The 227116-nt window shown below is 41.2% G+C and overlaps 10 protein-coding genes across 12 annotated transcripts in view; 1 reads left to right on the top strand and 9 right to left on the bottom strand.

The window, feature by feature from the left end:
• Positions 1-19852: 19852 nt before the first annotated feature.
• On the bottom strand, positions 19853-24123 carry rhcga (Rh family, C glycoprotein a). The gene is made up of 11 exons (XM_069657889.1): positions 23841-24123; positions 22965-23157; positions 22507-22657; positions 22269-22416; positions 21971-22137; positions 21745-21882; positions 21493-21629; positions 21242-21366; positions 20986-21059; positions 20823-20896; positions 19853-20710 (listed from the first exon to the last, which is right to left on the bottom strand). The coding sequence occupies exons 1-11, from the start codon at positions 24067-24069 to the stop codon at positions 20677-20679; spliced, it is 1470 nt and encodes a 489-aa protein (XP_069513990.1). The 5' UTR covers positions 24070-24123; the 3' UTR covers positions 19853-20676.
• A 13885-nt stretch (positions 24124-38008) lies between these two features.
• Positions 38009-53267, bottom strand: fes (FES proto-oncogene, tyrosine kinase). The gene is made up of 18 exons (XM_069657851.1): positions 52910-53267; positions 52001-52174; positions 51188-51284; positions 50868-51051; positions 49067-49204; positions 48855-48974; positions 48579-48701; positions 46224-46419; positions 45623-45700; positions 44670-44879; positions 44188-44310; positions 43899-43952; positions 43097-43215; positions 42908-43002; positions 42605-42728; positions 39068-39225; positions 38812-38934; positions 38009-38703 (listed from the first exon to the last, which is right to left on the bottom strand). The coding sequence occupies exons 1-18, from the start codon at positions 53132-53134 to the stop codon at positions 38561-38563; spliced, it is 2484 nt and encodes an 827-aa protein (XP_069513952.1). The 5' UTR covers positions 53135-53267; the 3' UTR covers positions 38009-38560.
• Positions 53268-55764: 2497 nt separating this feature from the next.
• furina (furin (paired basic amino acid cleaving enzyme) a) lies at positions 55765-141392 on the bottom strand. Of its 2 annotated transcripts, none has more exons than XM_069683456.1 (16): positions 141247-141392; positions 134323-134646; positions 99925-100023; positions 91922-92017; positions 89008-89136; positions 88656-88732; positions 79375-79463; positions 73606-73778; positions 72288-72500; positions 68761-68861; positions 67535-67638; positions 67183-67300; positions 63593-63772; positions 63374-63498; positions 61616-61735; positions 55765-60507 (listed from the first exon to the last, which is right to left on the bottom strand). In XM_069683456.1, exons 2-16 carry the CDS (start codon positions 134530-134532, stop codon positions 59906-59908), a joined length of 2436 nt encoding a protein of 811 aa, XP_069539557.1. In that variant the 5' UTR covers positions 134533-134646; positions 141247-141392; the 3' UTR covers positions 55765-59905. The 2 variants fall into 2 exon arrangements, with proteins under 2 accessions (XP_069539557.1, XP_069539632.1); XM_069683531.1 differs by lacking the exon at positions 141247-141392 and adding an exon at positions 140689-140786.
• Positions 141393-142625: 1233 nt separating this feature from the next.
• Positions 142626-159000, bottom strand: LOC138592859 (stereocilin). Its single transcript, XM_069663749.1, has 29 exons — positions 158901-159000; positions 157664-158791; positions 157036-157060; positions 156370-156940; positions 155279-156166; positions 155134-155196; positions 154926-155051; positions 154528-154694; positions 154254-154440; positions 153650-153765; positions 153027-153159; positions 152755-152937; positions 152421-152459; positions 152164-152340; positions 151722-151865; positions 150095-150153; positions 149825-149954; positions 149592-149674; positions 149357-149488; positions 148715-148921; positions 147356-147446; positions 147066-147237; positions 146730-146899; positions 146326-146481; positions 146106-146248; positions 145430-145578; positions 145115-145212; positions 142960-143107; positions 142626-142750 (listed from the first exon to the last, which is right to left on the bottom strand). The coding sequence occupies exons 1-29, from the start codon at positions 158998-159000 to the stop codon at positions 142662-142664; spliced, it is 5874 nt and encodes a 1957-aa protein (XP_069519850.1). The 3' UTR covers positions 142626-142661.
• A 2422-nt stretch (positions 159001-161422) lies between these two features.
• Positions 161423-165068, bottom strand: LOC138591404 (transcription factor E2F5-like). Its single transcript, XM_069661997.1, has 10 exons — positions 164960-165068; positions 164414-164573; positions 163805-163914; positions 163552-163702; positions 163229-163283; positions 162521-162585; positions 162087-162396; positions 161790-161837; positions 161649-161693; positions 161423-161547 (listed from the first exon to the last, which is right to left on the bottom strand). Exons 2-10 carry the CDS (start codon positions 164570-164572, stop codon positions 161432-161434), a joined length of 1059 nt encoding a protein of 352 aa, XP_069518098.1. The 5' UTR covers position 164573; positions 164960-165068; the 3' UTR covers positions 161423-161431.
• A 1151-nt stretch (positions 165069-166219) lies between these two features.
• Positions 166220-170955, top strand: LOC138587212 (lysosomal protective protein). Its single transcript, XM_069657949.1, has 11 exons — positions 166220-166479; positions 166820-166931; positions 167016-167153; positions 167243-167401; positions 167618-167709; positions 168068-168152; positions 168250-168402; positions 168484-168629; positions 169467-169629; positions 169721-169810; positions 169900-170955. Exons 1-11 carry the CDS (start codon positions 166310-166312, stop codon positions 169981-169983), a joined length of 1392 nt encoding a protein of 463 aa, XP_069514050.1. The 5' UTR covers positions 166220-166309; the 3' UTR covers positions 169984-170955.
• A 599-nt stretch (positions 170956-171554) lies between these two features.
• slc38a7 (solute carrier family 38 member 7) lies at positions 171555-178603 on the bottom strand. 2 transcript variants are annotated; one of them, XM_069657948.1, is made up of 13 exons: positions 178554-178603; positions 177695-177763; positions 176847-177285; positions 176349-176402; positions 174994-175138; positions 174401-174542; positions 174200-174298; positions 173988-174045; positions 173768-173882; positions 173515-173662; positions 173179-173378; positions 173040-173091; positions 171555-172686 (listed from the first exon to the last, which is right to left on the bottom strand). In XM_069657948.1, the coding sequence occupies exons 3-13, from the start codon at positions 177099-177101 to the stop codon at positions 172584-172586; spliced, it is 1371 nt and encodes a 456-aa protein (XP_069514049.1). In that variant the 5' UTR covers positions 177102-177285; positions 177695-177763; positions 178554-178603; the 3' UTR covers positions 171555-172583. The 2 variants fall into 2 exon arrangements, with proteins under 2 accessions (XP_069514049.1, XP_069514048.1); XM_069657947.1 differs by lacking the exon at positions 177695-177763 and having other exon boundaries at positions 178554-178599.
• Positions 178604-179791: 1188 nt separating this feature from the next.
• On the bottom strand, positions 179792-188872 carry got2b (glutamic-oxaloacetic transaminase 2b, mitochondrial). Its single transcript, XM_069659244.1, has 10 exons — positions 188740-188872; positions 185681-185837; positions 184994-185122; positions 184854-184913; positions 184604-184765; positions 184098-184202; positions 183752-183902; positions 182727-182892; positions 182440-182590; positions 179792-181075 (listed from the first exon to the last, which is right to left on the bottom strand). The coding sequence occupies exons 1-10, from the start codon at positions 188820-188822 to the stop codon at positions 180953-180955; spliced, it is 1287 nt and encodes a 428-aa protein (XP_069515345.1). The 5' UTR covers positions 188823-188872; the 3' UTR covers positions 179792-180952.
• Positions 188873-194218: 5346 nt separating this feature from the next.
• Positions 194219-208833, bottom strand: LOC138589909 (calretinin-like). The gene is made up of 11 exons (XM_069660395.1): positions 208683-208833; positions 201362-201438; positions 200415-200504; positions 200085-200165; positions 198200-198256; positions 197708-197785; positions 196808-196863; positions 196675-196714; positions 195918-195971; positions 194806-194877; positions 194219-194634 (listed from the first exon to the last, which is right to left on the bottom strand). Exons 1-11 carry the CDS (start codon positions 208774-208776, stop codon positions 194518-194520), a joined length of 816 nt encoding a protein of 271 aa, XP_069516496.1. The 5' UTR covers positions 208777-208833; the 3' UTR covers positions 194219-194517.
• A 13905-nt stretch (positions 208834-222738) lies between these two features.
• cmtr2 (cap methyltransferase 2) overlaps positions 222739-227116 on the bottom strand; it is a 7742-nt gene continuing 3364 nt past the window's right edge. The window contains exons 2-3 of the mRNA XM_069661119.1: positions 226703-227116; positions 222739-225569 (exon numbers count right to left, since the gene is read on the bottom strand). The exon at positions 226703-227116 is cut by the window's right edge and continues 843 nt beyond it. Coding sequence (XP_069517220.1) covers positions 224514-225569; positions 226703-227116 — 1470 coding nt within the window. The 3' untranslated portion in view covers positions 222739-224513. The remainder of the gene's footprint in view (positions 225570-226702) is intronic.

The following is a 227116-nucleotide window of genomic DNA, read 5'->3' as shown; positions in this document are numbered from 1 at the left end:
ATTATTAGAATAATAACTATTGGGGGAAAATTGTCATTTGAGGTTTTAAGCTGTACAAAAAAATATTTAATTTAAGGATTAAAACTGTTTTAAAAATGTAGTAGATGAAGAAGCCCCATTAGGCCTCAAATAAGGCCCTTTGATGAAGCACCTTACCTGAACCTGACAGGCCTTTAATCTCCTGCTCTGGTTACATCTAAACAATCTAATAGCCTAACCAATCATCATGTATTATTTTGTAAGTTTAAATTATATTATATTATATTATATTATAAGATAGAACTACATGTACCTTTAAAGAAAAATGTGAAGACATATTTTTGTATTTTTCTTGCTAAATCTCCGTCAAAGCGCTGAGAAACAGAGAGAAACACTGAAACGCCTTTTCGTTAAAGAATTCCTAAACACGAGTTGTAATGAAGAAGTCAGAGCTCAGACTGCAGAGACAGGCCTGTATAAGGCCGGAGACCTTAATAATAAGGATTCATAAAAAAAACACACTGAACCCCCTCTCTCTCAGTTCGTCAGTTTTATTAGTTTCCCCTCCCTCCTTCTTGCGTTACGTCATCACATATTTTTGTATTGTAAATGACATATACAGGTGTACATTAGGTCCTTTAGGGCGCTTAGTTGTGTCAGATGGACCTACAGTTAAATATGTATCGCGAAAAAGAATAGCCCTGTGTTATGTACAGTAGGCCTACAGGCTGCAGATGATGCAGAAGTGTTGTTACTTACGGACAGAGGCCTGTTTATCCGCAGTGTTGTGAGAATAAAATGTGCTGCAAACGGAAACGCTTCATGCACAAAGTCTTTATATCAAAGTGTTTATATCCGACATTAGCCTCTCTGTTTCTCTGTTTCTCTCCCGGCACATCGCTTCTGTGGGATAAAGCAGCGCTGCTAAGAAAAAAAAAACACAACAAAAAACCACGCAGGGTGTCGGTAAAAGCTGTAAAATAAAGGAAACAATGACGCTGTGCAGTCGGTAATGAAGAGCAGCAGACAGGCTGCTTATTAACATAATTGCATAGAAACGAGGAGCAGAGAGGATTTAAAGGCGCAGCAGCACCAGCAGCTCACCTGCGGGTCTGCACGAAAACACACACACACACACGTACACATCAATATTTACATTATAGAAGCGAAAAATACAGTTTTGTATTTTATTATTTTTTAAATTAAAGATGATGTGCGTAAGTTATACGTCATGACATCATTAAAGCTGGAGGCCTACATTAAAACAAGAGAAATCTACTATAAGCTCATGGAAGTATTAATTTGTCCACAAAGCAGGGCTGTTAAACAGGGTTTTGGAGATCAAATGCACCCTGCCACCCCAACCCACCTGCACTGAAACAATTTGACCAGACTTAAAAAATGTTAGTATACATTTCCTGTTTAATTTGCCCTTTTTTTTTTTGACATAAAGAATTTTCTTTACAAGCATTCTCAAGATTCCCCAGATTTGAATTTAGGGGGACATGCTGAATGAATTATTAATTGTAATTAATTGGTAGTTTAAAGGTCACATTTAATTTATCTGATGATTGAATACGACCATGTTGGGGACATTTTTCATTTGAAAATATTTATTCCCCAGGCAGAAGGCCAAAAATATTCTCCATTTCCAGATAAAAATGAATGACTTTAGTGAATCCCTGTTGTTTTATTTCCAGCATTTGTCCTTATATGTAATAATATGATATATTAACCAATTCTGCAAGGAGATACCACAATTGATAGTTTAAACTATCGGAAACAGTATAAGTCGTTGTCCTCACAACGGTTTTAATGGTTAGTGCCAGGGCTTGAAAAATAAAAGGGGAACTGTCCCTTTATTAGACACGAGGCTGTAATTACAGCAGCAGCTGGGGGAGGGGCGGGTGTGAAGCTGATGATATGAGCTCATACAGGAACACACTGTATGATACCAGCACAGAGCTCGTGTGTAAATCAGCTTTATTAGCATGTTTAAAATATGTATTTTAGTCTTGAATCAATTTTTTATGTGTGTATAGATTTGAATTTATATCATCCAAACCTGAGACCAGATTTTAACCATAAGTTAAGAAATTTAGCTCATCTTTAGAGTATAAAGATAATTTAAAGACAAAAGGCAGAGCGATATTAGGAGACATATTAATTGTTCTCACTCAACTTCCTGCAAAAACTATTTGAGGGAAAAAAAAGAGTCCCATTTAACAACATATTAAAGAGCAAACACAAAGTGACCTGCAGCTTGCACACACCTGCACACCTTTAAAGGCCGCAGACTCGGCGCACTGGGCTGCAGGTTGCTGCTGTGCTCTGCAGCTGCAGCAGACCCTGTTAGTAAACACAGGTCCAAATTATCATTCTGATCCTGGCGTCGCTCCACAATGGCTGCTTTGTGAAAGGAGCACTTGACAAAGGTCTGCCACCTCTCGTTCCCAGCGTTGTATATGTGTGTGTGTGTGTGTGTGTGTGTGAGAGAGAGAGTGCGCCGCAGTAAACCTATGAGGGTATGATGTGGGAACGTCGCACAGACCAGACAGTGGCAGATGCCGGCATTAACTCTGCAGCCATGAGAGTGTCTCCTGGAAAAGTTTCCCCTTTGTCTTCATACCGCTTTATGTCTGAGTGACTCTCTCACAGCCAGAGTGTGTGGTCTCATGCCAGGACTAATGTTAGTGAAAAACACTGACGCTGTATGTCAAATTTGGATCCTATCTTGAATATCTTGAATCTGTAAACTCCCTGAGCATCCATCAATATTACATTTTTTGTGAGCAAGGCGAGCAGAAAGAAGACATACTGTCCTCCTTCAAATGTGAGAAAACACACTTAGACTTGGTGCTTTTGTAAAATTTAAACGTGATGCTTTAGTTGAAACACTAAAACACTAATGACCCTTGACCTCATGTCTCAGAACCAGAACCCGTGCAGACCTTCAGCTCTACTGAAGGTGAATCTTTATATGTTTTAACGTCCCTGCCACCCTGCAGCTGCAATCCCGTCTTAATCTGGGATACACGCGATTATCCTGCCACGGCTTGTTCTTGGCTTTGTAGCAGCGACAGGGGACCTTTCACCGCTGCTTTTTTTCCCATGGTCCACTGAGTCTGAGCGGCTAAGACCCCTGATGTGGGCCCTTCGCCTTTCAGCGGCTTTAGGGCCGGAGCAGACACGTCACACACACACCGACCCCGAGGCAGAGAGACGGAGATACACACGCTGACTGATGAACATATCAGGCGTGTTGTGAGTTAGCTGCAGCTGTCAGATGGTCCTGATGTGATCTGTTTGCCTGCTGAGTGACTTCATAAGAGAGACATCAGAAGATAATGATTGTGCAAGAGGTCAAAAGTAAATGCCCCAATAGTATCTGTCATGTGATGTTAAGGGAAATAAAGAAATGAGGTGCTATAGAAGTGGTGGTATTTAGGTTAACTTTTGGTAACTTTTGTGTTATTTCTTGTTAGATTCTTTACTTTATTATAAAGAACAATTAATAACAATGTAATTGCAAGGACTTTTTGTCCTTTTCATTTATTTATTTTGAAAAAAGTGTTACTTTTAGGTCCAATTTCTGATCCTAAACTCCCACAAATCAGTATAAACTCATAATAATTTAACATGTCAAACGTATGAAAGTGTTGTGGGAACTGAATATCTCTCAGGAGTGGATTTCCATTCTGTCTCGCCGCTCGTTCAGACTGTCAGTCAAGTTCAAGTTCACAGAGGTGGAAATGTCTCGACTCTTCATTCACGTCTGCCGTCCCTCCCCCCAAAATTCCCCCCTCCCTCCCCCTGTGCTCTGACTGCATGGCGTTACTATGACAGAGGGGCTGTGGCGTTGTTATGGCGACAGGCAGGACGGCCCAGCTATGTGCTGCTGAAAAGGACAAACTGTCAGAGACTCAGGTCCCCCCAACAGCTGGGCACAGGGACCCCCCACACACCCCCCCTACACCCAGGCCTTTCAGACAGCACCCAGACCCTGGGAACACCGAGAATTTCACATTCATCATTCTCACACACACACACACACACACACACACACACACACACACTGCAACTCTCTCGACCTCCCAAACTGAATCTTAACTTTTATGTCCATCCTAACATCACTCTTCACCTTCACGTCCAGCTGACTTTCTCCGACACACACACACACACACACACACACACACACACACACACTCTTTGTCACCTTGCTTCACTGCCCACCTGTGTTGTGTAATCAAGCAAAGGATTTCAAAATAAAACACGAAAACTGAAATGAAAAGAAAAACAGTGAAGATGAGCTCACTCTCAAACTGAGTCACTGTTTGTGTGTGTGTGTGTGTGTGGGAGAGAGAGATTTTGTTGTTAAGATCTCATTCAACTTTGAGCATGAAAGGCGGATCATTTGCATAAACTGCATGCTGTCTGTCTGAGGGGGTTTTGGGGGGAGGCAGCGACACTGAGAAAAGATATGAGGGAACATGAAAAAGAAAAAAGCAGCAGGAAGAAAGAGGAGGTTTGAATCAGGGAGAGGGTGAAAATTGGCAAAGAAAGGGTCTTACCATGTCTCCCAGTGGGATTAAATTGTCCAGAAACCTCTTTATATAATTTGGTGAATCTGGCAGCGGCATGGCCGCGGGGCTGATCTCACTTCGAGCTCCCGCCTGAACATCATCACAGGAGAGTTGAGATGATGCAACCAGTTCAAGACGAGCGTTAATGTTTGGAGACGTCACTCCATCTGACTGCACAGAAACTAACGTCCTGTGTTTATGTTGAACGACAGAACTGAGTGCGATTACTTATGTTGTTCTTTCTTTGTGTTTTTAGAAAAGGACCATCGGGATGCTGAGGCCACAACTCTGTGCTGCATCATCAGTGTGCTTTGTCACATGGACTCACATGGATTTCAGGGTGTCTGCCTCTGTGCAGTGAAGAAAAGGCCTTTTCAAACGTACACACATGTAACTAAATAGAGTTCAAACCACAGCTGATCACTGAAAAAGTCAATAACAGGAGTTGTGGTTGTGAAAAAGAGAAAGTATTCAGATGAACTGGTCCTTATGCTTTCTTTATTTTTAATGTGATCTATGAGCCGTGATCATCATGTCAAAGTAATATTGAGTTTTTGTCCTGCAAGTTGATTTTATTTGTATGTAGATTATTTTTTTAAGACGTTAAAAATAAAATTTGAAATGATGTACAGTTTTTAAAGTCTGCTTAATTTATTTGTATGGAATTGTGGCATTTGAGATGATGAAAGCAAGCGTGTGAAAATGATTTGTTCTTTACACAATAAAAGAAATGTGACGAAATATGATGAGTGTGTTTTTATTCACTATGTTCAACAGTTTAGAAAAGCTGCTCTCTGTCTGGACCTGATGGAAATATCTCAGGTAAAAACATTACAAATTAAAGCAAACCAAGAAAAGTGAAGGAAAGCTGGGAAGGCCTGAGCTTAAATTATTGAGAGCTCTGTAAGAGTGTTGAGATGTAGATGTCCTTCCCTCCTGACTTTAATGAACTGTGTCAAAACGATGAAATCATTGTGAAAATGTTGCTGGATTGTGGGTCACATTTGTCTCTGCAAATCCTCTAAAAAAGTGAAGTCATAATTTTCATTCGACAGAAATTATACTAAAACAATACAACTGATTAAATAACACAGTCCTGTCTAATATAAGTTATTCACCTTAGTTTTATCAAGAGACTAATAATTGAATAGTTAATAATCTGAAAGAAAAGTGTTAAAGACCACCTGTTGCTTTCACCGACATGTAATAAACTTGACCCTCAGACGCCTTCACGCAGCCTGTCTGTGTCGTCTGGATTAGTGACCTGCCTCCCACAATGTGGAGACCTCATGTCCGCAGAGTGTCGACCTGCTGCTGGACAGAAGGGGTCACGACCTTTCACTCTCCTGGGACACAAGTTGACCCGGCACAAGCCCACAGACAAGCTTGTGGTCCTCTAACCTTGTAATGTCCTGACAGGTCACACCGTGGTGTATTAAAGTCAACATAAGGGCATTTATTCATACTCTCTAACAGGCCATTGTTTTATTTCTGTCTCTCATAAAAATAAGAAAGACAAAATTTGCAGGCCCTTTTACAGGGTCAAGGCTCAGTTTGTCTCTCTATTTTTCCTATTTTATCTCAAAAAGTCATGTTTATAAATGTTTATATTTACTATCAGGAACATTTGAACCTGAAGGCACCTTTCTTGGTGTGAGAAAAGTCTAAACTCTGAATGCAACATTATGTTTAAACAGCCTGTTTAATTAACACTCCCTGCAGTTTCTAATGATAGCGTGTCCCATAAAGAAATGGTGGTCGAAGCCTGGCACGGAGGAAGCCCCGATCTCAACACACATATTTATCACTCATGACCACATGTGAGCATCACAGTCTGTTGTAAGGCTGGATCTTACAGCTGTTATAATCTCCACTGACACAATCAATGAATCATTCCTCATTATCTGTGAGATGTTCACAATCAGTCTGTGAAAATGATGCATGTGAGAGTGTGTCGCACAGAGTTGACTGGTGGAGCTGCTGGCTGCAGGTGTCCTCTCTCACGGCACTCAGTGTACATTCATTCATTCATTCATTCTGCTCTTGTCAGCAGATAAAGATAGATGTTTATTGTGGCAGAAGTCTCTGGAGGTGTGTTAAGCGGAGAATTAACTTTTTAGACACACTTAATGCGCTGGTTTTAAAGGTGTATAAAATAATGCTTACCGCAGCATCACATGTGTTATGTCGTTCAAGCTAAAATCTGAGTGATAGGTGATGTTTTCCATGATAAAGGGCTGAATTTAATATTTATTGTTTATAAGAGCTTTCTGATTAGTAGGTGAGACGTTCAGGGGTCCCTCAGACGTGGCAGCTCTGCCTCATGAATGACGAGCAGGCAGCTGTAGAGCAGCTCGGTGTCTGCGGAGGCCTGAAGATGATGGTCCCGTCATTTATATCTTCCAACTGAGTGAGCTTTAGGCCTTGTACTCTGCGTTTGCATAAGAATAGAATCAGGTCCTGTGAACTTCCCCAACCTATTGACCCGGCTCCCCAGACATGAATAGCTCTGCTTTGAGACTCCCCAGCCTCTCAAACAGGCTCTAAGCATGCCTTAAGTCCCAATCATGGTAATTTAATATATCTTAAGCCCCTGGCTGTTTTGCTGGAGCCCCTCTGCAGTTTGTTTTAGGCATTCTCTGCTTCTCACCTCATCAGCACTGCTCCTTATTGGGCAGGTTTAAGGAGCTGCTGCGGCTCTACAAGGTCTCTTTCAGCAGCTTAATAAGCCGCGATGCCACATCATTAGGAAAAAGTTCTTTCTCTTTTATTATTCACTCCTTTGATTTAGAAGAAAGATGAAAACCTCACTCGGTCTGAGACAACACTGAGGCTGGTGGCAGACCTGCTCAGGAGGGTCTCATCAGTGAATTCATTGTAAAATAACTATATTGACATCATGTAGAGAGAATCTGACACAAACAGCTAGACATGTTGCGGGGGGCGTTTTCTTTCTCGCTTGGAAAGAAAAATAATGATTAATATTTTGAGTGATTAACAGGACGTTAAAAGAAAGCATAACAAGAAGTTAGGGTTAATGTAAGGACTGTATTGTAGTTGTATTTCTGACACTTGCCTGCTTTATTTGGGCATATTAGTAATGAAGCAACATTGTTTTACAGACTTGTTCTGTTTTATAATATCTTTATTAAAATATGTTTAAATAACATTTATTCATTGTTTTCTGCCTGTACCCATTTTTTCTTAAGAAAGAAAGTTGCTAAAATTCTGCATTCTGAAAAGCACCTCCAGTTAGACAACCTCTCTTATCTCTGTGTGGGGTTTCTGACAGAACTGTACTCCTTGCCTCTCATAATAGTAATATAATGACATAGAAGCACTGTGATGCCTACAGGCTGACTTAAAGCAAACACAACTAATATCTCCATGAGAAATACAAGGCACTAAGTAATATTATAACATATCAGAGAAGAACAAAACTCTATATTTTAAGGTCTAAATACTGGAAATTGTAGGTTTCACTTAGAAAAAGCCTGTTCCTCTCTGTTGTGTGGCTTCTTTACAGTTCTCGCACCAGTTTCTGGCTGTGACAGCTTATATATATTTTTACCCACAGAACCAGATGCAGGCCTGTACTTGCATTTAACTGACGCATCATTTGCTGAAATACACAATTAATGTTGTCCAAAAAATGGCACAGGGCTCTTGGTAAATATTAATTCTCCAATGATCATGTCAGTACAAGTTGTTGATAAAGGGATTTTATATTTTTATGTCCTTGCTGACTCATTGTTTCCATTAATGGTAAAAGCAAGAAGAACTCCAGAAGTTTAATATCATATTTATACATTATTAATGAGTAGGATGTGTTCTTGATTCATTTGTAACTGTTTTTTTTAATTCAAAGTGTGTTGATTATTATCAATATTTTGTTACTACAAATGAACATTTCTCCTTTTTTAACCTCTACACTGCAGCGATAAAAAACTGCATGGACAACATGAAGCTGGAGTTTTAGAGTGTGAAAGAGGAAAAAAGTGATTCTGTATTCATAAATTGTTTTTTAAACCACCAAAATCACCAGTTACCGCTGAGCATAATGTGTCCCTTTTCTCTTTATTATTGTCATTGAGAAATGTGTGACAGTTTGGAAAGAGTTCACACTCACAGACATTGTTGTAACATCAGAGTCATTAGAGTTTTTTCATCATGGAGCCTGAATAAGTCAGAGTCACTGTCACTGTGGCACCACCTACTGGAAATAAAACACTGTGTGCCCTCACTTCAAGCTATTTTATTGCCATTTTACCTGCATTTACCTCCTTGTGCATGCATAACAAACACAGAGAATGCCTAAACACAACTGACACCATCTTAACATCATGTTTGCTTGTGCCTTCAAAACAGACAGAAGTTTATCAAATCTTTCTTAACACACACCTTTTATTTCTTAATATTTGCTTGATGGATTGCAGCCTACAGGTAATATATGAGAATGAAAGGAGACAAATTATCATAACAAAAGTATAATTACATTTTTGTTCACATATGAATTAAATGACCCTTAAAAAGACACAAAAAAGGTGTCTGTTAAAATTACATTTTCACAATTGACCTACAACTTGTTTTATATACAGTTTTATCTTCTCTATATTTTCCTATGTTATGTTTGCAATCGGTATGGTCTTTTATTTTGAAGGCGGAGTTTTGATAATACCTGCCGCCAAACCGGATATAAAAAAATGGCGGTGAATCGGCGTCATACCGAGTGATGGGGGAAGTGCGCCGTCATGCACCTGCTGCACACTTGAGCAGGTATGAACCACTGTTATCTTTGAGATTGTTAATGATGTTCTGAAAGGTGCATTTGTGTATTTGTTTGTTTGAGTGGCATATGTATAGAAATGCTATCCTGCTAATAAACTGGAAACAGCTAAATTACCTAGCCTTCTGTTATTGACCTTCGGTAGCCACAATCTCTTAACTGTTTAGCTAGATGGTGCAAACTTAAACGTTTCTTAATCTACATTTAAATAGGCAACCATTAACTCTGTTCTTTTTAGACACTTTACACTTTTACTTTGTGTGAGGATGTTGCAAAATGGAAATGGATATGCGCAGTTTTATGTGTGTTCGTTTCTGTTGTGTTTTCCACGTAGGTTACAGTGTGTTTGTTAAATGAAGTCGCTGCATAAAAGGAAATCATAAACCATGAATATAAGAGTCGACCGTCTCTAGCTGGAGATGCTACGATTAATCAAGTACGGAGGTATGTATAGATTAAAGCTGTTTGTAAAATAATGTTAAATGTTGTTGAAAAGGTTCTCCTATTATTTTTTCTAAATAAAAGTTTAAGTGAATAATTTTTAAAGGAATTATTTTTCTAATAATTGGGTGCTGAGGTCTGTGACTTACATTTAAAAACAACAGGAGATGGCCCAAAGTGCTTTACATGTAAACATGATTGGAGAAATAATACAATAAAGCAATTATACATAATGTTATAAAACAGTAATAACTCTACAACTATAATACTTATCGTATTAGTTCTGGTGTTTCTATGTTCTCCAAAATTTTGTGACATTAATCATCTTGTCAGAACTTTTTTTGTAAATGAGACGATGCATCTTAAGGAGCTTATCATGCAAACAATAACTCATACATACAGGCAAAGCACTTTCAACCGTCCATCCCATGTCCTCAATGCAGTGCTTTGTTTCAGTCCACCGTGAGCCCTGATGAGATGGAGGATGGGGCACACATGCACATTTTCCCAAACACGGAGCTGAGACCGGTGCTGAAACAAGGACCTCATCAAAGTTTCAGCTCGGCAGATTCATAAACCCCCGAGAGGAGAAATTTGTACAAGACAACAAAGCTCACATTTGTTTCTCTTCCCTTCACGTCCCAATCAAAGCGTCTAGTTAACACGGGTTCCTTTCAGATAGTGGAGATCAAATAGTAGCAATTATCTATGCAAACTCTGATGAGGTGGAATACCGAGCATTCATGGCTGCACATTCGACAATAATCTCAGTCCCTGGCCCGATTCACTGCATAACCAGAGCTTAGAGAGGCCCGCTCTGCAGAAAAACTAATGATCTCTAATGAAGCTCCATTCAGTGATCCAGGCCGTGCCAAAGAATCTACAGAGCTGACACACACACATCCTTTCACACATAAATACATCTCAGGGTAGTTCCTAAAAGTTATTTAAAGTCACTTTGGATTCGCTTTAATGTTTGTAGATTTATTGGGTGAGAGAAAATATTAGATCATCTGGACCCACTAGTTACGCAGAGAGATGTTAAGTAGCCGGCTGAGAGTTTGTTCAGTCATGTTTAAAGTGCAGGATTGTTCCTTTCTCTGCTCTTCCGTTTTAACAACCACGCCACGTCTCTGCTGCGTTTTAGCCAAACCAGGAGGTCGTATGTGTGCTTTAGCTCTGAACATGCACAGTAGGAACAGTTTCTAGCCGTGCCAGCTTTCTAGGGATGGAAATGTCTGTCCGTGCAGCAGCTTTGGTCAATAACAATAGTTACATTTTGTTCTGACATTCATTGTCCAAAGAGGATGAATGTTACTGATTTTGAGTTGGCCTGACTTTTTATCAAGTGCCACCTTTGGTTGTTTTGATAACTATCTGATGCATTTACATGTATTTAAGTTTACACAATCAGGAGCCTCTTAGGATGAAATTTACTGACTTAAGCTGTACTTTTGCTTAGTGCTCATTAGCAAATGACATACTTATACCCCTTTCCCACCTTATTTTAGTGTGTTGACTCAGGTTTGTCATTGCCTCTGTTCCCATTGCCAGTGAAGTATACTCCTGTCGGTCTCTTTTCTGCTGCATCACCGTCTGACTTCACAAACACGCCCGAAACAGGGTTAGTAAACAGTGAAGATGTTATGTCGAGGTTATGTCCTTATAGTCCGTTTATCAAACTCAGGGCGACAAATTTGGAACGATGTTCAAGCGCTGCTCGGACAGAGAGGAGCCGAATTTGTAGCTGAGATGACAAGGAGTCGCAGAAGTTACCAAAGGAGCATAGCATCGTACCGGAAAGGGGTTGGAGATTAGCGTGTTGACACGGGTTTTGTGTTCCCATCAATGCCGATCGGAGCCAAGGCGATAATTACCCAGGTCTACTGCAGAGTCATCTGACCCGGGTCTGAATACCGGTTGTAGCCTTTCCCACAAAGCAAATAAGCTGGGTGTTAGTGGGTTTTTTAACCAGTGGGAAAACAGCTTTACATGCTAAACTAAGATATTGAACATGGTGAACATTTTGCGGGGTAAACATTGAGCATCTTGACCTATATTGAGGCCATGCTTGCATGAGCATCTTGTTCATTTGTCATTTTTTTTAATTAAATAGGCAAACTATGATGGTTATTATTTACTAGTGAAAATTCAGCATGTTCACATTAAAAATAAGATATAATCAGTTTTGTCCCCTTGGACTGCAGACTGTGTCAAGTTCAAGTTTACTTCTTTCGACTCAGCATCAACACATCCGTACAACTGAAGGAATATTGATTTAGGATCACATTAATTAAAGTGACAAAACATCTATGGAAAAACAATGCAGAAAACCAAAAACATAAATCATCTTAATTCGTGCAATAAGATATCTTAACATGTTCACATGTAGTACACATAGCTAGATAAAGATATAAAGTATACAGCCCACTGCTTGGGAGCAAGTCGTACTTTCAAGAGCAGTGATGGACTTACTCACAGATGCTGCTAAAGTTGTATCACTTATAATGTATTATAAATATTCTAATTCAAAGATGCCACTGCAAGAGGTTTTTTGCTAATTGGGAAATAATATGCATCATAAATACAAACTTATTTAATTTATTAATAACAGTTTAAAAAATATATATACATGCAAAATCCTCCCACATACACACGTGCACAAGAGATAAAACCAGAGTCCCTGTGCCTGCGAGGCCGGGAGGAACGAGGCTGGATTTCATGAGGAGAGCACACAATCACAGGGCCACAGTGTGTCTCTGTGTCCGGGCCGGGCGGTGTGTGCACGTCAGGTTTTGTGCGGCTCTGACGAGATGTGACAGCCCAGCTCGCACTCAAAGATCCACGAATTTGGTCCATTTTTCTGCCTTTTCCATTTACAATGCTTCAGTGGAGATTTCTTTATTTCAGAATGGACAATGGTCTCTTTCTTTCTCATTCCCAACATCTCCCTCTCTTTTTGCTTCACACACACATATACACACACACACACACACGCTCACACACATATACGAACACACACACACATACACAAAGCCTCACTGGCAGACGCACGCACACTTGCTTGCTGTCATGCTCATTTTGATGGTAATTAATGACATCACCACTGCGTGCGGGTGCATGGTGTGTGAGTGTGTGTGTGTGTGTGTGTGTTGGGGGGTGTGCGTTTGTTTGTTGAGCAAACCGTGGGAACAGGGAGCTCTCCAGGGTGGCGAGTCAGGGCCTCCAACAATACATATGCTGTTGCTTTTCACCCAAACACCCTCCCTTCCCAGGAGAATCACTCCTCTCCTCCCTCCTCTCCTGTCCCCCTTTTCCCTCCTTTTTCCTCCACGACTTTCCCTCCCGTCTCTCGGTTGCTCTTGTTGCGATTGTGCAGTGTGAGATTACTGCCCCCTCTCTGTCGCTGCATCGCATCAGCGTTAACCTGATGATGGTTAATGGTCAAGATGCTGTAGGTCACCAGCAAGAAATACTGTGAGTTCTTTAAGTGAGTGAACATGGATATTAGCTGGCATGCAGGAATGAATTATTTTTGTTTCTAAAATCAAAACATTGATGAATTTGGTGCAGAGATATGTTTCTCTCTCAGCATGAGTGTAAAGCTACTTTTTTTTTATCCATTTACATTACTAAAGAAAAACATTTTCACGCACTTCCACTTTTTTGTATTTATTTTAATGTAAGTGATTCAGCTTTTACAACAACACATCTCCTGCTTCCTATTGGTATCTTATTAAGTTTCTTCATACATAAATGATTAATACTCTGGGCCTACACCTTTGCACACTTTGACTCAACAAAGGAGAGTCATTTGAAAGTGACATGTTTTTTTTTAATTATTAATTTTACTGTCAGGATGCAACTTTGGGCTAGGTTTACCTACCAGTTGTCTGCAAGGCTGCTCAGGCAGACAGTAGACGGCAAACCTGATATCATTTTAGTGGACAAGAGCAGGACGGTAAAATGTAGTGAGGCCGGCAGAGATCGTCGGTAATGGTAGATGGCGTTGCCGTGCAAAGTTAAAATTGTTTGAACTTTTTGCCCTCTGCAACAGAATTTACAACCAGATGTGACCTCCCTATCACAACAAGAGAACATGGGGGATCTGCACAACAAGAAGCGTATCATTATTCTATCACCATATGCGCTTTTGTTTTTGTATATTTTTCAGATGCAGATATACAAGGGATACACCAAGTGCAGTTCTCCTTGCATTATCCATATTGTAAATGAAAGAATAAGCTTACGTGTTAAGGGAAATATAACAATAATCCTTAATGATAATAATCAAAAATTGTGAAAAATAATATTTACATATCACAAATCATCACTTATGGGCCTCTATACATGTGTGTTGGTGAGTGTGTGTGAAGACCCTACCCTCTGCATCTATTCTGTTTTGATTTGCACGGGACGTTTCCAGGAGGGGCGCTGTTGTGGTTCCCTGAGCCAATCACAGCGTATAGGTGAGTGTGGGCGTGGTTCAAATTAGCAACTGGGCCCCGTTCAGACCGGCTAACATGGCGAAAGAGCGATGCAGAGTCTGCCTTCTTTCTGTTAGGTGCCTCAAACCGGGTAGGACAAGATAACCGGCGGTTAGCATGCTAGTGCAAAGGTAACCAGCGGTTAGCATGCTAGCGCAACGGTAAGTAGTGGTTAGCATGCTAGCGCAAAGGTAACCGTGATGCAGTCTGTGTTAGCTCGGCGGGGTGGGCGTGTTCTTACATGAGAGAATGAGAGTGAGCTTCTGGTGTTGAAGAGCCCAGGAGGAGAGCCCAGTTTGAATGTGTTGTTGACAAAATGCAAGAAAAAATCCTACTTATTGTACCTTTAACATGAAAGAAAAAACAGACTAGACTGAATTTTGACAGAAACAAATGTTTAGGTTTACCTTTTTAAAAAAAAGCCCAAGAACAGACAAAAAACAAAGCTACTATTTTATTACCCCTATTTGAGATTTGCAAGTTGGGATTTCCTGTGCCTGCATTTTTCTGCACCTTCTGCCTGTAGTGGTGATAATTAGAAGTGCAACATAGACAGATATGTAACTTGTATCAACTTGTATGTAATCAAACCTCCTCGGGATAGGAGAAAGAAAAACTAATGGATTTACTGCTTTTCTGCATGTGAATGTTTTTTAAAAGAAAATGTGTTAGTTGTGTTAAAATGTTAAATTTGATGCAAGTATCGACAGTAAACAAGCAAAAAAATAATGTTATTCTAAGAGTTTCCTTTTGATTACAATAATCAGCTTGTTATGCTGTAATTAGGGCTCAGGGCAGGTGGAGCACCTAATTAGCTGAAGCATTCAGTTTGGATCCCTCGCACATGTTTTAAAGCACCTCTCATTTCTACTTCTTTCACTCCAGCAGGGGACCAGTGGCCTTTGTGCCACAATCAAAGAACTCCCCGCTATGAATAGTGATTTCTCTGCTTCTCCTCCTCAGCAGTGCAGCCAGCGAGGTCGTCCCCCCTGAGACTTTCCCCTTTGACCTCGACAAATGGACTCTTGTCAACTGAATAAAAAAGTAGAGATTGGCCTTTAGTGATGCCGGTTGTTCAAACAGTGGACGTTTGATGAGTAAGCACAATGACAGAAAAGATCCTACAGGGAGAATGATGGAGCTCGACACTGAGCGGGATGTCTGGTGATATGACATCAGTGTTACAGGCTGTGGACAGTGAGGAGGGTAGTTTTATTGGTTCTCACTCAATATAACTCATTACATCATCAACAAACTCTATTTTGTTGTAGCTTGTCATGAGAACAAACAGACTTCCTTACAACAAGACAATGAAATAAAATACTCAAGTGAGAGCTTGTGATTGTCACTGTCATGTTGCAATTATGTATTGAGGACCCTCTTGAATGGCAGGAGTGGGCTTACAAGTTTCATTTAGACACAAGAGCCACTGGTGTCCTTCAGCGGCCCGGTGAGATCGCTTGGCGAGGACAGTGAGAAAATGTCCGCTGTTGCGTCCATCTGAGAGCCCAGATGGACTCTGCAGCGTGCTCCAATCAGCTCACAAAGGTGATATAATTGCCAGGGCAGGATGGGACAAGGCCGCCGCCTTTGGAGTTCTTCAGTCTCCTCCTTTTTCCCATTGCACCTATTCTCTCTCTCTCTATACTCCCTGATTATACTCCCCTCCCTCATTGTCCCATTATCTCCCTCCAACAACAGGCCAATTTGTCCCTCCAGCTTGGCTCCCGCCTCCCCTCCTGCTGCGTTATTTAGCCCCTCTTCTGCACTTCAATGGCAGGTACTGATTAGAGAACTTCCAGGACCTCTTCGCTATTCCTCAAAAATCCCCCCTCCCCTGTCCCAGCAACCTTTAATCTGATTACAGGCTTTCTGCAGCTTTTCAGAGGAGGCCAGTCCCAGGAGGACAATAGCAGACCAAGTGGTTTCACAAACACTCTCCCCGGGGTCGTAGGATTCACAAGAGAGCTGCGTCCACATCAGGTCCATGCAAGGCCAGACTGCACTGTGGTTTAAGAAAAACATCTCTGTTACTGTGCTTCTGTCCCTCACCTCTTAGACCTCTTTAAAAAAGCATAGCAAGTAGCTGCTGCACTGTAACCCCTTTACTGTCCAGGAAGTACAGGAAATATCTTCTTTTTATAATCTACTAATTTTTAAACTTGGTTTTACCCACAATGCAACCAAACTATTACCTTTTCTTTGTCAGAGATGTGGGCTCCTGTGCTAGTGACCCCTTATAGGGCCTCAGGCACAGTTTAGGAGTGGGCTGCAGATGCCTGGTAACATCATTTCCTTTCTAACGCCGGACCATCAGATTTCTCTTGTTTACAAACTTTGATTCTCTGGTTAAGCACAGGAGCATGCTCTCCTAAAGACTCATTCCCCCAAGGTGCACCACAGAACGCCACAGCCAGTCTTTCGTGCCTGTGGCCATTAAACTCTACAACTCCTCCCTCTGACTGTAAACTGTGCACTGACCTCTTACTGAATATAAGCAGGATAATTGTGCAATAATTTGACTGTGCAATATGTTGACATAAATACTGCCTTATACTGCTAATTTGTAAATAACTCTCATGTATATAACTTTTTTTGCATTGTAACTCTTTTATTTTGCATTTAGATTTATTTTGGCAATTATATTTAAAGACACATGCTGTGTTCAAAGTGCCATACTATACAAGCAGTATGTTCTGATTCGGCCAAAATGTAGTATGCAGTATGCAAACAAAAGCAAAATGTGCAGTATGCCAAAAATACCTGGATATCGCACTGATTTGAATAAAAATCTCCAGTATGCATCGGACCAGTATATCTTGCCTACTGTGTCCCGCAATGCAAAGTGCTGGAACGTCACAGCAGCAGTTGAAATGACGGACAGCAGCAGCATTCCAGCAGAAGGAGGCGCTATAGCTAAAGAAGCAACGGTTCTGCTTTCCAAAACCAGAAACTGGTGTCTGGCATAGAATACTGCAAAAAGCATTTGAAAAATGCCTTCATCTAAGCGTCGAATTTGTTCCTTTGGATTTTCCCTTATTTTTGAAGTTGTATCTGTAGTCATCGATCTTTTCTTTGTTTGTTCAGCCATAGTAGATTACTGTTTACTCGCAACACTTGCAGAGACCAGAAAAGCAGCCGCTTAGATCCACCTACCCTCTCTGGCAGACCAACCACTGCTGGCTGATGGAAAACACGTCACTAGCTGGGCGCCGCGTGTGATTTTTTCCGTGAATGTCGCCACAGACACCAGGTTCATAATACTATATAATGCAAAGGCTTTCATCAGTGGGCCATAGGCTCAATCGCCATTGTGTTACCTCATTTGGCGATAGATAGAGACTTAACAGACATTTATTTAATTAAAAATCTTCAAGTTTCTATCTTTAATTCTGGCATTCATATTTCAATCACCATAGATCCACTTCTCAGCATTTAATCTTTATCTTTATTTCTTATTTTATTGTATATATAATGCAAATATTTGACATTTTTCTCACTTCTATTTCATGCCATATATTTCTCTATGCTTTCTCTGTGTCAGATACTGTAACGCCCAGATTTCCCCCCAGAGATATATAACGTTGATTCTGATTCATGAGCACTTACTGTCCAACTCAAGTGTTATCACTTGAGGCGAGTCATCAGACTTCAGCCGCTCCCTCTGAAGTTTCAAAAAGACTATAAACATTTTTTTAAACATGCCTGCTGTCCAAGAGACAAAACACCATGAATATAATGTAACTCCTTAGTTTGATTTTTGTCATTATAAACATGTGAATGCTAACATAATATAATGTACATAACATAATATGCTCATATAATAAATCAGATGTGTTGAAAGGCAGAAAGTAGTGTACAATTAATTATTAAACCAGGTCAATATTGTGTTTCACTGTACCTAATGGATTTGACCCCAGGCCTGTTTAAACAGATAACCCCTCTGATAACATATTTAACCCCATTAGGCCTTTTAGGGACTTCTTCTCTCAGTAAAGCCTCTGCCACCAGCCGGCCTGACAGACCAGCACAAAGCTCATGTCCAGCCAGTGTATTTAGAGTTCATTAATGTCACAGTGACTGGTCAGGAAATGACCCTATTGACCGGCTCGTCCAGGCCTCATTACCATCAGAATAAAGGGAGCAGAGAGAGCAGATCCCTGGAGGCAACAAGCCCACAATGACCTGAAGGACCCGGTTTAACCCTTTACTTAAGTCAGGTCGAAATTAAGACGTTAAGACATTGCTCTACTCAATCATGCAGCTTCATCAGTGAAGCTAACAAGTCGGGTCTGCATGACGACTTTATGATGCTGCCCCTTGAGTTATCAAAGTCACATGACTTACAAACAATTATGGCATTATTTTCAGGAAAAGAGGGCAAAATATCTGTGATTGTGAAATCTAAAAATACAAAATGTAGATTGCTCTCCTTTAAAGATGTCAGCGTTTTTATAAAAGCTCACTTGAGGTTTGTCTTTAATGTTGAGACAGCATCCCCAACATGTTTAACCTCTTACTGCCACCTTGTGGAGTGATAGCAGTATTGCAGTAAAGCCGGAAATATTTCAAACAGCGTTAGGTGGCATTCTGTTCTGTTTCGTGTGCTTAAATAGAGATCATTATAGTTGATTATGTTGTGACTGATTTGTTATTAATTTGTCAAGTGTAAGACGGTTGCTGTCGTGTCACTATCAGCACTATGGACCTGTGTGCAAAGTCTTGTTTATTCTCCCGCAAAAGAGGGCACAGTCCCTGTAGGAATCCTAATAATGTAAGTTACTATAGCCCTAACAGGGATGAGCATTTAGCTGGTTGTGTCTTCTTTAATTGAGAAGAAGCCTCAACAAGCTCTTGAAAATAGGCCACATGCTGGAATTGCTACATCATCAGCAACTAGGACTGGGCTCACGGTGGACTCGAAACCAGATCAACCCACCTGCCAATTATTTAATGTCAATGCAGTGTCTGCTGAACAAACACTTTAAGTGGAGATGAATAATATTAAAGGGAAGAAGAAAGAAAATAATAGGGCTCCAGCAACTTCTAAAGTAATGCCAGAGTGAGGCATAATAAATGATGCATTGTATGACAGTCCTGAATCAGGGCTAAGTCTAACCCGGTGGCACTGTGGTTAGCACCAGTGAAAAACGTATTTTCACAATGCATGAGTGCAATCAAGTATACATGGGTGAATCTTCATCCTTCTCTGCTGTACCCGTCATTACCACCACTAGCCTGATCTGAGCTACGTTCAACCATGGAGACATGAGGGAGTAGGCTGGGGGGCATCATGTGACGATAAGTTTATGCTGCTGAACATACTGAGAATTTTGATGGTACTTTTATTTTCTGTTTGTATTTTGTTTTGTCTGAAAATTGATGGTTTTATTATTTAATTGTTATATTAACTTGCAATTTATTCCTTTATTTAACATGAATATCACTACTTTTATTGGACATACTCACAATACCACACACAAAGACCAACACACTTACAGTGTAATTATTAAGCTGATATTAATATAGTCTTTCATGGTGCCTAACTTGTAAAAATGAGAGCAATCGAATGTAAATACAATACAATGACTTTATTTTTCAATTCCAGTTACATGTGAATTATTAATGTCTACATATTAAACTACAAATTAATTAATCTATCACAAATAGTAACTAAATCACTGGAAATTTGTGTCATAGTTACTGTAGTCACTCAAAACTTCCACCTGAAGCACAAGTCATTTCTGCTACAAACAAACATAATAAATCATAATATGTACATTCAGCTTATAAAGACCTATACATCATTTCAAAGAAATTACTAAATAAGATATACAATTTAAAACAGACTAAATTGGCTGCACACATTCCTTCAATTATTCACTTTTAATTGCATAACACTAAATAAAGTCTTCATTTATGTGAAACAAATGGTGAACATCATCAATAACAATATTTAACAATTAAGAGACTTTTTTTTAATTTATTTTTTTTACAGTCATTAAAGATAAAGATGTGCAACCAACGATGACAAACATATTAACATACACAAAGTGTCTCTGACTTCTCACGCCAGCATTCAGTGCCTGATATTTTCTGGTCTGCAAATGAGTTTTGATTCAGAAGCATTTTTCTGTCAATTAAAATTAAAATGATTATCTAACTGTTTGTGCACCGTCGACATAACTTTGAGTTTTCAATCATTACCAAAGATGCCAGACAAATGTATCATGTGTTAATGGTGCGAGACAGGAGCGACAGAGAACTCGTGTTGTTCGTTTCTTGTAAAATTGCCCATTTTTGAGGCTTGCTCCTTCATAAATTAGTGTTGTTTCACTGCAGTTCACAGCGACATCAAGTTCAGGGGGATACGAGGGGGTCCGTCTTTCACTGTGCGGCTCTAACTCTGGTCCACAGAGAAGTTTGACTCAGAGCTGTCGAAAACAGTAAGATAAATTCAATTAAAAATATAGAGTTAAATCAGAAAATGAATGAGTGAATGACGTGTGTCTTAACGACCTGTGTCTAAAGAGTGAGTGAGCTTACATGTCTTGCTGCTTGTGGATCATGTGGTTGTTGTACTCCAGGACAGGTGGGATGGTCTCTTCATCCTCAGGAACCTGAAACAGACACAGACAGGATCAGAAAATCATCCAGTGACTCATTAATAATTTCACAATGTTTCCACTCAGAGGGCAGGCAGTCTTACCTCCCAGTAAACTTCATCCTCATAGCAGTTGTCATCAGCGGGGTCGCCCCAGATGGGCAACCTCAGAATTAAACCTTTGAAGAGAGAGAAAAAGAAAGTAATTAAGCAAAAATAATGTTTTAAAGATATGGGGTCAGATTTATTTAGCCCCATCAGCCCAGTGAATACCTATTTGTTTCCTAACCTTAACAATCCTCTGCCATATTGCCTCAACACAATGAAACGAGTCCTTTGCTAACACATTTTTCAAACTCACCAACAAGTGCTCCTCCAACAAGTCCAAAGGCAATCGCCACACATGTCCCAGCGGCCTGGAAGCCTCCCTGAGTTCCTACAGATCTGTTTGCAAAATCTCCTTCAAAGTCGAAGACGAGATTTAACCTACAGGCAGAAAACACAAACTTTTAATCTAGAGTTTCATGTAAAGATCTGAGATAACTTCACTGTGTCGGAGTTTCTAAACTTCTCATGCTCATATGTGTCCGTCTATGTGCGTCGGTCACTCACCCCTCCCTGCTGTAGACGGATTCAGTGGCGGCTGCAGCAACAATGGCGCCTACAAAGCCGCCGAGCATCCCTGGCACAGCGTGAAGGTTGTGGATGCCGCATGTATCCTGGAGCTTGAGATATTTCTCTAAGAAGGGCTGATAATGTGGGAAAAAAATTTGCATTTATTATTGATCTGTAACCACGGCGATAGCCATGATTTTAATAATACTTTTCTCATGAGTCCAAAAGTTAGACGGACTGCAGACTCACCGTAACAAACAGGTAACCAAAGGTGGAGATGATGCCACAGCAGAAACCAACAATCAATGAACCGTAAGGAGTGATCATGAACTCTGCTGCTGTTCCCATAGCAACACCTCCTGCCAGAGTGGCGTTCTGGATGTGCACCTGTCAGGTAAAAAACAACATGTCTGTCATGAGAAACACACATATGTAACCTGACATGGAGTGTTGTTTTTCAGTGATGGATCCTCACCATGTCCAGTTTCCCTCTCTTCTGAGACATGCTGGAGATGGCGACGGTGGTGAGGACGGAGGACGCGAGGGCCAGGTACGTGTTGATGGCTGCTCTGTGCTGTCCGTCACCGTGATCTGTGATGGCAGAGTTGAAACTGGGCCAGAACATCCACAGGAACAGTGTACCTGTGAGATGAGAGTTAGATTAAGTTTGACAGTGATGAATTTAAAAATATTAGATGAAATGCCAAATGAATGTGTCTTAAAGAAAAGTTAAAAAGTGCTAAGGTGTAATATAGGAATCACCGGTCACTCACCAATCATGGCGAACACATCAGAATGGTACACAGACCCGTTGAGTCGTTTGCTTTGGTGCAGGTTCGGTCGATAGAGGACCCAGGAGATGGCCAGACCATAGTACCCTCCGAAGGCGTGAATGACCATGGAGCCTCCAGCATCTCTGCACTGTGGGGAAGAAAAGGAATTACAGTATTTGAAGGAAAACTGGACAATCACTAAGTTCTGTGTGGAGTGATTGTGTTTGGTGAGACTCACATGAAGGAGAGTGAGGATGATGAATTCCTCCACAGCAAAGAGCGTGACGCCGAATAAGGTGACGACCAACAGCTGGACAGGGCTCACTTTTCCCAGGAGGGCGCCGTACGCAATCAGAGAGCCGGCACAGCAGAAGTCTGCGTTGATCAGACTGTGGGGGGACGAAGAAAAGGACGGAGTCTGAATTAGGGGAAACTTTAAAGCAGTAATATCCTTGAACAGTGCCTGGTGGACGCCCTGAGGCAAGACCAGACAAAGAGAAAATATTTTTGTGTGCTGAGAGCTGTGACAAATGACGCTCCTCAAGGTAGATTTCCAGGTACCTGATTAAGACAATGAACTGACAATGAGTGACAGGTTGAAGAATGTGGTTTCATCTTTGAGTTATGTAACGCTCTTCTGAACCCCCCTGGCATTATTCCGGTTCACCAAGTTATGATTGCAATGATGAGTCTCACCTCTCTACACCGATGGAGATTTTTCCTGTGGATTGGTCGAGGGAGTGGAACCAGCCCTGCATGAGAAGAGCCCACTGCAGCCCGAAGGAGGCGATCAGGAAGTTGAAGCCCACACCCCCGAAGCTGTAGCGTTTGAGAAAGGTCATGAGGAAACCGAATCCAACAAAGATCATGACATGGACGTCCTGGAAGCCTGGGGGGAAGGAAGGAAACAAATTTGCGTAATGGAAATGAGTTAGTATTTAGTAATAAAAACACATACTTTAAACTTTAATTTAAAATCTTTGCCAAAAGTTTCTGCTTAACCGTAATTCAAGTAGGGACAGTTATATACTAAATAAAGTTTCTTATTAATCATAGATTTGTAATTTATAATCTTGTTTATTCTTGCATGTTGAGATTTTATACATTTAATTTGCTTACATGATAACAGGCTTTCAGATATTATTGCAGATGGAAAACTTCATGATGAGATTACAAAATACGAGGTGTACAATTGTCCCAAGCCTTCCCAGAAAACTGACTGATGCTGAATTGTGCAGTGCTATTATTCTAAAGTTATATTCGAGAGAGCACTTCCCAAAAATGTTCAGCAATTTTCTGAAATTGGCCTTTCCACATTCACATGTATGTTCTTTCAATGACCTCTGACATTTCAATGCAGTACCTATTGTGAGGTGGCAAAGCCATGAATAAAAGAGTCACAATGGCTTCAATTTGGTTCTGAAACTTTGCAGCTTTGAGAAACATGTTTACATTTTCAGATGAATATTTAAAAAAATGCCACAGAATCAATTAAAAGTAAAAACTTTTTTTTGTGGCACCTCACTGACACAGCACCGTCTTTAATGCAGTGCTGTCTGTAGCTGTACTTACTGGGATATCTGAAGTAGAAGTCATTTTCGATGTCGCTGGTGATGTTTTCACTCTTTTTGTGCTCCAACCATTTACGTACATCAGACTCATCATCATACCGGATGAAAACTCCAAAAAGAATGATCATAGCAATCTGCCAGACAAAGCAGACGGCCGGCAGACTAACACGAACATTGGTGTTCTTTTGTCGGCCGAAAATGCTGCTCATGCTCTCTCCACAGTTCCCCATGGTGTCGACTCTCTGCAGATGATGCTCTGTTCTCTCTTTAGCCTGGTCCTCGCTCTGCTGTGACTTCCAGCAGCATCTCAGCACTTATTTATATATATATGGACCTTAGGGAGGGGGGTGCTTAAACTCTCCACTCACACAAAGGGGGTGGACACACCTAACCTGTTAACAGGTTAGCCACTCCTTATGTGCTCCTACTGCTACAGGCTGTGCAGCTGGCAACACCCCCATAGAACAAGTACAACAGCAGGAAGTAATGTAATCAGAACTTTAAATGTTAGATAGAAAAAGATAACCAGTACAGCGATTTGATACAGCATGGACTAGCTTGATATGAAAGTTATTTAATTATTATTTTTGCAAAATATTCAAATTTACCAAGTGATCAAAAAAATCAGAAAACATTTTAGATACGAGGTCTCAGTAAAGACATTCAGCTGCAGAATCAAACAGCAGTAACTGTAGCTGACATAACCATTTACTTGGTCTTGTATTGAAAATGATTATTTAGTGTCAGTTATTTGATCAAAAGAGCAATAAGCTGCTTATGGGTGAGACACCTGCCAGTAAGGCTTAAAGTGTAAGTCATCACCAGAGCTGCATACTGAATTAGGGCGTGTGCAACTCTAGATATATGGCAGTGTTGTTGCAGGCATCAGACAACTGGTATTAACTGGTAAAAAGAATTTAAAAAAAAACAGAAACATAAAACCACAATGTCCCAGGTCCAATCTGTAAAATCAGACTGAGATAGAAGACAAATTACAGTATGACCCCACAATAACAGTATGACCCCACCAGAATGACTCTATAATAACAGTATGACCCCAACAGTATGTCTCTATAGTAACAGTATGACTCCATAATAACAGTATGACCCTAACAGTATGACTACATAATAACAGTATGACCCCAACAGTATATCTCTATAATAACAGTATGACTCCATAATAACAGTATGACTCTATAATAACAGTATGACCCCAACAGTATGACTCCATAATAACAGTATGACTCTATAATAACAGTAAGACCCCAACAGTAGGACTCCATAATAACAGTATGACCCCAACAGTATGACTCCATAATAACAGTATGACCCCATAATAACAGTATGACTCCATAATAACAGTATGACCCCATAATAACAGTATGACTCCATAATAACAGTATGACCCCAACAGTATGACTCCATAATAACAGTATGACCCCATAATAACAGTGTGACTCCGTAATAACAGTATGACCCCAACAGTGTGACTCCATAATAACAGTATGACCCCAACAGTATGACTCCATAATAACAGTATGACCCCATAATAACAGTATGACCCCAACAGTATGACTCCATAATAACAGTATTACTCCATAATAACAGTATGACCCCATAATAACAGTATGACCCCAACAGTATGACTCCATAATAACAGTATGACCCCAACAGTATGACTCCATAATAACAGTATGACTCTATAATAACAGTATGACCCCAACAGTATGACTCCATAATAACAGTATGACTCCATAATAACAGTATGACCCCAACAGTATGACTCCATAATAACAGTATGACCCCAACAGTATGACTCCATAATAACAGTATGACTCCATAGTATCAGTATGACCCCAACAGTATGACTCCATAATAACAGTATGACTCTATAATAACAGTATGACTCATAAATACAGAATGATTCCAACAGCATGACCCTATAATAACAGTATGACCCTATATTAACAGAATGACCCCAACAGTATGACCCTATTATAACAGAATAATACCAACAGTATGACCCTATAAGAACAGTATGACCCTATAAGAACAGTATGACCCTATAATAACAGAATAATACCAACAATATGACACTATAATAACAGTATGACCCAAAATAACAATATGACCCTATAAAAACAGTGTGACCACAAAACAACAGTATGATCCCATTATAATAGTCTGTCCCCAACATCATGACCCCATAATGACGGTATGACCCAAAAGTACAACGCTATAAGGACAGTATGACCCAACAGTACAACGCCATAATGACGGTATGACCCAAAATTACAACGCTATAAGGACAGTATGACCCCTTAACAACAGTATGAAACAAACAGTATGATTCCATAATAACAGTATGACCCCATAATATCTCTTTGAGCCCAACAATATCGCCTCAGATAAGCAATGGCTCAATAGGAATACATTTGTATTAAGGCGGCTCTAAAGCACTCTTGAATATATTGTCATATTTATAATAAATAAAAGCATGCGGCACGTTTTGGTCCACACGCTGCATAACACGCTTGCTGTCTGTTTGAGTGCTCTTCCTTCTTCGAATCACATGTGCTTGTTCTGTTTGTGGTGTCCAATCTCAGCAATGATCTCACAGAACAGATTCCAGTTTAAGGATTCATCAAATGTCGGAGCTCGGCTGTATCTCTGTGACACAAAGTACATTCCAGATGATATCTGATTCCCTTCTTCAACTCACTCAATTTAAACACTCATTTGGTAACGCAATCATTATTAATCACTGACAAGATTTTCCTGTCTGATCAGGGCGTGCTCAAGAATCACAGTATGATTTACAGTGCACACTGTGATTCAACTTTAATAGTTTCATTGTAGTATTGATTGTAGTTTCCAGTAACGCAGCCAGTGTGAGACATGTGCTGTGCAGGTTTAGCAACCGCACGAGACAAAGACATTTGACATGTGCAGTTTTAGGATTCTTTTATAACGAACAGGCTGCATGATTTTTACAGACTATTTTCTTTAGTTAGGTTATGTTGTTGTTTATTATGTGTGTTTTGTTTTTTTAACAAAGTAAGTCATTTGAAATCTTAACTTTTACGACAGACAGAATTCACTTCCCAGTCATATATTTCACTGCATTTTCTTGTCATGTTTTTTATTTTAAAACCCGGGATATTTGAAGACAATTGCACCAGTTTTAAATTTAACTGGTAAGAGTCCAGTACACCACTGTTGGATAAATGGTTTTTAAATACTCCCATGCTGAAAAAACGTTATGCCACAAGTGCCAACTGTGACAGGTTTAAATCTAGCATAATCTCTATTTACAGATTCTACATAGTAGAATAGTCTACATAGTAGAATCTGTATTTCTGGGAGGGCAAGTGTTCTGGTTTCCGTTTGAACTACTCTTGTAGTCCAAGTAATATTGACCAATCACATATCAGCAGGCTGTGGCGTATGCAAGAAAAACAGTCTGTGTGGAGACCAAAACAGGCGGAACGTAATGTGCTATAATGACATCTCCCATCAGCGAGATCTGACGACGATTTAGCTTCTTATTAATCTCTATAAACAGACATCTGCATGTAACTTCAGCCAACAATTTGTTCTAGATCTAAAATTCAACTTGAGACGAATTCCCTTGAAGCTGTATCGATGTATGAAACCCGTTCAGCGTTCAGATTTCCCGAGTTCCACGAATGAATCAGATCGATCCGATCTCCGTTCAACAAACAGGCATTTTAAAAGTTTTCTTCTCCTCTTGAGGACAGACATGACAAAGCTTGAATTTTTACTTCTTACAAATCTGCATCATGATGTTTCAGCAAAGGTAAGACCTGTTAATAACAAGTAAATCACAAGAAAGTTTTCAATTTCTGTACCAAGGCAGCACGCGGAAAAGGAAGTCTTGACTGGAAGTCAATTATCGTTTACTGCCCGGCACGTTCACCGGTGTCCCCAGAGGCTGTATCGTCTCAGACTACAGCCGATGGGATCTGATATTGAATCTAGCATAAAAGACATAAAATCTGTTAAAAAATACCAAGTGAAATTGAACACCAGCTTGGCCAATGTTAAAGATTGAACCTCGAAGATTTCAGTTTCGTTCTCTTTGGCGGCACCTTTGGCGACAATTGGTAATTATAGGATCACACTTCCCAATTTAACCAGACGTCCGCGGTTGGCTCCCGTTGCGGTTTTAACTCTTGATTTTCCTCGCTGACGGTCGCTTTCTTTTTTAGACTGTTGGCCTTCATCTGAGCGTCGAATTTGTTTCTTTTTATTTAGATTTTCACTTATTTTTGAAGTTGTATCTGTAGTCATCGATCTTTTCTTTGTTTGTTCAGCCATAGTAGATTACTGTTTACTCGCAACACTTGCAGAGACCGGAAAAGCATCTGCTTAGCTCCGCCTACCCTCTCTGGCAGACCAACCACTGCTGGCTGATGGAAAACGCGTCACTAACTGGGCGCCGCCAAGCGGCAACCTCCAGTGTTGAAAAAAGAAACCAATGCGGAAGTGCAAAAAACTGCAGTTCCTCGAGTGGCCACTTGAGGCTGGCTCCAGAAAACAAGAAATAACATTACAGCAGGTGGGAAAATGCAATTTTTTACAGCTGAAATAAACATGTTTACAGTCTGGTACAAAAAACGGTTTTGTTATAAATAGCTTATTTTATTGTTCAAGATAACTGTACGGGGGGTGAATTTTTTTATCACACACCCGTTCTAATTATATTAAGCCTTAAATCATAGGGGCCGGATCACTTGATTGACAGGTGGATCCTGCTGGCTGTTTGCTAGACGTCAAAACAGACACAGACACTGAGCTTAACTTCACCTGTTTGTGTTGTTGGAGACTTTTGGGGATTTTTTCATTGAAAGTTTGGACAAATAATCTCTCTGTGGGATTTATGGAACTTTATGGCCGTGCAAGAAGTCTGAGCTCCAGCTTTTCGGTGAGTTAAGTGTTACTGTATTGAAATATTTTTAGCACTAAGTAGCAGGCATACTGTGCTCGCTTTAGCTGCTTGTTAGCCTGTACAGTGTTTGTCAAACATTTATTTGATCGTCGGCCAGTAAATAGGATTCAGGAGTTAAAGAGATTACAGCGGACTGCACTGATGAGAAGATCGGTTATTTTAAGTTTCCCGTTACATGTCGGCTCGCCGCTCGCTCACCGGGTGAGTGAGCAGCGAGTCCGCTACTTCTTTCGTCTGATAACTAAACACCTGCAGTCAGTCACGGACAGAATCTCCTCCTGGCAAACTAGTTCATACATTATTTACACAGTCTATGACTAATAACCGCTAGGTACGCTGAGGAGCATATAGTCTAGCTTCATAGCTGTAGCTGGCTGATTCATGTGGCCCGCCCATTGTCCTCAGCCATAGGCTGTAGCTCGGTCGCGCTCCGCCTCTTTGCCTGCCTCTGGATTAGCCGGCACTGGCATTTCCAATATGGCGACCCCCAGCGGCGGCGCAATTCTGGCTTCAAGACGCTGCTTCAGAAACCAATGGGTGACGTCACTGAGACTACGTCCATTATTTATACAGTCTATGGGCACCGCTTGTGATTTTTTTCGCGAATGTCGCCACACCCAGTCCATAATAATACTATATATTGCAAGTGCAAAGGCTTTCATCAGTGGGCCATAGGCTCAATCACCATTGTGTTACCTCATTCATTGATAGATAGTGACTTAACTGACATTTATTTACATGAAAATCTTCAAGATTATTACTTTAACCTCAGCGAACAACATATGCTGCTTGTCTCACCTCACTGAGGAGGCCTCTCACTGCAATGACAGTAAAATATGCAAGAGTCATTTTGAATCTAATGAATTCAAGTTTTTATTTGAAAGATTATTTTTTTATTTTCTACCAAATGATCACAAATCAAATCAACAGTACAATCCAAGTTTTTTGCAGAGTACTTTTAATCAGTTCTGTTGATGTGTACTGAGGTTAAACACCAAACTGTCAAATGATCACGGTGATCCAGCTGAGGATTAGTTTATCCTATTTCTGGCAGCTAATGATGGTTTAAGCATTTTTAACAGTCGTTTTTGTACCTAGTCAGTGTGACTATTGAAAAGAAAGTCTCTGAGTTTATTATTAAACATCTTTCTTAGCTTCAGAACCGAGTTGAGTGTTTAACAGTTGAAACATAATATTAGGAATCAGGTTTGACCTTCTCAAATAAGAAACTTTAACTCCAAGGTGCTTAAAGCAGGAAACATCTGCCCTGCTGAAATATCCACGAGAGAAAATGTTTTTGCTTCTAAGGAATATTTGAAAGAAGAGACGTCATACAATAATTCTGCAGAAAGGAGGAGTGAGTGTGTCGTTAAGAGATAAATGAAACAATGAATAAAAGAAACATTGTTCATTGAACAGGGCTGTCGGAGTGTGTGTGAACATGTGACTGAGGGACTGTACGGACGCCTCAGATCTTATCTTTTCAGAGACATGCCAGCTATGTTCTCAGTCACATGGTGTGAGGTATGCTCCGTCATAGCTGCACACAGCCCAGGAATGATGCTGCTGGAGATATTATGAGGTCCTGTCAATCTTAAGGTAAGAGAGACACAGATCAGTGCATGGTAGCTATTCAAACAACAAAGCTTTTCAATTTCCTTTCCTTTCTTTTCTTCTTTCTTTCCAGTTTTGTCTGTAGAAATACTGTAACTGCGGCGTCTGGCCAGGCCTGTCGAATGGCGGCTATCACTTAGACCCTTTTGAATCACAGCACTTATAAAAACAATTGATGACAGCAAAAGACGCATGAACTATAGTTTTTTTTAGTTTAACACTGATTTAATATGAACTGTAAATATTGCTTGTGCATATTTCTCTTGAATTGTCTGCACAATTTAAGTCACGTTTTACAAGCCTACACCCACACACACACACACACACACACACAAACATTAGAGTCTGTTTCGGAAATCGTGTGAAAATCATTATGCTAAATACTAAAAAGGTATCAAATGATTTCCTTTCTCACGTTACTGAAAGTCTGCTTTTGTTGGGGCCACTCCAAATCACACTAATCAGCTCAATTACAACATTATGTATAATGGTATTGTCTGTTACAGCTATGTGGCAGGCGAGCCCATTAAGTGAAATGAATCCCAGCTCATCTTAATGTGCAACTGCTTTGTTTTGATATATCAGCTTGGATCAATAATTAAAACGTCAATCAAGCTTTTTATTTTCTTTATGCAATCCTTCCTGAGCAGCCCGGGGACTGTGACTAACCAGGGAAGAATTTTCTTGAACTCTGCAGGTTCATAACAGCGCGCACAGCCAGATGCCACACAGATACGGGAGCGTCAGGCGGTCGGCTGCTTCTCAGTGACAGAAAACTGCTGCTCACTGTGTAGGATGATGTGAACCACAGATAACCCCTGTCACACTGTTCTGATCTGCAGAGGAGACACAAGTTTTACTTTGTCAAGCAGCATCTTTGTCGCTCACATGGTCCATCGTGTGACTAAAGTTCATACACATGTATAACCGGACCTGAGGTGTCACTCAGCCTCATGTGCCTCAAGTCACACACTGTGTGACGCCAGTACTGGTGTACACGCCAGTGTGTGTTTGTGTGTGTGTTTTTCTCACACAGCCTTCAAACATAATACATATTTTATTCCTAGGAATAGAGTTTTAACCAAATTTGATTCTCCATTCAGTTAAACCAACAAACTACAACAACAAACAATTAATATTTCAAACTTAACTTCAGGAGTTAACACGAGTTCAGACGAACAAAAACCAAAAGGAATGATTTCACTGATGCACAAACAAGAAATACATTTATCTTGTGGCAAATGATATCGCCAATTTTTATTGTCAACTTATACAATATCCAGCAAATTCTTATACACTGTTGAGGTTATGATTTACTGGGTGAAAAAAAGTACTGAAATATTAATGCACAAATTGTTACAAACAACATCACAGATCATCAACATAAGAAAAGAAAGCAGCAGAGTGCAACATATAACAGCGGACCAGGCAGAGCTCCTGTTTCTGTACTTTAGTTGGACCTTGTTTTTTTACACATCTTTAAATGAAAGAAAGTTTTTAAATCAAAGAGATAATGAAGACACCTGTTATTTTAAAAGTAAATGCAAAGTTAAATGAATAATTAAGTAGTTTGCTTTTCAATATATCAACTTTAATAATTTTAAAAATCACGGGACCTGACAGCATGCAAGACCGTAAAACAACTTTGAAAACAATGTTTTAAAACAAACTTTTAACAAAGTTTCTTCTGGTTCTTGTAGTCATTGTAACTTGTGGTTGATTTTTGCTGTGCACATTCAGCATTAGATTTTATTTTAAAACCAATATAACATAATTTTACAGGGATCAATCATTACTGACAATACCTGATAAAAACTACGAAATTTCATTTTTATGGTTTTATGCTAACACCAACCATTCAATTACAGAAATGTGTGTGAAATGTTAAAGTAATTAGCAAATGAATTCTTGAGTGCCAAAAGCGTATTATGCATTGCATATAATGATGTGCATAGCGTCACCCCGTCCACCAACAGGATTGGCTCCTTAGGTTTGTGATATGTCTTGTAGCACATGAACAACACCACATGGAGATGTTTATAAGGTTTTTACTGGAGAGGGTCTTTAAACTAAAGTGTCATCCTCAATTCCAAGTGGACATTTGTTCTAAATTTGAAGACATTGCCTCAGTGTGTAAATGAGAGTTTGTGCTCACATGGAGACTCACTGGTGTGAAGGCCTCACAAAGCAAAGTCAGACTCTTGTTTCTGAAATGCAACACAATGTGAACATTTTCCGGTTATTTCTTATCAAATGTAATTAATTGCATTTGAAAGATTTTCAGCCTGGCACACTATCAGAATAATAGCAGAACAATATAAGCACAAATCAAATGAGACTGTATATTAGTTCATAAAACTGTATTTGTGTTTTTGCGAGTGCAGTGAGCGGACACAAACAGGGTCTCTCTCTGATACACTTTGAACAACAGGTGACTGAATAATCCGTCACAGACTGTAAACACCAATTACAAAACTGGTTCATAAACATTCTCAGTTCGACATTTGCATTGTAACTTAACAACCTCTGAGATAGACAACACTTTCATGTGCAGGTGAAATTGTAAATGAGGTCAGTGTCCAGAATGATGGGGGTTCAATTGCTTTCCTAATCATTTGACCATAAATTGACCAACTAATTGGTCAGATTATCAAACTAGAGCTGCTGCAAACTTTGAGTTTGTACGTTCTCCTGAGCTTTCAACTCTTTGCGTGAAGTTTGACTTTAATGTTTTGTAACATTGGAGCCAAATAAAGCAAGGCCTCTACATCATGGGACAGTCACTTGACAAATACATGTTACATAACAAGCCGAACCGGTAAGGCGTAAGAGCTTACGAAAAAAAGTAATCACATGCATACCTTCAGATAATGTGTGACAGGTGCCACACCCTCCTCACTGCAGGTGTTTCTCATCTTAGAAAAGATGTCTTACTGCTGCCAGGTGCAGAGGTACAGTGCACCTTCCAGTTTACTTGTAATTGAAGAAGCTTTAGGGCCATTCAGCTGGCTCAGGATTTTTGAGGTCCAAACTGAATTTGCCAGCGTCTGAAAAAGTGACTCAGCTGGGTGTGCTTCGCGTGCATGTTAGTTGCTTTTTTCATTTTGGCACAAGTCTAGCGTGGATGTGCCAAAGCATATCAATTCTTTTGTATTCTAATTCTTTGTAATTCTATTGCAAGAGCAATGTGAAACCCAGTCTCAAGGACAAAAATGGGTGGATCATTATCTTTCTTCTCATAAGAAGTCACCTCTCATGGAAAGCATGACGAGTAGCACAGATGTGTTGGACAGGTTGTCTTTGGGATCTAATGTGATTTCGGAAAGAGGAGCAACAACGGCAAACATACCATGTAGTCCGTCTTTGTTATTGTGAGAGAAAGTTGCTGCTGGGAAAAGCGGTCACGTATAGAGTGACGTCAAGACGTGGCTCTTCCACAGGCTCTAGTGGGTGGGAAAAGAGAACTGGTTCCGAGTTGGTTCGCAAGTTGAAGCAGCGCCAGCACGAGCGCCAGCCCTGAATTAGAACCAGGTTCATGTCCATAAATCAATATTTATTCAATTGACAATATTTAATTGTTCATCTGTAAAATCGTCCCCAATCCTCCAAGAAATCACTTTACTGAGGGAGCGGGCAGCTTTCTGTAAGATCAAACATTCACGCACCGCTGAGAGTTTTCATCCTGAAACTGATCCACAAAGTGCCACCGGGGATTGACCTGCAGCAGTGGCAAGATGTTGGCCAGGCATCAATCCAAAGCAGAAATGACAACCTCTCATTACCACTCCCTTGCCTGAAGGCAGAGACTTGTAAACCTTACATGCATATGAATCACCTACCATAGATACCGTAGATCAAGCCTTAAGGTCATCAGCAGACTCTAAATCAGATTTGCCTGGAACTCATCAGCAACAATGCAGGTCCAAGCCCATTAACAATGCTAACTTACAGTATAAATGCATCTCGTTCAGACAGTACTCTCCTTATTGTCCTCCATATTTGGCATCACAATAGCTGTGTCCCAATCCAGGGCACTGCAGCCTTCGAAGGCCGAATGCGTCACAGAAGCGCGTCGAAGGCTGTCCCAATTCGAAGGCTCCTTCAGATGCGGCCAACAAATGCGTCCTCCGTTTCCCGGGCCCCGAAGGATCCATCGGGTGCATCCTTCGCAGCGCAAAGTATCTCGAGATGCATTGCGCGCCAATTCAAACGAAATGGCGGATTTTTACGCGGCAGAGGAATACACTTTAAAATGTAAAAGGTTTTGGTTTCAGCTCAATTGAATAGCTAGCGTTACACATGTTTAAGAAAACGAAAGGGCCCTTGTTACAAGTCATCACCACATAAGCAGCTAGCATCCTTATTGCCCGAACCAGCCGTCGCCTATGTGAACATATAATAGGGGTAAATGAAAAGCCTTTCGGTTAGGGTTTTATTTGTCAGCAGAAGAGCAAATACTGAGAGCAGTATAATCTCTATAGTGCTGTGGACAGAGGGAAGTCTGCAGTGAAATACATGTTTACTGTTTGTACTATTTGTTCTGTGTTGGGGTTAATGTCAAGGAAGAGTTTGCTAAGAGTTCTTTGGGATTTAGAAGTGCTCAGACTTCCTTCTTAGCCTCTATCTGACTCAAAAAATGGAGATGTAGGGGTGCGTACTTATATCATCAGGCTACGCTTACCTTCAGTAAGTAAAGTTTATACAGTAGCATCGATTCTATTACCTCTCTATTGAAATGTTGATGTTTTCATTCTCCGTGGGATTAATTTCAAATACATGTCGGCTTAAAGTCATAGCAGTTAATCCCTTATCATTGAAATATGAAAAACAGGATCTGTGCTTGATACTTATCTATTACAACTAAAGCTGATAGGACAGGAAATATATATAACTTTATATTGGTTACAATAATCCTCCTACAGCTCTGACACTGAGTCCAGGGTGTTCAGACAGCAGAGCAGGATTTGCATCGAGGTTTGTCTCAGTACAATGTAACCCCTGCATGACACAGCTGTCATAATGAGACACATCAGTGTCACTCAACAATGTCGCTCACCTTGTCCCAACTAAAGCCCGGGACTTAAGGTGAAGTAAATCTGATTTGATTGTTTTCTTTTCTCTTTCAGTAAGAAAATAACAGCGTTTAACCATTATTTAAACGTTTCTAGTCGAGCAGTAATAGTGATCATTTGGGCTGCTTTGTCCACCATCCACCAGAAAAAGTCTACAACTCTTCTGTGCTCTTAAAACAAATCCTAGACATTGTTAACGTCTGTAAACAAAAATGGCGTACACTAGTTGTTTTTAGAACTTTGCTACCACGGAAACAGCCAAACATTCGGCAAATAACCAGGCCTGCATCATCGTCTTGCAGCCTTATTCTAACAGATTCAAGATTCAAGGTCTTTATTGTCATGTGCACAATAGTTACAAACAATAACACATACAGGAGTGATATAAGACCGTCATCACCATGTTTTCAGAGATTGTTTTCACTTACACAAGCATCATTGATATTCTTTGACACACAATTTTTATTGTAATTAGACACACAGATGTTTTTGTGACTGATTACAACTTCCTCAGTCTTTGACACAAAGATCACATTTAGTGTTTTTCCCTAAATTAAATGTTAAAATTAAAGCTACAGTCCACTTTCACACTGTTACAAACTCAACTGTCTCAGATTAAAAACCTCTGAAGTGTTTGATATTTGATGCATATTTTTTAATTTCTGTTTTCAAAATGTCCATCTTCTTCTCACGCAGGGGCTTCAGATGAAAAGCAGCGTCCCTCTCCAAAAATGGCAAAAGAATCGGCCTCTAACAGTTTCTGAGTCGTAAATATTTTTCTGTTGAAAGGAATTCTTTTCTCGTTGAAAGCAACAGTCATTTCTGCCAGAGGGGAGGGTGTGGGATTTTGTCCACAATGTACACAACAACCGAGGGAGGGTTTTTATGTAGCTTGATTTAAACATCTTCACACCAGTGATACTCAACACTCCTGTTACTTTGAAATATTATAAAAAATGACTTCTGAGTAAATGACTTTAAGGGGTTAAAAGGAGGAGGGGTGTCGCCTCCCTGGATGTTTTCTCTTTCTCTTTCACACTACATGATGGCTGAAACAGTGTTGTGTAAAAACTTGTTTTGCCTGTCAGGTGTCCATAAGTTTTCATAAAACATTAAACTTCAACGCTCAGGTTGACCACATTTCTGAAGGTATCCATGGCAACAGTGCTTTTGTTCCATAACAATCATAAGAATAACTGTTGTGACATGGGTTTGATGGACAACAAACAAACAAACTATAAAGTATAAATGATGAAACTAACACATTTATCTTTGCCTGTGACACTAGGAGAACATTTGACATGAGCTGGACTGATACATCAGGTGGCCAATGATCGAAGCCTTGAAGGTATCAGCTTTTATTTTTCTGATATGCGTTGATATGAAAACTTCTTTCATAAAATGTCTCATTGGGATAATTTAGAAATGTTGTCACCGTGTAGTTTGTTGAGCACAGTGTGCTCAGACTCTATAGTTATTAATACTCTCAGTACTGTCAGCAGCACGTGCAGCATCACAGCTGAGCATCTGCACAGTAATGGTTGACTATGTATAATGTGTACTCATGCAAAACTGGGGCACAAGGCACATAGAAAATCATTCAAGCTTAAAAGGGTACTCTATCAGCCGCCATTTTGGTAATGAGTGAGTCTACTTTAAAATTGGTGTCAGTGTTGGTCTCAAACTTCTGTGGGGTGAGACTGTGGAGCAGGTGAGGAGATCAAGCAATGTCCAAACATGCAACAGTTTAACAAAATATATAAAGAAAATGTTTTCACGGGATATAGGGATGAAGTGGGGGTGTGACACTCACTAGGTGTGCACAGGATACTGTTATTGATTATTTATTTCTTTAATTATTGTTTTTTTTATACTTATTTATGTTCATTATTAGTTGGTTCGTTTCTTTTATGTTGTGTTTTGTTATTGTTAGGTCCTTTTGTCTTAGTCTTTTCTTTAAATGTAGATGATATATGGTGTATATTTAGTATAAATCATGTTCATTATTACTATTATTATTATTATTATGATTGTTATTAATAGTAGTATTTCTAAGGAAGGATAGATTTATAGATTTATAAATCGTGCAGGGAGAAGGGGTGGGATTAGATACGTTTCGACTTCTTCCCACTCCTTTTTGAACAAACTTTTCATTGTCTGTTGTTGTTTTCTTTTTTTTTCTTTTTTGTTTGTCAAAATAAACTTTCAAAAAAAAAAAAAAAATCAGTCAAGCTCTAGTTTTAGAGGCTTTTGTCCAACAACACTGGGTCCAATCAATCCACAAGATAACTAATGAAACATGTTTCTTGTGCCTAACATGTACAGCAATTAATTAAGAGACAGCGGGCACAGACATGTTAAGCGCTTCTAAACTCTCAGTAGGAGTGGCTCTTTAACTGTCTCCTTTCACATCACAGTACTTTTCCAGTCATTTGAAAGTGAAGAGTCATCATAGCCACTTTGTGTTAACATCATGCGCAGAAACAGTCAGCTTCAAATGGACAGGCCATTTATTGTAGATATGTTTGTCATCAAAGATAGTCATGCTACACCAGGAGGAAATCCGTCATGCCACACTTCAGAGCTGAGATCCTACAGAGAGATGTCTGTGTCATAAAAACATGTGACCAAATGGACCACAAGACTGTGCAAACCCAAAGTCTGTTGGCAGCCTCTTCAGTGTTAGATTAACACTTCTCTGTGGTTCCTCTGAGACAGACCACATGGTGTAACATTTCAACCGTCATGGTCTCAACAAACAGTACAGTATGTTGTGTTTACAGTAATATTAATTTGTGGTGTCTGACAGGAGACGGGGGTGTGTAATGGGAGGATGAATGAACAGCAGACAGACGGGACAAGAAGGGGAAAGAGAACGCTGCCACCAACTGGTCCTCTGATATTTTACAAGTGCACACAACTCATTTCTCGAGTTAATTTCCACAAAGAAAAATAGATTTTTAAATAACTCTTAATTTTGATATAAATCGCAAAGTTACAAACTAATAAAATGTACAGAAATTAAATCTTCGTCTACAGTCATGTCCAATGCAAAGCTTTGTATCATGTTATTTTGTTGTACAAGGCGCTGAGCTCAGTCCGGAGTTTCTTGAAAGACGGTCTATTTTTGGGATCGTACTGCCAGCAGCTGTTCATCATCCTGGTTATTTCAACGGGGCAGCTGTATGGAGCAGGCATACGGTATCCTGAAACACATGACAGACAAACACAACAGGTAGAGAGATAATCTTAGCTCACGTTTTCTGAAAGGAGCAGAAACAACTTATCTCCTAGTGCCTGATACGAGTCTTTACCTTTCTCTACCTCCTCTCTCGTCTGCTGGTTGGACATGCTCGTGTAGGGCGTCATTCCCATGGAGAAGGTCTCCCACAGTAAGACACCAAAGCTCCACATATCACTCTCTGTTGTAAAACGACCTAAAAAAGCACCAGCAGGGGGCAGCATTGGCAAAGGCACAGGCACATGTTAGTGTTTTATTGACTATCAGAAGAAAGAAGCAGGAGAAGTGTCTCTGGTTGTGACTGCAGGACAGAGGCAGATATCATGTACCATAGTTCAGGGCCTCAGGAGCCGTCCATTTGACAGGGATCTGTCTGAGGCCGCCCTCCGCAGAGTAAATACCGTCATCCTGCTGACGGGACATCCCAAAGTCACTGATCTTCACCAAGTTGTTCTCTGCAACCAGACAGTTTCTTGCTGCCAGGTCCCTTTATAAACAAGACAACAAGTCACAGGGAGAAAGATGTAAGAGGGATGTATGCAGAGGCTGATGATAAATGGACACCAAAGAGACACGAACATAATGTTTTGCAGTAAAAAAAAACAGACAGGACTAAAAGGAGCTGGGGGACAGATGTTCTAGTCTCTGGTGCAGCATGTGAGGCAGTCTGACATGCAGCGTTACAGGCTGAGCAGCTACCAGCAGCCTCTCTGATCTGTCCCCGCCGGCCAAACAGTACAGTGCTCCTGTAATGAGCCGGGTGTCAAAACCTCGTGTCGGCTCCAACAAGCTCCACTGAGGCCTCCCTCAAAGCAACTCAACAACAGATCCCTTCACACACAGAATTTCACACAGAACATCTGCTCTTCAGCTTTTACATATTCTCACTATATTTTTTCGATCTCTGTCTTCTATTCATTTTTCTTTTGATAAATGCTTTTAAAGAAAGATTTTACAAATCAGGGTTTTTGTATGTCATCTTTAGAAAGCACTTCTCTGCAGCTGCAGTCGGGTTGTAAGCACACTGTTCTCTTGGCTGGTAAAGATCTGTTCAAAAAGAACGTGTTTGCATCGACTCGCTGTTTTTATAACAACTGATTTAAAACCCTTTATAACCAGTGTGGAAGACGGAAGCCCTATGCGGACATGCATCCATACATTTACTCAGTTTTCCCATCATAACAAGTGATTTCCGGTTCTTTTCACGAGATCTGGACTTATTCATCTTGTTATCTCAAGATAACAGTGCTTCACCTCCGTGACGTCTCACGATCATAACTCATATCCGGAGTTGTCCTCTGTAATCAATAGAAGCAATAATAAATTGATGCCATAGCAGTGGAGAAAGTTGTACCAACAGCTTGAGGTTTCGCCCATTCTACATTCCTACAACACCCAGCATGCATTGCGCTACTCCCTCTGAAACTAACGGTCCAGCGAGAGACGCTGGAGTGAACTACTACTCGTACTAGTTTTCAACTCTAGGGCATCCTACATTGAGGAATTGGCTGAGGATTTTTTTTTTTTACCATAATGGCATTAGTTCCCCATAATAGCATAATAGGACTGAGGTTGAAAATCAGCAAACTGGCCCTTTAACTTACTTCTTCTGTGTGGCACGTCCTGGTCTGTAATACCACAGTGAGCAGCCTATTGTTTTGTTTTCTAGATGGCCTGAAAATTATTCCATTATCACAAGAAAACAACTGAAAGTGACTCGTTATCACAGGAAAACGGAGCAAGTTAAATGTATGGATGCATGTCCGCTTAGGGCTTCCGTTGTAAAAGGCTGGTTTAAGTGGTTTAACACTTTCAAGTCAGTTTGTTTCCACTTCCATCCACTGCTGCACGAAATATTTCTTGTTATGAACATAAACAAACTTTTTGACTAATGATGTTAAATTACTACGTACTTAACATTGTGGTTGCATTTTCTTCAGCTATGCAGACCCTAAGTCAGATAAGTGGGCAGTCGAGTCTCTTTACTGTGAAACGAAGTCAACTGAGTTCAGCTCAGCAGTCACTACTCATCTTCTGACACCTGTAGCGCCCTCCCCCTCCACTGTGGCTTCCTGAGCAGCTTCTCTGATGTTTATTTGTGACACTGGCAGTTTTTTTGCCGACATTTAGCTGCTGATGTCTACTTCAGATAAAGGTCTGAATGCACATGTTGTAAGTTCCTTTGGATGGAAGAGTCTGACAAATGAACGTAATGTAATGCACAGTTAAATTCATGGCCATGAAGTCTTTATTCAGAGCAGTCAGTATTCAGCTTCCTCATGAAGGACACACAATCTCGCAGTTCTTAGAAAAAAACCCTTTTATCTCTTAATTTCAATGGACTGTTTGACTGCTGTGTCCACACAGGGGGAAGTGTTGCAAGCACAGTACAGCTCTGTGAACAGTAACTGTAGTGAAGTAAATGTAGGGGAAGTATTTATGTTCAGTATCATGCATCATTAAGAACTGAGATTCTGTACATCAGCCTGCAGCTTGTAGCGCTCATGTTCTTATGGAAACCACTTCATACATTATGCAAAATGAACATGTTTTAATGCGCAGCTAATTAATTTTCACTGGAATCATTATTTGTCTCACTGTGCTGCGCTGCTTGTTTCCTTTAATCACAGTGGTTTTAGATCCAACACACTGTTTAGATAAAACACCTCTGATCTAAGGATGCTGTGTTTGTTGTGTTATTTATATATTTGGTGTGTCTTAGATTGTGTATCTGAGTATAGTTTCAAACATCATTTAATCCACATTAAATTGGTGGGGCCGTATACACAGACGTAGCTCTCTAAGCTAATAAGCTTTATTAATGTTTAGCTTAGCATGGTTGGCAACGGGACAATAAGTGAACACAGTTTGTTTAAAAGGCGTTTTTGTAGCATCGACTCGTCTCATTACTGTCTGCAACCCATGCCTGCTCTTTGGAAACGTTTTTATTCCAGCAGTGGAAAAAGAATAAAAGTTAACGGTGTATGGAGTCAGATAACGATCGACCTGTTGTCGGCCACCAGCAACGCTCACAATCAGTTGCGCCCTGATTGGACACTTTAGCTTCCTCTGATTGGATGGTCAGTGGACAACGTGGAGGCGAGCTGATTGGCTGGTTAGCTGAGGCGTAAAAACAGTCAAGATTTGTGCTTGTTAACTTCAGGTGCACACACGAACATAGGACATTTGTGTGTCTGTAGCTCAGACTTTGTGAAATCTTAAATTGAAAATATTTTAGGTACAAATTTCAACAAATAGTTTCAAATATGATCTGTGAGCACAAAATATTTCCACACCTGCAAAACTTTTTTTTACAAATTCACAAACTTGAATGTGTGATGACACTTGTTTTTGCGCATTCACAGATTTTGATTCTTGCGTGCAAATGTTGTTTTTTACATGCACACAAAATGTGACCGCAGGCTGTGAAATTACATGTGAACATATTGACCATTATTTGACATCCATTATGATGAAACACAGATACAAAAGCTTCCTGCATTTTCAAATCTTCCTCCCTCAAAGGTCAGCACTGTCAATTGTGTGCAGTAGGTCAGCAGCACACAATGCTGCAAAATTGAACTCTACGTGGAGCAGCTGCTCAGATTAATTTCATCTGCTCGAGCGGCTCGTCTGGCCTTGGATTCCAAATTATTTTGTGGTGAAATTTCCTGATTTTGGGAGTGGTCGTTGCAACTGTAATAGAGCTCTCTTATCTATAGGTGTCAAATATAACTGCACAACCACTTGCAATGAATGCTCAAAGGTCTTGAATCAAGTTTTACAATCCTGATCCTGAAAAAAAAAACTAGACCCATCGTCCACACACATGGAGCTGCACAAATATAAACTGATGAATAACCAACCTGTGGATGCACTTCTTGCTCTCCAGGTACTCCATCCCTGATGCTACATTTTCTGTCATTTTCACCAACACCTTTGCCTTCAGACTGTGACTCTCACGCCGCAAGAAGGAGAGGAAATCCCCACCTTATGGAATGTGTTGACACAAACACAAACACACACACACACACACGCATATTACAGAGTGATGATGGAGTGATGATGGAGGAACAAAGAGGGGAAGTAATAATGGAAAAAGAAAGCTGAGGCTGTTGGGTAAACAAGCTGAGAGATATAGAGCTGGAGTCCAGCAGGGTCATATTTACCTTGAATGAGCTCCATGACGATGTAGATGGGCTGTTTCTGAGTGCACACTCCGATCAGACGCACAATGTTGGGATGGTTGTACTGCTTCAGGATTCTGGACACCAAAGGAAAGGAGAACAGAGAGGAGTGTGTATGTGTGTGTTTGTGTTTGCAAATGTGTGTGTCTTTGTGCGTGTGCGTGCACTAACCTGGCTTCCATCAGGAACTTATTCTTTTGCTCTGGGGCCAGGTTCTCTTTACAGGATTTCACTGCTACGGGAGAGTTATCAGAGCGTAAATGACCACTGTACACTTCCCCAAAGTTACCCTGTGCAGGAAAAAACACAAATGTATTTAAAAACGATATTACCAGGCTCACATTTACACTTAAAGCTAGCTGTTCTTCTTCTTCTTTTCCCTCGGATCATGTGTCCTAACCTGGCTGTGAAGCGTTCTCTTCATAGAAAGGTCCCTTTACTGTTCCAAAGCTTCCCTCAGCTGCAGCCCACATGAGACTTCGGCTGTTTGGATTACACATACCTAGCAGATATGTTCCTAATCTTCAGTGTTTTAGGAGCAAAATTTCCTCCGTGTATTTCAAAAGACAGTGTTTGCTATCCTTGATGCAAGTCGAAACACAAAGACGGAAGTTTGTAACTTAAGTCTCACTCCTGAAGCTTCATGATGCGTTCAGCTGCACAATATAACAACAGAACTTTCTGCCACATCATTTACATTTAAATCCTTTTGAGGAGAAACCATCACAAAAAACTACAACTCTTTCATACAAGTGATGATTTAAGACAGATGAGAAAAACTGTGAAGGTCCCCTTTAACCTGGGTCTAACGTATTAGACAGGTCTTCCTGTCATTTTGACCAAATCTACCAGCAATTATGTTCAAAACATTTTGAGATATCTGACTGAGAGACGGAGAAGCACATTGACACACAGCTCATGGCTGACTTTTCTTGCTTCACTTGTACGTTTCTGTCTTTATATGTTCACTCACCCGTCCGATGAGTGTTCCCAAGCTAATGTCGTCATGTTCCAGGACCCACTTGTCCTAATGGGGTTAAAGAACAATAAGAGAGACAAACTGTAGCACTGCTGTTTTAAACTGTGACAGCAACAAGAGAGGAGGGAGAAATATAAAGTCATGACAAAATAAAAGGGTTGCACATGAGCTATTCTTTCTTCTTTGTGTTGAAGACCAAAGAGCATTGGACCTATAGGGTACGTGTGTGTGTGTGTGTGTGTGTGTGTGTGTGTGTGTGTGTGTGTGTGACAGCAGTATATACCTTCAGTATAGGTTTCTTCAGCACTATGTCAGACTTCTTGGTGATGTGTTGTCGTGACGATTGTAGATGACGGATCAGCTGCGCGATACTGTGGAAGCCTTCTCCGTCCAGACGGTACATATTCTACTGACACAGACGGAAAATAATTCGCAGAATCTCACCGATTAGTGATCACAGCAAGCCGAAAAACTTCACAACAGGATGGGAAAGACATTTCTGACAGAGTAGCTGGTTCAATTGTTTAAAATAGCTTGTTATTTGTTCTCATTAAGCATTTGGAGAAAATAAGCCACATGCTTTCATGACTTCCTCTCTGGAAATGTTACATCTATTTTTATAGATACACATGTATCTGTGGTCATGATCATTCAGAACATATTGTATGATGTGGAGTGCACACAGACACACAGATGATGTGCATACAATGAAAACAACACTTCTGCATCTCTTTCCCTCATGCTCTTTTGAGCAGATTTACTCACATCTGTGCTCTGAATGAGGAAATGCTTGCAGGCTCCTTCCCATTGCACAGAGAGCACATAACCCTGCTTCTCTTGACTCTTCCTCACTAAGAAGTCTCCGTCTTTCTTCAGCAGCTGCTGGACCTCCGGTCTGGGGATGGCTCCGTGATACCAGTCCTGCTGCTCCAGAGGACGCTCCACCTCCTGCACCAGGTTAAGGACAGGAGGCGCCTGGAGGCAGGAAGGGAGAAAAGCAGACTGTCAAAAGCTGACATGAATAAATAAAGAATCGAAAGTGATAGAGGGTGGATTTTAAGGTGATTCTGCAGAGATTATATGGAGATACTTCAAAGAGGAGTCTCTCATGCTTTAAAGTCTAACTGCACCACCTTCCATGCCTCCGGGGTACCACAGAGAGGGGAGCTGGAGAGCCAGAAGTAGTTCACATAATCCAAGCTGGAAGTCCAGCACATAATAGAAAGTCATATTATTTTCTCAAGATGATCTTTTACAGAAGGCAGACAGATATATTTTGGTCCAAGCCTTTTGAAAAAGATGATCTTGAGGAAATAACAGATTAAAAAAACAGCTTTTATTCTGATAAGAGACTGTGTACGAGTCCCTGTGCGCTATCATCTGTCAGCTGTGATAAAACCGTAAAATGTAAACTGAAAACTTTGTTTTAGGTCAGGCCGGATTTTAAAACTTTACCAAAAACAGCTCAAAAAGTCCAATGTTGCTCTCAGGAGCATGAAACCCTAAAGACAGACAGCGTGCCTGACTGAGCTCAGCTGCGCAGTTTCATACGCTGCCACTTTCTCCAAACATGATGAATTGTTTGTTGTGTGGTTGGAGGTTTGAGGGCACGGACGCAAGCACGCAACAACAGTGAAGGCCGTGAGGGTGAAAGAGTGAGGAAGTGGAGGCGTCCTTCCTCTTAAAATATCCTCTATCATGGTTTAGCGTAAACCTACCTCACTTCTGGTTTTCAACAGGCTGCTCAGGTTGTTTATGATGCCGTCCATGACTTTGGTGGGAATTTGGCTCTGGTCCTGAAAAACAAAAATATCCAATGGTAAATAAAATAAAAAAAGTATCATTTTTAAGACCTACGTGTCCTCTATTCTATTTCTATTAAATAAAAGCAGAAAATGCTTTCATGCTGATGTTGAGCAGGTTTAAACCATCTTTCTTTAGTGCGTTAGCGTGCTAACATTTTGTAATCAGCAGTAAACACAAAGAACTGTTGAAGTTGATGTTCATTAGTTTTAAAGTCTGTAAGCTTTAATTCTAACTGGTTGAGGAACAGCAAATGTCTTTTGAAGGCAATCAGTCGAATAGTTGTTTTTAAAACAAAAGAGGGAAAATCCTTCAAACTTCTTAAAGCATTTAAACCTTCTTTCTGTGAAGATGAAGTACAAATTGAAAGACGCTTGTAACTAATAAGACGTCTTTCTTTTTAATACCAGCACTTAAGAGTTCACAAGCAACACACCACCGTCTTTTTAAACCTGGCTGACTGGCAGAACTGATGATTAGATGAGGAGCTAAACACACAGAGGAGGGATAGACTACATTGCTTGTGATGGAGGAAACTGAGATGGTGTCTGGGTCCAGCTTCAGAGCGGAGGGAGGTTCTTTGGAGCCCAGCTGGTCCAGTTTCTCCTTCAGAAGACGCCTCTGAGCCTCCAGCTTGGCTCTCACGCCCTGAGAGAGCGCGACCTGCTGCCGGCACTCCTCCAGCGCGTGTCTCTTGCTGAACTGGTAGACCCTGGACAGGGCAGGAAGAAAGAAAAGTAGGTTGAGGGTGTGTGTGTGGGTCCTTTTCAATGTCAGCAACGCAACAAGTAAATAGCACAGCACAATCGACGCAAATAGAAAGTACAAGACCACAATGACATCAATAAAGAGTTTGTCTGTGCAAATAGGTTTGCAGAAGCTTCCTATTGACTTACACAGTCAATAAGAAGAAGGCCTCTCTGGTGACAGCTTAGTGAGCTTTTGTTCTCAGCATGTGAAAACATGTAAAAACCTTTGATATACCAAGAGTCCTGCAAGTGAGGGGAAACCAAACATCTAAAAATACAAGCATGAATTTGTTTGCTTACGGATAATAATCAGCAGGTTATACAGAACAGGAACAAGCCACACATGGCTGCATTAACCTGTCACACAGTGCAATGCACACACTGTACAAAGAGCCAGTAACAACCCCTTCTCCTGTCCTGCAAATATACTATTAAAGTTGAGCTGAAACGGCATTTCGAGAGTATCTAGCTTCCGTATCGTGACGTATTTCCGAGTGAAACAGGACGTGCAGGCGGGACATATCATTAGAGGGATTTGATTTGATCGTTGAGAAGTGGCCGTAGACAGACGTTCTCCACAGCGCAGTAGCTAGCTAACTGACTGAGCGTTCTTGGTGCTCTGCGGCTAAATGTTGCAGATTGATTGGTTGAAATTGTTTGGTGCTAACTTACGTAAGCACGTGTGAAATTAAGTTTTACCGGAAGAAAAAATGATCAGATTTTGATATAAGAATACGAAGAAATGGATTTTCTGTATTTTCTTTTGGCCTATATTGTCAAATAGATGCACAATATCACCGGGGATGTGATCTAAAAGGATTAAAATGACATTTTTCATTTCACCTCGACTTTAAGCCACAGTTGGTCAGAAAAAAAAGTTGATGAATGATTTATGAATTGACAGGAAGTTCAAGTGCAACTCCTAGATAACTCTTACTTATCGCAGTATAAGCAAAAAGCTGATTAAATGTGAGGAGTTTTGCTTCTCTTCACATGTGCAGAGCGTCATAGTCAAATGAATGTTTGTACAGATACGCTTTTAACAATAATCTGACATTTTATAGACAAATCATGACTTAAAAAAATGTAATTTATATGCACCCTGTGCGCACATTGCATATCATATAAGATCATTCAGGTGTATCACTAGATTACCAACCAACCACTGTCTAAAGCTTTTATTGGCCCAACATTTATGAGAGTTGTTTTCATCCAACACTCCACACGGAAATGTTTATTTCCCAAAATGTCAAACTATTCCTTCAGCTTTTGGTCCTCAAAGCACTCAGACAAAAGGAATTTGACGTAAAATGTCCAAAAAGATCATCAGACAGCTCGCTGATGTTATAAGTGAGGATGTTACAGAATCAAATCCTCTAACGCAGCTACTAATGGACCTCCCAGTGAGACTGACTTTAAGGAACTACGTTATGTAAGTCCATGCTACTGCCTCACCAGATTTCTGCACATAAAAGTCTTTAAATTAATTAGAATTAAAGAAAGCTTAATTTATATATTTCAAAGCTCAGACTTATTGTGAGTAGGAACCAAGCGAGCATGCTCGGTCTTTTATATCAAAGTGAAGAGATTCTCAGCTGCAGGAGGTCACGCGAGGTCAACCTCTTACAGCACGTCACTGTTGATTTATGAAATGTTTCCTCAAAATACAAATCAAAGGGCAGCATAAGCCTCACTAACGCCACCATATGTGCTCCACAGCTGCCTTTAAAAGGTTCCAACCTTCTGCAAATTAACACATTGTTTCCAGTTTTCCTCCAGGAGCTTGTTCTCAATCGCTCCCACAGGACTGCAAACCTCAAACACATTCAGACAGCCTCATCAACTAAGACAAATTAGGGCGGCGAGTTCCATAACTCTGACCATATTGCTGTATAATATTTCATACAGCACTTACAGCCCCCTGAGAGCACCCTGGTTATTAGCTGCAGCCCGGCCAAGAGCACCCTGAACTCTCCTGATGGGAAGGACTGCCCTCAGAGGCGAAGGTAATTTGTCTCCACAGCTACCAAATGCTGCGTTTTTCTTTCCACACCTCTGCTTTAACCTCTGAATGCAACATCAAAGCATCATTGACTCTGGCTCGAGTCTTAGGTCCGCTCACCTCTGGCCCTTCTTGACACCTTCCTGCTCTGACTCCAGCTCCAGCTCCAGCTGTTCCACTGACGTCTGCTGGGAGCCCAGAGTCCGAGCCAGATTCATCAGCTCCTCCTCGACCGTGGTCAGTCTGGAAGGAGGAGAAAGAGAAAGGATCTGAGTAGAGGAAGCACTTGATGCAAAACAGAGAAAAGAGGAGGTAAAGACAGGGAAGTAGTTGAGACATTAGAAGAAGGAAATTAGAGTTTAGTCATCTGGATGAGATTGCTTTGTGTGTTCTCACTTATGCTGGATTGATTCAAGTGTGAGATCGTTCAGTTCAATCTCTCTGGGATTTAGCCGTTCAGTGTCCTCCAAAAGGCTGCAATCAAACTCTGCGCAGGCGGGAATTTCCCCTACAGACCTACAAACACAAAGCACACAGTCCACTGTATCATTGCTCTGCAGGGTAAGCCTGCATGATTGCATTGTGTGCGTCTGAGGGGAATGTTTCACCTGTTCTGGTGGATGAAGCTCTCATACTCTTTGTAGGGGTCGATGGCTGTTAGAGCTGAAGACATCTCCCTGTGGATCCGCACCACTTCATGATGGAGGAGAGTGGAGATGTCGAAATACTCCTGCAGGATCTCTTTTCTGTTTCACACGTCAGAGAGAGCCAAACAGAAGAATACAAAATACATGATGGTGTGTTCAGTGACTTCAGTGTATTTAAGCCACTCATGTAGCAAAGCACAACATGAGAAGTTAACCTTTATTTGATCGCAGGTTGACACATATAAATGCTATGAAAGTCTACTTTTATAAAAACATTTATATGTTAACTTTGGTTAAATTATGGTTCATGTTGTTGCACTGTTATGAATCACATGAAGAATGTATGTTTGAGATCTGCAGAGATGCATCAGTTTATCCTTTCCATTTTGATCCTTATACCCACAGACTGTATAAAAAGATGGACGACATGACAGCTCCCTGAATTTACTGAAAAAAATTTACTGAATTTCCCAGAGGGAGTCATCCCAAAGGGATCAATAAAGTTGAGTCTAAGTCTAAAAGTGAAGCCAAAACCTCTCTATCGCCCCCTGCTGACTGGCTGCAGTATAGCTCATAAAGCCCGCCTCCTCCATGTTAACAGATGGGACATGAACCACACTTTAAAATCAAAATACACGCCAAATAATTTTTTCTTAAACACGGTTTCTGTCATTATAGTTAATTCTTATCATGCTGATTTACGTCCAAGTGTTCATTTTTCCGACAAGTTTAGTTTTAATTAGTTATTTGATGCTGTCAAAAGGATGATTGACAGCTCTGTTGACCAATATGGCTCATAAAGCCGATCTGTTCTGGTTTAGCAGAGTAGAGGATGAACGTGGCGAGGAGACTAAAACAATCACTACAGTCATTGAAGTTTACATATCTGTTGGTTAAGTGTATGTGTTTTGGTTAGCAGAAGTGGCTACAGCGGCTCCACCCGCCGATCTCTACTGCACAACTCTGCCTCCAAATTGATGTCACCATCGCAAGATGGCAACGCCTATCACAGGGGTTATTTTGGCAGACGCATCATCCATCTATATATATACAGTCATTGCTTATACCTTATAAGCTTCTGCTTATTGAATACATATTGCGCCGGTATTTTTTAAACAAATGGCTGCCTGAAAGTTAAAAACTGTTTGGTTGTTGTATTTTGTGGGAAATGTTTTAAGAACATGATTCCAGTTTATTAGGGGAGAACATGCATATAAACTATATTGAGGTCCAGCATTCTCTCTTATGTTAATGTTTGTATGAATGGATGGTTCACCAAATACAACCAGAAAAACAGTACAATAAAACGACCATGAAGTAACCAAGGATTATTTTCTCTTTCACAATTATCAAGTTCAGGGTCACGGGGGGAGTGTGTGAGGAAGCCAGGGTACCCCGAAGGAACCCACGCATGCACAGGGAGAACATGCAAACTCCACACAGAGAGGCTCACTTGGTCAGAATCCAGATTTGAACTTGGAGCCTTCTAGCACAGTGCAGCCCAATTTGGAGTAATGTTTATTAAAATGAAAAGTTTTAATCATTGCTTTTTGACATTATTTTTTATTATAGTACTATTTTTTAATATATATATATATTTTTCATTTCACTGTTTTTATTTTTGTGATCTTTTGTTGTCAACATTTTCATCTGTGCTGTTTTATCATGCTATATGAAGCGCTTTGGGCAGCATGTTTGTATGAACTGTGCCATAATGAGCTGTGTTCACATATGCATGCACACACTCAGTGTTTGATCTTACAGTATGAGCACCATCTCCTGCTGCAGGGTCTGCAGTGCGCTGAGCAGAGCAGGCTGGATCTGACCGTAGTGGTGCTGATGGTAAACTTGAGCAGCCTGCATGGACAGCACGTACTCATTATGCATCTCATAGAGCTTCACTGAAGCCTTCACAAAACGCTCTTTGGCCTTGTCTCGCTCTTTGTCTGCACACAGAAAGGGGAGGACACATTATGTCATGATAGAAATACACATGTGAGATTTACACAGTGTGAAAAAAGCGCCAGCCATCAGTCTGAAAGTGATTCTGTTTGGAGAAGTAGGTGAAGTCAGGTTTCCAACCTTTGAAAGCCTCGGTGTACTTCCTCTTATTCTGAGCTGCCTCTCTCCCTGCCTGTCTGTAGCTGCTCTTCAGCCGCTCCAGCTCTGTTTGGGTCACCTAAGGCAAGACACAGACAAACAGCAGCACACGCACAGAGTGTAAGAATTAGTGTTATGCAGAGGTGCAATTTGTGTGGTTAATAACTGCTTTCCTGAGTATGTGACCACCACAGGAAGTGGACATTACGTGGCTCTTCTACGTTTCACTGCAGAGGAACACGAAATGTGAGAAAAGACATATGAGGAAATGGCCTTTGTTGTATTGCTGTTGGCAATGACTCAAAACTACCTCTGATAACATCGCTGATGTTGTTCAGTTGCAATCACAGCATAGAATCAATCTATCAGTGACATACACAAACAAAAAGTCACCTGAGCCTCGTCTTCTTAGGAAACTAGATCATTAAAAGAAACGGGCGAGACGGACAAACTGCGACCCAGAATAGACCACCTCATCACCGATCTTTTTCCTCATGACATTTGGTGTTAAAAACAGTGCAGGTATCAGGACATTCCTGCCTCCCTTTGCAGCGATAGCAGTCTATAAGTAGAGATTTATGTGAGTGTTTCTGTGTGCGTGCAGTTGTGTGTGTCTGTTGTTTCAAGTCATTTTGCTCACGCACATTCAAATTTAGCAGAATTTCAATTTAGCAGTTAAAATAAAAAGGGGTCTCCAGACCCCTTAAAAATGGCGGCCCCCATAAGGCCGAAGCCAGTCAGTGGTCCTCACGATGTCATAAAAACAGGAACGTGTGTGTCATGTTAGTCCCTCACCTTGCTGAGCTCCTGCCTCAGCAGGTTCCACTGCTCTGTGTAGGTTTTGCGGAGCTGCTGTTTGTCTCTGATGAGCAGCGTCAGTTTGCTGAGGGGGCCGTTCAGCAGATCCTCCGAGTGTCTCTTCATCACCTGACTGAGAAGGTCGGTCTGAGAGACCAGCACTCCCCACGACTGACGGACAAGAAAACAAAGGAGACGACAACTACCGGTCATTAAAACAAGACAACTGGAACAAGTTGAACTCTCTAACACGGCGACACAGTCCTCAACACAATTTAACCAACAATAACATCTGAAAACTTTTAAAATTGTTTTCTTTTTTAACTTTTAATTAAAAAAGTGGAAGGGGAGGAGGATCTTTTCACAGTGATGTTTGGTTTATGTGAGTTTATTTTTAAAGAATGACAAAAATAAATTTAGGAAGGAAGTATTTTTTTACTAATACATCCTCATTGCATTATTGTGATATTTCACGTATCTGAGATGTTGTTGCAATGAGGAAATTAAAGGACTTCTTTAAATGAAGGACAAACTGTTTCAGTGGGGAAACATACATTCTTTATTTGGAAATGTTGTGGCGATCAGTGATGATCAAGTTATACTTTAAATGGTGAAATGGTAAATGGACTGCACTTATATAGCGCTTTTCTGGTCTTCAGACTTCAAAGCGCTTTGTACACTACTGACACATTCACACACTGATGGTAAAGGCTGCTATGCCAGTGTCTACTCAGGATCTAAGCTCATTCAGGTTGTGCTTTCAGGAGCAATTTGGGGTCCAGTTTCTTGCCTAAGGACACTCCAACCAGTACCAGTCAGGGATCGATTCGCCAACCTTCCCATTGAGAGACAACCCACTCTACCACTGAGCCACTTATAAGAGCAGAGCGATGTATCAGACCTCACCTTGTTGAGCTGGCTGATGTAGTCCATTCCTGCTCCGGTCTGGGGCCGGTCCATCTTCTCCACCATGGCAGCCATGTGGTGAAGTTGCACTGAAAACTCCCGCTCACTCTTCGCCCTCTGACCCATCCACTTCTTCATTACCTCCATCAGGTGAAGCTCTGAGTCCAGCAGCCGAATGACAGCTGCATGCGCCTGAGGGCACCTCAGGTCCTCTCCAAAACCCATCTCTGAATAATTAAACTCTCCTCTCTGCGTGGGGTTTGTTGACAGCTCTGAGTCCTTCAGCACCGTTGTGTTCTCGTGAGCGGGACAGAAGCGGAGCGGTGAGCTGAAGCAGCGGCTAATGACCAACAGCAGTTCTTTCTCTGTTGCCACAGGAAGGTTTCATTTCCCTGTGAGCAAGTACACAGCGTTGTGTGAGGCAGCACTTCCTCTTGTCTGTTTGAATGTGGTGCTGCTGGTTAATTTTGCTTTCAACTTTTAAGGCGCAAAAATTCCAAAAGTTGTAAATGTACGTGTTCCCCTTCAACGAGTGGACTTGTTTTAGCTTCTCTTTCTTTTTCACCCGGAGTTATTTGCTTTTATGTACATAGTTTACACAATATATGAAGTAATTTAAACTACATTGGAACAAAATGCTGATTTTATACAGCATTTTATATTGTTTCATTCCTACTTTAAGTAAACAATCTGAATATTTCCTCCACCACTGAGTATTTTTACTTTCACCAGCAGAGCTTAGGTGTCCTTTCTTTATAAGTGTGCATGTGAACAGGTGGTGAGTAGGTTATTGGAGCAGCGTGGCTTCAAGGTTTCCCCACAGTGCTCTGAAGCCTGCTGCAGGCAGGTGCAGGCTTTACTGCTGAGCCCAACATGCTCCTTTAATTTACATAAAATGAGTAGAATAGTTAGAGAAACTGCCCAGTGCTACATAACTTTGAGAAATAGGCGCTTGGCTTAAACATTCGGGTGTGTATTTTGTCTCCTACACTGCTCATCGCCATTAGACCACAGCAGAAAACTGCTGATGATGTTTGCTGCGTATAATAAAAAAAGCATTTCATTTTCTTTTTTACCACAGTCTCACTTCATTACTTCTGTTTATGACTTGGTTTGCGTTGTGTGCAACCTCTCTGCGGTAAACTCATCGGCTTAATTACACCAGCCATACATCATCAAATACACTCATTATACAGAGTGAGCGAGAAGATGAGACAAACATAAGCTGAGCAACGCAACAAGGTCTAAGACCGCAGCGGAAATGCATGCTTTTATGTTTAGGTACAGTTTCTACGAAAGGTCAGGTTGTGTACAATCATTCACTGCTGAAAGCAACAGAGAGTAATCTTTGACTGGGTTAGAGTTTATTATTTTATGTGCCTTCAATGGCAATAATCATCTGTTGATTTCTTTTTATAAATTTTTTTGGCCTACATGAAACATCTTCTCCACAACATGTCGGAAGGAACTGCTGTCCTCTTTACACAACTAGATGTTATCTGACATCTGTTGTTACTTTTCAAAAGATTGAACATAGAAACATAAAATTCACGGCTCTGTCAAAGATTCAACCAACTACTTTAAACACTTTTGAGCTCTGACACTGAGAGACACACGCACACAATGAAAACACAGACATGCTAAAGCTAAGCTGACAGGCTATAATGTTTAGCAGCTTCACTCTCCCTGTTTAAAAGTCTCTACACACAAAGTTCGACTATAGCTGATTGAAATTGAAACCTTTTTTTTCTAACCAAATGTTGGCAGTAGATAAGAAGGGATCACAGAAAGTATTTACACTTGAAGGATGTGAATGTCAGCACCACATAAATGTGAACCTCATGGTGGTACTACAGAGAGAGAGGATGACCAGAGACGATTCGTCGTCTAAACACCATGAATGTATGTTAATATCAATCAATCTGTTGTCGAGATATGTCTGCTGAACACCACAGAAGAAGACAGAGGGCCCTGTTTCAGATGTATAGGCAGTTGTTGGAGCCTCTTGTCATGGTTTCACATCTCTACTCTAAACTTCTCAGAGGTTTGATTTGTATTCCACAAAAAAGCAAAGCAGATTTGATAAATGTCCAAAAAAAATGTATAGAAATGTGTCAGTTGTTTTTCTTCCTTACTCTTGGTGTTTTCACATTGATGCAGTAGTATTAGCAATCTTAATATACTGTATACTGGGCCAATTTCCTGCATTATTAGTATTTCTTTCTTAAAGATAGAATCTTGAATATTTCAGTTTCATGCTCTTGAGCACCTCCTACTGTGGTTAATCAGTAAATACAACATCTACGGCTGGCTCCCTTTGTCAGGGTTCTAACTCTTGATTTTCCTCGCGCTCCAATTTAGTCTGTTTTCCTTCATATTTGTTAATACGTATTTGTATCTGTAGTCATCGATCTTTTCTTTGTTTGTTCAGCCATAGTAGATTACTGTTTACTCGTAATGCTTATGGAAACTGGAAGTGCACCCGCTTAGCTCCGCCTACCCTCTCTGGCAGACCAACCACTGCTGGGTGATGGAAAACGTGTCACTAACTGGGCGGTGCTTGTGATTTTGTCCGCGAAAGTCGCCACAGACACCCACTCCATAATAATACTATATACTGCAAATGTAAAGGCTTTCATCAGTGGGCCATAGGCTCAATCACCTCTGTGTTACCTCAGTCGGCATTACATAGAGACTTAACAGACATTTATTTCCATGAAAAAGTTCCAGATTGTTACTTTAAATAAGAATATGTTTTGTTGAAGATGTTGTGTACTTGTATTTAAGTTGTGTTTTAAATGTAGACAGGGAACACTGAGACGGCTGTTCTGTGCATTCAAGTTAATAAAAACACATTCAAATTTGCATAGATCTTTATTTTTAGTAGAATCTATAATTGACATCAATTAAATAAAAAGGAGAAAAACAAGAGCAAAAAAATCTTTAAATTACAAGAAAATTACACTGCACCATTCATATAGTACAAAAATAGGCCTTATATTAGAGTTTTGTCCCATGTAAGATAGTCATTCTTGTACATTATTCATAGGTCACAAATCTGTAAGGTACTGTGTGCAGCCACAGGCCAGGAACCTCACCAAGAGGCGGGAGGAGGTCAACAGAGTCTAACGGCCTCGCCCAGACCATCGCAAAGTGTTTCCTTTCCACTTAAACAAACATGTGCACACGCTGATGCACGCACATCTGATTCAGCCCTTAAGTTAATGGGGATGGGATACATTCTACCTCCTCCCTCCACAGCTGCTGAACATACAGGCTGTCGCCGCAGGTCTTCAACAAAAGGCAGAGATGACAGAATCATATGAACAAAACACTCTGAACACAGGTGAAGGGGTCGATGGACTGTGAGAACCTGAAAGCAACATGTCGTAACGCTAAACAGACAGCATTAAAATGATTGTCTTTGGTTATGCCAAAGATATTGCTCCTATTAACTCCATCCGACTTCATATCGATCACTTCTGACTACATCCTAAGGCAGGAATGAAGCAACATCGAGCTTTCAAACATTTCAGCTGTGTAAAGGAAAAGCTCCATCATCCCCACAGCGACTCTTATCTTTATCACGAGAAGGGAGATTTTTTTTAGCCACGTTCTTGTTACTTTCACAAAGAGGCTTCACATTCTGGTGCCAGTGAAGTGGTAGCGGTATAATTATCAGCTGCTTTCCGGCACAATTAGAGAACCTCTTCTTCTTTTAGTGTGTAGTCTCCGTCACATTTCTGCAGTGAAAGAGTGAGCCGGCTGCTAATGGTTTTCAGCAGCACCCCATGCTTTGGAAGCACGAGCTACTTAATGCTGCCTGCATTCAGGCTTTTCTTAAAAGTTGAACACTTGAATGCACAAAGCTCTGAGTTAATCAGTTTAAAGTTTTCAGAGTTTCCAGGCTGTAGTGGATACAACACAGAGATAAGATGAATAAATCATTTTGTGTGTGCACTCAAGGGGCCATGGAAAGTTGTATAAACACCCCAAAATGTTTCACTTCGAGAGAAACTTCTGGAAATCTGCTGGACAGGATAATGCACATGCACAACGGATAATGTGGACATGAGTGAGCATGAATTAACTAATTGGACAGAGTCCCACATTGCTGTTTTGATTAAAAAAGCTAACCAAGCATCCAGAATGTAAGTTTATGGAAGCAATTTCATTGCAGCATTAGCCCATGATCTGTTGTTTACACATTTCACAGCACGCTGGGAAGTCGATTAAGACTCTGAGGCTGTAGTTATGACATATCTTAGATTAGCATCCTCCTTAAACTGAGGCTAATAACGGCCTAAATGGCGGTAGGCACTAATGTACATCAAACAGAGCGGCCACATTAGCTCCGCTCCTTTAGAGGACACTTTCTCTAAATCCACGTTCTCAGCTGGGTCTCAAATCCAGTTCAGTGCTTCCTGACTGAATCTGCCGTGATAAGCCAAATAATCTGCACCTGCACCGGCCATCTGAGACGAATCAAGCGTCCTGGCTCGGTGCTGCGTTTGAAAGAATACATACAAATTCTTCTCTGTGTTTTTAGAGAGATCGCTGGCTGGAATAAACACTTTTATTTTGTTGATTTTTTTTTTCTCTGTAAGCTTTCTAGCAATTTAAATCTTGTTCGGCTCTACATATTTATGAACATGACCTTCTGAGAATTTAAAAGTGATTTGTGCTTGTGCACCTTTCTCGGTCTCGATACAAGGTAAGCGTTTGATTGTCATAAACTTAGAACAAAAAGAGATTTTCTCCAGATGGAGCCGACCCGGGTGGAAACGGGGTAAAACAATCCACAATTTAAAGTGGATTTAAACGCCAGCCAGCGAGATCTATGGACGATCCTTCCACCTGTTCTGCACTCAACGACAGGTTCTAAAGCCCAGGCGTGACTGCGCATGAACGCTGATCCTAAAGGCGATGCATTTTAGGGCGACAGGAGGAATTACACAGCAGCTTTACAGTTCCTTCTCTTCTGAAACATAAATTTGATTCCCCCCTAAATCTGTCCGGAGAAGCATTATCATATGTGACCTACATTTAACAAGACTTCCATAATCATTGAACAGCTACTATTACAGCGTATGAACCCTTGCTGAATGATATGAGAGGTAGATAAAAGGATGAGCAGCTGCAGTTTTGTATGCACGTCATCACCATGACAACCTCTCTCAGCAAGCTCCATTGTTTTTAGTAATGGAAAAAAAAAAATCAACCAAAAAAAAAGAAAAAAAAAAGAGCGATCAATGGATTCAAAATGTCTACTCTGGATTGAATCACGAGATGCATATTTTAGATGAAAACCAGCCCAGGAGAAAAATCACTTAAAAACAATCTCGCCTAAAGGTACGATTAAAATCTCTCAGAATAAATAGTCGCTGCAGTTTCATTCTGAATATAATTAATTGGCGAGTACGCTGAAGATATCATCTGAAATTCAGATTAGATGAAGACTGGAGGGGAAGCGCGGAGACACTGAGGAGAGCGGGGTCTCATCGCAGCGATTTCTAAAGAGTATTCAAGATTTGAGGAAGAGATGAAGGAGGAGAGGAAACCATTTGAGAGGGCAGATAATCCTTTCTCTCACACACACACACACACACACACAGTAACAATGTTTCTATGATATGAGGCGTGTGTAATTAGTGCTAATGTGCTCTGACAATAAAAGAAAAGCATCCATGTGTTGTTAGTGTGTCTGCCCCTCTTGTTACTCTTGTTCTGCACGCTCACGTTTCGTCCCTCGCCTGCCTCTCTCTCTCTCTCAGCCTCGGGATGTGAGCACATCACACACAGAAATTAAACATCCCTTGAAGGGATTGCGCCTCTGGGTCGATGGAGTAGCTTTTTTTTCCTTAAATTTATCTTATTGTTGAATCCCTCCCCTGTGATGTTCGGGGAGGTTATGAGTGCAGGAGAATTTATAGTTTCCGAGAGTCCATCATGAATCCCAGAAGACAGGAGGAGGCTTTGCTGGGCGTGTGACTCACCGTTTGTTTGGCCAGAGCTGAGAGAGATCTTTTAAGGCCGTGTGTACAATAGGAGAACTGAAGCCTCCGTCGCACACGGATCGATAAGCGCAGATTTAAAAAGACCGTGTGAGAGATGGATTTTTGTTTTAAAGTAAATTTCTCATCAGACGGAGAAAGAGCAGAAAGCTCTCCGACTGTTTTGGTGACACGTTATTAGAAACCATTAAAGTCTGGACATTTCTTTGACGACTCTTATGCTTTTGATTTGAGCCTTTTTCAGAATGGCTCTAAAAACATGAATAACTGCAGATAAGTGGAGTTTTTCTGAACAGATTTTGGACGATGTTGAAAGAATCAGTGTTTCCTAATCCGATTTCACGCCTCATATTACACGTTTTTGTCACTTCAGTATTAAATGTGACACGACCGGCTTTAGCTCCACTATAAAGGGCACTACACTGTTCATCAGGCTTACATACTCACACAACATGTGCACACACACACACACACACACACACACACACACACACACACTCAGCTCCTCACATTGAACAATCTCGTCTGGCTACTGCACTGAGACTGATGGAAAGAGGAACAAAAGAGGAAGAAAGCAAATAATAATCATTTGTTTACTGTAACAAAAAGGAGCCGGAGCCGGAGCCGGAGCCGGAGGGGAGAATGGACTCTGCACAGACAGACACTGTTAGTGATTGAGGGCAAGAGGAGGGAGAGAGCCAGTTTAATAGAAGTGCGCCCAAGTGTGAACGGAGCAAAGCTGGGGCCATCCCGAGCTCGGAGAGACAGCTGCTTCCCGCCAGGTCTCCCACTGCAGAGTGGACGACGAGATCCTGAAGCAGGACTCAGATGTGAGCCCGGTAAGACCGAGACAGAAGAAAAGAGATGAGAGATAAAACCAGCAAAGACTGTGAAGGGACAGTTACCACAGCCCTGAATCATCAGACCAAAGAGGGGGAGGGGATTTTAAAAGCAGGAGGGGAGGAGGGATGTGTTGGAGGCATTAAAGAGCACTTTGTGTTTTGATAAAGGCAGTCCTCTCATTGTGGACGTCAAACTCTTCGTTTTCGGAGTCTGTGTTTACCCCATCATCCCCCCACACTGTCGGGATGCCGCGGTACGACACCACCCTGTTCCCCCCGAGGCTGAAGCTCCCCCCGAGGCCTCTGCCGGCCTCCAGGGAGGGCAGCTTGATGAGCGCGCCCGAGCGCAGCTGCAGCAGCAGGAAGATGCCAGCGAAGGTGGCGATGATGGCCATGCAGCTGAGCACGGCGATGGTGATGGGCAGCCGGGAGCTGAGCTGGAGCAGCGAGTCCGAGTCTGGGTCCCCCTGACCCACCATGAAACTGCGCATGTACTGGTTAAGGTGCAAACACGTGCCGGAGATGGGGTCCAGGGAGCTGTGAGGGGGGCAGGAGAGGCAGGCCAGGCTGCTGAGGCTGCTGCAGGTCAGGCAGGGTGGCGGGCAGGGCAGGCAGGAGGGGACGGAAGCTGGTAAGATCGAGTTTCCCACCGTGTAGTTGAGGGGCTGGGAGCCCACCGAGAACCCTGCTGGACATTCTTTCACACAGCCCTCCTGTAAGAGGTAGTAGCCGCTGTCGCACTCTGTAACAAAGAGAAGCAAAACTGAAATAAGAAGCTGCACACACGTTTTACCTTCTCATATGTGTCAGCAATTCCAACAACAGAGAAGCAGTATTCCTGCTCAGACGGCCGAGACTCAGAGAGCTCAGTGAACGTCACGCAGGCTGTGTCTGAACTCTGTGTGTTTTTTGTTCATCCATGGCTCGTGTAGTATCTTGGGGATGTGAGACAAACTTTTGAGTCGCCATTTCATCTTTTCCTAGTGCTACTTTTGCAAATATAAAAAACAGATGAAGAAAAGCTTTACATTTTATATGCTGAGTGCAGCATCTTTGAGTCAACACAGCCATTCCCATATGCAGCAGGTCCAGATGCAGACCACTGCCTGTAAAGGCAATTAACAGAGAGTGGGTGCTGGGTGTAACAGAGCTGAAAAACAGGAGCGCGAGCCAACAGAAGGAGGGAGAGATGAGACACTGCAGGGTCCTACCAACTTGTTAATAAACAGAGAAAACTACAGTTGAGAGCCCCGATCAGAGCGCGCAGTGTACTACAGGAAACATGCTGATCATATTATAACTTCATATATGATAATTACATTTAGTTAACCCTCTAATTATTCTGTATATGATCCTGTCTGAAGGTGTGTTAGTACCACAGGCAGCCTGTAGGGGTCAGACTGTCCCTGTTTCACACAGCATGAAGGTGGACTTCACACTGTGCTGGTGCTCACTCAGAGTATCTGGAGACCTTGCCTATAGCAGTATTTGGATTAGGAACAAGACGGCAGTATGGACACCATTAAATTTAAATGAGATTATTAAAAAGGGACCTGGAGTGGAATTCTATTTGATCTCATCTGCAGTTAGATCTTCATTTAAAATTGATACTGATGCTGAAGCGACATAATGGCATGACGTCTGCAGGAAGAGTTTGAACAAGATAATTGTGTGACTTTCAAATAAGTCTGCTCGCACTGACGCACGGCGCAGACGTGAGCACACACGGGAGAATATTAATCCTGTTCACCTCACAATGTCAAGACTTCTTCACACATTACATCTCAACATGACTCAGTAATTACACTTCTCCTCCTCTGCTGTGTGACAGTATCAGATACGAGTCTTACCGATGCATATCTGCCTCAGGTCCAGGGTCTTACAGTTGCCGTTACCCGGCTGAGAGCTCTCCGAGGAGCTGGAGGAGGATGCTGTGCCGTACAGCACCAGGATGAACTGGGTCAAAGTGCCTGAGCGGAGAGAGATAAGAGAGAGAGATGAAAAAAAGTGAAATTACCCGTGAAGTAAAGTAGAACTGTCAAAAACATTAAGGCTCTGGCACTCCTTTGGGTGGATTTTGTAAATGTATCCTCCTGTTATTGTAGACTCTTAGATTTTCTGCATTAAGTGACAGGAAATGACCCCTTAAAATGAGCCTCAATCTAAAGACAGCATGATCCACTCTGCGCCTAATGGGAATGTTATAAAGTGCACGTCTCTGAAGAATCGTTGGAGTGTGGGGCCTTGTGAGAGGTTCCACTTTAGTAAACGACTCCTTACTGAGGAGGGAGGTGTGAAACGTTTGTCTAGATCTGTTTTCTGGGGCTTTCTTGGCTTTGAGGCTTGTTTAAGAGAAACGATTGGAGCAGAGTCAGCTTCACAGCTCCTATTAAGAGAACAGGGGCTCAGCAGCTCTAAATACAGGAGCTGCCTGATCTCTAATCTGCTGGCACTGAACCCTCAAACCACGAGCGGAACGCTTGACTCAACAGATTAATACATGTGTTAAATTACAGTCATGTGGGGACATTTCATGCCGTCCTGGGGACCTAGTAGTTAAGATCTATAGCATGTGACACCTGGAGGTTTAATCCACCTGTTGCATAACAAGACCCTCTGGCATATGCTGTGTTTGTGTCTGCATCTGTGCTGTCACTTTACTATCAAATATAATTATCTTTTATATACAGTTTGTCTGATACATCACACAGTGTATGTGTATGTGCATTATGTGTCACTTTAATGGTGCTGAAACAATTATTCAATTGATAGATGAGCTGATTTATTACATTTTATTCCAATAATTATTCAGACAAGGTTGCTTTTCAAGTTTTCTTTACTTTGCATGTGAAAATCATGATGTTTGTGTTTTATGTCTTTACTATTTCTAATAAGGGGCCGTACACACGGGTCTGTATGTGACTGACTGACTGAGTGACGGTACTTTCACAGCCGTAGAGAGAGAGAGTTGCGACATCGCAATGGCCGATCATGAAGCATATTGGACCTCCACTGATGCGACTCTCTGTCTATACAGCTCTGGATACTTTGTTCTGGGAGTAGGCGGGGCTGCTCCTCCGCTCCTCGTCCGCTGTCCTCACCTACGTCCACAGCGTGCACCTGCTTTAAAACACGTTGTCATCAGCCTCATGAGGACAGTCCGTGTAACACATTGCCCACAAATGCGCACATTGACCTGATGCGGTCAGCCACATACCAGGTTTTGACCGAGTCTTGTGGCTAGTAAGTAAGTATGTTATTACTTATTTTCATTGTTTTAAACGTGTCTTTATTTGTAATGCTGTTTTTGTTATCCTTCTGCCAGTTAATAAATAAAATGATTCTGATCAGGACAAGATTAGTTGGCTGTAATTTTTAACCACTCAAATTGTTTATCGCACAAGAGTGCCAATATTCCTGTTTCCATCTTCTCCAATGTGTTTTTTTTTTGCTCATTGTTTACACTTTGGTGTTTTAAATCGTGACAAGAACAGATACATTTGGAAATAAAAGAATTATACATATAAACACAAAAACATGAAGACAAATCCACCAGAATGTTCCTCTTCTTGAAGCCCTCTTATAAATAAATGAAAGGGAGGCTTTACCATAGTCACTGGCGCCGGCCACGTTCTCGATCTCCAGCGTCCACGACCCCCTGGGGTTCTCGTCCCAGGAGTGGGTGGTCATGAAAGCCCAGTCATTAAAGCCCTCTGAGGAGTAGTCATGAGGCCTGGAGGAGGGCGACAAGCAGGAGTGTCGGTATGTCTGTGTTTTTGTACAGTTTGTGTGTGAGTGTGTGTGTGTGTGTGTGTGTGTGTTTGTACCTGGGGTGGAGCAGCGTGGAGCGTGTTTCCGCTGGACTTGTGAGGTGGATCGCCAGGTTTCCTCTCCGGTTGTAGGAGAGGGTGAGCCGGGCCTGGACATGCTCTAACGAGGTCACGTGATTGTCTGTTCCAAAGCAGGCGTCCACATTCTGCTTAATCGACAAACGGCTGCCGATGTTCCTGTCAAACACAAGAAACAACATGAATAAGATACATTTAAAGAGTGTGTGCGTGTGACATTTTGCTCCCGGCCGGCGTGCAAGCCTGCAAAGGGTGAAGAGTTTGAGGCCTGAACAGGATTAATGTCTGAAAACCTGTGGCACCAGTGTCCTCTGTGGAAATAAAGCGCACACCTCTTTTTACTCTCCTCCCAAATCCGCTTAGGAGATTACATGCATCCACAACAATGCTGAGGAGGAGGAAGGTGCAGGGTTTTAGTGACACAGAGGTGTCCAAATTATAGACGCTAAAGTGTGATCACTAAACTGTCACGCTGTTTTAAGACTCCCTCCCTCCAGGCTCACTCTGGGAAACGTTTCATGATGCTTTAACGGACGACATAAATGCTTTTGACCTTTGTGGCGGCCTCATGTGTGAACGGTCTAAAGGTTAATATACTGTAGCACTTCTCTAGGTGCCAAACAGTCACACAGCGACTGCCCACATTATTTTTATGATGCAAATTGGCAGCGACGCAGCATCCCGCATTTGCATGTTTGGGCTAATACAATATGTATTTTGCGATGTTTCGAGACAGAGGAAGAAAACCTGGGAGAGAAGGAATGGAAATTTATACAAATGGCTGCTGAAGTTGATTTATGATTGCCAGTTGACTGCTGCGACACAGGCATCTGTGATTTAAGGTCTGGGGGAAGCAAAATTTGTGGCACTGTTGGAGCCCTGGCATCTGTTTTACGAGCACACACAGAGAGAAAGTCAAACCTGTAACCGGCAATCTGCCATTCAGTCACTGCGGAAAATCATCGCAGAAACGAGGGCGACCGGCCAACAAAGAGAGACGACGACTTTGGCCCTTTTACTATAAACATTTGAGTAGCAGCTGCAGGTGAAAATCACCTCAGCGATGATGAATCACACTGCTGCTGTTAAACATCACAAACACACGAGCCAAAACAACAGGATTATTTCAGTTTTTAGTGCTTCTGCTTGAAATCTTTCTCTGGCATTTAGCAGCTCCGGAGCAAAGCATGATGAAAAATGTTCCACACATTTATCACGTATTTGAAATAATTAATACACTATTTTTAAATTAAATCTGTTTACAGCAGTAATCCTTGGGAGACACAAAGAGGGTTTTAATCCAGTGTGAATAAAGCTTTTCAGGGCTACCGAAAATATTTTGCGAGCCAGCCAAACATGAGGGACTGCCATCCATTTGGCTGAGTGCGCTTCAGAGAGGACAGGGTGTTTCGAAATCATAAATCTATTCTCCCAACTCGTGCCATACTCCAGAGTGCAATAATACAGAATTATGATGGTAATTTGCATTAAGTTTGTTCAGTACGAGTCCTTCAGAACGGCGTGCACTCGTTTGAGAGGAGAATTCTATGTTGATACCGTAGTGAATAAAATCTCTCCATTGGAAAGTGCGCTCACTTATTCGCCTGCAGATTCTTCTCTGCAAAGACTTCATGCTTTAATGCAGAATCCATTTAAACACAATGATACAATGCAAATCAACCACCTTCACACCGCTGTCACTCGGAAATCCATTAACAAAGAGAATAATGCTAAAGTTATGCATTCATCATCCGGCTGTCACAGAAGCCCAACTTAATGCGCGGGGGGAAATGTCATTATGTGTATGTTCTGTACTGCGGTGTCCCATTTGAATACACTGTCATGATGTAATCACAGGATGTAAGTGACAGCGAGACACACACTGAACACCTACCTGCTGACTTATTTCAAGTCATTTCGGATAAGTGAGTCAACTAAACACCTAAAAACCTAAATTGAATAACCTGCCTCGACTGCTGCTCCCAGACGCTCGAACCATCTGTTCGGAGCATCTCCCAGCTGCAGCGAAAGAGAGAGAAAGCTCAGACCCAGCGCGAGAAGTGACAGGGAGCGCATAATGAAGAGAGGATGTCAGGACGTGTTTAGACGCCGCCGCCGCCAGAAGAAGGAATAAAATGGCTGAGGAGAAATGTTGAGGCTTCGCAGTGAAGGGAACACGTGAAATGACAAATTATTTTTTTCCTGTTTAAACGCTTCATCTCCAGCTGAGCTGAGCGTCTGCACGCACGCACACACACAAACATGCAGACACACAGCTGAAGATGAAGACATAACTTGTCACTGCAGTGGCGCAGCACAGCTCCGTCGAACCCCAACATCTCCTCTCTGTGATAGACCAGTTTACTGTCCATTTCTCTTATCAAGCCAAACTAAAACAAACTGCTTTATATTATATATTTATATATTTATTGTGCATCTGTTCCTCCTGTAATGAATTCATTTCTCCTTCTTTCTTTCCCTTGTCCTCTCGCTCACCCAAACTTCTCTGTGCTGAACCATCAGCCGTCCTGAGACCTCCCTCTCTCCCTCTCTTCTGTCTTCCTCATCTAGATGTTGATCTGGATCATCCTTCGCAGGGAAAAATCAGCCTCTCCTTTCTCTCCCTCTCCCTAGTTTATGTGTGATCTTGTTTTTCTACCTCCATGTTTTTGTTTTTCGTTTCTATCCGTTTGAAGTCTGTGCTTGTTGCTCCTGTGTTTGTATGGCCTGCAGTGCAGGGCTGTTTGATTTCAGGCCCTATCTGACACCTGAAGATGCACAGCGTTCTCCTGGATCCATAGTCTTCACAACAGTTTTACCGTCTACATAAATCTATAATTTAGTCTTCATAGGTTGTTTATACTGAGATTTTTTGTACTGTAATTCTGTGCACAAAGCATCGAGTGCATGTCTGGCCGTCTTGGGAATGGGATCCCTCCTCTCTTGCTCATCCGGAGGTTTTTCCCTTTCTGTTGAAATGTTTTTCTTACAGGGAGTTTTTCCTGGTCTGAATTGTGCGAGAAGAATAGATGTTGTTGTATTCTTTGCAGATCATAAAGCCCCCTCAGTGTGTGCTATTTGCTACATACATTTAATTGACTTGTCTTAATTTGTTTATAATCTTCAGGCCAATCAGAGCACCAGACTGTGACTTTTACTCCATCAGGCAGCATTCCAAGAAAACGCAGTTCATCTGATCAACCGAGTGCCGTGCTACTCTATCAGTCGGGGCAAAAGTTGTTTCTAGTTAGCCTTGTTGAAAAGCTAACACGACACTGAACCATGTAAGGAGTTTAGAGAGCAAAGATTTGGAGTGTGGCGTTAAAGTGAAGCTGCTACACAACAAACTTAGCTTGTCACTCAAGTGAGCCTGCAGAAGCACCTTCGAGTGAACAACATTAACTCTGCAGCGAACTTTAGGATTAGGCTACGTGAGCTGCATTCAGATGAAAGCGAACAGATTACTTGTTAGTCCTAATTAGTTTTAACTCCGTGTTTTAGAACAAGTGACAGCTTTAATATGTGCAGACATTTGTAATCTCGGTCTTGAGCAGGTTTAGTGTACTAACCTTGGATCACAGACCATGGTGATCACACATTTCCGCTGTGGCCCCACATTGGTCCACGTACTTGCCAGCTTTACAATTTCACTGGCATCAAGTAGACCGTATCCATATGAATGGCTGACTGCAGAGACCAGGAGACAAGAGAGGAAACACACATGAAAGTCGGCCTGCTGAGAGCAGCATCCTCACGCTCCCGGCTTAAACAGTGCGTGTCCCTTTTTTGGCTTTAAAACGACCTTTTTGTCAGATTCCAGGGGCTTGCAATTTGGACACTTTTGCATATTATTTTAACGATGCAATGAGCCTCAAAGGCTTCTAAAATCTGCAGAAGAGAACTTGAAAGGAGCTGCTGTACCTTTGCGTTTAACCCCGTTGGTCCTCCAGTCATTGGCGAGCAGGTGGGCAGGGCGAGAAGTTTGCACAACCAGATGTTGCATGTCCCTCCAGGTGAGGTTTGTACTGGAACAACACACAACGACACAGACGGGGCCACATGAAAAGAGGAGAACACACACACACACACACGCACACATGGTGAGACTCTGAGTCAAACAGCTCAAACAGAAGCCTCTGATAACACATCTTACAGTTCTAACCTGCGGGTGGACAGCTGATTAAACACAGCAAACAATAAAGAATCAATCACTTTCAATTACGTTAAATCTTTAGTCAACATGCCGTTGAACACATTTTCTGCCCTTTGGCGAAATGTTTCCTAAAAGAAAAACCTCACAAACTGCTCAGTGATTCTCCCGCCTGCAGCCATGCAGGATGGAGAAGACAAAGTAGAAGAAAAGAGCAACACGAGGTCATGGTTGTGTTTAACTTTGGATTTAGACTCGTGAGGTTCAGATTTATTAAAATGAATCATATTATGTAGTTACTTTGCTCGATTATTTTCTCATCAAATCTCTTCCTAATTGCGATCCTTTTCCACCACCTCACTCTGTTTTGCCACAAGACTAATTACTCATTTTCAGTGGGTCTGCTGTTCGTGTTTGTCCCTCCATTAGTGCTGCGTGACTGGATAGGAATGATTAGTGCGGACATCAAATTGTGCTGTTTTTGTGGTAAATGCCCTGCAGAAGTCTGTCAGGCAGAGGGGGTTAAAAAGTTACTTATAAATGTTATAATCAAGCAGAATTAATGCATAAACACAGGGCACCAGCAATTTACGCTTGGTTTTGTACAAGTGTGTTTAAACCATAATCGGCCATCTGAAAGTCGGTGCAAATAAATGTTTCACCCGTTGCCACCAAATGACCAATTTGCATTTTAAAAATTCTGTGATAGCAGTGGGGCATTAATTCATGCTGCTTTGATTTTCTGAATATTTAACTGCACGTGCAGGTTGACCAATGACCAGTCTTTCTCTGGAATAACTATTGCACAGTCTAATCACAAGTGTTCAGAACAAATTGTATTCCTAACACTTTAAATTTCCAAAGGATAAAAGGATTTTAATCACACAAAAAAAACAGTCAGGGAAATATGCAGATAGGAAGGGTTAGAACGAGGCTACATAGCTGAGGAGAATTGCAATGCTTGGTAAGCCTCAGGAAAATGGTGATAAGCACTTACTTGGCCTCGAGGGCGAGAGCGATGATCCCAGCAGCCAGCGGGGCAGAGGCTGAGGTGCCTGTGTGGGAGTCTGTGCATTTTGCTTTGAGGTCTGTAGTCACCTGGAGAAGATGAACACGGTGGGCTTAAAGACAGCTCCAACAAAAACTGACAGAGTGGAAAAATGTCTCAACCAAAAGTTGTTCTTTCATTACTTTGTCCATTAGACCGTCTCAGGGCTTGTATTGCTTGTAGAAAGCGAATATACATGTAACAAATCCTCTATTTATTCACTCTGATGACTTTGGCCATACTACTACTGCTTTACTCACACAGTATCAAAGCCTTAACTTTACTGGAGCAGATATTTTTTGGGGCCTTTTAAGCCTTTATTAGAGAGAGAGGACAGTGGATAGTGTTGATAGTGGGGAAGACATGCGACAAAGGGCCGAGTGTGGGAGTCAAACCCGGGGCCACCGCATAGATGACAAGGCCTCTGTACATGGGACGTGCGATTAAAACGCTGAGATAAACAAGCCCCCCTGTGACTTCACATTAAAGAATAAATTCCCCAGATATTAAAACTCTTGTCCTCTGATAACTTCACTCACTTCCTTTCTTACTATGCATTTGCTGGAGGCAGAAAACTTCTAAAGGTTAACCTATCAGGAACAAAAAGACCTCCGCATGACTCTCTGAACCAGTTAGAAAATCAAAGCGGGGAACTCGTATGACCTCCACTCACCCTCTCTCGCCATCTACCAGTGAGGTGTCTGTGAGCATCACTCCTTTCAGATGAGCTCTCCTCACTGACCCGCAGCAGAGGGCTGTGGTTGTACTGGGCAGCTCCCACGAGTGAATTTCTGCAGCTACATGAATACACAGCGAGGCGTTGCAGTAGCAGCATGTTTGTACTCAGCAGAGCCCATCTCAGGAAGGAGAAAGGTTAGAAAACACTGTCCCGTGAAAAGCCCCCTGCCACTCTCTGTATTATCCTACAGGGGAGGTCAGTGTATCTCACTGAATAAGACAGATACAAAAGCTGTTAAAATCAAAGATCTTCTATTTGTGCTGACCCATGCACAGCCTCCAGAAACTGGTCTCTTAACGGACTAAACAGAATAATAAATGCGCTGGCAGAGCTGACTTTAATGGTCCGATTATGCATTCAGGAGATTCCGATATTCCCCGTAGTTGAAATTGAAAGAGAAGGATAATATAAGCGTAATAAACAGCAGATATTCGCTGCTGCATAACCCCCAGAGGTCCCACCCTGTCTCTCTTCAACTCCGTCTCTTCATTCCTGGGTTCATGAGTGACAGCACAATTAAATGAGTACAGCAGTGAAGCATTAAGGGACCAGCCACATGTCACGGAGATGTCATAAGCTGTCCGTCCACCCGGCCTGCCTGCTCGAGAAAGAAAGACTGTGTTTATGTCACTGTGCGTATGTGTGTGTGGTTTTATGTGACAGGAATGTTAAGCAGCAACATATTGCCAGATGGAGTTTCAGCGGTTCACCATTCATAATAATTTTAATGGTCCAAGACGGGATGAATGGAGAAGAAGAGTGAAGAAAAGGCGGAGAGAAAGGAGAAGCCGAGCTGTGGTTCAGACAGCAGCTACAGAAACACGCTGCAGATCCCAAATCTATAAATATGTGAATAATTATTGTTTGTCTTCGTTCTTCTGTGTTAGTGAGCGGCTTCTTTAGGTTCAGAAGGTTGGTGGGACGTTTAAGGAGTCATATTTGGCTCTGCAAAGTTTTCCTCAAAACTTTCCAATCAGTCTGTTTGCAAAGAAAATTATTTGATAAACTAATAATAAAATGATTGTTTCTTGCGAGAACATGTACAAGATGTGAATGCATCTAATATAAAGGGAGATCAAGTTCCCTTAAGGAGTTTAAAGGGGACATTTTATAGCCATGCTATCAGTTTTCTATTATTCTAATTTTATCACAATAGTAAAGTTTGTTTTGTTTTAAAAATTGCATCCATGCGATCCCACATGGGGGAGCAGCCGCACTGCAACTGCACTGCACTGTCACTCCAAAGTTTTAAAAAACATAGCTGCTCTAGGAGTTTTATTCGGCCTTATATGTACGAGCCAGAATCATCAGGAGGTATGGAAATGGTAAGTTGAAATCTTGACAACGACTTGACTACAAGCGAGTGCGAGAAGGCAGCCTGAGGTGAATGACGGCGAATGACGATTGGTTGATTTCAGCCAAAGCAAGCTTCCACATAGAAACCTGCAGCTGTTCTGAACGGCCCATTTCAGAGGCGACCTTTAAAAAATGTCATTCTGGAAAAACACATGTTTTCACATGTGAACAATAAACACACAAAAATGTGATGTGATGCACAATATGAGAATATCTAATCAAAAGATATGGCCCCTATAAGAACACTGATTTTGGTGTATGTTTTCCCTGCTCTGTTTGTCCCTCTTCCCCTCCTGTTGTCTGTAGCTCTGCAGGTGACGCTGATTGCTCAACGAGCTGCACCTGCTCTTAGAGCAGTGCTTGAAAGTCCAGTGTTGACCTTAGAGGAGAGAGGCTTTAGAGTGGGGACTGCTGCCTTTCTGCCTCTCTGCCTCTCAGGCGGGTATTTCCGTGTTCTTGTGTTATTTTTGGCCTTACTTGGTCTGTGTTGAATGATTGTCAGTATGTTTCTCTCATATTGAATCCCATGGATTTGAGTGTTCTAAGGTGTTCTTATGTGTTTTTAAGTGTGGCAGTTCGTGGGTTGTTTTTCGCCACAGAGGGCCGCCTAATGGTGGGGTGTAACAAAATATTATTGTCTTAATTCTTATCTCTACCAACCAGTTTGTTATTTTATTACAAGCACAGCTCATTAATCGTGGCAGTTTCTGGGTGTAATGTTATATGAAAGCTCCACTGATTGGACAACACAAGCTTTTGGAAACTATAGCACAGAGGCCACAGGGAAAAAACTTTTCCTTTGATAAAACATTTTTAAAACTTGAGGAACCCTGTGGAGGTTTTCACCTCTGGTAGAGCTATGGAGCATTATAATTTAATGAGGATGTGCCTGTGTTGTTTGCCTCGTACATGTTCACCAGGATGCACACGCAGAGAGGTGGGTGACACAATACACATTGCTGCCAATGGTTTCACAGCACTCTACAGGTGTCTGCATCACGCAAGGAGATGCAGCAATGTGCCGGCAGAGACACAGCAAGTAAACATTTATAGTAAACAATCTGCTTCCAAATGTTTTATGAGAAAGGAAATTAATTCAACATGTTTGTTCGACTTCAAGGATACACAGCATGTGTTTTGTTAAGTGACACTGAAGGTAAACACTTTCTTTGTTTGAGTCCAAACTTAATTAATTAAAACAGTTGGTGCTGAATTGACTAATCATTAAACTATGTAAACACTGATTACAATATCAGACTGTTCTGAAGTCAGCCTGCAGGAGTATGTGTCATTCAAACATGACTGCAGCTTTAAAATACTTCAGATCAAGTAAACTTTTTGTAGACAAGGACGCAGAAGGTCAGACACAAAGAAAACTCACTATCTGCTTCTCGTTGAGGTTCCCCGAGCTGTAGGTGGTGGCGAGAGTGGAGGAGCAGGCCTCGCTGTACCAGGGGACGTTGCCGTTCTGGGTGGAGCTGCTGATGGACAGGGTGTAGATGCTGTTAGTGTAGCCGTCGCAGTTACAGCTGTCCTTCTCCCTCCCTCCGTTCCCAGAAGCCCACACAAATATGGAGCCCAATCCGCTGCGACCCTGGAGAAGAACAGAACATTAAAAAGACTTTCATTCATGTATTCATTCATTCAGGCCTTGGACCAGCACTAAGCAGAGAGAACATAATCTCATTTAATCTTTGGAAAGGAATACCAATTATACGAGGGCAAATTCATTTCACAACAGGCCCTTGAAAATGCAGCATCCATCAGAGAGGCCGGTGTGGCCGGTCAGTAAATTAAAAAGCGCTAAATATCACATGACAGCGACGCAATACAAACGGCACTATATGACAACAGCTCATTGTAATAAATCATCCAACCTCTCAGCCTTTGAAGTGCAATAATTTCCATCTAAGAGCCTCTTATTGTATTGAGTGGAACCGTCTCTCTGCATTGATCAAACCCAGCTATGCACCACCCACACCGCCATCTGACAGCCCTGTCACTGTGGCAATTATCTTAGTAGTCAGTGTGTCAGCAGTCCCAATCAGCTTTATAGCACATGCCTTGAATCCTACAGCTCTGTAACAGGAACCAGACGTCTCTGGATTGATGTGTTTTTCCTCTGAGATTTGGAGATATATGTGAACTTTGACTTGACTGTGTCGTCCCTTTTTGGTTAAAATTCAGATTTCTATGTTGCTGAAAGACGTGTTTTGAAAACTAGCACTCTAAAAGCATATTTAGTAGTATGCTCGTTCTGTTAGATGTGATTGGAGCTCTCTAATTACAAATTTTAATCACAGAAGAATGTTTAAACTCCAGCTACTCTTTGATTGGACTTTAAAAAAACAACCTTGGTTTTAAACACACTTCGCACTTGAAGAGAACATGTGCAGCCTCACTGAAAGAGCTGAGACAGAAAAGATGAGCCTTCAGTAACAGAAGTTTTTAAACTTTTCATTCGTTATTTTTGTCAGTGCTGCTTCAAATCATTCTCCAACATTTTCCTCCCTGGTGGCTTTCAGAGGACATTCCCTTCCATACATAATTGTCGGGGGCAAGAAACTGCTTTGTTCTTGCCGCTTGTGTCCTCTCATGCTTGAACAGTTCAATTACTGACTGCTGAAAGGAGCAACACACAGGCAGTAAATAATTTCTGTCTCACACACACACACACACACACACACACACACACACACCTCTGTAACTCCATGCAGAAAGGCTTCTTTGGCAAGTTTGGCAGGTCCATCCACAGTTTTGCCATCGTCCTCCGGGCCCCAGCTGGCGCTGTAGACGTCGATGTGTTGGGGATTCAGACTGAGAGACTGGGCCTCCACCATGTCAGTCACCTCGCCGTCCAGCATACGCACACCTGCATTCCCACAAACACAGACACAGAAAGAAGACAAAACAAAGGTTGTCTTAGTACTTACACACTAGCTTACATCCTGTGGCCACTTATTAATTCTTTAAACGAAATGGACATCAGGATTTCCTTAAAGAGAAACTCCACCGATTCTACACATTAAAGTCTGTTTACAGGTCTTAAAGAGCACCGCTGTATATGTAAAAAAAAAAGTGCCCTGTGCAAAGCCTTGTGTGGCTGCAGAGGGAGCGGAGAGAAGTCTGACAAATTGCCTCCAGTGAGGCAGTTTGAGGTTGCATCAGTTGCTGCTGAAGACTACAAGTTTGAAACTGTAAAAGATCCTGGGGTGAGATGAGCGCAGAGTTAAAAAGGAGTGGGCTAAAGGCCACTGGCTGGAGGCTATATTAGCTGCTACTAGCATAACAACACATCCACATCTCAGACCCAACTATCTGTGGAGGAGGAATGTGTGGAACAAAAACACAACAATATTCTGTAGCAATTTATAAACAACGATGACGGCAACCATCACATAGGGGTGTGGCGATGTTAAACCAGTGGAGTGCACACCAACCACAATTAGGGACTACACCGAAACATCTCAAAAAACGCTGCAGGTGACATCTGTAGCTAATCCTGCAGGATGTTCCTCCAGTCTGCAGCTCAGTGCTTCATTTCATGTTCCTGTAACTCTGTGATTCTACCTGACTGTGCTCATGTTCGGCAACGATTGACACGCGCTGTGACAAAGCAAAGCGGCTGCAGAGCTGTCTGATTTGCATTTTTACACACTTGTTTGCGATGCTTTACTGTCTGTATGTGTTTGAACAGCTCATGTAGTGATGCAGCACATGATGCTCCTGCTCATTACTTGTGCATTCAGTGATGTTCTCATGGACACCATCATGTAAATCAACAGCCTCTCTGTTGATTTACTCTGGCGCTCGAGCTGGTTTGTAAAAAAGCAGAAATGGAGAGAGATCAGATGCATTGTGGGTGATCTGCCTCCTCGAGTGTGAAGATTTCTGAGGCTGGAAATTCAGATAAGAAGATGAAAGGAAGAATTAGACGTCTTCCTCAACACGGCCGGATGAAATAGGTGCTATTGCGTATAAATGGAGACAAACTCTCTTGTAATTAAACAGAAGTAAACAATTCAGCCGGTGTTCAGCAGCAGGCTTCAAATGAGGGTTATTTAGAATAGAAAGAGATCACTGATGAAGTTTTGTACAAGAGATAAAACAATGCAGGAGAGGCACAGAGAGAGTTTGGTGCTTGTCCGAGCCAATTATTTTCCCTCGAGTTCAGAGACTTTTCTTGCAACAGAACTATTCCTGTCTCACAAACAAGCATCCACGGAGAAGAGTGGTGGTAAATCGAGCACCTTTAAAAAAAACAAACTAATTTCGCCCCTTTGATGCATCACAGGTCAGGTTATTGCACGCTGCTCTATATGGGTTAAAGATACCAAGCTGTGGCTCTTTGAAGTCCTCCAAAAGCATCAAACAGGCACGGAGCTGCTAGTGTTTCCATGGCAGCCTGTACAACTGTGAGAGGGCCATGTGATTCGCTGAGGAGACTCGAGTACTGTATCTCCAGACCTCATCCAAAAACATCCATCCATCCCAAACACCACAGACTGAGGCTGATAATGCATCACGGTTCAGTCCATCTTTCTGTACAGCATCAATGTTTAAAGGCTTACATATAAAAAGAAGTCAGACCTAATCCTTAATTGATAATCCCAATCCCAATTTAACAAAATTAAGGGATTAACTAAGGATTGCAATTAAGTAAACACCAAATAGTTAAATAACTGTTCTTGGGAAACATGCTTTTTATTTCTTGCTGAGCTTTAGTCGAGAAGATTGATACCACTCATATGTGTATGCTAAACATGAAGCTAGCCTATTAGCATAGCATAGCATAGCATTGATACAGGTATTAAGAGTGCACACAGGTGGAAACAACGAGCCAAGCTCTCACTCAAGGTAAAAAAGTCCATTTAAAACCACATTTAAAACTCAATAATTAGCATGTTATATCTCGATGTTAACTTGCTTAAATACACAAAAGTGTAAAAAACAGCTGCGTGTGGTTTGATATGAAGCTGTAGCCGTTTGCATATTGGACAGATATGAGAGTTGCTGCAAAAAAGCACAGACAATAAATTCCTGACAATATCCGTGGTGGAGACCCTCGGGGAAGGCAGCTCTGACCCGACATTTGCATGACCTGCTGCTATATTTATTGTACTCCTTCTGGGCCTCAGGGCTTTTCTTTCAGTTCACCTGAAGGGCAGCATTTACCACTGACAAACTCATGTGTATTGGAAGATCTAAGGCAGCCAATATGTGTTTGAAACTAGCATGAAATATTTCACAGGAATCCTCCGGGTGAATAATGAGCTACAGTACAGCAGGTGGCATGGGGGCAAGTGGGCAAGTGAGGAATCATAGAAGCTTTTGCACTGCTCCCGCCGCACTCATCTTTTCCAATAAATTCTCCTTGGCCACCAGAATGAAAAAGCTGGCCCAGCTGCCTCGGATCTGAAACAACAGTTTGGTTTTCTGCCTTTTGTTTCTGATGTTTCAGAGAATGAGAGATTTCTGTTTGGAGTTATTGCAGGACTTGCACAATCTGGACACTCTCTCTGTTTTTGCTGTTTTGTCAGTTTAATGTTCAGTGGATGTTTGGCATGTCACTGCTCCTCATGTCGGGGAATATTTCATGCTTGAGCCTGACTGTTTGATTTAAAAGGTTGGAAGTCACTTTTGAAAGTGTGAATTATGATTTAAGAAATAAAAAAAAATAGGAAATAATTGAAATAGCCACATGCCTCTTACAACATCGCTGTGTGATGTTAGATACTGAACACTCAACACTTTAAAAGGTGTTCTCTTAATGCTACATAACTTTTCCTGTTGGCTTGTCCAACCCAACAGTGTAGTTTGTTAGCTGTAGTAAATAGTGAGCTAGCTATTAGCATCAGTAACCAAAGGCTGTTTAGTAATAGGCTGAATTTAAAGCTGCAGGGCTATAACGTTGGCGACTTTTAAGGTTTGTAGAAAAAATATAGTAGTCATTTAACCACTAAAGATGCTACTAGTGGAATTAAGTTCATACTTTCTGTGAGCTTAAACTGAGCTTTAAAGGAATAAAGACAGAGCAGGCCCATAAGTATTAATGTACAGTCTGGAGGCTAAGGAGCTATTCAACAAGCATTTAAGTGTGAACACTTGAGGAGCTTCTGTATGGCTGTGCGGAACATAGATTATAACTGATTCTACTGATGAAGTGAAAACCTTCAAATGTGGTTTTATCTTCGCTCACAGTCTCAATATCACAGGCTTCCTCCTGCTGCACCTACATCACCACACAGCATACATGTGGTGTTAGAGAAGCTGCACGCCATGTGGTGCAATGCTACTTGCCATCTGGAACGACCATAAAGAGCAGAGTTATGACACTCTGAGATAAGCAGAGAGGTAATGAGAGCATGCACTGGGATAAAGGAGCTCCTATAGTTAAAATGACTAAACACCAGAGCCCACAGCAAACATCACAGCATCCTCAGCATCAAAACGAGATATAAGCAGTCAGAAAACAGCAGCACATGTCGAAGCAATGTGACCATTTCAACAGCTAACTATGACTAGATAACCCATTTCATACTGGGAGAAAAGGCTAATATAAAACATGAAATAAATGAAGTTGTTTAGAATAAAAAATATATACAAATGTATTTTTTAACATCACAAAGCCACTGCAGCTTCTTTTGAAGAACGGGAACAGAAACTCCAAATACTTCCTCCCTGTAGGCCGAAGCAAAACATCCCAGCAGGGTGCAAAATCCTTTTTAGAACAAACTAATTAATATTTCACTATATTTTCAACTTCTGTATTCTGATTCTAATTTTGTGTCTGTGCATGTCTGAGTGAGGCAAATGATCTATTAATAATAATAATAATAATCTTTCATTGTTAAAATATGATGTTTTCCACCAACATTGTGATTAATCTTTGCTCTTTAGTCGACCTCTGCCCCCGTAAGGCCAAAAACCTATGTGCCGTTTACTTAGTGTAAACACGCCTTGGATGCAAACCTTTACACTCGCTGAAAAAGAGGTCAAGTCATATGGTAGCATATTAGAAGTACTAATAAATAGTATATATGTATGTAGAGTAGATGTACAAAAGCTTGTATATGTACAAACAATGTGTCTCCATTCCCAGTCTTACATAAAAAGCACTGCAACTAGTCTGGAAAAAAGTTTTTTTAAAAAGCCAAGTATAAACTTCTAGTTTCAAAATGCTTGTTTTGTTCTAAAACCCCAAAATACAACATTTACAACTATAAAAAACACAGGGGGCGTCTGTTTGGCTCAGCGGTTAAATCACGCGTCTCAGTCTACAGAGTCTCATCCTCGATGGGGCCGCCCTCGGCCCTTTGCCACGTGTCATCCCTGCTCTCTCTTCCCCTGTTCCCCACACTATCCACTGTCCAATCTCTCAATAAAAAAAGGAAAATTAATAATAAGAACAGAAGCATATCCTCACATTGACGAGCTGCGACCAGAAAATATTTTGCCATCAGCTTTATAAATTGACCATCAAAATAGTTCCCGGTTTGGTTTTCTGTATATATATATATATATGTATATTTGGCAAATTGCTTCAGCTCAAAAAAAAAAAGCATTTGGTCATTTGCGCAGTAGATGAAAATGTGGAAGGAAAATGTGTTTCAAAAAACAAGGAGGAGCGGTGAGAGGCAGTTATTTCATTAGCTCAGTAGGGAAGGTGAAACCAGGCAACATCCTGCGTGCACATCATGGCAGTGACAGAAGGTGGGTGATGAAATATCATCGACCACAGTGACACATTCAAGTACCAAGCGTGCGCCGCTCGGGAACAGTGGGGGCGACACCGCAGCAGGGGCACAACAAGGTCCCGACAAATGTGTATTCTGACGACTTGACTTCAGCCCGTCTGTGACATCACTTCAAAAGATCCCCACAGTGGTTGATTGCCTTTAACAAACTATAAAGACAGCGATGTCAAACTCTGACGCAGCCCTCCATCTCCTTCTGACACCACTACCAGATGTCTGTAAACACAGACACAGACAGTTTATAGGCTACATCTGTACCGTGTAATGCAACCCAGCACAACAGCTCTGCAGCTCGGCCGTCCCTGGAGCTTCTAATGTTATGCTTTTGTCAGAGAGGTGATAATTCAACTGCGATACGTTTGTGGTCGTAGCTTCATGTCGCAATGGGATTGTGCTCGACTGAGTGTTATGTTTTGTCTGCTATAACATTCAGTAGATACTGATCTGAGAACGGCATGCTGGGCATTAAGTGAAAACATATTCAGCCATTGTGGAAACTGCTTATCACTGTGCCCTTACAATACTGTTTCTCCATTCAAAGCCAATAAACTTGAAATGCATTGGCTACATCGCAGCTGCGGTGATGCTCACAGGGAGTGAGTGGCATGCCGTGTCTGGGAAATGGACTGAAAATAAGACAGGTGCTGCAGAACACATATTTCAGCTATTCTGGCAGTCAAAAAAAGAGTTGTTGTTTTAATTCGACCGTACCTCCGATCTTGGCGTTGTAGGCCACGCCGACTCCACAGATCCCGTTGTTGGCCACTGCAGCCACTTCTCCTGCACATCGTGTCCCGTGCCTGAAGAGGAGGAAGAGTGAGAGAGTGAGATGAATGTTTAAGGAAGCTACTTATCCATCATTTTATTGTGTACAGTATGAACACAGAGGTAGTGTACGTTTCTAAAATCAGCTGCTTGTGAAAGAATGTGATTCCCTCCTGCAGACTGAGACAAAACAAACAGAGAAAAGTTCTTGGCTTTGATTCCTTTAAACAAATATTCCCACATTGATCCAAAAGCAAACATTCAGTGGATGAGTGGAGACCACTGTACGTTATCTATGGCCTTCGAGCATTAGGAACCTTGCAATGCCCACAGGGCTCTGAAAGCAGTCAAGGGGAAATCAGATGACATGTCACACTGGGGGGGAAATTGTGAATTACATTTGCCATTCTTACACCGGGTGTTTTATTAAACCAGAGCCTCTGTAGTAAGCTCTCGCTCCAGGCATTGCGGTGTAGAGATCCAAGAAGCTGCTACAAAGAGCTGATCATCACATTCCAGTCAGGTGCACTCTCATGGTCTGCCAGATGGATATGCACTCTTAATGCCCTTCAAACCATAAAGTAATCCCCACTGGAGAGCAGCCCTTTTCCAGACAGGAACGCTGGAGCAACACTGTGGCACACCAGGACACAACAGGAACATGTACGACAGCAGGTTTCCATTGAGACGGTCTGGGTACGAAGCCAAACCAAAAACACAAGACTCAAAACACCCTGCAGTAGATAACCTCCCCTGACACAATACACTTTATCTGCTGTCAGAGTATCACAGACATTTAATCTGAGGGTAGGCTGCCAAAGCTGCTATTATCAGTAATAAATGAGTATTAAACACACATTATGTGATTTCTCTCTATCAGAATAGAACAATAAATAAGGCTGAGTTTCAAGTAGCATGGGATCGCTACAGCAGATGAAAATCGCTGACAGTCATGTTCAAGGACGTGTTTGTATTCATGTTATACAAGCAACATTTCTCACATTTATTCAGGTGTTGTCGTTTAATTCCCATTAAATAGCTACATGTTCTGTTATCCAACAAACAGCTCTTTGACTGGATAGATCATTAATCACTCAGTTTGAGTTTCCTGAAGTTCAATTTAAACCTTTCATAATAGAGAGGTCGGAGGTCACAGAAGCCGTAACCCATTTTTATTTGACTGTCTAATTCCAGTGATCCTTAAGACTTCTGCTTTTATTAAAGACACAGGTATAATGACAGAAGGTCACAGTATTGTAATTCATCTGCCGGCCCCCTGAGATCCCTCGCACACGGTGATGAGCTGAGAGAGCGGAGGTTAATGTCAGCATCGGGTTTCTAATGTGTCACATAAAGTTAGTTAGATAGACTCTGAAGGTAAAGAGTGCTGAGAGGAGACGGGCTGCTGGGTAATAAAATACATTTATAGACTTAAAAGTAAACACACACACACACACACACACACACACACACACACACACACACACACACACACACACACACACAGAAATGTCATCTGGGCGATTTCCACAGAACTTTATCTCAACATTCCTGGAAGTGCGAGTGTGTTGACTTTGGAGTCTGATGTCCGACAGGCAGCATCCGTGTTTGCGATGCAGCTGAAGATAAGCAGCGGCTCAGGTGTCTGCGGTGGGATGTGTGGCATGCACAGACTCATACCTCCAGTGTTCAGCTGAGCCATCTCAAAATCTTCCTTTGACACATTCATTACAGCCACTTATACGGTAGACTGATTCATAGCATACAAATGCTGTTATGAAGGTGAAGCGTTGCTTTCTGAATCTGATTATGCAAGAACTACTTGCATAATCAGGTTTTTGGGAGTGATTTTCCCGGGAGTGATAAAATGGATACAAGAAGAATCCTTTTACTGCTCCCACTCAGTGTTTGGGTCAATAAGAATGTGAGGAAGAGTGCATCGCTGGGTCAAACACTTTAGTGGAACTTCTCTTGTGAAAGCAGCCTGCTCTCTGCTATTATTAATTCAACATGACTTACACAAATCCCTGACATAGTGTGGAGGCATTTTCATTCAACTATCGATGTTTCGTCCACATAATGACTTTCACTGTGAAATGTTATTTGATAGTGCGGCTGTGGTAACTGTGTCAATTTAATAATGATGCCTCTATATGATGTACAAAAGCAAACAAGGCCATCAGTAAGTTATTTTTTAATGCCTGTCACTGCTGTCTTTGGATCAGACTCAAGGAATCGATTTAGAGCACGCAGACGTATAAAGCATTTGTTTACAACAGAGCTTATCGTAGAGTCGACTTTTAAAAGACAGCAGGAGGAGATTGTTTATTTGGATATATATACAGCTCCGGGAAAAAATAAGAGACCACTGCCAATGTTCCGTAAATCAGCATCTCTCTCTACATGTCATGGCCAGCCCAATCCAGATCTGAACCCCGTTGAAAACCTCCTGAATGTGATCAAGAGGAACATGGATGGTCACAAGCCATCGAACAAAGCCGAACTGTGCCTAGAGTGGCATAACATCACCAGTGAAAGACTGGTGGAGAGCATGCCGCGGTGCATTAACGCTGTAATTAAAAATCAGGTTATTCCACCAAATATTGATTTCTGAACTCTTCCTGAGTTAAAACGTTCTGTTGTTTGAAAATGAAAATGAACTTGTTTTCTTTGAATGACTCAAGGTCTGAAAAACATATTTCTGGATCCTTTGGTTGTTTTGTTTTTTTACCAGTCGTCATTTTCTGCAAATAAAATGCCTGAATGAGAATATTTGATTTGGAAGTTGGGAGAAATGTTGTTTACAATAAAAAAACATAAATAGTAGAAAACACATTTCTGCAGTGTGTCTTATTTTTTCCCGGAGCTGGACACGACACATGCATGTGTACAACAGGATCAGCAAAGAGAGAAAAATCTGCTAATTATTTGAAGTACATAAAAGTAACCAGCATAAACAAATATCAATCTGGTTGCTGCTTAATCATGAATATTAGCAAATTGATTAACTGACTAATCCTTATCCTGTTCAATTAAATGTGATATTTCGAGACATGCTCCCACACAAGATAACAGAATAATTGTGACGCGAGTGCACGAGAAGAGGCAGACAAAGGCAGCCCCGCAGCAGGACAGTATAGAGTGTAATGACCATCTAAAACATTTGTATAAAAAAATAAAAGTCTTGAACCTGCTCTGACCTTTCTAAAACGTGATCCATCACAGTGACATTATGAACACACACACATTCCCAAAGCCATTATAATGCTTCATTAGACCTGTAAATGTTAAATTATATTACAAATGACACCCATGGTAAAGATTTAAATAGTTTATGGCCCAAATTCCCAAACGCAGAATTATATCACAGCTAATTAGAAGCCTGTACTGTGTGAGTTCATATGTCAGCGGGATGAGCAGTCACAAAGAGAAGCCTGAGGGAGCTACCAGTCCTCTGACAATAAGTGCAAGGCATCACTGCATGTCCTCAGTTTCTCTGTGAGCACACACGTCTCTGCTGATCCAACGTGCTGATGAGACTGACATCACATGAAACCAAACCTGGATCCATCCTCCAGGCTCGGCGTGTTTGAGAGGAGGCTGGAGAGGGGTGACAGCAGAGCGCTGCAGATCATCGCATGAAGTGCTGCAGTGAAAATAGTCCCGGACATTGTGTGCAGGAACAAAGAGCTGTCTGTCACTACAAGCACGCCATTGTTCAATCAGCTGTTAACAAGAAGCAAAGATTAATTATCACCGCTGGAATATGTGTGATAGATGATTGGCTGACACTCTGGCAGACTCTCAGGCCTCATTCTCTCACTTATCACGGAGCAGTCTTAACTCTCAACTGCCCCCATTTCTGAAAAGACTCATTCAGGAACTATTCACCATTCTGACTCTACAGTGAAACATTTTCATTGACTGTTCAACAACAAACTCAAGCATGCCATTATGACTCAGTGAAGTACTCAGATATGACAGTCGGTTATACAACAAGTGATGTTGTAGGATTCACAGAGGAAAAGATTTTACTTGATTTTGATCTCACACAAAGCAAACATACTGAACATAAAGTTTTGTAACAAATACATTTTGTTAAAAGGGGGGTATTAAGCATGCTTTTTTCTGATTGGCCAGTGCTCCGACGCCTACCAGGGGGCAGAACTCAGCGTTTGAGGCACGCCTCCTACCGTGTGGCCGTGTTACAGAGTTGTCGGCAAAGAGTAAACTACACTTTCTCGATTTGAAATGAATGTCTGGGGCTCTCGTCCTTTGGAAAATTTAACACTGAGGCCTTTCCATCACAGCCAAACAAACACTTTCTCCAAGATATTCTCAACCAACTTGACAAGTAGAGCCGTTGAGCAGAGTGGTGGAGTGAAAACATTTCCGAGGCAGACTGAGTTGCCGGGTGGGCGTGTCCTGAAACTGTGTCAGGGGCAGGAAATTCTGCTGTGTCTTGGGCAGACGCCCAAATATAGAGTGTCCCACTTTGTTAGATCACAAAGTGAAGCGTCTGGAGAAGTCTGTCTGAAAGCAAGCGTTCACAGCAGCCTGCAGATGTTTTTTTATCAGGATTTCTCCACCATACTTTTACTTACAGATCTGAAACTTCACCCATGTTTAGTACGGACATCCAACGTTGTAACATTGTGTGTCTTTAAATGTGAAACTACAAAATACACCCTCTTTAATGTAGTATAGCAATTTTGTTTTGCCGGGCCAGCTGTGGCTCAGTGGGGGAGTCAGCTGTCTCTAAATCGGAAATTTGGCAGTTTGACTGCTACAGTCACATGTCGAAGAGTCCTCGGGCAAGACACTGAACCCCAAATTGCCCCTTGTGGCATAGCCATTGGTGTGTGAATGTGATAAGTACTGATTAACAGTTGGGCACTTTACATAGCAACCACTGCTATCAGTGTGTGAGTGAAAGGGTGAATGTGACATGAAGTGTGAAACGCTTTGAGTGGTCGCAAGACTAGAAAAGCTCTACAGTCCAGTTATCATTTTTGGCAAATGTAATATTTATTTGAGCACAAATAAAAAAATAATGTTGAAGAGCTTTTATTCACATCACTTTGAATACTGGAGGAGTTTCAGCAGACCAAAATAACTAACAGCCAATTAGATTGGGCGCCTGCCATGTTACCAGTGTGATGCAAATTGTGTTATTAAAGATAAAGTGGTTCAGACCTGGACTTCTTACAGCAACCGTTTTCATCAAGAACAACTTCTTTCACACCTTCACTTATCCTCCTATAATAAAATCTTGATAGCAAAGGTCACCCACGTCATGGAAACAGGAGAATCGTGTAAAAAACAACCTTTGTATCAGATACACAGTGTTCAGCAACTCAGGATTCCCGCATCCTACGTAATGGTGATGATAGGAGATTATAGTGAACAAAGGGGAATTACAGTAAAGCCTTGTTCCGATTACAGCGACGACAATCCCCGTGGCAGATTCTACTCACAGACACTAACTCGGGTTACAGTTGGCTGCAGGCCCGAGGCCAGGAACATGATCTGTATTCATACCCACAGCTGGAAGAGCCATTATCACTGTGCAAAGCCTAAACGGTCTCTCTGGAGACTTGTAGAGAAACGAGCTATTGTCATACAGATGTGTCCTAACTGTGCTTTGGACAGGCTGGAGGAGTGTTCAGGACAGGTGTGTCTTAAGAAAAAGAAAGTGTCTTTTTGAAAAGCAGCTTTTTGGCTCATTATAAAAAGATGCCACTGATCCTGCAGGTTTTCATAAAACCTCGATCATCCTCTGAGGAACCACATGTGATGGATAGGACTTGACACGTTGTTTATTTGGCTCCTGCAGTTTGTGATACTATACATTTTTTAACTTGACAACAAGATGACAAAAAAGACAAGTAGCCAAAACTAAAAACAGAAAAAAACAGAAAACTACATAGTGAAATATCTACTTGTCCATCCAGGGTCGTACCGGGACTGGGAACAATTTTTATCCCTGGCCATTTTCGTCCGGACCATCTTCTTCCTCCTTTTTATTAGCTGCCAGCAGACAGTTAAGGTTGTCACTGTGGCAGCAGCCCGCTTCTTTGACTATAACGTTATTTTCTTAAATATCAAATGTGTATCTTAAAATTCTCTTGCAACTTCAGCTTTGAGATTTATTTCCTTTTTCACTCTGACCTTTTCCACTCCTTCTTTTTGCTTTAACGACAGATCCACTTGAAGGGGTGGGGGGAGGAGACAGAGGCTGGTACCACTACTTCTGCATTACAGAATAGCTCATCTCTTTTTACAGATTCTGCATAAGAATGCTGAATCAATTAGGATCTATGCACATTCATACAAGCAATTTGGAGTGTCATGCCCAAGGACACTTCGACATGTGACTGTAGAGGTCAGGGATCGAACCCCTGACTGACTCCACTGAGCCACAGCCGGCAGTCATCTGACGATTTAGCTTTCAACTAAAAACAGAAATCTGCATGTGGTGCAGCGAACAATCTGTTCTTTGACGTCGTATCTCAGCGTCATTCTCGCTTCTCATGTTGCGGACTGTAAACTGCAGCACACAGACAAGGAAGTCTTGGCCTGCAGTCCTTTATCACTTAACGCTGGTTACACGGGTAATATCGAAAAGTTGGCTCCTACAAACTTTATTGTTGTAAGACTGTAGCTGATGTGGAATAGGAAGCCTATTGTAAATTTGGGTACCATGTAAACCCTAATCAGATGGCAGCCAGAAGGTCGAGCGTTGAGCGATTTTTCACACGTAGCTCGTTGTGGCCTCGAGCCCCAATAGTTGGATCGGGCCCATTTGACATTTGCCTGAAATGCCAGATTACCAGTTCAAGCCGGTGTCCATCATTGCATTGATCTTTTTTTATCTTCAAAGTCCCACTTCTTTGCCCTTTTCAGAGCCGGATACACAACATCTTTCAGTCTTTTGCTTTCTCTCTTGCATTAGCTTAATTACTTTCTAAAAAAATCATTGAGGCTCCAGAGGCCGTGGATGGCGGCGCTTGCTGTTCATTAGACTCTCGGCTGCACTGAACCTCAAAGGTAAATCTGAACAACTGTTTTGCTCTGCTCGTTCTTAAGTCTGGTAATGGTTCTGCCAGTTTACTAATGAGCTGGCCTGCAGGACAAAAGGTCTGGGCATATTTATAGAGCATGGTAAAGAGAGGAATATGTAGAAAGTGTCTAGAGAGAGATTAATAGAGGGTCTGGTGAAAGTTAATCAGTCTGCTGTTTGCAGGTCGGTTAAATAGATCCCTTGATCTGTCGCTGTGGGCCAAACGTATAGTATCCTTGCGCAGTCAGTCTGAACTAAACTCCCACGTTTTGTAAAGTAAAATTCTGCATGTTTGTTGCGCATGTGGAACACAGCAATGATGACATAGTTTCAATTATGTTGAGAACAAGCCTTGTTCTAAATTTAAGAGGAAATAAGTCGAGTCTTTTTTTAACGCCAATGTTTTAAGGACTCAAATGTTTAATCCACTAAATGCACATTTGGAAACCGTCCTGATAGGAGTCAAAGAAAACACTGGAAAGAGAAACACCTAGATCGCATGCCGTCTTAGATAAACATGTGGGTGAATGGTTATATTGCTGCAGATCCATCCTCACTGCTTCCTGTATGCTGGGAAAGAAAGACGGCTTTATGGAGGTGAACAGAGTTGGGCTTTCTGCAGGGAACAGACACTTACAGTCTTACACAACCTCACGCATTTTCATGCTCGCCCACAGGTTGTTTACACATGCATCTGCACCAACCCACTGTAAAGCAAGCGCAACACACACACATACACACACACACACACACATAAAACATGCTCCCTTTCAATTCATCCTGCCACAAGGAAGACACAGAGAGCTGGGTGGCAAGAGATAAGGGCCGAGGTGAGCGAGGGTTGGAGAGAGGAGCAGCCAGAATGAGGAAACATCAATAGTAAGTGTCTTGGCTGGGCTCTGGGCCACTGTGAGCCCCCAGAAGAGCTTAAGCGTGCCTTGGCATAGATTGAGGATCCATGGAGCTGCACCACAGGGATGTTCTCCCACATTCTTCCACGAGAAATTCCCCATTTAGGGTTTTGTTGATGGCGGTGGTGAAAACAGTTACAGGCATTGGCACACAATCCTCAAAACACTAAATTTGGGCTGAAGTCGAAAGCGACGGCATATTATTTGAAGCATTTCCATGTTTCGGGGAAATTTTTACTGATAACTATGTGTGTGTGTATCTGTGTGTGTGGTTTTTCTCTGAAGTAGTAATCTCTATTCTGAGTATGAAAACAATTACACACCAACTAATACCAGCTTCCGTCTTTGATATGTCCCACAAAGCCTTAAAGGGGGGAGACAGAACTGGCAGAGTAACAGTATGTGAGGGTCATTCAGCAGCTCGGACCGTCTCCCTCGGGCCGCCACGTTCACGGTGCCCGCTCCAGGCCCCTGTCCCAGTTGGGGACGTTTGATTTCCATCCATGCCAATCTATAATCTTCTGTGCCGATCACCCGTCATCATGGTTAGCCTCGGAATAAAAAAAGCCTCTCAGGCAGGCCGGTGGCCCACAAACAGCGGATTAGAGCCAATCAGAAATTAAAGTCAAAAGGAGGCAGGTGGTTGTAATGAAGGAAGACGAGAGCCAAGAGATTTGTTGTTTCATTAACGCTGATGAACTTAATTCAATCAACTCTCTGCAAAGCTTCACTGTGGTGATAAACAACTCCTAATGCCATCAGCAGAGGCCACTGCAATAAGGCCGTATTCTTCACACGCTACCTTAATCCTAGCGTAGATTTACTCTACTTACCGGGCCGTAGAAATGCCCTGGTGACGCCCGTGTGACTTAAGAGGTTAAAACAAATCCACAAACTCTAATTTGGGGACTGGATTTATATTAAGACGTAATTGTGCATTTAAGGGTAGAAACAAGCCTGAAGTGGAGGAAAACTAAAACGTCTCGGACAAATCGAACCCCACAGGCGATGGCCTTTAATTAGTTTGCTTCCCATAAATGTCGCCCCTTTGACTCAGCAGTGGGTGATAAACAGCCACAGGCCTGCTTCCACGTCAGCTGTCAGCTATCGGACAGTGAGGGGGACAAATTAATGAACACGTGTAATTTCTTCCTGACATGTCCCCCCCCCCTCACGCAGGCGGCATTTAGAAAACACAAGTGGAGCGGTTACAGGTCAGGCCGGAGGACAAAGGGAAGAGAGGAGATTTCTACCTGTTGTCATTAAGCTGCGTGTATCGAGGCTGGGGATCGAGGTCGCCGTCGTTCACATCGTAGCTGGCGTCGGGGTCCTAAGAAAAGAAAGATAAGCTGCTGGAGTCAAACAGCTTTTTCTCCGTTTCTAAATATTCAAACATCTGCAAAATATTAAACTTTCCAATTTGTCTGTCTGGAAATGATTCTTAAAACCCATCAGCCGCTCGGTTTAGGCTGAAGGAAAACACCATCTATAATTCAAAATCTGCTCTGTTTATTCTGTTCTTATCTTCATTCTGTTTGCTGCGGCTCTAACACGGCTACTCCATGAAAAAGTTAACGTTTCAGCTCATTTGGGAGTCATACTCACGTAGTTCTGGCTCAGGTCAGGATGGTCCTTCTCTATTCCATCATCCAGGATGGACACCACCACGCCTTTACCTGTGTAGCCCAACTGCCACGCAGCTTTGGCATTCAGGTCGCGGCGGTTGCTGTTGTACTGAGGATGGAAAAGGCAAACACCTTAGATGGAATCTAATTTCACTGAGAGACACCTGAGTGTGCTTTTAACTAAGTCCTGAAGGGCTTACTTTAAAAAAAAAAGGCAATCATTTACGACATTTAGATGAGGAGTCAGCGTCTGACTGAAGCACCTGGGAAAAGGGTGCTGCTTATTGAATTTCAGTCGTTCTTCCTTAGTGAAAAGTTTCTCAATGACGGGGGAAAGGTATTACAAGGTTAAAAGAGTACCTCTATTTGAAAGCGTCGGTGCATGCTTGCATTTATAGCATTTTTTATTAATATGAAGCAGAGCACCAGCTCCCAGTCATGATTCGATATGCTTTTTGATACGCGTCTGACATTCAACTTGACCTTTGGTCAGAAGCCCCGTCTGCTTTTTATCTCGTTCAAAGCTCCTCTTTCTATCATTAGTTACATATAATGTGTCTGCCTCCACCACAGGTTCCTCTTATATTTCAGAGCCTTCAAAGTGCAGTCGATCACACAGGAGGAGGTTTGTAACGTTGTTCACACTTAAACCATCAAGAGGAAAATCCATTAAAGCTGAAAGTTGTGATCTGCAATGCTGATTCAGACTGTAAAGGCCTCTCGCTGCTGACGAGCTGAGTGTATAATTAATCTGAGAGGCATGTGCAAGGTTTCATTTTGAATATTTCTCATCAGCTAAGTCCCTTTCCTTTTCTTCCTTTCTGTCCGGACTCCTGCCGCACACTGAGAGCTTGATGTACTGCTTTAGATCTCTGCTCTAAAGCTCGCTTGTGATTTATCAGCCGAAAGAAATCTGTCTCATCATTTAGATAAACATCAGAAAAACACTAAAATATTCATTGTAACAGCAGAAGCTGACCATTAGCATCTGTCCACCAAGGACACCCTGCGCACAGACCCACCCACACTCTCCACTCAGCCAGGTTTGATTTTAATGAGGCTCCGACTTATTTTCTGCCAGGAGAGAGAGAGAGGCACACTTCTGCAACCTTTGCTCCATCTTCTGAACACAGCCACATTTTTCTTATAAATCACAAACAACTCAAACGCAAAGGCAAGTTAGAGGCTCGTAAAATAGATTTTGAATGACTGGAACTATGAATGAAAGCACGTATGAAGGCCGAACGTAGAGTTCAATGGAATCGTGTGTTTCATCAATTTCTGACTTGATGTGTGTGCATCAGGGACGTTAGGCAACTACACAACTTCAGAGTTAATTGTCTTAAGATAGATTGAATGGATTTTTACTGAATTTGGCGTGATTGATCCTGGTACACAAAGAGGGAACCCTGATAAACTGGAATTCCTCTTTATTCTGCATCTATCACCACTAACAAGAATTTCAACTTGTCCGAAACATCAAATCAAAACAGGTTACATCAGCCTGACGGTAACCTTACATGCTGCACAGCTTTTTTTTGTTGAAACGGTGACATTTATATTCCGCTCGCAGCTCAGATGATCCCACCAGAGGAGCAGATCTGAGAACAGCAAAGGTGTTGCTCCAGTTTTCGTGTCTTTTGTTGTTTAATGAGCTCACGACCTCATGAGCTGCCGACACACTCACAAATAGAAACAGATCTTTATTTCTAAGCTTTCCACTCCGTCAAATTATTGCTTTACTGTTTATGAACATGATGCCTTCTGTGGTGCCGTGTGAACGGTTTCTTATTATAAAACACGCGTGACATTTATTTATCTGACATACTAGAGCTGCAATGATTAGTCATGTTACCTATAAGTAGATTAAAGGAAGTGAATCAGCAGCTTTTCTCAGAATAGACGATTTATCTGTAGAGCTACAGATTTGAAAAACAAAATTTTGGACTGAGGGGAATTGTGCCTGTCTGTTTTTTTGGGGGGACATTTAGAGACTAAAGAATGAATTGATAGAATAAGTAGCAGATAAATCTATAATTAAATTTCAAAGAATCGTTAGCTGCACTAGCAGTCGTAAAAGATGCTAAAAAAAGCTGTCCACAAAACTCCCTCATATCCATCACGGACAGGTTTTACTACGGTGTCAGTGAACCGCTTTCATTCTTCTGTCTGAAGTCAGAATCTATTACATCCACTCACATTGATAACACCAGGCAGCGGGCTTTTATCTGCTCGTTTGCCTTTCAAGGTGCCGCTAACTACTCCAACAAGGGAAGTCAGAGTGCCTCCGTCAAAGTACAGACATTCTGAACTACTGGTGATGCAAGTCTGTTTTGCATCAGCGCGAATCTCCTCCCGCCCGAAGCATCCTCGCAGTAATTGAAGGAAGAGTGAAGCTGAAGAGAAAAATCTCAGGGGTTGTTACAGCTGCTTCTAACAGGCCGATGTATCAGTCGCATTCTCGTAGTCGAACGTGAAAAATCAATCAACTGAAAACAAGAGTGCTTCAAGGTGAATCACCTGGCTCTTTCTCCGCTTTCTCTGTGTTTCTGTCTGCAGATTTAAGCTGTCCATCAATCTGAAAAGGGATGCAATTCAGAATCAAAGACACACTCTGTGTGTCTGTCTGTCTGCTATTGTTACAGCTGAATCATATTGGTGAAGCTACTCAGACCTGTGTTGCTTCTTTTGCAAACAAGACACTTGTCAGCCTTTCACACAAGACGGTATATCACTGGATGCATACAGGCTCGTCTTTGACAGGAGAGTAAACAACACAGCCGCAATTGCAATTACTTTCATTGACTTTTGGTGGATAAAAAGCTCAACCAGTATGCAATATGGATTTATGTCTGACACACACACACACATATGAGGTTCCTGTTCATACTCACCAGGTACCACTGGTCTCTGAACTTGGGATCCAAAGGTTCCTCATACACATCCCTCTTTTTCCTCCGTTTTGACACCTGTTGCTCTGCCCAGGTCACCTGAACAAGAAGGGCAAAAACACACAGCAATACAATGATGAAAATGAGCAATTTAATCAAAAATGTGAGGAGATAATCAGCAATGAAAATTATCCCAGCGGAAAAAAACTGAACAAGAAATAATTAAGTGCTGGACAAGAGGGTCACCATGTCAAAAGAATCAATTGAGATCCGTATTCTCAGCAGGATGACGGCAGACACAGCGAGATTAGAGGCAGCGGGGTACGGAGGACTCGGCACTAATGAGGCTCACTGATAAACTCCACAGCAGGCCGGGAATAATTAAAATATCTGGACTGCTGTATAATAGGATGCACCGATCCTTATATGCTTATGGAGAGAGTCTAAACATGTATGCACATTAATGATGTACACACACACACTCAGGTACAAGCCTCACAACAGCAGCAACCCAGTCTGCAGTCTCCTGCAGAAAGTGTCGACAGAAGCAGAATGCATACAGTGAAAACACGCCTGCATCTCACTCCCTCTGCAGAATCGTGCTCGCTTTACAGCACAAAACGGACGGTTGGAGTAGAAAAGAAACTAAATATGTCAGAGAAGGAAGACAGAGAGCTGCCTGCCGCAAGGACGGAGCACCTGATGTGAAGGACAACCGAATCACAGAGCACCTCTCTCTCTCTCTCTGCCGCTGCAGTTCACTAGAGACACAAGAGGAGACGAGGAAAGAAGTAATGAAGGTCACATTAGCTGCAACGCTGAAGCGATGCCAATTCAACTCTGGCATAATAATAAAACGCTATAATGGAATAATTTCTCTTCAAAGAGCAGAGAGCGTTCGTGTCTGTGTTGCTCCCTTAACTGGTGAGTTTAAATGGGGGAGATGTTACCAGCACGAGTCTTACTGGGAGGGCGATGTCGGCCGTGCGAGGTTCAGCTGTGGTAGTTTACGCACAAAACCGCTTGACAGCTTTTCACACTGAGAATTTCCACTTACAGAGGGAAAAAATTATGGGTCTCTGACACATCAAGGCAAAGAACTACCGCTGACAAACAGATGGAGGTGTCAGCAAACATTTTTCTGTCTAAAAGTTGCGAGTTGAGAGAGGAAGCAGTCTGCGTTTGTAGTGAAAAGGGAGACAACTGAAGAAAGTAGCCAACAACTTTGAGACCACTGGGAATCCGACAGTCTCATTACTGTATGTGCTGCGAATATAAAGAAAGAATATATAAATGCTTGTTTCCTGCTGCGTTCTGCTGAATTCTCCCGCAGACAGAGATAAAAGATAAATCAAGGTGGTACATGATGAACCAATGCCTCCATTATACAGTGAAGCTGCTTATGTGTATCGCTTTTAGAAGGAAAGATTACTCCAGCTAATTACTGTGTGGGTTTTGAGACAGACAGTATTGAGACAGACTTTAATATTGACTTTCTGTATTAAAGAAAATGGCAGTATTGACTGGAAAGTATCTCTGCTGTCTGAGAGAACAAACACTCTCAGACAGCACGTTTTTTATACAGACCAAAATCAACTTTGTTCGACGAGTCAATGTGATGTTCAGTCTGATAGAAACAAGCTATTTGCTCTTGCGTCACAACGATGTGTATGTGGTTTTTATCGTGAAATCCTGTTTGACACTTCTTTTCACACATACGTCTCCGTTTCCATGCTGACTCTAACATCTTAAGAAGAAAGAGAAGACGCAGTGTGCATGAATTATTTGTCATCTGGGGGCAACACAGGAAGCTATCTATGATATAATGTACATGGCACCAGGCTGTTCACTGCACCAGATTGCACTGAATCCAACCTGCATCTTAAATGATCTCATAATCACTGCAGAGCGTGGTGTGATTTCTTATTTCCCTGGGTATCATACCCTATACATAAAACCATGGTATGTATGCTTTGTAGGCTTGTGCATGCCTTTCCTGACAATGCGACAGCTTCTTTTCACACTTCAGCCTCTGAGGTAAGATCTTGTTGTTGTGACATGAACCCTGAAAACAAGTCTGACTGGGTCATAGAAACAGTTACAGAAAGCCACAAAGATGTCATTGTAATCTTTATATAAAGTGTTGATAAGTAATATTTAAGATTCGTTGATCTTACACAGGAAAATCTTTTCATTTGTCCATTAAAAAGGGGAACACTTTAAAATATAACATTATTTTTGGAGGTTTTTGCCTTTATTAGATTGGACAGACGAAGAGAGACAGGAAGTACGGGGTGAAGAGAGTGGGGGATGACATGCAGCAAAAGGGCTGAGAGCGGGAGCCGAACCTGCGGCTGCTGCGTCGAGGACTGTAGCCTTTGTAGATGGAGCGCCTGCTCCACCAAATGAGCTAAACCAGCGCCCATACATAAAAAAAGGGACAAAAAGTTACAAAATTTCTCAACATGACTGCCTCAGCCAGCAGCTGCAAATCAGGCAGCAATGGCTGCAACATAATCCTTTAGGGCAAGTCCACTAAAATCATTTATCACTGACAGGCTCAGACTGTTTTTTAAGTGTCTCATAACTTTATGGAAAGGAAAAGTAAGGCCCTTCTTGTTTAACCAGATATAGAAATGTTGCTATGAAATCTTGAAGTGAGAGTTGTTGAATCAAATCGGAATCAGAGTTTATTTCCAAGTAGGTTTACACATACAAGAAATTTGTTTTGGTGATTTTGGTGTAGAAAAATAAACAGAGAAATAGAAGTAGTAATAAGTAATAAAAAAGGCAATAAGAATAGAAATATAGAAAAACGAGACATATAATTACAAAATATGTACAACAGGTGTAATTAAACACTGTACAGATGTGCAGGATATTGGTGAGTGCAAAAAGCTTACAGTATCAAATTAAAAAACGTGCAGGGTACGGACAATATGAGAGTCCAGTGTGCGTTAATGTAACGCATAGAGTCTGATTTGGAATGACTTGAGGGGCTGGATGAGAGTCCGTTTCAAGTGTGTGTGTGTGTGTGTGTGTGTGTTCTAGTATCGCGAGTCAGAAATGTGGGGCAGAGTTAGCCATGCTTTGAATCTTTTAGAACAGTGATCAGAGTCTGTGATCAGAGTCTGTCATTGGAAAAAGTTTTCTCTTTTAGCGGCTAACTTTATCCTCTAAAATTACATTGCAGCCATTGCCCGCCCATTCCGCCGCTGCTGGCTGAAGTGATGCCCTTTTTGCACATTTCTACCCCTAAATATGTTAAAGTAAAGCCCTGGATTAAAACACCGGAATTCCCCTTCAAGGTCAGGAAACATGGCCAGGCTTTAACACCCACCTTAACACAAGATAGTGACGTGACTGCTCAATCATAGCTCGTGTGCTTCCAGCTAACATGCAGATTACCTTCAGTACAGTAGCTTCATTTCTGCTCTTTCTAGCCGCAGACAGCGACAGATATTTCCTGCTTATTTGTGCAGCCCGTCATCTTAATGTCACACACTGTTCCTGGAAGTGTCAATCGAAAGACGGCGAAGACAAGATTCTGCTTTAGTCGTAGTCATCAGGAAATAATGGTTTGTATTAATGACTTGGGTGTCTTTAGAAACTATTTGATGATGATGAGGACACTAAATCAATCAGCAAGAGGAAGAAGAACTCAGTGGAAGCTGTGTACTAGTACAGTAATTACTGTTATTGTTTCCTTTGCAGGGAGAAATATATAATTTCTCTTACAGGAGCATATCTCCCTCGAGCACCTTTACATTGTTGGTTCTAATTTAAATATGCCTGTGACTGTTCTGCACAATGTACAATGGTGATTTGAATAATAAACTGAACTCTAGATCAGCGCCTCATTTCAACAAAACGTTCTCTTCCCGCTTCATTTTCAGAGTAAACAGCAACAATGCGAGTGTTGCTTCTCAGCTCCAGACTCATAATTCATTCTGAACAGATTTCTTACTTCTGGCAGGCGTGTAACAACAAACTTTTCCATTTTCTATTGTGCAATTTTTATGTGAAGAGTCTTTTGAAATTCTTTAATAGTCTGTGACAGAACACAGAGCCCAGAAGTTGACAAACAGCATTTTCATTATAAATGAGCTTTGAAAACGGGAGAGCGAGCCCATCTTGTGCTTCTGACCGGATCCAGTGCAGCACTAATATTCACAAACAGACCGCTCGGTTTGTGTTTAGGTGGAGGCTCCTTTCTGACAAGAGAGAAAAATGATTCCCCACACGACTCATTTTGCCCACCCACTGAATTGTCCTTCTTCATTATACAAACACGGCATCCTCCCTCCGAGGCTACACGGAAACCTCAAATGAAGCATCATTACCATCAGGGAACATAACACCAATTACAGTAGAGATCTGTCGTCCAGATTTATGCTAAAGCTTTTTCATGTAACAGCTGCTACTATTCTCTCAGAGCGATGAAACCAGCAATTATGAGCCTTAACCACAAGCAAACAAATGATGGTTAAGTTCAATGTTTCTTTCAACAAAGCAAACATAAACACTGGGTGAAGCAAACTGCCTAACAAATCAACAGCAGACAGTAGAAGGCGTGGAGGTAGCAGATAGACCCAAGCTTTCAGTAGTCAGCAGACCCTATTAACAGGCCTCTGTTAACAATCTATGAGACCTGGCAGAGGTCCAGGTGCTTTTGTCCGTAATTAGACACTCTTCAAAGAGAGTTTACCGGCCCTTTGTGACGGCTCCATCTCGACCTGTTTCAAAGCTGCGGGGACAGTCTCTCTCCCTCTCTCTCTATCTCGAGTGAAAATGACTCCCATTAGGAACATTTTGGCGATTTTCTTTTCAGAAAAACTGTGTTGATTTGCAGCTTTAAAAGCTTTGATCAAACTTATACATGCAGCTCAGCTACAGAAGAAAACACACCAATAAGATACAAGAAGATCTTTAGATAATAAAAAATGCAAGGGATTTAGGAAAGATTGCAAGCTGTTGCAGCATTTGCTTACATATACACATAAATACATCTTGTAAACTCACGTAGCTACTGACAAGCTGATCTGTACTAAGAGTTTCCGCCTTCACTTAGCTGCTGTGGGGAAAAAAGGAATTCAACAACAGGAAATGGAGCCGCAGCGTTAAAGGAAATCCCAAAGAAGAGGTGGAGCATTTCTGACACGGACGCAAACAAACAGCAGCAGAAGTTGTTGCACTTGTGCTGTGTGGCTGCACAGCATGACGGCGGGGCCAGTGAAACCCGCAGGTGGGTTTCAATCACTCTTTCAAGGCAGGAGAAGATGTATAATATGCTTCTGTTTTTGCACTTCTACAGACAACATTTAACATTATTAGATGAGTCCATGTGATTTTCAGTGCAACAGAAACAAGCTTGTATAGATTAAACGATGATCAGCCAGAACATTATGACCACCGATCTTGTGTAGGTCCCCCTCTTTACCATCCAAAACAGCCCTGAACCATCGAGGCATGGACTCCACTAGACCTCTGAAGGTGTGCTGAGGCACCAAGACATGAGCAGCAGATCCTTTAAGTGCTGTAAGTTGCGAGGTGGGGCCTCCATGGGTCGGACTTGTTTGTCCAGCACATCCCACAGACGCTCGCTTGGATTGAGATCTGGGGAATTTGGAGGCCAAGTCATCACACTGAACTTGTTGTCGTGTTCCTCAAAACTATTCCTGAACCATTTTTGCAGTGTGGCAGGGCGCATTACCCTGCTGTATAGATTTATAGAGTAGCGTTATTAATATGGACCAAGTATGGATTTGGGGCTGGTAGCTCCCAGTTCCTTTTCTAGGCACTGTCAAGGTGTCCTTGAGCAAGGCGCATGTCCATGTGCAGCCCCCTCACTCTGACATCTCTCCATTAATGCATGTCCACAGGGTCCTGTTTGTGCATGTGTGTATTAGGGCTTATGTTTGTAGGCAATGAAAACATTGAATTTCCCTTCGGAGATTAATAACCTTCTGCTTTTTCCTCTTCTTCTTCTCCTTAATTTATACAGAATATATTCAAATGCTGTATTTACCGTGCACAAATTACATCTTAAAGTCTTAATATTTCCAGCAAGAGAGAAAATAAGAGAAAGTCTTTTGGAAAGGCAGAGAAGTTTCTCAAAATGCTGAAGTGCTGGTCTTCTATCTTAAGAGCAGAGGAGCCTGAGACGAGTACAGGAGTCATTGATCACAACTTGCTATATAAAGCCTGAGCTATTTCAGAGTCATTGTTCATTGTAACCCATTGTGCTGTAGGTATGGCAGTAGTCACAAGCACCAAACTGAAACACTTACATGTTCCACTGACGCACGCTGTCGTCAGCCAGTGAAACCACCGCTTCTGCAAAAGTGTTTTGGCTTAATACTGTAAACACCGCTGCTTTGAATGCATTAATAGTGTCAGCTAGTGATTGTTATATATAGTTAATTAATAAGAAGACACAAAAGCAAAGGTCATCAGGCCTTAGAAATATACTCACATACTTGAAGGCCACGTGATTTGGTTCACGTGTACAATCTAATGTAATTAATTCTACATTAACATAGATAATGGTCAGTTTTGATGGACACTGTCAGAGAGGTATTAAGTTAACTACACCTCAATTATTATTGAGGTTGTAGCGATGTAAACCTGTTCTGCGTTATATTAAGATGTGTTCTTAATTTTCATTTACATTCATGAGAGGGACAGGATATTAGAAACACATTTAATGTTATTCACTCCGTTCCAACACCAGCAGCATTTATGAACCCACAAAAAGACAATTATTACCTTTCTATATTCAGCCAGTCTTTAAAAAGTCCTCCTCCAACTCCTTTGTATTCCCTCAGCCGTGAATGTTAATTTCACACTCTTCCCGGTGTCCTTCCCAGCGGGAGGTAGGACACAGATTCATTTCCAAACTAACCTCCAACTCTCCCATGAAGAAGCGAGAAAATACAGGAATGTGTTTTTTTTAAACGAGATCCGTCATGGAGGAGGAGGTGGTTTCACAGAGATCCATGAAGGAGTGTACAGTATGTATCTGAGGAGAATCGCAGGGAGGCAACAACCCACCTTTGAGCGCTCAGGTGAAAAGAAAGCAGCGGTGTGAGCGCTGAGGCAGCCATTAAAAGACGGTGACAAATGAGGGCGGAGAGTTTGCTTCATTGTTCTGTCACTGTTATCTTTCTGTGTTCCTCTTTGTTTCTGCTGGGCCTCTGTACTGCACGCAGTAACTGATCATAGAGAGAGCTGACTGACTGAACAACTAACCTTAAATCAATCAAATAAAAGGTTTCTTTTTTCATATCTACCTCTTATCATGAGGTCACATGATGAAAATACAACCCTAATGGTGACACCTAAAACATCACTAAGGGATGACCCTACAAGTACACACACAAACACACTCACTAGCTGTGTCCCAATCCACGGGCTGCAGTCTTCGAAGGAGGCAGCCTACAGAGGATGCTCCATTCGTAGCCTGTGTAGACCGCTAAGGCCGAACTGAAAGGAGTCGGTCTGGTCTACGGAGCATTGCGTCACCAGCTGTTCCTGCCCTTATCCTTGCGTCACCAAATGCAGCTCCTGTCGCCTAGCGACAGGTAGGTAGCGGGCTAACTAGCTAGCATAACTAACATCAAGTAACTTAACCTTTTACTTTAAAGATAATTTGTTTCAAGGGCCCTTTAGTTTTTTTAAACATCTGTAACACCAGCTATTCGACTGAGTTGATAGCAAAACCTTTTGTTTGAACGTTTATTCCTCAGCCGCGTCAGAGTTCGCCATTTTGTTTGAATTGGCACACAAAGGATGCACCCAATGGATCCTTTCATGGCCTGGGAAACGGAGGACGCATTTGTCAGCCGCATCTGAAGGAGCCTTCGATTTGGGATAGCCTTCGACACGCTTCTGTGACGCAATCGCCTGCAGCCCGTGGATTGGGACACAGCTGCTCTCACCTTCTCCCCACATCTCACTGCAATGATCACTAACACCCACGAACACACAGTGCATAAACGTCTTACCTTGGGATCTTTCTCCAGACGGACTTGTGTTCCTCTGTGATCCGACAGCGATCTCTTCACCACTGTGCGATGCCGGAAGTGATAATAATCACCAAATGCCTGAAAAAGACAAAGAGATACGATCAGCTATCACACAAGGACATTTAAAATCTCTCTCCTCCTCTGTAATCTGATAATAACCTCCTGGTGCGATAACAGCTTCAATGGAGTATGAAATCACTCTGGTGCTGCTATCTTTATTCTTCTTCGTTAGACCACCATGTGAACATTTCTGATGTTCAAGACAAGAATCATTCCTCAGCATCGACTGACCAAAAGCAGCATTTCAAAATAAGCATCATTTCATTCGACCCAAGTTCAGCCAAGCTCTGAGTAAGATCCTTAAAAGTTGGACTGCCTTTTTCTCCACAGCCAGCTTCTACTCAGGGTACGCAGGTATAATGAATCCCTCCGCCATCATAGCCGCTGCAAATCATTTTTCTTACATTTTGTGCTGCCAAGTGAGGCTAATGAGCTGCGCCAGCCAGTGAAAGGTGTGCTCGCTAAATAGAAAAGCCCATTTCCATTTTCAGTCCCAATAACTGTCTCGAACTCTGGGTGCCACCACATCGACTAACGTGCTCCCCTGTGGGAAAGCCCATATATGATCCATATTCTCCTGAAGTCCTCTGACAAAGCAACAAAGAAACATATCAACATTCAGAGGTAAATACTGTGTTCAGCAGCCGACTCATAAAACATCCTTTTTTACAGCTCCATATGCTCCCAACTAATTAATGATTTCACTACAGAGGAAATGCACTTAGACTGAGAGTTGTAGATGAAATAATCACTGCACGCAGATTGTCGTGATAATAAAACAGAATGTAATTATTGATTAAAACATGAAGATTTATTGGGAAAATGGAAAAACGGACAGAAAAAACTGGGATGCTTTTTGTCCCCGCTCAGGCTGAAGTAGAACTAAAGTGCTGCAGTGTGTCCTGTAACTTTCCATCACTCTAAGAGAGTCACGGTTCAGTCCTCCAACCTCCTCTGCTCCCATTTAATCACTGTAAACAGGCCGATTCCAGGCAGGCTGACACAAAAAGCCCCCTGCACACAAAGCCAGGGGACAATAGGGAAGCAATAACCGAGAGGGAAGACACTCTTTACAGTGATATTCAGCTCAGAGGCGGGACCGCCACCACGAGCGTGAAAACCATTTAACGACGAGAGCAAAGAGAAAATGCAGGATATAAAGGGGATAAAACGCTGACATCTAAAAGGTATTAGCTGAGCTGATGGTCCCTCCCGTGTGAAAGAGAAGAATAAGAGCAGGTAGTGGGTCTACTGTGTCCACTAAGATAAGAGCCTGGGAGGCGGGACACTGATCAAAGACATGGGTGGGGAGCTGCAGCAGGATCCATTAAGCAACTCTAAATAACGGTAAGACGTACCTAAAACAAAAGCACTGAGGGGGATTCAGACAATGTTTTCATACTAAATAATTCCAATTGAAATCAAACAGAAGCTGTTGGTGATGCATCCTTCAGTATTCTCTTTGACATGATATCCCACAGATAACTTATTGTTGTTAATGATAGTTCCAGAGCAACAACAAAGCACTTTTTCAAACAGAGATAAGTCAGGATTCAGTGTCAGTGAAATTACAATCAAAGAGAAACAGTGTCTTCCTACAGTCATCAGTCTGCGAGGGACTACATTGTGCAACCCTCTGTAGGAGACAGACCTCAATATGTCCAAAAGAAGCAGCATCAACAGACTGTTATGCAGCCACAACACATTTTATGTAACAGTGCCACTTTTTTAAACTTTCTGACAAGCGGAAAAAAAACACTTTCTCTCTCTGCTGCTGCTAATTGCTGCCTTTGCTTTAAGTACAGGCGTGTGAAAACTGTAGCAAGGCTCGCAAACGTCTGGACGTTGTCAAAAGAATAAATGAGTAATGTAGAAAATCACCATCTGACGGGGACATTTATGTGTAATGTTTTGTTGGAATATAACCTTGAAATGCTCTCGACATCACATTTTATTGATGATTTATAACAACCTCCAGAACTCAAGGGCAAATGCTGAAGAAATTCTCAAACAAAGCACACTTACTTCCTGAAAATTCAATGACGATTTATCTCTACCTGTCTCTACTCCTCTGAGAAATGAAGGGTAGAATGACTAGAAATGTTTGCATGGACACTGCAACACCTTCAGATACAACTACAACTACCTAACAAACACAAGTCAGGACCAATCAACCTCAGAGGGCATAGATTTGTTCCAAGATGGAAAAACTAAAAACACTAAAGCCCCTTTCCCACTGGACAAAAAACCTGCTAACACACAGCTTTTTGCTTAATGGGAAAGGTTACAATCAGCATTCAGACCCGGGTAACATGAGTCTGCAGTAGACCCGGGTAATTATCGCCTCGACACGGCGCGTTTGTGACGTCAGACGGTGGCGCAGCAGAAAAGAGAAACGAGTATACTCCACTGGCAATGGGAAAAGAGACAATCGGCATCTATGAGCGGATCTTCCCAGGTCTGAAAAAGGCACTAATTTTGGTGGGAAAGGGGTTTAAGTGTTGTACACGTGCATTAAGGCACAGATGTACACACACCTAGGGTCTAATGTCAGCTCACATTGAAAACAGCTCAACTGTTTCAAACGTATGCGCACACACACACTCCCACCTCCGTAAAGGAATTGAGGTCTTTTCCACTCCTGCTAAATGTCGCCCTGCAGCTCTATCCTCATCTGACAATCAGCTACAACACTTAAGAGCTGATGTTTTCAACCATTTCACTCAGGACAACATTGTTTCTGCGAGGTATAACTGCTTTCCACTGGAAGAAAAAAAGGCCATTTAAGACGAAGATATTTAGATGGAAACTGCGGTAGAAAAAGACGGATGAGGACCTGTGAGTGACCATTACTGATGCGATAAGCTTGGCACTGATAGAGCACAACAGGCTTAACCGCTGCTCTCCGAGTGGCCCATTACTGAAGTGAGGCATTAATCCATCAACTTCATTAAAATGCACGGTAACAGGCAGCGGAAAATTGCAGTCTGCCGGTTTGTTTGCATGTTTGCTCCCTCCTCGCCTGCCAAATTTACCTAGTGGGAAAGCACTTATCAAAAAGGTCTGGTGTCTCATCTCTTGTGACTGTTGACGCAATTATGTTTTACAAAGAGGCAAACTGTGTCTGGAGACACGTTGGGAAAGAGGGTTTGGGGGCTGCAGTTAAATGATATGAAAGTGTTTTCAGTATGAGGGCGTGAAGGTCGAGAACAAAGCAAGTGGGTTTTGGTGATTCAACTTGAGGAGGCCATTAATGCAGACAAACTAAAGACGCATTAATGGAGACAAAGTTCCTTTCATTTTTGAGGGTTAAACGCTTTTGATTCGCAGGCGTCAGGGCGTTTGGTGTTAACATATTTTGTTTGTGCATCGGGAAGATAAATTAAGATAATGACACTAGCAACACAGCTTCCTGAAATAGCTCTGCCACTTATTTTTATAATGAGTCTGGATACTTATTACCGAGTTGGTTGGACAGGGGGCAGAGTGGGCCACGGAGGCAGCTGGACATAAGCAACAAGTCCTTTTTTTAACAGAGGGCAGAGCAGCCCGAGCTGACCCCTCACACCTGAGAATGGGTTTGCACAGCTGTTCCGCCTTTCTGCCAGGCTAGACTAAGTCATTATAACATGTTCTCTCTCTGTTGTTCCCCCCTTCATTATTTGCCCTGTGGCAGTCAGTCTGTCTCAGTGCTCATTAACCTTCTGAATTTATTTGGCATCAATGTTATGTTCGTACTTGATAAGAAAGTAAATAAACAAAGACGTTCTAGGAGAATTTGAGGTGTAAAGATGCGTTCAGGTGGAGGTTAAGTGGGAGCTAGTATGCAGTAAAATGTACTCAATATATCTAAATCATGTAGGAATAAACTGTTAGCTTTCTAAAGCCTTTTAAGGCAGACTCAAGCTAACTTATTTATCAACACACTGTTTATTCTAAACAAGCTGCCGGCTACATTCTAAACTGTGTTTATACAGGAAATACAGATATGATTCTTGGCACAGTCCACTGTCTACCGTGATTGCTTTAAAGAAGTTAGATTAATCCTTTAAATGGGGTTGACAAAAACATGTGAATTAAGCAGGAGGGTAACATATGGGGCATTTGATTAAGGCGGACAGCGAGGAAATACACCAGAGACTTCAGTATCTATAGAGGAGGGCAGGAAGCTGACATCATGATTAGAACCACCATCATTCAGCCTCAGTTAAAGCTCCTGCAGCGCACAGCTCAGCGTCTGCCTCGGTGTTTTCTACCTGATTGAGGAAAAGATACAAAATAAAGCATGTTTATATGTTTTCTTTCCTGCACAGTTATTTATTTGGACAAACTAATAACTGCTCTGTCAGTTTACTGTCCCTTAGCTGATATTTTATCTCCTTCAGTCTGAACTTGTATTCCATCTTGTTTACTTGCTCAGCGAATAAATTCTTCTGCTGACATCAGATTACCTTTCGCCATGTTCTCTGCCGTGTGCAGATATTTAGCTTTCCCACTCCTGCAATCCTTGCTATCAGTCACCCACTCACATTTTCTGCACCTCCATGGCTCCGAAATGAAATAACCTTCCCCCTCAGGTCGAGTCCGTGGAGTTGCAAAGCCTGAGGAGCGCTCTCTTCGAGCAAAGCCTCAAGTTCTACTACTTCTTCTCCTCCCTGCCACTCTTCCCTCAACTCATACTGAGAAAAACATGTGGAATCAATCCGTCTTTACACTGTTCTCCTGGTTTGTAAACCTTCATTTGGGTACTGTTAAGTAGGTAATAACATGATAATGCAACAGATACTTCATTAGGATAACTGGTGTGGAACATTGTTATGCATCTGTCCAGGATAACTGCAGATTGTGTGCACAGAGCTAAAGAGTATGTTAATGTTTTTTTCTATGGTTTTCAAATCATGTAAAATTGAGCAGGCTATTATTCCCACTAAGTAACGGAGCAGCACGACCGGATACTAACACGCTTTAGCTTGACGGAAAGGATCAGAAATGACTGCCTCCTGCAGTCTGCTACTACACTGGTCTTGTGTTCTCAGCCTCCTCCTGCGCTGTGGGGCTCTACTATTGATTTAACAATATGAGGTTTAAAAGTCACCACATGTAAAAGTAAACGAACATCTTTATTTGCACCAACTAAACACTGCAGAAAAAAAGCCAAGGTTTTTCCCAGAGTTGGCACACAGGGTCCTTTGGGTTTGCAAAACAACCCCGAAAAACCTTTCAGCTTCTACAGGTAATGGAGGTTATGGGTTCTTTAGAGCCTGGAGAGAGTTGCCAGAACGGTGGAGGTGTTGAGATGATGGAGAGTGTGTGGGGCCGTGTTTGTCGTCATATTTGATTTGGACAGCTCACGCTTCCCGATAATTGCGGGTGATCCGATTCCTGCATCATTTCAGGGAAACATGGTGTTTCCTTGTTGGAAACCTGGCAGAGCTTAAACACTCACTGTGATGTGATGCAATGCTTGCAAATCCCATGACACTTTTATGACTTATTAACTTGTAGGTGCAAGGTACTTCTCAGTGTGTAGACTAAGAAAAACACTAAATATGCTGATGAAATAATTACGTAAATACTGATTCTGGTTGCTTGTATGCAGGCAAACCTCTGAGATTACAATATTCTAGTAAATAAAACGCATCACGTCATTTCCAATACAAAAAATAATTCGCTCATTATTCACTTCATCCTCCCCCGGTCTCTGCATTAGCACTACAACTCATCCACGGCAGCACACCTCGACTTTATAGAGTGGTCCAGGGTGTAAAAAAGTTTACAGTGTCACGGCAGAACTGCTGCAGGGCTGTTAGCTCACGGGTCGATGAGAGCTGTCCTCAGATGACTAACTCTTCAGAGCAAGGTCTTTATGGTGCGCTGAGGGAAAAGTCAGATAAGCAGAAGACGGCACACATGCGCAGTCACGTAGGCCTTAAACAGCACACACCCCTGCTGCAGAGATCTCATGCAGACAGATCAGATCATAGAGAAGCCAAGAACCGGCTTTGTTGGTCCCCTCTTGATTTAGAAACACAATGTTTCCATTGACCTTCTTGGCCAAGTCTTGGAGATTTATTTTCTCAGGCTATTTAATCTCATATGATTTATTCTTCTCCAAATCAATCTCTGCCAAAAGTTCTGATGTGGTAATGAGAAGAGAATAGCCATGACTCTTTGGCCTATGTTCGAACATCTCATTCCCCACCAGAGAAGACGGACTGTGTGAGTGAGACATGAACTTTAGCCTCCGGGTAGGGGCAGATATCATCTCTAATAATTGGTCGATCCTGAGCAGAGCTTCGGTCAGCAGGTGCTGCAGTGAAAGGGCTCCTGGCCGAGTCGTTCTGACCTCAGTCTGAGAAGTTTTTCTGAAAAGAAGCTCTCAGAGCAGCAGAGATGAGCTCCTTCAGACGAGAGACGACTGTGATCAGTGGGAACTTTTCAAAATGTAGAAGGAAAAATTTGCTCTGCTGTGTCTCAGAGGAGAAAAGTCTGGTACAAGCAAGAGTCGGATGTTTCTCTGCTCGGGGCCCATTTGAAGAATGGGAACCTTTATTTTAACTCAACAGCTAAAAGGTTTTCATAGTTTTGATTAGGGGTTGGACAAAATATCGATACGGCAATATATCGTCGTCCCAATTATTTATAAGCTGGCGCAAAATATCGATACTTTAATTTAAATTTGAATATATGTTGTTTTAAACAAATTCCCCTGTGATTTTAACTCACCGCGTCACTACTACATGACTCCTCGTGATGGCGCTTATGATGTGAATGAAGGTAACATGAACGGAAATGAATTGGCCGAAGAAGAAGTTGACAGCAGGATAAAAGAAGAAGACAGCATCTTAATGTCTGACAGCTGTGATAACAAGTTTAGAGATGTACCAGCTTTTTAGGTGAATTTTGTATTCTTCAGTTAATCAGATATCGTTACATTACCGTCTTGCAATATATCAATTATCACAGAATCGCTGTATCGTGATTTGATCGTCGACGTGGGCCATGTATCGTATTGTGTTTCGTATCGCGTATCGTATCTGGGGTTGCGATTCCCACCTCCTAGTTTTGATCATGGTGTACTTCACTACACTGGTGGACTTCGATTGTTTCCATGCCCAGAATCATGTGATATATCATTTAGATGAATACAGCAGAGGTAGCACGCGCAACTCCAGTATGTTACAAAATATCCTTTTGGGTGCACGGTTGAAAATGTCAAAAGCTCTGGCGCTCACAGGATCATGCTGAAGGCGGCATAGAGCCGAAACGCGTTCGTTCGTGACATTAAAGTCAGAAATATCATTTAGATGTCTACAGGCAGAGCTGCTAGAAAGAAAGATTTACACACTTCATTGTAGTTACCAACATTTCCATTCAGGAAGGTAGGTATGTAAAGCCATCACATGCATTTTGGTGGTGGTCCGATGTGAGAGGCTGTAAAGGGTCTTTAGGTTTAATCTGTAACTGATGAAGCTTTGAATGAATCCGCCCGCTCGTCTTAATATTCATCATGTTTCCTCTGAAAAAGGGGAAAGCAAATCAAGTTAACTCTGCACACATGCCAGGATGAAGTATCTTAAAGTCGACAGCAGGCGGCCATTTTCACTGTTAACTAGAAAATATAAATTCAAGCCCCAGATATGATTCATCTAAAGAGCGCCATGGCAGAATTATAACATCCATGTTTCTCCTACAGCTCGATTTATTCATCGATTATTTATTTCATTCTGACAGCAGTGGTGCTACTGCAACATTGTTCATTACTCTCCCAGTAACACTTTTCATTAATATTTAAAACTGTGTTTAATTTATTTGTCTTCAATCACCTCCCAGGCCGCCCGAGTGCTGCTGTGCACTTTGAAACACCACTGCACTAATACAACAACACAAAGTCTTTCAGCAGCGAAGTCTTCACGCGTTACCTGAGATGACACATTAAACCTTTTTAACTTTTAATGAAAGGAGCAGATTTCAGACTCAAGCTCAATAAACGGTGACAAACTTAGCCTTGGCTTTTGACAGCCTAACAATAATGAAAGAACTTTTATATGAATGCTCAAAGTCCAATTCTACCAAACAAACAAAAGGATCGAGTTGTTTTTCAGCACTTTATGTATCACTTAATTATTAAAAATGTCAATTCATCTTTTTCCCTGTGTTGGAAATGGATAATGTTCATTCATACAGTGAAGATAAATATGTGTTAGCTCTGCAGCAAGTCCCCCTTCAATACTACAAAGAGCCCTCACCCTACTTATGTAATGACTCTGCTTGCTGTGCCCTACTTTACAGGAAATTCCTGTGTATTTATATGAAGTTAAGGGCAGCAAGTTTTAGATGTTTTCATTACTTTAAAAACGGACTGAAAAAGACATAGCATTAATGAGAGATGATTTAAAGTGAACTGGTCCGACAGTCTGCTGTTTGATCACTGAACCTCAACGTGATGATTCTCTGATAACTCTTTTATTTTAAATTTGTTCAAGTCGAAAAGAAGAAAAAACTTTCAGCGATCAGTCTGCCGGAAATCAAAGTTCGCCCCACAAGGAGTCATATTAACAGTTCACAGATAATCTCTCCAAACACGTCCTCCTCTCTCATGCAGATGCCTTTATGAGCTCATCCTCATTAGTGGAGGAATTCAACTGTATCCATCGCTAGTTACCCAGTTTTGTGTGTGTGTGTGTGTGTGTGTGTCTTTGAAAAGAGAGAGAATGCCACTGACTGAGATGGAGGAAATTGGAGAGGGACGGGGAGGAAGCAGGTTTTAATCACCAGGGAGCCACTTCTATCCCTGGGAGTGCAAACTGTATGATTGCTTTTGACACCACGAGGGAATACTAAATCTAATCTGAGCTTTGAAACTGTATCAGGCTGTACAGTAAAAGTGACCAACATGAGGAGAAAATCCACACTTTCAAAAGTGATATTGGGGAGGCGCTTTTTCTATGTAGTGATAAACCTGTTTTCATACTTTGTACTGATCAAATCACTCACCTTATTGGTATTATTGTTCTGTTAGAAAACTCTGATACTTTCAACAAACTCGGGTGAAGGTATAAAAACGTCACATTAAAGTCTTTATTGGGGGCTATAGTCCTTGGTTGGGTGCAATGTCATCGTTGTCTCAACATTACCTCACATCGCTCAAGTCTGAATTTATCACAATGAAGAAGAAACATTACTTAATGTAAAGAAGCCATGCTGTCGGGCTGCGCAGTGTTTAGCGCTGTCGCCTCACAGCGAGAGGGTTCCTAGTTCGAATCCTGTTATGGACGTAGTGGGCCTTTCTGTGTGCATGTTCTCCCCATTCATGCGAGGGTTCCCTCCGGGTACTCCGGCTTCCTCCCACAGTCCAAAGACATGCTCGTCAGGCTAATTGGTGACTCTAAAATTGCCCGTACGTGTGAGTGTGAAAGGTTGTGATTGACTGGCGATCAGTCCAGGGTGTAACCCCGCCTCTCGCCCAATGACAGCTGGGATAGGCTCCAGCCCGCCCGCGACCCTGAACAGGATAAGCAGTATAGATAATGGATGGATGGAAGCCTTGCTTTCTCACTAAGCTTGTAGGCTACCTATTTGATAGAGCCCTGGGTATAATGGCCATGCTTTCTCACCATTTTGATGCGATCAGATGAAGGACAAACAAGTGATCAGCTTCCCTCATATTAATTGGTGTCAATTTAAAAAAATAAGGTAAAAAATATATATAAAAACATACATAGAAACTAAGAGTAATAGCTACCATGCACTGACTCTACTTAACTACTAGCTATTCCATTAAAAAGAGTGCGTCCATTTGCGGTGAATAAACTGAACCAATTAAACACAAATAAACATGTTATCAATATTCTTCGCTTTAACTGTTGATGCACAGTTAAGTGTTGGTCCTGTGTGTCTGTGCATGTAAACTAAGTTGTGTTTGATGATAATGCTTAAAAAAAATATCTCCTAAAAGCAAAAACACACAAAATTTATGTCACATAATATATCTAAGGATTGGGTTTGCCTTTGAGTTATTTCCCTGCATGTAGGACAAAGTAAGCAGTGACAGTTTGAAGACGGGGGAAGATTTACCGTGACTTCATTGGCATTTCAACAGAGGTAGTTTGTCTGTCAGCCCCACGGGCCCCCCTGCCAGGAGTGCAGGAATAAACGCCATTATATAAGTAGACATGAAAGCACTCTGCTTAAAATCTTGGGTAGGACAGAATTAATGTGCCCTGATGAATAAGCATGAGACATGATAATAATACAGGGGTGAGTCTCAAAATACGAGCCGAGCCACAGAGCACAGAATTAAATGTTTCTGCTGCATATTTTGTGTCATCACCTGCTTCCTGTTTCCATCTTAAGACACTGAACTTAAAGATGTTTTAAGCACTGTGAGAAAGAGTTCTAAGGCCAGTTTAAGAGGTGTACACAGGGGTAATGTTCCTGACAATGGGTCTGACAGCTGAATCCGAAGCTTTTTCTATAAAGTTAACAGTCCCTCTAAACTGGCAGAGAAGCGCTTAGGCTATAAATGCAGCACAAGGACACACGTAACTGAGAGAGTGTTCGAATCTCATTAATAACCTGTTGCTATTTCCCCACCTTCCCTCTCTCACACACACACACAAAGAAGACACAAAGTGCGAAAGGTGATTGCCACTGGGACAGGAGCTAATAAGATTTAGCTCTGGCGTCTAATTTTATCTCCCCTCTCTGCTCTTGGAGCGCTGATAGACCACGGCTACTGCACAGAAATACCAAACAGGCTCTTCCGACCCAAATGAAGGACCACGGGGGCCATTTGAGGAAGCTGCACTCTTAATTTCCTTACAACTCCCCATCTAACACACTTCCATCAGTGTGCTCTCTCCCTCCGCAGAGGAAGGCACTTTTGTCTCTGTGCCCACCACAGGTAGCCAGTCCCTTTGCACTTCAATTAAATGGACTGTCATGAGGGTCTCCCTAAGGTGCACGGCAGCAGCAGTTTGAGAGTGACTTTGAGAAAAATCTGGACAGGATATAAGGCTACCACATTTGTAGGTGAAGGACCTTCGCCTTTAATGGAAAAGTCCCCTAAGTGGAGAAAGAAATCCACTTTGACTTCACTTTTGTGCGATAAAAGGAAAGAAATAGATGATATATTTGTTGAAATCCCCAATCTGAAAGATGCTTTAGTCATGATTGCTGATTTGGTTATTCCAACGTGTCCCGCTGCACCGCTGACATGAAATTGAGCCACAACCTCGTCCTGCTGCTGCCAACGCCCGAGGCTACGCACATTTACAGTCTGTGATCCCCCTCGCTCTACAAAAAGCCTCCCACTCATTGTACTTCCCCTCGCCGCACTGTAGGGGAAGTGGGGTGAAAGAAAGACGGATCACAAAACAAGATCCTCTGCAATGATGGTAGAGGGGAAGCCCTCAAACGCTGTTTGTTTGTTTAGTTTACATGGAGACTGGTTCGAAAGGGGCAGCTTTAACAATTCTGGATAGTGTAAGAGGGCAAAAAGGGGAAACACACTGTGATAAGAGCTTTGGTTTAGTCAGGAGAAAGCACAACATTCTGCAAGGTTTTTCTAAGCCGGCATGAATAATACGGGCGAATTGTGCAAGAGATTACCCAAGAAAGCAAAGTATGTCCTGTATTGTTTTACTGAGTCACTAGCCTTTTCAAAACATGACACCAGCAGACATAACTGATGTAGGTTTGGCATGGTGAGCATAGCTCACTTCTTCTGGGTGATTGTGGAAAAATTGTTGAGCACGTCGAGCTGGCTGAGAGAACGACTGTCCCATCAGTCATTACTTATCTGTTCTGCTATTGTCTCGCTCTGGGGGAGACGCAGACTGGAGCCTTGTGCGCCTATAATGTTATCGCAGAGCTCTTCATTTGGACTAAATCCTCTAGCCGCTTCCTCCCTGGACTTAATGGTGAATTTGATCCAATAATGAGTACCTAGTGCTTTATAGCCACTAGAGACACACACACACACACACACGCTGAAATCTGTCCCAACATCAATTTCACAGATGTGCAGCGATAGATGAGAAATTGATGTTGCAAAAAATTGATCCTGTGCCTGCTCGCACATAAAAGTACTGAAATAAGGCAAGAAAAAAAACGCTTATGAAATGAATATGGTTTAGTACAACACTTCCTAATAACTGGCTCAGCCTTATTGAGGAGTGAGTAGTCTGCACAATGCGTCACATCATCAGCGGTGCATAAACGCACATTACCAGCACACCCATTCTTCAGCTACCTGCTAAAGAGTACCGTACATGTTTTTGGCTCCGCACGTCAAAGTTTCCCTTAAACGAACTGTGAACAGTACCAGGAAACTGTCACACGCCATTTCTGAAAGCACTTTCGATATTTATCCGTTGAAAGAAATCAAAGGACATCCTGTCAGATCATTTCCCTGAATATCTCAGTCATCTTTGAAGAAGAAGCTAAACCACAAAAAGAACACAGTGACACTTTGGATCATGTGAACCAGAGGCTGTTAGTGACTCTCAGTGATGCTAGGTCAACAGCCCGGGTCAACGACCCTCATTTGATTACAACATCTATTTGCATAATAACGACCTACAGAAGTTTTTAATTGTAGCTCCGTATAGAGCTGAAGAAGCCTCTCAGATGGGAGAGGAAACGTCTTAAAGAACTTCAACCAAGTTCAGCTGCCTTTCGGATTAATCTAAGATGTAGAAATAAAATCAAAGTATGCTACACCCTGGTCTTACGTCGCACACAGCGGCTGGTTGGATCTGGAAAGGAAATGGGCAATGAAAGGAGGGACAGTTGAAAACATGAGTCCATTTACTTGTTAACTCAACATCTCTTCTTGATGTTCTTGATGTACAATTTTAGTACAGTATAACTTCTTGATGCACATATTTCTATCTTCTAGTTTAAGGGTATATTATTGTGTAATTACATTTCCTGTGTATTTATATTTTTCTGGTGCTATATTACTTGCTACTGTAACATCACAATTTCCCAGTTTGAGATAAAAAAAAATCCATCCATCCCTCAAGATAACAAGATTGTAGCTAGGTTAATGTTTTCAATCCATCAACTCCACAGCAAAAAAAACCTTGCACATATGCCAATTTATCAATATAAATAAATATTTATGAATGAGGAGTATTTTCAGCCACTCATATGCAATAAGACAATCCTTGCATGCGGGTGATGCGATTCACGATCCTGACAATCATCTCGTGCTCTTCTGGTGACAGATAGGTGGCAGTAATGTCAGAAGAATCACAGCAACAGGCCAACAAGTCTCAAGATTCAACATTCAAGACGTTTATTGTCACTCCGGTTATACAAGTACAACTATGTGCAATTCTTAAGCTGGGAGGCTCCAATTACAGGGTTAATATTAGACACAAGTGTTTCTAAGACCTGAAACACTGAAAGGAAAACAGAAGCTTGTGTTTGTTTTTCAGCTCCACAGGTCACCTCTAAGTTACTCTCTGCAGGACGGACACAGTGCTCAAACAGATGAGTCGAAAACATAAGCTGCGGTTTGTCCTTGCTGCTTGAATGGAAGCTGCATGGTGCGCTATGCAGGTAATGCCCTGAAATAATGAGCAAACATCAATTAGCATGGTACTCTTATTCATAATGAAGCCGAGTGAAAATACTGTCAACAGCAATTAAGTGGAACTGAAATTAGCTGAAAGCGGGGAGTCTATTTCAGAGACTGGATTGGGCTCTTAACGGGTCATCGCAGCTTATTTGACATCATCATTCTCTAATATTTTAAAAGCAAATCAACAGAAGTTACACACAAACTGCATCCAGCTGCAGATGCCTCTGCTGCAGCACAGACCCCGGACCCCTTTGTTCCTCCGGATCACAAATTGATGTGTTCATTTATGTGGTTGAATGTCGATCAACAAAATTATTCATAATTTCCATTCCCCGGGCGGTATGAACAAATGAGCTCTTCCAACCAAATAATTCAGCAATCGGGGCAAGATATTGAATGCAGTTACAACACAGAATTATTCATAGTAGACGGCAGCGGCGAGCAAAACAACTCGGCTCTCATCTACATTATGAGAATGAAAAGCAGTCACTGCCTTGTCAAGCAACATTAAACTCGTATGACACGACCGCCTTCATTTTATCTCCCTGTCAAATATAGCTGCGCTGGGTCCGGCAACAAATATGATATCAATCAGACGGTCGTTCCAGTCAGTGGCAAGTGTACCGCCATTAGGCAGCGTGTCGCCCTGCATATTATACGTGACTCTAACACAGAAAACATTCTACTCAATACATTTAAAGTAATACAACAAGAGCAGACGGGGCTGTGACAGCAAGATGAATTACAAAAAGCAGTCATGAGCACCGCATCCATCTCACTTGACTGACTTTAAAGTTAGACGACAGGAGCTGTAGTACATGTGTGCCTCTGGGCTGAAATCGTTTTTAAGCATTCTTTCAACATTTCTATTAGTTCAGCCTTGGATCCAGATTAATCTGCAATCTCGCGTTTTATGTGGTCTGACAGAGTGAACGGTTCCCGTCCTGTTCGGTTAGATTTCCAGCCGACTTGATTCAGGTCAGGGTCAATCACAACCCTAAATCTAATATTGGCTTGTTCGATAAAATGACTGGCTTTTGAGATGAGCCACGTTGAGGTATTTCCATAAAGAACAAAGATGGCTGACGCTGATTTTGGACGTTCTGGATAGAATACGAGTCAGTATTTTAACGACACGGACACCTGGCTGGTGGTGGTTATGAATTGGAAGTTGGAACTAGCTAACTAGCCTGTTTTTTTGGCCTTTTTGCCTTTATTTAAAGGCCAGCTGAAGAGAGACAGGAAGTGTGGGGAGAAGAAAGTGGGGATGACATGCAACAAATGACCGGCAGACCGGGAGTCGAGCCCGCGATCAGTGAGCTAAACCAGCGCCCCCATTGCTCTGATTGGTTGTATCATCCAGAGGCACTTCGGTCTGCATCTGTTGATAGCGCTCGTTGGAAATCAAAAATTGAACTGACAGTGGTCTGGTGATGTCAGGCTGGATATTTCAGTCCAACCATCGAAGGAGCCAGCTGTTTCAGAGAGATTGCATTTCTCATAAAAGGGAGCTGAGATAATGAATTTTTACAGTTTGGGAGAGGCTGTGTGCTTGACCTGATTTGATCAATTAAAAGGCACAGATGTTCATTGTCCCAGCTGGTTCATCACTCTGACAATAACATCCACACACTGCTGTAATCCAAAAGTGAGTCTGGACGCCCCCGACTTTCAACACACTCCTAAATTGGCAAGCAGAGGAGACTTCAGGTAACTTTATTCATGCTCATGTTACTTTCTTCAGTGAAATAATGTCAAACACACCATGAAGGACAAAACAACTCCCATAACAAAATGAGAGAAGTCTCAAGTGTTTCTGGCACAGGTCTAAAAGTGACATTGTTAAAGAAGGCCATAAAGCAGCCTGGCAGACACAGCTGTACCACTGGACCGGTCCTCACGGAAACCGGATGTGCGCCACGTCGTCTGAGAACACAGACAACGAGCATTTCACCATGGACACCTCCTCCTCCTCCTCCTCCTCCTCAATCTCACTCACAGCAGGCGAGAGGGAACAAGATGGAGCCACTGGCTGGGTACTGGCTGTGACCTTACACCGCCAACAATTCATCCCGTGGATGCTTTATTTGTACCCACAGGGAGGTCTGATGGACGCAGCATACATACATCACGGAGATGCACAAATAAAAAATCGCTATGACTTGTGTGTTTAAACTCCAACTTCATTTCAGAATATTTTATTTTACTGCACTCAGCTGAGAGTGAAAAACAATGCACTCTACATACATGACTGGTGGCAGATTTACTGTTGCATGTTTTAGGATTACAGCATATAACCCTACACACAGTCACACTGGTGGAGATTGTTGTGGAGTGCGTACACTAAATTATAACACTCATGTAGGACAGCTTTCTCCACTGCAACGCTCTGTATTAGTGAATGAAGCGATGTGAACACTGCGATGCATGGCAGCTCAGTAATAAGACGAGACAAAATAAAAGTTATCAGGATGTAACCACCATTGTCTGACATCACAATGTAAAAGAACAAATGTAGACTTAATTACTGTGGGGGAAATAATTACAGCATAATCAGGCCTGATCGTGTACGCTTCACGCATCTTGCAGTAGTTTTGATATCAACAGTGGAATCTGACACTGAAAGAAACATTGAAACTTACACAGGAAGTATCTATCGCAGGACTCCAAGGATCCACCCACACGGCTGTTTATAATTGTGTTGCTGATCTGAACCATTTTATCAATAAAGTGTGGGCGTGTCCAAACGGACTGATTGACAGCTCCCTCACGTTAGCTTTGTTGATCCTGTTAAAGACAATTTTCACGTAATTATTGTTATCAGTTCAAAAGACTGAAGTTACTCCCTGTAAAGTTTCCCCACAGAAAACTTGATTAATGCTTAGTTAATACTAATAGTTAACTAATCAGTATAATCGATCAGTTGTTCAAGTTTAAATGTCTTGCAATGAATCATATCTTAAGATATTCTGCATGTCTGGGGCGCTGGCTTAGCTCAGCAGTTAAATCACACGTCCCATGAATAGAGGCAACAGTCCTCGATGCGGCGGCCCCGGGTTCGACTCCCATCCTCGGCCCTCTGCTGCGCGTCTTCCAACACTATCCACAGTCCTCCCTCTACATAAAGACAAAATAATCTTATATACTGTAAACATATTCTTCATGTGTCTTCTACGTGAAATCAAGATAAGTACAGTAAGATGAAAAACTTAAATGGAGGCACAGTATGAAGTGTTAATGCATTTTATCACTGCTAAAAGTAACAGCTACAGTACAAGGCCGGATCTATTTCCCTCACATTTTATGTATTTTCATGTGGATACATTCCTTTTAGCAAACCACAGTTTGAGTATTTTTAGCAGTTTATTTTTAATTCGAAAAAAACATGTTGATTCACTACCCTGGCAGCCCAACACACTGCCACATCGCTCACTCATACCTTTGATGTTGACACATATTCATGTCCTGTTATTTGTCCTCTTTGTGCGCCCTGTTTCTTGATAAGTGTGTGCGTGTTTGTGTGTGTGTCCTGTAGTGACATTTCAGGTCACATTTCTCCACACAGGGGGACATTCCTTTCTCTTAAAGAGTCTGGTCCCAACACAGGGACTGTGTCCAGCTGACTGCCACAACTGCTGGATTCAGCCTTTCGCTTTGCCCTAACCACGCTGCTGAACGCTGGCTGGGACAATGACAGGAAGGCCGACCGCAACCATTTCCTAGAGTCCAAAATGGCGCTATCATCTTGATACTAGTCCAATAGACTTCTAATCTCTGTGTTCAACTTGTTATTTATTGCATCGCTATTCATTCGGTTAGGGATATTGATCATGTTTCTTGCCATAAATCTACAACACAAGAATGAGCAAAGGCATTAGAAAAATGAAAATTAGTTTGCTCCCTTTCATTCCTCTCTCAGTGTATAATTATGACTGTGCATAACTCACTGCATGTTTCCTGGAACCTAAAGAAACAAGTCACACCAGTTTCTGAAGTTACTGTAAGTTGCGAGAACAACAAAAACTGAGAACAGTCCAAAAATAGACGAAAAGCCGACATGGTGCCAAAATAAGGATAATAAAGGGTTCCAGGCTGTGTTGTGTGTGTGTGTGTGTGTGGGGAGAGAGAGAGGGACTGAGAGGGGGAGAGAGGGATTCTTTCATAAACAGCAAGTATTACAGGTCTGGAAAGCAGTGGGAGGCTGGCTGTTTTCTGTGGACTAAACACTGAACCCACTTGTTGGTAACAGCTTTACTCAGCGTAGGACTCTGCTCTTTCCGAAGCACAATAATTGCAGCTCTCCTGGTTTACTTGTTTATTGGAAAGACAAGGAATGGCGGCACTAGACCCTCAGGGAAACCTGGGAGCTGGAGTATCTATCACTGTGCATCACAGCGGGGTACGGCCCGAGCAGACTGAGGGGGTGAGAGCTGAACTTGTCTGGACTGCCGCCCTGGGAATGAGAGCAATTCACTCAGTGAGGCTCACCAACTAACGCCACCACAGCTTCCTGTCCAAAACATTGGTAGCGTTCCCTGAGCTGGAGCAGCCTTCACGGAAACTGATCCAAACAGATGGACACTTCTCACAAGACAACCTCTTCAGTCTTTCCTGTGCAGTTAGTCTCCTTTGTATTCTGCTAAATATGGCGGCAATCTGAATATTTTTAGAGCCCAATCAAACATCAGCTCTATTACATGTAGAGTATATAATGACATTTAATTAAAGTCTCAATGTACAGTCTGTGCATGCTGCAGAGAAGTAAGGCAGAGCGGTAAAGACGGTTAGAATTAATGTTTGAAATGAAGCGAGTTGTGTTTTAACGCACATGTTCTGCATGTTCAGTGGGAACACTTTCTATAGTTCACAGAAGTCACATACAGCTGGAGGAGGTTTATTTTTATAAAGAGACACATGATAAGATTTAAAAAATGTCCTATAATCTAAATGCGTGAACTCATCGTGTGTCTTTGGTTGTTGAAATTATGACAAGAATTTTCAAGAGCTGAACTGATAAGATGATCAGCAGATTTTAAAAAGGGCCAGTTCGCTGATTTTCAACCTCAGTCCTATCATGCTATTACAGGGAGCTAATGCCATTATGGTGGGAAAAAAGGTTTCGCTATGTGCCTTTGGAGGACGCTATCTGCTTCTCCAATGGGCCCTGGAATCTAGGACGCCTGCCTCCAATGTCATCGTCAGGTTTGAAGATTTTTTTGCGGATTCTGTACCGCTCTGAGCCGTTGTCTGCAGTGGTTGTGTTTCACTGCAGCGTCTCACACTGGGCCGTTCCTTTCAGAGGGAGGGGCGCAATGCACGCTGGGTGTTGTAGGAATGTAGAATGGGCGAAACCACGAGCTGTTTGTAAAACTTTCTCCACAGCTACGGCCCCAATTTATTATTGCTTCTATCGATTACAGAGAACAGCAGCTTTGACTGACAGTGGCTGACATTCAGCTAATTAATTGTCTAAATTATCTATGAAAATACTTTGTAGAGTAAAAAAGTATTTGTATAGGTATAAAGTTGCTGCTTTTCTCTGTTATATAATTGTACATGAAAAATCTTTGCTTGATTTGTAAGACAAACAGACCAAAGCCATGATTAGAGGATGTCACTTTGTATTATGACCGGCATTTTTCATCATTTTGTGAAGTTTAATGAGTCAATATTTTTGCTCTTTTGCTTCATTAGTCGGCACTCTGTGAATTTGCGTGTTATAATAATCCAGAAATGAGTATCAGGATAAAATCCTTATTATTATTATTTAAATAAGGATTTCAGCCACCCTGCCTTTATCTAAGTGACAAAAGATAATGCCTTAGTTTGTTATCTTAGAATAGCTAAAAAACATGCAGCCAACAGTTATGTATTCTATTATTCCCGACGCAACAAGCCGTCACATTAAAAAACTGAGTGTATCCAATTCAGTCAGCATGGCTTCAGTCAGCAGAATCATCACAATGAAGATGAGCTCTGTCGTCAGCAGCAGCCATCCAGGGACTCTATTTCACATACGTATGATGAGGTGGGGGATGGGAGGGGAAACGTACTCAGTGATGCATAGCTTACATCAGCAATAAAATATTCATGAACACGCGAACACATACACCAACAACTGATACTGTACACAGGCATCATAAATTCCCCTTTCTTTGTACCATGGATAGATGACCTAGAGAGTGCCTGTGTTTCAGAGCCGGTGTCACTCGACCGTCAAACTGGCCAACTTTCAGGACTTTCATGGAAACTTAAGAACACAGAGAGACCTGTGGAGGCTGTCACATCAATAAAACAGATGTTATAACATCCTTAAAGAAAAAAAACAACATATCAGAAGAGAAAAAAGAGAAGTCTACCTCTGGCACATTGAGGAGGCATCTCTGCCAAGCTGGAAGGTTACCAAACCATTACTGGAAACATTCAGAGACAAATAAGCACCTACTCAGAGAGCTGCGAGGAGGAAACAGCCTGAGCGTGATTGGAAGCGCCGAAAATCTGGATTTGAGGTGAAACCATGAGGAAGAGAGAGAAAAAGGTGTGTGTGTGTGTGTGTGTGTGTTTGTTTGCTTGATGTTTTCATCATCCACTTTGTGCCAAATAATATTTTCACAAGATTTCTTCCCAGGCAAACTTGGCATGCGAATAAACTGTATCAACATCTTGAGGTCATTCAGGCTAAAGTAGAAAAAGGCTACACCTGCAGAGAGGAACAAGACGTTCCTTAGATTCTAATTCAGGAGAGCTGCAAATATGAAAGTGTTATGGTAGGCACATAAAATGTAATGCGCATGGGTTTTTAAACTGTACACCATGCATATCACAAGAAAGAAACAGTATCACATATAATTTAGAGGTTGATCCCTATAGTAACACAAAGTCTAAATCCTTACAAATACAAACCTGCTTTCCTGTCAAGCTAAGCTAACTGTGTCAGTGATAACGACACCTGATCTGAAATCTAAGTCCAGCATCTCTGCTACACTGCAACACCACCAAAACAGCAGATCTGTTACAACTTAGCAGGACTCCTGTTACAAAGGAAAAAAAAAAACCATTGCAGCCATCATAAAAGAAAGCTCCTCCCAAATGCTGCATTCCTCCCACAGCGCTGCCTCCATTAGGCTGGTTAAAGGCCTTTTAAATGTTCACCTCATTGTTTTCATTGTAAAAGGCTTATCAGATCTAAGCCCTTACCCTTTTCAAAGTGCCACGCAAACGACTGCTCCGCCTCCCAGGTCAGCTAGTGTGTGCGTGTCTGCGAGGGCGAGAGGCTGGGTCACACAGGTCTGGTTAGACAGGAGCATCCTGTCCTCATTATGCTCCCCATGACATGAGATACGAGCCAAACAACTACCTCCACAGACAGATCAGTTACCTCCAACATAGAGCTCAACAATGTGTCTCACTTCAGTTGCCAACGACTTAGAACTGAGGACAACAGAGGAGTATCTGACCATAACAGACAGTGCATTTAATATACATAAATGTATATAATCCAATTTATAACTCCAGATTAAATCCTTCGAGCAGGGATGCTGTTTTGAAGCCACAAAAACACATTTATAGCTGGAAGCTACCCAACACAACCACAGTGCTTTCTCTTATCTGGCCACTGGAGCAGACGGGTAAGTGCATTGTTTAACGGCCCCATGAATTGGCTTCCTTCCCTGAAGTGATGTGTTCATTTCCCCACACAGAGTTATAATGTTTGTCCAGGATTTAGATTCACGGCCAAAACTTCTTCCTTTAACTTGCTCTCCGGCATCCAAGAAGAGGACATAAAAAATTCAACAATAGCTTCAATTTTAGCCAAACAGTGAACTCTTTAAATTAAATTTGACTTTAACAAACAGACAGTTTAATAGGATTTTTTTTATTATTGGAGTTTTGCTGGAGTTCAAAAGTTAAAAGTAAAAGCAAATGGTAGGAAATGGGGGAGAGGTTGGAGATGACGTGCAACAAATGTCTCTCAGAATTGAACCCGTTACTTAGTTTGCATCTGTGGATCAACAGGACATGAGTACTCTGCTTTAAATATCTCAATGTGGAATTAGTGTCGCTTGCAGCTTGTACTTAAAAAAGTACAGATACGTAATAACATAGAAATTGTTGTAATTAGGTCTTGATCTTGAGCTTTGATTAAATAATTTCTTAAGTATTAAGATAAACTTTAGGAAGAAAACAAGTAACTTGCAAAGAAAGAATGTGCTTTAATCTATGAAGAAGTTTTAGGAATAAAGGTTGACTTTGAGTTGTAACTACTTATTACTTTCTTTATCGATCAAAAGTTCTTCTTTAGGTTATTCAGTTGTTTTTTTATGTATTAATTTGAAAAAGTAGAGGAAAGCACACCAATTACAAGTGTTGTTTTCTGTCTGTAGTCTGAAGCTCAAGAGATAATCATTTCAGAGTTATATGACAAAGAAAAACAGCAAATCCCAAAATTTTACATCCTGGAATCACAGAATGTTTTTCTTTAATACTTTTGCTTAGAAAAGGAGTGACGCAATCAATTAATTTTTTTATGTAAATTGTCTTTCTTTAAGCTGAACTTTTCTTGTATCCAAATCTTAATCGCAGTCTCCAACACAACAGGCATGAAAAAGTAGTAGACTTTTGACTATCTTTTGTGAGAAAATTACTCCACCTAATATTATTATCACACATGAACAAAAAGTAGTTCTTTCCACCTCGGAGCTGACATTCTTCACATACCTCAGCCCTCGCTCTCCCTGTGTGTGCGTGTACGTACATGTGAGCATGCTCATATTTAAAAAGCTGCAGAGAGGTGCGTGTCCGTGTGTTTCCACGTCCCCTCAGCACATCTGGCTTTTGTTACAGCCCCTGTGACCTGTGTGTGGTTCTGCTGCATCCCAGCCCCCATCGCTCCTCTGTGGGAGAGCCGGGTAATGACTAAGCGCTGCTGCAGTTCCCAGGACCCCTGGCAATATGGGTGTTCACTCCTCTGCTCTGGGCTGGAGACGGCCTCCTGCTGACCAGTTTGTTATTTTTTTATCTTTGTCTTCTGAGCGATGTTTCTTTAAAGGAGAACGAGTGAAGCCAGCGCCAGCTTCTTTCAGCTTTATGTCCTCCTCAGGATACGTCTCGGAAAACAGATTCATGCTCTGCTTTTGTCTTTCCGGATGTTGGCCTTTAGTGCTATTACTGCATGTCACCGCGCTCGCAGTTTTTTCATAAGATAGCAATTATTGGTTTGACCTGATGCAGTGTCCTTTGGATTAATAACCTAATCTAAAAAGACAAACACAGACAGGGTCACTAAATGTTATCAGTGTTTGAGCTATAATGAAAGTCCTGACAAGCAGAGCTGAGAGAACAAATCTGTCTGCATGAAAGATGTTTCTTTTTATTAGCATCAGATATTGTTTTCCTACATTCTGCGGGCCAAACAGAATTATCTATAGAGGTATACAGTTACTTATATACAGACTAGAAGGGCATTCACACAGGCAAGAGCTCTGCACTATAAAGGGACCACTATTAATAATGTGTGGAGGGTTCTGGGACACGCGGGTTTAAAGAAATCATCATACTGGAGGCTTTTTCCCCCCATTCTGACATAACACATACAATGTACAGAAATAAAAAGGTCAAAGGATGGATGCCGGGAAACAAAGGCAATTATCTGGCTGCCAAACTTGTTTCACAGCTGTAAGAAGAGTGTAGGCGTGATTCTATTTTGATCCGTGACTCTGTGAAGCTGCTGCTGACGGCTGATGACAGACTCACTCATACTCCTTTATTTCTCTTTAGTTCTAACAAAGTGTGTCAGAACAGAGTCACACACAGCGCTGCAGAAATTAGTTGTAAAACCAGGAAATAAGTTAATATTTTGGCCTGGATGCCGAATGAGTTTATAGTTAATCTTATGAGTAAATATCCCCAAATAAAAAAAATGGGGTTCCTTGGCTTAAAGCTCCTGTGAGGAACTTTCGGTTAGTGTTGATTTTGGCGCCCCCTGTGGACAAAGCCGTACCTCTTATCTCTGTGATGATTTTGTCCTGTACATGCTTAAGTCTCACTAAATACTCACTAAAATTTTTGCCCTGGAAAATGTAAACAAAGGCAGCGTGCAGCTAACCTCTTTGTCTGACACCTAGACCCCGCCAGAATGTTCAGGCATTAATAAAACTATATAGGAATAAACAATCTTGTCTCTGATGGTCTGGTTTGCTTGACTGCAGAGGTTATTGGGGACATTAAAAGTCACGTTGAACTTGGACAAGTTGAAAAGTTATTTGCAGTGGCGTTGAGGTCATGCCACTGTTGTGTAGTTTGTTTAAAGCCCAATTTTAGCTGTTTACTTTAGGCATTTAAGTAGTGTTAATTTGTGTGGATTATTTTGCTTAACAAAACGTGTAAGTATCATAAACTAGGTGGTTTTTTTTTTTTACAAAATTCAATATCCAATTTAAGTTTCCAATTGGCTTTTTGTGGAGGGAACCACAGGGATGCTAATCTCTGCCTCCAGCAATACGTCTTCCCTGCAGCACTCTACTCAAATTCTCATCTTATAAAATGTGGCATATGTCTTTCAGGGTCTATTCGGTGATCTGATTGTGTTCTCTAAATTGTCCTGCATACCTTTTGCCAAAAACTATTAACTGCCTCAGAAACAGGGACATTGGTCAGATGCCACATTCATACCCAAATCTGCCTGAAAACGCTGCTACAGAAACCTCTGCTAATGAAATAGCTGACAGATTCAACTGTTCAACTGCAATTTCTTTCTGACGTTGTTTTTGTTGCTATTTAATATGTTGCAAAAATAACCACCAGACAAATTCATGTGAAAGTTTTCTTTACCATGAGTTGTAGCTTAACAACTCAGAGACATTTCAGATGATCGTTCAAATGACTCTGAAACAATGCATCAGTGGCATTGCTTTGGTGGTGATTGTTTGGGATCGAGTTTCAGGCATATTGGCTGCAGTCTTTCCTCTAAACACAGAAGTGTCCAGCAGAGCAGCCGGGATAAGTCAATCTCTGCAGTTCATTAACTCTCAAAGAAGAGCAGCTGCACTGTGATGAAGTTAGATCAGAGTCTGCTTAGTGTGAGAGAGAGAGAGAGGCCCGAGCGTGGAATACGGGGAGGCTCTCTCATTGACAGCAACAAGCAGACCAAAGGCAGTGGGAGCAAAGACATTGCAGAGATGCACCACCCCATGCTGCTGATCAACCACACCGAGATGAGAAATGATACATTCCCCTCTGGATGACAAGAGCGGCCTCTTAATGAGTCCGAACCACACAAGGGCTCGTATCAACAGTTCTGACGGAGCTGTGTGATCATCGCTGCTCTTCAAAGCTGCAGCGTGTCTGAGGGGCCGTGCTCAGCTGGATCTATAGGGCCTCGCAGACTGTATGAGCCATCAGCTCTTATTGGCTGAAGTAGGCCAGGGCCACGGCACGCAGAGTGGTGTGTTAAAAATTAATGAAGATATCGCGCAAGTAAACCAGCTTACAAAACATGCTTAAGCTTAATAAAATATTAAGAGTTGGCAATCTATTTGGCGGCTGTGTTTGCGCACATGCTTGACTCAAGGACCCTGGAACGGTCCTCTGGGTATACTAACATATCACGGCTGAATAGAAACAATGACGCTGTTTCACTGGGCTGTTTCTATACCCTAGTTTTTGTGGCATGTATACTCTAGTATGTGATTTAAAATGGGCCAAGTCAGAGAATAAAAACAGCATAGAATGTATTAATTTTGCAAAGGAGGAAAGGCAAGCTCTCATTTGTCAATAAAAGAAGTGTTTAATGTATAAAGATGAAAGGGTATTTGTCACACCCATCATGATTAAGTGAGGTTGGCACAGAGGGCTGACTTTATCTGCCCATCACATCTCCCTGATATATAACATGGGCAGTGCTTCCCCAGTTAATGGCTTCTTTTCTGTTTACATTACAATATCATAAAACACCTTCAGAGCATAAAATACTCCAGATATTGGCTGACACATATGAGCAATAACCCTCTCAATATTAATTAATTCCTGAAAGGCTCTTTCATTTTTCATGTGGGTGTGTTTCCTGACACGGCTGCAAATGTTTGTTATGGAAACCTTATTATTCAATTACTCAATGCAGCAGCTGGAAAACCACAAATAAGTCACAGTTTTTGTGACATTTGAAAAGTTCATTTCACACCTTTCTGCAGAGCGTGTGAGCGAGTGTTTAATCCTGAAAGGGCTTTATACGCGTCCCCTTTCTGGCAGACCAGTTGTGTTTGGTGGCAATGCAGAAGAGAAAAAGAGGAAGCACCTGTGTGGGGTTGTACAAATCATGCAGAGCACCTCCTTTCAGCACTCAGCAGGCAGCTTCTTCTCCCATCATCTCAGGGCCAATCATATCCTGTCTGAAGATTTTTCCACAGTTAATTGCTTCACGTCTCCGGAGTCCAATTATTTAGTCCGTACCTTCAGCCTCTCGTTTCTGGTGTTTTCCAATTCACGTTGGTTGTACATCGCAGTTTCAACTGAGAGATGAGTCAGAAATAATTTAGCTCTTATCAGGCAGCGCAGGACGAGAAGTTGAGCTGAGCCTGTAAATTGAGGTGTTGCGGTTTACACGATTATAGCTCCACAGAAAGACACAAACCACTTGGGACTGCGTGTGAGATTGTTCTACGGCCAAATGTAAAATAGGAAAGTGGCTGGTAGATTTCCAGAACACAATAATGATAATAACTGCTACCTACCTGGTGAATTACCATACTTTAATACAGTAAAAAGACAAAAAGTAAAAATATAATATACTATAAAACTAATACTTATCTGTCAGTGGTTTGAAGATGTTAAAAAGGTAATTATAAAAAGGTAAAAGTTTTACACGTGGGATAGAAATAAAAAAAACTTTGTTACAGTTTAGGGAGTATGACGATAACATGATTGTAAAGACAATTTTTCTTCCACCAGCAAGAGTTAAACTTTTGAAAAAGTAAACTATGTGAAGTGTTATTTTTATGTATCAAGAAAGATGAATGATTGTTAAAGTCAACAGAAACCACTTCACCCTTTGCTACATTATTTGACTAACAGATGCAACAAATTACACTGTTCATGCTGAAACACTTGATAAGTATAAGTATGATATAACAGTCAGTCACTCAAGTTAATGGGATGTGACTTGTGTGATTATGTTATCACAAATGTGCAAGTGTGATTAACTTATTATCGCCGTCACGCAAGAAATTATGACTCAATGTTTTTCTTTACATCCGAAGAGATAAAAACAAAAACCTGACCACAAGTCAGAGATGGAAGCACAAAGCAGTAATCTGCTGTCCCTGTGGTGGCTAAACCAAACTCTGAAGCCTGATTCGGTCATGTGTTGCTTCCTTAATGTCTTCAAACCACTTAGACCGGTTTCATTTCTTTGTTGGGAGTTTTAAAACTCCTAGAGCCTAAAGCGTAGCTCTGCACAGAGAGGAACAAAATGACACACTGACTCGTGGTATCCATGTGATGTAAATGAAGAATCTGTCTGCTTGAACAGCATGTTCGCTTCACTGAGAGAAATATTTAGCTAACTTTCTCGCGTGTACATTTGGACCAAAATGTACATGCAACTACGTGATGAAGACATTGAGGCATTTGATAAAAGATATTATACTATCTGATCCTACACGACCCTGTGGGGAGTTTCCATATAAAGAGGCTTGTAAAAACTAGAAGGGAAACCAAGCAGATGTGGAAAGAAGGGATTAGAAGTTCATCCCTCATACTTTGTGAACTAGTGAGAAAACTGAGCGAGATTAAAGTTTCTACAGCGGCAGCTTTAAGTTCTGTGCTGCGTCATGAGTAACTGATAGGAGAGTGTCACTTCATGTACTTCATCACAACCACAGATAATATCCTTCTCTTTTGCTCCTGCTTTTAATCTTGTGCTGAACAGAATATTAAATGTCTTCATAAAAGAGCGTAACCACTTCAGAAAGGAGGGGAGAAACCCACACAGCCGATAGCAGAAATAGGCCAAGATGGTGCCACGGAGTACAGTGGGGGCACAGTGTGGCAAACACAATCCTCCTTCACATGCAAGGCCCCGGGGTGGACCGGCACGACAACTTATGAAGGAACTTGGCCTCTAAATCAAGCCGAAGTACAGAAACCTCTGTTCACAAGACGGGAAGTGACACGCTTCTGAGAAGTGCTGCGTTTTACTTTGAAGTGAGAGTAGGAATTGATTATTTATTTATCACCTTTTTCTTCCACTTCTGCTTGTGAATAATCAAAGCAGCTTCTGGGGAACAAGAGATGTATTTTGCATCCCGCAGACATAAGTTGTCATTTGTATTGAGCGTAAGTTGTATTTTTTATTTCCTGAATATCACCAGGAACATGTTTTATATTCAGGAAGAAGGAAGCAGGAAATACTTGAGGAAGCGGGAAAATACCTTCTAGGAGACGATGATATCGACAACCTTTATGCAAAACTTCAACCTGACACAACTTTGTCTGTGTTAATACTAAATCAGTTAATTAAAATGCTACTTTACTACTCTACAGAGCTGGTAACGTAATAGGTTGTGTCAAAACAAGATAAATGCAATTAATCCAGAGGCTTTTAACAGCTCAACACAAGCCAGCTATTTGTTCTGCAACTTTGTGAAGAAACAGTGCGACTCAAAGCCATGAATATGAAACTGTCAATATGAGATGGAAGAGATTGTGAAAGCCCGAGGCCACAGACGGAAAGACACAATGTTTCAAAATACATGAGTGACCTAATAAGTATAAAAAGAAATCCATCCAGCAGTCACGCTGAACAGATCAAATGAAAAGAGCTGCTGTTGTTGTGCGAGTGACCACCACTGATACATTTTTAAATGAAGCCTTTGATCGTGTTGCCGTTTGATCCCATCCGCACATTACGCTATAATGATTCTTAAGATTTACTTAACTTGTGTCAGTCCTCCTTATCAAATCGCTTCTTACTGCTAATAGCAATTCCTCTCAGCCCGTTTCACTATTTATTAAAAGACCCACGTAATGGAGGTGCAACCGCAGCAGGCCTAACGCAGAAATTTAAGTTCCCCTCTGAAAAACTGCAGCGCAAGTCTGATGATGTGGGCAAGAAAAGGTCTTTAAAATGTAAAATAACCATCAGGAGATGCAAGTTCGCAGTTAATGCCCATTTACGGCTGTGTGAGTCAGCTGTTTCTTAATTTTATGACTTTAACTTAGTTTTAATTATTCTCCTTGTTCTTAAATGGCCCCATAATCTGGAAGCGGAGGCACGGTGAGAGGTGTAATCCAATTGCACATCACTTGGTCACGGCAACCTTTTACTTTTAAAACAGATCTGCTTCATTTCAGGTACATTAATATTAATATTCCTTACAGGCAGCATCCATTGCAGCTCCTTTAGCCGTGAAGAGGAGAGGAGGGAATTTTTAAGTCATATGAAAGCAAAGAGGAGGTGTAGCTCAGCAGATACAGCTGCTGCTTTTAGAGTCAATCAGGGTTTTTACATGATTTGCTGCTGTCAGACAACACTGCTTTAAAGTTTCCTTGCTGGCAAAAGACCAGCCGCACTGTCACATCGGCTGGCTCCCCTTGACTGATTAGAAGCGACAGAATGAGAAATAGACTTTAGGTGACTTTTGGCCCCTCGACACAACAAACCAACCTTAAAGAAAAAGCATCAAAAAGACCGACAGATGCATCAAGTCAGCTATGCTTTTGACAAGCCAGTCGCCTGTGTTCTTCATCTTAGAAACATTGTGGAAAAGCAGGAACACGAACCAGAGAACCATTTTTAAGTTAAAGCTGATCTGACTGGACAGTCAGAAACTTTCAACAGGCCCTACTCCTGCTGCTGTACGCGAAAGATTAGGAGACAGCAGATCAAACTGTGAAAATAACTAGTCTCCAAAGATCAACTACGAGAAAGCTAATGACTCAACACGCTGAATTAAACTAAATACAGGAGGCCGACAGCCAAACTGTGAAAACTGAAGACACAGGGCAGTCATGTTCAGCCCATCAGAACCAGATAGAGGACTGCTGGCTTGATGTGGAGGAGCATTTACATCCCTGCGTTAGCAGCGGGTTACATGAATTAAACCTTCAAGGCAAAATGTGATGAACAAAAACAAAAGGTCACTTCTTAAATGACCTTTAATTATTATATTTCCTAGAAGTTAAGAAGAGAGGGGCGCGGGTTTAGCTCAGTTGGTGGAGCAGGCGCTCCAGGTACAGAGGCTACAGTCCTTAACGCACTGATCGCAGGTTCGACGCGCGGTCTGCCGATCATTTGGTGCACGTCATCCCCCACTCTCTACTCCCCACACTTCCTGTCTCTCTTCAGCTGGCCTATAAATAAAGGTAAAGCCAAAAAAGAAGAGAACGTGAACCTAGCATGTTTTTAAGAGAATATAATATTTAGTTTGTGAATATTTTGACCAGCAACAATAAGGCGATCAGCAATAAAAATCCATTCTAAACTATTGTGATGATCAATTCAGCATTTGAGTAATTTTTCAAGGAAAAGGGGAAGATTTACTTCTTTTTCTTGCCTTAAAATCTGAGTGAAATTATTAATGTTTGGATTTTGGACCATTTGTCAGACAAAAAAAAGCTATTTAAAGACATCAATGTGTTTAGGGAAACTACGACAAACAGTATTACCACCATTATCTGACATTTTGTCAACCAAACAGATGACTGAGAAAAGAAAAGTCAGACTGAGCGATAATGAATCGTCATAATCTAAACAAGATAAAAACACATAATAAAGCAGTGAAATGAATTCTCCAGTTTAGAATATTAAAGTAGTTGCATCACATTAAAGAGTCTGTATCACCTCATCATTAAATAAAATCAATAAAAAAATTATGACCTACTCAACAGGCACAATATATGGAGCAACAACAACGCGTTTTAAGATGTGTTGTTCTTAATTATCGTATTCACATAAGTGTGTCTGCACACAGACATGAGGACACGCTTGTGTGCAACGATGGAGGAACACAGGAACCAGGAATGTTATAGTAGAAGTTGCATGGATGCCACAGTGTGAGGAGAATGAGTAATAATATAAAAGAAGCACCATAAGAGCTGTAAAACCTGCCCAGCTGCAGTCTTTGATCTCCCCCTCCAGCTCTCCTGCCTAATTCCAACACCTGCACACTCCAGCAGAGAGAGGCACAGAGCTACACGCTCACCCCCACAGCGCACACTCGCCATGCCCGGCCACACATGGCTCACAAAGCAACTCCCATTCCCATCAGCTGAAGGAAAAAAAAGGCTTATCAGTTTTGTTTGTTAGCAGCTCTGATGTAATGGCTTCATTTTAATCAATGAGCAGTGACTTACTGGAATGCAGTCAGGGTGGAGCATGGGAGCATCTTTATTCCAGTCATCACTTCTGGTTATACCTTTTCTTTCAAAGTCAATGAGCTGAGGAAATGCATCAGAAACATGCCGAGGGCTTAACAGATGTGACTGTTTCATATCGTTTACTGGAAGGTTTATGCTGATGTTATCATGGGCCAATTCTCAGACTGAGCGTGTGTGTCCAACAGGAAGCCTCCTGAAGCCAGCCTCTCAAACAATCGAGTAGCCACCAGGAAAGTGTCGGGTACTCTGTTGCTTATTGTTTTTTTCAAATAATAAAGGAATCAATTGTTCAATAACATGTCAAGCTGTCAAAAATGCTCATTATGGTGTCACAAAGCCCCAGATTAAATCTTGAAATGTCTTATTTTATGCAACCGACATCAAAAATCCCAAGAGGTAGAAGTCTGAAGACATCACAGAATATTCACATTTAAGAAGCAGGGATTTCTGCTTTGAAGAAAAGAAAACTGCTGCCAATTAATTGACAATTCAATTAATCGATTATCAACCTTGTAACTCTTAACTCATGCGGCAAAAGCCTCGTCAATGGACTTTATCATTCGTCCAAACTGATGTACTTAACCACCACAGGAGCCTCCTCAAGCAGAGGAATAAAATGCACGTACGCAAAGTAGTTCCTCTCTTCTGCAGTGAAGGCATGTCTCATAAATTTCTGTTTGATACTTCAAGCTGACTTTCTCATTTTCTGCCAGCAGCCTAACACATGCCTAAAGGGACACAGGTACTGATTGGATTCCTTAAAAGCACAAGATGGTGTCTGTGGTAATTTCAACACAACACACAGAGTAAGGTCAGCCTCTTTTGGCTCCGTCTCCTTGGCAATGTGGGGGGTCTAAACAGGCTTATTTTAACCCTCTTTTCACCATCACAAAACGTATGCCAGATCAAGGATCTAATTTATGAAGCAGGTTTATAATAACTGCTTTAATTAAAAACCTTTAACATCTGTTTTTAGTTCCATGATTCAGATTTGAGTGAGCTTTACTCAGCATTTATCCAGCTGACTTCATAAGGCTGTTTCTTTGTGAAAGCCCCTGTTATGGCTATTTTCCATCCTAAATGCTGTCATGGCTAGCTTGTTGCTTAGCTCAGATACAAAAGTCCAATTTCCATCCCTCAAAATGCCAGAAAATGGTTAAAAGCAACCACACAGCTCCTCCCCTCCGGGACACAGTTTTGTTACGACATGGGTGTTATTGCTCTGTCTGGGTTCCTCGCCGTCCGCAGGGAACACATAGTTTAAGGATTTCAGTGTGTAGGATTACTCATTAGTCTGCGTGCTGTGATTCAGAGCACAAATTACATTCCGGTGAAAACCAGTGAGACCATACGCCGCAAACAGAACACGGTTCCCTGGAAAAGTTGGGATTAAAACTGTGCTAAAGAGTCGCCCACGATCTGTCTTACAGGCTTTGTTTTTCATCATCAGAAAAAGATGTGTTATACTTGAATCTTCATCCAGTGCAGTGTCACAACTACTGTAATTGAAGGTCTTAAGGTATGTGGCGCAATCTGCCAATTATGGCTCTACTACCTGAATGCATGATGGAAGGAACAGATGACGCTAAGATGTTGTGTCACTTGTGGAAAATAAAGTGATATTTGAAGTAGTTGATCATGATCATCAAAGCATAATATCAACATCAGCCAGGTTTTCCCATCTGTCCGGTCAAATTAGGCCAATTGGAGACAGATGAGATACTTTCAGTTCATTTAGAGGGTTTTTGGTTAAAAGAAGAATCTCCGGTACGAGAACAGAGAAGGTACATCCAACATTAAAAAAGATTTTCGCTTCCAAAAAGCGGCTGGTTAAAAGCCAAGAAAGCACTTTTGTAAAAGCAGCGATATTGCCTGTACCTCTCCTTTCTGAAGAAGCGACTGTTAGACACTGAAGCACGAGAAGATTTTTTAGGACAGAACAGAAGAAAAAGAGGTCTATATAGAAATCAAAGCCAACAACCTCCTGAAGCCAGGAGACTACATTAGTTTAAATAGTCGTACGATGCTGTTAAAGGATAACTTGGCTAATCACTTCGCACTGAGGTCACAGAGGAAGTCATTAAAACAGGATAATGTAAGTGAAGCACACAGGAAGTGTTTATCACCCACACCTACTGCGCCTGGGAAGCTGTGGGCATAATAACATCTTAATAATTTAAAGCTTTCTCAAGTAGAGGAATCAACCAAAAACTTATTTAAGATAAACCCAGCTCCAGATTTTTCGCCATCGTTCCCGACTTCACATCAAAGCTGGTTTGTGTGTGAGACGCACACAAACAATTTGATCTGAGCGCCGCAGCCAATCGGAACATTTCAGAAGGAGTCTGTTAAAGTCTGAGTAAGCAGCTGCCGTCAGTCAGGAGATAAAATCATGCGGTGTTTGGCGCTGGAGAAATTTAATCGCTGGGATCCTGTCGCTGTCAAGTTTGATGAAGATTATTTGAAATACGTCTGAACACAATGATTTTTTTTTTTGACAGAGACGTGCTGTGTGCAGAGCAAGGGTTATTTTATAAATCGAGGTCAGCCAGACTTCAGTGCACGGCCAAAGCTGAACTCACCTCTACCTCTCTCTCTCTTCTCTTTGTACCCCATTTATTATAAATCTGGCATTTCCTTCTTTTTCTGAGTGGCTTTTTGAACACATTTCAGCATATGTATTTGCATGTTAAACTCTATACCTACATTAAGTGTTTTGTCCATCCTTCTTTTTGAATGTTCATGTACTGTATGTTGATGGAAGTTAGTTATTTGCTATTTGTCTACCCTTTAAAGGTCTCAGTATTCACATGTGTTTCCAGTGCTTAACATGATTGTACAATGGAGCTTAAGACTAGTGTTAGAAATAGTTAAACAAAATGCAAACAGCAGGGAGTGGAAAAATCCTCGGTGGTGACAAAGTACGTGGTACGATGTGTTTGAGCAGTGCAATTGCACAAAAGTATCCTGTCTGCTGCAACACCACTACCACAGAATAACATGCAAACAACTGAACGAGAACTGAATTATGACAGTGAAGCACTAAAAAGGCGGTTTGTACCAGGTGGCAACATCCCGTATTACAAACAAACAATAGCATAAATATTTGTTTTCACCTGACGTATCCTAACAGACTGACAAACAACAGCAGCCAGCTCGTCTCCTTCTATGCAAGCATACAGGAGGAGCAGCTTCCATATTTGCATAGTCAAAATGTCGTTGGTTTTGCTTTTACATGTGGCCCTTGCGTCACCTCCGATCTAAAGTGCTTCAATTCTTTAACTCTTTTCTTACATCTAAGCGTCGTTCCAGCGCTAAAGCAGGAAAAACTAGTGCAGCTTGTTACTTACATGTCCGTGGTTGATGAAGCCATGTTTGCTGGCAATACGGTTAGCCTCCTCCTGACCTCCGGGTATGTGGACAGCCCATGTGTTGGTGTAGACCTTTTGTCCCTGTGCCGGTACCAGCCCAGAAATCAACAAGACCAACAGAGGCCCAAGTAGCAACTCCAGCAGCCTGAGCCTGCGGTCTAGACAGGAAGATTGAGGGCCAGAAGCCATGGATTCTCCTAGTGCAGCACAGTCTCTGAGCACGGCGCCTCTCCGACAGGCCGGGGCTGCCCACGGTACATGCAGGTGCACGGAGAGACAAAGAAGGGGACAGTCACAGCTCACCTGGCAGGGAACAGACGGAAAGAAGAAATAATTGAAGTTTACACATCTGAAAAGTTTAGTAAGCCTTGGAAGGTTTAGCGTGGTGAATCATTCTTTGTGATCCAACATGACCTTAAAACTGCAACACAAAAGATGACTGTATATTCTAGAAATGCCAAGATCCGCAGGGAAAGTATTCACACAAGGCCAAACAAAGAACACAGGCTCAAATTTAGGTTGGTATTTTTCCTTTGCAGTCGCATCAACATTCAGTGGAATGAGGGACAGACACAGGAATAAAGACGTTTTCAGTTTCCAAGATGTGTTTTAACTTGACACTGAAATGTATAATAACAAATATAATTCAGTTTTGTCCGTGAGGAAGACGAGCCGCCGCAAAGGCAGTTTTGACCAGGAGTAACACAGCCCAAGTACAGGCATTTGATAATCCCACAGGAAGCAGAGAGCAGGACGACAAGGCCAAGACGCGATGTTGCGGTCAGACACACAGCAGCACATTTTGGTGTTTACGGTCCCATGGAAGGATTTGATAGATGAAGCTTGCGAAAGGAAAGTGCTTAGGTATACTGGGCTGGCAGTAGAGGTGGAGAAGTGTGGTTGGAAAGCTAGACTACGCCCTGGATGCTGAGGGATCACAGCAGAGTCTTACTATAAGGTGAAGTAGCTAGACACTCAGGGGTGGAGTTTAAATGCAGCAGTGGCAAACAATGTGGATAGTTGTGGTAGATACGTACTTTAAGTAATAATCTCGATTTTCATGTAAATAAATGTCTGTTAAGTCCCTATATCGCCGAATGAGGTTACACAATGGTGATTGAGCCTATGGCCCACTGATGAAAGCCTTTGCATTTGCAGTATATAGTATTATTATGGACTGGGTGTCCGTGGCGACACACGAAATCAGTGACGCGTTTTCCATCACCCAGCAGTGGTTGGTCTGCCAGAGAGGGTAGGCAGAGCTAAGCGGCTGCTTTTCCGGTCTCTGCAAGTGTTGTGAGTAAACAGTAATCTACTATGGCTGAACAAACACAGAAAAGATCGATGACTACAGCGACCGTCAGTTTGGAAAATCAAGAGTTACAACTGGAGCCAACCGCGGACGTCACACATGCGACAAACACTGTATGGATTTCTGGGAAGTGTGCTGCGGCAATTACCATTTTATCGCCATAGGTGCCGCAAAAGAGAATAAAACTGAGATCTTTGAGATTACAACTTTAAAATGTCAGTTAAATAATAATATGATAATAATAACCTTTGTAAAGAAAAGTGCTATAAAAATAAAGATACAAAGTGCATCACAGGCAGTTCTGAATACATTAGAAAATAAAATAAGGAAATACAGAAATGCAAAACATTAAAAACAAAACAGCATAACAATTTACATAGGAATATAATCTTTAAGAAAACAAAGAAATGACTACAGAGCATACCTGTTATACTGGTTTGAGTTCGTCATTCATTTCAGAGCATTCTGACTGATGTGTTGTCACCGAGACGAAAGCTCTCAAACACACACTTAGAGCAATACATCATGATAGTATATAGAAGCAATTGTGGCCTGAGAAAGCTGAGACACAAATATCAGCTCATGGTGTAATTGTCTGCTGATACCATTTCGCCACTCAACGGTTGTTTGAAGCCACAGGGGTCAGCTGTGCTTTTATACGGCTCAGGCCATTATGAAAGGTGTATCATTACTGTAACACTGAGCTGAGTTGACTGGATTGCACTAAAAGTGTGCTTCTATTCTATGTTTTCTGTGCAGTCACACTTTTAAAATCTCCCTGGACAGTTTGTTGTGAACCAAAAGAAAATGTGTTTCGAGGCGGCTGGGAAAGTAAACCATCGCCAAGTCTTTTCACATTAAATACTCCACTAACCCAATTTAACAGCATTCAAGCCACTGCGTAAAATAGCACATACAAGAGTCACACTTACTTATTTTCAATGCCATTTCAATATTTAACAGTAATCTATATTTTATTAATTAATTATTTAGATATTAAAGCAATTCCCAAAGCGTCAGTTGCCAGATAAACAGCTGCTTACAGCTACTGAACGTCTTTTAATTTCAAAGATTTGGGGCAATAGTTACATTGATTTCTGGCAAGACTTTAAGGTGCAGATGATTTGCGTCACTTGCTGCCAGCTGGCATTTATCCATTGCTTACTAACCCCCCGACGGACGCTGTTGATGCATCCAAGCTTTCAGCATTTCATCACCATCAACAACTTCAGTCTGCTTTTCCTTTGGATTAAATGCAGTACACTCTGCGGCCGCTGCATTAGGGAGAACTGTACTATGTGATGCCATCCAAAACAACTGGCCTCCGTTAGCTCATAATCTTTTGGTTTTATTGACATTGTCAGAGATGTTTACATTCAATCATTTGTTGGTTGCTGAGGTCCTAGTTGGTGATGGTGTTGCACTGGACAACGCTGCATTAAGAGGTGTTAAATAAGAGGTGTTAAATATTCTGCATCTTTCATGAGAGTGAAGTTCATGAGAGTACATAACGGCTTCTGTGGCTTTCTGTTCAGTAGCATTGCAACAAGCACTGCCCCACACATGACGAGTAATTTAAAGTCATTAACTCTTTAGTGTTAATTCTACAATCATTTTAGAATTGGACCTCATCTATTGACTCCACTGACAAACAGACATATACATTTAACAAACCTATCTAAATAAACTAACTCATTATGTACAGCTGTTTACATTCACCTAAAGTAAGAGGCATTTGCACTACATTCATAACTTCAGAAACATATTCTGTTTGTTAAAGAAGGCTTAAGCTTACAGTGAAATAACAATGAGCATGTGGGTAAAAGCAGGTCTTTTTTCACTGAGCTTTAAAATTCTAATTTATTCAATTAAACTGACAGAAAGTTTCATAGATTTTCAACCGACATTCAACAATTCAGTATAAGAGGCCTTAACAAAGGAAGTAGGCTACTCTAGTCCTTTTGGTTGCTATCATATCAGGGGTTTACTCTGCATTTAAAACTAACATCAAGGCAAACATAACTTGAAGTCAGTGTTTGCATAGGCTATTAAGTTCTCATTCCCAATCTGGATGCTGTCACAACACTCATTGGGTAACTTTGCTTTCAGCCAGACTTAACACAAGAGATACAGATTAACAATTATAGCTTCTGTAAACCCCATCTCATTTACAACAATTGATTTTATTGTGTATTATGCTGTTATTACATTTCACTTATCAATTAATGTTTTTAAACAATCCACAAATATCCTAATAAAAGATTCCCTATTTGGTCAGATGCATTTCAGATAAATCCCTGGTACCTTCTGTAATGACCTGATGTGTATATACAGCATTACCCTGAGAAGTTTTCCAGGCAAAGTGACAAGCAAATGTCTCAAGGATTAAGACTAAGATGTTGAGAAGCTATAGGTGACTGCATCATTAGCAAACAGCAGGCTTACAGGTCAGACAAGCTGTGAGTTGGTCTGACACGCTGCTAATCCATTCCAGGCATCGCAAAAGTGGGTGTTCTTTGATGAATAATAACCGTATAGAGACAACCATATATTAAACAAACACCATGTCTGCCAAAGCAAGAAGAACAAGATGCCATTAACGGTTTTTAAACATATACCAACATGAAGTAACACCCATAGCCTGCTTTTTAATTCTTCCTCGCTCACTCATATGACCTATTTTACAAACACATTAAAATCTGTCTTAATTTAGAAGCATATTAATTAAATCAATTTTTGTATGTCGGTTCAATTGAAGTCAGTTAATTTCCATCTGGATTATAAACTATTTAAAAAGTGGACTATGGCTAATCCAAAACATTTCAGTGTTTATCAGATAGTAAAAAGTTTAAATTCTAAAACACAAATATAAAAAAAACAAGGTAAAGAAAGATAAATCTGGTGGCAACACTTACTCAACTTTGTCCTCTGTCCTTTGATGCAACAAGTAAATAGGGCGACTGTTCCCAAACCTCTGTTTGATTTCGGGACACACACACTGACTTTAAGTACAGACGCCTGTGACCTCATCTGGGCCATCAACCACTCAGTCTCTTTTACGTCAGCGTGAAAACCACACACCATGGAATAACAACGACCCAACTACTCCACTGCTCCAAGAGACAAAGGAGAAGCCGACCAAAGCGCTGTGAGTGGTCTTTAGTGGTGCCACAGTAAATGATACCATATGTCAGACTGTGATAACAGAGGTTATAAAAAAAAAAAAACTGCACCAAATTATAATTAGCCAAGTATCATTAAACCCAAAGGATAATACCAGCCTCATTACCAAACTCATCAGGACGATTTAAAAAGGAAACAGTTTACACCTCATCGCTTTATTATTTACAATTTAATGAGATAAAAACGGTATCAAATGCATTCAGCAAAAAATAACCCTTATCTAACAGTCTAATTTCTTGTTAGTACTGCCTGTTCCCAAACTGTGTGCAACATTAAATCAATATCTCAGTGCAGGAACGCTCAGACAGCCCACCAAGTGATTTGGAAACAACAAGCCATGAGGGGTTGAAACTAATGACATGACAATAACATTATTGATGTAATTGATTGTTGTCTTCTGTTACTGGACCAATGAATGTGTTTATAACTAATCCACCATCCTCAGCTGGAAGCCCTCAGGCCCTCAAAGTGAAGGGAGACAAAAAGCTAAATAAATGATGGAAATTTAGACCTATTATAATTAAGAACTGGATAAATCCAGATCCCAGAACAACTGTGAGTTTAAAAGCATTTCTTCAGGGTTGTTAAGAAGCAGAAAATCAACTCTTATCAACACATTTTTTCCCAATCGATGGGCCTCTTGAATTAAAACTATTTATATCATAAGTTAATTTTAACCTCTGTCCTAAGGTGTATTTCACTTTTTAGTTACAAACTTTTCCCCATTTTAAATTACATTAGTATGACCAAACACAGTAACACAGAAGGGTAATAGAGTACAGAACTGCATTTTCACAAAGCACTGAATGCATCATCTTTGCAAATATGTTTTTTTAAACTTCTAAAGTAAAGCTTCTGGGGGTTTATTGGGTTGACTTTGTGCTTGCCCCATTACATGCTTCTAAAAAAAGACAAAAACCTTTCTTGTCTGTTCTTTTATTTTTCCTGGTACATTTCCTTTTTCTGAGCATCGTCATCTATCTAGCTCCTCAGACTTCCTGCAACAATGTCAGCATTAATGTTTCATGACGCTCTGGAGTTTACCCTTTCCACATTCAGTTTGTCTGGGATAAAAAACTAGTACAATTCATCAAGATGCCTTTAAAGTAAGGCTGTGCTCAGTCAACTTGAAGACACTTCTTAACATTTTATAATATAACCAGCCTAACAAGTAATAGTCTGACACACTTTCAGAACAATGTGCTTTGTGAATTTAAGAGGTTTTGCTGTTACTTCATAAACATGTGCATGCAAGGGGGTCCACAACCTTGTCCTGGTGTTTATCCACAATGACCAGCAGCTCAATATTATCTCACCAAGGAGGTAAAATTACAGTACACTGTCAGCACAAACAACTCATTTTCTCACAATAAAGACCACTTATTATTATGTAACATCTCATCTACCACTAAACAGCTAAAGCTCTGTTAAAGATGTACTTAAATCAAGCCTCCCAAAAGAATGATGGTTTTCATATCACCCGGATTACACCAGATAAACTGTGTAAGAATCAGACAAGTCTAGCCCAACAACATCAGCTGTGTTTTGCAGGTCTGCACTGATTACTTCAGATGTCAAAGTTCGGTGCTGCATTTCTACGTTTCACAGGCTAGCAGAGCAAACTAATAAAAGTTAAGTTAAGTTTCCTATGAGCTGCATATTTAAAAAGCTATCCGTACTGTGCTGTAGAGAGACACAGAGATTAACTGCAGTAACGTTACAGATCAAGAAGGAGCAAAACTTCTCTCGTTCAGGCCTGCGACACTTTCATGTGTATAAGCTAAAGTTAAGAGGTTTAAATACATCAGCTGATCGGAGTACCACTTTGAGTTTGCGGTCGGTTGACTCACCTCACACGGTAAGTCCTTGACAACAACACGTAGTCATTATTTGGCTCAGGAGAAGCCGCTGGAGCTGATCTGATGATGACTCCCCCGCTTGACAAATATGTCTGAAAGTGTCTCGTGCAGTGATTAACGTAAACTTGACAGACCGACCTGCTTCGTCTCACAGGTGCCTCCCCCTTTTTCTCTCCTCTCATCCACCCCTGACGACAATTTCCGTCCTCGACTTGCTTACATTTTACTACTCATTCCTAGCGAGCTGTGTGGATCACGAACCAGCACACTATCTTCTCCCTGGAACAACCATAGAAACCGGACGCGGCGCAGTCGACGTCACCTCGGTGTGTGTAAGCGAGATGAGATCCCCCTTCAAACCTACACACAAACAAACTGACAGCGACCGGGATCAATAAGACAACACGCAGTCCTGTCCTGTCCTGTCCTGTATCAGGGTCCCCGTGTGGTACCAGAGACAAGAACACGAGAAACTCGCCGACCACGCAACCCAAACAAGTAAAAATACGAGCTGCAGCAGACGGGAAACTTCCAATCGGCTCAACTTACCAGCTTCCGTTTACATCCTGCTCGACCCGGCTTGTTGTTGTCTCTCACCGCGGTGTTAGAACCGACGACGGCACGGTGTAGCGAGTGAAAAATTGATAACTGAGAATTGCTGGTTATAAATAGTCATGATACCCCTCTGGTGTACCGCTGAGTGGTCCGTACAAGCCCCAGGAAATACGTCACGGCCGTGGACAAAGTGGGGACGTTAGAGCAACACCTACTTACCGGCCAGCAGCGCTGCTACACCTCCACCTGCTGGCCATAAGATGCATAGCACCGCCATCCTGCTAGAGAAGCTGGGGCTGGCAGCTGCCAAACAGGCTGTTCCATTTTTTGTTCTAAAAAAATGCACACTTGTGTTATTTATCTTATTTTCATTATTTACTATATCTATTGAGTGTTTACGTAGATTACTATTTTTTTATTCTATATTTCTTCTTATAATATTAATTGAGTATGTATAGGTTTTATGTAGCCTATACTGAAGTAAGGTATTTTAATGTTTTCTGTTATTTGTTTTTGTGTGTATTTTTTACATATATTTCTTTCTTCTAGTGTTATTTAAAGAAGTTGCAATGAACAACTATTTTCAGTTTAGTTTTTTGGTCAGTGAAATTTCAGAAAATTGTGAAAAATTTCCATTGGTGTTTCCCAAAGCCTAAAATAACTGCAAATGTCCCGTCTTGTCCATGACATAAAGACATGTATTTTACTTTCATAGAAAAGTAAAGAAACCCAAAAATATTCACATTTAAACACATGGAACCAGAAAAAATAGTACAAACTGGTTTAATATTAATTATGTACTTGACAACCAATCCATGAATCCTTGCAGCTGTAGTATTTACCTGCTGTTGCAGCAGAAACATTTTCAAATCAGGATCCATCATTAATCCAACCTTCTATCAATGTGAGGGCTCTGGAAAAAAATATTTGAATGTCCGGACATTCGTTCCATCTACTATGAATTGTGTAAGTACCCTCTAAGCAAAATGCGGCCTTTGCATTGTTGCTTCATTATTTTTCCAGAACAACTACTGATCTATTTCTCTCCTTGAATAATAATTATTGTGTTCTTTGTTATAGTTTGACATAATTTCATTGAACCCAGTTAATTTAATTTAATTTAATTAGAAACATGCAGCAAGTTTCCTGCCCTCGAAAGACATCAGAGACTCACCAGGGACTCAACCAGCAGATTATACATGGTATAGTAGCTACAAACACGTATCTACATATTTTCAGGCTGATAGCCCACATAAAAGTGAAACATGCACAGCAGAGCACAATCAAGAGCAATGTAAATTAAAGGGCTGACACAAGAAGGCAATGGAACAGTCCAAAATATTTATTTAAAGTACAAATGTGATGATACGAAGGGAGGTCAAGGAACAAATTCAATTATTTCCAGCATTTTAAATTAGCTTCCATAATAAGAGGCACAGCGCCAGTGAGTGTAAAGGGAAGCTGTCTGTGTTCAGGCCTGCTGGAGCTGAATTTCTTCCTGTGGAAGCAGACAAACAGAGAATTAATTACCACCTTATAAACACAACATAAAAATCAAACTGGTTAGAGGAAACAAGTGTAACCACGATTAAAGTATATGTCCTCACAAACCATTTTCGCTTAGTAAATTCAAATAAGTATGACAGACTCATTATGAAGGAGGTTATAAAAAGGACATTTTATCACCCTCATTCTTTAAAGACACACCTCTCAGCTCCAGCAGAACGTCTCCTTCGTATCGAGCTAGTCCGACTGCGTGTCTCTGCTCATTGTCCAGCTCTGCCCACTGCTCCTCGGTGACGGCCCACGCCTGCTCTGCGCTCAGCCACGACAGCTGAACTGCACTGAACACCACCTGTCAGACACACACCCAGCACAAATACTAACTTACTCTGCAGGAAACTTTGAAAGGAGGCAGTCTGTGTGAAAAGATAAAATCCTTTTGTCTCCCCTTTTGACACATTTTGAAAGTTGTGAGCAAATGAACAGGAAAAACACACACTACATGTACAACGCTGGGTAAACTATCCATATCCATCTTCCAATCAAAACCTATATTTTACATGTCCATTACTGCAGATCTTTCTCCTCACTGTATATGTGTTCTTGTGTTTTCCTATATTCACTTTATTTACGATGATTTTATTTGATGGCATAGGCGGCTTGCCCAACTGTTTATAATGTTTGTTTGAGACAGTTATCTGAGCTATAACAGTCCCATTTTTCTACTTTTATATAAATTAAGGTTGTCTCTTTTAATCATTCACTGATTATCTTCCAAATAGGCCAGTTTCAAGATGAAATAAAAAACGCTTTTTTAACCCTTTACCCATCATATTGTGCACCTATTTAACGCCTATTTAAAGCTCATGTGAGGAACTTTTGGTTTGTGTTGATTTTGGCGACCCCTGTGGACAAAGCACTAACTGTCCCCAACAGTGGACGCCGGTGAGCACGGCCCCAGTGCTAGAAACCGGCCAGAGAAACCGGCCGGAGTGCCGGCACGGAAGCCAGGCTATATGCCGCTGCAGATAGGGTCAATTTCACACGTTATTCATCCACTTATAGAGTCCAGCTGGATCATTCGGCGTTGGTTTTGTATAAACCTCTTCAGAAAAATGATCGGTGCAGGCGTATAATTGTCTCAGTGTTGCGCCTGGAGTGTTTAGCGGAGCACTATCTAACACCATTAACACTCAAAACACTTCACAACTTGAGGAAAACAATATCCTCTGGTCCCCACCGTGAACGGCATTTTGTCGTTTCCATAACATTGTATTGTCTTCAGTTTGTTGTCTCTTCTACAGACCGCTGACACAAACAGCTGATCCGACACCGCATGCTGCAGGCGTTGTAACACGAATGTGTTGCGGTCCACACAAAGTAGTGCCAAATAAAGAGGCTTTCTTACTGAAAAGTGAAACACGGGGAAATATTCATATATAGTGTACAATTGAAACCCAATTGATTTTCAGGTGGGACATCCTTATAAGTGGATCAATAACATGTGAAATTGACCCTATCTGCAGCGCCTTATAGCCTTTCAGGCATTAAGAATAATTATATAGAAATGATCAATTTTGTCTCTGATGGTCTGGTTTGCTTTTGTAGCTCATATAGAGTAATCAGAATTAATTTCAGTGCTTTAACAATATATGCTAAAAATATATATATACGTATATTTTGTATTCTTACTTCAAAATCCAATCATATATCTTTGTTTAAAACATAATATGAAGTCTGCTAATATAAGGATGAACCAGAAACAACCAATAAAATGATCAACTTATAGGTGAACAGAGCTAAGATACATTGTTAAACTAGCTAACAACGTCCATTTTTCAACATAAAGTCTAATTCTTCACAAAATGATGTCCTGTCTGCCTATTCTGCGACACTCTGAGATGCGTAATGATATGGAAGCTAGATAGTTAATTTTATGATTTAACAAAAGGAACTAGAATATCTGGTCATTTAATAGTTGTAATAGTAGGGAAATCACAAGAGTTACTAATTGTATAAATGATGGCTTTATTCAAGTGTCCCTGTATGTCATGACAGTGTGGGAGTGAGCCAGCATGCAGTACAATACCAAGAGCCTGAAATTAAAGCAGCTCAATGGAATTTTGCCAACATTGATTTATTATCTAAATCTCCTTTCTTCCTGAGAAAACATAGAAAAAAGGAGCCTAATGTTTCCTTATGAAATTATATTATGTTTTAAGAAGTAAAAGAAGAAATCTCAAAATCACCCATTACTGATATTGCTGCAATGTATTGATGTGCATCTATACTGCAGCCAAACTCTGCTCTGTAGTTCAGCCTGAATAAATGACCCTTAAAATCTTTGGGTGAAACTCACTGCCATCTTTTTCTTTGACATCAGGGCAATGGCTTCAGGGGTGATTCCCTCCACTTGTTCTTGTACCAGAGCTGACAGCACTATGTCCTCTAGGCCCACTGGACAGAGACACAAACACTGTTGTCAGATAATTAATCTTTCTCTATCAAATCACAGGAAAAGTTTTCCTAAACTTCCAAACCCCCAGGGATGTATTCAATTGTAACTATCCATCCAAAAGCTGTCACCTCCCTCCTCCCTTTGTGCAAAAACAATTTGGAAAAAAGTTGATCACAGAAAAGTTTATACCCCCTGGGATGCCATGTCCTACTGTACCTGCCAACGTCCCAATTTCAGTGAAAACTTCTGGTCCCCAAGCACTGACTGGACCAAAGGCCTCAGGTCTGGACAAACGGCTTGTCAACACCTCCATCTGCTGTTCTGTGCATGGGAGGTACATCTCCCGCAGGAACAGCACAGCCATACTGCAGATTGAGGAGAAGGATTCAGGACTTTATCCTCCTCTGAGGGTGTGCAAAATGTTTTCATGAGGTTTGTACGGCTAAGTGCCGGCCTCCTGTTAGTTAACATCTGTTAGAAGGTGTGTGTGGAATCATTTAATTACTCCACAAGAAAGCAATTCTGTTACAGCACTGGAGGATCAATGACTATTTTACTGTTGCTAATTACTGCTATGTAGATTACATATTATTACTGCTTACTGGCTTGTATACAAATTGGCAGTATTTGTCATACTTTGGACCTTAAATGTCCATCACTGCTAATGTTTAGCTTTCTTATTTAATCAACCTGTATTTATAAACATAGTAATTCATTCATATTTGATTAATTTGCAGTGTTTGCACCACCATATGTTCGTTCACATGTTGCTTTGAAAACTGTCTTATCAAATAGCTAATTTGAGCCTTTTTTTTTTAATCTGTTACTGCTATTGTTAAGTGTTGTTCTGCTGCAGGTAGCTGGATAAATACACAGAGGGGATTTGACTGACCTGAGGTTGTAGGGGCTCAGTCTTTTGATCTCTGAGGGATACAGGCCACAAATCAGATGGCCAAATGTTGCAAGATCAACAGCTGTTAACTGCTCGACTTTCAGTTTGCGTTTCCTCATCACACCTAAAATCACTGCTCTCATCTGAAAGACAAATAGAAACATTAAACAAACTGATGGAGTTGTAAAGTACTCAGTATGATCAAGTCAATAAAGTTCACCTTTTTAGGGCTCCAGTCTGTCAGCGTCCCCAGATGTGCCACCACACCCAGATCGGTGAAATTGGTGTCTTGGAGTTCTCTTTCTCCCATCTCAGTCACCACTGAGCCCAGAGCCAGCACCTGATCTGCTCTCAGCTCCTTCACTGGACTGAAGAACTGGATTGAATGAACAACCATAACATGTTTCAACCACAGATTCAATCTGTATTAATACACAGCACCTGGTTTAGCCAGGATCCTGTCTGTTCATTGTTCTTATGTTCTATTTTTTAACTTATATACCACACGTTCAAATAGTCTGCACATTATCTAATGGAGGGGGACTCTGTATTCTTACTGCAAAAGAACAAATGAGTATCTGAGACGAAACTTCCTGTGGTGTTTTACAGCAGAGATTTACCAACCTGCCTGACTTTCATCCACAGTGCTCGGCGCTGCTCAGAGCTCAATGAAGCATCTTGAGCAAAGACCTCGACACACTGTTTAATATCCTCCTGTGACATGCGGCTGAGCTGAGTGGAAGTCCAAGCAGAAGGAAACGTCCCCCTGATGTCTGCACAGCTTGGAACTGGCACTGCTTGAACAGAGGCCAGTGATTGCAAAATTGTACACAAAGCAACAAATCACACCGAGACTTATCTACTGTGTAGGTCACAAGCCGAGCGGTGCACTAATAATACACTGGCAGTTTTTTCCTATAGATAAAATATATTTGACACAGTGTAGGAGCAGCACTAAACCTTTGGCTCTCCGGCTCCGTGCTTTGACAATCCCTCGAATGAGACTCTGAGTCTGCCTTCTGTGACGATACTTGTCCATACACTGAGTAACACAGACTCCACCGACCAGGCTGTCCTCCCAGCGGCTTTGTCCCAACAGAACCTGCTCCACTGTGTCTTTGTTCAACACTGTCTGTGCAGGGGAAACACATGTTATATATTCATGCATGTCAGGATATATATATATAAAAACAATGAATGCAATGAAATGTATTATTTGCATATTTAAATATTTGCTTGTAGAAGCTCACCAGTGGGATGGAGTTAATCTGCTTCATTGAGAGAGAAAACACCAGCCTGCCCAAATGCTCAACATCCTCAACTTGCCATTTGGATGGCTCCCTGACAAAAAGTACACATTTTACCATTACTGGTGTTTTATGAAATCCATGTCTAAGCACACTTTCCCAATGCATTTTCTTTAATTAAGACTTAAAGAAATAATACATTTTGCCTGATATGTTTTTTTCTGCAACATACCTTTAATTACCTTGTAAAAATCCTCCCAAGACATCTCCTCCTTCTCCCTCATTAAATCTGAATCTGCATAGGCCCCGCTCACTATGTACAACATTTATCCTCTCATAAAATTACAACCGAAAACAAAACACGTCTCTGCCACCGTTTAGAGGCAACTTGTTGAAACTTAGCTAGCTTGAAATGTAGTTATTAGTAGTAGTAACGTTAACGTTAATAGTTAGTAGTGAGTTTGCAAAAATTACGATGACGGTTATAGCTGGCTCGTGCATCACTGAAGTGGTTGCCATAGGTTGCACATAATGATATGCATAGCGTCACCCCGTCCATTAGTGGGATTGGCTCCTTAGGTTTGTGACGTCTCAAACCTGCCAATCTGAAAACGTGTTGTTCAGCCTGTCCCTGGTACACTGCAGTTTAAAAGCAGACAGGCCCAGCCATGGAGATGACTGCTCATGTTGTCCCTGATATGTCTTGTAGCACATGAAGAACACCACATGGAGATGTTTACAAGGTTAAACACTTGATTTTCATTGGAGGGGGTCTTTAATACTAACTATTCTTCTTGATCAATTTAGTTTTACTTTTATCTCTGGATGGGAATAAAAATGTAGAAATCACTAAACTATATATTCTCTTATATGTGAATTTCTAGCCATGTGATAGATAGCCTAATGGCTCAACAACTGTTTCCTTTACTCCTCTTTATGTACTGTAACACTTGGATACCATTGGATCATTAGATTCCAATTTAATTGCATCCATTTTGGTTACAATCAAATACCTACAGAAGGAAACACATTCAATTGAGCCTGCGCTGTACTTAGACAGTGAACATAGCAAATATTACAAATATTACAAGAACACTGCAGAAATAATCTTTTATTTTTTCTATATTTCCTAAGAAATTGTGTTTACCACATTCTAATTTAGTTAATTCATTTGTAATTCTTCAAATAAATAAATGTATTTAAAAGACAACTTTTTACATGGTTTTTTAAATTTCCTGCCAATTTTGCTCGTATGTGAGAACCTCTATTAATCATCTTTGAAAACTAATCTCTTGGCATATTATGACCCAGGTGTCATAACCAGCACATGTCACGTTATCCCCAGCAGATGTGTTTATTTACCCGAGCAGGTCTTTCTGAGTAAGCAGGGCACTGATATCTCTCAGGGCCTCTTTAGGAAGACAGAAACCTCTCATCTCCTCCAGCCGCAGGGCCAGAGCTCCTCTGTCCACCAGAGCCAAACTGTCTCGGTCCAAGAAAGGCAGTAAAGGCCCCAGCAGGTCCAGAGTGGTGCCATCAATCTCCTCTTCAGCCTGAGAAGAGCCCAGCAGACCACCACACAGTCAGTGACCCAGGATTACGGGGATTTCACACTGTTATGACTTCACTTTTGTGAACAGCTGTTGAGGGGATGAGGCAGGTTATGTACTGCATTTTTCAGATCTCTCTTTTGTGTGTTGTGTTTGAGAAGCATGAAGCAAAGAAGTTTGCTCTTTCAGTCCTATTAAAATGTTAATACAAACCAAATACATGACTCACTATCACTGACGCAAACCCTGATTTAGTCTAACCAGAAATAGCATCTCTTGCTTCAGTGTGCTCTAACAGCTCATTGTTCTGGTTTAATAATCTGAGGTTAATTCAGGATTTCTGTTTTATAAGGTCACACACTTCTACCTGAACAAGAGGCAATGCGTCAAGCCCTGCAATCGAATAATGATATGCAGTAAATATTTGTATAGTTCATGTTGGTGCTTTACCAGCTCAGAGACGGCTTTCTCTGCTAAACTCGTCTGCTTGTAATGCGGCAGTCTGAGGAATTCAGCAAAGTGTGCCTGAATGTGATTGAGGATGGCTCTGAAGGATACATTAGATATGTTCTCTATCATTGTCACCCTGAAAAAGAACAGAGCAGAGGTGTCAATGGAGTCATTTTTAGATTAACTGTCAAATATGTATGGAAAGAGCAAAATATGAGCTTAATAAGGAGATACTTTACGGTAATGTTGCAGCGAACCCCGAGCTCAGAGCACTGAGGTCGAGTTCAGGATGTTTCCTCAGCTCGTCTACGATACATTTCCGCTGGTAACACAGCCAAAACACATCTGAACTTGTTAGAATTCAACACTGTTGTTGTTTGTTCCAGACACATAACGCCGACAAAAAAATGAATGACTGCTGCATATCAGTTACAGTGATTTAGAGTTTTAGGAGAGCTGAAGGATTCCTCACCAGAGCGTGTCTCATGGATCCAGGCAGCTCAGTAACAAACTGAAGCAGCTCTGCAAAGTCTGTGTCTGTATCGTTGCTCCAAAGCCTTAAAAAGTCACAACTCATTCCCCTGGCAACATGACCCAGATCCCTAAGTGTGAAAAAAAGGTCATTCTTTGTTTATTGAGCGAGTTTGTGATATTGGATCTCTTATTTCTTAAGCCAACAACGTATTACTTACTAAAATTCTAAGTAAAATCATAGTTGAGAATGTTCTGGAGAAAAACTTACCTCACCATATTACTGGAAATGGTTTTAATTCCTTGGACCTTTTTAAACAAAAGCTGAGCCTGTCCAGACAGAAACAGTGTCAAAGGTTTACCTCATAATGACGAGCATTTTAATCACTAAAGGTAAGTTAAATTGTTGTTACAAGAAAAGACCAACAGCACCAACATCTTCAGCCCTTTTACGACAACCCATTCAAACTTAATCTAATTGTGAGATGATTTACATGCTGTCCTGAAAAGTGATGAAACAAACAGTTCCCTATAAAGCTGGCAAAACATTGTTATGGTCATTTTTAAGTGTTGTTGGTTAATACTTTTTGTCCCTAGTGGTGGGAGCTAAAGAACATGAGGTAGGCCTCCACTCAAGCATTACTTAGACCAACATGCATAAACAAGCCTGTGCTTGTTGACAACATTTGTTGTGGCAAGAGAGTTAGTTAGAGTGAGCATACAAATGAGCAGTTTTCTTTAGATGTTTCTGTGTGTTGTGTTTTGGTGGTCATTGCCTGTTATAACTCTTCACTATTGGGATAACTTCAAGTTATAATGATTGCTAACAACTCTATAGTGTTTGATGCTTGAAGTGAAATATCACTTTAAGGATGTTCAGTCCGACACTTTGGTCCAGAGCGAGACTTGTCCAAAGTGACCAGTCAAAAGGCTCTGGAAGCTGATTTTCCAGATGGGTGCCATCCTGGATATTCACGGTTAACTGAAAATAGATCCTGTTGTTCACAACCATGTTATTGACGATCCCATCAACTTCCCTTCAATGCCATCATTAGGCCAAAACATTCATGTTTCATAGAGGATTAACCCTGTTCCATTTGGAAAACTATCTAGTCAATATCAACTGTATTAATTGTTCTTTTCCATCCAACCCTTTCCTATTGCAGTGAGTGTAATGAACATTGAAGTTTAAGGGATCACACAAACCTTAAGCAGTTCAACTCAAACTAAGCAGTGACGACATACTGACGTGCAATCCTGATTGCATATCACTGATGTGACTTTTCCAAATTAGAAATACTAAGTGCATGTGTGCAGTGGGATCAGTTTCAGGTGAAACCCCAAATTACTCTGACAACTGTAATTGATATTAGAAACAATGAGTTTAATTCTTCAGTAACTACCATCTATAAAAGGATTTTTATATATTTTAAATCAATCAAATTATGGGGACTACAGGATATTATGACATTTAACTTTATGGTTATTTAAATACAATATATATGGGTTGATATTCAGTGCCAAATTATATTTTACTGCAGCTTCTAACTGAAAAGGGCAATTGTTATTGATTTACTGAGGTCTTGTAAGGGCGAGATCAGGGGCTGAAATACACTCTTGGCTGTGACAAAATCCCTTTAAGGTAGCCATTATTAATTTATGCTACACTCCTCCACACCATTGTACTACATCCAAACTAATTAGCCTGATGGTGGCTGATGCGTTTGGAGTATTAATATCCTGAAAGGCTCATCTGAAGCATGTCCAATGAGTTACAGATTAATGGCACTAAAGCTGGTAACATTTTCTTCTTGAGTCAGAGAACTGCAGACCTATTGTTCAAACATCAATGCAACGTCTAACCGCACACAAAAGGTGGATGGAAGTAAAATATGCACCTGTTGTGGGGACCAGAGTTCGTCTCGGTACAAGCTGATATCACTCAGGACTGTTTCTCCGTCTACGGTTTCCTTTAGCTTCCTCAGCGGGACAAATGGTGATAAACAGTTTACCTGCTGAGTGATGTTCTCTCTCTGTAGAGCCTGTTGAAAAAACAACAACAAACACTGTAAATTTAAAACTTAAAGCCTTTAAAGGCTCTTTAGAAAACACAAAGCAGGTTTTACACAAGTGGATCAAATGAACACTTTCTGGGAACCTGAGTAACAGATTAGATTAAAGTTTCCCCGGCTACAAGTTTTGTTTTTACTTAATTAGTTATTTTACAGTAAGACTTAGACTTCAAACACAATCTATGACAGTAGAAATGATTTAATTGCACAGCACATTAAAAGGTGTGATACACATTTAAGAACCGAGGACAGATAATAGCACCGTCACCTCCTGCACTGCATTGTATAGCATGGCTCTGTGGCCAGGCTTAAGCTCAGTTAGCAGCGCTCTCCAACACTGGCAGTAAGCAGCTTCACTGATCTCAGCCCACGTGAGGTCTCTGAGCACAGCAGGGGAGAAACCACAGAGTAGCGGCTTTAACCTGCAAAGTTTCTCCATGGTGAGCTGGCAGTAAAAGAGAAACACAGTGATGAAAGAGCAGATGGCTGAAATCCAATAATAATCATTTAAAAATGTCTACTTACAGGGATGTCCTTGGAGATCTTGGATAACATTTGAAAAGCCTAAAAAGTATTGACAAAAAGTTAACAGGGGTTGCATTAAAAAATAGCAATAATTATCCTCTTTTTTCCCTAGAAATTTAGTAGCTAATTATTAGTAGATGCACAGTTGTGACAAAAACCCATCTAGGACATATTAGAATCAAGTCTAACTTCTGTATTATGATGGCCTTTTTCCATTTAGGGCTAAACTTGAAACCTTTGTCAGAGAAGAGACAAAAGCAACAAGAGCACCGCTATTAAATGCTGGAGCACATTTAAAAACTTTGTCCAAGATCTGAAACACATTCCCGCTGACCTGTGCTGGGGGATATCTGTGTAATCCTGGTTGTGAGACGATATCCAGGAGTTGTTGTGAGGGTAGTGACAGCAAAGAAGAAGCCCCTAACTGAGGTAACAGACCGCTGAGTGCCGTCAGCTCCGGAAGAGTCAACCTGCTGACGTTCAGGTTCTGAACAGCTTGTACGAACCAAGAGGACAGCTGACCGTGAAACAAACACGACAGAGCTGGTTAGACTTTGTTCGGAACAATAACAAGATGAAGATTTTCTGAGAGCCTGTGCTGCTTACCCTGCCGGTGGGACTGATGAAGCCCTTGGACATGCACTGAGCGAGCTGCTGCCAGAGAGCCGAGGACACGTATGAGTCCTGAAGAAATGAACCCAGGTCCTCTGGATCCAGGTAACATACAAGGACTCCTAACCTGCAAAAAGACAATGTCCGTCACTTTTCTTTCATAGATCATTTTGGGAGTTTGTCTGTATTGTTAAGCAGATTGTATAAAAACACCACATAAAATAAACCAACTTATGAACCCAACTACATAATAACCTATTTTATCATATTTATTTAGAAATTCTTTGCACCCTTTACCATTGCACTACTGTCTCTCTGTATACAAATGTTATTGTTGTTCTATTTTATTGTTGTTTTCTCTTGTTGTCTATTTCTATGTATGTGCATGGAGAGCAATGCTAAACCGGATTCTTGTATGCGCACACATACCTTGCCAATAAAGCTAATTCTGAAATACCTTAAAAGAAAATTATGACCTGATACTAGTCAGCAATATCTTGTACAACAGGTACAACACCTATGTAAACTTTTTAGTGCTCTTTAGCAGCATGGCCAAACACAATTCAGCTGAGTGCAGGAATGAAACTCAACATAAACAGTAAGATTGAAGTTCCAACCTCAGTATGCTATCACTGGTTAGATTCTTCTTCTTGCTGAAGAGGGTCCGGAGCACATGGCGGCCCCTTACGCCATCCAGGCTGCCGTTGACTAATAACTCTACCAGAGGAGTAAGCTACAGGAGACAACAGACAAAAACAGTAGAAGCAACATTGACCAACTCTGCACAGATATGCGACACACATGCAAGTATCTTGGTAAATTCACGATTTAGGATTAGGACACTTTTTTTTCTAAGGGTGTCAGCTGAGATCTGTTGCAGAAGGTTTCAGCAAATTATTAACATATTTTTTACACTCATTTGTTTGTATTTTCCCTTTATCATGTCATCTGTACACATGTAAGAACCTAAATCAAGAAGCATGAAGCGTAGAAACGCCTTTAACATTACTAAAATATGCATTTTAGACTAATATAACCATCTGAATTGTAATGAAATTATCATTACCAATAATAACTGTTTTTATCTAACTTATTATCACTGTTAAATCGATAAGCCCTTATTGACCCGTACACTAGCTAAGCACCAGAACAAGTCTAACATTTGTCAAAGAGATACTGCAGTTATGTAAAAACTCTCAAATTAGCGAAACGCTCTCTAACCTGTTGTGAGGTCAGTTGCTGAAAATGACTGACCGGGAGGTAAGGCAGTAGTGGGAGGATGGAAGTAAGGAAGTATGGTGGCCATGTAGGGACATCACCCACCACACTAGACTGCAGGAGTCTTTTTACAAAGGCCTTTTTCTGCAGGGACTTCATCCCCGAGCTGTGGTCACGAATGGCTGTCAGCCTGAAGACAAACAAAGAAGCTGTTAGCATCTGGACATAAGGATATATCAAACTAAATGCAATTGCTTCTTGTGTCAGTCACACTCACACAGTGTCGTTGACGATCAGGGAGGCTGGGAAGCTCATGATGTCTGACACAGACATGAAGGGAATGAACTGAGACAGGTCCACAAACAACTCTGGGGTCACTCGGGGGAACTTGTGGATGAAAGCAGCAGTCATTGTTTCCATGGCCTGCAGCTCTTTTTGAGAGGCCTGGCAGAGAAAACAAAGGACAAAGACAGAAACTGATGTGCGTTCAGTTTGGCCCTCTTTAACTGTGTATAAATGTTTATTCAAATAAAATAGATACAGCAGACGAGAGTACAAAACTGAAGTAAAATAATTATACATTGTTGCGGATGAGGACTTTTATCTGCACAATAAGCTTTATAACAAGTATCCCAAAGTGTACATTTGGTATCTGTTAGGAGCTTCAGAACAAACCTGGCCGGTTTCAACTTGTAACTGGTCCCAACTTTGGTGCATATGGGAGAGAAATCTCTTAACAGCATCTTTCTCAGCAGACATCACAAGGGTGCGAATGCTGTCTCTCGGCATCTGGAGATATTCCTGGTGAGATAAAGTGATTGAACTTAATATAAAGTTCAGTATGAAAGTTTAAATGTGATGATGTAGCTGCACAGGCCAATACCTGCAGCAGAACCCTGAGAGCAGATGAGTTGTCGTCTCGCTGGATGAGGTCCCACAAGACAGGCTGATGAAACAGCAGAAGAAGTTATACATATTTTTACTCTGTGTGTGTGTGTGTGTGTGTGTGTGTCAGTCAGCAATCTTACACTGAAGCAGCTCAGCAGGTCCTCTTTCAGAGTGGCGTTCTGCTCTCTGCGAAGGAAAACCCCGACAGTGCGAAGGACACTCGTGGAGGCTTCTGGCTGCAGTGCTGCCCAGGATGTGTTGTCAAGAAGACTGGAGAGGAGGATGGCCTGACCCAAACCTTGTCTCGCCTCTCTTTCCCCCTCATCCAGACCCGAAGAGAGACCCACCATGAAGTCCAGGACTCGAAACACATACCCCAGGGCCACTAAGAAGCCTTCACGCTCCCCTCCCTGGACCTCACACACACTCAGCTTGTGTAGGACGTCGACCAGCAGTGGAGCCGGGTCCACACAGAGCTGAGATGTGTCAAACTCATACCGTGCTGGGAGCATGTCAAAAAACCTCTGCAGGAAGCACTTCCTTTCCTCCTCTTCTGCCTGCAGATCGGCACAGAAATCAGCAAACTGAGGCATCGATCTTAACAGCTGATTGTAGAGTGTGGTGTTTAAACAAATGTACTCTCTCAATCCTTGTGTCTGCTCACAGAGCTCCAGGAGGGAGGAGTTGGTGAAATGATGCACAGGCCAATCCCTGTACTGACAAGAGTCCTCAACAGTGTCAACATGGGAGAAGTTGTGTATTTTGGAGCAGTATGCCGCGGCCCAGCTGCCCTCTGGTAAGGACTGTTGAGAGTCAGGGGACTCTCCCCCACACAAAGCTGAGATCAGGACAGAGTTGTTGGGCAGGAAGCAGTGTCTGAAGGCCTGTGCACTGAGCATCCTGCTGCCCAACTGCGCCAGACAATTCTCATCAAGCCCTGGGCTTCCTATCGCCTCACCTGACAGCTGCACGCACAGGTCATCAATACTTGTCTGGTTAAAGAAAGTGTAGTCCTTTGTCAGTGCAGCCTGCAAATATTAAAGTTAGAATTAAGAAGAAGCAGAGAGACACGTCAATTTAAAAAAGCAATGCAGAAATACATATGCACAGCAAATCCTCAGAACCCTTGGCAGTATCAGAGGCAGATAATAACACTGTTATCAGGAACAACTCTTCTATGGGTATTTGGCAAAAACCTCCAAGACTGCTCTCTCACAGAATGATCTATTACCTGATGTGCTCTCTGCAGCCAGAAAGAGGAGTTGGCACACACTGTGTTGTTGAATTCACTGGCAAAGAACTCACTGCAGACATGAACCCAAAGGAAGTCCTCCTCAGCAGCCGACAGGTACCAAGCTGCATCAGAGCACGTGGCGTGCAGGTCGAGCCCCATCTCGGCCACTGAAGAATTAACTGACCCGCTCTCCCCGTCAAACAGTTTACAGTATAGGAACACAGTGAAGTTGGAGACTCCGGTCAAGCCTGGGATGGATTCATTACACGCCGCCTCCAGGATTTCGATAGAGGTGGAGAACTCCAGGTGTTTCTGCTGGTTGTTGCCCTCTCTCGTTCTCCCTGTTGGCGGCTGGTTGAGCCAGGAGCGTCGAGGTGCGGCGGAGAGTTCATGTTTTTGTTTTGAGATCATTCGTGAAGAGGGGGCTGTTTTTGGAGAGGAGTAGGCTGGTGTTTGTTGTTCATCTCCTTCAGTGGAAGGGCAGGACAGGAACGAGAGTGAGCTTGGGAGACCCTGGGACCCAACACCCAAAGCCTCAGTGTTCCACGTCACATTATGTCTTATCCCCCTTTGTTTGCACAGACAGAACAGTGTAAGCAATAAGAATCTAGCTGTGTGCTGTCAAATTACAGTCAAATATGTTGGCTGACTAAAATATCTTACCATAAGATCAGCTGCCTCAGGTCTCCTTCAAAAAGACAAATGAACAGCAAATATTAACTGGAAATCAAAGTGAATGAGTGAATGTGGAAAAAACTACTGGAAGCTTCTGCAGTACATGACTATGCCTGATGTAACAGTTCAGCTCCACTAACAATGCCCAGGTTATAATGTTACAGACATCAATAAGAGGATAAAGAGATTAGCTGGGCTAACAACAGATGCTTTCACTGGCCAGGATGAATATAGAGATTGTAAAGCAGTGTCAGTCACTGTCACTGTCTCTCTTGTTTATTTCAGGTGAAACCAAGGCCAAACTGAGGCTCTGAGCAAAGGGTTTCCTTAATGAATTACTTTAAATACTATACAAAAAATGCATGATTTACCTATTTACCTGTAACATGTTTGATATGACAGCACACTAGTAATAATGTTGTTTCTCTTAGAATCATCCTCTGAAGCAAACCACATACAGCAGCATCTTCCATGTGAACTATAATTGAAGGGCGCTCTCTCCTTATCATAGAGTAAATGTCTTATAAGATTTTATGTATCAAAGCATCTAACTGACAAATCGATGCCTGTTTATTATACAAGGGATGACCTGAGGCCAGCCGCCCCACATACTCACCAACTGAGCACTGGCCCTGAGCGTTGGGCTGTGGCACGTCCACCAGGCCGCTGACATCATCAAGCAGCGCCATGGTAACTCGTGAAACTTTTTTCCTCAGGTTACCGTAGACAGAACTACCCACCCTGTGCAGGAGGCCCCTCCTCAGCCCATCCAAACTCTGCACCAGAGCTAGGTTTTTCTGAGCCATGTGCCCCCCTCGCTCTCCCCCACCTGACCGTGATAATGCCTGCAGCAGGAAACTTTGCATGGAGTCTGGATCGTCCTCTGCTGCCATCGTGTTTTCAAAAGAAGCATTTCCAGAAAACCCATCCATCCTCATGGCCTCAGGGGGCAAGCTAAAGGGCTTTAATCGCCCAAATGCACTTGAGCTCTTACTGTGTTCAGTAGCTTCTCCTGCCGGGTGTAAACTGACCACAGGCTTCCAGTTCCGTGTTTCTAGGAAACGCAGCAGCTGTTGAAGCCAGCTCACACTGAAGGCACAGTCACTACGGCCCTGTAGAGCACAGATGAAGCCCTGCAGGCCGGCACTGGCCTGGCCGTAGGTCCCACTGACCAGAGCCTGAAGCACAGCCTCCAACACAGCGCTCACTGTCCTCCAGTTCTGAGATAAGTAAGTCAAGAGTGGCCTTTGGGGCTGACGCTCTGAGAGAGTTATCAGACTCTGCAGCAGCCCCAGCAGCCAGTCCCAGTGAGGGCTGCCCCGCAGGGACAAAAACCAGTCCTGCATCCTGACACTGGGCCGGGGTGGCACCCGGCCGTTCCACTGGTTCATGGCAGCACTCCCTTCAGACTGGAGAAAGAAATGCAGCACTTTCTCCCACAGCTGCTCTTCATCTGGCTCCGAGGGCGCCTCCTCCAGCTCAGCACCCATCTCTTGAAGATAGTGAGAGATGTTGTAGAGGAAGCCAGAGAGACGATGCCTGTCAATTGGCTTGTTTAATGAGGGCAGTTTCTTGCTGGGAAATAGTGTTTTTAGGCTCCCCATGATATTCTTCACCCAAGGGTGCACAGACTGGTCTGTGTTTGTTTCTTCAGGAGCTTTCTGAGGACTCCAACCTTTCCCTGTGCTCCATTTTGATATAATCTCCTTAAGAATGGCATCTCTCTGGTCATCTTTACCTCCTCCTAAAAGAGTCCCAGTAGAGACAGCTTGAGCCAGTATCATGTAATAAACACATGGAGTAATAAACGTACAAATATCGTATTTAACATTATGCTTTGGTGGTGCACTCACCTGTCTTTTCAGGAGATCCTTGTCCCAGTAAAACAGCACAAACAATGATGCTTGTGAATTTAAGAGTAGCCATCTCTGGCCCTTTCTCTGCCGTCTTCATCTCATGCCATTATGAACAGCGGCACAGCGGTGTCACATCTTTCTCTTCAGGCTGTTTTCCTCTTGATTTCACAAAACCCTGTTTAAACAGATGCAGCTCTTTTTATTTTCAGCAATGAGATGGACTCAAGGAGTAAAGTATCTCAGGGGAGAGGGCATATTAAACCTTAATGACCACATCACCTTACCACTTTCGCTGCATGGTTACTGAGACAAATAGCAGTAATGTACTTAACTTATACAAACGTCCAGACTATGAACTATTAAAGATAGGTCCATATGTTGCTGAAAAGAGCAACCAAAGAATAGTTACAAGAAAAAGTTAAGATATTTAAATACATTCTTCCTTATACACACTTCTTATAGTTACTTCAGAATAGCAAATGATACATCTGTTTGTGTTTTAAGTATTTTTGCACATCTTACTCATCAGGGGTCTCTTTCAATAATGAGAAAAAAATGTGGAACTTACCAAAAGCTACAATCCATTCATGTCTTTAAGTATCCCTTCAAGTGTTTGCCATCATCTCTAGGTCGGCGGTATAAACATGCTCGGAGCTGACCTCTCTCTGTTTCACCATCACTCGGACTTTCTCTACCTTTCACTCTCTCCTCCTGCACCCCTCCCACCTGCGTCCTCTGTCCCTCTCTCTGTGCTTTTAGTTGTTTGGGTCACTTTTTGTCTCCGGGGTTTAGGGTTCAAGCATGGCTTCATATTTCATGAGGTACCTTGTTGTTCGACAGTTTGTTGGTTGTCTGTTTACAATGAACAGATAAAAGGAGAGAGCAGTGTGTTTAGGCTTGCGTGCACACAATCCTTTAAAGCAAGACATCCCTTTGAGTCATTGCTTGTATTTGGATGTACATGAGTTTATTGCTTTCCTATGGTTAGTATTTTATAGCATGGTAAAGCTACAGGATGGCCACAGCACTCAGCTAGGTGCTCAAACAAGGTGAAAATCTGGAGCATGTTGATCACACCCAGGATATCTATCCCATTCTCTAACTGTCAGATGTCTCCCACTGACTGATTCCCCATTGAGCCGTCTTTCAGCAGGACCTCATCTCGCGACTCTGGGTTTGTTGGGGGTGTAGTCTTACGGATGGTGCCGGGCCAGCAGGACTGTGCAGGCTGTCACTGTTTAGACACATTTATCCTTCGGTCAGGCAGACTTACAATTGAGCCCTGTGCAAGGGCACAGTAGCAGGTTCCCCAGAGTCAGACCACTGTCTGCAGGCTCTGAAACCCTAGAGGGCCCAGTGAAAGGACCACCTCCTCCCTCTACTTGCTTTAGCTGTAGGATACTGTGGCCTGCACAGGGACAATAACTTCCCCCTGTATTATTGATACCGCAGGGAACAGCGATCACTCAGTGCAGCAGGGCTCGATTCACCACGGGAATATTCAATGAGAAACTGGATCCACCCCATTCGTCCCTCCTCTCTCTGCTGGAAACTCGGGCATGGCAGAAATCAGCTGGTGAAAGCTGCTGTAGAGATTGAAATACTTGGTTTAAATCCAACTTTTGGTCTACTCCACATTTTCACATGGAAATATCGAAGCAGAAATAATCTTAATCCCCCCTAAACGGTGCTGGTCTGATGGCATTTACGGACATAAAATGACATATAATTTATCTCACTTAGTGTAAATTGGGCACTGGATGCAGCTTTTTTTGCCCAGTGCTACACAGAGAGGTTTCATCAGGAAATACAAAGCTTGACGGGTAGCCAAGTCCCTGGCATTAGCAGAGAACATTTGCATTTCAGGTAATGCCTTTATTACCCTTACCTCACATAACTGAATGTGAAAAACTGTTTACATTTTAAACTGTGAACAGATATCAGAACAAAGTCTAATACAAAACACCGGGTTGGTTTCTGTTTTTGGGGAGAAGAGTAAATGATTAGTGGGACTGTTTGTCACCATTTCCTAAGAGAAGAATTACTTATAACAGTGATCGCTGTACTTGTCCTCTAGCACCACCATCAGGTTGTAGTTTTAATGTGTACAGTACTTTGTGCTTTGACCACAATACCTGCAAAAATGACATTTACACCAGCCTGAGCTACAGTTAAGATTACCTGTAAATCTTTGTTAGCGTGCTAACACGCAGAGGATAGAAGTCAAGGCTGTAGACTCTGGGTCTTGTTAGCAGTTTAAGTTTCATGTGTTAGTTTTTTTACATTCTGTGAGGCAATTTTTTTTTTAAAATCTTTTGACAAAATCAAATCTAGTTAATGGCATTTAATTGGACTGTATTATATTTTAAAGGTGTTTCTATTATTTTTAGTTCGTAGTATATGAATGAGGTGCACACGATATTCAAAATCATTTGTTTATTTACATTCAAAAATCTATAAAAAACATACTATGTACATTTCCAGAGTACAAATATTTACTTTTGAAGTCTTAACACAGGAGTTCATGTTCACACGTTGAGCATAGGGATGTCAAAGAGATCACTGAGGCCTTCACTCTCATCCAGATGATAGCGGTAATCACGTTCAGATGGGGGCGGAGACAGGCGGAGGTGCGGAGAAAACACTGAGGAGTAGAGGTAAGGTTGAGATTAATAAAAGGATACCATATCTATAGTATATAAAAGAATAAAGATCATATAAAGTGAGAAAATAATGTTTACTTACCTTCAGGGTTCATTAGCTCTTTGAAAATATTTGCTCTCATTTTTTCTAAAGAGGGAAGAAAGACATGTTTTATCATACATGTGTGTGAATTTAAAACAACATGAATGGTTCAGAGACATGAAATGACTATGAAAGCACTACCTTTGTTTGGGTTGAAGAGGTTCCCCAGTTCTTTTGAAAAACTTGGCACTAAAAAAAATAGAAGACAAAACAAATCAACTAAAAGCCACATCCAAGATGCATAAATCCATTATTGTGTGAGCTGGAGGAAAAACACGGCAGAACCAGCAACCACTGATATAAAACTGATAAACTGCTTTCATCCTTCAGTGAAGGAGACGCTTAGCACCTGTATTATCTCCTTCTAGGTTTTCTAGGTATTTAATTTACACATCATTTACAACTCACTTCAGAAATTGTTCAAACCAAAACACTCACATTCAGATGTTCTCTGAGGCTCACTATTCATAAATGACGATGACAGAAGATGCCGAATGTCCTCCAGGGCCGGCCATCTAGATTTGGCACTATGTGCAGTATTGTCAGTCGCCTGACAAGATGCGATGCTGCCTTCTGCCTCGTTCGAAGTTAGCATTACCGATTTGGCTTCCTGTAAAATTTCCTCAGACGGTGGGACTGGCAGCACAAGAGAAGCAGAGCTCACAGAGCTTTTGTTAAGAAGTACAATGTCTATTGGCCCATTGATGCTTTTCAGATGGATCTGGTACTTTGCTGGGCTGTTCGGGACCTAAAAGAAGACATATGCTCATATTTAATCATCCTTTGTGAAGTTAAAACTGCTACAAGAAGAAATACTTTATAAATCCCAGAGGGGAAATTCAACACTATAGGTTTCTTACAGCTATACTTACAGCTTTGGGAATGGGAACGTCTAGCTCTGTGCCAGACGGTGCTTGTACTGCCAGAAGAGTATGGCCTGGAGAGAGAGGAGAGTGAAACCCTGTGGTCAAATCATTAATTTAGTCTGGTCTTTATATTTTCTTTTTTCTTCTATTCTGAACAAACTGCTCTCATAGTTTGGACAGTGATGCAGGTGACACCCTAACACTATGCAACAGTGTTTGTTCAGAGGTGGTGATATTAGTCCAACTAGCAAAATAGAATGAAAACCACACACCTGATTCAAAGTTACAACCTATTTCATCCGTCTACATAACGCACATTCTGAGCTTAAAATTCTCCTGTTACACATTTATTATTTTGCACCTTTGTGGCAGGTAGAAATATAGCAAGGGAAATCAATGAGAAGTTATGCTTTCAAACCTGAGGGCCTTATGTTTCAGCTGTCAGTTACAGTTTTTGCTCTACATTTAGATTTTAAACATGTTAATGTACTATTGGTTTAAAAACTTGAGATTTTCTACAGAAACATCAATCACTGCAGCCCAAAAGCAGCAGGGAGGAAGAAATGTGCTGAAGATATTCATCAACAAGTAGGGTTATGATGTGTAATTCACTCGGCTGACTCTCACTTCCTCTCTACCTTGGATTTTCATCGTTATCAAAAACATGCGACCACAAGAGTGATTCATAAAAAGGCAAGAGAAAGTATAAGTTACCACTGAAGCAGTTGCAGATGTCGTCATGGTTCACATAGGTCAGAGTTGATTTGAGTTAAGGTTCAATTAAGACAGTGCAGTTTGAGGAGATATCTCAAGGATTCTGTGTGTCAGAACATAGCAGGTTGCCCAACTCAGACATTCTCTATGACTGACTTTGCCAAAGAATTAGAGCATCTGTGTAATAAAATAATTAACCATTAACCAACCATATAAATCTGATTAAATCTGCTCATAAATGTAACTATTAAAAGTTTAACATTTCCAGCAAACAAAAACATCTCTGCACATGTAAGTACATTTTTGTGACAAGGATATTGACTGCAGTCCTCCGTCGTGTTCCTGATGCTCTGTTCAACCCAGAACTTCTGCTGGTCCAAAGTGTGTTCCTTGTGCTCCAAGTCCTGCAGCTCAGACTTTAGCTCCATCAGTCTGCAGTCAAACTCAAGTGACTGCTCTCCTGGAAATGCCCCCCTTCATAAGAAAAGCACATGTATTATGATGCAAAACAAATATTCTACACCTCACTCTTGCCACACATGCATATCCAAATGCATGCACACATTAAAAACGTACCTCCACTTTACGGTGCTCTTGGATATTTTCACAATCAGACCAACACCCTCCAGCACATTGGTTATGTCATAGATTCGCCTTTTCTTTCCAACAGCCAGAACCTTGACAGCCTGAGAGAGTAAAAAAAAACACCCATTATCCTGCCTCTTACTTTGAGTGTCTCAAATAACTTTAAAGTAGGTATTTAAAGTCCATAACCTGCTTTAAAAACTCAATTAAGACCTTAACTGGAGCACTAAACACACTTTTAATTGTTTGTTTAGGGTTAGGGATGTAGTTACAACAACAAGATTTTAGATCAAGAGCAGCCCTCTCAGATTTGTGACAAAGTATTCCAAAAACAACACTATTAAACACATATATTTCAGTGCACATTGTAACACCCCCATTTAGGTGAAATATCATCTTAATCTCCAACATTTTTTAAGCTATTTTGTAGATATGACCAACTGCGTGTATGAAAAGTAATAACATATATTGTGTAGTTGCGTTTAGTCCAAAACAGTTACATTAAATAAAACAGACATGAAGATATCTGATAAAACATGATAAAACATTTTCAGTGTTAGATTCAGAGTTTGTTGTATTGCCTGGTCTCAGTTCACTTACGTCTTTTAGGTCCAGCACACCTTCCTCAGCTTCTTGTAACATCTTTACAAACCTCGTAGCAAGCAAGCTAAGGCTCCTCAGACTCCTCTGATATATGAGGTTGTTCTCAAGCAAGGTGGTCTCTCCTTCTGGACTATGTGAGCTTCCTTCGGGATCCATTCTGCTAAGCGTGAGGGGAGAACAAATAAATTCGGGAGCATTCCTGCACGGATCTGTTTGATCTCTTTGCGAGCCATCCTCTGTTGTTTTGCGTGGATATTTGATTTTTTTTTACATACTACGAAGTAAACTTTTCAGAAGAAAACAATGTGTTGTACTTTTCGTTTCTCTGTGGAACAGATTTACTCTGAAAAATAGTACCGGAAACGCTAACATTTGATGTAGCTAGCTTTTCACTCGCTCACATCTAACGTTAAGACAAAGTTTTTCATTTGTTGTATCGTTGCGACTACTTATTGATCGAATAGTGCTCAAACATGCATACGAATGAACCGACAACATTGTTTCGGCTGCAAGCGCTAAAATCACGAGAAAGAATTGATTTACCTGGAGCGTTGTCGGAACCAGCTGTACACAGAGTTCCTGCCGAGGATATTAACCTGACGCCTGTCCAGACGACGACAACTGATGGGAATTTCACCTGAGATGCAAGTTTTGGCGGACAGCTTAATTAATCCAGTGTTTACATCCAATCTAAAGCAGATGTTTACAGCAATGTCCCAACTTTGGCGATAGTCCGACCCCCCTGCTGTTTTGGAGTTGGGCGCGTATTTTTTCCGGTAGCAGTATATATGTGCTTTCAAAATAAAAGCCCAAACATTCGACCGATCACAGTAAAGTGTGTCACAAAAGGAAATCCACAGTTAAATAGCCAATAAAAAATAATATTTGAATTCCATTTTGCTGATTACATTTCTGGGTCCTGGTATTGTTCCTAATGGTTCACTGTTAAACTACCATGACTTACAAGAGTTGTTACTGTTTGTAATATCTGTGCTTCATACATCAAAATTTGCTTTAATTAAACCAGTTCCAGGGTAAAGGTATAAGCTTCATACCTGTGTAATTAGTAGTAAAGAAGATATTATTGGAACTACATGTAGACTGCACTAACATATACATTAACTAAACTGGGGAAATAATAATTAAAAAAGAACAGGCTATCGAATTTCTCAAAGGGGTATGACTCGCCAACTTAATTCCTTATTTTTGATTTAGCTAATTTTTCCACTTAGCCTATGAGGTCTGTTCCAAAAACTTTTACTTATTTTTTTAAATAAAACCTGACATGTTTTTTTTTTTACATCAATCAATTTCCCACTCTTTATGGGCGCAAATGTTTCGGGAAAGTATTTCATGGTAACGGCAATGTCACCGTCAATTTTCAGTCGGAATGCATTGTGTTGATTTATTAATTACAGTGTGCACATGTTCCTTAACTTGAACAGCAAATATTTGTGTAATTTATTTTTTCTTCTGTAGTGGCAGATTTTCTGCAGACGATTAAAGTTTTCAAGTAAATGCAAGCGGTTTTTAGCAATGGTTTAATGTTTTATATTTTGGGACCTATTTCCATTTACATGGACTCCATTATTATAGATTTCTGCTTGGAAGAAAGCGCAGGTTACCATTACAAATAATTAGATAACAAGCATACTAGTTAGCTCCGACGATCCAAGAAAGGCGACTATGGATCCAGGACTTCCGTATTTAGTCAGACGCTGATCACGTGGCCCGATTCAGCAGCGGTCACATGAACGTTCTGGTTTGACTTGTTCACGCGGAGCTGCCGTTGAGCACGCTGAGGGAAGTTATTGCTACAAAGAAGCTTCATCTTTCTCAACGAGAGCTGTTGTGTAGTGTTTCTTTTCGTTTAGAAGTTAGTTTGTTTCAGTGATGTTTGCCGGGGCTTTGTTGTTGTGCTTGTTGGCGGCGTTTCAGCTTGGCACCCGGGCTCAGTACGCTCCTGATGAGGTTACTTACCTACCTGGTATGAAGTTCAAACCGAACTATCAACAGTGGTCGGGATACCTGCAGGCTCGCCCCGGAAAGTTTCTCCATTATTGGTAAGAGATTGTAACCAACTAGCTTTCTGCAGCTTCTAAATAAGCCTGACTGAACTCCACCGTAGTTTGGCCAGAGTTTGACTGTATTTCGACTCACACATAGGCAATGTAAACTGTGATGTGCGATTTATTTGATAGCTAGTTCCACATTCTTAGGTCAAAAAGCAACCCTCCTGTAGCCTAGTTTTATGCTTTTATTTTACATTCCTAACAAAATGTTGTTATTTTGGAGAATCATTAGCCATGTGAGTATGTTTTAACAAGGCCAAAGTTGTTTTCTCTGACTTCTCTGAGACCTTGCAGTAGTGCACTTGTAAACCCTGGCCCTGATCTCCTGCAGGTTTGTCACTTCTCAGAGGGACCCAGTCAAAGACCCTCTGGTGCTCTGGCTGAATGGAGGCCCAGGCTGCAGCTCGCTGGACGGATTCTTGTCAGAGAATGGGCCATTTCATGTGAGCATGCTGACTTTGGAACTGACTATACCTGTGCACTGATTAAAAGTGAACATAAATAGAAATTGTGTGTTTTCTTCTCAGGTAAATGACGATGGAGCCACCCTGTATGAGAACAAACTCAGCTGGAACAAGATTGCCAATTTGCTGTATCTAGAATCTCCTGCAGGAGTGGGATATTCCTACTCTGATGACCAAAAGTATGCCACGGATGATGACCAGGTGGGTTTGATGACTGCCTGCCTGACTGACTTTTAAATGTGAAGAAAAGCTTTGAGTCATCCTTTACATCTCACGTGTTCTTCTGCTAGGTTGCAGATGATAATTATGAAGCCTTGCAGAGTTTCTTTGTCAAGTTCCCAAATTTCACTCAAAACGACTTCTTCATCTTTGGGGAAAGTTATGGTGGAATTTACGCACCAACCCTCAGCCTGCGCATGGCTACTGGAACTGCCAAAGTCAACTTCAAGGTAAGATGGGTTGTGCGATTTGCTAACTTCTCGTGAGCTTCACATGGGGTTTTTTATCATCTGTATCAGTGTTATCACCAGAATGCAGTATCTACACTTATGAAATTGTTTTGCCCTTCAGGCACTTTGATGGAACTCATAAAAGACTTTTGCAGCAAAGTAGGCTGTGTTTTTAACCAACAACATTTACCCTGACATATATATTTTGTTTTTTAGGGCTTTGCAGTAGGAAATGGTCTCAGCAGCTTTGCTCTCAACGACCAAACTTTGATCTACTTTGGTTACTACCATGGGCTCTTTGGAGAAGAGTAAGTGTACCTTTTATTTGCTGTTCAGAAAGAAATGCCATCCAGCTAGTGTTTTCCCCTGGTAGTCAGAATATAGCTCATAACATGTAGGTGATTCTTTCTGGCTAAATAGATGCTAAATGAAATTGTAACATTGTAAATGACGTGATGCTGCATTTGAAATGATGCTCACTAGAATGTTGCATAAGGTTTTAAAAGTGACTAACTTGTTTATATCAAAGAAAAATCTGTTTTAGTCTGAAGAGAAGCAAGTATTTAAATATTCTCATCAAGTGTTAACAGCAAGCGGAGAAGTTATAAGTTACTCATATGTAGCTGACACAGTTATTGTGTTTCTAAAGTTTTGTTTTATGTGCAGCTTGTGGCGTGATCTGAACATAAATTGCTGTGACAAGGAAGGCTGTAACTTTTACAACTCCAGTGCAGAAACCTGCAAGACTCTGGTATGTGTGCACTATTTCTGCATTAATCTGCTAGGTATTCAGTTGATGCTATTATACCACTCTTACCGATTTAACTTCCTCCTTGTCTTCCTTTTAGGTGAATGTGGCCTTTGGTATTGTGTATGAAAGTGGCCTTAATGAGTATGCCCTGTACTTGGATTGTGAGGGTGGCAGAAGATACCACAGAGGCTATGAGAGGGCCATGACTCACCTGTTTAAGAACTTCAGGAAACACCCACACAATCACAAGGTTAGTGTTTCCTGCTCAAAACCAGTGCTTCTCACTCATGTGACTCATTGTGCATTCATGAAAAAATCTGTTAATTAAAAGTTTTCAGATGGAGTCTCTTCCTTGGTGTCTCTGGGTGAAGTCCCTCCCTGCATCAACAGTACTGCTCAGATGAACTGGCTGAGGAGAGGCGATGTGAGGAAAGCGTTACACATTCCAGACATTCTGCCACCCTGGGACATCTGCAGGTGTGTTACAGCAAAAATAACAAATGTGACATCACCTCTGACTTTATCAGGGGCAACTTTAACCACAACAAAGGGCAAATACAAAAAAGGATTCAAATCTCACTTTAGCAACCAAATCCGAATTCTATGTCTGTACTACTATGCTCAATACTACTGATACACCTAGATAAAGATCTGAAGATATATTGTAGCAACCACATTTAAGACACCATTGTCAATGCATTAAACGTCTCACAAGGGTCTATTTTAGGAAAACTGTTTTAAAAACTTTGAATCACACAAAAGGTGGAATTGTTGTCGTGATCAATGGAAACTCTCAGCGTGACAGCCCTTATAATACTGCGCCGCAGTTACCTTCAGCTCTCTGCAGACAGTAATATTGCATGGTGCTGTTAGCGCTGGCGTTTGTGAATTACATGCTTTATGCCACAAGGCCACATTTGCACAGGCAGGGACCAAAGTTGCCCTTAATGTTTGCATAATGACTCATTTAAATAAGCTCAAACAGCACCAGAGCACAGAGACACTGATTGCTCTGCAGCGCTGTTTGGGGTGTGTTTAACCCTCTGCATGTGCTTCGAGAATTAGTGTCATTTGCACAGGTTTAATGGGCGCAAAAGCTGCGCAATCACATAGTGAATTCCCCCCTGTGTGTATTGATTTTACTGATTGTTTGCCTTGATAACTGCTTTATTAAACAATGTGAGGAAGTAGTTTTAGACGATCTATTGTTCTTTCAAGGATCATTAATTGAAGTTAGCCTCTCACAATATCTGTATCTCTCTGTGTGTAGGACATGAAGCATATGATCACTATCCACTCTTTTCGTCATTGTAGTGAAGATGTTGGCGCGCAGTACACCAACCTGTACCCGACAGTGAAGGATGTGTACCTGAAGCTGCTCTCTCTGAACCTGCGGGCGCTCGTCTACAACGGAGACACTGACATGGCGTGCAACTTCCTGGGAGACCAGTGGTTTGTTGAAGACCTTGGCCTGACGGTAGGAACTTTGATGTTGATGACAATGTTTTTTTCGTCCTCCAAAACTACAAACAGATACACTTCTTAATGTAACCTATGTACGTTCTCAGGCAACCACTAAGTACCAGACCTGGCTTCACGATGACCAGATTGCTGGTTTCTACCAACAGTTTGGAAACCTAACTTTCCTGACAGTCAAGGTAACAAGCGGTGTGCTGTTTAGTGTCTGCTGTAGGAGCATGTTTTGTTTTACATTGATGTGTAAACGCTGCTCAATTCTGTGTTTCAGGGTGCAGGTCACATGGTTCCTCAGTGGGCTCCAGGTCCAGCTTTCCACATGTTCCAGTCTTTCATAACGAACAGCATCTACTGAGCTATGATGGAGACTCCTGTCTGTATATACCTGCACTCATCACTTGTTTAATGGTACTTTTTTTTTCTCAGGGAAGATGAAGATTTTGGAGGTAAAGGGACTGTTAAGACTTAATGCTTTGCTCTGAATCACATTGGATTTGAAGTGAAGTAAGTGCACACTTCCTGTTTTGTGGACCTCTAACAACTGGACACAAACAAAAGTTAATTATCACAAATATATTTGGTCAATAGGCAGCTTCACTTCTTGCCGCCTGTCTTGCACCTGCTCCTGTTTAGCCTTAAAAGCTCCTCAGCTGTAAAATTGTCCTCTAACTGGAGAACTACATAAAAAAGAGTATACAAGTCCTTAACGTTGCCCCTCAAAAATAGAGGGAAAGTAACAACCCTGCATTAAGTCAGCACTCTGACCGTACTGTTTTATTTCACATCTGTTGTGCTGAATAAAACGAAACAGAAATACCCGTTTCCTTAAACTTGGGCTGCACTCTACATGATCAAATGAAGCTACTTCCTGTGGCACTGGTGTAACGCTCAGTGGTGGTGTTCGCAGTTTTAATTTAAATGAAAGTAAATGAAGTGATACAAGGTAACTTCTGAATGTATCTAACAATATTGAAATTGTCTGAATAAAAACTGCAAGTAAAATTACATTCTTCGTCGTGTGAAAACTGCCAGTCACATGCCTCGATTTGTAGTTCATTTATTGGAACATCACAGGTTATTCTGTCAAGCATTTCCATTAAACTTTACATGAACTTCATGTTTTCAAGTCAACTTTCCATCCAAGACAACAGGGACACAAGCTTTCTGCTTCATAGATGCATGGGAGGAAATAGTGTACATTCTGACACAGTACTGTAAATGTGACAGAAATAAGGTCAACTTGTTTTCTGCAGCACCAAAATAATAAACAACACAATAATAAAAACACAAATGGCTCAAACCCAAACCATGAAGAATTTGTATTTCAACAATGATTTAAAGAAAACTTCATTAAAAGTTTGTTTTTGGCTATAGCTCCTTTCCTCTACATAATATGGTGAATGTATTTAGTCCAGCAGTGTGATTAATGTTATTGCTATTTGGGGGTATGGAGGTCCCTTTTAGAGTCACTGTCCCTCATGTTCACACATAAAAGCCTGTTTTGTTTTCATAAAAGTCAGATAAACGGTATTTTAATTCTTTGCTTTGCCAAGATAATTCGCTTTGATTCTGTTAAATGTAAAACCAAGGATCAAATCCACTCCCTTTAGTCTGGTCCTCTGTGTCATTGTAAACTTTTGAACCTTTTCCATATTTAAAATTTGGCTTGGCTTAGCTTGGTTGAAAAAGTAATTTTTTAACTACCAGTCTGACTAAGTGATCAATAATTCTGTTTTGAACACCATTAATTATAGTTTAATAGATGATAGTAATAGGGGTTAAAAAAGGAAGCTCACACTTTGGTTTTAGGCTTAAAAATAATCTAATAATAATCCTGAGCTAAATACAATTAAGTAATTCAAGTAAATAAAAACTCACACTCAGTATTTGACTCCGAGTGAAGCTGGCTCTTCTCTGTGCAACTATTTTGTACAGTTTACATCCATTTTTCTTACATTCACAAAGTATCATTTACCGACCCGCTTTGTGGGCTCATGAAGGATTTGGGTTTTCTGTCCTGAATGTTGAGGTGCTACTCGTGTTAGACACCCTCCCCACCCGTACTTAGTGTTTGGGGAGACACACTGCTGTACCTTTAAGCCTGTCTGTCAACTGTTTTTTACATGGACATAACTAATCTGTTGTAAAAAGGCATGCAGGCCTACCTTAACCTAAATTTGTACATGTCTAAATGATATGAATAAACCCCAACACAAACTATCAAATCATCATAGCACTTCTGACTTTATAAAATATGAAATTATATAAGAAACCAGAAAAATGTAAATGATTTAAAATGTGTTCTAAAATGAAATACTGGTAGTTTGCTTTGCTCAAATCATTAAAAAACTCACTTGTTCAACTTTTTTTTAAGGTGCTTACTAGAAAAAAACAAATTAACAATACTTGTTCCAATCAGTAATGATGCTGTGTCCTAGTGTCCATCACTTAATTAACATAAAAGAGACAAAAATCATGATTTGTGGACAAACTATGAGCAGCAGCAACGTAAAGCCTGGACTTAGATTAGACTTTGGCGCTGCAGCATGTCATTTTAAACAAGAAACATTTACGTCAACATGCAAGTTAAAATACACAAATTTGATTGTAAGACTCGTCCACACAAAGTCCTCAGCTTTGTCAATAGGACGGGAATGTGTTGCCCTTCTTCACTGCAAGTTAAAACCTTTTTTTTTATCATAAAAACATGCAGTGAAATTGTACAGAACATAAAAGGCAAAGTGTTCAAAGTCACTTGGCATTGTGGGTCGTCTGAGACTACCTGACAGAGTAAAGAGCTGTGCAGCAGGGCGGGGATATGATGTAGATGATTTTTAACTGAGATGCTTCTCTGTCGTATCCAGTTCAGTTCAGAATAGCAGCACAGGACTCAACACCCCCTCTCCTCTGTCTTCAAGAACTAGGACTCCACTGGCTCCACTAAAAATGTTCCTTTTAGCTGACGACGTCTTGATAGATGGAGTTGGTCGTGGTGAGGCCGAAGATGAAAGCACCAAGTGTGACCATGACAACGCCGAAGATCACCAATCCATGCCAGCTGTAACAGAGAGACCGACATATCAAAATAGCTGCTTTGGTTTAGCGCAGAAATAACACAGCTTAAGATGCGTTCAGCTGGTGGAGACCAAAACAGAGCTAAAAGTAGAGGAAATTACTTAAATTATGTGTAGGCAACTCTATAACTGTTTTTGTTAGCTTCTTTTGAAACACACCACTGACAATGTGATAATGCTTCATAAAGTTATACTTCTTTAACCACTGTGAAGAAAGGTGTGTTTGCCCCTTACTAACGTGGGATTAGATTCAAGGAAGACCAAGTCTGAAGCTGAGCCTCAAACTACAAGTTAAAACATTAATAAAAATTCAAAAGACATTTAAAAGTAATACTACCTTGCAGATCGGTTGTCCGTCTCTGCCAGCTTGGCTTGCATCAAACACAAACCTGTAAAGTTAAAGAGACAGGTGTTACAGTGTGACCTTAAGATTTCACAGAGATCCGAAGCCTTGCAAACACTGAGGGAAGAGTCACCTGGGAAGACAAAGATGAAGCAGGCGGCTAATCCTCCAATCAGCGAGATCACCCGGCCGATGTCTGGGATGAAGAGTGCGAGGACCAGAGTGACGACAAACCACGCCAGTGTCTGCAGGATCCTCCTCCTCTGCTCACGACGTACACACACCTCCACCTGCTCGCCTTGGAAACGCAGCCACAGTCCCTCTATAACTGCCCTGAAGGACAAATTAGACCAGAGTGCAGTGAGGAAATGAAAGGACTCATTAACTGCAGTGTAAAATACAGAAACACTTATGTTATGCTACTAGTTTGCTGGTTGAGGATAGAAGGGTGAAAAGCACTGAATCTTACCTGCCACAGAAGTGTAAAATGGGGTAGGAGGTGATGACACAGATGACAATAAAAGCTCTCGCGATAGCCACAGGGATATCATCAGGAGGGTATGACATCAACACGTCCTGACTCACATTGGAGCCAAATGTCAGGAAGCCACAGACACCTGATCAAACATAGACACAATAAGCATTTCACAAGTAATGTGCGTTTGATTGACAGGTTATTAGGTACATTATTGATTGTACAGTTGTACACACTTTGACCTCACCTGTTCCTGTGTAAACGAAGAGACAGATTATCATGCTCAGAGTGACCACAACTCCCCAAGGTTTGATCTCCTTCTTGCTCATGCTGTCGAACACTGGCACGCAGCTGACATGGCACTGTGGAGAGAAATAGATGAGCAGGAAGACAAAAATGTTCCGTTATTATTAAACTCTGTTAAAACAAAAGGATTTATAGTTTTATGATACCAAAAGGAGAGATACCTGGAAACCAAAGCATATGGTTGGCATTGCATTGAAAACTGCGGTCCAGGAAGAAGCACTGTAACAAACACAACAATTTAACAGCTCAAGCGAAGCATGATGACGAGGATGCAGATGTTGCCGCCTGAATGAGTAGTAAGCAAGGCTTAATATGACTAGTTTAAGCTGTTAGCTTCATAAAGTAAGGGCAGCATCATTAAGAGTGATCTCACCTGGTGGGAATGTAGCCCGGAGAAATCTCTTTGTCCGGCCAGAGGTACTTTATAATCACCACGATGGTGACATACCAGGTTCCCATCACACTCAGTGTACTGCAAGGAAGAACATCAACACCTCAGACTTTGTCATTATGCACGGTCAACGTTTGTTTTAATCTTTGAAAACATAAGTTGAGCGGGTGGGAGTATTTGTACCTGGCATACTTCTGAAAGCCAATCTCTTTGGGAATGGAGAGAGGCAGAATTACAAGGACTGCAGTAACAACGATGGTAAATTTGCGGTCGGTGTACCAGTGGTCGCCCACTGAAGCACCATCATGACCCGCTGCTGCTATCACTGCAAAGCAATGAAAATAAGAACACAGGAATTACAAAAAACAAGCAGAAACTGGTGTAAACTGGTGATGTAGCAGAGTAGATCATTCAAGTTAAAATCTCTCCATCCGTTCATTCCAAAGAACAAAAAGGTGGAGGGTCAAAGTCTTTTTCTATGAACAGGCAGGAGGAACTGCCTCAATACAGGAAAACGTGAGCGTTGGTCACATGAGGGACATTTTTACTGGAGGAAAAGGCTGACTGGTGTCATCCTTGATGCTCTTTGCCCTCATCAATGATGGCAGACTTGTTTTAAAGGTAATCAACACTACTATGACTGCAAGTAATGGTGACATCTCCTCTTTGATGAAACACAAATCAGTAAATTGACAGAAATGACAAAGTCCATGACAACTATGCAAAGGAAGCTCTGATTAGTGGCCTTTTCACTGTGTCAATGCAGATATACTCACAGCGATCCAGCTGGTCTCCAATGACGATAAAGAAAGCAATACATGTACCGAAGGTGTAGATAGCAATCGCTACTTCACATATGATGCCCGTAACCTTTCCGCAAGAGGCTCGAACAACCTCCTGATAGGTGCTTTCGTTACTGACCTGAAGAAATTAGAAGGATTATTACAAAGTTGACATTAATTCAGCAGTAAAAGTATTAAAATTTAAAAGATTTTTGAGTTCAAATCTATGTTCATAGTCCACATGGTTGAATGTACATCGTTCAGTGCAGTGTATGGATGTAGGCTTCATTAAGGGTAAAGAAATACATCCTAGTATGCAATACTCTAAGCATCCTGAGGAGATGGATTTGGTGTAAGATGGTGCATGAACATACTGAAGTTTTTTATTTGAATTAAAGTTAAGTGGCTTTTAAACGATACAAGTCATTACCGAAGCTCACAATAATACCAAGGAAGCATTCCCCATCACTCTGAAATCAGCTTCAGAATCACTCAAAACTCTGACACTGTGTCACAAAATTTCACACAGAAATTTGTCACAAACAGAGCTCCTGTCGTCAGCTAACTATTTAGTCGTCATGTGCCCAAAGCAGCTTCATTCAGCTTCCTTTTTTTTTTGCTGACGACTGCAAAAACCAAGCACAACCTACTGCTTATATAGCTCACGTGATTTCAGATTTGCAAAGCTCTTATTTTATCACAGCAGTGATGCAAATAAAGCTAAAGGTCAAATGAGATAACAGATGAGTAGTATAAAATTGATCATATGGCAGTTTCCTTGTATCTGCAGTATTCAAATGGGTGTTTCACAAGTAAAACCGCAGCAGAAGTCTCACTGCTGACAGTAATCACTTTCTGTTTAAAGCAGGATTATAGACAAAGTAATGGCTGTAGAGCCGTTGAGTGCAGTCATCAATCACACTCAGAGACTCTAATGGCTTCACATGCTTCAAGACAAGGTTCATCCTAAAACTGAATATGACAGATTTTTGTATTTAACAGCAATATTAAAAAGATGTTACGAGGTCATAACAAGTATAATCTATAAAGTTAAATGTTTCTCACTCTTAAACTTGGATGGACTCCGTTATGTCTTAATATGGAAGTCTAAGCCACCAGGAACTGAAAGTCTGAGCTTTTGTGCAATGCACTACACTTTACAACCAGAGTTATTGCACAAGGCTGATCCAATTATGTCACCACTACTGAGAGTAGAAAATGCTGATTTGAAAGAAATGGAGTCTGATTTCGGAGGCTGCAGAACACGGGGGGAAAAAATGAAATAGAAACAAGGGGAAATGTCTGAGATGGAAATTAGGACTTTCAGGACGTCAGAGTCTGACACAAACCTGGGAGCAGTAGCCGAGGATGACCAGTCCACTGATTATGAAGATCAGCATGAACTGTAACAAAGAAACAGGAAGCATCACATTATAGTTCCTGATTATATTGTCCATAAGCTGAATAGTGATGGTCATAAGAAAACAGAAAATGCATTCATACTGTGATCAGATTTCAGCTCAAACATTCAGTACAGAGAAGTGTGTACGTACTGCGAAGGCCATGTTCAGTCTAAGATTTTTCCCCCTTTAAAATCAGAATTGATACTGACTGATTGGTCTGCAAAAAAACTATGGGTTGCTGAAGTGCCAAACTTTAGCTTTAGCTTTAACAGGTTCAACTACATAGTTAAAAGGACGGAGACAGACCTAATAATGAATCGTATTAAACAGTTGCATGCCAGTTTATCACATTACCCTTAAATATTTACAGTTGGAACGGGCAGTGGTAAAAAAGGTCAGCAGAAAGGTCATACAGTGTTTTATTCCTCACTTAGATCTCCTCACCATTTGGAGCATCACTCCTGCAGTGACTCCTCCTGCCATATTGAAAGCTGCAGGGAAATTAAGTAAACCAGCTCCCAGCGCTGCGTTCACTACGATAAAGACTGCTCCCAAAGACGACACACCCCCGCTACTTCTCCTCTCCATGTCTGGAAGCTGAACAGAATCCACACTGGGGCTCTGCAAGAGCCACGCGCGTTCTCCAGAGTCATGACTCCCAACTCCACCCCAGTCCTCCACATCAGTGTTAATTGCCATGAGTCCACAGGCTGTAGCTCGGCCTGCTAAGCCTTACACACTCCAAAAAATAAGACTTCAACTCTCTGGATCCGAGCAAAGAAAGTTGATGAGGGAGTCTGTCCAATGTCTTAAGATCCACAGTCGTCAGCAGGCAGATGATAGTTTCTTAAGTGTCAGTATGATGGTGGAGCCATTCAGTATCCTGTAATGAAATATTGTTTGCATTAAGATATACTTGCACAGGTGAATATTATTGAACATGCACAGTGTTTATATCATTTCAACACAGAGAGTAAATGAGGAACAAGATCCAATGTTTTTCTGGAGGTGTCACTAGTTCCAATGCTAATATTTTTTCCCATTGGATTGAAAACTGCAATTCGCACATAAAAATTGCCCTTTATAAATATAGCCCGCTTTTCTTGTTGATGAAATGAGCCGTTTACTTTTCAGCTGACCTTAAGTCCTGCCCACTATTGGCCCGTATGCTCACTGTGAGTATATCGAAGGTTCCCTGTGAGGAAGTGGTTCCTCAGAGACAAAATTTGATTAACCACTTCCTTCTTTCTTCATCTTATCTTCAACTAACACACACACAAAGAGGTACATACTCAGGAGCACGGGGTCGACCTGATGAAGGACATTACCAATGCAGATGTGTGAGGAGTGTATACATTCAGCTGAAAAAACCAAAGGCAGCTTTTGAGTTAAATTGAACTTAAAAATCTGATCACTGCACAGCAAGGATCAGCGATAGAGACATACTGTACATCCTCAAATCAAGCACTAACACTATACAGATACTTCCCCATCAATGCTGACTGTTAACATCGACAATCAAGATGATAAGATTACTGGAAAGTGGAAGCTTGTCATACAAGTCATACAAGGTAAAAGTATTTTGACTGTTTTGCTTAAAGGTTTAAATACTTTAACTCTAGGCTTAAGCCACTTTATTTAGTGTACTGCTCTGTAATAACACAATGTCACCGAGATAGATATAAATATCAAACATTATAAGAATTAGATCTCTTATTAAATCCCAAATAGTCTCAAACAATGCCCATGGGAGCTGTAGAAGAAGTAAAGCGAACGGCACAGGGAACAGGGAGGGTGCCGATGATGTCGAGCTAGCCTCATTTTAACTTACTGCTAGCTTACTCCACACTGACAAACCTTCAGTTGCCTACAAATATACTGTTTAAATACTCCACCTTTAAATGTGATTAGGTTATTACTTTTCTTTTCATTTACCTAACAATAACATCTGTCAACGCAGCCAAAGCCCTTTGTTATTGTGTCCCACAATAGCTAGCTAGAAAATGTTTCACCTAGCTGATGAAAAAATACAACGATATTTTTCCAAACAAACCACATTAACAATATCTCTAATTTTCTTAAATTCACTTCATTCTTCGGCAGCGTTAAGTTTTGTGTTAATGATAAAATGCTGATAATTAGAGACATTACCTTCAGTGTTATACAGCCTCCACCACCCCAGGCAGCCGTCGGTGTTTTGGCAGCGCGTACAAAGCAGAGGAGCATGTGACACGTTGTCACGTGACTGGAATCCTGGGTAGCCCTCCTGTTGTTTAGAATTGTGGGTATTGTAGTTGTTTGGTGTTTGCTGTATAGTAAGCCACTCTTCCTGACGTCTGAAGGGGCGAATACCCTATTTACTTTATAGGTTAATGTTTGAAAATATAGGAATAGGTCCGGTTTTATCATTCAAGACAATTCTGTCAATGTTATGCTGAATTTGAGTGATAAACTCTGATACCGGACCGGGTCGAGGCCAGGGTACATAGGCTGCGTGATTTCATTACTCGGTGATTTGATAAATTGGGGTCCTAATTACACTGCTGAGGCAGTGGATTAACTGAAAAGATGACTACCTTCTCTTGCGGCCCTGGTTTACAGAGGGGTACTGTGTCAATAATTAAGCCTCTATGGCAGTGCTGACCCAAAGAAACAAACTACCTTTTTGGACCTCACGCTGCCCCTTTATCTTTTTTTAAAGAAAATAAATATATATAACATCACCATAGCTGTCGGCGTAAATTAACATGATAGGCTTAAGTAGTCCGATAAGATAACTATCACTTTTTACCTGCTTTAAATTTACTTTACATTAAAATACATGCATGATCATGACTATTTAAATAAATACAGTATGTTATATTGTTTAGGCACTTATTTTGTTCTTTTATTTACACTATAGTATTCTAAAGTACAAATCATAAGAGGAATAAGTAAACTAGCAGGGAGTCTTTCAGAGGGATGAAAGGCCATATATATATATATATATATAGTGACCTCCGAGGTCCCAAAACTATTTGAAATATTTTTTCCTTCCAAATTAAAAATTCATGCCATAAAGGGTTAGCAGCCTGTAGCTCAGTATTGGCCTAAAGACCCACAGCGGGTTTATCCAGCTATGCAGCAGGCCCAGATGTACAATTGTAAATTGGAATAAGGATTGTAAACAATATGATTTCTTGAAAACATTTTTAGTGAGTAGTAGGAGGAGGAAGAAGTAAAAACATATTACACAGGGGGTTTTAAAGATTAGAATTAATATCTCTCCATTTAGGCCTAAAGCGTACCCTAAGTGCAATATTATTTTAATGTTACCCAACCAATTTAAATGAGCAAACTATAGAAACGTGTAACTTCTTGGAGGTTAAAAGGAACACTCAAACAGATCATGACTCTATGACCATTTATTGTTTGTTCAATAAGGTACATGACCACTGATGCATTATTTCATGACAGAATGCAAACATGGTAGTATAGGCAGACCTGCGACGAACCCAACATGTCTAGATGCCATTTGTGTCACAGTCCGAATGACAAACAGATCCATACACTCAACTATGATGTCTGAGCGAGTAAATGAGAAGCATGTGAATATTTCTGTCCAGTGTTCAATCAGGTACCCCACTCATCTTTATCAACCACACAGAGAGACATTGTACTTGTACCAAATATAAAGACTCCATTGTGAAAAGAAGGTAAAACATGAGATGGTGATTTGGGGCTGTAGAGGAATACGGCGTAAAAAAAAATCCTCATTGTGGAATCAGTTCAGAGTGTTGATCGTTTCTCTGTTCTGAGTTTAACTCTTTTTGGCCTTTGTGCTTGTTTATATCGGGGGTTGAACGGGTCTGACAGAGACTGCTGCCCAGTGATTAACTAGGTTAAAACCCAAAAGGATTCACAAATCCAGCTGGAAAAGTACTGAATACAAGGAGATAGATTCCAAACAAAGGTAATCAGGAAACTACATTACTGGAAGATTGATTAGTTCAGATGAAGAACCAGCAGTGAAAAGATTAACTGATGGACAAAACCGAGTGCCAACCTAATCTTGAAACTCAAACAGTGCTTTTAAGCTCATAAAGTGCTACAACCCCACCTTCAAAATTAAGAAAAATAAAATAACTCGTTTTCTACTGGCTTTTTAACGTAAAACATATGCAAAGTCTTACATTACCCCACGTCGGTTCCTGGATGTTTTATTGTGAGTGACCCCACAGCAGATAGACAGCACACATTTATGAGGATGCACAGCCAACAGTATATTTCAGATAATAAATAAGCAAAGATGACCCTTCAGTGATTGGAGAATACATGCCTTTTATAATTTGGCAGGGGAAGCTGTTCAGTGAAATGTTAACAAAAAAAGAAAAGAAACTAAACTGCAGCAGCAACCGTTCCAAGTTGAACTCGTGATGAAATTCAGTCAAGAAAAAGTCTAACTAAATATCTTTTCTAAAGGTGGAATGGAGGAGACAGAATAAGTGATGCACGAAGCTCCTCTTTCACACGGCTGCTCTGATCTTGAAGCTTTCTCAGCAGGATTCACTCTACTTGGTAACTGCATGGATCGCTTGTGCCAGGTAGCCCACGTTGCCAGAGGACACACCTGCCATGGAAATTCTGCCATCCTTGGTCATGTACACTGAAAACTCCTTTGTTAGGCGCTCAACCTGCAGGGAAGATAAATCAATACATATGTCAGAAAATAGTCAGCCCTGTGATTGACTACCAGTCCAGGGTGTACCCCGCCCTTCGCCCAATGACAGCTGGGATAGGCTCCAGCCCCCCGCGACCCTGAACAGGATAAGCAGTATAGATAATGAATGGATGTCAGAAAATAAACAACAAACATCTAAGCAGCGTTCTGAAATCAGCTGCAGTTTAAGAACAAAAAGGTTTTCAGCTGTCAATTAATGCAACCAAAAGTGGGATGTTTGATAGGAGGCTGTAATTGTTCATTAGTATGGTGTACTTACTTTAAAAGAGTATACCATACTTTATTTTAGAAGCTTTTTCTGTTACATTAGTTAAATTTCTCTTTTAATCCTGACAGCAGTACATAAATCAAGCGCTCTAAGAGAAGTAGGAAAAAAATTCAGCATCTGCAGCTGGCAAGAAATAAACCCATCCAATCTATATATTGAGATTGAATTAAATTATCATCTACCTGCCTCCCTGTGCGCACTATGCCCATGCACTCATTATGAAATATACGGGGCCTTTCTCAAGCGAAGGATTGCAAGCTAGTCACACAAGAATTGCAGAGAAAGGTACTTGGATACTGTTAGCGATATATGCACTGTGCTCCTCTCCCAAATGCTCCAACGTGGACGCCAGCAGTGAGGCAGTGCACATGGTATTTTTTCAGTTGGATACTTTCAGAATCTAGCTTACTCTTGCCTACCCCAGGTTTAGTATCTGCACTTGCTAGTCAGAAAATGCAGGTATCAAATCCTAACAAAGAAGTAATGTGATACTAGCATGCAGCATTATTGTCGCTTTGATCAATGTGTCATTTGATATTGAAACATTAAAAATCAATAAAACCTTCAATGACTACTTTTTGTATGTAAATTCAGAGTATAAACACAGGTATTTATTTTCACTCTAAAAAGAATCGAGGGATCCATGTTTGCATTTTCCTTCAAGTTGGATTTAATCAAATGCTTAAATTTCACAATAAGTTTTAAGTACAAATCTCCCAAAGCAGAGAACCAGACTGTTGTGCAAAGCTTACCTTTAAAAAGCACATGGCTCTATTGACTTTTTTCTTATGCTTCTTTGTAATCTGAACTTTTTTTTCTCCTAGCTTTTTGTACAATATCACCGGAATAGTTTGACATCCTGGGAATTACAAATAATGGCTTTCTTGCCGAGAGTTTGAGGAGAAGATCAACACTCTCATATCTGTAAGGTAAATATAAAGTCAGCAGCTGGTAAGAGAGTGGTATCAACCTTTTAATCTAGCATTTTAAAATTCAATGAATGAATGATGTATTTCTGCTGTTAACAATCACAGGAAGAAAATGTGTACCTGTTCGGGTTTGAGGCCTGTGAAGCAGAACATCCCGATCTGGTCAATGACGTGCTGCCAGTTTTGGGAGGAGCCCTCCTTCTTCAGACCAGCCACCAGCTGCTCTCTCATCTTAATGATGCGGTTGGCCATATCATGGACCTCCTCCAGCCTGGGACCAATGACAGCAGTGAAAAAACACATCAAGAAATAGATATCTGGAATATGTCTTGAAAAATGTGGTGCATATGAAACAGGGAGACTGAAGTGTAGAATACAAACTTCCCATTTGGGTAATTAGCACATACCAGAGTGAGCGCAGATCTGGTGTGTTGAGAATGGTTGATGCAATTCTGGCACCGTTCATTGGGGGGTTTGAGTAAATGGGTCTGATGAGGATCTTCAGTTGGGATTCGACCCTCTTTGCCTCTTCCGCGTCATTACACACCACAGTGAAGCCTCCCACACGCTCACCTGTGAATATTAACATGCACAGTAAGTGTAAAACACAGTGTTTAAAGTCAAACAAACTTCTTTCTTCAAAAGGAAAACTGTATTAATCTGCAAAAACTGATGATTTAACCCTTTAAATAAAGTTCAGTTATGAGGAGGAGGTTAGATAAGAATATATATAAAGGATAGGATAAAGGACTCAATACATCTTCATACTTAAATTGCAGCAACATATTCTAAATTTACAAACAGTTATGTGGGTTTTATAACATAAAAAAGGGTGTAAAGATGACACAGAACAGTTAGATGAGTCTTTAAAATACTAAATATCTCTGTGTTCACATAATTTCACATAGTTTTGGTTAGAAAAACAAACCACTCTGTGTACACTAACACCTAATTATTAACCTATTACTATTACAAGATGACTGCTTTAGGGCATTTTCTGAGTTCACACCACATACAAAGCTGTGATGACCAGCAAAGTTGAGTGCAGTTCTTTGTAAGTCTGAAAGCCTGTTTGAATAAACTGTTTCATTATATAGTTTTTACCACTGGGTGGCGCTAAACACCAGCTAGAGTTCACAATATCGTCACTGTGTAGATCTTTCATGGCTTCTATAAATAAATATCCAGGTTTAGCATAATTAATGTTCAGCATTACACCTGTATTTAATATTTCTAAATCACCTCTAATTTAAAAGATTCTGCAGTTTGGCCAAACATATCTCAAATAATTAGATATTTAAATAAGAAGACCCTGACAGGCGGTACTTTAACTTACCAGTAAAATCTCAAATTTCCACATTTTGAAATTTGATATTTGCTTGTAATCTTAAAAAATAAATAAAAAAAGAGGGTGTACTGAATTCTGACTGACCATAGAGCCCCATGTTCTTGGCGAAGGACTGGGACAGCAGGATGTTGTGGCCCTGCTCGATGAAGTATCGCACCGCCCAGGCATCACGGTCGATGTCTCCACTAGCGAAGCCCTGGTAGGCCATGTCGAAGAACGGGAGCAGGTTCCTTTTCTACAGGGTGGAAAAAAGGGAAAGCAGACGGAAACAACCAGTTATCATCGTCAAGCGATAATAGCTACATATAATACAAGACTTATCAATGTGACCTTTGAACTGTCAAACACCTCTGACTTTGAGATAAAAGAAAATGTGTTCTGACATTTATCTAAGCTGCAAAAAACCATAAGTAAGATGATGTAGACTCACCTTCACAAGGTCAGAGAGCTCCTTCCACTGCTCGGGTTTGGGGTCCACACCAGTGGGGTTGTGAGCACAAGCATGCAGCAGGATCACACTCTGCTCTGGGATTTTCTGTGACATAAAAAATGGTTTGGGTTCGTCAAACTTCAACACAGACTTTCTCAGATGGCATGTAGCCAATTACATAAGTGACTATAACCAGCTACTTTAGGAAATATTGGTCTTTATGTAAATGACAAAACATGATTAACTTTGTAGCCACCAAATATGTTCATAAGATACAAATATATAAACAAAAATGGGGGGGAAAGCATAAATGTTCTTCCTCGTGTCTAAACACACCACAGAAGTATTGATTGTTGCACAGATTGAGTGTGATTATGTTATTATTAATTATTGAAAATGCTCAACTACAATTATTCTAAATAGAAACTATATAGAATTATTATACAAATATTATCCCTAAGGATTGTGCTCTAAACAACGCCTCAAGTCGATTGTAAATGTCTTACAGAAATGTCCTCCAGAGCTCCTTTGAAGTCAAAGCCACAGGTGGCTGGGTCGTAGTATCTGTAAGCTTTCAGCTGCATGCCAGCGTCTCTGAAGATGGGTGTGTGGTTTCCCCAGGAGGGTTTGGGCAGGTACACATCACGTGGACCTCCATGGAATCGGGCCTGTGACAGAAGAAAAAACACCTGGTGAGATAAGCAGCCACACCTGAATGTATGTGTGTGCTGAGTGACCAATACAAGAAGACCTCACCAAGAAGTTGGCTCCGATGCGCAGAGATCCAGTGCCTGAGATGGTCTGGACAGTGGAGTTCTGTTGGAAGAAGAGATTTTGAACTCATTGTGTATCAAAACTTGTATTTAGTTTTTAGATGTTAACACCACCCAGCTTACCCTGCCGCTCTTCAAGACCTCGTTATCAGCACCAAGAGCTAGTTGGGCGCAGGACTTGGTAAATTCCCCCAAACCAGTGATGCCAAGGTACTCCTTATCCAGCTGCTTGGCTGTGATGATAGCCTCCGCCTACAAGTGTGAAAATCAAAAGCTATAAAAACACAACTACTCTCTTTTATTTGTGTTCCCTGCTCTGCACATGAAACATCTATAATGAAGGTACCATTGGTTAAACACAAATCAAAAGGCAGACACGCGTTCTCATGGTGACGAGGCAGAAGTTGTCCTAATCATTAACATGTGTTTCACCCAAACTTAAACTGCTTGAATGTTCAAAAGTCCTGAGGGTCCACAGGGTCTACAGAAGCTGAACTCAGGATGACAAAGCAAGAATGAGCCAATCACTAAGACCCTGACCAGCTACAACTGTTAACACTTTAAATGCCAGTTGAAAATGTAAACTATGTAAATCCCTGAGTGACCTCTCTGTTTTTAAAAGACCTGCTTAAATATCTACACAAAACTGGTGTACTTTGGTTCCCTTTGAGTTTTTAACATGAAAAAATAAAACTCATTGATGTGATTTCTTTTCTCCCTTAGGTTAAAGGGGTAACCTGTAAGTGGCATGGGAAAATCAGAGTGTGCATGTCTGTGAAACGGGAAGAAATGTTCTTGTTTGTATGGTACCTTGCGGACACAGCTGAGCACGAAGGGCTTGCCCTGGTCATCCCTGTAGGCTCCCACTCCCAGGTTCATCTTCTTGGGGTTGCTGTCCTTCTTGAAGGCCTCGCTCACACCCAGGATGGGATCGGGGGGTCCCATCTGCACTCCACCCCACCATGAGCTGCAAAGACACCAAATTAGGTGATTATTGATGTGGTCGGAAAACAGTGACAAGACTGAAGACTTCATCAGTGTGTAGTGCACTGCTTTGTCTTTCATGAACGGAAACACTCTACAAGGTCAAGATGTGCTGCTTCTTAACATTTCACGCCATTATTGGCTACTGGTTGCACTAATGTGTGTAGACTTAATGCGTGAGCTTAGCTCCTCATGTGACCTGAGAAAACACCGACGTCAAACACAGGCTCAGTTGGCCCTCAGACTTTCATGAGACAAACACTATAATCCATTCAGAGGGTCCAAAGTCCAAACAAGAGTAACAGTTAATCTGGCTCTAAAACTCACGGTTTATGATGCAAGTCCCCCATGCACCAAGTCCATATCCCCACTGTAATACACAACAAAAATATAAATATCACTCAAGAAAATGTAATTATGAACAAGCATGCTAAATGCATTAACTGTTTTATTACTTCTACCTTCTTCTTTGCCCTGCTTTTTTCTAACCCCCCTTCAATCATCTGTCCTATTGTTTGCTTTCTTCCTCTTATTCTAAACCTGTTATTTTATTCAGGTTTGTCTATTTTTGGAAAATAGCTTTGAGCTATTTACTTATTGATCATTAGATTACAAAGTGGAGATCTTTTGCTCTTAAGTTCAATAATAACAAAAAAAAATTCATGAACAAAACAAACCAACTACAAATTACTATGAGAAAATAAAAGTAAGCAAACCCACATCAGGCTTTATGTAATATGACAGTGGCCACTCCAATTCCAATTGGGATAAATTGTTTTCTTATTGACTCACTTAATAAATGAAATAAATTATGTCAGAAATCTGTTCAATAAGGGTTAAAGAGGGTTGTTGCATGTTGCGACCTTCACTTCACTGGTGCTCAAATATTGTCTCGGGTTTCTTCTACTTTGTAAACCCTCTAAACTTTGCAGCTAAATTTAGTACTGAACACTTTGCAAAAGGCCAGGAGTCACACCTCCCCTATCTATAATTCAAAAAAATATTGCAGTGGTTTATTAAATAGTGACTAAAGTTCGGGAACAAACATGTTAATTTGCATTAATCAAATGTTGTGAAATGCTTAAAAAATATATGTGCTGAGTCCAGCTAACAATCTATAGCTAAATACAATGGGGTGTTTGATCCTGAAGCATTTATACAACCAGCAGTAGACATCACAATCAAAGCCCTACTTTAATATACAATGCAACAGACCTGAATTAAAAACACCTTTGTGGAGCTTAAAATACTGTATAAGGACTGTGTTAGAGATGTTTTACTACCACTGTATTACTGAGGCTGTAGTTTATGGTGCTTTTGTAATGTAAATGCTGTTATCACTACTATGCTATACACGCTTTAAGTTTAAGATTAGATAAGATTTTATATTCAGTGAAGTATAGACAGCAGTAATCTGTTAGTAGATTATACAGACTATGTAAATATATCATATACAAGGCCATAAATAAGGCAACAAAATAATATGCACATCTATGCAGAGTGCAAACAAGAGATGTTGCAATTATTTTACTATATAGTTTCACTTTCAACACAATGAAAAAATGTATGTAGCACAAATGCTATAGAAAGTGAGGGGCATTTGGGTTCAAGGGATGTTATGCCTGCAGAGAGCATATACACAGAACCTTTGAACAGCTGAACTTCAGCATTTGTACAAACATTAAAGCGACTGGCAAGTTATCGGTGATCAATAGACCAAAGGCCTTGTTTAGCATGTTAAAGCGTGGAAATAAAAGGGTGTTGCTCTCCCACCCACTGCTCTTCATACTAGCGTCTACTGCAGGGGTAAACCCTAATGCATTTATTTATTCATTGAAATCAGACCGATGTGCTTGGATGAAGCAGACACTCGGAAACACACCCACACAGTCAGAAACATGATAGCACTGGCTAGCAAAAGGAAACCCAAAGTTACATCTGCGGAGAACGAAGCAGAGAATGACAAAAGACAAAAGTTCAAACGCCTGATCAAATTGTCTACACTTACAAAAGCTACATGTAAAATACTGTCCGTAAATAAAATTGCACCAGGGAATCTAAACGAGTTTGCCCTCCAAGTAGACCCTGAAAGGACATCGGTGCCTATGTTAGCCGCGTCGCCGCTAGAAAACAGCCAATCAGCGATCAAAGGCGGAACACTTTAGCCAATCAGCTTGCACGATTTCACCAACTACGACAAGTCGCTTAGCTCAAACTGTGCGGGGGATTTGACAGCTGAATTAATCGCTTTCGTGCAAATCCTTAAGAAAGTTGGCTTGAACAACGGAGCAAAGTAAAATCGTAGCAATAATATACGACCCATTATCATAAATAACTAATTTATAACGAGCCAAACCTAGCTAAAGTGTTAGTTCCTCCTACACCTCAGCCAGTGATTCACAGGGACTTGTGCGGCTGACACGCCAGCGTGACTTTCATCAGTAGCGAGCTTCAGTGATAAGTTAGCAACATCAAGTTACCTCTAAGGTCAACTAGAGGATGTCTAGCACAATAGGTGCTAACGTGTGAGGTTATCGAGTCATAAAAGTCTCTAACGTTAATCTACAAATGAAAAATAGCGTTAGCAGCTTTTGCCCCTCTAGCTAGTTACAATCACAGCACAGCGAGGCCTATTGAAACCATTTGACCCCTGTCCATCTTAGCGAACCAGCTCGAGATAATCAAAGAGCATTTACGTTTCAATATCAATTTGATTGCTGGCTGAACCGTAAACGTTTCACCTTTAAATAACGGCTTGTCTGCTGGTCAAGCTAGCAGTGAAACTAATGTGACGCCACGCTGCTAGATTACCAAGACTAGCATCACTGTGTATAAAAGTCTCTATGTCCTTAAGTTTTAAGCCTATCATTGCATTTTTAATTTACCTGTTGCGGGTGGACAGAACTCCCAGGGACGGAGAGATGTTCCCCAAACAGAGGATCACCTTGTTTGACTTGAGCAGGGCCATCGTTGTGCTGCGCTTGGGAGCTGAGCCTAGGAGGATGTGGACGGATGTGAAGGGCAGGCACCACCACGACGTACGCGCCTTGTACGCGCTGACATCAGAGCAACGACCAGTACAGTACAGTGTGAGTACGGCAGACTTGAGAGGAAGAGATTATCACCTGACAGCTAATCCTTTGACTAGTGTTGTGTTATGTGCTAGGTGCGAGAGAAATCCATTTACATAAATCATAAAAAATGATGATTCTTATTTTAAATCATAGAAATCAATCAATGTCATGCAACATAAACATTGAAATAGCCCATGTACTAAGTGCTAAGAAATGTTTAGATAATTTGCTAAGGTCAATTTGATAAGGTTAACATACCAGTGTTAACATACAAATAAAAGTTATGAATTCAGCTGCAACTTTGGGTTCATATATAACCCCGAAAAAATAAATCTACAAGTACATTCATAATTCATCACTATCAACATCAATTTTAAATGCATCATTTTTAATTCAAATACCATTAAACCATGAGTTATAGTCACCAGTGTTCTCTGAGTAAGTATATTAAAAGAACATGCAGACAATGTCATAGAGGATAAGAGGAAGTCAAATTATGTTTTGAGCCAAAGAGGATCCATGGTATTAAACTAAGCTGCCTCTTTATTCAGCGATACAACATTTTAGTTTTTTATTAGTTCTCTATTGAAGAAGATAACAACAACATTTAGGAGTCACTGCTCGAGCAACATTGAGAGTGAAACAGAACTGGTTTACTAATATTGTTTAAAATCAATCTTCAGGTTTATTGTCCCTTTAAAATAGTTATATTGATGTTGTTGTCGACAGTATTTGTGCATATTTCTAGGACTGTGGCTGTTCAGGATAAGCCTGTTAATAATAAATTTGCCTAGTGACAGGAAAGGCCTTGTTTTAAGCTAAACACTGTATGAGAGCAAATGCTGCAAAACCTTTTAAAACTGAACACAAGTCTAAACATCTTGAAATAGTGTTCTTAACAGTGCAAACTGTGTTAAGAACAAGCCTGACGGTGCTGTTTGTAATAATAATATAACAATAATAGTTTATCAGCGTGTCTGCCATAAGGCCGGTGTACTTCATGGTTGAGGTGACACACACTTTCTTTGGTGATGGTAACTTTTTTAGTAGGTACATGACAGCAGTATAGCATTCTGTAGTTATCTTATATATCCACTTGAGGGCAGTGTTGCTCAATAAACACGGCATCTGCTTTTAGCTGCATGCTTTTCTAGTTGCTCTAATCATGTTCATGAAAGTAGGCTTCACACGGACACCATATAGACAACTGTTGTGATGATTATCTGATACAAAAATCACATCCCACCTGCATAAAAGGTCACGTTTGAGAATCCGTGGCCACTGACCCACTGCAGCAAAGTATCTAATTTGTTGTTTCTTCTTTGCCCAAGCACTAGTCTACCTCCAACCTCCCACCAGATGGAGACATCTTCTACATTTACTCTTCAAAGCTCACCTGTGCTCACTGTTTCTTGTGTCAGATGATTAGACAAGAAATGAATCCAACCTTTTAATATAAAAAGCACCTTGCAATCGTCAAAGCCTCTTAGCCACTGAAGTAGTTGAAAACACTGTTATCTTGGATATTTCTCTTCTCCCTCTTCACTCTGTGTTATGTCTGTAAACTGTGCCTTGGCTGCATTAAGTAAAGATGCCAGAAATGTTTTACTTTCAGTCATACAAGTTTACAAGAACAGCAAAATCCCTGACAGGCAGTCTGTGCAGAAGGAACAACAACCTGGATGAACATCACAGGAGAGAGCCTGGAAGGTCATGAAACAGTTTCCCTGCAGCATTACAGGCACCTCACTGGCACCCCAACACGGTGACAGAGCAGGACATGCAGTTGGCTTGCACGTGGGACTGCCAGTGTGTGCAGGAGATATGGATATTTCCAACAAAGCTGTCAGTAATGTCGAAGAGAACTCACATCCACAAATGTAACGTTCAGAAACATCATTTGTGGAAAAAGAAATGAAGCAAAATACAATGTAGCGTTTGCAGTTTGCAGTTATTCAGTACTTTGTTAAAGTGCAGAAGAGAGCTCATATTACTCTACATTTGTCCTTAAACAGCTTTGTGGAAAGAAACTGATGACAGTATAATAGTGATGAAGAGCAGTGGGAGGCTGGGGGAGCAAACGTTGCCGAGCTGAAAGAAGCATTAAAAATAAAAGAGCAGCAGAAAAAGAATAATGGAAACTGATAAGAGGGAAGTGTTACTGACTGTAATGCTGAGTGACGTTTCACAGCTTAACTTGGGGCTGAACAGGCTTCTCTCATACCCTTTCATAGCATATACTGTATGTGTGCTGTAACGTAAAAAAAAATGCGTATCCTTAATTGGCTTTTTGATAACTTTTTTGTTTTTTTTCAAACACACAAAACAACATAAGTAAATATCACTCATCTACCCACTGCTCTGCACTGCCTGTGGAGTCAGTTAACAGATTGTGTGCCATCAGAGAGTTGTAATGATAAAATGATGTGGAGCAGTGGTAGTGAAACATTAAAAATAAGATTGTTGTCCCTATTTGTGCTTCATTACATCTAGTTAAATTTGCTTTTAATCGCAGGTCCAAAATAGGTTCATGTGATGTATCAGTAGTAATGAATTAAGCTGGAGGAAAATTAGAGGAAAAACTATAACCTACCAAGGTACACACTGCATTTTGACTATTGTTAGCGTGTGTGTGTTCAAGCTTTAATTATGTCAAGTTTCAATATGTTAAGTACTCTCCTTTGGAAAATAAGACAATAGAGTAAAACAATAATATTTTACTGCATTGTCTCATATGAGATATTAAAATAATTGAGCAAATGTTGAGATAAAATATCATATATGTCAAACATGTCAAAGATGGGAGGAAAGGAAGAGGGAAAGGACCCACATGCAGACGACACAGGCAGACAGGTGATCAACAAAGATGTACTGTCGATACAAAAGCCTGTCAGCAGGTTTTGCAGAATGGTAGGCAGGTAAAACAGTAACAAGAAACAGAAGAGCAGGTAGGCAGCTAGGCAGGTCTGAGTAACAAAAACACAACATGCAAAAACACAAGGGATAAAGCATAACAAAGAGGCACACAGCATAAGAACAAGCTGACAAGTAAAGAAAGGAAGAGATCTGATATATATAAAGTGAGGCTGATGAGTGAAGTGGGAACAGGTGAGCAGGGGGATGGATAAAGTTTTGATGTGTCACAGCAGAAAAGCAAATCATTAATTTAATTCTTCACAACTCTTGAGCTTAAAAGACCAAATGACACGTCCCCACTTTAACTCTCATGTACCTCTTAAGGCAGGAAATACAACTCTAATCATTCATTATTCATAATTATAAATTCTGCTATTACAACACAGTGAGCTAATTCTTTATGGAACTAAAAGCTGACGTAAAATGAAACATGGATTTGTGTTTTGCTTCAGTGTTGAAATGGTGCAATATGATTTCTGTGATTTCTCCGGTAAAAGAAACAAGAAGAAAAAAACATTGTCCCTTGTGTCTGTCGTAGCAGAGACACAATTAGACTAAGATCCAAAAATATCACTAATATTTGCACATAAATTGTCAGGGAACAGAAATCGCTGAGACAATATTCATGTCTTAGAAAACCCTGCAGTGACTAAAAACTCCAACATGAACACTGTTTGATGTAAAATTTTGTTCCAAATTATTCGAATCTAATAGAACATACAGTAACATGAGTTGAATAGAAGATAAAGACGATTATGATCAAACACAGGACAAATAATTAGCATAATGTGCTAAAGGAATGACTGGTGTCTGCTATAGCTGCAGCAGCACGTTGTACTGACTCTTGCAATATAGATCTTATATATATGAAAAATGTATACAGTAAATGTTGTCCAAGTATTAAGAACACTGTAAATCAGCACAGCCTCTGCTTTGTTATTTATTATCATTCATTTAACAGAGTTCACTATCTTTGCAGCCAGTGTGTGTGTGTGTGTGTGTGTGTGTGTGTGTGTGTGTGCAGCTGTGCAGAGGGTAAATAACAGAGGGAATCTCATCTGTCTGTTTCTCTCGCTCGTCTCGTTCCTCTCACCGATGTGTGTGAAGGAATCAGAGCGGATATAACTCTTTTTTCTTGTTGTCAGCAGTTAACTGCTTAAACTACAGCTCCGCGTTTCACTGTGTGTGTGCGTGTGTGTGTGTGTGTCTGTGTGTGTGTGTGTGTGTGTGTGTGTGTGTGTGTGTGTTTCTGTACACCCATGTGTGTGAACATTGACTAAAGGAGTTGAACACCATTGTTTGTGTGTGTGTGTGTAGATGCAGTGAGGGTGTGTGTGAGGGCGTGTGCTTTAAAGATAGTGGGTTTAATTAAAGATGAAAGAGCTGATTATTAATTGATGGGAGGTGGACTGTTCCACGATGCTGAAAAAAGGGGGTGTTTTGATTCTTTTTCCCATAAAAATGAGCAGAAAAAGGCAAATAAAGAGTAAATTAGGACAGAACATTTAGAAAGAACTGCCTTTTGTGATTTTCCTCATTAGAGAAAGTTAAATAATCGATACATAATGTACACTAAAGATATGATGTAATTCATATATTATACAGGCAAATATAATCAGAGAAATGTTTTGTCTGGTGATGAGTGGAGGCTCAGATACACACGTTCTCTGAAAAGGTGACATATTTCAATTATTTAAAAGTGCAAATCTTGTGTTGCCATGTCTTATTTCCTCCTGCTGTGTTACAGCAGCTTTGTATACATGTAGAGAAAGTGAGACAATCACCATGCTGTATTTTTGTTGTCCCGAATCTCTCAGCGTGTCCCACTCGGTTCACTCCCTCTCAAAGTGGCACAGAGGCTTCAGAGACTCTCCTCCATGAAAAATGGAGCAGCACAAGCTTTTTCGACATCACACTTTGTGTTACCAGGAGATTAGAAAGTGAAGGTGGAGCACTCTGGAGAAAACACTCTGGCTCTGGGCATCTGCAGTCTTCAGTGGAACCACACAACTCTCAGGATTGGGGGAAATTATTTTCTTTTACGCGGCGCAGAGAGGAAAGATTAAACAAACTGTTCACAGTGAAGCAGCGGCACAGTTGAAACGATCCCTCTTAGAGCTCAGGTGCAACACAACAGATAAGAGATATGACTTTTTAATGCAAGTGAAAAACTGGGACAAGAGTTATCATGTTATATTTATTCATTCTCTCAGTAATATATTTAATATATATTTAATAGAACAGTATAAGCCTCGTCAGAAAAACAGGATCATATTAAATTAAACAGAAAAAATTAAAATACATGAACAGATGCTACAGAACATAACTTTTAATTTTAACTCAAAGAGGAACATATAGATGAATGTAAAAATACAAATGCATATTAAAAATGGGGACAAAATAAATAAAAACACAATAAATTCCTGTAGTCATTGCTATGTCACTGTGGGATGCATGTTACATAAAAATAAATAAATAAGTAAACCCCTCGGAGGGGTAGAAAGCTAAAACTGCAGGGCCAGCGGTACACTTTTGGCTCTCAGGAGCACTTTTGTTTCAATCTAAGTTGTGTAGCGAGGTTAAGGGTCACACATGCACCAGGTTACATCAGGAGGTAGGAAGGAGGAGGCTGTGGATGGGGCGAGAGAGGTGTCAGGGTCCCAGGCAGGGAGGTCACAGTGTGGAGTCCCGACAGAGGACGATCTCCAGCTCAGTGCGGTACAGTTTCCCCCCGTCAGACAGACTCATGATACTCTTCTTGTGCCCGACCAGTCCTGTCGAGTCCACGTCCTGCCAGAAACGACACAGGAGGCACATAGAGGTCTACAAAGTGCTCTATGGATGGTGCAAACATACAGTACATTGCAGAGGCATCTCAGGCAGCTATTACATCTCAGCTCTATATTTGGCAGGTAGAAAAGTAACCTGAACTGATCAATCAATAGGCTAACTATTCATTACCATTTTGTTCTTGTCACAGAGGTCCTTCAGCAAAGCATCCAGCTCCTGCTCATCAATGTACCCGTTACCATCCTGGTGAAAGGGACAAAGTGGGAGGTCAGAGATAAAGTATTCAATGTGAAATCAAGAAAGAATCTGCAGCCATGCTTGCAGCTCCTTGAGACTGTACTTTGGCACAGGCACATTTTGAACAGACACAATGCTAACAAAGTTCAGAGTCTTAGTTTTGCTAGCTAGCATACTTTAATTAGCTTATCAACACAAAACATACCCTAAGTTCAGCTCACTCAAAACCTCAGATGTCAACTCATGTTGGAGAAAAGTCAGCAGATCACCACATTATGTAAGATTGAACCTCCGGGGATAATGAATGTATGAAACAGTTGTTGAACCAAAGTGATGGACCCACTGACCAACTGACATCCTTCATCATATTCGGACAGTGGCCATTTTCCACTGACGTCATGTTCAGGGTTGGAAGCTCAAATGCTGTTATAATGTTGTCCTGCTATGTTCCAGGTTGTTAGTCGTATAAATGTTTGAAATCTTACAAATCATTATAATTTCACTGCTTCTAGATCAATCCACAAATGATAACCATTAGCTAGCTTTAGACAACAGCCCAAGTTAGCATTTAGCCACTTCCTAGCTCATATTAACGTTAGGAAAGGAGTCACTTCCAAGTTATTGTATCTTGTAGCACTATCAAACAGCATGTTAGCCTTTAGCCACATTAACCATTGCCTTTTCAATTGCTAATCAATCTGGAAGTGGTGAAACTATAACATTTTGTCCAGTTTACTACACACTGTATGTTTATGACTTACAGACTGGAACACAGCAGTGCGACTTTGAAAAGAATTTGAAAATGGTCATCCTGTTAATATGGTCCATTATTCCTGGCAGCTATAGCGAAGCTTTAAACTTAGCGTTACTCAGACACTCAAATACTTGTTAGAATATGTCTCCATATAGAATCAATTTAACAAGTTATTTGATCAGTTATACACAGTCTTACAGTTAATATGGAAATGTACCTATTATGCATAACACATAACATAAATATGTAGTACAAGTGAGAGCAAACACACAGACAAACATGCTGTTTTCACCTTATCATAGAAGGTGAAGAGGGAGTCAAATTCTTTAACAGTGAGCCTGATGCCCTGTGTGAAAGAGAGAGCAGTGGAAATTGTTAGAAACAGCAGGATATTTCTAGAGAGCGCTAAAAGCCCCACCAGATCCAGAACTGATATTAATCCATGCAGATTATGATAACTGGGACTAGAGATGAGTTAATCCTGATCAGACGGACTAATCCCCTGTCAGAAAGGAATCTGTTCACTAAAGCTAGCATGTACATATGGGAACACGCATGACAAAATACATGTGGGAGGCGCAGATTAACATTGTCACTGTGCCACAAATGTTGAACCCTAAAGCTCCAGAAAGGTTTACATAGTGGCTATGAACACAAAAATTGTCTTCTAGCTAAGAATATACATGGAGCTGTCCGATAAGATAAGATAGTTCTCTTTTAAGATGCAAATTAAAGTCATAAACCCACAGGACTTTAATTTCAATTATCAAATAACAAATCATTTTCATGGAACGTTACAGTGTAAACACAGAAAAGGGTTATATCATGTTTTAAAAGGCTTGAAAATGCTGTAACATTTAATTCCTGAAGGACTTAACATAAGGAAGAGCACATTTTTCCAATGCCCCATATGTCCATTCAGTACTTTAAGGATGAATAATCCTCTTGTAGTGATCCAATAATGTTGAACTGTACTATTGTGAATCGCCAGTGTGTGTCATCACAATATCACAGTTATAGGACTTCAAACAATTTGGGTTTAATCCTACCTCAAACTTCAACAGGAAATTTTCCTGGACTGGCAAGAGCCTGCGAACAAGTAACAAGTTAGATAAGTAACAAGAACAGGTAAGGTTTTATCCTGTTAGCTAAAATATACAAACAGACCACAGACATACTCACCTCGCCATCTCAGACAGGCCCAGCTTACCATCTCCATTGAGATCAAACATCCTCAGCTGCAGGAAGAGAAGATTAGCAGAGAATTTATCAGAAACCACAGCAGACTGAAAGTTTTGAGTCCTTTACACATATATTACATAGGGCTGGGCGATATGGCCAAAACCCTATATCACAATACAGGATTTTTTATATCTCGATGACGATATATATCACGATATATCATGTTTTCTAGTAATTTAACAAACAATTAGTCTATATGAAATAACCACATGGTAAAGCCTTTTTTTTAGGATAATCCTGTGTGAATTAAATACTTGACAAATAAAAAGTACTGAGTTTCTGATTTCACTTGGCCTGAGCCTGATTCCTTTTCTGCATGTCCATGTTAATAACCAGCGCCTCCTTTATGGTTTGCTCCAGGCACACTCCCACGTGCGAGGACTAGAACATTAAGCGTTGTCAAAATGACATAAAAATTGCCATAGCTGCTGGTTTTGTGATGATCACGATATGAGACGATATAGAAAAACACATACGATAGACATTTTCATATTGTTTTACGATATATACTGTCATATTGCCCAGCCCTAGTATTACATTCGAATCATATCCAGTTACATGGGGGAGGGGCAAATAAACAATATAGTTTAGAACATTAAAATTCAAGCCTTTAGGGGTGTTATTTCAGTTACAAGATATGGAAAGGCAGGAAGGTGTTGTTGCTGGGTGTACTCTTGCATATGTTCAGCACAAAAATGTTACAGTTAGTGAGAACTTTAAATCATCATTGAATTAATCATATATGCCATACACTAGAGTCTGGAAGATACATGGCCCCTTTTGTTCAAGTTATTTTATAAAGAGGGACAAATGTTAAGAAAATTGCCTCATGATACTTACAATTGTCTTTGTGTACTCATTGAGCTTCTTGTCATCGTAGTTTCTGTTCGCCTTCTTCAGCAGGTCTGACAGGAAACCCTGAAAAGAGAAAGAATCAATGACATAATGCAATTGTGATTGATTACTAGCATGTTAGTATGATGGTAAAAATGAGTGGTTCTGATGTCCAGAGATCAGAATGTGACAGAAAGCATTTGGCCCAAATGGTGGTGTGTTTTTACAGAACACACACACATACATGTATCAACTATTTATCTCCTGTTGTCTTTTTATTATACACCCACAACTCATGACACAGAGAACAGATGTGTATCAATATTATTTATATACTTTTACTTTTTTTGTTTGTGTGTTTGTATGTAAGTGACAGAGCTGGTAAACCTAAGTGAAGAAGCTGCACTGCTGTCAGAGCAGCTGTGTTGTTGGCATGTACTTCAAATGATTGTACATAAATTAATTAGCTTCCTGCAGAGTTTGGCGTATGTGTGTTACCTTCAGCTCATTCGACTCAATGTACCCACTCCGGTCAGAGTCATATCTCCTCCAGGCCTGCACGAGAAGAGGGATGTTACAGTAGCTCTCAGAAGACAAGTGCAATACTTCAACCACCCTGTCAAGCATTAATACACAATTCCTTTTCTATATTAACTGATTTAAAGAAACATCACAAAGAGTAATGACAGTGGTACAAGGGTTTCAGCTGATATTGTTTAAATATAGAGTTTGTCAAAGCTCTTATCAAAGATGGATACCTAAACCCCTCCAGCACTCACTGCCTTCCCCCAGCAGAAAGCTGTGCTCCATTCATAATGTATGTCTGTCTGAGAATAGCTTTAACGCACAGAGAAGCCTGAACATCACACCACTGAAAACCCTCCTCGACACGAGCCTGAGGAACACAAAGTGTGGGTATGTTATTTTAAATCACAGAGGGCCAGATGTGCCATGCTTCGCTGTTTTCTCTCTAATTATTTCTACATATGCAGCTGAGGAAGGAGAGATGTTACTGCTGGTTTTTTACAGACTGGTGCAGAAGTGTGGGTCAAATATGTAGTTATGTACATGCTGTTACGGCAGTAAATACTCAGTTTTGGTCATCGAACTATCCTTACTTTAGTGTGGTAAAAGGTTGCAACTTCCAATGATAACTTATAGGAATTAATAATTGAGAATTATTTTCATTTAAGTCACCTTAACACTGCCAGAGATGACCAATAAAAGCAGCGCAGGTTGCAGTACAGTACCACACTACTTCTAGTGTTTGAGTTTGAGACACGGCATCCAGGCTGTAAATTAACCATCACACACTGGACTGTTTCCACACGAACAAGGTGTCCTAACTTGGCAGGGAAACAGAAGGAATCATGGGGCAGCTGAACATGCGTCCCACAGGGCGAGCTGTGATGACTGTGCTGACTTGAGGCAGTTAAGTGGAGATTTCACAGTTCAGTTAAGTTAGGCAGTTAGTCAGAGAGCAACGTTTTTTCAACAAAGAGTGAAAAAAAAAGGCTAATATGATACAGTAAGGTTACTATACCGTGTTACAATACGATACGATACAATACGAAATGATGATACAGTAAGGTATGATATGTACGTACGATATGGTACAGTACAGTACGGTGCATTACATTACTATACCATATATTACGATATAATACAATACAATACCGTTCGGTACTATGCAATACATTACTTTCCCATATATTACAATATGATACAATAAGATACTGTACTGTACGGTACAGTGCAATACATTACTATACCATATATTACAATGTGATACAATATGATACTGTACGGTAGGGTACGTACGGTGCAATACATTATTATACCATATAATACGATACGATATGATACAATACAATACGATACGGTGCAATTCATTACTATACCATATATTACAATATGATACAATACGATACTGTACTGTACGGTACGGTGCAATTCATTACTATACCATATATTATGATATAGTACAATACAATACAATACGATACAATTCAATGTGGTACGATGCAATATGACACGATATACTTTATTGTTCGATTGTCTTGGACTCAAACATTGCATACATACAGCTGCCTCCACAGTATTATCAAAAAAAACCAAAAAACGTGTAAACAAAGTGGCACATACTTATCACTTGACAAATTACACATTATCATACTGCAACATAATGAACAACAATGATAAATGACAAGAGATGAGACTGTTCTTTTGGGCTGTCCAAAATCTTGACCTTCATTGAATCAGTGTTGATAGGTATGAAAGCTTGTCGGAGCAGGTGTAATATACAGAGTAATATAATGACTACTGCTTAAGATGAGACAAAAATAAAGTGGGGGACACACATATATAGTATATATAAACTTACGGCCATGAATTCAGCACTGGATCCCACAAACTCTCTGAAACAGAGCAGGAAGTTTTCCTCTGTGGGCAGAAGCTGAGCAAGCTACAGAGAGGAAGATAGGAGACAGAATCATTATTATTCCAGAGACTTATATTCTCTATTTTTGGTTTAAAATATATATTCATAAACACAGGAGACATTTGAAATGCAGGCTTCATTAAAACAGTAGCTATATTTTTTTTAAGGTGATTCACAGTGAGGATAAAGTAAAAATAAATAAGAGGTTACGACATAACACAAAGGCTGTATCTGTCTGACCTAGAAGAAACAGTTTTCTATTAGTTTACTCACCTCTGACATCTCAATTCTCCCATCAGCGTTTTTGTCAAAGCTGGCCATGAACTCCCTCATCTTCTCTTTGAAGGCAGCGTGTGTAGGATCCTGCAACCACATTGAATCGCAGATCAAAGAGATGAAAACAGACCTACATTAAAACATATATTTAAGACAAAACATGCAAAATAAGCCAACCCTGTTCCCCATAAATCAGCCTACTTTTATATTTGCAACAGCTAATTAGTTTTGTATGAAATTGAATGCCAGCAAGATAATGTTTCCAATCCACATAATGAGTGAACAGTGTTAATTAACATGTGGCTCTGATGATGAATGTGTTGGCAAAACAGTTGCGGCCAATGTATCTCATTGGTTTTCCCTCCTTATGTTCAGGCGCTTACATCACCTGTATTTTTTTAAATGTTTTTCTAAAGATTTTTTCTTTTGCCTTTATTAGATAGGACAGCTGAAGAGAGACAGGAAATGTGGAGATTAGAGAGTGGGGGATGACAAGCACCAAGTGATCAGCAGACTGGGAGTCTAGTCTGCGATCAGTGCGCTGAGGATTGTAACCTCTGTATATGGGGCTCCTGCTCTTCTAACTGAGCTAAACCATCACTTAATGTTAGCAGGATGTCACATTTTAGAAGCCCATGACCACCTCCCTGCTACTTGGTGCGCGAGACAAATAGAGCACCTCCTACATTAGAAGAACAAATATTCCATGCAGCAGAGTTCTGCTCAAAAACGTAATCAGCAAAACAAATGAGTGGTATGCAAATGTAATTTCCAGGGGCGAGCATTGTCTTAGCAATTTTGATTAATATGTCCTTATTTTATTATGTTAAATGATGGATTGAAGGTAGACTGAGCAATTTGTCATGAAAAATCAAAGTTCTGTTTAAATGTGAACGCTTCAGGAGTCACTCTGGGCAAATCTAAATATGTAAGCACACGCTCACCACGCCGGATCCTCGCCTGGCAGACTCCAGCTCTCTGAAGAAGTTCTCCAGCTCCTTCCCTTCGATGTAGCCGTTTCCTGTGAAGCACCAAAAGAACTCACTTAGTTTGGCACAAAATAATGTTATGGAGCTTTTAAGTCGCCCTGAAGCTTTGCTGACCGTTCAAAAAGTTTGATGAAAGTTGATAAAAAGATTGAAGGTCAAAGGGGGTCTTTAAATTTTGTAACAGTCGCCAAAGCCTGTGTGCTCGTCCAGTCTGGAGTCCTCTGTGAGAGGGCCCAGTGAGGCTGCTTAAAGATCTGCTTATGTGGCCTGTGTGCAGCATTAATGCATGCCTACAGCTGTTCTTACATCAGTATTTTGTTTAAAAGTCGGAACAGAAGTTTGGGTCGTCAATATTTATGTCTTGAGTGAAGCCTGGAGCGCTACACCAGCAGGATGAAAGATTATCACATATCATTTCCTCAAAACTGAAAACTTTTAATTGAAAACTCACTTTGATGAACTGAAGAACGGAACACAAAAACAAGCTCACATCTACAGATTATAGTCTTTCCTCATAAATCTCAAGCCAAATTGGCATTTAGCGGTGGCAGGGATTGTGGAGATTCAGTGATGTGCTGCGGCAGAAAAAACACAGAGCACAAGCAGCGAGCAGTGCAGCCGGAGTGAAGCAGTATAATGAGTGTTTTCTTGCCTAAGAGGGTGAAAGTGGGCAGATTGATGCTTATTGGGGCATTCTGTCCCCGTGTTGGGATAAGAGCTTCTTAGACAGCCACATGAGCGGGGGTTATTTAATATAATAATTTACTCCGCTGTTTTCCCTGCGAGTCAGAGGAAACATATAGGACAGTCAGCGCTCTCTTTTTAATCAGAAGAATGAGTCCCATCTGTCTAGAATCCCAGTGGGGATCGGGGGGGTTGTGCCTTTTATCGTAAACAAAACAGACTTAAATAAAATTGTTATTTCAATTTAGAATAAACACTGATGCACAGAGTAAAACGCACAGATTCACCCCCACCACCCTTCATCTCTTAATCTCTTATCCTCTCATCTCCCTTACAATATGATCACTTTCTCCCCCACCTCCCCCCTTCTCCTCATCCCCCTGCACAGATTCATGTGATCACTGTATGCCATAGGTGCTCCGTGTCACCATCTGTGCGGGGTTGAGCTGGTGTTTAGATATGTACAAATTACTGCTGGAACACAAAGCTTTGTGTGGAAACAAAACACTCACTATAACCTCAATATTATCTTTAGTTTTTCTTTCATTATTGAGCTGCTACTAATTTATTATAATCTGTGAGCATTCACACTGAGTAATGACTGGATTATCCCTCAACAGCTGTTCAATCAAATTCTGTACTTAACTGTGTCCGGGAAAAATGTGAGATATAGAAATCAGCAAGAACTTCCATCAACAAGAATATTATATCAGCTTTTTCAGCAGCAATATTTGACACGTGAAGAAAAAGACTGGATGGGAAATGTACTTTCAGTTACAAATAAAGTTTAGTTATGTGTCGGTTCCTCTAAAATAAGAATGATTCAATCTTAACCAATATGCTCACACGCTGATGTTTAGCAGGTATAATGGTACCATGCTCTACAGCTTTGTTTTGTATGTTAACAGGATTTACACTTTGTTTATTGCTCAGGCTGATGGTGAAGTCATTAGTTTTGCAGGTAATTGATCAAACCAAGAACAAGATTAGTCACATTAAAATTTAAAATGTTGGCCTTAGGCTGCACGGTGGTGCAGTGGTTAGTCCCCTCATAGCTAGAAGGTTCCTGGTTCAAATCCTCGGACGAAGTGGGCCTTTCTGTGTGGAGTTTGCATGTTCTCCCCGTGCATGTGTAGGTTCTCTCCGGGTGCCTCCTCCCACGGTCCAAACACATGCTCGTTAGGTTCATTGGTGACTGTAAATTGCCTGTAGCTCTGGGTGTGAGCGTGATTGGTTGTCTGTCTCTGTGAGTCAGCCCTGTGATTGATTGGCAATCAGGCCAGGGTGTACCTGCCTCTCGCCCAAAGACAGCTGGGATAGGCTCCAGCCCCCCGCGACCCTGAACAGGATAAGCGTTATAGATGATGGATGGATGTTGGACTTATGGTTGCAGACAGATGGAAAGAGATTACCAAAGTTATTTCGATTCCTGCAGTTTGGAACTTGAATGTTTTTGGCAAATTTCATAGCAATCAAGCCAATATAAGTGAAGTTATTTCACCAAGAACAATAACTCTAGGTGGCGCTACAAAAAAAGTCTGGGGATCAACAAAGTCAATTGAACTCCTTCACTAGTTTTCTATTTATATGGTGCCAGATCACAGAAAGAGTTATCTCACAACAAAATGCATTCAGGAAGAGTAGTATATACAAGATATAAACATTTTATGTTACAGCATGTGTGTAATAAATGACAGTGTCTTAGATTTCTTATCTGAATCAAATTGCCTCTTTTCTTTGCTAAAGTTTGTCTCAACAGAAACTTTAATAAAATTGTGAGCCATCCCTTCCAGCCGACAGAAGACCAGTTTACTCTTTTGGATTTTGCATTATGTAATCTAATCTACAGAACAGAAGCAGATAATCGAATACACAGTACAGTCTCTGGTCAGCAAAGAACAAATTATCTATTCTGAGTAGGAGTCTGTTAAAATCTTGTGACATCTAACAAAGTCCCTCAACCATGCACTCAATTCATTGGGGCTCACTGTGAGAGTTTAACTGCATTACAAATCTCAGCTGCCTCATGGAGCGCACCACTGCACACTGCATACTGAGCAGATGCAGCCTTCTTCCTCCTAACATTTTCAAACGCAGCTCAACAGCTGATTACTCAATGGCACCTGGACAACAATCCAGCATCCAACTCATAATCACCAAAAACAATGATACAAAAAAAAATGTGTTAAATGTAAAGAAAAGCCCACGAGTTCATTCTGACGCTCCAATCATTCCTTCAGATTCTCACTTGTTCTAATTGTCCTAGTTTTCCCTGCAGCCAATTGGAGCTCTGCTTCAGTCGGTCACTGCTGCTCTGCAGCTGTGGTCAAGAAAACAACTTGTTGCTGCCCTGATGCAAGAAATCAATCCACAACTCATCCCCAGAAATAGACTCCTCTACATTGAGTGGGCTGAAGAGTCTGGGTTTAGTTTGAGTCAGACTATTTCTGTGAGGAAGAACCAATTTTCTCCAGTCGGACGTATTCGCCGAGTAAAGTGGTTCATTCATTAATGATGGTATTAATAAAAGTAGAAATAACTTTATTCATATAGAAGCTTTCAAAACTACCCACAAACACAGTCAACAAATACAATTACGATTTGAACAGTTAGAATTAAAGATAGATATAATAGATAAAAGCAGAAATATAATAAGTTAAAGATCAAATAATAAGGGAAAAGCCAAACGGTAAGTCTTTAGAGACAATAGCACAGAATTTTCCTTCTGTAATCTTTTCTAAAGGGTTGGAGTCTTAATATCATAAGCCCTGTCACCCTTGATCTTTAGCGTTGTCCGTGGAAAAGCTAAACCAGCATCACCAGAGGCTCATCAGAAACGAGAGATAAGTAGTGGTTTAGAGGCCCAGCCGTGTAGCTCAGTGTAATACCATGCAGGGCCCAAGAGGCAGCCACTGGAGCTGAACAATAAAGGCAACATGGGAGATGCAGAAACTGCAGTTCCTTGAGTGGCCACTTGAGGCTGACTCCAAAAGCGAGTTAATTCCCATTGGAATATTAAAATGTTCAACTTTACAGTAAATATAAACATGTTTACAGCCTTGTTTTGTGGATGCATATCCATGAGGAGTCAGTATCGTTGCTGGCTTATCCCGGGCAGTTACCAAACCAGTGTTTGATGTCACAATGGCTACATCCTCTTTTAAACAATCTACAGCAGGGCCAGAGAGTCGAGACTAAAATTGGAAAAATCAGTCACATAATTGGCACTCAGTGAAGGTAAGCTAAAATGGGGAAAGGTATGATCATGCTTCTATGGCCTCTTTTGCACAGCCTTTCCAAGACGGGACTGTTACACCTCGTTGTCTGTGTAAAAGTCACAGAGGCAGAATGATGTGGCGAAGGCGTTCCCCCTCTGAGCCGGCAGATCGGAGCAGTGCTGTGTGTCTATGCGAAGCTTCCATTGCTTGTTCACACAGGAAGCCTCTTTTTGCTTCCACAAGGCCGTTATGCTGCTAACCCACTCGGACAACAATATGATGGCACCATTTGGAATTTGTGATTTAGTTCTGCATGTGAGACATTTTGACTGAGGCTTGAAACAAGGTATCACAAATAAACCAGACTAGGAGTGATAAAAGCATAAATAACTCTCTGAAGACCATTGGGAATATAAAAGCTGAGTAGTGGGCACTAAATGTTGAGCTCAGTTGCCAAGAGCAGGCAGAGCTTGGCCATAAGTGTGCTCAGAGCCTACTACAGGGATTTACATTTTGGAGGAGTTTAAAGGAACATATTATTATAATAAAATTATTAGATGAAACAGGATAAAGGCAAAGCTTGCTGAGAGGAACGTTCCAGCTTTTCTTCAAAGTTATTGTCCCTAGAAGCCAACAGATTTTGTCACTTATGTAATTCAGTCCATGATCTAAGCCTCCAGGTGAGGAAGTAATTAGCTCCAGTTTCTTCACCCTCATTAGCGAGGTGCCCTTGAGCAGAGCACTTAAACTCAATTTCTCCAATAGAGCTCATTGAAGATGACAGATGAAACAAATATGTTGCAGTCCTACAGGTCTGAGCCGTTTTGTACTAATTATCCAGAGATCAGTCTGTGCTTACGATCTGTAGACTAATTTGTAAATGTTTTCAGATGTGATTGTTCTGTGGACCCTGAAATAGCAGCCGAATAGTCAGCATTTCCTCTGGTGTGTTTCTTGATCTTGTGCCCCTGACAAATTTTCCTTTTTAAAAATATAACCGCTGTAAGAAAATGTAGTATGACTATCTTTTGATCCACAGCCACCAAATTATGGTCATGGTTAAATTGGTCAAGGCACAAAAACTGCTTTAAAAGCTTTGTTCTTGGTTAAATAAAAACAGCATTGAATGAAACAGGATGCAAACAGCGGGTCAGCAGTGCGGCTGCGTTGTGAAGGTTGTGTGGGACTTAACAAAAGGCTACACTGTTTGATGAAAGTAAACAGTGAATTTATGGGACATGGTTTTGAAGGGATTTTACGATGGAGGTTTGAGCTTTTTTTGATGGCTTCAGAAAATAATCCCTCAGGATGAAGTCTATCCTAAACCCTATGTTACAACAACCAGGCCATAAACAGTGACGGAAATACATGTAGGTTTTCATATTTATGTTTCGTCACTAAATTGATATAGCTTTCATTCTACTACACAACCTCCACAGCTGGTGTTACTATAATCAGTTTATGATGTATATGATGTAAAGTTATTGGGCCTTCACAAACAATAACATGGTGATCACTGGTAGGTTATTAAATAAAAAAAACAAGACTAGGTCAAAACCTCGTAAGTGGCTGACTGCATCAGGTCAATGTGCACCTTTGTGGGCAATGTTTTACAAGGACTGTCCTTGTGAGGCCGATGACAACGTGTTTGAAAGCAGGTGCGCGCTGCGGACGTAGGTGAGGACAGCCGACGAGTAGCGGAGGAGCAGCCCCGCCTACTCCCCGAACAAAGTATCCAGAGACTCATAGACAGAGAGTCGAGTCAGTGGAGGTCCAATATGCTCCATGATCTGCCATTGCAATGTCGCGACTCTATCTCTCTACGGCTGTGAAAGTACCGTCACTCAGTCAGTCAAAAATGGAACAAAAAATGTTTACCCCATTTTCCCATAGCTCAAGTCCACACGTTCACATAGCTTGCATTGAGTGACAAACAGTAAAAGACCCAAAGATATTCTGGTTAATCTCATAGACAACAAACAAATCAAGCGAGAAAGCTCAGACCTATCCAATCACCTCTCCGCTCAACGACCTGGCATTAAACCCTCACCCTAACCCAGGTGTCAGGGTGGACAGACAAACCTCATCAAACCTCATCCTTAACAGTGGAGCACCACAGGGCTGTGTTCTGAGCCCCCTGCTGTTCTCCCTGTACAAATAGGAATGTGATCAATTTCAACTCTAACAAATATCAAGTTGAGCGATGGTGAACATGATCACAGACAACATTGAAAAGGTCAACCTGAAGGAGGTAGAGGGCTTGATCAAGCATAACAAAACTGACGATTGCAGAAGGGAAGAAACCACGCCCCCTTATATCAACAGACTTCAGGTTGGTGGACAACTTCAGTTAGCTCAGTGTCCAGTTTTGAGAGAGGCGAGGCTGCGTGAGGAAAGTTCAGGTATCCCCTCAAAATACTGAGTAATAGCTACCTTTGCACCAATCAGAGCGACGTCACTGCCTAATAATTGACCTTTCATTACACTTATGTACACTTATTCCCTTTTATTCAGTAGTTGTTAAAGATTTGATCTCTCTCTCTCTCACACACACTCTCCATCCCTCCAGTTAATTCCCAATAAGCTCTCAGATTCAGAAGCTCCTCCCAGTAAGCTCCAGTTGAAAGCATCTCTTCACTGAAGCATCCCCTCCTCTCTCTCTCTCTCTCTCTCACCACCTCACTCCCCCTCCCTGCCTATCCATCTCTCTCTCTTGTCCTCCCTCCTCTCTGCATCCTTTCATCCCTCCCTCCCCCACCTCTTCTTCATCCTCTCATTCTTCTTCACTTTCAGACCCCCCCCCCCCCCCCCCCGCTCTTCTTTTCCCCCCTCTCTCTCCTCTCCACCTTTTCCAGCCTCCTCTCCATAACTCAACTCTGACGGAGTCTAATTTGATTTCTCATTGTAATTTTTCAAACCAGCGTAGCACCTCAGACACAGTAAAAAAACATACATGATATTAAAGCATGCTATAGTCATCGTATATCAAAGCATCAAACGTGTTACTGAGATGTCACTGTTTACTGGAGGTTTTACCGCAAACACAAAGTATTTTTTTAAATCAAGTGTGAAAAATGAAGAATGAAATAAAACAATATTTCTTATACTGTTATATCAAATAAAATTGCTTTAACTCATTAGCTATAACTGTACAATTCTAATTTTGCTGTATTTTAGCGCGTCTCTGGATTATTTTAAGATGAATTTAAACTCTCACTTGGAGCAAATTTGTTGTAAAAGAGTAAATAATAAACCATTGCTTGAAATAAAAAACTAATTAAAAACACTAATACAATGTTTAGCTTCTAACAAATACTAATTGACCACTCCGTTAACTCCGCATTCCTCAGACTGCTTAATATTTGCGCACTGACCGTCTGCGTCAAAATGCTTCCAGATGTCGATGAACTGCGCGGCGGTGAGCTCAGCCAGGTGCAGGTGGGGCGGCTGCTGGGCTTGAGTTGCCATGTCTGCGGTTTCTCCGTCCTTTCAGTCGAGCGGAATAGTTGGAGGTAAACTTTTCCCGGCGTGGAGCTCCTTGGTACTGTGGACAGCTCCTCCTCTGTTCAGGCTTTTAAACCCCCCGCGGCGTCCGCGCTTCTCCTGCCCGCCACACGGGGGCGCACTTAGCGTGAGGTGAACCTGCAGGCAGTAGACCAATTACAGGAGGAGGAGGAGGAGGATGAGGAGGAAGGTTCTCCTGGGCTTTGCATTTGAGTTACTATTAAGTGTTGTCCAGGCTGCTGGTTTGATAGCAGGATCATTATACATCATCCAATCCTGCTGCTCCCATGAGGAGAAAATTACATCAAACTATTTATCCTTCAGCGGGCGCCCTGCTGGCTCCGCTGGATCTTATGGGATCTGTGTCACCCCTGTCTCTTTTAATTCTATAGCTCTCTGCACTGTGAATTATCAAATAAAGCCTGAATAAATAAGCATCCCAGGGGCCACAGCGCCTCTGGAGGTGGAACCGAAACAATAAAAATGTGCAGTCATGCGCATCCTGCTCCACATTTTTCTTCCAAATCACTCCATCTTTCATTGTCTCCTAAGTTTTGATTTCACCCATCAGATGTCACTTACACCCTCCCTCCACTCTTAGCTTTTACTTTCACCTCCTCCCTCCCTAAACCTTTCACACCCCTCATCATTCTTCCTGGCTCTGCAGAGGTCAGAGGGGCACTCCGTCTCCTCGGTCAATCGAACCTGCACTTGGCGTAAATCCAGCTCAGATGTTGAACGGCTACTAAATCACCTACACAGCTTTGTTCACTCTGCAGGATGAGCCGTGCACTCATCCTATCTTTATCTCATCTTCCCCTCCTGCTGTGGTGCGTCTCCCTCCCCGGTTTGGTCCCTACAAGCTGGTGGTGTAAAGGATGGGTGCGGAGATGGGGGGAGGGGGGATGAGATGGAGAGGATGCAGAAGAAGAAGAAGATACTTTATCTCCTCCCTGCAGAGCTCTGTGCGGCTGATCAGAGAGGAACAGAAGAAAACAAAACAGAGAGAGAGAGTTAGAGAGGGCAGATAATAAGTGTGTATTTGTGTGTGTGTGTGTGTGTAGGATAAGTGCATATGTATAACAGTATGTGTATGTGGGAAAGACAGAAAGGGGGAGGGAGGGAGCGGGGGAGAGATATTTATAGGAACTCCCATCATAAAGCCTAAACTGTATGAATAATAATTAGAGACTTTATAGGATTTGTTTGCAGAGCTGTGAGCGCGCTCGGCTCAAAGTGTTGGAGTTAAAGTGATGGAGTGAATAATGGAGAGGTGAGTGGGAAATGAGATGATGGATAGAGGACGGAGATGTTAATGGATGTGTGATCACCTTTCAAATGGAAAGTTGTCATGTGGTTATGAACATGCACACTCATGTACTTACATGTAATACACACACACAGACAGGTGCATGCACACGTATGCACACACACAATATGAATTTAGAGCAGGCAGGCGATAGGACGGCCGTGTTGTTAGCTTTGCATGGCAGTCTTTATGCATTTCATAGAGTGCAAATTATGGATAATTGTGCAATCCTGTTAATGCTGTATTATATATATCATGTTACATTGAGATTAGTGCAAACTGACTTAATATTGATAATTAAAAAGGGGAGACAAAGCAGGATGAGGGAATGCTGCAGGCATGCAGGTGTTAAGAGGCTTTTCAGTCACTCTGATTTAATTTTCTGAAACGCAGCGACGATTTCGTCTCCCTGGTATTCAGCAGAATTATCCAGGATCAAGTGCACTAATCCTGCTTGCCTTTATATATAAAAATAAGTGATCATTTGAAAGATAAAAACAAGCCAACCTTTGGTCACAGAGCAGACTTACGTTTAAGTGAATGAGTGGAATATATTCTCATTGAATTAAAGACAGATAATATTGACTGCAGGTTGAGTTGTGGGTTAATGGCTCTGTTGGACGTCTTTTACCTCCACTGTCTGCTCCTGTTTCACCACATCTGTCCTGCGTGAATCAATGAAAGCCATTTCTCCAACACCTCTCTGCACACTACACCTTCCATTAAGTAGCCTGAAGCACAATGAAAGCTTGAACAGTCCAAGTTTTATGTAGAAAATACAGCGGTGCTCTCTGTGTGAATATGAAGGTTATGTGTTTCAGCATGCGTTTTGTAATGACTAAATAGGTTTCGGTGTTTGCAGTGGCTCTTAAAGAGTGCAGCTTCCCTTCTTTTCTCACAGACACTAACATAGATCCTAAAAATGAACTGTATCTTAATCATTCTGAGAAACAAGAGGCAAAAATGCTACAGATTCTATTTTGCTTCGATCTTAGAGATGCTGCTCTATCGTTTGTGTTTTTGTGTTGGGATTACATAAAACATACAGTAAGCATACAGTCGTCTCTTTAAACTGAGCATGTGTTTGTGTGTGTTGCAGGTCAGCAGCTGTCTGATGAGCCCCTCACTGATGTTTGCGTGCAGCAGAGTTCCCTCCAGCGTGCAGTCATGGTTCAATCCGTCTGTGCATCGTTCTGATTTCTGATCGACCAGCAGCACGCGAGCCGAAGAGACGACCCACCTGACAAATTATCTATACCTGGCAGGGTACGCCTACAAGACAGAGCAGAGAGAGAGAGTTTGTAGGTCAGAGAGGTCAGTGGGGAGCGCTGGTTTAGCTCAGTTGGTAGGGTTCAGGTTCGACTCCCAGTCTGCTGATCATTTGGTGCATGTCATCCCCCACTCGCTAATCCCCACATGTACCGTCTCTCTTCAGCTGTCCTATAAATAAAGGCAAAATATTAATCTTTTAAAAAAAAGGTCAGTGTGTGAGGGGGTGATGGTAACAGAAATGTAAAGACTGAAGAAAACAGGCTACCTCCTCCTTAAACACTAAGTCCCCTGCTAGCTTTCACTCTGATGAATCTAACAAGAAGATTGACCAACATTTAATGTGTGTGTGTGTCTGAAAGAAGGGAAAAGGCTGACACCAAGAGATGTGGTGCGTAAAGCAGTATATTCCCTCGGCAACTGATGCAGATAACAGAAAAAACTCACAGCAACAGTCACAAGGAGACCTGATAAACTAACAGGGACGAGTGGGAAGCCTCAGGTTGATGAAGGGCAGCTGGATCTGAGGTGAAAAAGCTGTTAAGTGGAGCAAAGGGATCCATCAAACAAGCGCCGTGTCGTTTATTTCCACTACGATTGACTAATATTGACCCAGACACAGTGAGTGAGAAGCAAGCTGGAGTTTATGAGAGTGAGGCGGAAACCAACCCGGCTGGTTTAGTCCTGCTCTTACACACACAATACGGAAAACTGCAGACAGCTAGCATGCAACTGTATGCTGATTATTGCACTAACAACATGCCTACACCAGGTTTTCACTGCGTAAATCATGTGGAAACATAAAACACAAAAAGTTCAGTGATTCTTCTTTTCAGGAGGCCTCTGTGGATACCAGTGCTGTGACCCATGTGGCTGTTTGTCTCTCCCACCTGTCATCATTAACTCTCCAAACTTCTCCAGCTTCTCATCATTCAGCTGAATCTCTGAAATAATAAATAACACCAAAGTCCTGCTCGCTGATGTGACGCCACACATCCCAAACTGCATAATTACACGCTCAGAAGCACAATAAACACCAAATGTGCATATTGTTGCTCAGGATGAATCTCACAGTGTGGGATTATTTGTGTGGAAGGGTGCATGTACATTAAATTAGGCTTTCTGGGTCTGACTGCCAGAGACATTCGCTCCCAGTTTAACACGGTTGAGCAGAAGTCAGAGTGGGAGTGTATGATTCGTGTAAATTAGAGTGACAGGGTGCCTCATCGCAGTAATCAGTCGTTTTTATCAGAGGCACAATGTGGACCGCAGTGTGAACATGAGAGACTGAAAATATTGGAGCTGCGGAAGGCAGAAAACAGATAAAGCAGAATCCACGTTTTAGCCTACTTTGCAGATTGTGTTGTGATTATTTCTCTGCAGAACACTGCAACAGATAAACAACATGCAATGACAAAAAGTGCATCTTCATTTACTGCATGCTATTTGCTCGTGCAAATAATATGAAGAAAATCAGATATAGTAATAGGAGCAGAGCAAAGATCCCAATGAGATAACGCACATTGTGACCCAAACATCGCCATACAGCACATCACAGATTAGGCGTGTAATCTCTCCAGCCAGTTTCACATGATACAAATGTATTTGCTGAATGGTTCGGAGGACAAAAGCATCTCCCTGGTCGCCACTCCACTGGGAACAATTAAGATGCTGAGCACATTTTTCAACAGCAAAAACATCACGAGTAATAATGTCGCCCGAGACAAGAAGTGATTATTTGTTCTCATGATGCAACAGTGAGGCTGCCAGGCAGAAACCTAATGGATCTATAAAACAACACGTTTTGAAGGTATAGTCAGTTAATTATGATTTAAAGTCAAAAAAGATGCATCAAGAATTCAATGAGAAACTCTCACCTCTGTTCAATCTGAAGCTACACCCAGCAGCCAGTTAGCTTAGCCTAGCATAAAGACTGGAAGCAGGGGTAAACAGCTAGCCTGGATTCATCCATAGCTAACTAAATTTAACTACAATCACCTCTAAAGCTCATAATAGTATATCTTATTCATCTATATATATATATATAGTTATATCTTATTTGTTCAATCTGTTCAAAAACTGTAAAACTGACATGTTGTGGTTGGTTATGTAACGAGTCTCGGGTTGTCTAGCAACCTCATTGTGACACAAGGAAGTTACTTGACCACAGCCAAGAAATAGTCCAACACACAACCCCTCAGAATACATTTACTTTCTACAAAGCTTTTATACAGAATATATGACATGCTTAATATTCAGTGTGAATGTTTGGTTACATTTGCACAGAGCTAGGCTAGCTATTAGAGCTAGGCTATGCTAACAAGCTGCCGGCTGTAACTTGGTTACCTACAGACTCACGAGTGGCTGTAGTCTTCTCATCAAACATTCTGCTAGAAAGTAAGAAACATATTTCCAAAAAATATTTAATTGTACTTTAAGTATACAATTAAAGTACACAGAATTTAAATGTATACAGAGAAAGTTTCTAAAGTAGCATTACTTGTGTCACACAGCTGGACTGCCTGGTACAGCTGAGATCCTTTTTAATTTACCAAAGTGATGTTGTAAATGTCTCTTTTCAGTACCTCTTCCTGCTGAAGCCTTGTTGTAGGTAGCAAAATTGTGCAATTGTGTGTGTCTGAGAGCAGAAGGTTGCAGCCTCTCTCTTCGGAATCCAGGTTGGGTGCAATAAGCCCCAGCTTTCCTGGTAATGCTGGACTGGCTTTCTTCACCTCACAAGCAAAGTGTTAGATACATAACATTCGGTTAAATACTTCTTCTCAAGAAGGAAAACCTTCACCTTCATCTTGATTCTCCTGAAATGATTTCCTCACAGCTCCAGATCTCCATCACGGCCTCGTGTCCCTCTCTGACCTGCACCTCCGCTCTCCATCATGTGTGTTTTTTGGGAGGAGAAATGAATCTGTGCGGACAAACATGGATCACACGAGCACAGAGGGGAGAGACCTCTAAGCACTGGAGCTCAGGGCTGTGATGAATCATTGTGTGTTGACAGCCCTCTATAAACAAATGCACTGAAGCGCAACAAGCACCCCCACATGCACATATAAAAGTGCAGCATGTATACCTGAGCAAACATATCCTCACAGGGGTGGGTTGTGTGTGGCTGTGTTGATGTGTGTGTGTACGTGTTGATGTGTGTGTGTACATATTGAATGCCAACAACAAGTGTCCCCGAGGCCTGATTTGTGCCCTCTGCAGCCCCCCTCCTCCCCTCCCCCTGTCCAGCAATCCCTTTTATTGAGTCAATTCAGCTCAGCGGGTTGAACAGTCGTCCATCGATGTGCCTTCAAGCAAAGAACGGGAGAGAGACGGATGCATTAAATATATACACTGTTAAAAAAAAAAGAGATTTCACAGATTTTTCCTATATTTACTGTTAATGCCAAAAAAAACAGCAAATCATTTATATTAAAGTACGAGATGTTAAATAAAACTCAAGCCCATGTAAAATACCTCAAAAAGCACACCCTAATGCTGTTCTTTGCGGCAAAACTTGAAGTGAAAAAGGGTACAAAGTATGAAGGCATTATTTGCCAAATGCTTACTGTGAAATGACTGTGAAATTATTTTAATCACCAGCCTGGCCAAGCTCAGTGTCCCTCCCTGCCTGTGATATTGAAAAGATCTACAAAGAACTAAAAGCATATGCAGTAGCACCGAGTGCTAACGTAATATAGCCAACCACAAAAACATGGGTCCATTTAAACTACTTTATAACACTTTCAGAACGTGATACAAATTTCAAGTGCAGAGGATGCTTGATTTTGGTCCTATGGCCTGCATTATCAGTGAGCAGGCAGAACTACATATGAAGGATTTACTCTTAAAGCCCTTTCTTTAACTGTTGTGAGGGGACACTACGCAAGCCCATGTGCATGTATGAGGTAGAAATTAAACTGTATGGACAGAGCTGTATTGTGCCTGTCAACATGACAACTTGATAACAGGCACCAATGTCATCAGATATCTCACGCATCAGCAGAAAATAACTATCAGCTATTGCCATCTTGTCTCTAGTGGCAGTCGTCTCCAAGATTGTGAAAAGTTTCTCAACCTCAAGGATAATATCCTGATAGATGGATCCACATGAAAGTTTCTAACATGTCAGACAAAAGAGAAACTCCCAGCTGGCAGATGTCTCCTGGCATTAAATCCCGACAACAACTGGGCTCTCTGAGATTGATATTGATTGATGATGCTGGTCGATGTCGGAAGAGAGGTTGGTCGAGCCTCTTGAAAGTACAATATTTTCTTGCAATAAACATGAAATGAGGCAGTAAGGCGAAATGTTTTGTGCATGGCTACAGACTCACTGATGAAAGACAATTCTGCCATTTTCCCACCAACCCATTATCAAAACTGCACTGATGTCAGGTGGTTAAGCAAGAATACCATCAAGGATGCAAACCCACTGTCGCACCAATCACATTGTCTGGCTGCCCTGGGTGGAAACTCCTACTTTAGCACAAAAGACTTGACCTCTGGCTTCTAAAGAGGATAGATCTCCATTTTTCATGCTTCCGTGTAAGACAGCCACATCATCAGCGTGCTGACATCTATGTTGTTACAGCAGCAGTCCATGCAGGTAGTTTGGTTATGTCTGTACACTCTTTTTTCTAAGGGATCTTTTGAGATTTGTGATTATTCAAACCAGAAGAGAGAAAACAGTCGCGACAACCAGGCCCTGTGATTACAAGTGTTGAAACAAATTAGTCAAATTAAACTAAAACCAATGTGAGCCATATGGGACATAATCCAGCTGCCACTCTGTTGGCTAACATGTGTGACCAAACAGACTCTCAGCAGCTTCACACACTAACCATTTTGGCCGCTGCACATGTGAAGGTTTGGCTTCATAGTGTTTTTATTTTGGACACAAAATGATGAATGAAATGAGCTCAAAGTGCGAGCTGTTGGCTCTGAGTAGAGACCAGGCTGTTAGCTACATAAAAAAAATTCCCAATCCTGGCAGAGAAATACGCAAATTTACACAGAATGTCATCAGAAAGCTTTTGTAAAAGATGAATGCAACATATTTATTTTCAGTGGCCTTTCAGACTTGTGCAATCGTCCATTACCTCCATTTAATATGATTAAATCCACCTAAGTATCTGTCTACAAAAGGTGAAATTACACACGTGCAGTTAGTAGAGGCATTTGTCTGTCATAAACACTGCTTTCATTATACAGTCATACTCAGGTCACTTCTTCCTAACGACCAACAACCTACATTTAAAGTTGCATCAGCAAAATCATTTCTGTTCCCAAACAGTCCTTGAAAGTATGATTAAGCAGAGGATTAAAGCTGGGTATGAAAATCCTTCAGTTCAGCTGAAATCTCACGTTGAGCTGCAGCGAAAATCAATGGAGTTAAAATAATCCCTCCTCCATTCACTTAAAACAACAATCTGATCTCAAGTCAGGCTTTTACCCTTTGATAGAAGATTCAGGTTCCTCTGTGCAAAACGGATCAATATGAGAATTAGTTCATACTGAACCACTGCTAAAATCCTGAACAGAAAGAGCTGATGTGCTGTTATCTGCAGGGTTATGTAACATGTCTACATCAGTGAATGAAGACGATGGCATTGTGATGCAGAGGAGTGTGTAAGATGGGAATGTTCGGCTTAATGTGAAAAACGTGAAAGTTTTTGTTCAGGGATAGTAATTTATGGATCATACAGTTTCTCTTTTGATCCTATGATACTAGTACATTTCAATAGGCCATTATATCTTGTATTGTATTCCATATTAGCAGGAACTCTGAAAAATGTAAACAGCAGTTTTGCTGATGGTTCGTACCGAGGTATTGTCTCAGGTTGTATCCAAATATGGATAAATAATGACTCAAATATTCAGAAAATTTTCAAGTTAATACTATACATCACATCAAGTGTAATAATGCCAATTGGAGGTCATCGTGGATACATGTAATTAGGTTTTAGTTCAGGATCACACATTAAGAAAACAGACTGACCTGAGCATTTTGTGCATCAGACAGAAAGCACATGTATGACAGAGGTTGTACATCCCTGTTCATGACCTGCATTCCCGACTGCTGCCTCTCTGCACACGACTGTGCAGGAGTGCCAGATATGAGAGTTAAACTCATTAGCATTTTAAGAAGACAAGACCAAAGACCATTGTGCTTCGGCAATAAATCTCACACTATGGAACATGATTTACATACTCGATCCATAAAAGCAGCCATTAGAACAGGAACTAAACTGCAATATTTCCAAGAATCGACAAGCATTGACACTCCAATTCTGGCCGGGTGTCAGAGGTTAATTGGTTGTTGTTGTTTATGAGTTGAAAACAGCTGCCAGGCTGAAAGATTTGTGACCCCAAATCCCTCTTTTCTCCTGTGATGACTTTTTAATTTTTCCCTACAGACACCTAAACAGTGTACCACCTCATGTAAAACCAGCTCTAACTCAAATAAAAGTTGCATTAATTAACGCCTCCCTTCTTTGTATTTTACAACTGCATATTTTCTTTCAGTAAGGTCTCCAGGATTTAAATTATATACAGCACAGTATATAGTTATCACTCCATACATTTTCTGCAGCAGGAATGTTATCTTATTTGATTCGATTTCAGGTCAACAGTTCGGCAGGATTACATCTTTACAGTTTCCCTTTTCTTATCTACGCTCCTCTCAGTATTTCCCATTTCCACATTTCCTCTAATACTGCAGAAAATAGCTGAGCTCCTTCACTATCACTGACTGTTCAGCAGAGCTCAGAAGGCTTTGCTTTGGGCAGTAAATTTTAAAAGCCTTAAGCCATGACAGTAACTTCACCAGCTACTCTCCAGGGGATATTATATATTATATATTTCTTCATATCCCCTGTTTAAACTGTAAAAGTATTGTTCGTGTCTAGCACACCAGATGTGACATGTCTCATATCTCTTTTTCTAATTCAGAGATTGATCCGTCTTCTCTGTTTTGCAGATGATCCATCTTTCGTCTGTAAGAGACAAAGAGGGTTTGTCATCAGACAACAGCTGCAGGAGGAGAGAGAGCGACTTGTTTGTGTCGCTGCAGTGTCGCTGTGACAGAGAGCAGATGTTCACTGTGATTGCTTAGTCGTGTGTTTATTTCGACTCTTTCTTCATCTAATTGGAACTGAAACATTTCTGTCATCCTAAACGTGCAGCTTCATACGCATTTTACTGCATCGCATGTAGTTATGACTGCTCAAAAGTATATTTATCAGTATAAATCTTTAACAATAAGAGCCAGCCATGCTAGTGGCTCCATGAGGCCTCTAGCTTCGAGCACAGCACAGCTTTGAGCCAGTTTTTAACATCAACATGCTAACAGCACAATGACAATTCTGAGTGGTTCTGCAGGTATAATGTTTACTATGTTCACCGTTTTGCATATTGGCACTGAAATATTTGCTTATTAGCACTAAATACAAAGTACAGCTGAGGCTGATGGGAATGTCATTAGGGTACAGATTTGTACAAACCTTGTTAATCAAAATGTAGAGCAGCAACACTGGGAGCTTTGGGGAACCACAATAACCGACCAGGGGCTTCTTAGCATTTAGCAGACATCCAAAAACAGCATCATTACAAACCTTACTTTAGTAATGAAACTTACTAAAAGGGTGGTCCCCAGCCAACAGACAACAAGGAAAGGCAGGTAAAACAACAGCTTTAAATACTTCCTGGTCAAACCACATTGCTATGAGAAAGGGTCAAGTTAAATAGACTGTTGAAGTTATTTAAAATATTTGACAACAATTTTTCTATTTAGGCATTAAAATTTACAATTACTCTTCAACATATTCATTCAGTAAGGGTTAACCTTGCTACGGCTGGTTATAAACAAAATATATAAGATAAAACGTTGCATCGTCCCCCATCCCAAAGTCCCACTTGGTACAGTCCACATTGCCAACGCATGGTGGAGTAAGGTTCAGGTGCGGGTGTTCATGAGGGCGCCAGTCCCAACTAAGAGGTTGACCTCAGTTCGTATCAAAGCAAACAAGAAACAAGAAAACAAACCTTTGAAAGTTCTGGGTGAGTTTTTCACCACACTGGTGAGGGAGTGAGTGAAGCTCCCTTGTTCATTTTCTAAGCTAGCTAACTGTAACGCTCGCTAGGAGTTGATTGAATGCTAACGTCCACTGTCTGCCATTGTCTACTTTATGGTTATCAAACGTCCTGATGTCCAATTATAACATTATTTAAAACCGAGTACTGAGTATACTGACAAAGGTAAATAAATGGCTGCTGTGTTAATATGGTGACTAGTTTGCCATTTCTCTTATGATAGTTTGATGAGAGCATTAATAGCGATTTTAAATCAGTCTGTTTAATATGAAGCTGGAGCAGCAGCTGGTATTCTTAAATTAGTATAAAGGATGAAAACGCCACAAAACAGCTAACCTCTTTCTCTCTGATGGACAAAATATAACCTACCAGCGGTTTCAGCCTTTTTGCTAAGCTAAGCTAATGAGCTCTTTCCCATAGAGAATGAGTGTATTTCTCAAATAGTAAAACTCTTCCTTTACCATTTGATTCAGGTCCCAAAATGAAGAATAGAAAATTTGACTTGAACTAGGCTTTATTATTTTTAAAGTGGTATAATCCTGCAGCAGCAAACAAATGAATAGTAGGTACAGAGAGGTCCGTACAAAGCTGCACTAAACACCTTACAAGTTTAATTATAAGGCTTATAATGCTGCTCGTCATTTTGTCATGCGGATGTTTTGAGGGATGTTAATACGTTCTTTGCTGCAACCCTGTTTTATTTCTCTCTTAAACAGAGACTGTAGTTTCAAAGCGAGACTAACACGCCGACAGCTTCCCTATAAAATGTGATCACTGAGAGACATTTGACTGACTGAGCTGAATTCCTCTGTTGAACACACACGCTGCTCCGCTGGGAAGACAACTCTCCTCCTCACGAGTTTATTCCTGCTGCATTATTATTGTTACATAACGAGAGTTTCACTTCACCTGATCCGTCAACATCTTCTCTCTGTAGACAGCAGAGACATGTGGCGGGGCTTCGCTCAGCAGTGATGTGAAGACAAAAAAACGTATGAAACAATATTTGTATCAGACAAAAATCACTGCTGTTGTTGAGCTTTACAGCATTTTGTCAAATTCACTGACAGTGTTACTGTGCTGTGATGCCTGGTTTATTTATTTCAATATTTATCTGATACATTATTATGCGTTTCCTTCTCTGTCAGTGGATTCAAACCAACCTGCTAGTTCATTTCATCTGTGCCCGTATCAATGATATCTACTATTTTTAAGCAGTATTGTAGGTCAGCAACCTTTTACAAAATAGGAGATTAACTTTAATCCAACATAAACTGAGAAAATCTCTTTTGTGTCCCCTCTGAATAAAGTCAAAGCGAGTCCATATCAGAGTTCACAAGTTCAACATCCGATCACTTCATCCTCACAGATTGTACTGTAGCCATCAGCTGCAGTGATGTAAATATAGATTTGCTTCTGTATGTGTGTGTGTGTGTGTGTGTGTGTGTGTGTATGTGTGTGTTAATATTTGGAAAGGACAGAGTGGTGACAAAGGAATATTGTATTGCACTGTGGAGAGATTACATTCCTGGTATACAATACATCCCAGTCACACTCACTCAATCTCTCTCACACACACACACACACCATTGAAAGAGACTCATTGTATGACTTTTATTTGCTTTTTGTAAAGAACAAGGAGGGAAAAAAATCTCTTAATTCACCAATTTCTATGAATTTGTCTGTTTGTGTTGATTGTGAGGGGGTTTCCATGGAGACAGACAGATTAGTGGAGATGCTTTACTCTCTGAACCCATTTTCAACTGTAATCTACAATAACGTGAGAGCACACGCACGTATAAAAAACAACAACAAAAAACCCATAAGGTTACATTAGGTCAGTTTTGTTTGATAGGGGTGTTTCCAGCGTTCCAGCCAAAAAACTGACCTTTATTAGAACTGGCCTGAAGGGAAACAAAAATCACACTGCCATTAAACAGAGTCATCTCTAGATTGGGGGTGGCTGTGGCTCAGTGGTAGAGTTGGTTGTCTTTCAATCGGAAGGTCGGAGGTTTGATCCCCAGCTCCCTTAGGCTACATGTAGAAGTGTCCTTGGGCAAGACACTGAACCCCAAATTGCTCCCGGTGGCATAGCCACTAAGTAAAGGTAAGTATGTGCAGTCACTGAACATACGTTAACGCTGAAGATGTAGGGAGATTGTAGGTTGTTAGCATGTATTTTGGTTGTAGTTGATATGACTTCCTGGCTAGTTCTATCGTTAGCACACACATAAACCAAGTGCTGTTTGTGACCCCTCATGTGCAACTACAGCAGATAGGATCATTTCCATTTTAACTTCCAACATCTGCTCAGTTTTTCATCATCAGGTGCTGAATGTGAGGATTCTGACTGGATGACCCACAAACTCAGATTCTTCTCCCTCTTCACAGAAAATCAGGGTTTTTACGTAATACGATTGAAAGTATCAGCTTCATCTGCAGGCACTGTAGTGTTATAAAATCAGCTGATAATGGAGGTTGAGCAAGTCTGTGGTGTGAGTCAGTGAATAAGATAGACAGGGCACACAATAGGGCAGGTATCTGACAATAACAGATACACAGATTATAATCACACTATTCCTTGAGCCACAATCATGGACGAACACTGGTGAGGAGGCTCTATTCAGAGTCTGAGCGGTTACCAACATAAACATGAGTACTATGGCTGATCCTGAAAATTATTTTAATTGCAGATTAATCAGCAGATTATTTTCTTGATAGATTCATAAGTAGTTTGGTCCACATATCAGAAAGTTTGGGGAAAACCGATCATAGTTTCTAAAAGCCTAACATGACGTACCCAGATATAATTTTTTGTCTTAAACAAAGATAACTGTCAAAGAGGACAAAATAACCAGGAAATGTTGACATACAGGAATCTGAAATTTTGACTTTTTTTTTCCCCTCCAAAAATTACTCGAATTACCGAATAAACAATGATCAAAACTGTTGGTAATTATTTAAGTTGACAACTAATCGATTATTTGTTGTAATAAGAATTTAAAAGTCGTCACTCCAGTTATCATCCAGCTGTGTTGTTTACAGTGTGAATGAACATTACAGACTAAGATGACTGCGAGGAAGTGTTATAGTTTTGTTTCTGAGACAGAATCGGAAGATAAAAGTGAGAATTTTCAGATTTTTCCAGAAACCAAATAACTTAGATTTTGTGTCATTCATTAGAACATATGTTTATTCTTTTTGTAAGAAAATAAACTCCATGATCACACTGGTGATATTAAAACAAAATAAAAACAAAAAATACAAATGCAGCATTTGTTATATAATCTATGTATAAGCATGTTTCATTTCTCAGCAGCTCCCTACTTATCAAGCTCATGCTGTATAAAACACCTCACTGAGCACAGGCTGTACTTTTATAGAAAGTTAGACACAAAAAAAAAAAAATTAAATGCAGAGTAATTGGTTGGCCATCAGCTGCGTGATGGCAGACAGACACAAAGATCCCTGACATCCTGAAATGAAATAATGTGTTGTAGAAGACAACAGGCACTTCAGGGTAAAACTCCAGGGCCTCTGTGATGTGAGTTTAACACAAACCATCTGTGACTGACAGGAGGTTTGGAGCGGAGGCTTCCACTGTTGTTTATTCAACCTCCTTAAAATCCTCAGTGAGTTTAGTCACGGATGACTTCTGTTGATCAAGCACTGAAAGTAATTAGCATTTTTATGCACTGAAAGTTTGTCTTTGTGTTTGATCTTCACACAGTTGTGTTTCTCTTTCTGAGGAACATCCATCCATTTAAAATATGGTTCTGGAAACTCTGGACGTTAGCTGCTGACAATAAGACTGTCCCTTCATTTTAATGTTGAGTCATAAGCAAACCCACGAGCCTGACTAGCGAGTTAGCCTGCTTAAAAAACTAAGTAAATAAAAAGAGCAGAGTAGTAGTTACTCTGTGTTTTGTGTTTGCCTATAACAGAAGTTGGATAGCCTCGCTGATTTAGAATCATTTTAATGTGGTTTCTGCTCAAGCTAACAGGAGCTAAATGGCTAAATCTGGTAGTAAGGGTTGTGGTTGGCTAGTTTCAAGGGTAGGTGACGTGTAATTGGCTGTAGTTCAATGTTAATATCATCTGCTTGTAAGGTTCTAATCTGCACTTATTTTTAATTCATCTCATTTTAGCACATACATGATGAACTTCTTCTGGGATGTACAGGTATATACGGGTATAAAGTGATATATACTGTATATATATATATTTATATTTTGTGACTATTTGGACTGAGCAGGACATTTTATATTCTCTGGAAGACAAATAATGGAATTTAGACACTGTTTGTAAATGAACATAATTTCACCATTTCTGTAGAGTAATTTCAAAGCACTCATCAGCAGACATACACTATATGCAGATACCAATATATCTGTTATGAGCCTACATGGCCAACATTATCTGCCACATATTATTTAAAACTTTGCCGACATGACACCATCCTTTAAAAGTAAATTATTTTGTTTCTACATTATAGCAATCCCCTGAAATATGCCTTAGATACTGGATCCAATACATCATTTCAGCCACTGAAGAATCCTTAATAAATAAAAGCACTGAAAACAGTGTGATACATAGAAAACAACAGTTTAAAACCATCTCTGTGAACAGGTGACGTGGAGTAGTACTGCATATTTGAAAAAGTTGCATAAAGGCTTCTGTGGCTCCAGAGGGAGCTGCGAGAAGGCTGATAAATTGCCTCATGTGATGTCACTTGAGTCATCATCAGTTGTGTTTGAAAACCAAAAGTTTGAAATTAAAAATCTCTAAAATTGTAGAGCAGTGACTTTACCGGCCATTCCTCCTCTCATGCTTATAGCATACCACACCCAAGTTTCAGGATCAAACTGGATGAGTTGCATTGTGGGTAACGTAGGCACTAGGTTTTTAAAAGAAAAGCAAATGCATTGGATAAAAAAGATGGTATCTCTGGTTCTGCTACTTTTCATATCAAAACTGGCGAGTGACGAACTGCTGGTAGCTCATGAGGTTGAACAGTCTGCTGACTTTGCTATGATTGCACGAGCAAATGAAGCTTCTGCTGGATGATTTCAGAGTTCATGGTCCACAGGAACTCAGTCAGTCCTCCTGTGAGCAGCGCCTCCATGGGAACAAACTGCAGCACCTGTCTTTCACACCCAGCCGGCAGGTTTTCACCCGAGTCCTGCTCCCCTTTTAACAGCTGACCCATGCAGTCATGGACTTCAGTGAGAACAGGGAGTATTTGTGCAGCAGCTTCAGGGCAGAAGCCGACACACACAAGAACGGTCCCGACTACGCCTGAAGGTGGAGGACACCTGAATGTGACGGAGCGAAAACACACATGCAGGCAGAGCACAACAGCTGCGGTAACTCGGGTGAGGGCAGAGAACAACGGCAGCAGCAGAGCATCCCCAGAGTTCAGGGTCTGCAGGGAGAACACAACACAAGCTAAGAGCTGCTGCTGGTACAGCGGCTCCCCGTCGTGCAGCGTGATGCAGCCTCTTTGAGGAAACAAAGGTTCTGCAGAAAATGTTAAGACTAAATCCTCAAGTTGGCTTTCACAGGCGCCCCACACAGAGCGACTGCCAAACACCAGACACTGTCTTTTCTTATTGTTTCCTTCACTGTCGCGTGTGAAGACGCAAAGACCTGCAACTTCAGACAAGATGGAAGCCGTGGAGACCACGTTACAAGACCCACAGGGAGGAGTGCGAGTCCAGTCTACTGCTGAGTCCATCAGGGCTTCATTCAGGTGGTTTAACAAGCCTCCATCACAGACTGGAGAGTTTCTGACTTCAGGCAGTGCAGCCCCGACGATAACGTACCATGAATCCACCTGAGACTCAGTCAGGGGTCCCTCCAGCACGCAGCCCATCCCACCGGCCTCAGTGCGGTGTCTCTTAATCTCTGTGGCATGGCAACCCCTCTTGATGCGCTCTCTCCAGCTCAGGGTCTGCAATTCCCTGCGCTCATTGAAAGAGCCTGTTTGCTTCTTCTGTCCCAGAGGTCGGCCCGCTGAGACGCTGCAGCAGGCGGGACTCACTGTGTTACGAGAGATCCACCGACTCCTGGGAAGGAAGCTCACCTGCACACAGAGACCAATGTTGGATAACAAGTAGAACAAGAATGTTTATCAGACAATACAGCGTCTACAGAGAATATTTAATACTTGCATTAAGTGATGGTTTATTAAAAGTCATTTTTTTGCAAACACAGGTCACAGGTGAGAATGAGAATGATCCCAAACTAAGATTCAACTAGGGGCAATGATTGTGTGTATGTTAAACTAATTGGCTAATCAACATATAATACTGAGAGTTTGAGCCATGTGAGCTGCTGTGTGAGGCTGATGTAGCCACAACTTAAGTCAGCATGCTAACGTGGTCATAAGAAATAATGCACATTTCAGGCACTTCAGCACTGTCTTCGTATTTTAAACAGGCTAAGTCCCCTACTTATATACAGTCTGTGTGTTTGCCATGTTCCTCATATTAGTGTAGCATGTTAGCCTGCTTATATTGGTTAATTAGTATAAAACACTGCCATGCCTCGAGCCATGCCGCCAGCTTGGCTAAAAATAAATGGACAAGTGTGATCGATTATTCTGTGTCATTAAACACGCGAAACCACTAAACATATACAAGAAGAAGCTCCTTATACGTTGCTTTCTTGGTTACATATAATAAGGAATTTAAATTGATTTTTTACTGTACAGCAGTTTAAGCTTCTGCTATGGCTGAGGGTACGTTTAACTCAAACTGGTTTAGAAGCAGAGGGTGACTACTTTTGGACTTGGCTATGATCAGACCTTGTTCTCTTTGGGTCTGAGTTCAGTTGATGATACGTATGTTATGGTCAGGTATGTAGAATCTACACTGCACTTCTGCCCATATTTCTCAGTGGAAAACTACACTTTATAAAGGACTCTAAAACTGAACTTAACTGGAGGCCCGAAGTGCCATGTTTCCCCTCTAGAATGAGTTTCTTTTATTAATTATTGATTCATTTATCCATTTTTAGGCCAACATGGACAGAAAGGGCCTTAAGTGCTCAGAAAAACAAGCTGAACATTAAGAGCTCAATGACAACTGGGCAAACTCCTTCTGCTGATGACCTGTGATGATTAAAACCTCTACAACAGCTGCAACATTGACCTCAAGGTAAATGTGCTTTTTCAGCAACTCTGTGGCTCAATACTATGACAAGTTCAAGACCTACCCGGAAGCGCTGCAGGTATTCCTGAGCTGTACAGTCCCTGATGTAGTCCAGACGCTGCCTCTGCTCTGAGCTCATTCCTTTAAACAGTCGCAGATTTTCTGTGATGGTCCCCACCTGCAGTGTGTGGAAGTACAAGCACACTTCTTTGTGCTGTTTCAGAAACGACTCTGGGACAAGTGAGTTTGGGAAAAGTGCCTCTTGGTCAGCCATGTTTGGTCCGTAGTTACGGATCAGTTTTGAGAGCAGAGGCCTCAAAGCTTCCTTTCCGTCATAGTTCAGACACACAACATAGACCTCCGAGTTTCCCGCCTTGCTGGTGGCAGGTTTAAAGACGTTGACGGAGCGGAAACAGCAGTTCAGCAGGTAAAGTAAGCAGACCGAGGAGTGTTCATACAGAGTGAACATTTTCAGTAC

Source organism: Semicossyphus pulcher, unplaced genomic scaffold (assembly GCF_022749685.1).
Source record: "Semicossyphus pulcher isolate SPU_LCO1_2020_fin unplaced genomic scaffold, fSemPul1.0.p SCAF_1, whole genome shotgun sequence".
Taxonomy (NCBI): Eukaryota; Metazoa; Chordata; class Actinopteri; order Labriformes; family Labridae; genus Semicossyphus; species Semicossyphus pulcher.
This window is presented reverse-complemented; position numbering and strand designations above follow the sequence as displayed.

Coding starts and splice junctions, on each gene's coding strand:
- rhcga (XM_069657889.1), bottom strand. CDS start 24,069: ATGGGGAACTGTGGAGAGAGCATGAGCAGCATTTTCGGCCGACAAAAG. Junction 22,138..22,268: donor TGATGTGTTCGCCATGATTG/GTGAGTGACCGG, acceptor CTCATCTCACAG/GTACACTGTTCCTGTGGATG. Junction 21,060..21,241: donor TGTTGGAGGAGCACTTGTTG/GTGAGTTTGAAA, acceptor CTCTCTTCAAAG/GTTTAATTCTGAGGTTGCCC.
- fes (XM_069657851.1), bottom strand. CDS start 53,134: ATGGGTTTTGGAGAGGACCTGAGGTGCCCTCAGGCGCATGCAGCTGTC. Junction 42,729..42,907: donor CGTCATGGAGCTCATTCAAG/GTAAATATGACC, acceptor ACATTCCATAAG/GTGGGGATTTCCTCTCCTTC. Junction 39,226..42,604: donor AGCAAGAAGTGCATCCACAG/GTTGGTTATTCA, acceptor TTGTTTATAAAG/GGACCTGGCAGCAAGAAACT.
- furina (XM_069683456.1), bottom strand. CDS start 134,532: ATGGCTTCTGGCCCTCAATCTTCCTGTCTAGACCGCAGGCTCAGGCTG. Junction 68,862..72,287: donor ACCTCAACGAGAAGCAGATA/GTGAGTTTTCTT, acceptor CATCTTCTCCAG/GTGACTACAGACCTCAAAGC. Junction 63,499..63,592: donor TCCACGCTGCTCCACCCCAG/GTACAAACACAC, acceptor GCCCTCCTCCAG/GCCTCATGACTACTCCTCAG.
- LOC138592859 (XM_069663749.1), bottom strand. CDS start 159,000: ATGAAGACGGCAGAGAAAGGGCCAGAGATGGCTACTCTTAAATTCACA. Junction 147,447..148,714: donor ACTCAGAAAGACCTGCTCGG/GTAAATAAACAC, acceptor ACTTTTTGTCAG/GGAGCCATCCAAATGGCAAG. Junction 145,579..146,105: donor CTGAGCCCCTACAACCTCAG/GTCAGTCAAATC, acceptor CTCAATCTGCAG/TATGGCTGTGCTGTTCCTGC.
- LOC138591404 (XM_069661997.1), bottom strand. CDS start 164,572: ATGGATCCCGAAGGAAGCTCACATAGTCCAGAAGGAGAGACCACCTTG. Junction 163,915..164,413: donor GTGTGCTGGACCTAAAAGAC/GTAAGTGAACTG, acceptor TTACTCTCTCAG/GCTGTCAAGGTTCTGGCTGT. Junction 162,397..162,520: donor ACGTTCCCATTCCCAAAGCT/GTAAGTATAGCT, acceptor GTCTTCTTTTAG/GTCCCGAACAGCCCAGCAAA.
- LOC138587212 (XM_069657949.1), top strand. CDS start 166,310: ATGTTTGCCGGGGCTTTGTTGTTGTGCTTGTTGGCGGCGTTTCAGCTT. Junction 168,153..168,249: donor CAGAAACCTGCAAGACTCTG/GTATGTGTGCAC, acceptor TCTTCCTTTTAG/GTGAATGTGGCCTTTGGTAT. Junction 168,403..168,483: donor AACACCCACACAATCACAAG/GTTAGTGTTTCC, acceptor GTTAATTAAAAG/TTTTCAGATGGAGTCTCTTC.
- slc38a7 (XM_069657948.1), bottom strand. CDS start 177,101: ATGGCAATTAACACTGATGTGGAGGACTGGGGTGGAGTTGGGAGTCAT. Junction 175,139..176,348: donor TCCTCGGCTACTGCTCCCAG/GTTTGTGTCAGA, acceptor TAATTTCTTCAG/GTCAGTAACGAAAGCACCTA. Junction 174,046..174,199: donor CCGGGCTACATTCCCACCAG/GTGAGATCACTC, acceptor TGTTTGTTACAG/TGCTTCTTCCTGGACCGCAG.
- got2b (XM_069659244.1), bottom strand. CDS start 188,822: ATGGCCCTGCTCAAGTCAAACAAGGTGATCCTCTGTTTGGGGAACATC. Junction 185,123..185,680: donor TGCTCAGCTGTGTCCGCAAG/GTACCATACAAA, acceptor TCACACTTGTAG/GCGGAGGCTATCATCACAGC. Junction 183,903..184,097: donor AGCTCTCTGACCTTGTGAAG/GTGAGTCTACAT, acceptor TCCACCCTGTAG/AAAAGGAACCTGCTCCCGTT.
- LOC138589909 (XM_069660395.1), bottom strand. CDS start 208,776: ATGGCAACTCAAGCCCAGCAGCCGCCCCACCTGCACCTGGCTGAGCTC. Junction 200,505..201,361: donor CCAGGCGAGGATCCGGCGTG/GTGAGCGTGTGC, acceptor ATGTGGTTGCAG/GATCCTACACACGCTGCCTT. Junction 197,786..198,199: donor TTGAGTCGAATGAGCTGAAG/GTAACACACATA, acceptor TTCTCTTTTCAG/GGTTTCCTGTCAGACCTGCT.